The following is a 288358-nucleotide window of genomic DNA, read 5'->3' as shown; positions in this document are numbered from 1 at the left end:
TCCCCAGCCCAGATGTCAGGGCACGTTCATTATAAACTCCCTACCCCCCTCATAGAAATTCCTGTCAGGAAGAGAGGTTGGAAACGGGCCCAAGCAATTCCTCCAAAGACTATTCACAGATTGGTGGTCCCAAGTGTTCACTACTTATAAATTAAGCATATGAAACCATGCAGTTACTAAAAATAACCTGTCTGGGCATCTCTCTATTTGTTTTTCATTTGGGGGGCCAAGGCAGGTATGTGTCAAATAACAATTTTTTTGGATAAGTAGTCTTTTCTTCAAAAGAAAATAATATGAGTTCCTAGCTTAATAACTTGACTCCAGAAGCTGAGATGCTAAAAACCAGCACTATTCCAGTTAGGTTTCTCACAGGGCTGTAAAAATTGATTACTATAGTCATGGCTAGTGCTTCAGTACAGTCTCCCTTTACCAGGCAACCTATTAGTACTGATTTTGCTAAACAGAAGAACAGTAACAGGAAATGACTGACTGCCTTTTTTTAGCTAAGGTCTTGCATGTACGAGAGTAGTAGACATACATAAATAACCACTAAATAGCTTAGTTTATAGAGCAGCTACTCTTCAACGTAATGAAAAGCCTACAATATAAGATTCAAAAAGTCATCCAGAGAAGTATCATGTGCCTGACATGGGGCACAATGTCATGTACACAGTATGTGTATCTGTTCTTACAAAAAAATTAATTTACCTCACATTTCTTTTAAAAATTTGGATTTGCTTGTTTTTCTGGCAATGTTTTATAACATGTATTTTAACACAAGGTAACCAATTATTCTTAAGCTAGAAGCTTTTACTTTTGACAAGGTGCAAATAGACCCTAAAGATGAAATCCTTGATCCTGCATTTATCCTCAATTTTCTGTATCCCAGATATCCTGTATATGTCATAGGAGCCTTTTATGCACTGGAAGAGGATCTTTTCTTGTGCCTTTTGTTAACAGTCAAGGACCTAGAGAGCTTAGAAAACAACCTCTCTTGTACTACTTTAGGTATGAGAATAGAAATTTTCCTTTCATAACTTCAATTCAGTAAGATCTATCATGTTGTTTCACTTGAGAAAACTCAATTGAACAAACAGGCTTTAGCAACCTCTAGTGTTTTGAATGCAATGCTGTGATTTCAGTTTGCTCCAGAAGGATGTTGCGGCTGTGGTGAGTCCCTGTGGACAATGATAAGAGCTACCAAAAAAGTGCAGAAAAGTGAAAATGGAATAGGAAAATTGAGGGGAAGATGTCCATGCATTGTAGAGAAAGTTGTGTAATTTATACTGAAATAAGCAAAACATGGAAGGAACTGGAGGTGAAATGTTTTCAGATATGAAGACTTGCAAAATCAAGCAATTCTTATTCTTAATATGTGGTGAGAGATGAGCATATTTTGAGGATCGATGTATTAAAAATAAGCCTTAAAAGTTCTTCTCATTACAGCATTGCTAAGAGAGAAAAAAAATGGGGTTACATGTGGGCTCTTTACTGTAAGAGAATTAGTTGCCTAGGAAGAAAGAAGAAAAAACCCCACCAACAAAATGGTAGAAATAAATGTATGTGTTTGCTACTTTCATCCGGGAGAAGAAGCCATCAATATTGAAAATATCCTTAGAGATAATGGGTTTGGTCAGCAACTAGGCCACTGCCAGAGTGCCACAGAGCAAATGATTGAGAAAGAACTCTCCCGGTGGTAGACTCTATTTTTCTGCATCATCAGTATAATATATGCCATGTTACATGACTTTAATGTGCATACACCATCAGTACTGAGAGCTCAGCATCAAGTGATATGGGGAATGCTCTACTCTTACATATATTCTGATAGTCCTATCTGCTCCCCATAAGTCCACCTTCTATTTCATGAGCACTACCCCTTCACCATGTAGCATTGTTGCCATCCTCTTGCATTTTCGTAGGTGTAATAAAGGGTAAAAATGTTTTTCATGCAGAGCACAAGTCCGGTTCCAGAGTTTTTCATTCTCACTTTTCTTTGTGCCAGCACTTTTCTTCATTTTTTTTTCCCTATTCCTTTCCTGCCATGCCAGTTTTTTGTTGTTTTTTTGTTTTTTTGGTTTTTTTTTCCCCACACAGCCTGTGCATTAATCATTTTACCCAGGAGGTCTGAGAGAGTACAAGTAGATCACACAAGGTGAACATGGCCAGTTTTACCTGAGCACTTTGTCTACAAGTGTCCTGACATCCTTGTAAATGAAAAGCAGCCTTCACCCCTTAACAAGCTGAACAGTTATGGCTGTAAATAATCACTAAGCAGGAGGTACATATGCAATCAATCAATCAATTAATCCTTCAGCTTGCTGACAAAAATGCTAAGTATGGTAATTTACTGTTTAAATATTGTGAAATGAGATGGTGGTTTCAGCAACTCCTAGTCAGAAGGTCTTGTATCACACACATTAACAAAATGTCACAATTCCTTCTACTTGGCAACCTTGTTGAAAATCTTAGGAACAGCTCCAGGTAACGTGGGCAGAGGAACTTTACTGTTATCACAAGAATGTGATATCTTGGTAGAGATGTGGAAAACTGTAATTCTGTCATCCATGCTAGTCTTCACTTGTACTTAAAAATCTTCAACCTCCAAAACAAATAGTGGCACAGTGAGAGGAACATGCAAAAAGAGAAGAGGAAAATGTTTGAATGGGTTATTGTGAGTGTAAATCTTTTGTGTAAAATGCATTCATATACTTGAGCACTGCATGTTTTTAGCAGAGCACAGTATGCACAGGGATTGATATTTTAAAGATTGAGTGCCAAGCTGGAACAGCACGTATATATACAAATAATGTGTATATATATATATATATATATATATATATATATATATATTCACAAAGACTTTAGGGGCAACAAGTACTGAACACTTCTAGAAATTAAGCTATTTACTTGACCACATCTTAAAATATCACCCAGCAATGACAGCATACCAGTTTTGGCAGTTAACCACATCACTAGATTCAGGTGGGAATCCAAGATCTGCTTCAAAGCCTTTGAATTTTGGATCAGGCCTCAGCTAATGCCAGGGAATCTTACCTGATATAGCACCTTCTTCTGCCACACTCAGCATTTAAATTAAACTAGCTTAGACTTGCTTGGGCTGGGTAAGAATCCCTAAGACTTGCATCCACTCACTGATACAGATCTTGCATCCACTTATATGCTGCCTCTCAATTTGGCCATTGAGCCAAAAGTAGATGCTATCTGCTTTACTCTCCTGCCTTCTGGGATGCAGAAGATACTCTAACAGAAAAGCAGCATAAGGGAGCAGGTAAGTTAAACTAATGGGGAACTCTCAGAGAACCAAACCAGACAAACCTGTCTTTCTGGAAAATGCAGTCCTTTTTTCTTTCTTTATTTATTTTTTTTAAGACTAGCCTAATGTGTCCTCAGATTGAAAATGGGGAAGACATATGTGATAATTTTTGAGTAGCTTAGGAAACATCTAGTGACACTATCAATATGCTTCCATGGCTGATACACAGCAAGACTGAAATAATCACATAAATTCTACACCTTTTGTATAATATGCTGAAATAGTTTTCATTTCCTGCCAGCTTGAACAAGGGAGGGGAGGTGTGGGGAAAGGAGGGAATGCTGACTCAGGGCTGTTTTCTCAAGCAGTAGAATATGACTCTCTGAGGATTTACTTTGATATATTCCTGCGGACTACAAGGTTGTTTTTTGTTTCATTTGCATATGGATTACCCTAGAAGCAAAGTATTAGTAAATGACAACACAAAATCATAGCTAGGAAACTCTAAAGGAGTTATAATTTCTTTTCGGAATGCACGGCTGCATGATGAATTATTTATTCAGCAAGATTGTCTGTGACTTTATTGCATTGTTATGCTCTTTGAAGTGAGGAGATAAATAGAGACATAGAGAGCATTGAGTCATCATAATTTTACACCTGACCTAGCTGTGAAATAAGTGTGATATCTTGACCTTAGTAAATTCTCTCACTGAGAATTACATAAAGTCATCTGGCCTCATTTTTTTTTTTAAATCAGTATTCCAGAAACTGAAAAAAATTGTGAAATTATTAGCTTTGCGGAATCTTAACCACTTTTAAGAAAAATATCACTGTTTTCATTTACTTTAGCATTTAGGCTTACTTCTAAAATTAGAGAAATATGATCTGAAACAAATGACTGTCATCTATGATGGATTATACCTTCTCCTCATTGTTCTTTTAAATCAAATGAGGCTGGCATGAAGTTCAAAGATAAAATTCATGTGGCAAGTTACAAGACTGGAGTCCATTAGAATATCTCTTTCTTCTCATATATACACTACTGATTTTCACATAATATATTTATTGGCGAGATCAACTTCAAAATCAGTGGCAGGACAGGACTTGCCATCTCTGTGGCAGGAGGGAAGAACACCATCTCTTTATATTTAAAATCAGGTTCTGGTTCTGACTAGTACACAAGAGATTGCCAAAGCAGGTAAACGTAATACTACACATTAAGAGTCTATAGCTCATTGATTCAAATCAATCTTTATTTTTCCACTAGTACCACAGCATGAATGGCTTTGCTAGTGGATATTATCAAATTAATATGGTCAAATTTAATATTATAAAGAATTTAAATGATCACTGTGAAATGAAATATTCTTGGTGCAAATTTAGAAAAGGAGATACATAGCTAGCATTCAAAATCCATGCTTGTAGATAAATGGTTATTGAATTACAGCAAAATTGCAGTACTCCTTATTCTGAATAGTACTGAATCCCAAAGCAGTCTTGAAATGAGTAAATGATAGAATTTAATGATAAATTAAATGATAAAATAAAGGACAAAAAGGTCACTGGTTGGGGGTTGTCCTCTTCTCCTGGGCAATTAGTGACAGGACAAAAGGAAATGGCCTCAAAATGGCCCAGCGGGCCTTCTGATTAGACATCACAAAGAACTTCTTTAGTGAAAGGGTTGCCAAGCATTGAAACAGGCTGACCAGGGAGGTGGAGGAGTCACCATCGCTGGAAGTGCTCAAGAAACAACTGGACATGGCATCTAGGGCTATGGTTTAACTGATATTGACATTTAGTGTTTGGCCAAAGGTTAGTCTTTTCTTGAAGGTTTTTTCCAACTTCTGTGATTTATTACTATAACAAAGGTATGCCTTTAATTATTACAGAAATGGTTCAGGTAGAAAAACGACAGTGAATTTTTTTGGTCTTACACAATTCAGGAGAGTGTGAAGGGCCCTGAACATCAGAGAAACACAGAAATTTACTGATAATTCTGATCATCCAGATGGCACAGACAGCCTTGGCATTCAAGGTATGATTAATGTCCTTGGAAAAAAGAAGGACAACATTATATATCACAAAAGGAAATCAAGATAAAACCTCCTAATGCAGAGGAAACTTTCATGAATCAGCATATACAATACTGAATTACAGGGATACAAAGGAAAAGAAAATATTATTAAATTATGCTGCAAAATGAGTGACATGCCCTGTCCTTCTGAGTCATAACAAGATGCATTTCTTAACATAGTTGTTACTGCCAAGTTTGTTATTATAGATAGGTATCCTCCTTATTCTTTTTACTACCAAAATAATACCAACAATTTGTTGGTCTAATGCTTAAATATTCACCTGAAGGAACTGAAGAGTGTAAAGATCCATTATGCTCTTAGCATAATCTTAGCATAATGATAAGGGAAAGGCATGTCACCATGATCACAGTAATGTCCAATCCTACACTACCCATTTTTGTCGAAGAATCAAAAGAAGCTGTTATCCAATAGAATAGTCTTGTGCAGATTGCAGTACAAGAAAATAAAATGTGAAATGATATGGGACTAACTGACCCCTGTACAATGTCATATGCCTAAAACTCAAGAACCCACAACATGAGATGAGTTAGTGTCCTGGGGTGACTTTATGATGTTTATATCCCCAGTCGTCTGTTCTGTCTATGCTGGATGTTAAGTTCTGCACTTTAAGATTGGTTTTGAGAGCAAAGGTGGAGAAAGAAGTGCACAGTTTGTTTTTTTAAATCATAAAGTTTGGTCACTCCTACAGGAGCCCTTAGCATGGATTTTCAAGGTCAAGAACAATAAGCTTTGAAGGCCAATGGAAAGAGGGCTAAACTGTAATGGGGTTTTCTCTATCAGAGGTGCTAGGTAGTATATTATTTTTATTATTAGGTAATATTAGGTTAGACTGATGCAATTTACATTCAACAAGATAAAGTTCTTGTAAGATAAATGTCATATTTCCAAGAGTTCAGATTATGGTATATCATTCGGTACTTTACCATGCAGGAACTTACTGTTTAAGGAACTCAGGAAGGGTGTTAATATATGAACTGGAAGTTCAGACAACCAAAAAGTAAGCAGAAAGCTAAAATGTGTGCACACTGCAAAGGAAGCCCCCAAGATGCAATTATTATCAGTGACATTTCTTTCCCATCAGTCTTAGGGACTAATGCTGCACTGATGAATGTTGTCATTAGTGAGAGAACAAGGTGTGTAAGATTCCAGATGACTGTTAAATTAAGATAATTCTTAAGACTAACTACACAGAAAGCCTGACCTCTGACACCTCTAAGGTAAAGCCACAGCAATGGATTTGCATAGTACAAGTAAACGTTGATGAAAGCATTTCCTAAAAAGTAGATTTTTGTCAGCTAGAGGTGAAAGAGAAGATACAGAAATACAACAGACCACCAAAGGATGACAGGAAGTTTGTGTCACACTGTGACACAGCAGTAGAAAGAAATAAAAACAAGTCAAGCCACTATTTTCACTGAATACAAGGAAGTGATCCTACCTTCTACATTACACAAGACACCAGTATGAGCCAGGGTACAATATTTTACATAGTTCTAGTAATTTGTATTCAAGGACAGGTATCTTAAACTGAAATGGAAACAAAAAGGGCTATTGGAATAATATGCATAATGAAGAATCCATGTTATGGGAAAAATAGAAACATGGCAAAGGGCTATTTAAAATTAAAAAATTAATACATACATTTATAAATATGAGAGTAAAAGCTGGAATACTTATAATTTTCTAATAAAAAATGTTTTTTCAAACAACAGGGATGAAAACAGAACTGTACTGGATCCAGTAGGGACTATAGAAGCATGAAGAGTTCTGTGGGACAATAAAGGGTGAATTTAGACATAGAAATGAGTCAGCCAAGTCAGTATCTTCCTAGGAAATTCCTGACACAATGGTACCATTAATTTATTAAAAGCTCTACTGCTCAGGCCACTTGGGCACCATACCAAGACAATGGTTAAACTACATCTGGACCCATACTGTCTCACTTTCAGACAGTGTCAGTACTTGCTAGTGTACTATTTCCAAAAGTGGGACAGGCAGAGAGAGCTTAGGTGCATCTATAGGTGAGACGGACATGTGAGAAATATAAAAGGGATCAACTTGGGTTGCAATATCAATGCACATCTGTGTTCAACAACCATATAGACACAGAATGAAGGTGCTTTAATCTGAGGTGCTTAAATTCACCACTAGACCTGAGAACAGTGTAAGGCTATCAAGTTTATATAATTTTCTTTTTATATTTGTTTTCATGAGCATCTTTGCCTCATGGTTATAACAATTCTTCCTTGGGCCTCCGGGAACATTTGGAACATGAAAGATGTGCAGATTTCGTCTACTCTGTATCAACTATGTTCTCTCTGCCCACTTTTTGACCAGACAGTGCAAGAGGTCATACGTTTTCCAGTTCCATCTTTCAGTGGAGGAAGAAATAGGTATGTTCTATCCTATTCTTCATCCTGCCTTTAGGTTTGATAAATGTTGCAGGGATTCCTTCTGTGGCTGCTGCAGTGAAAAGTCACTGAAGACATTTTTATCTCACAGTGTCTTGCTAAGTATTACAACTTGACTGTCTTTTAGTTTACCTTTTTGCTATCCATTCTCCATGTTCAGTACAAATGTTTATCCAAATTGTTTATCTTAAATGTTTAAAACTTGTAAGTCAAGCTCTTGAGACATACATTGGGATTAAAGCAAGCAAAAAAGCCAAACAACCTGGATGTATTTGCCTTTAGTTTCAGCACCTCTGGAATTCTTCCAGGAGACAAGACCAAGACAAGAAAGCAACAGGTCTATTGTTGCCTTTCTCCTCTTTTTAATAAAAATAGAGTCTTGTTTAATCGCTTGTCCAGAGGAATGGACAGTTTCAAACACAGCATTAGTACTGGAGTATTTCTAGATCAAACTGCAGAAGCTGGTGCTGCCAACCTAAATATTCTGATATTTTCAAACAGAAGAGTGAAGGCAGAAAGCAGAAGCATCTAAGTTATCCTTGTGATTCTAGGGGGTAACAGGCAAAAGAGTAGAAGCAACTTGCCGAAGATGACATGCTCCAGGAATGCAGAGCAAAGCCGCCTCCATGCCCTTTCCCTTCCCACCTTGGCAGCCAGCTGAAGGCTACACAAAGGGAGCAGGGGATGTGGAGACCCCCATTTTAAGCTTGCACACCGCAAAGTTTTCCTCATCTGTGATTTCAGCCACTGCTTCTGTGGGTTGGCATTGATATGCACAAGTTGTGCACATTTCCCTTTAATGGCGACCTTTTGTAAAGGCCAAGTAAAAGGGAAAATTGATATTTATCTTCCTCTGTGTAGGCAAAGCTTTTTATTTATTTATTTTGCTGATGGAAATTCCTCCGTTTCAAAGTATTTATGGTGTTATAAGTATATTGGGGGTATTGCTACAGCATAAATGACACACCTCACAAAAACTTTTACCCTGGCTTCAGAAGTAGGCTTCCCATCAGACAAATGTACCATTACTCAAACCAAGTGTCTAGAAGTCTTGACATTTGCCATCATGTGTATCGTTCCACGGAGAACTGAAGCAGCATTTCTTTTAAAACTGTAAAATCAAAAAAATGGGTATTCATGAAAAATGAGACTGACATTAACTGGGTATTCAATTTTTCATGAAAAATGGAAGCCAACTCCATCAGCTGAATATGGAGTTAGAAATATGAAGTTAACATTTCTTCTGTTAAAACACTTACCTTTTACACTCTATATTTCTATCACCTACTGGCTTTTTTTTTTTGAGAAGATATAAAATATGCCAACGAGTTAGTATAAAACTATATTAATATGAATGAATGATCTTTGCTTACACAACTATGCCATCTCAACATTATTTTTTGCACACTGCCACTGAGGATCAAGTATTACAGGTCTTCAGTTTTTCTATTACAAATAATCTGAATTTTATCCCATTTTTTTTTCTCCAGACTGATTTTAAGTGATCATATTACCCAACTGGTTTCAGTTGTCTTGAGAACCAATATGGCTGTAAGACTGATCGTTGTTAGATCTCTAATAGATTTTTAATTGTATAACAGAATTACCTTGATATTGTATTGAGTTGACTTTCTGGACTTAAATACATTTCAGTTTTATCCAGCAAAGGAACAGAAATAAAGTTTCAGACTTTTTAGATATCCTTATGCAAGTGTCCATCCTTATCTCAGTGTCATTGTGAGATTTTAATGATTAATTTTTCAGAATTAGGAGCAAGGGTTAATTAAAAGAAATCTGTAATTGCAGAAGTGAAATGAGTGGCAGAAGAAGTATTAACAAGTTTCAGAAATGTAGATTTTATTTGGGTAACTTCAGCAAACAAACTATTAGGAATTTAAAAATAAGATTTCACGAAGTTAAAATGCTAATCCATGCTATATATCTAGTGAGCTGTTTTATCTCCCTTGGAAAACAAAGATAGTGCTGTAAGCACTTATGGCTAATAAGTTTCATTTATGAACATTTCTAAATTTTGGGTTATTGAATTGCAAAGGTTTTGGGAACTTGTAAGAATGGGAAATAGACTTTACAGCCTGCTTCTTCACAGATTAATATGGGAGGGATATAATGCTTGCCATCCAATGTCTCTGGATAAGGGAAGTATGACTGTTACTCACCAACCACTGATTGGCAGGTTTAGCATTGCATGGACAGGTATTCACTGGGTTCTCACCAGTATGGGGGAGGCTAGGCAACAAAGGCAGAAGGTTCATATTAATGTTTGCAGAAAATTGATTAAGAAAGCATAGGATGTCTGAAAGAGGTTGATAAAAATTAACTAGGGACAGCTACACATTGTCTCTTGTTGCTTTACCCACCAAGAAGGCTAAATATGGTCTACTGTCCATTTTCAATATAATAAACATTTGGAGAAGACAAAAAGAGATACCTGTCCTAGTTCCCCCAGTTTGACTCTAAATGTTTCCTATGTTCACATCCAAGTAACATATTTTTTAAAATCTTCTTATCTTTATCCATGGTTTACATTATAATTTGTAAAATATACCAAAACATGCTATTTTGCTTTATTTTGAAATTTCAAGACTTTTCTGTGGTTTCTCCATACCCTGTAAATTTCACATATAAACATAGGAAAAAGAGGCCAATCTTGTTTTCCTGTTCAGTGTTCCAAAGAAAATTGTCTGGAAGAAAGTTACCAATCTCTAATGTAAATTTCTATGCCAGCTCATTACAGTCATGTCAGCTGGTAGACCTATATCTAAAAATGGCAAATACTTGTTAATTGAAAATACAGTTCGACTAAAATTTTCTTATTTGTGTAGGTTAAGATTAGGTTTCAAGGGGAAGTGTATGAACCTGAATAGAAACATATAAACTTATTTAAATTCCATTAAAGTTGCCATTCCCAGTTTTCCTATTAGCTACATCACTGTAGCTCTCAACTTAGACTCTGAATTGATCACTGAAAGTTTTCAAGAAGACTGAGCATGTCCATTTTCTATCTTTGTTTCTCTTTTTTGAGGGAGCAGTGTGCCTCTTCATTGGATCTGATAATATGGCACACATAAATTCAGGTACCTGTAGTTTGAAAAGGGAACAGGAAACCCAGATGAAAATGTGGAGTGATCCTGCACTTCGTATGAAGGACAGTTGCTACATTGGTATTTAAGAATTTGTAATCCACCTAGGGTGCAGGATCATCTTGCTCCTGAGGAAACTTGCTCCATCAAGTGATTAAGTGTAGGACTTAATTGCATTCTGGCATGTGATTATGACCTAAAATTAGATTTTTTTAAAAATCTTTCAATTTGGATAATCCACAAACAAAGTTCACAAACTGCATATTTGCACCTTTACCTGCCTGAATATGTTCAAAATTCTGAATCTGGACATCAGATTAATTTACCTGCATTACTTAAAAGCATTACTTTCATATTTGTCAAGGAATAGAAGGTAGGCACTTTTAAAAATGTGGCTTCTTTCTCAGGAGCTTAAATTTAGGTATCCAAGTTTGCAAGTACTGCCATCTGATCTGTAGACATGAACACATATTCACACATGCTTATCATGGAGAATGCTTTTGTTTAGGGTGTACTTATTGTGCAGTGTTATATTAAGTGAAAGTTGCCTTAGTGGCTTGTCTAAACAAAGTTTGTGATAATTATACAAATCTTTTTCTTCTTTGAACAATCATGGCACACTGAAGGAGTATTGAAACTGTAGCACGATAAAAATGAAAAGAGATTACAGTGTACAATCTTAACATCATACTTCAGTTTTAGTGGTACGATTAAAATCCCTTAAGATCACTCCAGTTCCTTAAGCATTTCAATTTCTCTTCTCTCTTCATAAGTGTAGTATTATAGAGAGATGTCACCCATTTTGGCTCACAGGAGAATGATTTGGCACCTCTACTGTGAAGCAGTTATTGTTGCAGAATAGTCAGGGGACTGTATGAGGCAGCAGATGGCCAGCTCACTTTTGCTTCTTTGAAAAGTCTCGCTTAAGGTTGTAGGCATCTGCACAGGATGCTACAGTGGTAGTGGTAGATGAGATTACTTCAAATAACTTCTCTCCATCTGCTTTTAAGTGTTGTTTTTAAGTAGTTCACTGAGTCCTCAGTTCTTAGGGGAGGAACACATGAGAATTCCTTAATTCATTTTTGCCAAAACGAGCCCAGTTAGTTTAAATAACCTGTATGTTATACATCTTTGCTCATGTTAACTAGGGTGAATTGCTCTTAGCAAGTGCAGTTTCCCTACCAGAGTTAGTGTTTTCAGAAAAATGAAATACTATGAAACAAAATAAAATACTACTGCATAATGGAGCTATGCCCAGAAGGACATCTATTGAGAGCCAAAGTGTCAAAAAATGCCATTACTTTAGAATTCAGAGAGAAAAAGGCAAATGTGTACCACATTTACTTTTATAAATTATATACTCCTGACAGAATTTGGGATCATATGTAGTATATTTCTCCAAGAAAAATGCATTTGAGTCTATCCTCTCTATAGCAGTTGAGTTAGTGGGGTCATTGCCATATAAAAGTGGTGCAAAATTAGATCACTGGTATGTAATCCCCCTTATTACTACAGGAATATTTCAGCTAATGCTTAAAGACCCGTTAGAGATCTAAAACCTAGGAATTTATTTACTAACTGCTTATAACAAGTGCCTTAGTATTATCTGCCAGTCTGCCAGTTGGATAGAAAATGCCATTAATGGAGCTGAGCAAAGAGAATGATTTTTTTTCTGTTTTGATTGTAATGAATAAGTCTACATTCTTCCGACACTAAAGAGTGGATAAAAATTAGATATTCCTGGGTCTCCCTGTTCCATCCCTCAAAGAGATAGAAATATTTCTCCTCTTTCACTAAATTTAAATTCACCTCAAATTTCATTTCAATTCAATTTTAAAGCCTTCACATAAAGAAGACAGAATGTAGGTGGTATATAGAAATATATGCATTTATGCACCTTTCAATCAGAATGTCTTGGCACATTTTCCTGTAATTTTTTTGGTTGTCTCCTTGAATACCCTTCTTCTTTGCATACCTCCTAGGCTGTAAGAGCTATGATACATCAATTACACTTTACCTGTTTTCAATTTTTCTCTGACTTACTGTTATGAAATCAGTAAATTAGCTGCTGAGGTTTTGTTAGTTTTGTTTAGTTTTATTTAATATTGTGAAAACCATAAATCTCAGATGTGACTCAAAGATTAATTAAATGACTTGCTTTCAAAATTAATGAAGGTGTTTTAGAGTGATTAACTAGTGTTTGGCCCATGAAAGTATAATGCATTGTTTCATTAACTGTGACAAGAAGTGTTGCTTGCAGTTGACAGTCTTTAGTTTTGACAAAAGTGTAATTCAAGGGTTAAAGCTATTCTGGAATCAGATTTAACAAAAGAAATAAGTAGGGTATGCAGTAGAGAATATACCTTTAATGCATAGGCAGAAGAGTTCTGTGAAGGATAAGAAAGGAATTGCATGAATACTTTGGTTCAGATAGCACTAGGGTTAAGGAAATGCTAAGGGAAAAGTTTTGACTATTTGTCATAGAAGTTTAGAAGAAGCAAAAAGAAATGCTGCTGACCATTACTAGACATGAAAAATAAAACAGGATTTTGTTTTCATAGGCTATAAAGGCCAAGAGCTCATATGTAAATATCTCTGTTTTCAGAAGAAATCTAGTATTGACTAGGAAGTTCAGAATCACAGAATGGTTGAAGTTGGAATGGGCTTCTGGAGGTCATCTTCTCAAGCAGGACCACCTAGAGCTGGTCACCCAGGACCAAATCCATGTGGCTTTTAAATATCTCCAAAAACAAAGACTCCACATTCCCCCTGAGTAACCTGTGGCAGGTTGTGGTCATGCTCACAGTCAAAAAGTGCTTCCTGATGTTCAGAGGGAACTTCCTGTGTTCCACTTTGTGCTCATTGCCTATGGTCCTGTCAGTGGGCACAACTGAGCCTGGCTTCTGTAAGCCTGGCTCCAATATCTTTGCACTCTCCTTTCAGGTATTTATATATATTCATAAGATTCTCTCTGAGCCTTCTTTTCTCCAGGCTGAACAGTCCCATCTCTTTCATCTTTTCCTCATAGGAAATGCTCATGCTTCAGCCCCTTAATCATATCTATGACCCTTTACTGGAGCCCAAAACCGAACACAGTAATCCAGATGTGGTCTTACCAGTGCTGAGTAAAGCGGAAGGAGCACCTCCCTCAACCTGCTGGCACTTCTTGGCCTAAGTCAGATGAGGATACCATTAGCCTTCTTTGCCACAAGGGTACACCATTGGCTCATGTCCAACAAGGTGTCCATCAGGACCCCTAAGTCCTTCTTTGACAATTAGTTTCCATCTGGGTGGCCCTCAGAATGCCCTGCTGTGAGGGGCTGTTTTGTGTTAGATGCAGGACTTTGCACTTCCTATTGTTGAATTTCATGAGGTCAGACCATTTCTCCAGCCTGTCAAAGTGCCTGCACATAGCAGCAAAACCCTCTGGTCTATCCGGTACTCCTCCCACTTTTGTGTCACCAGCAAACTTGCTGAGACTATGCTCTGCCCCATCATACAGGTCATTAATGAAGATGTTAAACAGGACTGGATCCAGTACAGATGTCTGAGGTACACTACTAGTTACTGGCCTCCAACTCAGGCTAATTACCATGCTCAGAGCACAGACATTCAGACAGTTTCCAATCTACCTCACCATCTGCCTATCCAACCCATACTTAACAGCTTCTGTATAAGGATCTAATGGGAGACAGTGACAAAAGTCTTGCTGAATCCAGGTAAGAAACATCCACTGCTTTCTCCTTACCTACAAGACCACTAATTTTACTGTAGAAGGTTGTCAGGTTGACCATCTATGACTTTTCTTTGGTGAAGCCATACTGACTACTCCTGATAACTCTTGTCCTTCATGGGCCTGGAAATAGTTTCCAGGATTAGCTGCTCAAGCAGATCCAAGGGTCAAAGTAAGACTGGCCTGTAGTTTCCTGGGTCCTCTTGCTTGCCCTTCTTGAATGTGGGAGTGATTTGGTTTTTTCCCCAGTGCTCAGAGTTACCACAATCAAAGATTATCGAGAGTGGCCTCACAATGACAGTCAGCTCCTTCAGTGCTTATCGGTGCATCCCATCACAGTCCATGGGCTTTTGTATGTCTAGTTCTATTCTCTGATGTGATATTCTTTCACCAAAAGTACGTTTTCCTTTCTCCAGTCTTTGTCTTTGTTCTCTGGGATCCCTGAAGTTCAGGGCCTGGGATCCCTGAAATTGATCTTCCTAATAAAGATGGAGACGAAGAATGCATGGAGTACCTGTGTAATCAGGACCTCTGTCCCATTCATCAATCTGCCCACATTTTCCCAAATCTTCATTTTGTCAGCTATGTGCCTACAAAATCCCTTCTTGCTGCCTTTGACATCCCTGGCCAGACCCAATCTCACTTTGGCTTTGCCTTTCCTAGCCATGTTTTTGTATGCTTAGACAGCATCTCTGTATTATTCCCAGGCTACCTGCCCCTGTTTTCACCTTCTGAGGTTTTCCATTTTTTTTTTTTTTTCTATTTTGTTTTGTCAAGAGCATGTTATTCATCACTAGGACAGACTATTATCGAGCTTGGACAAGGAGACTCTTGACAATAGAACAGCCTTCTTGATCCCCTTCTGTCCCCAAGACCTTATCCTGCAGGACTGTACCAAGTAGATCCCTAAAGAGGCCAAAGTCTGCTCTCTTGAAATCCAGCACTGTGATCTTGCTTTTTTCCCAGTTTCCTTTTCTCTTGGTCAGATCTTCAGCATTTCACACTCACTGCATTCAACACTTCTGTCAACCTTCACATCCACAAGGAACCTCTCCTTTCCCAATAGTATGTCTGTCCATAGCAGACACCCACGACAATGCTGTTAATGCCAGTCTGTTTATAAATTCTTACTCAGAAGCTTTCACTTTGTTCAGCATTCATCCCCAGGAAAATCTCTGTGCTCACCAGCTGCTCTCACATGAAGGGAAATCTCCGCTTCCTCATCTTCCTGGCCTCCAGGAAGTTTGAATTCCTCCACTGCAACACTCCAGTCATGGGAGCCATCCTACCACATCCCTATGAGCCCAAGATTATTAAGGTCCTGCAGCTGCACGGAGATCTATAATTCATTTTGTTTATTACCCATGCTATGTGTGTGAGTGCACAGGTGCTTTAGAGAGGCACTCCAGCATGAGCAACATAAGTTCATTTCCCAGAAAGAATTTTAGGAATTTCCCCATAATTTTAGACACTTCCTTGCTTCCACACAAGCACTAGAGGTGGCCTTCCTTCAGCCCTTCTTTCCTAATTCTGTGATCTCTTTCTATCACATCACTCCAGGTCCTTTTACATCACTCCAGTCCTTCCCATCACTTTCACTAGGGCTTCTGGTAATTTTCTCCTTCCACACCACTGCTAGTTTAAAGCCCTTCTTACTAGGTCAGCAAGCTAGGTGCCAAGAATGCCCAGAAAACAGCTTGGGCGCTGGCTGCTGGGCAGTTCTTTGTAGCTTTGAAATTGTTCTTTCACTGAAGAGTAGGAATATTGTTCACATGAAAGGTTTTTAAACAAAATAAAACAATTTCTGCAAATACTGCAAAAGCTGTTACTTAAGCATGCACATAATTATGTTAAAATATGAGACAGAATGTGAACCTTTGCCAACTACAATCTGTTAAAATAAAACAATGATAGATCTAACTTCTGAAAGGTAGATATTAATATTTTTGTGTCTTGCAAGTCTTTAATGTGTTTCAGTTTTGTTTATTAACATAATGCTCTTACGAAAGTTATTTTTTTGATCTTGTTCAATTTCTTTCTCCACACCACAGCAGACTTAAACGTCTATGGTTATTATTTTATTGTTGCTACCTTGTTGTCAGCAGAAGCATCACAAAAAGTTTGAGAAGATGAAGGCCATCTGCATTCAGCTTCCACTGGTGAGAAGTATAGTCAAGTCAGGGTGGCAGCAACATAAAAAATTATATATGTTTGGGGACATTGTGCTAATCAAATGATGAAATGAACTGCCCATCTACATAAAGCATTAGTCAGGCTCCATCTCAGTATCTCAGAAGACGTTTGGAAACTCCAGTTTAATTTTATAGTTGATGTAACTATTTAATTGAAATAATTATTACTTTACCTTGCAGACAGTGCTTTCGTAGCTAATGGCAAATAGAGCTCTGTGAGGACATTCCTCACCTATGTGTGTGAATGTCATTGTATTAAGCTCTGGCATCATTAAGAAATCTCTAGCCCTTACCTTCAGGGCATTTTTTTCAAAGGCAGAAATTAAATAATTAATAATTAAATGAATTAGAATATAATAATTAAACTAATTAAATTAATTAAATTACAATTTAACTGTACCACCATTTTTCTAGATCCTGCATTAATATCATTCTCAGATTAACTGATTAACAGTCCCAGACAAGTTTCTCAAACCCACTGTACACAGTGTAATTGATCTCTTACAAGGGTTTTGTTATTAGTTTTATTACTCCTGTCCTTAAGAAAGACTGCCTTCATGGGATAAGTTTTAGGCTAGAAATACATTGACTCTCTAGACACAGAGGTTCCAGACTCTGAGATGGACTCAGACCTTCAGCTGTGACCAGTCAAGTACATGTGACCATCATGCAATTCATTCCATGTCCAGGTAAGTACGAACATATAGGACAGGTATTAATTCTTCTTCTAGGATTGCCAATCATCGAGTAGTGGTGCCTTGAAGAACAAAACCATCTCCAAACCTTCCCACAAAACTCGGATTTGTTTTTTAATCACCATTCAGATAGTTTAGTGGCCATAGTTAAAGAAATAAAAGGTGTGCTTTGTTTAGTGGCCATAGAGAAATAAAAGGTGCAAGTTTCATCCAGCCTGTGGGTGAACTCCTGCTGCATCTGCACAGCACACTGCAGAAAGGCATTGTGTGGCCTTGCTCCTCTCTATCCGAGGGCACATTATAAATCACAGTAGCTCCATTCAGAGCAAAACGCTTCCAGTAGAATAAACGGAAGATTAAGCAGGACCTTTTTGTCTAAAAATCACATCCTGAAAAATCACGTGGCTTGGCATGAAGATTGCACCACAGCTCAAAGCCTGGGAAGATGCAGCACTTTTCCTGAAGAAACTTTCCCCTTCTGTGTCAGAACTCCAATTCAGAGCAACATAAGCTGTGCATGTCGGGGGCCGTGCACTGCTTGCTCTTCACTGGCTCTACTTAATTATTGGTCACTTCGGTGGAGGGGACCGCAGGTTGAGGGGAAAAGTGGAACAAAGCGGAACAAAGTGGAGCAGTGGGAACGGGCGGCGTTGGATCGCAAGGGACACCACTGACCACGGTGGGCGGTGGCTGCGGGCCGCTGGAGCCCCACAGGCCCCGCTGCCCTCTCGGCCCTGTGGCTGGGCCGGTCGGTGACCGGACACCCAGACACTCCCCCGGGGAAGGAGGAGGAGGAGCACAGAAGGGGAAGGTCAGGGCCTTGAGGTCTCGGTGCTGCCTGTGTCGGCGCAGCTCCGCAGGTCCGGACAGACACCCTCCCCGGCCGCGGTGCTGCTTCGCTCACCTGCAGGCCTGCAGGGGCCTCCCCAAATGGGCCCTGTGCCTCGCACTGACACTGCGGGGACAGAAAGCACCTGGTGCCTGGCAGTACGGCTGCTGCTCTTTTCCCTGAGAGTGATTTTCCCTCTCCAGGGAGAAAGGAGCTCTGAAAACTCCCACGTGGTTCCAAAAGTGGGAAATGTGCATGAATCCTGTGTTATCAGATAGTTATGGGGTTTTTCTTTTGGAAATTACTGGAAGAATAGCGTTTTGACAAATTAAATACAACTCCTAAACCACAAAAATTTTCAAGTGGATCCTCACTCTTCCATTGTCTCCACTTTCATATCATTGTTACCAAAACATGTGATTCCCTATCTTAATCTCAATTTAAAGTTATTTTATCAGGGACCCTGCAAACTAAAGCTTGTATTGCAAAGAAGTGAAACACACTAATGTACTCTCTACCTAATCTAAGGCGTAGGAAACTCGGGCTCAAATTTTGGAGACCTGGCTGCATCTGGGTACAAAATATCTGCTTTGGTATCTTCCCCTGAGACCACCTGCAGCTGAGGCTGCAGTGACAGCGTAGCACTCCTGACATTTCATGGTATCATTAGTGCAGTGGAGGAGATCCTAAAAAAACAACCAAAATCTCAGAACAAATGCATTTGTATGTGTCTACATATATGTGTAAAGATAAAGTCTCAGACCACTGAGGTCAGTGCAGGTCTCATAGCTTCTGTGACTCCTGAGAGCATGAGAATATCTTTACTGGTGATGACCAAAGGTCTGTCTGTGTGGTTTCTAAGACTAGCAATTGAGTTGATTCCCAGGAAAGAGTGAGAACAGAACAACCATATATGACACATCTCCTGACTGTTCTTCTAATCTCTGGCTGTTTTTAGCTCAGGGGATTTTCTCTAGCTCATGTGGTTTGGCTATTTAGCAGTCTTCAGTAGACCTAACTTCCAAGTGCTTGTCCGGTCTGTCCTTGAACTCGTGTAACCCTTTTGCATGCAGAAGAGTCTAAGTCTATGTTTATACTATTAAACTAAACAGAGCCAGTTCACAAGTCCAAGCCTTGTCCTGTGGTTCTTGATACTGTCAAATTGTTAATAAGGGCTGTGGCACAAGTTGATTGTTACTTTGCCCAAAGACTAGGTAGTCTGAAGCATCACCACACAGAACACACGCTGGTCTCCCTCCTGTCTGGGGCAGCAAGGAAATTGCCCACTGGGACCATTCCTGAAACTGTAATCTCAGTGAGGCTCTGTGGTTATATGATGATCTGAAGGAGATCTGTTCAGCAGTTTGGACGTGGCGACTCTGCTTGAGGGGACAGGAAAGCTTAGCACTGCAGATGTAAGTCTTGTCATACTAGTTAATCCCAGGGCCAAGAGAATGCTTTTACTTTCTAGCACCGGTATAGCTAGGAGACTGGCATCATCTTTTGGGCCACAAAGGCGCTTAGAAACTCGCCCTAGAGCAAGGAGCAGGATATTTTGTCTTGAAAGAACACACATATTACGAGCATCCCAGAAGTTTTCACTCTATCCCAGAGGCCAGATCTCTTGATTCTTTAAGGTGAGTAAGAGTAATTTCTTAACCTTAGTAATTAGCCCTTCCTGTTAAGTAACGAAATGAAATTGTCAGGGGCTCTAGTGCAAAGAAGGAGTGAAGTATTCTGCTCAGCTTTGTTGGTGTTTCTCCTTGCAATAATACTCAGCATCTCAGCCTACAAGCCCCTTAACTTTACTCTTGCAGTCCTCTGTGTTGGTTCCCAAATAGGGGTGTTAGAGAAGCAATCACACAGCTTTCCTGTTTCCTGATTTTTTTTTATTGTTTTATTCATCTGATATTAATAAAATAATAAGCCTACTTCATACTTTGAAGAGATTGAGACTATTGGTGGAGACTCTTATCTTTACAAAAGAAGGTAACTATCACAGCATTTGTGTCTGGGTGGTACAGGAAATATCCTATAGGAACCTGGGATCCTGATAGCACAGGGCAAGTAACACATATGGTAGCATCTCTGCTTTACTAAATGGCTTTTTCTTTAAAAATGGCTTTTTCTTTAACATGAGATCACATGAAGAGTGAGAAAAAAACTCACCGTATGCATGCAGTGTTTGTTCAATGTTACAATGTGCCAACAAACATGCCAGTCAGCTTTTTGCTACATAGATGTTTCTTAACTAAAATCTGAACCTTGTGGACCAGCAGCTCATACCCCATCTGGCTTCATGCTGCCATCAAATACTATAGCTTTATGCCTGTCAGTGAAAGACTGTGCAAACAGAAACCAGCCTATGACACTGTGCTAGTGTAAGAAGACAGTATTTTTGTTTAATAAAAAAATTTCACACATTGTGGCCAATACAGTTTTGCTAAAGAGAACCCCTGCTGTGTTCACAGCCATGCTGACAGAAGGCAGCTTTTGTCAATTCAGGTTAAGTCTTTGAGAGAGCTTGTGTAATTACACTAGCAGAAAAATTCTGTTCTGTGTGGAGGCGTTTTAAAAAATACATATATATACCTACCTACCTATATTTATATATGTATAAACTAAAGATACAGTTTAACGTTGCAGTCCCCCGGCAACAAAACCTCTTTATGAAGTTCCTACTCCAACACCCCTGGCACAGTTTGCTTCCCCTCACAGCTGTGCTGTTGAAAATGATGGTAGCCCACCATGTAAAGGGTACAGCTGCTTTGACTGAAGCCGAGTGCCTAGATAGTCTAATGCCTCCAATCTAGTCAAGCAAGATAATTTCACTAAGCCATTTTGTAGTGTGAACAAACAATTGCATCTGTGCTTATGACCTACTGACAAACCACTCTGCTTATATAGAAACAATGTCTTGCTAAGAAATAAGTCAATTTTCATAAAGAAGAAAACTTTTGTACAGTTGTACACAAAATTTACCCTCTGATTTAGAGGTTGGAGGACTATAAAAATAGTGTACCAAAGGCAACCTCTTTAATTTCTCTTCCTTCTACTATTTGTAGGAAGCCCATGGCAAGGATTGTCTCTTTTCTTATGTTTATACATGCACCCAACAAAACCAGGCTGCCTGGTTCAGTTTCAGAACTCACTGTTATTGTTATGGGAATAATAATGATGCCACTATTACAATATCATGTACCTGGGATGATAAGATTATGTTGAGCAAATTGCCTTCCTTTTAAATCTCTCCTTGGTTTACATGGGAGTCATGACAGACTCTTGTTAAATAATCTTATATTTAATATTATGTAATTTGTAAATAAAAGATCCAAGGGTCCAAATTTTGGTGCATGTTTGAAAACAAAGTGGTGCATAAATTCTGTCATTGGAATCAATTGTCTTTTTCTAATGATGCTTGTGGGCAGAAGCTCTTGAGCTTGTGGTGGCAGCAACAATAAAGCAAGAAGAAAGTAGTTTTGCAAATGGCAATTTATTTATCCTATTTTAAAGAACTCATGGACAAGAAACTGACAGTTTCATCTTAATTTCATTGATCACAAATAAGCTGGTCTAAACAGTAAATGCTGATTTTCATAGCTTTTTTTTTTTTTTATGGAGTAGTAGTTTCAAACATAATGTAGGTAATGTGGGTTACCATTCAGTTTCATCTGCACATGGAGTTAGGAGTTCATGTGTTTTTTTCTTAACAAAATATTGTTATTCTCTCCAGAAATGCCACATACAGCTGTATCCAAAGTCCAATAGCCATCATCAAATCCAAAATGTATGAAACGAGTGGCCTTGACAGTAAATAATTTTTAAAGAATTCAATATTTTGCCAGCTATTAATAGGCTTAAGCAGCAGAGAGATTGTTTAAAATTGGACATTGGTAGGACAACTCAGGGTGAATTTTTTTAAAATTTATGTAATGTGGCCATAAAATTGTCCACTCATCTCTATTTATTCCATATTCTTCTATTGATACCCAGTCTAAAATCAATAACTTGCATGAATTTCAGACCTATGTCAATGTGATCAGAAGTCTTTCTAAATATCATTCAGTATTTAAAAACATTGGCATGGGCTCAGAACTATCTACTTTCTTTGACTAAGAGAAAAGGGTAAGGCACAGCTTAGCACTAACCTAGCAAAGCCTGATCCCCCATCAAACAAACGTTTAAGTACTGATGCATTGCTGCAGGGATGGGGCTGATTTGATAAAAGGAGTTAATGGGCTCTAGGAAAAAAAGCATACAGTTTTTAAGACAAGAAAATTAATCACTCTTGAGTAGCTGATTATTTGGTGGAAGGTTAATTGGATTTGTGGGCTAGTGGTTTTTTTGGCTGACTGATGATTCTTATTTCTGAGGCCCATGGAACTAAATCTTTTATTATTTTGGATTTTTGCATACTCCTGAGAAAATCAGAAAATGCAATTTTGAAAAAGCCTGTCCTACTCACTGTACCTAGTATTTCCATCCAGCTGTCTCTGGAAATTGTTGTCTATCATTTAAGCTGCTTGTTTTGCTTTTGAGCACATCATGCACAACTCTACTCCTGCAATGCCCAACCCATGTGTTCATGTTATGCTCCCAGAGAAATCCCTCCACCCACACAGCTGAGCATCTGACCAGCCATGCATGTGGCCCGTGTTTTGGGCGGTGGCTCCCTATTACTCCAACAGTTTTGTTGAATAAGGAGATTTAACTGCTCCTGGTATGCACCCTCACAGAGGATAAGTGCTGCACTCAGCAGCTTTAGCTACATTTCATTCAGTGTTAACAGTATTTTCCATTGCAAGTGATGCAAGGATTATTTGATTTCTAATGCTTCAGCTTATTAGTGGTCTTTTATAACAATGGAAATAAATTATACTAAAAGTTTAATCCAGCTCCCATTTGTTTAGAGTACTATAAGCCTCTCTATTCTATTCTGAACTATTGCAGTGTATAAATAGTATTTATAGTATCTAATCTTTTCTATTTAAAGTTGTATATTATTTAGAGGGCTGTAATACAATAAATTAAGGAAGGCACAGTTACCATAGCAATCAGTATTATAATATATCATAACTGAGTGAAAGGTATTGCACCATATGGAAATAATACTGCCTCCAGAAGACATAAAATATTACCTTCATCTTACTACTACTAACATATTTTTAATGCAATATTTTTAATTTGAAAATCATGGTGCAGTTGGTTTTGAAAGGGCAAAATTCACAGTTTAACAAATTATTTCCAAATGTAGATCTCTTCTAAGAACGTTGTGTTATTGTATCGTCTGTTATTGCCTCATCTTGTAGAGCCCACAACATAGGACAACAGATGACTTAGTTCAAAAGATTGTCTATTGTTTTAAATATTTTTAACATCCCAAGGAGGGAGCTGAGTTGTATTTATATGTTTAATAATTTCCAGATTTTTGAGCTGCTAGTCTGTTCAGTTGTCTGGAAAAAAATGGCTATTCATCTTTTTCAGTCAAAGATGGTATTGGACCTCTGGTTAGACTATTAAAGCAAAACTGCTCCATTTTATTGAGGCATATTTTTTCCTTTTTGCTTACCTCTAACAGAGAATAATGAAAAAAAAAATAGTTTTTAATAGCATTCCATTGGGTTCCTTCTTTTGGTCACACATGTGGATGTGGGACTGACTGTGTGACCCACATTTTCTGATGGCAAGTTTAATAAATGTGTCTACACTTGAATACATTTATCAATATGGATTGTTCTATTAGATATCATTATTGTATTACATATAACAATATGCTATTCCCATAATAATAAATACTTTGTCTGTCAAATCCTTAGATTTATAGAGAGGTAACTTAGCTTAGAAAATGTGACCTAGTCTCTCTCCAAAGTGACTTTTAATTAACTTCTCATCTAAGGAAATTCTCAGTGTAGATTGTTATAAGGCATTTCAGTCCTTAAGCAGATTTAATTTAAAATTCTAAAGAAGAAAAATGTCAGTTTTAAAGAAGAAAAGTTAAAGTCGTGTACCTCGTTCAGATGAGCTGATTTTGTACAATGCTAAGAATTTGGAGGAGCAATGAAGAATTACAGGAGAGTATATACTGAATGAAGCTGCTAGTGAAAGTCTTAAGCTATATTGGTATGTGTTATTAACAGCAAGACTGCAGTAGGCTTTTTAGTGAACTTATTCTCATAATTTGGGTTTTGAGAAACTTTGTCTGTCAATAAACAACATTTGTTTTAATTATAAAATGCTACATAGGTTCTTCTTTTAAATTCAAATGAATAGTGATAAAATATGCAAGTGTGTATGTGGTCCATAGAAGAGAGTGACTATAATTTTCATGCTGTACATTCCTTCTAAAGTCATGTATGAACTAGAAGCAATTAAAGAAAATAAATTAAATTGGTTAAAATGAAGAGTAACATTTTAAATGGGAACATGAAAAGAGACAGTCTTTATCTTTAGCTTCTGTCTGGAATAATAAAAGTCTTTTCTAGGATATTTGATGGTAGATGAGGCCAGAAAGCTCAGGAAGAACCTGCTTGAAATCACGTTTCTAGCAGGCTGAAACAGTTGTACATTGTACAGAATGCATGTAGGAGGGATATGGCTGCAGAAATAGGACTATTATCTTTGTCATTACAACCCTTTCCATGTCCTACTGTGATAATATGAGTATTTAAAAGTATCTATCTATCTATCTATCTGTCTATCTGTCTATCTATCTATCTATCTATCTATCTATCTATCTATCTATTTATCTATCTATGAAAACTGCTGCAATTGTCATGCTTCTGACCAATCTGGCTGAATTCAATGAAGAATTTTAGTGCAAAAATAGTCTAAAGTGTAGACTATAAAGAAAAAAAGAAGACTGTAAAGATATAGAAGCCAATAAGGACAGGGATAGACTCATCTTTCTGCAAGTGTGGGAAATTTTTCTTGTTTTTTAGGACAAGGAAATACTATGCAATGAAAGAAGTTACATCAGATTCTGTCAGTTTTCGTCCATAATTTTGAAGTTTTCTAAGGCAGACTTCAGAAGTCTTCCTTCAGAACTGAATTCTGGTTTCAAACCCAGCATCCCATACATAACAAGTTCTTGAACAGGTTACACTTTGAATACCAGCAATGCCTAATGTCCTTTACATTTCCTAGATAGTAAGGGGAGAGATGTATTCATTCCTTTAATCTCATAGGGAAGTCTTATGTGCCATGATTTACTGCCAAGTGAGGTCTGATATGCAGGACTTGGTTCTCTTTCCCCTCCTGCCAACTTTTCAACATTCTAGCTCCATTAATTCTTACCAATGCTATGAAAGGACAATCAAACAAGTGGGAGCACAAGGTAAAATGGATTCCACAAGTTACAGGACTGTCATAGACTACCTTCCTAAAAGTAACTCCCCGTGAGAGATTATTTTGTTTAACTGAAAATTAGTAGTATTTCTTGTAAATGTTCTCCACAATTACTTCAGATGTCGTAGAATGATAGAATCATTTAGGTTGGAAAAGACCCTTAAGATCATTGACTCAAACCATAAACCTAATACTGCAAAGTCCAGTACTAAACCATGTCCCTAAGTGCTACATCTATGCATTTTTTACATGCCTTCATGGTGACTCAACCACCTCCCTCAATAGCCTGTTCCAGTGCTTGAGAACCCTTTTGGTGAAGAATTTTTTCCTAATATCCAATTTAAATCTCCCCTAACACAACTTATAGCCTTGTCCTCTCATCTTAAATTTTGAGGTGAGCCTCAAATGCTCACATTTTAAAATTACTTTTAAAATGATGTTCAATAGTAAATAGACCACAGTCCTTCTCCTGTAGTAAACAAGAGAAGATTTCCAGGGATGGTGTTGTTACTCCAAGTGTCTATAAAAATCTACATGATCAAGTAGTTTGTTGTAGTGATATCAGATCACTAAGTTGAGTTGAAGTAGTGAGTACAGAAGCTCCTGTTTCTGCACTGCGTGCAAACTCTGTTTTGTACTAGTCTGCTAAACCTAATGTCAAAGGGCCGCTCATTTGTTTAGACCCAAATGCTTCCAGGTCAACAGGAATATTGTCAATGACTTCAGCAGCAGGAATGGGATTTGATTTAGTGCCCTTGTTGTCTGGTCACACCCATGTGTATAACAAGGAGATGTACGTATCTTTTCAGCATCATTTGTGACATTTATCTTTCTGAGAAACTACTGTACACAGAAGAAGCAGAATGTTTGTTTATATGCTATGATTTGACTTTCAAGATTCTCCTAATAACTGACTGAGTTTGTGACTCAGAGCCAAAACCAAGATATACAACACTCTTGTGAATAGGCTTTGTGCAATGATAACTGCGCTGAAATTTGTAACCAGCCTTATTTAAGATCTGTTTAAAAAGTCACACTAAATTTCTAACTAACCCTCAGGGAGATGGAATTTTGAAAAACAGGAAAACAGGAAGGAGCATCAGACAGCACGTGATATTAAGCATGAGTTATCAAATATGTCATATGTGTTTCTGTTCTCTTTCTAGGTATGTGTTTTTTGAGACAAAGAATTTTTCTGTCATTTTACTGTGAAATTCTTCCTTACAGTCTATAGCAAATCTGAGAATACTTTTCTGCAGTTTCCATAACCAGAGGCCAAATTAATGCCCAAAACTATGCTCTGGCTAGAGACCCTAACTAATGGCTTCTAAAAGGACAGAGATTCCCATTATACTTGATGGATTCAGGATCAGATTGCTCACAGTGGTACTACTGCACTGTGCCAATCTCATCAAGAGATATTGTACTGTTGGGAAATAATTTGAATTTTCCAGCAAGTATTGTTAGCTATGATTTGATTTTTTATTCCTGTTCTGCTTTGGGAATAGGTAGAAATGCCCACTGAAGACATATTTGCAAAACAGAGAGCCATCTATCAAACAAAATTTGCTTGTGAGACAAACAATTAAGCACCTCTTACCCATAAGAATTTCTCTTATATTTTAAAGTGTCTACAGTAATCCTTATAAGTACAGGAAACTTAATTTTCTACAGCAAGCTACAGTTTTTGTACTCTGATCTTGCTCCTTTATAATTCTTTGGATGGTCCTGCACAACTCTTGTTGCATGTCATTGTAAAGAAAATAGAATGAAAAACTAACAGGCTGGTTGGGCACACACTGTGCAATACACACTATGAAGTGCATAAAGCTTCTGAATATACAAATTAGTATATTTTGTTGAAATTATGCCCTGCACTTCCAAGAGAACAATGCTGTTTCTGAAATCTTCTTAAAAATATGGGGCTACATTGTGGGAAAAAAAAAAGAAAAAGAAAAAAAGGACTTAATTTAGAATTAATATTTGAGCCATTTTAAAAGAGGTTTGCTAATCAGAAACAATGTATTACTTGCTCTCTGTCAGTGTATCTATGATGGGCATCAATATTATTTAATTAATTAGTAGAGGTACTCAAAATTATGAATGGCTTATAAAATGGAAAGTATAAATACTGCTGTCTTCCTAGAGATTAAAGTCCTAGGTAAAGAAATGATATAGGGAAGTAAATCGAAGGAGAGTGGGGTCTGATGGCAAATAATGTGAGTGGGTTTCCTGGTATTAGTGGTGTAACTCAGTTACTTGTAAAAATGATGTGTGTAATAACTGGTTATTTAAAGATTGTAACCTGTAATTTAGGCATTAGCAGCCAAAGGGTTGAGATGAATAACAGTAGGCATTCAGATGGACCTGAGACCTGCCCAGTGTGATCAACAACAGGATGGACCTTAACTCCCGTGAGACCAAAAAGGCTTTGGGTATTCGATGTTGCCCAGTGCTGGACTAAGATGCATAGTCTGACATCCAAGATAAAACAAAACAAAAAAGTAGAGTTGGAAAGAGAGAAGGTATCACAAATATTGACAATTGACAGTCAATAATTCATCAGCTAGGGCAATATATAGGATGTTAGAGATACCATTCTCACCTGGAAACGGTTGAGTTATATGATTTGAACTTCTGTAATTAATAAAATGGACTTCCAACTATCTATCTTTTTTTGCACACAGATTGTCCCAGAACACTTCATGCTTTATGTAGGAGGAAACTTCTCAACACAATTCACAGCATATGCTTTTACCTTTAACAGCAGTCTGTGATACATGATTTTACGACTTGGTAGTTTTCTTGCTCAACTTACATCCTGCAAAGTTTTTAAGAGTGTTTTTTTGTCTTATTCTGAAGGCCACATGGTAACAAAGCATCTAGATTTACAGGTATTAAAATGGCTGCCTTCTTTTTCTATAACATATAGGTGGCATTTTATAAATATAACGAGATATTGTTCTACTGTAACAGTGTCATGAAGTTGTGAGATTGATGAATAGAGAAAAGACTCAGCTTCTGCTAAATTAATTTATCACATATTTCCTTGCACTTTTTGTCTTCTGACTTTGGTTGTATGTAAATCTATCTTAACAAGAGCTGGTAATTTTTAGAATGACCTAAAAAATAATGTATTTATTCAAAATCAAATATGCATAAAAGTCAGTTCTCTATTCACTCCAATCTTAGCTTTATTCTTCTTCCAGTAATCTCAAGTCTTTCCACTTCAACACCTCACTGCGATTTTAAGGTAGGATATGATTTTTTACTAAGATTGGGGTTTGTTTTGTTTTGTTATTGTTTTTTGTTTTTGTTTTTTTACTTGTGGACAGACATTCAACCATGTCAGTAAGTTTATCTCCAGCAGACTGTACACTTTGAAGCAGCAGCATTTCTCCTTTCATCTCTTATGACATCTGCATTTTGGAACGTGCACAATACCCAGATTGCTGACTGCAGTGTGGGTGTGGAGAACATCTGGTCAAGCAGAAATCTCTTCTCTTTTTATGAAGAAGTCCTGGGAGCTAGATTTTTTCCTTCATTTCCTCCTCCCTCTAATCCCCCTGTTCTCTTTAAATTCCATAAAATTTTTATTGCCAGACCACTATATAATGTCTAACTAGTACAAAAAAGATACATAAAAGATATAAAAGAACACATCTCTGTGTTCTCATCTCTGGCTAAGAGCTTTGTAAAAGCAAACCTATCAGCTATCTACCCTTCCTCTATTTATGTTTAACAAGACATCTTAATTAGCAAAGGGAAGTGTTTGATAACTGTTTCTGTAATACCATCAATATATATCCTTTCATTATGTATGTCTCCGATAGGAAAGAAATGTCTCAATTCAGTTGACTTCCCAGCAAATTCAGTTTGTTCCACCACACTCAATTCAGATTGCCATCCTCAGACAAGCAGCAGAAGGTAGCATTTGTGAGGAATCCAGTAGAATTTGTTCTTTGTAAGCCTGCACATTGGTGTAAGAGTCTAAAGAGCTGGAAAACATCTGAAATGCTCATGTCTAGCCCCAAACCAGAAGGAGATCTCCAGGAAATTTTCATTAAACTACAGTTTACAGATAGTTGGCAAATAATACTGAAATTTTATTCATTGCCTTTGAGAAAGCAGTGATTTGTGAAGTAACTTTTCTATTGAGTATTATATCAACTGACTTGTAAATCTGAGTATTCTTCCTCTGAAAAACAAGAACATATTTAGGAAATTCTACTTTCTCTTTATTTCAGAAGTTTATTGTACATAAAATTTTAAGGTTGGCAAAAAGAAGAGCAGAGATACCAAAATTAAGGGATGCTTTGTAAATCAGGATTTAGCCCTCAACCCAAAATGAGCTATGTATCTCTAGATTTCTGTGAAGGTTTTTAATTTGATTTTTTTTTTGTTTTCTTTTTGTTTTTTCCCTTGTTTGTTTGTTTTGGTTTGGTTTTTGTTGGTTTTTGTTTGTTTTGTTTTTGCTTTTTGTTTTGTTTGTTGGTTTTGTCTGAAAAAGGAAAAGCGTTGTGAAGTAACACAAGTTTTAAAATGTCATTATAAGGGAAGCTCACATTTTTGACAGTTGTATTTTGGGTGCTATAACCACATGTACTACAAGGCATTACACTAAAAAGTTCCATAAAGTGACCATGAAGCTGAAAGTAGAACTACGTCAACCACAACTCTTATTTCCCAGCTCTATTTCCCAAGTTTTGTCCCTGTAGCAAACTCAGCCACCACAAAAACGTACCAAAAGATATGAATTCAGCTAAGGCACCAGAGAAAAGAGCTGCATATGAAGAAGGTGGGAGGATGAATTGGAAGGGGAAATAAAGTACATTCTTTTTGTGCTTCCATAATATGGGAGGACTTGGGATTTGCTGAAGCACAGTGCCTCTCAGTTGTTTCTATTCTGCTTTCTATTGTTTAGAATTGACTGTAGAGATTCAGTACATGACTTTTGCCTCTCCCTCTCCTCCCACTAAAACTGAATAAACAGGAAAAAATTGCAAAGCCTCTAGAATAAACAGTACATGTAAATATGAAAATTCAGATTTGGTACAGCTTTATAAACATTGCTGCTTTGCATATTTAACACTTGGTCTTGTTCAAGTAAAACAGTTCCATCAATAGTACTAAAGTTTAGGATGTAAATGTAATTCAGCTGTTAGCTATAGGTGCATATTGGAGTTTTTAGCGATAGGTGCATGTTGAGGTTTTTAGTTTTGGTATTTTTTTCTTTTTAAATTTCTAATCTGGCTTTCCAGATACATTGGTATCCATCTTGTGATTGCCAAGTACAGCTCTGAACCAAATTCTGTCATTCATGTAGCTGTATTTTCATGTAGTGCCTGTTGGTTAAGGCAGTGCAAACTTCTATGTTTTTAGCAGAAGCTGTTAGACTGACCTGACCTCTTACACGTCACTGGCTCTCTCTTTGCAAAGGTGATCCAGGTACATCTTTGTTGGTGTTAGTTTTTCATTTACAGTGCTTTTGGTCAAAGTACCTTGATGCTGCATCAATCTTGATTAATACTATTTAAAAATATATACTAAGTTCAATGACTGTGTATTTAAAAAAAGGGTGATTTCTTCTATTTTGTGACATTGGAGATATCTCCTTGGATTAACAGGACTTCAAAATGGTGCATCACAGCTTGTGTAACATTATACAAGAAAGAAGAGAAGGGAAAATTGGTCTTGCTGATTGTGAGAATAAAAATTCAGCTTGATAAAAATGCTCTTGCCACAGTCTGAAATAAAAGTTGCACTGGTATTAGTGTGTGAGAGGTGTACAACTCTAGAGAAGGAAAAGCTTGTTCTCTTTCATTCCTCCCATCCCCTTTGTCCCATTTTACTTATGTTCTCTCAGCATTTCCTATGCATTTTTGTTTCAGTTTTGAAAACAGCAAGCTATAAGAGCTCACCCCAGCTGAAAAAGATACACATATAGTGTGAAAGGAAGAAAGGAAGAAGGCCTCTTCTTCCTGCTAGACCTAATCTGACACATGCTGCCAGACAACCCCAAGGATTTTTGGACTTTATCACCTACAAACAGTTATTAAAACCAAAATTTACAAAAAAGTAACAGCAAGTTTTCCTGCAATAGTCTGGGGGAAAACCAAACTGAACCAAAAAATCAATCTGAAACAAAACCTCAAAAACACCAAGAAAAAACCCGATAAAAAACCCACTGAAACCAAACATGTAGGTTATTGGGCTTGATTAATTCCCCCTTTGTAGATGGGCCCGTGAAGATAGGGAAATCTGTAATTCAGTCCTGGACAACCTGCGACCTCTTTTGGTCAATTAACAAAATGAGCACAAGGACAAAAGAATACTGAAAAGCCTTGGTAGTCATCCGTCGGGAAGTTAAGCAAGGCCGATCTCTCTTCTAAAGCATCTTTAATTTCCCAAAGAAAAGTGTGTACTCTTACACCACCTTATTCACAAATAAAACCAGATGTTTGTATCCTGCTATGTATGATGCTTCTTTCAAGACATTATTTGCAAGGCGTAAGTACTGAACTAAAAATAGAGAAAACTGAATGGGTGATTCTAATTATCTAAAAAATATGACTTGTAAAAAGTGCAGTTTTCAAGATTAACAGTATCATGACCAGTACCTTGAGCAATAACATGTATACTTCTCCCTTCCACTTGAATTTTTACACATTTGAACAGCTGATGACTTACTGGAAGATGAGCTTCAGTGTTAATGATGAAGGGGTTGAAAGTAGAACAGTAGTCTGTCTCATCATCCCCACGGCAGAACATATTTGTATAAGCCAGTATCTGTGAGAACTGCTATCTTTATCTTTCATGAGGAGCAAACTTGTCTGACTGAAACACCATATATTTGTCTATATATACAGCTTATATTTGTCTATATATACAGCTCACCATCCTCTTTCTCATTAGAGTGCAGTAGAGCTTCAGAAAGAATGGTCACAGAATTTGGCGCTGCCAATTCAGATTTTCTCAATCGAAGTTAAACCAAGTTAACAGGGGGAGCAAAATATGCCTAGTGAAATGGGAAGAGAATTTGCAGTGGCCTGAAGACAAATAGGTGCATTGTGCAAAATCCACATAGAATTTCGGTGTTGGGAGTTTGGGGGGGATGGATTGTTTGTCTTTTTTATACTGGATTTGTAAGGACATTGGAATGGAAACCGTTTTCTTATATATGGAAGGAAAAAGTTTTAAGAGTACAGAGAACACTTAAAAAAAAAAAAAAAAAAAAAAAAGTTAAGTCACATCCACGAAGATGGGGCAAGATACAGACCGAGTCCTGGGCCAGAGAGCAACATCTTGGCAGAGGTGGGTGTGGTCGTGCGCATACATTTCCCCCCAGTGTTCCTTGGAAACGCAGCTGTCATGTGAGCTGGCAGCCGCTCTCCAGGTATGCCCCGAACCTGCGGGCGGTCGGGCGTGTGCGAGCGCGGCACATGCGCACCTTGGCCAGGGTCCGGGCTCTCAGCCCCGAAGTGGACGGGATTGTAGCTGGGAGTCCAAAAAAGGGCACTCTCCGCGAGTTTCTCTCGCCTCTCTCGGTGCCAAGGAAACACACACGGTCACGGGGAAGCGAACACGCACAGAGAGAACACTTTTTCTTGAAACTAGAGACACACGACGTGGCCCTCTCGCCGGAGCCCTACCCCTCACAGCTGATTTCTAAGAAGTGCCCATAAACCCCCGGCAGCGCCGCGTCCCTCCCCCCGTCCCCGGCACCGCACCGCACCGCCCTCACAGCCCTGCGTGACCGAGGGCTGGATCCGGCGAGGGCCGGCGCTCCCTGCCGCGCCGCGCCGCGCGTTATTCATGGCGCGGGGCGGGCCGGCGGACGCCGCACTATATAGGGCGGACGGACGGCACGGGGGACAGCTGGGTGCGGAGTGGCGGGGAGTGGAGCGGGGCAGAGCGGCTGGCAGGCAGCACGGGGAATAAAACGAAGGGAGCCTCGCTTTTTTTCTTTCCCCCCATCTATATTTTTTCCTTCTCGGTACTTTCTCCTTCTTTTCCGAAACGTTTTTGGACTAAGTTTTCTTCAGACCGTCTGGGCTTGGCTTTTTTTTATTTTTTCACTTTTGCAAAGGTTTTATATTTATTTATTTTTTTTTCCTGAGTGTTGTGTGTAGCAAAAAAAGAGAAAAGTTTCTGTCGAGCCAAGTAACCCAGGCGCTCTGCAGGGAGGAGGGGGAAGAAGAGAAGGAAAAAGTTGCCTTTGTTGCTAGCGAGCTTTTGCTGCCTTGATGTGACTGCGGGCAAGCGACTGCAAAGAGGGCCGGCGTGCGAGTGTCGGCAGCGCGGCTCCCCGCCTCCTCACGCCGGCAGGCTCCGCTGCCCGCACCCCCCTCGGAGGCGGCCGGGGCTGCGCCGCTCCGCTCCCTCCGCCCGCGGCGGCGGCGTGTGAGCGCCCGCGCAGGGCTCTGCCCGGCCGGGGTGCGCGGGGGCGGCTCCCGGCGGCCCCTCCGTCGGTTGCCATGGTGCCGCGGCCCGGCGTGCTGTGGGCAGTGGCGGCGGCGGCGCTGGCGCTGCTGGTCCGGCGGGCGGCGGCGGCGCTGGCGGGGCCGGTGGTCCGCTGCGAGCCTTGCGACGCTCGGGCGCTGCAGCAGTGCAAGCCCCTGCAGCCCGACTGCCCCGAACGGGTGCGGGAGCCGGGCTGCGGCTGCTGCCTCACCTGCGCCCTCCGCCCGGGGCAGCCCTGCGGCATCTACACGGAGCGCTGCGGCGCCGGGCTCAGCTGCCAGCCGCGGCGGGAAGAGGCGCGGCCGCTGCAGGCGCTGCTCGAGGGCCGCGGGCTCTGCACCAACGCTACGGCGGGCGGCAGGCTGCGGGCCTTCCTGCTGCCGGGACCGCACGCTGCAGGTAAGGGGCTGCGGCCGGGCTGGGAGGCGAAGGGGTGGCTTTCCTGCGCGCCGCTCTCCATCCTCGCTGCTTTCTTGTTGGGCTGGGTTTTGTTGGGGTTTTTTTTTATTATTATTATTTTTTTTATTTTATTTTTTTTGTGTGTGTCGCTTTCTTTTGTTTTAAGTTACAAAGGGAGCAGCGCGAGCGGGGAGGCATGGGCGAGCTCACGGCAGAGCTCCGTCTCCGGAAACGGCCCTCGCTCGCTGTCCGCCCGCTGCAGGCCCGTGTGCGGGGGGCTCTGCCGGTAGCCACGTAGCCGAGCCTGGGATCGTTTTGAAGGAGGTGTGCTTTGACTGAAAGAAAGGACAATTAACCTCTTCCCCCTTATTTATGTGTACACAGGTTTTCTTCAACACCGATGCTGACTAGTAGCTCCTCGCAAAAGAGGCAGAGCTGCTTTATTAAAAAAAAAAAAAAAAAAAAAAGTAAAAGGGAGGGGGGAGTGGGGGAGGGATTGCATGTGGCTTCTGCGGGTGCATGGGACTGGCAGGCTACAGAGCCTGGATGGAGGGAGAGAGCGGGTGTAATCCTCGCCGTTTGTCCCCGGTGTACCTGGAAAGAGAGCGAGCAAAAAACTCGAGAGAGTGGGGTCTAACTTCTGCACTGCAGCGTGGGTAAGTCAGGGAAGTCTGAGCACAGAGAAGAAAAGACAAATTTAAATATCCCTTTGGCCTGCAAAAGTGGTTATTCAGAACAAAGCATTGGTACAACTGTGTTTAAGAGGACGTTGTTTTTTGTCTGTACTGCAAAGAAATCCTCGGTCAAAAGAAGATTTCCTGTACCTCTTCCATGTCTTGTAGTGAGATACCCACAGAATGGGTTTTATTAGAAAAGGAAGGGATGGTTGGAAAAAGTTCTGTTAGCATGCACATTTTAAAACTTAAGACAGGGAAACCTGGGATTCAGATCGAGAGAGCACAGTCCCTTTATGCAAGCATTTAATTAAACTGTTTGCTAACCAACAGCAAGTATGTTAACATTTATTTAATAGAAAAGTGTGTCAAAAGGCTTTCCACTGTTTGCATTTTTAAAAAGCCCGAAGATTTTCTGCCAGGTTGTAGGGACTCTTCGACTAGCCATTCCTTAGCTGAGAAAGTGGCACCAGTGCTCCAGTTAACTGCCTGTTGGAATAATAGGAGATGCCTTATTTATAATAATGATTTATGTGCTGCTTCCAAGCTGTGACAATTTGAATGAGGGTTTGGCGGTATTATCTGAAGTTTTTAATCTCCTTGGAACATCGAGTAGCTTCCTTCATCACGTGCGCTTGGCTCATCCTGTTCATCCTTGGAATAGCACTGGAAACAAGAAGCGTCTCCTCGGTACTTGGGAGCTGGTACCCTTTAATCTAGGGGTAGTGCTTTCAACAGTGACTGTTAGAGAAGGAGAAAGGGAAAGACAAGTTGTACTTAGCTGAAAATCTTTCCATTTTCAGCTGAATTCTTATTTCTGCATTCTTGTCTGAGGGAGAACTCCCATTTTGAAATCTGTAGGAACTTTTGATTCCTTAAAAGGTGCATAGTAGGATCCTTACAGTTCACATTAAAGAGTGAAACTTGCAAACCTGATGTGCAAGAAGGGAGAAGTGCCCAGAACCTATGATGCATAGTGCCCAGTTCCTCATGAGGACCACTCCACTGCTAGCTTTCAAGCCAGCACTCCCTGGGATACACTTCTCTGAGCAGGATCACATCATCTCCTTTATATGCAGATAGGTCCTGCATCACGTGCTATTCTGTTGGTCCTTCCTAGTTCACAGAAATTGCTAGACGTTGGTATAGACCAGAGTGTATTACAGTAGCATCATAACAAAAACTGTAGTAGGCCACTGACTTTCCAGTTGGTTTTTTTGGGCACAAAAGCATTAAATAGTAATGTGTGCATTTGTAACCCTTTTAATCTCAAAAAAAAAAAAAAATGGAGAATGGGTAACTCTCATTACTTGCAGTTCTGTTTCTCTTAATAGGATGTAAATCTAGCATGACACCAAGTTTTGTGAAAAGGAGTTAATTAAACATGCTTTACAGTTTAAGATGTGGCAATATGACCATTTAAATCTGAAGTGTAAGAAGTGCTACTGAACTATGGTGGCCTCTCTAAAATTAAATGACCAGACATGGTCATGGATACTCAGTGCATGTTAAGAATATTTTCTACTTATTTTTTGGTAGAAGAGAAAAACTAATGAACTGGACTGATTGCAGAAAATGTAGATTCAGGTTTATAACCTTTTAATGACCAATTTCTTGCAAATTTCATTGAGAATATGGAGGAAAAATACTACTGTTTCAGAACAGGACATTAAACCCCCAAAAATATGTTCAAATACTGCTGAGAGTCTGACTTAAACCCACAAAAGCCAGGAAATTTGGATTTAAGACTTCCTTAATCCATTTGCACTGTGATTTGGATTTTCCTGGTCAATTATGTCCACTGCCAGCAGTGGCTGCACTAAAACCACCAGTACCAGAATGTTAACTCAGAACCCTCTTCCTCTTCCCCCATGCCTGTGTATTGGCAGCGCCACTGTACTCCCTGTGTTGAAATATTTAGCATCGACAAACTATGTGAACATGGACTTTTAGTACTGAATTTCTCAGCTTTTGTGATTTTTTTTTTTTTTTATTTTCTTTTAGTGAGTCATCGAGTATGATTTTAGTATGGGATGTTATCATTGTGCAGTCTCAATAGGATTTCCTTAAAAAAAAAAAAAAAAAAAAGAAGCCAGGAGCTGAGATGGCAAGAAGTGGGGCTCAGTTATTACTTAGCTGTTAGGAATACCTTAACTGGAAAAATTCCCTGGAGGAAATGCAAGTAGTTACAGTTGCACTGCAGGAATCTCCTAACAGAGAGAAATGCAGCGTAGACAAGTACCTTAGAAGGTACAGGAACACTGAACTTATGGAGTATGTTAGGAAAATGTGCTTCTCCTGACTTTTTGTGGATGGTAGTTTAAAGCGAAAATATTTTTGAAGCTCAAGAGGAAAAGTGTTTGTCGTTGGAACCACTACAGAATGAATGGTGGTTTTTGTCCATTACTTTTAAAATGTTTTTTGTACACCAAGAAATGTTCTTTATTTTAATAGCAGAGAAATGAAAGTGTGCTGTTCTTTTTCTGTTCCATTCACTGTGTTGAATTTGAATAAAGTTAAGGGAAAAAAAAAAAATAAATGGCTAATTAGAACCAGGGAACTCAGCGAGCGAGAGTTGATAAGGGGAAAAAAAGAAAAAAAAGAAAAAGGAAAAAATTATGGCCCTGGGGCAGGCAGAGCCACACTGCAGCCCATAAGTGCCCGAAGCCGGTCGCGTTTATCTGGGGTTGATGAAGTCAGCAGTGGCGGAGGGGAGGCATCCTCGCCCCGGCGCCGGTGGGGCTGCGGCGGGCACGCTCCTGCGGTGCCGGCCTGCCCCCTGCCGCCGGCGGGCGGCTCTGCAGCGGGCATGGGGGCGAGTGGCCACCGCGGCCCTGGCTCCCGGGGCCGCGCTGGGAATGCTTCAGTCACAAAGCTCATCGCTTGGCAACAAAGGTGCTGACACGTGCAGAATGCTACAGAGTTCATATTTTTGTATATTGCTTTGTGTACTGCTATATATTTTTGTAAAAAGGAAAATTAAACACATAAACTAATCTAGTGGCTTGTTGCTTGAGGGGAGACCTCATCATGCTCTACAGCTTTCTTACAATAGGAAGCAGAAGGGGAGGCAATGACTCTTCTCGCTTGTGACCAGTAATAGGATCTGAGGGAATGAAGCTGTATCGGGGGAGGTAGAGGTTAAATATTAAGAAAAGGTTCTTCACTCAGAGGAAGGGCGGGCTCCGCAGGGAAGTGATCTCAGTAGCAAGACTGACAGAGTTCAAGAAATGTTTGAACAGTGCTGTCAGGCATGTGGTTTGATTCTTAGTGCTGTCTTGTGCAGGGCCAGGAGCTGGACTTGAGGAGCCTTGTGGATCCCTTCCAACTCAGGATATTCTATGTTTCTATGCCCTTACAGACATAGCTGGCAGCCAAGTAACATCGTTTCTTCTGCATTTGTTCTTTACACAGGAAATTTCAGTGATTCAGAAGAAGACAGGAGTACCAGCAGCGTAGAAAATCAGGCCATTCCAAACTCTCACAGAGTGCCAGATTCCAAGTCACATCCACCACACATCAAAATAGATATCATCAGGAAAGTGCAAGCCAAAGATACACAACGCTATAAAGTCGAATATGATTCGCAGAGTACGGATACATTGAATTTCTCTTCTGAATCCAAACAAGAGACTGAATATGTAAGTATTTCTGTAAATAGGAAGGCATTTGCCAGCATATGAATGTGTGCATATGTGTATATATGTGTGTATGTATATATATATATATATATATATATATGTTGTGCATATGACAAGATAAATAATTACAGTAAATAGCTGAAGACTGGAAATTGTTGCAGCCTTTTAGGACATTCTGGCATTTTAACTGGTAAATCTATTGACTCTGCAAATGCATACACAGTCAGCAGAGCAAGAAGATTTTGTTCAGGAAGCACTTAGGACTAATATAGTGATGTTTACATCAAATACAAGCATGACCTTCACTAAATTTTCTTAGAAGTTGAACGTTCTTGTTCCTCCCTGTGTCACACATTTGTGTGAGTGGACTTGGGAGAGGTTTAATAGTGTCATCATTAAATTTGGTTGCAAACAGTGTAATTGAGTTGCAGTAATGGAAAAAAGATGTTTCATGTTGAATGTAGTGGCACTGTGTTCATACACTGCCTGGTGCAAATCAAGAGAGATAAGTTTAGGCTGAGCTGAGGATTAGGATCTTGACTAGACAGTCACTGTATGACATGCTGAGCACTTCCACTTGCAGTTGCTGTTTGGTGCTGTTGCCTAAATGCAAAGTCTCATGAGTCATGTGATCTATCATTGCATCTTATTGCCTGTGCCCCGTGAATTTGCAGGGCAGTTGGAGTGTTGTTAATCTGAGGGCAAGAATAATTCTCTTTCTGGACATCCAACCTGTGCCTTAGGCCAGATAGCTTGAAAAATGCATCTGAATATACTTTCATATCAAAACAGGCATGGTGAAAGCAGACATGGCTTCTCATCTTCAAAAGAGGGTTTTGAAATTTGTATGAGGTGAAAACCTCTTCCTGAAGAGAGTGTGGCTTCCAAGAGAAGCTTCTTTTTTAGTTTGTCACTGATGTCCACCCATCTAGTCATATCACTTCAGTATCTGCCTTCCAGTGTGTCCTCCTCCCAAAAATGTGAAGCAAAACTGCCATCACTAAGAGAATGAAGGCTGGTCGCTCTGAGGAAATAGATTCTTAACTAAAACGAGTAGTGATTGGGTTCATGAGCAAAGGTATACCAGTTTACCAAGGCTGCTGTGTCTTTAAGAACCTGGAATAAGTCCATCAGGGACAGGTGCCTTTGTCAGCAAATGTTCTAGTTCTAGCTGTGTCTGCATCTTAGCTTTTGATACTAGTCTGGCTGACTTTGGAAGATTCCTTCAAAATAAAAATTTTGAAAAATCTTTTTGCAGGCCTAATGTGGGACCAAATCTCTGAATGTCTGTCATTTGCACTAAGTGCATTTGAGCAGTAAGAGAAGCCATTTAAAGCCTGTGTTTATAACTTGTAAGATCGGTACAGGAAGAAAATGTGAAGGCAACAAGGAAGGTCTTTACTGACCAAAAAACTCCCATTTTAATCTCCAGTAGTACTTTGGAGATTGTATGCTTTCAGACACTCACATTAAAGGTCCTTTACATGAGCAAACTATTAATACTACCACTTGAAAGTATAACTGTCATTACTTCACTAATTAAAAACAGCACCAAATGAGTCTTTGTGCCAGTGCAGCAACTTAAATGTTTTTAAACCATGAAACCATGCAGAGAATTTTTTTTTATGTCTGCTGAAGAGAAGGGCTGGTGGTGCAAGTCAGTGATATACCCAGATAGCAGTGTAGCTAAGCACAGTTTGTAGGCTGTGCCACTTGAATCCTGATCCAACTGCTGACACTGACTGCCTTCTTGGCCTCTGGCAAAGTGTGAAGTCCTCTGCTCTTGATTTTCTGAATGCAAAGTGAGGCTCATAATGCTTTACTCCCTACCCTGAAGGGCTGCCTTGAGATATAATTAGTTGGTGTTTGAGACACATTGTTTGACCAATGCTCTTAGAACTGCTTCTTGGAAGCTCTTTTTGGGTCATTGTCCTAGAGCTAATCCTCACTACCTTGTTGTCAGCCTTTTGCAGATGAAGAAAGTGAGGAAAAAAGTGACATACTTATCTAATGAGACTGTTGTGTGCAACTGGTCCTCTGTATGACTGCATTTATTTGTTTCAGTTGAAATTGGGAATTGTTGTCCAAAGTTGAGCTATTTTATATATACATTATGCCAAACCACTTATTTTCACTTGAATCAATTGCATTTAAGCTTTCAAATCCAGCAGAATCACAAAAAATCAAATGTCATTGGGAAAGGCCTATCCAGTCATGTACTTCCAGTGCCTACTTTCTTCTTTTCCCACTAGGTGCAAGGCCAGCTTTTCCAAACTTAAGCTATGCTATATGTGACTGATTTACATACTGGTTAAGCCTTCCCAAAGGTATATGTGACTGTGATTTCAACTGGAAATGCCAATATGTCCCGCAGCATAGTGCAGGGCCTTCAATCCTTAGAAATCAATTTATCTTGAATAGAGCAGAAAGTCAGATTTTTTTTGTTTTTAATTTTTTTTAGTGAATAATCTGATTTTGATATATTCAGCCATCTCTTTGCTTTAATGGATTTGTTTGTATTTGGGCTTTTTTGACCTTTAAAGATTTATTAACTCTTGAGTGAAAGATGGAATTTGGGAACGAAGTTTCATGTGTATTTTAAAATGTGCTTGTTAACAGGGTCCATGTCGTAGAGAAATGGAAGACACTTTAAACCACCTAAAGATCTTGAATGTCTTGAGTCCCAGGGGATTTCATATTCCAAATTGTGACAAGAAGGGATTCTACAAGAAAAAGCAAGTAAGTACAGAGTTTTGATCATTTCAGTGAATGCATTTCACCTTTTCTGCATCTTTGTTGAAGGATCTTGATATCAAGGTGCATTATATATCATTTTGCAGAGGAACTAGTTAATTTCCTGTTTTAAGACCTGATCCAATAGTGCTGAACCTTGTCAAGTGGGGTTAGTATTTTTATTTTCTGTTGATCATGACAACAGATTGATTTGAGAAACTTCATACCTAATCACACATGGGTTGACTGGTGTCCTAGATACTAATGCCCTTTGGTTTAAAATAAGCAGTGCCTCTACAATAACCCACAGAGCTAATGTTGCAGTCACCATATGACTGCAATAGATCAATGCTTTGAATTGTAAATAGCTGCTTGAGAGTTCCTAGAAGAACTACACTGGATCATATTACATAAAGCAACTTGAGAAAGGTATGTATCTGTCCTTTATGTGCTACACAGATCACTTCCAAAATCCAAGTCATGTTATCATGAAAGTGATACTTCTAGTAGTTAGTCTGAAGCAAGGATGGTTTCTCAGCCCTTCCTGGTTGTGAGGTTTTGACCTTTCTTGACAAATGCTGACCAAAACAGGGTATTTATGCTTTAGTTGTGTTGGATTGAACTACAGCAGTGTTCTCCATTCAGTGCTGCCATTGAAGCTCATTAAGAACTTGGGGAAGTACAAGATGTGTCAGGTTCTTTGTTTAGTGTGCACATCCCATCCAAGTTTAGTTAGTGGCCTGCCTCCAAATATGCATTTCTTGGTATAATTTCAAAATTTCCTGAATTCAAAGGTCTCTCTAAGACTTTTCCCAAGGACAGATTTTGTTTGTGGACCATCATGTCTTTCCCTTTGGGTTTACACGAATCCACCTCTCTGTCTCTGGTAACCGAAGGAGTGGCTGACTCTGTTGCTAGCTAATGCAGTTCATAGGTTGGAAGTGAGCAGTCAATTGGCTCTGACTAGGCAACCTTATTTTAGGAATGGTACCTCTCCATTTTTTGGCTTTCAGCTTTCTTAGAAACAGTCTTTCCCTTTCTAGTATTCCCTGGAGCTCTGCAATAAGCTGTCAGTGTCAGATGGGGGCATTTATAACAGGGGCGAGATTTCCAGCCTTCCTTTCTGCCATCAGTCCAGCATTGACAGTGCTGTTTGACCTTTGGTACATGCTGCTGAGCTTTTCTATGCTTCCCAGCTTTTCCTGAGCAGATGGTGGCAACTCCCAAGCAGGGGAAGTTTCTTTTTGTTGCCTGGAGCTTTGAGAAACCTGCATCAGCCACGTTGTGCTTCTAACTCTAGCAGAGAGCAATGCTCACATCTCTGTCTGCTTGTTTTCAGAAAATGCATTGGACTGCTATGCAGAGTGAGACCAGGACTGTGTTTTGTGCCTCTGTCATAAAAGTATTTTCTTAGCTGTTCTAGAACAGCACAACATTTGACTGTGTTCAAGGCACTCAAGTGTGCCGTAGCCCTTTTCCTTCTCTATGTATTATAGAAGACTGCAGACGGGTATTTACTTTGTTCAGTAGATCTTCCTTTCATCTTTCTTTAGACTCTGAGGTTTTTGCTTTGTCTGCAAAAATGTGGTGGTTTGCAAGTAATCTCTGGCATTGTGGGTAGTAAATCAGATCCTCACTAAGCACGTATTAAAGTGGCTTACTTGAAAGGAGGACTGTACTTTAAAATACAGTCATAGTTCTATCACCAAGGCAAAGAAAAGGAAATACAAAGAAAAAAAATACGGAAGACAGATAATAGTCTTACCTAGTATTTGTTCCTAGAAGCTGATTTACGAGAATAAGGTGTTGGTACAAAGCAAATAGAGACTTTTGTCCTCTGTGTGTTGTCTGTGCTGCCTGGAAACTCTTAAAACTTCTTTAGGAAAGGTTCTTGCACTATTTGCAATAGCCCATCCGGTCAGCGTATATAGACAATGAAGGGACACTTTCATACCTAACCAGCCTTGTCAAGCACTGTGCCAATTTACACAGGTTCCAGTAGTCATAATGGTAGTTTGAGATGACTCAGGGTCTTGCAGGAGATGCCCACAGATGGAGCCCACATGAATAAACATTCTACATGAAATTCACTTGGGTTGCTGATTCTGTAAATGAGCCTTGATCAGCCCTGGGAACAATCCCTCAGTGAAGGGACTTAGAGAGGCAGCCTGCTTCTCTCACCAACAAAATACAAACCAAAAATAATACTTGCCCTCATAGAATTAACTCCTAGGAAAAAAACATCAGTTTGAGGAGGGAGTGAGTACTGTCCAGATGAAATTAACTCTTTGTAAGTAATTGTGACAATTGTGTTTGTTTGGTTTTCTTTTTGAAGCATCAGTATCTGTTATTTTAGATACTGTGAGCAGTGTCTAATCTCATTAACAGAATTCTATGCTGTTTTATTAATTCCCTTCATGCCATTATTAGCCATGTTCAGTCTGTAATTGAATTATATTCTATTGTCACAAAATTCAGAATAATAGGTTAGGAAGTAGAGAGTAAAGCCATGAAAAAATGAATGCAAGCTAGGTATTTTGAATTATAGAAACAGCTGTCAAAACCATGGTCTAGGATGAGGATGTAGTAGTTTTGGGATAGTAGGAATCTGATAAATTATGATCACGCTGGCACCATTAAAACTCTTTTAGGAGGCACTCACTGTTTCTCACATATTCTGCCTTCCTGGTCATCTGGTCTTCCAGTCAAGTTGATAGCACTTACTTTCCATGGTTATCTAGAAATTGATTTTTAAGGAATAACCATGGAGAGTAATCTGCATATGTGAAACACTTCTAAGAACATAAATTTATATGTCAGGGTATAACATGAAAAATATTTCACACCTTTTGTTTATACATAAACTTTAAAATCAGACCTATTAAAATTTATGATTCTTTGTCTTAATCACACATGTAAGGTTGTACTATTCAACTGTGCTATATTGGTATATTTTTGCATAATTAGTTGATACAGGCACATTTCTACCTCAAGCATGGGAAGAAAGGTTTTGATGAAATTAGAATTATTATGTGAGGCAATTACTAGAATTGCCCCATGTTTGTATACTGGAGCCAGATACTAACCCAAATGTGAGCTGGCATCGTTCCACTGAAAACAGAGCTGTGCTTGCCAGGAGCCAAAACGGCCTGAGGTATATGTCAAGGTTGTCTGCAGTCTGTTCCTGAAGACCATGGTTGTAGCTCCATGGAGCCCTCTGGTCTGACCAGGAATTCAGTGTTATACCATATGCTCTACTGTGCCCCATAAATGCCTCTGTGGCATTTCTTTGTGGAAGGGAGAGGGGCAGGTGGCATGGAAGATGGCAGCTGGTGTTTCTATCAGAAGTAATTACTGTCTCCACTGCTTGGGCAGTTTTCCAACTTTTTAAACTTAAGAAGTTGTACTTCATGAATAGCTGAATAGAGCCTAGAAATGTATGTAGAATACAGAATTCATACAAATATTTTTATATATGTTTTTCCATATGACCTGTCTACCACTTCTGTAGGGATTGTTGTCTGTTTCAGGATAAAAGCATCACTTTTTAATCAGAAGTGCTTTACTATTGACAGCATGGCTGAGTGGGTAGAAAAAAATCACTTGGAAAAGATAGTTTTCTCATCGTGTTAGTTCAGCTATTGAATGATCTAAGGGTTTTGCTTTTCAAATGGATTGTCTAGAAGAAGTAAGAAAAATAGTAGTAGGAAAGGCATTTCTGCAGATTACCTTCATGTAGTAATTAATTCTGAAAATTGATTGTGCAGCTGTTAAAAGCAATCAAAGCTTCCAACAACATGAGAAGTTTAATTGATCCTTTGTTTTGAGAGTGAAGCAAGCCTATGAATCAGCGAGAGTTGTGTAACATACTTCATATAGTACTTCTAAAAGGGGAGGCTATGTTACTATTATTAGCAGAAATGTAGTTTCATTGCCAGAGCAACAGGCTGGCAGCCAGAAGCCCTATGCTCTTTGGGCTCCATCTGTGCCTACTTTGTTGGGAAAACAACTCTAGAAGTGCTGGTTCAGTTTCCTTTTTGTAAAATTAAATTGTGCAAAGGCTGCTGTTTATTAATTCCTCTGTTTTGAACATGAAAAATTTAAATCATTAAATGTTAATAATACTTAAGCTAGAGTTCAGTCCATTCACTGTCAGAACTGAAGAAAAATTTTCCTTGACATCAGTGAACGTTGAGCAGACACCCATGGTCATCCTGGAGAATACATCTAAGTTCTAGTCAGGATTTTGAGACAATAAATATAAGTTGTAGGACTTACGTTTAAAGATTTAGTAACAGATAAGAACTGAAGTGCAGGTAACCATTTAGTTCAGTGAATGTAGCTGTTCTCCCAGTAGGTTTGAACTTCTTTATCCTCTTCTAAAACTAAGCTAATACGTATGTTAAGCTGGATCTTGTTATCATACTGCTGTCCATTTTCATAGGGCTAATGCCGAAGCAAATTTGCAGATTCGTAGAAGAGAAGGCATTGCATTATTTCTGCATTGGGCATTTTACTCAATAATATATCAGAAGGGTGGATTAATTTGCAGTTATGCTGAATAACATTACTTAATTAATGGTAAAATAAAATAAACAAGGTGTTGACTTGTTTGAACAATTTGTACCTAATGTGTGACTGGCTTCCATCTCTCTTTCACAAGGAATTAGTGAGGTCTACTCTGTGCTGCCACAAATTAGTTGGCTCATGGGCCAGTGCGCTGGTGCAGGCTGTCTGAAAGTGATCTGTATTCCTAGTTCTGTCCAAGATAGCACAGTCATCTGAGATACTAAACTAGACATGGAAAGGATCAGTCACTTTGAACAGCATGTGAAGCCCAACACTTGCTTCATGTTTTCTTGTGTACCTGCACATGGGAAAGGCACTTACGTGAGCCACTGGCCTCCTGAGACATTGGGCCATGCCTATGAGACTCTGGAGAACAAGAAGTACAGGGATAGTGGTGAAGTCTACCAGATTGTACCAGCCTGAACCTCTGAAAACCTGAATTACTCTGAATGGGATCTCAGAGGGCAGCAATTGCTCTACTTCAATGATAGACTGGACAGTGTTGAGGGACCAGTCTAGCCAATCTTCCTTCATACTGGCAATGCAACAGACAAAACCGCAGGAAACTGTGTGTGCTCGTCTCATTGCCTCTTTTGTCAGTATGTCCTGAGTAAACAGCCACCCTTGTTTGCATTTGAAGCAAATCCTGTATCACCAAATCTCAAAGCATGAGCTGACAGTGAGGCTGACCATTGCAAACCTAGCGAGATTCTGGATATGTCTTATGAATGGGTAAAACCCTCACAAGGTCACAGCGTTCATGGTAACGTAATTGCATCTAGGGTTGCATACTGAATACAGTCTGCAGCATGTTATCTCCTTTAGTCTAGTTTTTGCCATTCTTGGTTCCTTGGGAGGAGCATTGCTTACTTAGTATGTAGTAGACTTTATAATGCATATTTACTGCATTACTGCCTCTAAAGAGGTTCATTGTTATTGCCTGTGATAGTTTCAGATTGGTCAGCATTGTTGGTGAATTCAAGCAGTTAACGTAAAGTGGTCATGTTACAGACTAGTAGATACATCAACTTTTTAATAGAAAAATATACATGTAAAGTTCTAGTTCACCTAGCAGCTTTTGCAATAACTACACTACAGAAGGAGTATGTATCTGTTAATAAGTGTCAGCTACATTGTTAATTTCCTGCAGTAAACAGATGCAAACCAAGTGTGTGTCTTGGTGTGATGGTTGTCTTTGCCAGACCTGTTCTTTAGTGTAGAACATATCTGCTAAATTTTTTTTCTAAAGATAGGTCCCAGTCACTAGCCCATACTGTTGCATGGTATTCAAAGGGGGCAGCTGTGTTGCCCAATATGATAGGGAGCACTTCCTAAGCCTCTTTCCTGGTAGTTCTCAGTGCAGTTTTATTACAGAGTAGTTAGGCTACAGAGGGATTGACAGGGAGAGAAGGTAAGTTTTTATTGAAATACTTTGTAGTGGTAACAAATATTCTGTTTGATTCTGTCAGATATTGTCAGGATATTGAAATGCAGCTATCAGAGGAGCAGGAATCCCTGCTGTCTAATACTACAAGCAGAGAAAACAAAATTCATGCTAACTGGGTCTTCTATTATGTTTCAGTGTCGCCCATCCAAAGGCCGAAAAAGAGGTTATTGCTGGTGCGTGGATAAATATGGACAGCCACTTCCTGGGTATGATGGGAAGGGAAAAGGAGATGTCCACTGCTATAACTTGGAAAGCAAATGAGGGCTGAGTGCCAGCTCTTCTGGCATCTGTGCACGGCCACTGGACCTCACAGAGACCTTTGAGGGGCTGGGCAAACACTGTGGGACTGCACTGTGTGTGGAGTAACAAGCTCTGCCTCCTGCAGCACATGGGGAGTTGCAGCCTCTCTGGATGCTGCTGCAGCTGCACCCTGCCACTGACACACATCGAGCTTTCCTATGGGATGTGTAGGGAGCTCTGAATTCCCATGTAAACCTGCACTATTGATACCCAGAGAGAGAAAAACAAAAGGCACTTCAGAATGGAATCAGGGAGTCTCCACTGACTTTTTAAAGAATGGCCTGTGACCAATTTGATCCCAAAAGATACCGGGTTTTTTAAAGATTTTATAGACGTTAAGCTTGTAAAAGTATTAAAAAGAAAAACAAAACCAAAAAAACCACAATGATTTAAAGGTTAAGTTTTTTTACAGGTCTGATGGGAAACTTGTCTTCACGGGTAAAAAGTTTTATAAAAATCTCAAAGAACTTTTTAAAGAAATGTATTTCTAAAATAAAGACATGGCTATTTTTTTTCTGTAAAATATATTATGAATATTCTGTTAGTCTGTATTTAATATAATTGTTTTTTAATAAACTTTATTTAAATGTAACATGTGAATACCAAATATTACACAGTAACTCTAGTGTATACATCTGTATGCAAAGAGAAAGTAAAGTAAGGTTATGGGATGATTTGCAAATATGTATAAATCTGTATGCATACACACTGACCTGTTCTAGGTAAAAGAAATGAATTTTTGAAGCAAAGGAAATGTTTCCAGAAGGGATTGAGTTTTATTATTTGATATAACTACAAATACCAAGATAATATTTTTCTTAATTATTTTATTGATAATTCTAATGTACCCATCACTGAATTATGCCACTGGAAAGGATAACAATCGCACTGAAGCTCTTGGTAAAGCTTTCTTCTGTCTGTACGTTGCTTCAGTTTGTGCAACAGGGCTTACATTTCCTCCATTTACTGCTTACACTCATACAGAATATTCATGGAGAAAAAATTGCTGTTACAGTACTACTCTTTGCATTTGCTTATTTATTTTGAAAAGGTGTATCTATTCTGTGTTGTCTTGGTAGCTTCTGCCAAAGCACTTACTCTGTATGAGGAACTCCTGTTGAAAACAATGTTGACAAGATGGGGTGTTGAGACCCATGCATTTCATTTATGCGACACACAATTGTTGCTTTCTTTGACTATGGTGGAATCATTTGCCTGCATCTAAGCATAGAAAAAGAACCATTTGGTTTAAATAGTTAAACTCACTGTCTGCCATAGTGCTACATGTCTTTTTAATTGGAAGAGAAGTGATTTGGTTTTGTTGTGGTATGTGATGCTTTCACATAAGGAAGGCTTTGGCAGATTTTTTTTTTTTTTTTGAGGCTGATTGTTTAATGTACTTTGTGAAAAATTCTGTATGACAGTGAAATCTGGATAAGGAAAGGTGGCCTATGAAATGTATCATCTCTCTGGAAAAATAATGCCATATTTTGTATATGTATTTATTTATATATTTTATATAAATATTTTATATATTTATATAAATATATATTCTTATATGTCTCACTATAAATGTTTGATAGCACTGTAGAAAAAAGAATCCTTCTACACTAATTTCTTGTTGGGTTGGGAACTCCATGAGGACTAAGGACAGTGGGCTTTCAGCTGTTGGAGCTAGGGGTTGTGTTGATGGAGGAGAGCCTGTGGTGCTGAGGAGCCCATTCCTCTCCCACTGCATGAATTAAAACCATCCTTGTTCCTGCCAGCAATGGCAAATGTCTAGAAACTCTGATGTGGAAGGATTTTGGATATGCAGCTTGCCAGGATTGGGGCAACCCATCACCGTAACTCAGACATTTAATGCCTTACCCTGAAATGTGTTAGCTGAACAGCACTATGAGTGTTCACATCTTTTCAACTTCTAATGAAATGAGTCCATATCATCATTAAAACTGAAATTTTATAATTTCTTGGTAAGAAAAAAGTTGTACACGGAGTGATGCTTACTCCAGGCTAATACAGATTTCCTGACACATGGTTACAGAAAGCTTTGTGAGGTGAAGATTTATAGCAATATTTTTTTTGCTAAAGCAGATCTAATGCCTGCAAAGATTTGTTGGCAAAATAATAAATGCTGGGCTTTTTCTTTTTTCTTTTTTTTCTTTTCTTTTTTCGAGTTGTAAACCAGTTCTTTCAAATAATTTCACAGAGAGAAGAAAGTTGTACACACAACAATACTTGGGCATGTAATCATAGATAACAAAATAAGGGTTGGATTAATTTGAGTTATTATTTTGCCTCTTTTTTTAAAATAACTATCTGGTGAGCCTTCTGAAAACAAAAATCAGTTTCTTTTAAGTAATAGCTGCTTTGCAAGGCACATTTTGCAAAGTGCCTTGTATGCATACATTTGTATGTAAGAAGTTTTAACAGCCTGTGACAGGCTTTATGATTCAGGTATTTTGTCAAGTGTTTTAATTTTTTATGGTTTTTTTTCTACCATTAAAATATGTATAAACAAATATAGAAGAAACTGGCTAGCAGAGGTCCTTAAGTCATATATTTTATGAAAAAAAAACCCAAAAAACTACACCTCAAGGAGCTAAACCTGATTTAAGTCTGTCACATGAATACTTAAGGAATGGCGTTCAGCTCCTTTATTAGTACTAACAGTCTTTAGTTATGTTACAGAGAAAACATACAGCCATAAGGGGGAAAAAAAAAAAATCTGTGTATAAATCACTTTTGTTATTTTGCTTCCAACAGATGTTTTTAAAACAGAAATTGTGTTTAAAAATAGCCCCAAAAATAAAGTCTCACCTGTAATTTAAAGTGTCCTTTTCAGAAGTTGCCTATTAAATATTTTTTACAAGCACAGTTGCTTGCAGTATTGGATACTTGCCACTGTCAGTCTGATGTCCCTGCCGGTTGACACTGGTATGAAATGCAAAACAACATTATTATCTGTCTCAAAAAAAAGAACTTTTTTTTAAATGAAAGAATCAGTAGTGGCTTTTTCCTTTTTTTTTTTTTTTTTTTAAGCATTCCTATTCCTGTGAAGACAAGGATCCAATTCAATAGACAAAAATACTTGTGATTAAAAGATTTTTCTCATGGCTAAGGGCTGCAATTCAAACAAATATATGTATTTGTGGTCTGCACCCAAGCAGCAGAATGTGGGCAGCACAAAGTAAATGTATGGGACAGTATCAGTTCAGAGGAAGACAAGTTACCTCCAAGTACAGGTTAGAAATTATTCCTGCTAAGAGCTGCAGTGAGTGGAGAACTTTGGGTTTGATGACAGAAATTAAACAAATGCATTCGAAAAATCCCTTATGTCTTGGTGCCTTCACTGTCGTCAGCTTCAGTATTTTATTAAGTGGACTTCTTCAGCTTTTTTCTAGTTTTTAATAAGCTCTTTCGAGAAATTAAGGTGGTCTGAGTAAAAATTAAGAAGCCTCAGAAAAAAAAAAATTATAACTTATAATGTTATTAACACCTCAAATATTTGCATGGCAAGGCATTATAAAACATAAAAATACGTGTTGCAAAACTTACTGATTTCTTCTTGAGCATGTTTTGTCTCTAGATAGTACATGGGTACCATATGTAGCCCAGATGAATGTTGTAAGTATTTATTTTAACAAGTGTGATAAATAGCTGCATATATTGACCATAAAATTGACCAGAATACAGGTTAAAGCTGCCTGTGGGCAGCTCTAATATCTTACGAACTCTGAGAAAAGTTCCATTTTTAATGGATCTACTGTGCTATAGTTTTTGGAGCTCAGAATATGCTTTTCCTCCTTTTTGACATGCCTGCCTTTCATGGCATAGTGTTAGCTATTTGTGCATGAGGAAAGGAGGCTTCACTGAGTACCAAAAACATGGAACAAATTCATTTTTAGTACAGTCTGGACTTTTTATGACTGAATTCCGTAGAAACCCTACACAGCATAATTCCTTATTGAACTGAGCCCTAAATTTAAGTAGTGGTTTTTCAAACTATTTGGGAAATCACCTTTATGTATCTCTGGTCACTAAAACTGTGTAAGCAAGGATGCCTCCACAGAGATTTCACATATTAGCAATAGGAATTTTATTTAAAGTATGAAAAGTACTGATCAAGTTTCCTGGATGCTAAAGCATATTAGTATACAAAATGAAATGTTTGTATATGTAGCTGTTTCTCTCTGTGGTCCTGCTGTGCCTTTAGAAATCCTTCAATCTATTAATTTCTACCAGAAGAATATGCTTGCTTTCCTTATTTAGGCAGAATTCCTTTCTCTTTCCCAGCTCCCACTTTTTTTTCCTTTTTTTCTTTTTTCTTTTTCTTTTCTTTTCTTTTCTTTTCTTTTCTTTTCTTTTCTTTTCTTTTCTTTTCTTTTCTTTTCTTTTCTTTTCTTTTCTTTTCTTTTCTTTTCTTTTCTTTTCTTTTCTTTTCTTTTCTTTTTTTTTTCTTTTCTCTTTTATTTTCTCTTTTTCTTTTTCTTTTTCTTTTTCTTTTTCTTTTTCTTTTTCTTTTTCTTTTTCTTTTTCTTTTTCTTTTTCTTTTTCTTTTTCTTTTCAAAAATAAGATCCAAAAAGGATATCAGAGTATTCCAAGGACAAGATTTCTGTGATCAGTAACAGTAATGGCTTCATTTGCAAGCATGCAAAATAGGTTCAAGGCCTTTAGAAGAGAAGTCTCTTAGTATGTCCTGTGGACTTGGGTATCTTCTTCTAACTAGAACATATTTAGCCATTTGGTTTTGGAGTTTCCATCCTTGGAGATACTCAAAAGCCATCTGGACATGGTCCCAGGAAATCATTCCCTGGTGGCCCTGCTTGTGCACCAGGTCACTTGTAGAGATCCCTTCCAGCCTCAATCATCCTTAGAGCCTAGGGCATATGAGCCTATCAATAGTAGTTCGGTCTCCCAAGTTCCAGCATGTGAGATTGTCTACATTATGCAGTGTATTGATTCAGAAGCTGTTACAACTTCTCTTGCCCAAAAGAAAAACTTTGGGTAAAATGGCAAGTAGTACAAATCTGTTGCTCACCAGAAGCTTTAGTTTTAAAACTCTGCATTTTATTTACTTCTTCCAGTTCAGATTTTGCAGAAGTAGAAGCATATATACTAGCCTTAGAGAAAGTCCCATTGAAAAAAAAAACTTTTCTTTTACCCTGTACATATATTAAAAAATGCAAATGACTTCAAGGCAGAATATTGTTGCTGAAAAAATAAAATGGAGACCAGGTATTAGCAAAAGCAGAGGGTAATGCTGCAAATCTCAGTTTATCCTTGCAGAATTCATGTCCTGCTGCTGTAAGCATCCTGGCTTTGCACTTCTGCTGACCTATCCAAATTCCTTAAGAGCCTTTCTCTGTCAAGGCTAATTTTACCCGACGGCTCTCTCCATGAGTGGGGATGGAAAGAAAGGTAGCAAAATTATCTCTGCAGAAGGGAGCTGAGGTTTCATGCAGAAAAACCACCTAATCTGAAAAGCTCTAAAGAAAATGTCATTGAGAAGGACTGCTTCCCATAGCCATTCGTGGTAATTCCTTCCAAAAGTGGAGTAATGGAGGGGACTTTCTTACAAGAGCCAGGCTGAGAGTGCATTTCCCTCACTCCTTGCAAGTGGAGAGCAGAGGCTATTTTTGCCTGCTTATGCTGTATCGAGAATATTCAAGGTGAAACTTGTTTCCTGTGTCTCCTACGTATCATGTAATTTGCACTCCGTAAAAAGGACCTAACTGAGCTTGGAAAGTTGATTATTGTTTTAGCACAGGGATGGTGCACACAACCTTCAGCCCTCAGATCCTGCCATACATTTTTACAGCTGCTATTACCAAGCTACCAGTAATATGTTTCTGATCTTCTTTTTTCTTCCCTTGCTGGGGCTAAATGGTAATGACTCAGCTGCCAAAGCAGCAATAAACAGAAACTGCAGGCAAAGAAAAAATATGAAAGAAGATGATTATTATTATAGCCACTATTTGCTCTAGGCCTCCACAGACATCCCACACTAAGATCCTTTTCCAAAGAACCTCAGCATCTCCACATCAGCCTGGTGAACTACAAAGCACTGTCAGTGAGAGAGACAGAAAAAAAAAAATCACCTGTCACCATTTGCATAATTATGCAATTAAAAGCCTTGGTATAGGCGCAAATAGGCTGCTCTTTGTTAGCTTTTGTCTTGGTTGGAGGAGACTGAGAGCAAGATGAAGACTGCAGCACACAGGCTCTGCTAGAAGAGCTGTGCTGTTGGTCAGGCATTGTCCCAGATGGAAAACGTGGCTGGTAAGGAAACAGCAAGGAGCCAAGCATGTGCACAGCCCTTGCCTTCCCTTGTGTGTGCCCTTGTCTCTGCTGGGCTGCCCATGCTGCCTCTCAGACTTGATAATCTAAGAGGGAGTCTGAAAAGATGAGCAGAAACTTTTTTCAGAATGAAACAGGTTCATGATTCCATCTGGAATGGACTAAGCTTAAATTTATTCATTTAACCTTCCTGCAACATCCACGAGCACCCTTGCTCCCACATCTTTCTCATGGGATGCTGCCCCTCTCCCTGCACCCTCACAGTAGCTTCCTTGCAGATTAACTTTGCTCTCTGGGGGTGGTTGTAAGCCAAGGCAGGAGAAAAATAGGGAAAATAAAGCCTTTGTTTGTTGGCAGAGCTATCAGAGTTATTTTCATTATTTAGAGTGCAAGCACTGGTATGTCTGGACTCCTGCTCCACTGCTGGTTTTTTGGTACTTACTGGTGATACAGAACGAAGCAGTTGTATTCCCAACAGATCCTTCTCCTTCTTTGTCCCCTCGCCCCTTTAACCTTAAAAATGACTAGGTAATATAGGGTGGCATGTCAGTAAGAGAAGCCTTCCACTTGCACCAACTCTGCTACTGTTACTCAGTATACACCACCTACCCAAATCTCAAAGGGTCAAATAAACACAATTAGGTGTTTGTTGAGATGCTCACAGCCCACTTTCATGTGCAGTCTGGATACCTGCCCAGTTCTCAATGCAACGTACAGCAACAATTGATCCATAAATGCAAAATGTGCTGGCAAACAGAAAACATGAGACCTGTCTTCAGTGCAGCCTGGGGAGACTGTTTAGGCTGGTGGTTTATCAGTGGAGTGATAGCCTAGGAAAAGTAGACCAACTTTAAAAGTTGTTGTCTAAAGATACATATGGAACTTGACCCCTCAATTTGCAGTATGATCAGATAGTCTAGCTTGGAAAGAATAGTTTGGATCTTTTTTTTAAAGGCATTTTTTATTATTTTATTTTTAGTGTATTATTATTAATTATTATTATTATGGGTTGAACAGGGGTTAGACATTAGTACTGTTCTGCAATAGCAAAGCAATGATGTGTGTAGAAAAATAACATAATTCTGAAAACTCATTGCTGCTAGACTTTATTAGACTATTTACTAGACTGCTGGTAAAGCACAAGCATTTTTTTTTACTTCTGACTTTGGAGAAAAAAACCTGTGTTAGCTCTGTTTTAGCATTTTTTTTAGGGTTCCCTTGTAATACCTAGTGCTATGGGAGTTGAGTGCTTTCCAGAAATGGAGTAAATCCTGTGACAAGTCTCTGCCATGTGCCATTCCTTTTCATCCCACTTTTCTTCTCCCTGAGGAAAGAAAACTATATATGATGCATTTTCCATTTACCTTTTAATTTTTGTCTGTGTTTAAGACTCACATTAGCAAGTGCAAGATCAAAGAAACACATTTGTTTGTAAAGTAAAAGGCTCAGTTTTCATGTGCTTAATATCTAATTGCATTTTGGACTGGGTCTGCAGGAAGTTGTGCCCTGACTTAAGTTTTTTGTTTCCAAAGCATGTGTTCTTATGGTAGAGAAGTGACAGAGATGCTGATGAACTTTCACTGTTAGGGTTGGCTGCCTTTCACCATCATTTTCTGTCTCTCCTCCTTTCTCTCCCCTCACTTTCTGCCAGCTCTAGCTGACACAAGTGTGTCTCTGCTGTACACCAAAGCAATGAGCAGAACTGACTCGGTATGAGCAGAGCCCAATACCAGGTGATTTTTGGTTGTCTTTGGACAGCTTTAGGGGGAATGGTGGATAGAAAATGAAGTGCAGAAGGCAGGGACCTCATTTCTATGCTATGAACATTTTGCAGCTGGCAGTAGGCCATGGGCAGGAGGAGGCATGGCTGGAAAAATCCCTGCTGCACCAAACTTTACAGGGTTTTGACCGGAAGAAGTGCAAACTGGGTAGGTACGGTTCTCAGATGACATGAACAAACATCACAGATGCTCATCTAAGACCTTCCCACCAACTCATTTCTTTTTAGGTAGAGTAGGAGGAATGCAAGTGAATATGAAGGGATGGAGCTGAAATAACAAGGATCAGTACATCCCCTTTACACATCCAGCTACACACCAGGTGGCCTGAGTATCCTGTGGCACCTTCCTTGTTTGCCCACTCATTCCCACCAGGCTTGGCTTGTCAGCACAGGCACACAGTAAAGCCAGGAGTGCTAGCAGAGAAAGAAAGGAAAGGCGCGGAAAGGCGCGGCACGGAAAGGCGCGGCACGGGAAGGTGCGGGAAGGTGCGGGAAGGTGCGGGAAGGTGCGGGAAGGTGCGGGAAGGGAAGGAAAGGAAAGGAAAGGAAAGGAAAGGAAAGGAAAGGAAAGGAAAGGAAAGGAAAGGAAAGGAAAGGAAAGGAAAGGAAAGGAAAGGAAAGGAAAGGAAAGGAAAGGAAAGGAAAAGGAAAGGAAAGGAAAGGAAAGGAAAGGAAAGGAAAGGAAAGGAAAGGAAAGGAAAGGAAAGGAAAGGAAAGGAAAGGAAAGGAAAGGAAAGGAAAGGAAAGGAAAGGAAAGGAAAGGAAAGGAAAGGAAAGGAAAGGAAAGGAAAGGAAAGGAAAGGAAAGGAAAGGAAAGGAAAGGAAAGGAAAGGAAAGGAAAGGAAAGGAAAGGAGGAAAGAGAGAAAAAGGAAGCAACAACAACAACAAAACAAAACAACAAAACCAAAGTGCTCTACATACAGAAAAGAAAAAAAAATACAAAAAAATGCTGAAGATCTTTGATTTTTCACCCTGATGTTTGAGGCTGATCTTAAAAACTAGGACAAAGCAAGGTGTGTGTCATCTATGGTGTAAATGTAGTCCCAAGTTCCCAGCAGCATTTTTATAGGGAAGATAAAATTTGCCTGCTTTGCCTCCTTGCATTAGTCCTAATCCCAGTATATGGAAGAGTCTGATCCTAGTGAGACAGCTCATCCCAGAGCAGCTGAGCAGATGTCTGTCCTGGTGAGTCCTGGCAAGATGTCATAGGCAGCCAGATTGCAGATATGAGGCACTCCTCCCCTGCCACTTTCAGTGGGAAGCAAGGGGCTAAACCCTTCTTAGAAATTGGCCTGTTGTTCCTGAATACTGTGAAAGTAACTTCTGCTTCTGGTACTTAACATTTAGAGGAAAGAGTATCTGCTAAACCGCTGTCTCTGCTGAAAACTCCAATTTGTTTCAGCTAGGATAGGAACCTTCCACCCTGCAAAACACTGGAAGTAGCTGTCCACTGGATTGCAAATAGACTAATATTATATAATTATGAATATTTCCCCTATATATAATTTTCCCAACAAAAGGAATAAATTTCTGCTCTTTAGAGATAAACTTTTACACATGGTCTACAGGGTTAGAGCAGTCAGAGTACAGTTAAGAGGGAGCTGTAGCTGTGAGACTATGATTTCCCCTCCTTTCTTTACCATTTTCCCTTGACAATGCCATGACAATTGTTCAGTGCTGAGTAGATTCCCTGAAAAGAACTCAAAAACTTGCTGCTTCTTCATTGTTTTGATACAGTGACTGCCAAGCCTTTGGACATAGTGAATGTGTTACTGCAACACAGTTTAAGCCAGGTCTCAGAGTAGCTCATTACAGGTGTGTTAGACATCAGTTACAATGCCAGTACTGTCAACTGCTTTTTTGCAGTGCTTTCCTTGGGAAGATCTCAAAAGACTTCACAAAGTAGGTCAGTAGTATATCCTTACTTTTAAATCTGGAGCAGTCTAACAGAGCCCTATTGGATTGGCAGACATTGGCACACAGATACAGCCAACACAGCAAGTGCAAGGTATGAAGGCCACAGAAACATGGCAGGGAAAGCAGAGATCTCCACACTTTCACTTTGTGGTTTCAACAAGCAGCTTCCCCCTCCCACTTAAAATTTATACCAAAAAATGGCAGGAGGATTTTAGGCTTTCACTTCTGCCAGACTCCTTAGAATATGTTATCACTCTCCTCCCCGGCTGCTTTCATAGGAAGTGTTGGTGCAGACTGTTTTCACCTGTGGGACTTGCTTACTCCCATACCAGTTTCTCCATGGACAAAACCAGCTTGAAGCCAGAATGGCAGTCACTTGCATTCTCTTTTTCTCTGCAATCACTAAGTCAAAGGAACATGTAGGGGAGGGAAATGGACCATATCCCAAGTCAAGAGTACCCTCTTCTCTACTTCCAGAAAAAAAGTGTAAGGTTGGGTTTTTCCCAGTCGCCTTTTTATAACCTCTGACTTACTGTGCAGGAAATGGCTCTTTCTAGTCTTGATGTTATCTTGTAAATGTACTAATACTGCTGCCTTGGGCTTTTGAGTGGAGAAAAGCATCCAGCTTTCCTATCCAGAAAATCTTTTAATAACTTCCCATGGAGGCTGCTGTTTTGCCTAAGGCAGAGGTGTGCATGGCACAGGTGGGACTGGAGAGGACAGAACTAGGGGAACAGGGCAGGGAGACCAAAAGAAGTAAGTTCATTGAAGGCAAAAGGAGCGTGGCATTCAGGAGGCAAATTGGTGACTTTTGCCTGTTTTCCTGCTGCGGTCAGACTGTTGAAGGGAAACAAGCAGAAAACAAGAGACAAGGGCAGAACAGAAGACTTTTAATAGCTCATTTTAAATAATATTGTCAACGTTGTGAACAACTTACACCTGTCAAAGGTGGTGCAGAATATCATATTGTGTTTTGCCATTTATCCAGTGCATATGTTTAAAAAATAGATACAAATACTATCCCATCAGGAGCTTCAGTATATAATCTCTCTCTTTTAACAAACAGCTTGGCATTGAAACAGAGGTGCAAAAGTAACATAATATGTTCACAAAACAGGTTTTAAATAGGTTCCTAAGCATGCTTGCTACTGAAATCTATTTTTAAAAATTCAGTTTTACATCTATAAATAGGTAGTACAAAAATGCAAGTTTACAAGCCATTTTTCCCAATATCTGTGCCATTTGTAGTTTAAAGCTGCAACATTCCTCCAACATGATGCATATATTTAAGCATAATAATATTGAGTATTTAAATATAAAGTTATGAAGTGTTTGAGAATATAAATTAGTAACAATACATAGAGACAAAAATACATGCAGTGAGAAATAAATAATTCATCAGCTTTACATATGAGCATATATATAATATTATACAAACAAAATATACAAGATTATAGGATTTGATCTTGAAGTTGCTCGCATTTGTCACTTAAACATTTAGGCAATCTCAGTGCAGTAAAAATATTACTTTATGGGTTTACTCATACGCTCAAAATCAGGTGCACATGACTACCTTAGTGAAACGGCTCCTGACTGGAATGGGTCCTGGCTATCCCAGGCCCCACAGAAAACTTGGTGTGAGAAACCTTGGGGTTTAGTTTTATTCTTGTGAGCCGAGATACTGTTGGCATTCTGGGTCTCCTTTAATTTCTGGAGATCCAGGAATTCTTCTGCCATTTTTTGGATAGACACACCAGCATTCAGCAGATTCTCCATCCAGTAAAGTTTCACACTAGAATATTATTAGCAAAAAAAAAAAATAAAAAAAAATACAAGAAGTAACTGTAAAATTACCTGTGAGGTACTGTCAATAGAGGTGTTGGACAGAATTAGGATCAGAATGTGGGGACCTGCCATGCACAGGCTTGTTTTGAATGCAGTGGTCTGCAGAGCCTCTAAACAACACACTTGGTTAGGGAACCAAGACCTAAGCTCAGCTATCACAAGAGCAGATTTTAAACTGTCCAGTCCTTGGTAAACAGCAGTAGAAAGCAGCAGTATCTTCCAGTGCCAGTGTGAGAAATGTAAGGATGGCAGAATATACAATCTCATAGGGTGAGAGCAGTGACTGAATTGCCTGTCTCTTCACACAAGGAGACAAATAAGGCAGTATGTTTTGGGTTTTTTTCTTGGGGAGGGGCTTAAACAGGTTTGTGCTTGTGCTTGATTAGATCCCAGGTCACAGTGTTTGCGAGTCACACCGTGATGACATGCCCAAAACCAAGGAGTCTTGGTGACACAGATTTATGTAGACCTACTAAATTTGTATGCATGACCTGTGGTTACAGGGTGTGGCTTGAGGTTCAGAGCTTTAGTTAGTTTTGCAGATTTCTCTCACTGTAACTTGCAACAGACTTCTTTGAGGGTGTAATGGAAATGAGCAAATAACCTAATCCACAGGTGGCACAAATTTGTATTTTTGTTAGGCTTTCAGAAGGTTAATTTTGCTCCAATGAGTTGTTTTTTTTTCAGTCCCTAAGTAGGTTTTCCACTGCCTGTGAGATGAGAGCCCATTTTTTACATAGTGATTATTATACATTCAATGGGTTTTGGCAGGTAGTATGGTAGATACTATGAATTAACACCAACTGAATGCATGCTAACAAATCCAGTACATGAGAGCAGACAGAGTTAAAATATTTTGGAGAAGGCTTTGAGTGCACCTGTTCTCTGAAGGGAAAAACTCCTGCCTCTATTGCTGACAGCCACCAGCATGCAGCTCACCTTGAAGAGAAGGATGAACCATCTGCTCTCACTACTAAGAGTATCCTTGTTTCCACAACCTGCTGCAAACTTGTGAGTTTGGGAGCAGAGGCCTGTCAAAGGGTTGGCTGTATCAGGCTAGCTGCAGCACTGCTGTGAGCAGAGAGGGGGAAAAAGGCACACACCTGTTTGCTGTGGTAAAATCCATTCTTGTTGCAGTTGGGCAAGTAAAATTTGTAGATCTCCCCTCTGCTTCTCTGTTGAGCCTTCACCAATTTATACAGAGCTCGGTAGAGCTCCTTCTGACAAGGACCCTGTAGGAATACCAGGGAAGTGAATATCAAAATCACAAAGAAATCAGCTACACGAAAGGCGATCAGAATATAGACAGTAAAAACCTGAAAATACTTATTAGGCACAAAGTCTGCACCAGACTGTTTTGCATGTAGTTTTTCTTCTCTCAGTAGGAGCACAGCCAGAAAACTCTGGTGTTACATTCAGACTTTTGTTTTTATTCTTTGAGGTTTTTTCTGTTCTCATAAACATGGGGATTTTAGTCCTGAGTATACAATCTCTCCTGTTATGGGGAGGTGGACGTTAGAAGACTGGTACGTGAGATTGGTCACGTTTTCCAGGTTGCCATGGCCTTGTGCTCTGTTGATATATAGAGGCTAGGTGCAAGGCACATATAGATGGTGCAAGAACAAACATCTGAATGTTTGTTATCTTTTGTACAGGACAGAACCGTTGCCAAAGCAACATGGAGCCATTCTGTAGCTCTGGGACCAAACCCCAAAGTTCTTGGAACTGGGAATGAAGAACTGTTTGCAATATTCACTGTTTTCACAATTTGCTGGCTCTCTTTTTCAAAGTCACAATTTCTGTACATTACTAATACCTAACAAGTTTGAATCAGTACAAGAAAGACAAAGTGACTGAACAAATCATCTACTTTTGAGTGAAAATATAACTTCTGATTTTGCAAAACCTCCCCATGTTAGCCCCTCGTATAAGCTATCTTATCCAAGTCTGTGGGTTTATCTGCAGCTCCGGATGAGAAAAGCAGAAACCCCAAAAATCAGAACTGCAGCTAACAGCACATGTGCATAACAGTTCAAATTAAATCAGTGATTAAGTCCTGTTCTGGATATGGAATAAGGCTTCCCAAGGTAGGGTGATGATCAGTATATTTTTTTCTTTTTTTTTTTCCATTTTTTCAGTGACCATGACTAGCCCCGGATCCTGTGCCGCCCGACTCACCCAGCCCCATAACGGAGGGGTGCTGCTGCCCGGGACCGGTCTAGCCGTGGTTCTCTGGTGCCCTCAAGTGGAACACAAACCTGCTTGCAAAGGCCCCGCACCCTCATTCGCCACTAGGATTTTGCAGTGTCGAACCTCACCTCAATTGCTGAGCTTTTTGTCTTTCTACATGAATAGAAATACATGAATGTTTCTACTTAACAGTGTTTCCTTGTGATCAGAGAGAATCACATTTTGTTTTGCATTGGTATTTCATCAATAACTGCATGGAAGGATTCCCTTGTATTTCGCTGTGTGTTGACAAATGCCTTTCTTTAACTAAACTTTTCTTAACTAAAAGAAGTAATCCAAGAACTTTATATAGATTCCTGTAAATTAAGAGGCCAGGTTATAATCTGATAGTAGATACTGTGAAACATTTAGCCTCTGCATTAAGTCTGTGTAAGACATGCCTGTTATTATTGCTCCAGCAATAATATGCTGCTCCTCAAGCATCTGAGGAGAACATTCTAAAAGTTGGTTTGCCAGCTACCCAAAATACTGACACCTCAATGTTGCTGCTGGAATTTTTTTGCAAGGCTCTACTGAAATGGTCTCTGAAAGTTTTACAAAGAAAACCCACCTGTTCTTTCAATTTCTTGAGTTCAGATATTCTCTTTGCTTTCATGTTTTCATATCCAGTGATGGAATTCCAGGGAATGGATTTATCCCGGCCTATGGGAAACATCAACTGATAGTTCAGCAGCTGATCCTGTGTTATTTCAGTGCTTTCCAAAGGCATATCATCAGGTTCTATAGAATCTGGAAACGAATGATATTAAGGTGAGCATCTTCAGTGAAATTTTGGGTTTATTTCTCAAAGTTTAAAAAGGTGAAGAGAAAGATCAACCAAAAGAAAAAAAAAGTAATATCTAAGATCCATTACAGTGGATCCTGTAGGAATAAATTACATGTGCAGCATGGCAAATAATACTTTGGTAATAAATTCATAGAAGGGCACAGCAGCTATTCTCTAACAAGTTGGTTATTTTATGATCCTTCAAAATTACTTCAATCCCAAAGATGAAGCTGCAGCCAGTCTGTTAGAAGTGAAAAAACCTTCTTGACTACAGTGGGTTGTAGAAACTTGGCTAAATGAGAAAAGACTGAAGTGAAACTTGTAATGAATTTAGATTTTTGTCTGCGTGATGTATTTCTGGTTTTATTCATGAGAGGGAATGGTTAAAACCTCATGCCATGGCATCCTGTACTTTGTTCTTGCCTCATAAATAAGAAGGGGTTGCAATTCACAGGAGCCAGAAGTAGCTCATGCTGGCCTGCAGTAGACTAAGTAGCAAAGGACTGGTAGAAAATATTTGGTTCTGCCTGATCACAGCCTTCATGCCAGTGCCTAAATCAGCATGTGTGAACTCTTCCACTGAAAGCAACAGAAGCTCTCTGCAATTGCAGGCCATTCATCATAGGATAACATTTTTACGTGTCTAAATTACTTGCTGGATAAAGGCTGTAAACAGGCAATGGACTAAAACACACCCTTTAACAATGTTCAAGAAGAAAAAATGACGAGAAATTGAAGAGGGAAAGAAAGGAGGCAGGAAGGCAGGAAGGAAGGCAGGAAGGAAGGCAGGAAGGAAGGCAGGAAGGCAGGAAGGCAGGAAGGCAGGAAGGAAGGAAGGAAGGAAGGAAGGAAGGAAGACAAAACGAAACTCTGGAAAGAATCAAATCAAATTGAATGCAGGTAGTTTAAATACTCATTTAGTCACTGTTCCCTGCCTTCCCCACCCCTCCAAGTACAAGAGAAACTCCACTTATTTCTACTAATGGCTGTTGTTGGGTCAATGATGATTATTTTTGTAATGCTACCAAGTTACCTTAATCACCACTTCATGGACATAGCAGTAGTGATGATGAAAATAATAATGATGATAATAATAATAATTAATAATAATAACAACAGTTATAAATTGAAAAATAACAAAATAACACTGAAGGAATTCCTGCCCATTATATAGTCTAAGCTGCTTGAGATGCCTTTTTGCCTCAAGATAATTTGGCTAGCACTCCACTACTTCAGCTACATTTTATTCCTGAAATAAACCCAGGCACAAAGCCTTTTCATTCTCTATCGTGACTTTTAGAGATGGACATAACCAAAGCCTATAAAACGATTGTCCTTCTCCAGCTACTGCCTACTACTAAGGAAAAAACTGTCTGCAGCCTCCCGGACACTTTATTGTAGTTTTTTTACACAGTCCCATCACTCCGCTTTAGGGTTTTTGTGCTTTCAGACTGTAGCGTACCAGCTGGTTGCGAACATTTTAGGCCCGGCACCAGGATGCGCCTCACCTCGAACAGGTCAGAGCACGTTTCCCTGGAAAGTGCATTCCAGCCCCCCTGCTTTTCAGACGCCTGCCTAACTTCCCCGATAGTTCCCAGCTCCCGGCTCGCCGGGCCCGCGGCGCCTGCCGATCCCCGCGGCTGTCCCGGCAGGGCAGAGCGGCAGCGCCCGGCGCGCAGCTCCCGGCCCGGCCCGTCGGGGAGACGCGATGTGGCGGTACCTGCCGGCTCTTCCGTGCGCATCCCTCCCGCCTCGCTGGTGGGCAGGCACGTCCCGTGCCCCTGGATGAGGGCGGAGAGGGGCCGGGGCTCTCCGGCGGGGACGTGGCAGCGGAGCCCCAGGCGGCAGCGGGCGGTGTAGACGCCGCAGGGCTGCCCCGGCCCGAGGGCGCAGATCTGGCAGCAGCCGCAGCCGGGCGGGCGGGCAGGCTCCGGGCAGTCGGGCGGGACGGGCGGGCACAGAGCGAGCCTCTCCGGGGCGCAGGGGGCGCAGAGCAGGGGCTGCGCTCCGCGGGCCGGGCGGGCGGCCGGCAGAGCCGGCGGCAGCAGCAGCAGCGCCGGCAGCAGCAGCGCCGGGAGGCGGGCGCGGCACGGCGAGCACCGCAGGCCACTCATGCCGCTGAGCAGGGCCCGGGGGAGCGCAGCTCGGCGGCCTGGGGAGCGGGAGACACTTCACATACATTCGGCTTGCCCGGGCCATTTATACAGTGCTTTGCCTGGGTATTAATCTTTAACCCCGAGTTAACTATTATCTGAACGGGAGGGCCGGAGAAGCATCGTTTCACTGGCAGTTCAAGTCCCTGGCCACTCTTCCCCTCCCCTTTCACTTTCCCCCTTTATCTGTTTTGTTTCCTCCAGACATGCAGGAATGCTTTTATTCCCTCACTCCCACCTCTTTGCCCCAACACGGTTAACAAGGAAAAATGCGGTGGGGGCTGGAGACAAAATTGGCAGAAGGGAATGGATGGGTGGGGGCTACCCCCTCCCCTTTTGCTTGTCACAAATGTCTCCTGTTCTTGACTTTTCATAAAAATGTAAATGTTCAAAAAACAAGGGGGGGGGGGGGGGGAGGAGGGGGGGAGGAGGGAAATCCCATTGAAACTGAAGCAACTGAATTCATATTTCCACAGCAACAAATGCAACAAACCCTTGTTTAATTTTCGTCATGTGGCTGCAGGTTAGGAGTACACTGACATACCGAAGAGGAGGCCTCAAGGGTAATAAAGCCATCAGGATCTTGTAACTACTGCACACATGCACGTACGAGTCCTTGCATTAACCCCCGGGAGAGGCTGCACAGCTGAAGCGGGATCTCCTGTGCCTGGGCTCAGTTTTGCTGCCGCTCCTGGGGTGAGAGGAGGATCAGTCTTCAAAACATGCGCTTCAGGGAAACCAGTATTTGTCAAACAGTTCAAAAATAAACGAGATACCTGCGTTTCTGTCTGTCCTTTTAACCCTCTCCGTCTCCTCACGTATCACCTAGGGGAGGCGTAGGTGGGAAATCTTTCCTTTTCTCCTTTGCCTGCAACAGTTGTCACTCCAGTAAGAGAAAAAGTACTCAAACTTCACTGTGCTGAACAGATTTTTTTATCCTGGTATTCACAGTACGTACCAAGCTTGAAATAGCACATTCCACTGCAAAGTCATCTAATGCAGCATGATTTTTCATTTAGTTTTTCTTCTCTCTACATTTATTTATCTTCTTTTGTAAATACATCATTTATGTGAAAGAAAGTGAAGCAGAACTGCAGAGCATGTTTAATGTTGTTATTCAAGTCTGTTCTCTGATATTGATGCCAATATTTTTTATAAGGTAGTGATTTTTTTACCACTATATTCATGTCAGTTCTCAAAAGCAATCTCATTGATTAAAGACTTGAAACATTTTCACTTTACTTTTTTTTTAAAAAAAAAAATTCAGATAGTTTTGGGCATTTCTATCTAGATACACCAAAGTTGAAACTCATTAGCTTTTTTAAGTACTTAGTAAAGAAGTCTAATTTTACAGTTTTTAAAACAATTCTGTGGACTTTGCATGTCTGACTGGGAGTACATTTTGGCTGAAAATTTAGGGCACAACAATTGCAATTAGACTTTTCAAACTTTTTCCCCCCTTCAATTTCTGCTTTTTGCTGTACATTTGTCTTGGAAACTGCAACTCTCTCACCATTCAAAATGAAGTGAAAAATACACAGAGATATGTCTATTTCCTCTCCCATAGAGAAAAAGGAAACAACGTAAACCCAACTCTCTTTCACGAAGAAACATGGAAAAGAATAGGAATGGAAAGTAGGCCAAGTTGTAAAATGACAAAGACCCAAACAACTCATATGCATTTGTGTATGTGTACACATGTATTCATTCACTTATTTATTTATGGATTTTGCTGTAGAGACAGCTTTTTATGAACAGAATCGAGGATCATTGACCGACTGCTTAACATAAGCTACTTGCCTCTGAAATTACTGTACTCCAGCCTGCCTCTGTCCTGCCTGCAGTTTTTCTGTCTAAAAAAACTGAGGTGAACTGAGAGTAAATAGCTTTTAATGATATATGTGAAATTATTTTTAAAAAGGATTTTTTAACTCATCATTTTTAAGTAACCAAATAAAGACTCTTAATGCAGGAACAGCATGCTTGTCTGAGGTACAGGCCTACATAACAAAACTCCCATTAGTTTAAAATAAACCAAAACTCATTCTTCCCATGCACCATCTTGTTTTCAGGTCTTTGGCAAGTTTTCCCTTGCTGTGAGGCAGCTGGCAGTATCTGAACTGCTCAGGCAATTCCTAACAACTTGCAGCCTTTTACAAGTCAGATCTTTTCAGTGTACCCAGTAAGATGAACAAAAGATAAACAACACTCCTCCCCACAGATTATAAAACATTTTGAAGGTGTTTTGGTTTGTTTTCTTTATGGTTCCAGGTCCACTTGAAATCATGGCCCAGCCCTTTTTTCACTTGCTGTCTTTTGTGAAATCAAATTGAGGAAACCTAAAAGTCCACTAAAGCAGACTTTATGAGATGTTCTTCTGGACAAAAGGTAGACCGACAAAAATCATATTTCATTTATGTAATATTCATATTTCATTTATGTAATATTCATATTTCATTTATGTAAATGTAATGAACATATGTTGGAACACATAATGATAACTTAGGGCAGTATCACTCAACCAGGCAATGCTTTTTTATAGGTCATGGGACATCAATGAAGTGAAAGTAGTGTATAGGTTTATGAAAACTGTTTGATGTAATACTACAACTCATCTACCAATCTCCATCTCTGACCCTGACATTGCTTTAAAGAACACAAACAGATAAGAGTCAGGAGGTTAAAAACACCCATGATGTAAAGTTGTGATTACTAAAGACTTTTGACGATAATTTTTAGGTGTTCCAACTGGTGACTACTAACTTGAATCACTTGTCAAAAGAAAACACATGAATCCTAGGCAAGGGTTACTTTTTCTGCAAGATTTTCCCATTGGTTTCTCAATAATTCTTAGTCAGTGACCTCACTTTGAATGATAAATAAAGTCTGGGATTTTCTAATTCTTTTTCTTTAAAGTAATACAGAGTGACTTGCAGAATGTAAAGTTTTATATGCATGAGTGTATAAGAAATTTTTATCCACTAGTTACCAAAAATTCGAGTAACTTGCCAAATAATTTCCTACTGAGACTGCTTATATGGTTGTGTTTTTAAAAAACCCAAATAGCCAGTGGAATATCCTCATTATATTTTTTAGGTAAGAACCTAATTCTGAATTTTAAGCTTAATATCCAAAACCACTATGATGCACGTAAACACACACACATACCACACACAAATGGTATCAAGCATATAAAAAGAAACAGTTATGATAGAAATATAAACCCCTCAGTTTCTTCTCTGAATTTTTTCCATATAAAAAACGCTTTATTTAATCTGTGTAAATTATTAGGAATTCCAGTCAACTGACTGCACTTAGGTTATTGATGAATAATTTGATTCACACATTTGTTGATAGTTGTCACTTTGTAGCAATGGCATATAAGCCATTTGATATTATTTATCTATTCTGATCAGGTAAATATGACTTTCAGAATTAAATTCTGGATGCAGAGGAGGAGATGTTCCAAGTTTGTGTTGCACTAACTTTTGGATGCAGACTGACTTTTGCTATTTTGGATGCAGACTGACTTTTGCTATTTTGCCCCAGCAATTAATTTGGCTAAAATGTAGGAAATAGCTCATAAATACCTAAAACTAAATCTGCAGAAATTCTAGTGAGAAGCTGTCTCATGGCTAGTCTAGCTAGGGAAGGCTTCTATGGACGTTCTGCATTAAATCACAGGTCATGAAAAAAAAAGAGAAAAAAGTAGTTTATCTCCTTGGTGGCACCCATGGTGTCTGGGCACTGAGTAAAACACCTTGTTTGCAATGTTGTGCATACATAGATCAGCCAGAAAACTATTTTCTACAAACTGTTACACTCTTCTGGCAAGAGAGGTTAAAGTCCTTTAGTCATCCTACCACGGGCCAGCTGCTTTCTCAGTTTGCCTAGCTGGAAAATAATACAAAAACATTTTGACTTACTGTGCTATGACAAAGCTGAAAGCATGTTGCAGAAAGCGAGTTCCTGTGTGGACAGTTAATATAAAAAAACCCCTTCTGCTTCACAGCATTACTAAGCCCAGGCAGGGGTATTTCTGTGACCAGTCATGGAAATAAAGGTTTTTAAGTGTCTACTGCAGTGAGCTATAGCTTAGAAGGGACTTTAAAAAATGTAAATTACCCCCTTAGTGCTGGCTCCAGGCATCTAAACCAGGATAAGCTGTTTAAATCTCTTTGTATTTTTCAGACACTGTGTCTCTCCAGGCCCAGAAAAAGAAAAGAACACCACTAACCATATGATATGCCCTTTACTGCAGTCCCTGAGGGCTGAAGGCACTGATGGAGTGAGACTCCAGCCCTCACCACCATCAGGTTTACTTGCTGAAGCTGTTGCTACCTTATGCTGATAAAGGGAAAGGTGGTTTCCTCAGACATTTACTTTTAAAGCAATTTAAACATAATAGCACTTTCAAATACATATTCAAGAATCTCATGTGAGGTTTGAGACAGTAACAAAAGATTACTACTAATGTCTGGGTCTGTCACACAGGTTAAATGCCAGGATTCACATGAAACTCCCCCTTCTCCTTGAGCTAATGCATGGCTTTCTAGGCACAAGCATTACTACATGTGATAGGGAGAAAAGTAGGCAGTACTGATGGAGAAAAAGGGAGATCCAGACCCAGACTAGGGCCATCATAGTTACAGCCAGTTGCACAGCTCAGAGAAAAAGTGCCTGGAGGACAGCAACCAGCAATAATTAATGTATATTAGTTTTCTTCCTTATCAAGTGCAACAGTGGATATTCTCTTTGACAGTAGATAGATAGACTGAATGTTGAAAGAGGCTTACTGCTAACCCAAAACTGGAGAAGCCCCTGGTGTTTCAAATTCCTAATCTTCTGAGGTTTTATGGAGACTTTTTACTTCTGTGAATATATTTGGCTCTTAATAGTTGAATCTTAAGTGCCATTCTTTCATCTTTTCAAAAATGCTAATGAAAAATAGGAATAGTCATAGGACTCAGGCCAGAGTAAGTCAAGGGCTCAGTTTTCTCTGGTCATCAGTCCCATGAAGTGGGAGGCCAAAACTGAGGGACAAACATTCCAGAACTGTGCTTGCTAAAGGAACATGGCCTGGACTGCAGGCAGGGGAGAAAGACAGCAGCCTGGAATTCTTAGGAAGAGAGCAAGAGGGGTTTTACTGATGGCAGATTGATAAATGCTGTTAGAACAGGAGGACACATTTCTCTTCACCAATTAAAATTGTTTTTCACATTTAGGCTATTCAGTTCTGCACTGGTTCTTACAAAAATAAAACAGCTGCTTTCGTCAGGAAATCTGTCCTTGCCTTTTGTCCTGGGGCATTTCCAATTTCGCAGTATTATTTGTATTAATTATTATTATTATTCTTATATTGTTGACAGTAATACCAAGAGTACTTTTTTCAGGTTTATGACAGGTTTCTACTGTTTTCTCAGAGGTCAAGAGACAGGACTCTGGGACTTCAGTCTGTTCTAGACAGCCTGAGGCTTGCACAGAGATCTGGAATCAGGTAAGCTGCTGCTGGAAATCAGCTTTGCCTGAGCTTTAGTGTCTGATAGTGTCGGGTTTCCCACTGGCCAAATGCCAGGCATCCACTAATGTCACTCACTTATCCTCCCCTGCCACAGATGGGCAGAGGAGAGAAAAACTTAGCTCTCATGAGTTGAGACAAGGGCTGTGAGAGCACACTCCAAGGGCAAAACAGGCTCATCTTAGAGGTACAAAGTGAATTTATTACTAACAAAATCAGAGGAGGATAATGAGAAGTAAAATAAGCCCTTAAAACACCTTTTCTTCTTCTAGCCCCTCCCTCCGGCCCACTGACAACACAGGATGACAGGGGCTGGGGGTTTGGTCAGCTCTTCCCCTGAGATCTTCTTCCACTGTTCAGAGAGAGGAGTCCTCCCTCTGTGAGACTGTGGGGTCCCTTCCCATGGGAAATAGTTCTCAGTGAACTTCTCCAGTGTAGTTCCAATCTCACGAGCAGCAGTCCTGCCAAAACTGCTGCAGTGTGAGTTCCTCCCATAGGCACACAGTCCTTCCAGCTGCAGTGTGGGTCACTCTTCCATGGGCTGCAGCCTTCCAAGGACAGACTGCTCCAGCCTGGAAGCAGGGACCCCCTGCCTCCCTCCACCGGGTCTCCCACTGGATCACAGCCTCCTCCAGACATCCACCTGCTCCAGCATGAGCACCTCCCTCATGGGCTGTGGGTGGATCTCTGCATCCCCTGTGGATCCCCATGGGCTGCAGGTGCACAGCTGCTGCACCATGGTCATCACCATGGCCTGCAGGGGAGTCAGCTCTGGTGCCTGGAGCAGCTCCTGCCCCTCCTTCTCCACTGACCTTGGTGTCTCCATGTTGTTTCCCTCATGTTCTCACCTCCTCTTCTCTGGCTGGAATTGAAACTGCATCACCACTTTGTTTTGATTTTTTTCTTAAATATGTTATAGCAGAGGTGTTACCTTTATCGCTCATTGGCCCAGTTTTGGCCAGCATCATGTCCATCTTCAGACCCATCAAAGATTGTCTCTGCTGGACGTGGTGGAAGCTTCCAGCAGCTTTCCACCAGATCCACCTCTGTGGCCCCCCTGCTACCAAAACCAACACAAGGGGTTAATACAAATTGTTGTTATTATATCAAAATCACACTGGAGATAAGACTGAATGTCACATGAATATTTGCCTACCCACCGCATAAATAAATTCTGCAATCAAATACAAAGATTATGTAGAGTTATTGGATTAAAAAATCAATTTAATTAATGTATAATGAAACAAAGCAAAAAGCAAAGATTAGATTGTTAAAGGACTTTGTTTAAGATGAAAGCAGGCTGCCTCTCTTTTCAAATAAGATTTGAGCACCTTTGGTAAATCACCATGATTTTGCCTTCTATAAAAAAGTCACGTGGAAAGAATCAACCTTCTAGGGACCCATAGCTTGGTGATGATGGGACAGTTGGAAAAACCAAGACACAGAGAGAAGCTCTTAGATGTGTCAAAAGCTTTTCTCTTGAGTAATCTGATTAATCAAGCTGATGTAGATATGCTTATATGGATAACTATAAAAATAGGCCTTAAATTTGGTTTTTGTTGCTGCCGAAATTACAATCGTAGACTGATTGACCATGAAATGGTCAACATAACAAAAATAAACAACCCTCTCAGCACCTCCTTCTTTTAAATGTAATTTTCTACGTTTTCATGTGTAGGACATTTCCCCTATGAGGTGATATTTTTTTCAAAGATATCTATCTTTTGAATAAACCTGTTTTGCAGACTTATTAAGTATATGCAAATAAAGGACACCTTTTAAAATATCAGGTTCAAGATTTATTTTCCTTTAACTCACTGATTTTGCATTCTGAGAAACTATACTAGACCTTTTTGGTGTCATGAATCTGCTGTAGTATTTTTGCTTCTCTTATTAATCTCTTCTCCAAATGTGATCATCACAGACTTTTCATTTTGCTGGTCTTACACAAGGAATTTGCTCTGTGATTTGTTTTCTTTTATCAATTTTTATCATCTCCCAACTGTGGCTAAAAAGTCTGCTACTGAATATACTAGTAAAGGTCAGGATACACTGTTGATTTGCATGCTTGCATCATTACCTTTATGGTATAATTGCCAATCCTACAGTCTTAGTGAACTTTTTCTCAGCTACCCAGAGGTATTCAGGATGCCATACAGCACTTCTTTCTCCACTGTTCCAGTTGCAGCCCTTCTTTCTAGCACAGTTACAACACATACCCAAAGTTGCATATATGTTGTAAATAAAGTTTTTGTTTGCAATTGCAAGCCTCCATCTAATTACAGTGTCTTTCCTCTCACGGTGGCAAAGCTTCTTGCTGTTGCTGAGCTATGGTTTGTGGCAGGTTTTGGGGGTTTGTGTGATTTTTTTCTTCTAGAGGAGTAACGAATTCTAAAGCATCCATGACCTTTGTATGAAAACTCTCACTCAACACCAATTTGATTTGACTGTGTGCCAAATGATGCAATGAATTGCTCGTGCTCTCTTGGCTGGGCAGTATGCTTTGAAACCCATTTTACCTGGACATCTTGTAAGTGCTTTTTTGGATCCAGTTCCTCTCCAAGTGAATTTGTCAGCAATCCTGTGCATACTTTCTTTCTTATATTTGAGTTCCACCAACTTTCCATACTATAAAATAGAATTACTCCATTTCTAGGAAGAGAACCTTTCTTTTCCCCTATCATTGCTGGCACCTCCTCTTTAGAAGAAGTTGTAAGCTTTAGGGGGATTATGATGTCTGCTCATAGGAGAAGGTCACTACAAAGGACAAACCTGCAATGACATGAAGAGCTGAAAGCAGAAGACAGTTATAGTAGGACCTGTAGAGCTAGGAAAGGCCAAAAGTATGAAGTGGAGGACAACAAAAGGGATCAAAATGGCAGCAGCAGTAAAGAGCAGAAAAGATATGAAGGGTATTTTCTTCTTTCCATTTCTCCTATAAAAATGAAGAAAAACAGGAAAAAAACCCCACAAACCCATGAATAAATAAAAAAAACCCACAGATGCAGGACAGTGAGTGACAGAACAATGATGCAAGCTCAGTCCTATTTTTAATAAACACTTAGGCAAAGTGGAGCTACTTTGACAGGTAACAAAACCACTGACTTCACAGGAAGGCTGGAAACAAAGGTTACTGCCTTGTGAGCTAGGACATTTGGTTTCAAGTTCCTATCTTACGTGGGAAGGGGATTTGAAACGCAATCTGTACTTCCAAATTTTTATACTGTGGGTTGCTGGGACCGAAATCAGATAGAACTCCTGTCTCACTGCTGTCTGCTGTGCATCACCATGCACTCAATGCACACTGTTTCATGATGGAAGGCTGGGACTGCTGTTAGTGCTGCAAAGCCTCACGTGTGAGCGTACCCAGGAGGCTGTCAGCTGTCAAGCTCTACAGGATTTGCATGCCTATTGGGACTGACTACACTGTTAAGCACCATTTAATTGCATAGGAGTATTAGGTACCTACAAAGTATTAGAAATCCTGAGCAAGTTTTGGGCAGGGTGAGGGTGAGCAGCTCAGGTCCACATCCTAAAGGATCATCCTTAGTTCAAGTTTTTAGCAACATCTGAAAATGTTACTCAGTTGCTTCAACTGGTCTAACTTTTCTAAGTGCTGCTAGGCTCAGTGTTTGTTTATTTGTTTCTAATAAGTTGGAAATATTGAGGAGAGAGCTGTTTTAATAGGCATGGTGGAGTTCATCAACAGATGGAGCTAAGGGAGACTTTTGTATGTCTTACAGAACAAAACACAACCAAGTACAGGTCAGTGATGCTGTTGTGTGATTTATTAGTCAAGAGTTTTGTCCATAGCAGGAATGTAACTGTTGTAACCTAGAGGGGAAAAAAATAAAATCTGTTTTTATTTAAAAGTTTTCCACTTTTCCTAGTTATTCTAAAATTGTTCAGCTGTGATGAGCAAAGGAAGGATCTAGTTTCCATTTGTCTGTTACATAAATCTAAAATATGCTAAATACATCTGCTAAACATTTTTCTCTTCAAACTGGCCTCCTACAGAAGCACCACAGCTGGGCAGAGCACTCCCAACTCTGTCAACAGAAGAGTGCTTCAGTGGGAACAAGGCCGAGCTCATAAATCTAGGATGAAGACATTTCTGTCTCTTCCCTCTGTTCTTGGTAATGTTTTTGTTCTTCTCCCTCCAACATCATGCTTAGTCACCATCAGCAGGTAGGTTGTGTAATATCTATTCAGGGACAAGTGTACTGAAAACAGTTCCATAGGTCAAGGTCATAGCTTCACTCCAAAAGGAAAAATACTGCCCTAAAAGAACACTCTCAATAGGAAGGCTGTTCTGAACTTACAAATGTGTCCGTGTTGCATTTGAAAGTCAGGACAAGACCAAAGCTCAAGAGTATGTTGCAACTCTGCTTCACATTCATTCACACAGGAAAAAGGCTTTTTATTTTACAGAACAGGTTGTCTTGGGGATTATCTTCTCATAGGGATCTGGTGTCTGTAGCCACCCACCTTTTTCAGCCTCAGCTCCCAAAATCCATCCTTAAGGTCTATAATCATTAGGAAGATTTCTTGTTTAGAGGTGTTGGATTTTGCATCTCCCTTTAAGAATTTTTTTTTCACTGTGATGATATTGTAATATAAATATTCATAAAGGAACTTTATGCATGAAGAGAAGCAATAACCAAACAGTAATTTGCCATTGTTGCCACTAGAGGATGAACATTAAACAAGAGTGAAACTGCATACTAGTAGTGCTCCTCCCAAAATCTCTTCCTTTCAAAATGTACATACATAGTATGACAGAAAAGTAGCTGTATCTTTTAAACTTAAAATCTTAATTCCAGTAGATTTGTGAGTCTATGGGAGAAATTAAATTCAAGCTCTGTAAACAAAAGAAATACTAGTTTGGTGGTTGTTTGTTTTTTTAATTTATTTTTGCCTTATGGATATTCTTATATGTGAAGTATAATAACAGCAGTACAGTTTTGTAAGTGCAACTTGATATGTGTAGTTTCACATTTTTCAACATCTTGACTTTATAAATTAGACACCAACCTTTCTTTGGGAACACCATTCACTAAGGTCTGTGCTATATAGGCCTGGTTGAAGTCCCTGGGGATTGTAACATGCAATTAACTGCTGATACTGTGGTTGTAGAACATCAGACACATGTTGGAAAACCCCCAAAGAACCAGTTGATTGTATTAATATTCTCTTTAAATACTATAAGCAGTTTTATAACTTCTGCAAGTTCTGCATGAACGCCTAAATTATTCCAAAACAAATGCTATATAATCTTTTCTATTTATTTTTAAACATTCTAGAGAGGGAATAGAAGTAGTTTCCAAAACCATGAGACCCCTTGGTTTTTTGCATCTGTCTGCCTGATATAGCTTGAAAACTTGGAAAGACCCAAAGTCAGTTCTGTGTTACCATTCGGTACAATTTGTTTTCCTCCACTGAGGAAAGTCTTTGGGATTTTATTTGCACCAACTAGTTCCATTAACCTGACAGGGTGGCAGCCTTGCTCCCTGAAAAAACTTTCCATCCTTTACTGAATTCTGAATTTCAGAACTTTTGCATTGCACTTGGAATGAAACCAAAGATACCTTAGACATTAAGTAGCCGTATTCCCTGGATTCCTTTTGCATTTAATGTAGCCCTAAGCAGGGCCTTAGAAGGAACTTTGCAGCAACTACACCCCTGGCCTCCTAAGGTCTGGAACTTGTCCCACATGACCTTTCCACTTGGCCTAGCATCATGGAGGGCATCAACCCAAGCAGCACTTTGGGGCATGACAACAGTCTGAGTTTTGGCAGAAGACCAGTGTCAGATATCAGAGGGTATCAGATGGGCAAGGAATCCAGCAGTGAAGAGCAGGCACTAAAGACAAAACACATCTGTGTCTTATAAGGAAGGAAAGAGCTAGAGGCCAGATTGGAGAAGACATTAGATGAAGACATTTGAAGACCAAGAAGGTGAATGGGTAGGAGCCAAGAGTGACTTTGAGAGGAAGTACTAAGAAAGAACAGCAGAAACAGTATCAAGACTTCTTGAGACGAGGATGAGAAACCTGAAGAAGGAACAACTGGAACTGACTATCTGGGAAGGTACAAATAAACAAGAAGCAGAACTGGGTCATTTGGATTAAGCATTGGGTCATGCAGCCAGACTAATCTGTGCTTTTCCCAGGGGTAGAGAAGGGTTTTACGCTAACCTTGCACTTGCCTGATCTTAGTTCAGCCCCTGGCACAAATCACAGATACTGATGAAATGCCTGCAGGCTCAAGGGGAATAGCAGCACATCTGCAACCATGCCTATTTTATCTCAAAAGCAGCTTGGGATCTACACCAGCCAGGAGCTCTCTGGTTGCCAGAGGAACCTGTGGAGACCAGACAAGCAGTCCGGGTAACACACACAAACAAATTCCAGAACATTAACTAAACATGAAACCAAGTGAGCGTGACTTGGCTCATGACCCAAAGGACAGCATCACCCCACTGCCTGCCTACACAGAAAGCCAGGTCTGAGGATAAAGCTGTTCTCCTGAGAAACTCTGAAGAATTTCTCTTCAGGAATCATTAGCAAAAACATCCTAATTCCTTTTAAAGCCTGAGAGAGGTTGTAAAACCACAACTCCTCACCTACATTTTGGAGTGTAACAGAGATGCTATTGATTGGCCTGTCTCATAATGTTGGCATGGGACATATTTCTCCTTCTCTGCCACCTTGAATGTAAGATATTACAAGTTACAGTTTGTGGCAAGGAAATGCAAAAGTGTCCCTTGCCTCCATTCTTAACTGGCAGCTTCTTTTAAATGGGACCTCTCCCCTTTGGGTGGTTAGTGCCTGGAACAACTGCAAAACCAGTATAAGCCAGGAAAGTGCACATGCTAGAGCCACACCAGTTCAGAAGTATGTGTATGTAGGTGCTAAATCTGTTCTGGATTCCTGCTGCTGACACTGCACAGATAATTTAGAAGTGATAAACTCTGCCCTGTTTGATCTAAAGATGAAATAACAGACAGCAATAGGAACAAACATGAGTATTGTGCTTTTTGCATCAATTCTTGACTGGCGCTTCACAAAGTTCCTTTGAGCTAAATTACAATTTTGACAATACAGCTGTCAGGTAAGACACCCTTCTTGACCTCCATGCAGCAGCTCCAGAGGAAAACAAACTGTTTCCAAACAGAAACCCCATACTCCTTCAAAACACACAGCCAAGGAATAAGTATCTCCAATACAACAGTGAGTTGCATTTTTAATCTAAAGCTGGGACAAACTGATTTTGAACCAAAACTTCAAAATAAGCTCTCATTAATTAGTAATCTCTAAAGAATGGTCTCCGTCCTTGGTGCCTCTCAGTATTTCCTCATCTCAGCAGGTAGCAGCAAAAACATTCCAGATTGCATCAGCTTTGATTACTCTTAGGATGAAGAGATTCTCCTTTGGCTAACTAGGATTACACTCTATGTGGCCACTAGGACTTTGTCTGGTGACTTCTTGTTAAGAAAGATCAGCAACCCTACAAGACTTGGATGCTACACGAAAGATTAAGGCCAGGAAGAGCTGTGGCAGGATGAAGAATGATTCTTACACATTAAATTCTTCCTCCCTTTGTTCTAGGCCTTTCAGCCCTTATAAATTAATGTTGACTCTTGTGTAGAGAATCTTCTTAAGTTATACCTGACTTCTAGATTTAAGAGGAAAGAATGACAAAAAAAAACAAAACAAAAAAATAACATTTTGGAAGGAAAGAGGAAGTATAACAGGCAATATAATGAAGAATGTGATTGACTGGAACTTGCCATTCCTACATGATGAATGTGACAGCACTTATCCCACAGGTAGCCCAATCAAATTTCTTCAATTGTCAGTTCATGTTTAGTTGCCTCCTCAATGTTTTTAAGTTGACGAAGCAGCCATTCTCTTTCTTTCTTTCTCTGTTATAGAAGAAAAAATATTTTTTTATCACCCAAATCCATTCAGGTACCACCTGCTTTCAAAACTAAACCACCTACACAAAGCACTTATGACCCAACTCAATTTTGGCTGAAGTTTTCCATTTGTTTTAAGCAAAGAAGCTTTTGCTCTCAAAGCTGGAAAGTTTTGTTGAGTTTTCAACACACTCAAGAAAATATGGTACAGAGAAAAAACCCAAACCAGAACAGAATTTGATGGCTTCACCTGGACATGACAACCTTCAATTCTGCTGCCTTCCTGTCCTTTCTATGGGCTTTCCACAGGCCCTTAGCAACTAATTAAAGTTTCAGAAAACTGAGTTCTTGTGTGCCACAGACAAGCAACACCTGCAGAGCATCTATTAATCTAAGCTTTCCTCAGGAAACCCTACAAAAGGTCTGCTCACCTTTTGATCCCATTTGCAATGACTGTCATTCTTTTTATAAAGCACAAAAATTTGGATTTAAAAGAAAAAGGAGCAGATTATTTGTTTATCAAGTTTAAACTGACTTGCTAACATTAAGAAACTTCAGAATTTCAATTACTGATTTTGTCCTATTCTTAAATATCTTCTAAATAAAGATCTATTTTAAACAACATACTTTCCCACTAGGGTAAACAATGCCAGCTCACAAGCTGAAGCAAATGCTAGTTTGGAAGTTTGCATGGTATCCCATCTCTAATTAGGAATGGTATCACAGAGTCTACCAGGTTATGACCCAATTAATAAATAGATGTCCTCACTGCTAAAGTTATGGAAATGTTCTATTAGTAAACTATTCTCACTTCACTAGAAAGGTCTATATATCTTCAGCATTGGTAGAAGTTTGTGTAATTTAGGTATTGAATAGCTAAATTAAAGCCTTTACCTGAAGAGTTTTATCAATTTTCTTCTTTCTGGATTTTGCTGGCAGAGGATCTTTTATCCCTGGTATTCCAGAAACAAGCCATGAAGGTCCACTCTTGGGAGTTGCTGCAGCACCCACAGATGCTTTGGTGGTAGCTTGAGTTTCTATATCTGGGACAACCTTATGAGCTGGCTCTTGATTTGATTCATCAGAGGCCAGCACAGTAGAAAGCCTCCTTCTAGAAAATACAAGCTGAGAGCTTTGAGTTTTCTCTTTATTTAATTCTTGCAAATCAAATGCTGTTGAAAGCCTTTTCGGGGACATGTGAGGGATGTATGCATCAACACGCACTGATGACACTTGAGATAATGATCTGCTTAGATCTGATTTTGGCATTGGAGATCCATAAACTCTCTTTGTGGCATCTTGGTCCTTGATTGACTGATTTGTCAGATCTATAAGAGATGGTGTTGTTCTTGAAAGCATTGAGTCCACTGGGGTGCTGTGTTTCACCATTCTCCTTTTCAGAGATCTTTTAACATTCAGATACGAATCATCTTCCTCTGACATCTTGAAGTCAGGTTTATTGCCCTAAGAAAATAAGAAGATTGTGTCATTGTTCACACTGTGAGAGATGCAATGCAAGCTGCTTTTTAACAGCATGCTGTTAAATCAAATCCAAAGTGTTCCTATTTTCATGTCTGTATTCTATCTTTACATGGAATTTATCCTTTATATAGATCAGTGTTCAAGCATTTGGAACATTGAAAACAGAACATGAGAACACAGCTGGTCATACATCCAACACACTCCACTCCCAGCCTTCTGCATAAGGAACTCCAAGTATGCTAGAATTTTTAAAGATCTTTCATTAACTGCAACATCATTAAGATAGTGTTTTCTCTTTCCAAGTATAGAAATAATATAGTTTTGGGGTTTCAGCTGCTAACACGCCGTATGTAGCTGAAAACTATTAGACGGCAGAGAGCAAAAAATCAAGTGCTCAAAAGATATGGGCAGAGAATTTCTGGATTCACCAATGATCTCTTAATCAAATTGCCATGTTGTTTCCCTTAATTCCTTGAAAGGGGGCTCACAAACCTCTAATTCCCTCCTATTTACTTGACATTTGTCTCACTTCAGCTGCTCCTAAGCTTTGATTCTAAAAAAATACATGTTCTGTGCAAGTCTGTTTTCAACCAAATTTACAATTACAAGGTTGCTTTTGCTAGTAGCATTATTCTTATTCATTTGCAAACCCCCACCCAATAAAAAGAAACTGTGCTTCTTACACTTGCTACTTCTTGGGTAGAAAAGTCCAAGATAAAGATGTGCAATTAAGATAAATATCTAAATCAGGTGATCAGTTAAGAACTCCTAGTAATTGTTGAACTCTTTGCTTTCATGAGGTTGTTCAGATATTTCATGCGGGTTGAGTGCCCCATACTCTAAGCGGTATATGGACTGTGGCCTTGGAGGGGCATGAGAACAGGACTCCCACAAAGCAGGACTCAAGAAGACAGGGAGGTATATTTGCTGAAGTAAAAGGTATTAGTACTCCATTCCTTGTCAAGGTTTTGCACCTATGTAGCATCTAAGTCTTCTAGCGGAGTTTCACATCCACTTTGTGTTTCTAAACACAAAGGTGGCAAGAGATAGAGCACTGACTCTTCAATACAGCAGAAGTCAGATGTCTTATGGGTTTTTTTTCTATTTAGAAAGAGGGAGGAGTACTCCATAATAGTTTTTATTTGGATACCCATTTCTTCTCTCACTTCTTAGCAGTGCTAGTTTGTGTGACACATTGGCAGCACTTAGTCCACAGAGATTCCCTTTTTCCATTGCTGTTTAGGCAGATTGACTTCCTTTAGTCTTTATCATAGAAGCTTACATGATTAAGCTTAGAAAGGGAATAAGAAGGATTTTACAGCAACCACTCTTTCCCCAAACCTATCCTCAGTTATATATTTTAATGCTTTCCCCTTCAGTATTAAATGGTAAATTATTTCTTACTTAAATTAGTTTTTAACAATTTTTTCAACCAAATCTTTTGTGGAAAACAATTTTTCTTTTAATCTCACACTTCTCTATGCTTTAGAAAGATAAATATGTATAAGCAACAGGTTTTTCTGCTCTAACACCGCTATAGATAAAGGGAAGAAGTCTAAAAACAACATTGTTATATAAACTATTTGAGAATATCAAAGTGGATCACAAAGAATGCATCTTGCAGGAAATTTGATAAAATATAGCAGGCTTACCAGACCTACCAAGTTCTATCTGATATCTTCCTTCCTTCGTTTTCTGAGGAAATTAGCTTCAGCTGCTACTTCCCTTCTTATAGGCCTGTTCATCCTGGCCACCCTTTGCTGAAGACACTCCCTAATTAACACATTTAGCGTTTTTTGGGAGTATCAGCAGTATTGCTTTTAAACAAATAGTTAACTAAATAGGAATCTAGGACTAATTAATCATAGGAAAATGGGCTAGCTGACTTATCTATGTTTATTTCTATTTAATCTCTGCTGTTTGCTGCCTATTTCAATCACAAAAATACTCTAGTGGTTAATTGGCTTCACATGGCTGCATAAGGCACATTGAGGATCTGCTGCAAGATGAATGTATTTTGATGGAGTATACTGCCATCCTGATTTTGTTTTCTCGCTGCTATTCTTGCTCAAATAATAAATAGGAAATTAATGTTAAATCTGCCATAAAAATCTCTTCTTTTAGGAAAATAGAAAGTAATAACAAACTGAAAACCTGCAAGTTTCAGTGTGAATTTCACGGTGTTTGCAGCTAACAGCTAATGACAGCATTTTATCTTGAAGAATTTGAAGTGTTTTCAAAGTAGCAGCTCTTAGATTAGAATTCCATTGGTTTGAAATGGTATGGTTTAGGTGGAGGACTGTAATTTTTATCAACTGAAAAGCAGCTGGACTACACCAGTCCTTCTGAATTGCAAGTCAGCTCTGTGGTAGCTGACAGTAAACAGCTGTTATCACAATGCTGCAGAGCAAGAACAGGTGTGAGAGAGCATGTGCATAAATAGTGGGGTAGCCCCTTCTGCAAAGCATGACCTGTGGACTTTTAAGCTGATCAGACAGAGCTAATTTCACGGCTTTACGTAGATGACCTGGGGTTGTAGAGTGCATCTAGCACAGACAGAGGGGCAAAAGCACTGATCTCGCAGGAATTTGAACTTTTGGTTCCAGGGAGTCTGGGTATTTCAAACCTAATCATAAACCACTCTCTCTTGCCACATTAATGGTTCTACTATGAATAGAGAATTGGAGCTACCAGTTCAATATTTAGAAGTAACAGTCTGTCAGTATATGGATAAAGTTGCTAGGCTTAAGTTATGTGCCCCTGAGGAGCTGAAAGGGAGCTTGAGAAATGGAGGCACATTACAATCACATGGATTGCATGAGTAAACATCTTGGAAATAAATAGTCTGTCCAGGATAAGCTATTTATTTCCTAAACTCCCTGGGGAAGTTCCTACAGGAATATTTTGAGAATTAAACAAAAACTATTTTGAGATACTTGTGGCTGGGAAAAAAAAAAAAGAAAAAAAAGTCTCAGTCCTTTATAAACACAGACCAATCTTTACCTCATTTTGAATATTTGTAGTTAGTTTTCATACCTTGTGGCTTGGTGAACAAACCCACCAGGTCAGCCATACTGTGCCTTGCAGGCCCGGCACGCCAGTTCCTTATATAGTACAGAGCACAGAGTGATGTCTTAACGTGGTGTCACAATGTTTGTGCTGTCCTGCTGCACCATGGCACATAATATCACCTCTCCCAGCAAGGCAGCGATGCAAACAACGCTGAGCAGCATGAACCTGCATGAGAGGCTTTTTGGGGTGCTGAAGAAACTAACATAATTTCACTGGACCCTTTCAAAACCTCATGGCCTTGCCTCCCAGCTGGTGCTTGGCACTTCTTGCTGTGCTTGTCTCCTTACTTTTTGTGTCCTTTTCCATTGGTATCTCACAGTCTGCAAGTGCTGCCTCTAGCTCCATCACCTTTAAGTCTACCTTCCATGGCCTTTTCTGCAAAACTCTTTAAAAACCAATCTTCCCCTTCTCTAAAAAGCCTTTGCTCTCTGTTTTTTTCTAGAACCTTGCTAAATATTCTCAGATACAAATTAGGAGATTTACAAATTGTTCTTGCTGTTAATAATGGTTTATCTGATGTCCTAGGGATTCATCTCTTTATCAGGTGGTGGCAGGATGTAACAGAGAATTGGAAAGACAGAACTGTACGGAGATAAGACAAAGTCCAATATTAATGTAAGAATCAGAGCTCAGCAGAACATTTGCAGTGATGATATTGCCTTGTTCTCAGTGTATCTGTAGCCATGTTCTGTATTTGAACAAGAGACACCCAAACTGTGACTTGAGTGACGCCTTGAAAGCTTCTTGCATCTTTCAAAGAATGACACATACTGTGTCCTGCATTCAGACCTGTTCATTATGAGTAATTCCTTCACTAAATTTACATTCCTTGGAAGGATTGTCTTTATCCTCAGCATTGTCTGCTTGATATTTTGAGAGTAGTCAAAGGTTCAGACACAGCCTTTTGGCCTGCATTTATACAAAATTCCTCTCGTTTGTTGCAAAATGCAAGATGGCACTCAGCTCTAACAATGTTATATATTTCCATATATATAACATCAAACTCGCATTGCTTTAGGTTTATGTCTTGAAAGATTCTTTTGTTGATCTCATTTTAGGAGATAATTTAATCATTCTAAATTTCTTCCAAAAATGCAAAAACTACTTAGGTTAGTGCATTCCCTTAAAAGAAACATTAATTCTTAAAATTTTTACTTCCAAAACCAACAAGAGTGGGGGGATATAATAGCAGCACAGTGTTTTGCTCATTCCCTTCATTCCAGTTCAAGTACATGAATGCACTTCAAAGACATGAAATTTTGAGGTGGCTTTATCTGGAAAAGGGTAATATTTGAATTATTTTTCAGTTTAGCAAGGAATAATATACACAGAAGGACAAAAATGGATGCATGTCTTCCTTTGTCTTCTAGTTTGTTTTGAGAGACTGCAATTCTTCAATTGCTGCTCTTTTAATTTCTTCATTTTCTACTCTGAGAATGTCGCCAAACAGTTCTCCTGAAGAGAACTTGTATTCTGAACCTATCCTTAGCTCATATGCTTCCCTAACATATTTTCTTGAATTGGATATGCAGTTCTAGTTTCTGAAGTCACAAATCTTGCGTAAGTCTCCAACCTAGGTGTTAAGAGCTATGTGCTGTCCTTCCCATGCAGAACACGAAGAGGCCCTCTCCCTGCTCTTGCAACTAGTCTGAAGATTTTAGGCATAGAGGGTGATTCCACAAAAAGGTGTGTAGAAAGAAATAGGGGCTGGTAAGTAGATCTCTGCATTCTACTCTGTCTGACTACCCTTGTTCAAAGCATTATAAGGAAGAAGGAAGAGCCAGAGGAAGCACGGAAATGGTGGTGAGGAGCAAAAGGAGAGTGAAAAGAAAAAATTAAGAGAGGGACGCAAATGTGAAAATGTTTTCCTGAATTTAGTCTCATGTAGAAAGAATAAAAAAGATAAAAGGAGTGGACAAGACAAAATAAAAAATTAAAAAGGAAGGAAATTAAATTGTTTCCTAAGTGATTTAGAAGATTTGGGACCAAATTACAAGCTGTTTATGGATGAAACTCCATAAAAATACAAATCTGATTCAAATTCACATAAACTAATCTTCCTGTGTCTGAGTTTTGTATATGGGCAAGTCAATCAGGAATGCTCTAAGATTGCTGATCAGACTGAGCTCCTTAGTGAAAATAGAAGCAAAGCTTGTTATTTGCTAATGTGAAGTCTAAAATGAGCAGGGAGACTCATCATGAGCTAATCTCTGCAGTACAGCTCATCCTTTGGGACTGGAAAACATTATGGTACAGTGGGCAAATGAAGAAGAGATTCTGTTCCAGTAAGCTCTTTGGGCAGCCATAGACATTGAAATGGAAACACTGCAACACATTCTGTGGACTTAATCTCTTCAAATGCATAAAGCTGCACAGAGGAAGCCAGTGGAACTTTTCAAAAGCATCTGAGCACTATTTTCACTTATTTCAGTAGGAATTACATGTCTGGATACCACTGAGAATCCCGAGTTTCGAGATAGGGTAAACAGTGGGAACAGGCATTTTATATATGTGTTTGGAAGACACCTTAGAGTAGAAAAGAATAGATTAGAATAGAAAGGAATAGAACATTTCAATTGGAAAGGATCTTTAATATTCATCCAGTCCAACTGCCTGACACTTTAGACTGACCAAAAGCTAAAGGATATAATTAGAGGTATTGTCTGAATGACTCCTAAACACTGACAGGCAGAGGGAATCAACCACCTCTCCAGGAAGCCTTTTTCCAGTGTGTGACCAGCCTCTTGGTAAAGAAGTGCTTCCTAATATTCAGTCTAAACCTCCCCCAGCAAATGTGGCTTTGAGCCATTCCTCCACGCCCTGACACTGGGTACCAAGGAAAAGAGATTGACATCTCCCTCCCCACTTCCCCTCCTCAGGAAGCTGTCAGGAGCAGGAACATCACCCCTTAGCCTCCTTCTCTCCAAACTAGACAAAACCAGTGTCCTCAGCTAGCATGTCTGCAGGCTCCTTCACCAGCAAAACCCTTGCTGAAACCCTCAGAAAACAAGGACAATATGAATCTTTTGTTAAACAATCTTTTCAGTGCCTGAAAAGCATTATGTACAGTCTTGTTCTTCAGCGATTTTAAATTTTTTGCCTTTTGGAGGACTTTCTTCACATGTTATTTGTGTTATGGTGGTAATGTGAAAGTGTTCAACACTTTGCAAGAGTTGGAGGTTCCCATTTTTCAGTGTGGCAATAACTTTTTTCTGGCCAGAGGCAAGATCAATGTCTTTGTCTACAGCATCCAGGAACAGACTTATGTATGGCATAATTTTCATTCCAACTGATCATAGGAGCACCTCATAAGGAGCTTGAGAGGAAGGCTTCAGGGAATCCTGGATAAACAGGTGTAGTGATTTCATAACTTTTCAGTAAAAAAATGGCTTTGAACTATCAATACGCTGAGTCATGATGTGTGCTTCAGGTTGTATATTTCTACAGGTTCTTGTTATGACTGCTATGACTGGACCTGTCCAACTGGACAACAAATCCAATTTAGTGCATTCAAAACTGTGATCTTGAACCACCTACTGGGTTTTCATGGCTGCTCAGAAAGTCAAACCCTTATTTAAATGTCTAAATTATCTTCCATATGATTCATTTCAGTAAGAGTTTGAGGAACAATGAGACTTGTCTCTTTGAACCATTTAAAACAGTCTTAAAAGCTTTTCATATGGGTGTTGATATAAATTTTTCACCAAGGTCCACCAATTGCAGGCAATTTGAAGTAGTATTCTAACAGCCAATTTTTTTTTTCGTCTTTAGTGTAATAGTAGGTCTGAAGAAACAAACTCCTTAAGGAACATACCTTTACAGCTTACAGAAAAGTTCAGTGCCACATCTTCCCTCAGTTTAGACCAGCTCTGCCCTCAGATAGAGTGCTTGGTGTCTATATGAAAGGAAGATTAGTTCATACGCATATAAAGATGCTACAATATTAAGATCAATTATAAAAGCTTAAAGCATTAAAAATTGTTGTCTCTCTCTGTTAAACAAGGTTATACTATACAAGTAGCCAGTCTAAAACCATTGTGGGGGATGTCAAATTGAAAACAATTAACTTTTTTGTTTAGAAGTGTGGAGGATCAGTATTTAACTTCAAAAAGATCTAATTACCTCAGTAGTAAGAAGTCAGGTACACTTTAATAGCAGCAGAGGTCACTGACCTTGATAAAATCAGTGTGTTACCACTGCCTTTGTAATTGCGTCAATGATTCTTCTTCATTACACTCTTGTCTTACCAGAATGCCATTATGTGTTCAGCCTGCATGTTGTTTATTCACTAGTCGGTGTCCTATACACTTTCTACGTGTTTCTACACCCTGCTAGTCAATCTGAGTTAATATTCAACTGGGACATTTCCTCAGTAACTTGCTGTGTCTTTTCTGATACAACTGCTCCTTTTTAATTATGTTGGCAGAGCTGCTGAGGAGCACATAACAGTATTGCCAAAGTTCAATAAACATACAGAGTAACTATAGAGTTTGGGGGAAAACAGTCCATGCTGCTTTCATGACCTTTAGCAATAGTATGAACCCAGCTTGGCCAATGCCAAACAAATGTCTAGCTTCAAATCTCTCAGCAACCAGAAAATGATGGATTTGTTTTACTTTACATCCAATAATAAACTAAAAGTGCTGTGTTTGTGCAGTGCAGTAGCATGGCCAGACTGAGTATAGTCCTGTGCGGGAAATAAGGCCAGGTGAATACAACTGGCTCTTTCTTGCAGCCTTGGAATTGTGCAGATGAATCCCCAGGCAGTCTAAGTTGAGGGAACGCTAATTAATTAATCAGGGTCCCCAATGACTTAGTGAAGCAGAGTACTTCTGGTAGGGAGCCTCATCTGCTTCATCTATGATGGTGTTGTAATTTATGTTACACTGCCTCTATGAAAGCCAGCATTGGCATCTCCAGAGTGTGCCTTGTAAATGAAAAGGTAAATATTCTTGATAATAATGACTACTTCATCACTAGCTTCTTCCTTTATATCTCATTATGGCTAAATCTAATAGCAGTATAACCAATGGCTGGTTATAAATATAGGAACAGTGTAAGCCTGGGAGACTCATATTAATGTTATATTAAAAAACATTTTCTGTTCTCTGAACTTTGAGCCTGAAGACTTATGCAAACTACTTCTGAAGCTGACAGCAGAAATAGTCTGCACAAGACTGGATATTACAATCAGACCAGGACTCCTAAGCAGCCCGACTATACCTCAAGATCCCCATTCTTAAATGCTCTCTTGACAGTTCAGAGAGTTTCATGAGAGCCAAAAATGTCACAGACAATCTCTAATAAGTGGCTCACTTTACAGCTTTTTTTTTTTTTTTCCATCAGAATGGCCCAAACAAGAATATAGTCCATGATTTGATACCTGTATAATTGTTTCCTTCCATTGAACATCATGTTCTGCCAGCAGGAACGGCATTAGGTGACCCACTGCTCTAGGGAATGGCTGCAAAACTGGAAGACTTTGACATAGATACAATGGCAATGCACCAAAGTACACAACGGACAATGTACACAATGTTCTCATTTTCTATTCTCCTCTTCTGCCTGTTTGAAATCAACAATATCCTGTGGTGATATTTTTGGACAAGAACCTCAGTTGTAGTTTATGCTATGGAAATGCTGTCTGGAATTCCTCATGTCCAAAAGTGTTACCAGAGGGGTAAAAATCTAATGCTGATACTGCCTCATTCTTTAAGCAAGATTTATTTTCTTTATTTTCTTTATTTTCTTCTGTCTCTGAAGTGATTTGGCTGTGTAGTGGGGCATGGTAGAAAAAAAGTCTCCAAGTAATGACCTGAGTCATTAATCCAGAACATTACTATCTCGTTAATATATGTGTCTGTGAGTGTACATATTTTATACACTAGTATAAATAGTTCTGTGTGTATTCATGTACATAGGAGTCCCCAAAACAACACTCAAAGGGTTACGCATTTTAGTATTAAGAGAAAGCTTTATAATACTAATGTGGCAGAATAGGCACAATGAAAGGTGAAGGAGAGATTTTCAGTTTATGTCTTTTTGACTTTAGTGGAGTCATTCTGATTCACACTTAGGAAGGTCTGGCATGTTGTCTTTCAGAATGAAAGGACTTGGCAAAAAATGGCAACAAAAGGCCTCAAACACATCTCACTAATGAAAAGGCAAACCAAGAACAGTTCCATCACACTCCCTGACAACTGTGTAATTCTGTGTAACTCACACTGTGCTCTCTAACCTGCAAGAAAAACAGCTGAAGAGACTGTCTAACATTTGGATTAATGCCTGTTGCATGTGAGCCCAGGCTGTTCTACATCACAGGGGACCCTGCATTTCCAGGTTATCTCAGGGCATATCTTCACGGATGGGGATGAGGCACATGAGCACCTCTTCTGCTCTGCGCTGGCCAGATTGGAGTCTGCTGTCATTTAGAAATGGTACAATCAAATTGCTTTGAACTACCCAAACTTAGTGACTCTCTTGCGAGGCACATTACCTGATAAAACTGTATCAGTTTTTAAATCAATTTTAAGTTAACCTATGCAATTCTGCTCTCAGTTTGTCTCTGTACCTTGCACAACATAAGCAACCTACAAAATCTACCCTTGGCCCAAACTGACCAATAATTTCTGCCTTGTGGAAAGGGAGAGATAATCTTCACCTCAGTGTCTTCTGGTCTGTGTGGTTGGTATTATGCTGGTCATTGCATGTTTACTTTCCTCTGCTTGCACAGCAAATGGAACACTTGGCCCAAGCTGGCTTACACTGTAGTCAATGCAGAAAATCAACAAAGACTCACAAGGGAGCTCAATTGTTCTCATGAGATTCTTTAGTTCAAAGCAATTCTGAAAGCAGAATTGCAGCATTTCTAGAGGCATGTTCATAGCCTGAAAATTGAGAAGCTGTAGCTGGACCCTCTGAGGGGCAGCTTGGTATATAATAATGAATGCAACTTGATTTAAAAAACAAACAGAAAAAATCCCAAACAACCCCACCCCACAAAAGCCAAACCAAAACCAAAACAACAATCTCAAACAGCTGTTTATTCAAGCAAATTTTTCCTTTATTTTTAATTTGATTCCAGAAATTATAATAGTGCAAACACTCAGTATAAAAGTTGCAATAAGAAATTTACATTCACATTTAACATTTCAGTCCATTCACTTTTTAACATAAAAATAGGACAAATATTCAATTGCTCTTCTCAATTTAACAATCCTGAAAAAGACTGGAAGATACTCTACAATAATATATTTACATAAAAATAGACCCGTATTATTAATGAAAATCTATCATTAGAAGTTACCCAGTGTTAAGTTATTGTATTGTACTATGTATATACATATATATATATATATATATATATATATATATATATATAGTATAGCTATAAAGATAAAAAGATTATTTATAGGTTCAGTGGGCTATAGCAGTTGGAATAATGACATCTTGACTTACTAGTTCACTCCTTAAAGACTTAGGACTATCCATTTTACCTATGTAGATGTTTCTTTTGTGATACAGGAGGCCTCCTCCTGGTCCTTTTGAAGTCACTGGTCACACCCCATTTGACATGGCAGAGGAAGAGAATAAGGCCTAATCTAAAAATCCAATAATTGTTGAAGTTAATATTTTCATTAATTTTACTGGGCTGTAGACAAGACTAAAAGCTCTACTGGAAACTTTTTTGCCAATAAATACAGAGAAGAATACATTGATTTTCCCATATGTCTACCTGATGCAAATAATTATTTTTCCCACAAAGTCTAAGCAAATATTCAAGATAGTTCAGAAGTAATGCAGAATTTGCTGCAAACATCTGCAGATTAAGTAGCTGATAAAATTCCTTTTGCACAGTCTTCTTACTGAATGTTTCAATTCAACCAGCCTTATTTTACTCCAAGCCTGTATCTTCCCTCTAATATTTTAGTAAAGAGTGGTATCCAGACATTGACAACATGACAGCTCTTGAAATGGGTTTGCAGGTTCTTGTTAAACTGCTAGGGAACATGAATTAGGCTACACCACTCTTTCTTGTCTGTGTCTCTTTTTCAGGCCCTTGAGCAGAGATGCTGCTCTGCTTGCTGACGGCAGATTGAAGCCTTTCAGATAGTTATTGCCCAGCTTGCTGCCAGCTGCTGGTGCCTGCACTCCCATCACAGGGTATGTTTATGTGCCCTTTTGTTGTCACATGTACTGCTTCCTAATGATATTATGTTAAACGTTTTTCTTTTCCCCTAAACTTCTATTATCTATCATAAAATCAATTTTTTGAAAATATATTTTTGAAAAAGAAGTTTGACAACTATGTGACAAAGGACCTACAGAGAGAGATGGTAAAGCAGGTTTGAGTGGACAGTAAACACCTCAACAAAAATATGATGGCACTGAACAACTGAGGGTGAGTTGAGGGTAGAAGTGGTATCAATTTATGAAGAAGCAGTATTTTATGAGCTGGAGGTAATATTTTACATCCAAAGAAGTCTTATGTGGTGTTAGAGGCAGGCAGGTATGTCTAGCTCCATCTCCTCTTATTGCTGTGGTATTTATTACATCTAAATATTTATAGGATGCTTAAAATGATGGATAAGCCTATAAAGGACTCTCTGTCATCATGTGTAGGCAGACTAATTTCATTTGTAGAACTCAAGCTCTGCGTGGTCTTTTGCTTCCTACCATAGGCTGCTGACCATTAATTATAAAACACTTTTAAATCTTCTCAATTAACAGATTGGAAAAATGCTTAGCATCTTATTTGCAAGAAGAACCTATGTACATATGCCAGCAGGTTAGAAGTTAACCTCTGGACAGCAGAGAGTACAAGGACTTACCAGTAGGATAAAATCCAGACAGATGTTACTTGCAACACAAGTTTTGAAGAGAGGGATTTTAAGAGATGGGTCAAATTTGACCGAATCTGCTTGAAACTGAAATGTGTGTCAGAATTTAACCTCTGTCAGAATTTCAAAGCCATTAATATCACTGCTCTAAGACTGTCCGTATTGAATTAATTATACTAGAAAAGATAGCTGTTCTTGGATTCTAGTTTTTAGGCTAGCAAGCATTGCTTTCATTCTTACTGTATTCTCTAACATTTTTCAAAGCTACTCTGTAGTAACCAGATTACTTTTGAATGCAGAAAAGAAACTCTCCATCTGCATTGTCTGAATTCAGTTTTGTACAGACAATTTTACTTGTAAATGGGAGCAAGTTATGCAATCTGGGTTTTTTTGTCTTTCCTTATTGAGCCCTAGTAATGTTACTGTAAAGAAAGCAGGAATTCTAAGTTAAGACGAATCTCTACCGTAGCAATTAAAAATATAATTATCATGAAGCCATTTTGATGGCACAGGTAATTAAGTTCCATTTACATCTCATTGAAAATTCTTCACACATTGCTTGAATGGCATTTGAAATGTAAGAACAGACAACCTGTGCAGCCATGTGCACTAAGGAGCAAAAGGCATGAGAAATCACCTAAGTAACTTCAGTGTGCCTGCCAGCTGAAGGTTTTTGTAACTGACAGATAGGTCTAGGATTAAAGCAGAAGTTCAGGCACTTGAAAGTAAGACACGATAGTGTGCACAACCACAGTAATTAAATCCCACTTTAGCCCACAACAAGAACTGTTTGTTAGCTGTTTTACCACCAGCAGGCTAACAAATATCTAGCAAACCTGAAAGTGCAGTTACAAGGTGCTCTGGAGAGGAGAGCAGACAGCTTTGTAAAAGGAGCCCCAAACTATCTGAAAATATTTTCTTCAGAAGTCAGCTCTCTGTATGTATTGAGCTTTCTAGGAAACCTATTCTTCTTCAGCTTGGACCCACATATACCTGGCCTCCCTCCACAAACAAATGGAGCACTCCTTGCATCCACATAGCTGTACTGGTAGTAAACCAAAGTAGGAAAGGAATTAATAAAAAATCTTCACAGTGATGCAGCATTTTTTGTTCCTTCAAAACCTGTTTTATGCAGGTATGTCATGTCTGATGCCACAGAAGGCATAAAATGGGATCCTAATATAAAGAAGTAGATCCTCGAGCATGCAGTAAGGCACAAGCGAAAACCAAATCCTTTCAGGACATACACTATGTACGTGAACCGATTCCAGCTCGAATTCCAAGGTGCTTCCTTAAGATCAAAAAACAGGCATTAAAGGTGACAAGCCCCACCTAATTATTTCTAATAATTCCTTCTGAAATTCTGGAAGTAGTTCACCGGGACATCATGAACATTTTTGTAAATCTGAACTGACACAAACCCTCAGAAACTGATTTGACCATGCAATTAAACACAAGCCTTATTTTTGTTGCACTACAAATCTGGTTAAATACTCCCAGATCAGATACTCAAGACTTATCCCATGTCACTGAGTTTTACCACTGACTTCAGAAGAGTACTGGCTTTTCACCTTTTTCTTTCAGCAAGTGCTATCTCACAGGCTAGTTTTTTTTTTGTTGTTTTTTGTACTCTTGCTAACTTTGCCCATTATTTTTCTTCTTTTCTTCTTTTTATCCTTGCACGGATCAGATTGGAATTCACATCAGGCCACCCAAGCAGTGTGATATTTTTGAGAGGAATTAAAGAGCAACAGGCAGCCACTCCCTTATATGTACTTTTTCCATTATTTACATTAATACATTTATTAGTGATTTAGATTTGGCCTGAGAACTCAGTGAGAGATGGGATTAAAAGGAACAACGATCTAAAAATTGCCTATAGAGAGTTCTGGAAAGCAGAGATCATAAACAGGGTTGGGGTACAGGAGCAGTGTCGAGATTGTCATTATTCACAACAATTACACTACGCTAAGATGTAAAACCCACTGAATCTGAGATGAATTAGTTTATGACTGTTAGAAACCCTTAACTACTATAATGAAGACAACTGTCAGTACAAGGTAGCGGTTTTTCTATGCAGGCAACAGGGATATATTGTATGAGCCTGCCTCTTAGGATGACAGAAGTACTTGCAGAAGCTTTACTGCTTAGTTAACCCTACAGTCACCTGATTAAACAAAGAAATTAACATATTTCTGAGTCCTATTATAAAACTAGCTCAAATTGTAAAATGTAAATCCGTATCCAAAGCAGAAAGTATTCACAGTCCACACCCTTTTCCCTTTGCCACAAGACTCAGTGTTATGCTCCTCAAATACTCCTTATTTGTCATACAGCAATTATATAAGTAATTTAAGAAGTAATCCTGAGTTGCAGAGACACGGATATGACCACTTTAAAAATGAGGTGTGCAAAATACCTTCAGAATTTTAAGTTTTCCTTCAGAATTTTAAGTTTTATTCATCAGCTTTATGGGAAAAATCAGATAGAGGACTGGATATTTATTTCTTATTCTAATGTCGCTACGTGACATCAGCCTCAAGCTGTGAGTTAGGCTGTGATGCCTAAGGGAGGCACCTCTGGAAGAATGGAATTAGCACAGAACCCAGATGGCTCAAAGCCAGATAAACCAAATTAACTTTCTCTGGATAGTTTTGTTGAATACTTTCTGCTTAGCAATAGAAACTATTTGGAAAATAAGTAAAAAAAAAATCTGATAGAAATAAGGCAACAAAATTAATTAATATATATGTATGTATGTATGTATATACATATATATATATATATATATATACACACATGTATGTATCCAGGAAAACCACCTATTTGCATTATGTACTTTACACATACAATAACTTATTTTCACATTAGAAATATACCCTGGGTAACGTTAATGGGCCAAATTCACCTTCTTTGCCTTCCATAGTGTTGCACCTGCATACAGCAAAGATGGATTTGACACCTGGTCCTTCTTGATGACAATACTACATCAATTGCAGTATCAGAGAATAACCACTGAATATCAGATACTACACCATTTTGAACTAGAGTATTGGTTTGCTTTTTATATTACAGAGTAGTTTATTGCTTCTAATGACCAGAAGGTATCTTATGAAGACAGCTTAGATGTTGATAACACTTTTCATATACTGTGTTATGGACCTTGAAACACTGAGGTTGGCAGATCACAATCATGAAGTTATTTTTCTTCTTTATTTGCTGTTTGTATTTTGATTTGCTGAATGCACATGCAACTAGTGATTTAACTGTGCCAGAAGTGATATGTCAAAAACATTTAGGAAAACTTACTGTTTTGTTTTACTGAAGTCAGGCATGAATGGCATGCAGTAGATTGCAAGGAAAACCAAAAAGACATCCATTTTAAAAGGATATATAATCTCCATGCACATGTAAAATGCCTCTTACAAAAATCATTAATTTTTGTTAAAAGTGTGCCTCTTTTTATACAAGTGTACATGCAATTACCTGTCCAAGCTAAAACTATTTACAAAATTTCATAGTACAATACATCTTTTAAAGTGAATAATACATGAAAGGCCAATGTTTTCTGTTGTTTTGTAACACTGTACAAGATTAAAAATAAGGCATTATAATACAGGTTTATCACAAATTAAAAAAATGTTGGTTTTCACTGTAATACAAAACTCTAACTTGAAAGAATATTATGGCTAAATAGTCCTCCTGCCTGGGCAGAACACATACAGAATCTGGACTTGCTAATGTAAAGAAAATGCATTTTTCTGCTACAAGCAGGAATCCAACACAGGAAAATGATTCATGCTACTTACTAATGTGTTCAGACTCTTCAAAGCACTGAAATGGCACAGGTCGTACTGTTTCCCTTCAAACAGTGACACCCAACTACTTTATTTTGCCTGACAGATAAATTACAGGCGACAGTGTGAAAGAGATTTCGGTGCATGACCTACTCTTGGTTACAGTGTTGTAAAATATTCAGTTCAGTATTGACATGAGACATCGCTATAACCCAAAGCAGAACTTGGCCTACAGAAGCTCAGCTCCTGACCTTTACAAGCATACTAAACTGGTGATTGCTGCAGGCCTTGTGGATACATTAGGGGATGCAGACTCAGCCCTAACAAGCTGAAGCTTCTGGCCCTCAGTCTCACCTAGGGAAAGCAAGGGAAAATTTCTGTTTGTTTGGTGAAGATAAGGGAGTGTCACTAGCCACAGTGCAAAGCAGCTACAAAAAACTATGCATTTTACAGGCTGGGTAAAATAGATTTCTAGTCAATGTAAATGGAATATGTTTGGAAATATCTAGCCAGTAATCCAATGGAATGTCAGTTTACAATCTCAGCAGAGAAAAATAATTTAAAAATCATTTGAAGATAAAGGTAGTATAGGAACACTTAGAAATTAGCTCTCAAGACTAAAGATCTCTGACACTTATATGCTTATATAGAGAATGAAAGACTTAAATTATTCCTATTATCTGAAAGAGAAAACATGCAAACAGATGTGAAATATTGTGCTTGCTATTGACAGACATTGACATGCCAAAATGGCATCACTTTGTTGTAGCACTTGTATCTGTTAATTGTTTCAAGCTAACAGCTGCACAAAACAGTGAACAGAAGTACAGGAAGCTATTCTGCCCACAGATCAACAAGTTACTATCCTCAGATGAATACTAGGGAGTTTTGGTTGCTGTGGGGCTACAGCAAGGTTACCCAGGCAAGACCAGAAAATTAATATATGCAAGACAGGAAACACAACTGCATGCAATAAGATGGACACAACACTAATCCCACAGAAATCCAGGGAAATCCTTCTGATGATTTTCAGGAATATTGGAGTGGGCCACATACCATCTTAGAACAATTGCCAATAAAAATTTTTCTTACAATCTTCTCTAATTTGTCAGAAAATGTGCATTTATGATGTTTTCAGAAGTATTACTTCCATGTATATTTCCCCTCTTTCCATGTATAAAACTTATTAAATGTGTCAAAGAATGCAGAAGAGCTAAGAGATTAAATATGTTAATTAAAACTGTCACACAAGAGCTGAAATTAAACAAATGTAGACAGAACAGGAAAATGGGGAAAAACTATATGAAGAGGGAGGGAAAGCATAAAGTTAAGAGCACAGCTTCATTTTATTATGATTTCAGTGGGCACTTAGCTTTCATTGTTGAAATGGCTGCTGAATCCTGACTATCATTTTTACATTGTATTTGACTCATTTGTGCCTTAGCTGAACTTTCCTCATAATTTGAACTGCTCAGTCCAGGACTACAAGGTAATATATAGTTTTTCCCCATGGTTTAACCAGCAACAACAACCATAATAAAAATACAAAAGATATTAATGATAAGATAATGATGTTAATGATAATGAACGTAATGAGAATGATATTAGCCTGGTCTATTGGAAGGTGTCCCTGCCTATGGCAACAGGATTGGAACTAGATGATCTTTAAGTTCCATTCCAACCCAAAGCTTTCTATAAATCTATGACTTAAAGTTTGGAAACTGAGTCCAAATATGCCATCATTGATTCTGTAAGCTAGGACATGCACACCAGCTTGCCTGCAGTACCAAGAAGCCATCCTGGTCCACTCAACCTGCTCTGGGAAGGCAGAGACCTCCTCCGAAAGTGCAGAATGAGAAACTGATGATGGACTGTGCCTGTCTGGTCCTTTCCATTCAACATGGAAAACATTCTTACAAAAGTCACATGCCTAATCTGGCTGTTGGAAAAGAGGATCAGCTTTGAAAATCTTTGGACCAATTCTAAGTAATTATCACCTGCTAATAATTTTAAATGTTGACATGAATAATCTAAATTTACCTTGCTACATGATCTTCCACTGACATTACCAGGCTGGGAATGGGTCTGGGAAGGAAAGCAGTCACAAAAATATCAGCAGGGAGGACAATTCATTTGTGCTCACTGTCCACCTAGTCAAAGATCAAAGAAACCATGGCAAGATGCCTATATCTTGAGCCTAATAAAAAAAGTAACAAATAAGTAATTTCACTGAAAGCTTTTGGGTGGGCCAACAGGTGTGTTTGGTAGATGTGTTCACATACTCCCAGATCTATGGCTAGGATCTGAAGATGCTTTTATTTTTTTTATTATCAGTGAAATGATACCAAATTCACTGAATTAAAATATTGTGTAGCATGGGCTCTTTGAGAGTGGAACTGAGTGATTAATGCTATTGCACATAATGCTTTTCAACTTGGTTAAATATTTAACTTACCCGTGTGATGATTTAGTTCTTATAAATCTGTTAGAGAACATAACTATGCAGTGTGCTTTGCAAGAATATCACTTATTCAGTTTAGTTATGTAAATATTTGTTATTTTAAATCTGTATTCTCTACATGCATATTTTTTAAAGATTTGAATGTCTCAAACCCAGAAATAAATTATTCTAGAGGAATATCTGTGAACTGGGTAGCTCTTAGGGAGATAAAGAAATACAGTGACTTTGTTCAGCTCAATCAGGGTGCATATTACTTATGCAGTACAATTAGGAAGCAGTTCTCAGGTTTTTATAGTCACTTTAATCATAATACTAACTAACTTTGCCAGCTTTGTAGTGAAGCACCTCACAGACAGGATACATGAAAATTAAAACTCTGCTGAAAAACACTGGAGTCCCACAGTATCCTGATGTGGAGAACAGAAATTCCTGCAATATTTCTTTAACCATTTGCATCTACTGACATAGTGCTGTCATATACTTTTAACACAAAAAAATTCTGCTCCAAAGTAATAAAAAAAATAAAAATCAAAAAAAGCTGATGAGGGGACTCTCTCAGAACCTTCTTTTCACTGGAATCTGTAACAACATAGGCCCACCAAAGGCAAGTGTGACACCTCCTACATGAAAATTTTCTGTTGTATGATCTATACAACTTCTGCATTCTAGAGTGGGATTTTTAGTTTTGTGGGTTGTTTTTATTTTTTTGGGTTTTTTTTGTCTTTTGTTGTTGTTGGTTTTTGATTTTTTTTTTTTTGAGGGGGTTGGACTGTTTTGCTTATTCAAAGGAAGTTTTGCATCTTTTTTAGACAATGTAAAGTTTTACTTCTCTTTTGAAAGCAACCAAGGTTAGTTAGCCTGTGACTCCCTGTCAGGACAGTATGGCACATGTCCATGGAGTACATGTCCCTCAGCAGGACGACCTTCAACTGCTCCCCCTTTGACTATGGAGTTGCACTCCACATTTCAGATCCAGATCATTATTTCAGTGTGAAAACATAAACATTATGATATGGGCAGCAGTAGAGGAAAAAAAGCAGCCACCATATATTCCTTTTTATGCAGATTAAGAGCAGGCCTTTCTCTCCTGGCATATTTACCAGTGCTCCTCATTTGGCAAAGTTTGACTGTGCTTGTTTCTCAGAATTATAGCTTTCTATAATTGTACCGCTTTGAAGAGTGAGTCTGGATAGAATCAAGGTATAATAAAACTGTGGCATAAATTTAAAAATAAATTAATATATAAAACTGTGTTGGCAAACATACAAATGTCACAAAACTAGCAACAGCATGTTTGTCACCAGTACAGGACTATTCTTTGAGCTGTTTAGAATGGTAAATCCTGGACTTGAGCCACAGGACTTGTGCTATTTCTAAAAGCCTGAAATAATACCATCCTTCTCCTCCTCAGTAAAATCAGTACTGTACATACAGGAAAGTTTCTATATTGCATAAGCATATTGCTGTGCTTGCAGGGTGGCTCCTCTATCTTGCAGAGAGTCAAATGACCTACAAAGAGGCAGCAAATTCTATGCTCTACCACTCTTGTATTTTTTTTTATTATGGAAAGAATATATATTGTTTTTTTGCCTAAACTTTAAGCTCTGTGGTTTATCTACTTTATATCCTGGTGTAATGGTTTGACTGAAAGTTTTTGGAAGTTCTTGGAGCATGCAAGGAGAACTTAAAAAAATATGTAGGGTTCTGTAATTAGCTGAATCCAGTCTTCATTAATCTGCCATTGGTGACACAGTAAACACTGTTCTCATTGCATAAATTCATGCCCTGGGAGCACAGTTTCTCAAAGTCTTGCTGTAGCCCTGGAGAATCTCCAGGCATCCCACATTCCATGGTTAAATGCAGCTTTGCTAATCCCAGGCCCAACAATTCTGGCTATGACAGAAAGAGAAATCTCTTTGCTATGTCACTGCAGGTGGATGTGTAAATAAATACACATTTTTATATTAATCTCTATAAATCTCTATTAAGTCTACACAGAACTGTTTGTATGTGTGTATATATAGATAAAAACATATATATATACACACACACACACACATAAATAATTGCTTGCACATTTATCTAATTTTTTTCATTTACTGTTTAAAAATGCCAAGAAAATATTCCTCATTTCCAGAAAATCCCGTTTTGACTTTTCATAACAGAATTGCTAGCCCTTATATGTTCCATCCCAAGAGTTCATTACACAGTCCCCAAGTTCTCTTTGGTTGGGTTGTAGTGGTCCTTGGTTAATGACATGGCCTATGACCTCTGACTTCTTAGTAAAAATTCAGGCAACCATTGCTCTCCAAGTTCACTGCAAGTGGCACAACCAAATCTCCTTTGTTCTATGCCTCCTTCACAGCTGGCACAGAAGGAAGATAATGCAGTGTTTGGTTTGTGTGAGTGGCAGATGCTTGACCTGCTCCAAGACCAGGTTTTACAGTAAAGCTAGCAGCTGAGGACACCGATGGACAGCTGGTGCCCAGTTTTGTTTGAATGTTTGCTCTCCCGTAAGGGTACATTTTCCGCTCTAAGTTTAAAGACCGTGTTTGGGAATTATTTCCATCAGCCTTTCCTTCCAGGAAATAGGTCAACATTTCACCTTTTCCCTTTACACTGACTTTACCCCTGCACACAAATTCATAACTGCATCTTTTTAATATCCGCTGAACTTCTTCTGTCACCTGAAGACAGGAAAAAGAAAACAATCACGTTACTTTTTTCTTCTTTCTTTTTTGTGTGATTTCCCACCCCTTTCTCCATTTTACTTCTCAGTCATGAAATATGCATAAACAGAATGGGTTAGCAGCTACAGCTGCTCTCAGGCTCACTTAGAATTTTCTTTAAGGAGTAAAGATCACTGATGAAGCTGGAATCTGAGAAGCAGAATTTCTGGTCTTGAGTTAAATAAATACACAGACAGATTAAGCTCCATCCAACAGAAATATGTAACCAAATTGTAAGCTGTATCAGTTCCAGTGATGTTAATTTATTGCAGAAGACCTTTTAATCCCTGGAGATTAGACAGGTATTTTGGATAAATGACTGCAGGTGTTCATTGAACTTTTGAGAGGAACACCATACGTTCTTGTAGTAGAATAACAATGTTCTCCGTCTTCATCGCCTCTCCAACCCAAAATATCCAAGCAATTTTTAGAGCTACATAAAATGTAGTAAGATGCAAATGAGCATAGATACTTTCCTTGCAGATCTAATTTAGGCAAAAATTCTACAGCACAAAGACTGGCAGTGTTAGCATTCCCAGGCTTACCTCCAACTGTGTGCAATGAAGCAGAGAACTCTTGTTTCTTCTGATGGGAAATGATTTATTTGAGGATTTTATTGTCTCTGAGGAGTGAAGTGTATAAGATGGAAAACAACTATACCTCTGATGGTGAGTCATCTGGAGAGTGTTGCCCTCTCCATAAGAACAAAGTGAGGCTGTGTTTTCTAAGTGTTCTTGAAAATGTAACCACATATAAAACAGGAGGTACGCAAAGTTTGCAAAGTTGTCTTAGAAGGCACTTACCTGAATCTTTCCCTGCACTCCAGTACTATCCATCCGGCTGGCAACATTCACAGTGTTCCCCCAGATATCATACTGTGGTCTTCTGGCTCCAATGACTCCTGCCACTACCGGTCCAACATTAATACCTAAAATTAAACAAGGAGTTTGGTTTTCACTACAGCATATTATCCAAAGGAAACATGAATCCTGCAAAACAGATTTGACACAAGCATCCTAGCATTTTTTTTGTAATACAGTAATGTATGTTAACCTCATAAAACTGAGTCAAAGGAAGGTTTAGGTTAGATGTCAGGAAAAGGTTTTTCACCCAAAGGGAGACTGAGCACTGGAACAAGCTCTCCAGGGAAATGGTCACAGCAATAAGCTTGAAAGAATTCAAGAAGCATTTGGACTATGCTCTCAGGCACATGGTGTGACTTTTCAGCTGCCCTGTGCAGGGCCAGGAGTTGGGCTTAAAGATCCTGATGGGTCCCTTACATATTCTATGATCCCTCAGCATATTCATGATTCTGTGATTAAATTAATGCCAAGTGGACTTCTGCATTTGTAAAAGTCTTAGAAACACAACAAAGACATTCCTTGAAATATCTTATTGGAAATGTAGTATGATAGACAATATAAAAAATTTATCCTTCTGTGGACTTTGTTTGTTTAAAGAAAAGAAGAAAAGCAGTTGCAGGACAGAGTTTAGCTAAAAATGGGACAAACTTGAAGATTTTTGTTTCCTATAACTTCCACTGCAGTTGCACATATAAAGCCTTTTAATGGAGGTTTTCCAAGTGGAACAGATATAATGATCTGGAATGCACAAGGATTGAGGTAAGGGAAGTGTGTCAGGGCGGTGTTTAGTACTAGACACCTCAGATCCCAGAAACAGTGGAAGAAGACAGAATTATGTAAAAATGGCTCAAGCATTTTTTTTTTTTTTGAAGCTGCAGAGCCCAATTCTACATTTCTGATTTCAACATCAACATTTGGATGATTAAAGAGTATGTTCCTTCTGAGTGCCCTGAAGAGCTGCAGATACTAAACCCTGCATGAGATTCTGTGCAAGGGCTTTCCTGGGCAATTTATGCAGAAGAATGAGGGTTAGATATTTGATCCTTCATGAACCTGGAAAGACAAGTTGTAACAGAGTTCAAAGAGAATTTGGGGTTTATAATTATTAGGATGTACAGGAGGTCAAAGATGTATAGCTCTCCTATTGCTGCCTTTGATGTCTTTAGTTTTTCTCAATATTCTGCTAGCAACCCCAGTTTTCCTGTTGTCCAGCTCATTCTCACAAGTCAGCCATGAAAATATATAGAGAAAGAAGCTGAGAAAACTATCAGTGTTAGAATATGCAATGAAACGGCAACAGCAGTGGCAGTACCACTGAAGAGGAGCAGGATACATGAAAAAAGGGAAGCAGGGAACTTGATCTTTAAGAAGGCTGAGAGAAATGCGTGGTAAGACATGTAATAACATGGAAAGGATTGCATGGGAAGGGTTGTGTTGCACCCACCAGAGGATTTGATTTGTTGGAGAAAACAGGACTGGTTAAGGTGATTTGGCGTCTATGGGGAAAAAGCTCCCATTGCACTTCTAATGCCAACAAAGCTTTTGCAGATGCAACTTAACCTAATACAGTAAGACCCAATTTTCAGCAGCTTAGCGATGCAAAGAAGTGTAAGCCACGAGACTTAAGGCAAGGCAAATTAATGGTGCACTTTCCTTTTAGGGGTGCACAGATTAAGTAAACACACTGGAATTGGAGGGAATTACAGTTCCTTAATACTAATGCACACCATCCAGACTGCTGGCCTTTTACATGGATGTGACTCTCTCACTAATGGAGAATTTTCCGTTTTAATCATGAGTGCAGGACAGGTAATCCTTTGCTGACAGCACAGGAAAAGCCAACGAAAAACAATCTTCTGCTTGTGTGATAATTGTAGAAACATGACTTACCAACACGTAGGACAAAGTCATTGTAAGACTGATAGTTGATTTCATCAAGAACGTCAAACATCTCTATTGCAAAATCTGCCAGTGTACTCAGATGGGAATAAATTGATTTTTTAGCCTAGAAACAAAATAGTGTTGCACATTAGGTTTGTATGGTACTGATATGCAGGTTAAATACTAAAGTGAAAAATAATGAGAAGCTCAAAGATGCCTTAGGAAAAGAATCTAACCAATTTTTTGTTTGTAAAAAGAAACTTTTGTTGGTAGCTGCATCACATGCTTTCTTTTTTTCTGCTATTTTTTTTTCTTCTCTGTCTCCTTTTGATTTCTGGGAAGAATGGAAAGCAATGTTCCCATGGTAAAGTAGTTCTGTTGCTAGAGAGCTGCAGATGTTTGTTTTGAGTGTGGCAGGGAATACAACCTGCTTTCTTACAAAACTACTTTGCCTGATGATTATTAATAACTATCGTTTTTGCCCTCTTCTCCCTTTGGGGCTTTTGCTAGCTCCCAGCTTCCATGGGGTGCATGCTGTTCCCATTGACAAAATTCCTGTTACATTTAATCCTGTGAGGTGCAGAACACCTCTGTGTTTTTCCTTTCCAGGCAAATTAAAGGGAGCTGTTATCAAATGTATCTAAATGAACTAATGCCTTTTGCCCAAGAGCGATCAAATAAAATGGTGAAGTATTAACTTGTAAATAAAATCCCAAACATACGAAAATAATTTTTTACAATTTCAGTCTAATTAGTGGAACTAATTTTCAGAGGATATTGTGGATTCCAAAACTTAGCAAGCTTCTAACATAATTCTCAAGATCATGAAAGAAATATTTGCTACAATGTAGTAAAAATCTAAGCAGCATATTATTAGAAAGTGGAAAAGAGAGGTTTTCATATTTGTTCTGTAACTCATGCTCTCCCCCCAGGATCTAACTTTGGTTAGTTAAAGACAGGTTACTAGAATAAACCTTTGACTCAACTCAAGTGTGACTGTTCTTATGTTCTGCTCTTATTTGAATAAGAAATATGAATTTTTGAACAAATTTGTAAAGTGAAAGTGGGCTAAAGGTAGGATATGGTGAAAGAAATGCAGGGTCAGTGGCAGCTTCAGTAGGGTGTTACACAACAGGACTGTGCAAGCTGGCATGAGATGAAAGCTTGCTGAGATTTTGCCATGATAGTGAGATTTTATAAATGCACTAAACAGCCACTGAAAAACCTGAGAAACAGGTTGCTATTTCCTTCATTCACCTCAGTTTGAAAGGGTTGCTTAATGTAGCTAGGAAATTTACAAAAAATTATGAAAGTCATCCTTGTGCCCTTCCAAACTTTTGGGAAGGATACTTCTATTTACCTGCCTGGATGTCTGGAATTCTGCTTCTTGCAATGTGAACTAGCTAGTTCTACTCTTTTCCAGAATCACCAAAACAAAGGAAGAACAAGAATTAAGCTTAAAGAGCTGATGGATACATTTCCAACAGAGAAGGAAAAAAATATTCAATATCTGGAGCAGGGAAAGAGCAGTGCACAGTTTTGATCTCTAATCTTTAGGTTTCCTCTCTTCCATTTCTTTGCTGTCTGCTGAATGTTCGGTTTTCCTGCAGTGCCCTTCAGGGTTGCAGGACAAAGGACTGGTGACAAATATTGAGTGTGCTGCAGGTGACAGTTGCCTCTCAATAGAGTAAGGGCAAACTCTTTTGATCCTGCACTAAAGAACACCCAAAGTTAGGACCCTGGTGAAGTCAGAATCCTGGTGAAATACAGATACAATGAATTTATACTGTGCAAAAGATCTACAAAGGCTTGGTTTGTGTGCTACCCTGTTGATATAACAGGCAAACAATTATTTACTTAAACATCAGAGTAGTTACTGGAAAGACTGCCCAAAGCATCACAATGAAGTCACTGCGACAGAGACAATGTACATTTACTGTAGTCACCTGCTGAAGTCAAGGCGCAGAAACAAGAGTCCAGTAAAATGTGGGATTTAAATATTTGACTTCATCAGGCTACTGTGTTCTTAAGTGTATAAGTATCCTCAGTTAATAGCACAATTAACCCCATCCACTGCTTTCTTTTAATGTCTAAATCCTAGTATAAAATTAGTGATTCACAATCAGAGGCTGTGCCAGATTTTCTGTTGAACTTGGGACACTCCTGGCAGAGGGCAGACCAGAGGCGCTTGGGTGCCTTATAGTTCCCCATGGAGACATATGACTCCACAGGACAGCCCAGGGAGTGTGTGAAGCTGGCAGTGATTGTCTGTGCGTGACAGGCCAGCCAAGATTATCAGACTTCTAATATACAGCTGTATGCTGAAGAACTACTGGGAAACTGGCAAGAGGATGTGAGTAACTTCTGTTCATTTCCATCGATGAACAGTAGGGAGAGATCACAGAACAGCTGAAACCCTAAGTTAAAGTAAAAATTATTGTCTGTTTCATATGAGATTGTTTTTTCTGGAATACAGATTTTTTAATAAATTCTACATATATAGAAAAGATCAAAATTTGCCCCAATATTTAAAAAGGAAGACAGAGTACACTACCAGATTTTCTGCAGTGATTTTAAATGCATTACTATCATAAGTTCAGAGCAGTATCTTCAGACCTGGACTAACTCAGGTGACCCTTCACTCAATAACTATAAAATACAAGAGACAAACATGTTTAGGTTTTGGAACATATGCTGCCAAAGTTATCCAATAACACACTTGTTTTGAGGATTATAGTTCAAAGAGCATTTATAGCAGACACAAAAGTATGCCGCTGCCTGTTTGCCTCAGATCACACACTGAAAATAATTCTAAAGATCAGTGTTTCTTGCCTGTCTCAGAACCCATGACTCAAACATTTTAGGATAAACAAATTTTGAAAAACATTTCCTTTTTTTTTTTCTTTTTTTTTTTTTTTAATAATGAATAGATTTCTAGGAATGATACAAAGGAAGGCAGCAGGAAATACTTTGCAGACCAAAGAGTTAGTTGTGTGATATACTCCAACATGATTCTAACCATTGATTTAAACGTGGTCTTATTTTTTATTTATTTAGCAGGGGTAGTTGTTGCTAAAAAGTCTGCAGGGCATCTTCTGGCCTTTTTTGATTTTGCCTTCTAATTTTGTATTATTTTACAATGCTAAACTATATGCATTAATGTATTCAACATATGTCTACTACAGATGTACATGCATATCAGAGCAAGGGGTAAGTGTCTGAAAACTCTGGGCAGATAAGATGAATGGATTGCTTTAATTTTCATTCTATTCTTATATTATTAATTTTATAAAATTTTAATAATTTAGTTTTATTAGTGTAATTACTAACGTGCATAGTACTCTGTATACTCTACCTTTAATATAATGCCCACAGAGTTTTCTGACTTTCCAGATGCTGCTTGGAAATCTAGGAAATCTCTGTTCCAAGACAATAACTTAAGAGTAACACTTAGGGGTAGTGATGAGGATACAGAAGAACTGTGCCCCAGAGTTAGTGGGTTTGAAATGACTTTGACTTTTTTTATTGCTGAGTAATCAAAGCAGAAAGTAGAATGCTAATGGTAGAGACAAAGAAGAGCTGATTTTTAGGTATCAGGTACAGAGAAGCACTGTACCTAGCACAAAGTTGCTGTCCATGATGGGGATTGGGAGTTATAGGTTATATCCAGATTTCAGTGTTAAAAATATATATGTAAAAATTGCACTTTAATATTCTTCTGCTAGTTTTGCAGCCATTCACTACACCTAGAGTCTCCCTTTCCCTGCATCTTACAAGGCCATCTAAGATACCAAGTTTAAAACATTACCACTCTGATTTAGAGGCTTTTATACACCAATTTGCAGGGAATCCCTAGCTTCAGACAATGAAATTACAAGTGAAGCCACATAAGCAAGTTTCAGTTTTCCTTTCCAAGCTACAGCTTTTCCTTGAATTTCAGATTCAAAATGTTGTAAAGAAGTCATACAAGTTATCAACAATCTGGCAGAATTAGTTGTGTTTCTGATGTTCCTCTGGAAATGGAAGGAAAATGGTTCCTTCACATTGTTAGTTATATAATATAATATAATATAGATTGTTAGTAATATCTTCTTACCTTAGTTCCTGATGTAGGTACGAGTCCCACAGCTGCCATATATGTACTTCCAATTGTCTTGATCTTTTCAATATCCTTATAATATTCTTTGTCCATAAGCTTTGTTTAAAACATAAAACTGTTAAATATTACATAATATTTTAGACAAGCTACCATAGTTATCAGACAATGTGTGCAAGTTCATTAAACCATATCATATTTGCTAAGTTGAGTCTTGCCCTCTTTGAGGTCATTGAAAAAGCTGCCATTAACTTCCACATTTGATAGTTTTCCTATATTAGAGAAACTTTAGGTCAGAATCACATGCCTAAAGGTACAAATTTGGCACTTTGGAGAAGCCCAGTGGACACAAACTACGATTAAATAAGAGGTTACAGTACTTTTTTATTAAATAGTTCAAGATACACTGATTTGCTTCAGATAATCTCGTTGATAGTTATCTGGTATAATGAATATGGTAAAAGACAAAGTGTTTAGACCTTACCTCATCAAAATCGGCAATAATTTCATTTAACAGGCGTAAACATTCCACTCCCATATTATTGCCATCCAGTTCGATGTAGAAATCATTGAAATTTGGGATGGAAGCAAACATCACTCCCACTTGTGAATATGACTGGTAATAAAGGTCCTGCAGTTCACAAGCAGATGTAATTTTTATTTTAAAAGATTAATCTGAACTAAACGTCTTTATTACAATACTTATTCTACTGCTAAGCAATAGCTAGGAGGAAGGCCAACTGTTATTCTAGAGGGAAAAACAGATTTCTTAAAATAATGCTGAAAGATGTCTTCATTCAAGACTACAATAGAAAATTAACACCTAAGGTATTAAACTCATTTAAAACAACTTAGAGTTTTTTTCTGTTTAGACATAGAAGCAGTGAGACAAAATTTGGAGAGAGTTTTAACAGTTATAGAACTTCTATTGTACAAGAAAAATAATTACATTTTCTCAATCTGGTTTTATAAGCAAAATAAGAGATGGATCAATTTTATCCTGCTGTACATAAATGGCCTCACTCCTTCAAGTCTTTCTATGTTGTAGAGCCCTATATAATATAATGCTGTTCTGTGTGGTAAGGTTTCTTCTTAAAAATTTGGAAAGCTCAAAGAAAGTAAAATCATGCTGCTATGGTTCAAATACTTTGACTCAAACTCTCAAGAGCAGTAACATGGACATTATGACTACTTCAGTGCTGAAGGTTTTCAGATGGCCAGAAGGACTCTCATAAGGCTTCTTGAACCAATTTATTTTGTCAGTGCATCCCTTTATGTTAATCTGTGTCTTCCTTGAGTAAGTTCAATTCTCTGTTTTTAACTTTAAATAGATGGTTTTGGTAATGGTAGCATACTTTCCAGAACTAGAGTGGTTAATACATAAGTGTCTGGCAGTTCATACATTTCACCATTCAGAACCAAAATGAGCTCATGCAATACTGTGATAAATTCCAATAGCCTACACTGATTGGAAAATAAAATAAAAAAAAAATAAAAAAAATAGTGATTTACATGCAAGTACTTGGTTACATGGATGTTGAATGTTTTCCTCATCCTGAATTTTATTAAAATTCTTCAGAGAAGAAGGACCATACAGCAAAAGAAATAATCTCAAACTAATTCTTGAACATGTTTTTGCAAAGCTGCTATTATTACATGAGCAAAGTTTTTTCAAGCTTTTCTTGAAAGCATATAGGTGGAAGGTGGCCCAAACAACACAGGCCCATACAATATGTATTTAAATTTTGTCTTGGTTTACCATATTTCTTGGATTAGACATAAGAAAGTGCTGTGCAACATGGGCTGGCAACAGGTTGAAAAGAATTCTTTTATTATCCAGCTTGACTCTCTCCATATCATCTCTCTCTTCTTCTGCCTGTTGGAATAGAGGAAAAGAGAAACCTTACCTAAAAGCAAAAAATTAACTGAGCCTATCAAATAGCTTCTATTTGATCCTTTGGAATTAAAATGAACAAAATGTAGAGTAGCAAGGTAGATTGAGAAGAGTTCTCCTGTACCATGCTTCTACATTACACAAAATCCCTTTAAATCCTTAGTAATTCAAGCTAAAGTCTCTCAGCTGTTTTCAGGGTTTGATCAGCTAAGTGTATTGGTATCTTCTATAGTTCTCTGTTCTTTTAAATAGAAGCCTGATATATTTACAGACTAAACCAGAATAATCCCACTTAAGTCACATTTGCCTTGGAGGACAATTACTTCCCAGGTAGTTCAACGCAGTGACAGCAGTATTTGATCCATCTTTCAAACAAGAGAAACCAGTAAGAATTTCCAGTGTTTTAAGCAAGCCTATGTACTTAGCAGTAAAATTGAAAAAAGATTGGTAAGACAATAACTTCAACAGAGAAAAAAATTTTAGTATTGAGCATCCTTAAGAATGATGTACAATTTTTAAAAAAATGATATAAAAATAGTTAGCATTTCTAGAGATAGTTTTAATAATGCTGGTGTTTGTCATGAAAATATATATAGTTCCTTTGCAACAGAAATTCTGTTATTGATGTGAATGACAGCATTCAGAAAGAATGCTTAGGAACACATCTGAGGTCCCTAATCTAAGATACTGGCATAACTAACCCAAGATACAAGAGTATCTTACAAGTATTACAAGTGCCTGACTCACAGAGTTAGTGTGAGTCATGCAATAGGAAACACTTTTAAAAATCAGACCACTTATCTGAAAAATACTGAATATCTAGGAATCTCATCTGGGACTCCTAGGTTTGAAAATTCCAGCCTAGTCTTTCACAGATTCATCTGCAAAATTACTTTTCTAGAATTTTCTCCTTGTTCTAGGAGTGACTTCTGGCCTCACACTGATTTCAATTAGAAAACACTCGATCAGTATCATATTCATCTCACAGAAATCACAGCTTATCCTTTGTTCCTCAATCACATTCACAAATCTTCTTCTGTGATCCCAATGCGTTTTTGTTCATCTAATCATATTCAGTAGAAGACTGGAAGGCCAAATTCTCAGGTGTTGTTGAGAAAACCCAGTCACATAAATCACTGATGAACCTGTTCTAACCTTTCTTGGTGTCACATTTATATCTGAAATTTGGTATCCTGATCTATTACAAAGTCCACATAATTTCTCAGTATCCATTCCTATCTATGTAGGAGAAAACCAGTCACCTCTTGCCTTCATATAGTCTAATAATATTATTTAATGGGATTTTTTTCCAGGAAGCCAAATTTTATTTTCCAATACAAAACTTAAAAAACAACATTTTTATTCAAGTTACAGTCTGCTTTGTCCTGCAGTTTATTCTGTATTTTTAAATTTATTTACAAGTAGAAAGAATTCTGAAAGAGAACTAATTTTATAAACATAAATTCTCCAGGAATTGTTGCCTTTTTAAATAAATTTCAGCTCTTACTCCAGTTTGGGTAATAAGAAACAGAACCCGCTTCAGAGGTGAAATATCAGTAAACTTTAAATAGCAATTAAGTTTTGCAAGAAATACACCTGAAGCTTTTATTCTAAGTATCTATTTCCTGTTTGTGAGCTGTTTTCTTGACACTTCTTTCGCTGTTTAAATTTCACATGCTCATTTCTTAAAATATGCTTCCCCTGTTTAGGTGGTATAACTCTGACTTACTGTTTTCTATAAACATGTGAAATGGCCTCTGGCATTTAGTTTGACTGTTGGAATTTTAATGTTTTAATAGGAAAAATAAAAATATTCTTCAGCTGAAAATCCAAACCAAGCTTGCAGCTCCATTTTACATCATACTGGAACATGGGAAGTTTTATTCTGACAAGAGCAAAGAGATTTGTGAACTGAATTGATGATCTTAATAAAATATCCATTCAGGTCTTCCTTATCTATTCATCTATTTTTTTGAACAAGAAATTTTCTTCTTACTTTCTTCCTAGGAATGTTAAGGTTCTCAGTTAACCTACCAATACAATATGGGGCAGAATAATTTCCTAAACAATACTCTTTTTTGTCAAGGTATGGAGGTTTCTGGACTAATCAAAGGAATCAAGTATGAGTAGGAAAGCGGAGTAGTCAGTTTGAAGCTTTGTACGGATAGTGATGTTACTCAGTCCCTGGCAGCTGATGTTCATTTCTGATGTGGAAACATGTGATCACATTCCTCTGCCCTGCCCAGTTGTGAATCAAACTGTTCATTTTGGAAGAAATTATTGAAAAGATTCTCCAATACATCCATCATTATGTATGAACCATAACGAAGGTTTTAGAGCAGGGAACACCCATGAGTAAGAAGTAGAGAACTGAGCTCTTTGAGTGAAGATCCAGTGACTCAAATCACACTATCAGAGTCATGTCTGGGGTGGTGGCAAAACCATCTAAGAGTAGGGAAAAGCAATAATGATGTCACCTTTGCTAATAATAATGTTACATTTCCAACACGCCTAATAAGTGTCTCCCCTTTTTGGATGTAAAACTGTTAACTACAATTTTGGCTCTGAGAGGCTTCAGTTGCCAAAAATGAGATTGTGGGAAAAAGACTTGAGGTAGAATTAAAGATAACAGTATGGAAAATATAAAGGGAAGCATGGTTGCTACTCCCTGTGTGTAACACAGTCAGCACACCCAACTTTCCACACACAGTACAAACTAGGGGGGACTAAATGTAGAGTGGAGTGAAGTGGAGACATTGCAACCAGGTTCTGTTGAAACCCTTGCAGAAGAGGGTACTTGGTGGTACTTTTTAGTTGGTAAGCTGTACAGCAGGTGTAAGCCAAGGGAGATGATGGAAGATGTCCTGCTGTTGAATCAGAAGTCATGGCAAAACTACCCTCCTTGGACTGACACATATCCCCATCCCAAGGTTATCTCAGATACTACACTGATGTTACCTGCCTCCAAGGCACAACCACCCCTCACTGAGTGTGATGTATGACTAATGTCACTCAGGCTTTGCATAAATGTAAAGAAGAGTTAAGAAAGAGGAGAAGACCCCATCGTAACTTGGGATTAGCTGGTAGGCTGAACCTCTCTTCTGCCCCATATGGACACCTAGGGGGTAAGAAGTGTACTCTATGCATGCTGAATGATTATCTCTAGCTAGCTCTCACTGGGGGTTAGAGCTTGTCTGTACATTGCTTTGAATACATTTTTGCAGTCAGATACTATCACCAGCAATCAACCTGAACTTCTCACTATTTTTTTTTTTTATGTATAAAGTTTGTTATCTACAAAGAATTAATGTGGGTTCTTCAAGGGTGCTAGTAGTCAATGGCAGTGGGTAAAGGTGTGAAGACCCAGAAGGAGGTTTCTCTTTTGGCGTGTGACCATGAAGAAATCAGTTGAACTGCACTCTGATCTGGCAGACTACTTTGTGAAGGGTCCCCAAAGCCAGAGGTGCTGGCAGACTGCTTGGGCACAAGGATCTCAGCTTTTCTGGGTTGTGGGCAGACTAATCAAACACTAAGGGTTTGAGAAAATCATCATTTTCACATGAAAAAAACCCTTAAAAGCTCTTGGAAACCCTGGAAAGCCCTTGAATAATACTATAGTGATTCTGTGATTCGTGGTGGGTAATGATAGCAAACCCAAAATAGGGGCAAATTATGCAAACAGCAGAAAAAGGGGAGTGCTCTTACTTTTTGGTCCCCTGACCTATTTGAGGTCAAGCACCTCCTGGCTAACAGAGAGAGAGAGAGGAGTGCACTCTCTCCACGTGTTCTGGGAGAAATTTGCACAGACAATGCCCACGGGAGAGAATGTAGTGCCCTGAAAACTAAGCTGTGTTAGCTCCGCCTTACCTAGCCCCAGAACCAGAAGCAGAACATTCATGGAATTAGCATAGCATTCCTTTTGTGTTACTTCCTCATGCTGAAAAGCAAAGGCATATTAGACTACATACTGGGTCAATACTGCTGTATTGTTGCTGGTACCTGAGACAGCCTCTGCATGGACTGCACTTAACCCATGCACACATCATGCCGAACATCCTGCTTTATTTTTGAAGTGATCTGTTAGGATTATGAACGGAAGTGTACCTCCTCTGCTATTGCTGCACAGAGCTTGAGTATTTATCCTCTTGCCTTGCACTGCCTAAGACAGCTCTCATTTATTCAATTCCTCAGGATCTGCTTGGGGAAAGAGGAAATGTGTCCTTGCATCTCTCACAAGGGAAGATAAAGGGGGGAAGGTGAAGTAAAAAAAGACATGGTCATGTCCAACAGTGAGGACTCTAAAACTATCCCATCACAGAGATAATATGGGAGGGAAGTAAGTCAACTACTGGTATTTTCTGGACCTTTTTCCAGTTCCCTGCTTTCTGCCCTTCAGGGAACTGCAATGAAAACTGTCCCTTCTTGTGACTCATGAGCTTCTAATGCTTACTCTTGAGCAGCTGAGATTAAAGGATGTGTAAGGCATAATTCTTTCTCAGGAAAAACAGACACTGGGAGGGGAGAAGGAGTACTTAGGGCTGAAAGATGAAAATAGCACAGATCACAGGTATTTACATTCCTGGTGGGAATATTATCCAAACAGCTAAAAGGCATTTAAACCTTCATCTATTTGCCTCTATTCCCATTGGTTAATTAAGGAAAGCTGCCAGTATGATATTTATGCAATAGCCACTAGTTCAAAAAACAAGAGAGATTATTGTGAAAATAAATAAGAAAGAAAATGCATTGGCATAACCAATATAATTTTTCACATTCTGCTGTTTGCTTATACCTGTTTGGTATTTGTGGCAGCTAGGTAATTTTGTGGAATTCAACTGTATTTGCAGAGCTGCAGTATTTAAAAGCAGGTTTTATTTTTGCACTGGACACAGTGAAAAAATTTAAAATGTTTTTAGTACTTTTTATTTCAATCTAATTAACAACTACTGTATTTTACATAGTTACACATAATCCTACAGCTTTTACAAATGCTGGTAAGTGGTTACCCATCCTCTGTCTGGGAAGTGGTCTGAACAGTTGTATCACCTAACAGTTTAATAAGCCTAAAAATGCTGTTAAAAAGTCACTGTCTAAATAGACACCACATGAAAACACAGTTTCAAGATTCAGTTAAAAAGAAGCTGGGCACCAGTGCCATGGAAATATCATTTTTTGTACCTGAAGATGGCACTAGATCCACAGGGAACAAACACATCAGACTGCTTTTGTAGGGCCAGGTTTTTGAGTGGAAGTGCTAAGACACCTAGTAAGTCTTGCCTGTAGATTGCAAAATTCGTATTTCTTGCAAGTGTAATGGGCTAGAAAAGACAGCAGAATGATATTCTAGTATTCCCTAAAGAATGCACCAATTGAATGCATCAAAAGAAGTCATATCATTGTATTATTCTTGTTTTCCTCCTGTAACAAATCCTGGATAAGTGAGCAACTGCATTTTTTGCTAGTTTTAGGATCTTCATGAATTTATTACTTGCATTTATTTGTCCATGTTTTTTTCTTTTTTTCTCCCAGTTTTATTAAATAATTTGCATAATCAAAAGTAATTATCAGTCACAAATAAGTACAATCTCCTATATTTGCTATTCAGTTATTGTCATATGGGAAACACAGAGTTACTCGGAGATGTAATGCAGAAAACGAAATTCTCCTCCTCCCACTACCTATTAAAAATATCAAGAAAACAACCAACAGATGTTTTCTGAAAATAATGTGATATTCAGAAAGGTTAAATCTGACACAGAAAAAAACCATAGCAAATCAACAAGAGCTTATAAAACCACTGATTTGTGAACAGAATGTACAAATATAAATGTTTTAACACCATATCACACATAAAAGTAATTATTTTTCCACACAATGTACATAAGTTCTACTATATTATCACTGTTCTGGTGAACCTAGATGTTCTGGCAACCTAGATGAATGGAAATTGGATTAACTTGTCTTGAAACTGTGTAATTTTTCTAAATCAGTTTTTGTTGTTTGAAACTGCTTTTCTTCAAAGCACTTTTTTCCCCTGATGGGGTGAAAAAATGTGTGGAAGTGTGTTTTCCTCAGACCTTAGCACAGACCACTGAATATATATCTATGTATTCCTACTGATTAGTTTCAGGATGCTTTCACAGTTAAAAATATAATTTAGTAGTACTAGACTGTTGTTCATGATGAAATAAAATAAATTATTTATTAAATCCTTTTTATTGCAGCTTTCACCACAAATGCTTTTATTAATCTGAAAACATTTTTACAGGATTAGCCCAACACTGAATGCTACTAGAAATAAGTTAATAAATCTTCTTGAAGCTTCCAGAATAGCCCTTGAGTCTGAAATTCCCCCAGATGTAAGCCAGCAATTGAAAAGCCTCCTAAAATGACAGGTTGAACCATGTTGGAATATCTTCACACAGCAGGGACTGGCTACTTGGAGATGTGAATCTAGTTTCAGCATTTGGTTCATGCAATTCAGTGTTTGCACAAAGAATCAGCGCACTCACTTTGAAAAGAGAAAATCTCCACAGGTCCTGTGCACTATGTCAATGGTCTTTCTAAAACTTCTGTTACCAGAAATATAACCAAGTTAAGCCAAAATGGTTTAACAGTAAGTAGTACTGTGGCTGTGGAGAAACATGACAAGACTGCCTTTAGCCTTGTAGAGGGCTCCTGCAGTCCAGCAGCTAGAGAAAACTGGCTCTAACTTGTCTCCTCTTAAGGGCTGTTAAACAATTAGTAGCCTGGAGTTTGCTAACTACTCAAAGGCAGGTTTAACATATAGGTATTTCCAATAATCAGTGTTCCCTGAGCCTTTGATACGCAGATTTTTACTGTGCTGTAGAACCTAGTAAGTTCAAAGCGATGTTTTGGGATTTTTTTTGCTTATCCATTTGAGTAGATAAGCACAACAACCACTTCAATAACATCCATCATGGATAGTGCTCCTGGTTGTTACATTAATTAATCCTTGGACTCAATATCCTTTACAACCAATACACAGAGTGGAAAGCATGACAGCATTTCTTTAGACATGTTATCCACTATTACTTATTATGCAGGGAATAGATCTTCCACCTGGAATTGAGAAGATGAAAGGTATATGCCCAGATAATCTAAGAGGCCAAGAACAAAACCATTGAAGTCATAAAACTTTGAAATCAACACACTGATTTCAAAGAATGGTAGTTATGTTGATCCCTAAATTCTGAAATTTCTACCTAAACTTATTATTTCCTTTCTCATTATTTCTGATTTGAAAATGAAAAGATCTGAAAATGGCATTTGAACTTCCCAGATGAAAAGCAATTTTTGAAATGGTACCAGGAAATGCCAGTAGACAATACTGAAATTTCATGGCTTATCTCCCCTTACTGTCCCTTGGAGAAAGTGCACAATGGTTTTATCAACACTGATGATGACTAGGCATTTTTATATAGCCTGTCTTCAATAAAACAGAAAAAGTCCATATTTCTTCTTTTACCATTGTCCAAGTCCAGTTCTGGTCTTTCATTAGACATGCATGCTATACTCCTGTACTTCAATTTTTTACATTGATTAATTGCTAATTAAAAGCTAACTTAAAACTAAGTTTTAAGCACTGCTTCCATCAGGGATGCACAGTTTGCCATGCAAGTCACAGTAACTGGAATGATGAAAGTATTTAAGATGCTGGAACTCACTCTTGGTCCATTGAAAGGTCGCAGAACAGCAAAACTGGTACATTACTCTGCTCCTACTCTATTTCAGGGCTAGTAATAACATACAGAAGGTTCTGTATTAATGGATCATTATGGCACTCACATACTTCCATGGTGTGCCAACTCATATAAAATTAGTGACTATCCATCAAGGCAGATGCTGCACTGAATTTCAAAATCAGGCGATCTTTTTTTCCATCTGAAAATTGTATTTGGCACCAGAGCAAACAGAAACTAATGTCAGTTTATCCAAAACAAGCTTCAGGCACAGCAGTTACCAATACTGCAGGCCATTGGACAAAAATTAAATTAAATTAAGTTATCATATGCAGAGTAATGATCATACTCAACAGAGTTCATTTAAATTATAGAAAAAGATAATCTTAAGGCATAAAAGAGGTAAACACAGTCTTGGACATCAAGTCAAACAAGAAATCCTCACACAGCTTAACTGCTAGATAACTTTTCAAGCAGAAGATAATAGAACTAAGTCATAACTGATTTCTCCATTTTATGTAATACAGTGGAGCCAGGGATATGTTCCAGTCAACCAGCAACCCATGTATTCCGGTCCTGATGTTAGGTATAAAAGCAAGTGCTATGATGATTTAAATGGTCCTCTCAACAAAATACTTAACAGGGTGCAGGTGAGAACATAATATGGCCTCTGTCAACTACAGGTGTGTAAGCTTTACTGTAAGGATAACTTCCAAATTCCACAAAAGAAACTTACATATTCAACTTTCTCCTTCCCTTGGGGACCAGTGTAAAGCAGTTTGGAGGTGGGAATAGACTGCTGACAGGAGGTAGAAATATCCTGAGGCCCGTGTTATGGCTAATATAACTTCTATAGGTTTTTGCTGTGTCTGATAGTTAGGAAATGTATTTTCAATAGAGGTCCCTGCATTTGGTATTTAAATAAATTTCTGATCTTCCTCTGGGAAAGAGGTCCATAGTTTCTTTGTATAATATAGGTTTATAAGTGTGTGGAAAGAAAGCTCTAAAGTAATCTTTCTCTGTGAACCCCAAGAAACATGGAATGTTTGAGTGTCTGAGTCCAAGTAATTTGTCCTGAAAGTATTTGAAAACCAGTTCAAAGAGTCAGACATTATTTTGTGTGCATGGGTACTATAAAGTCCTGTGATTTACCTGCACTGCCCAGAGGTAGTCCAGACGCAGTTTCAAATCCACCTGCCTTGAATGCAGTGCCAAAGCACAAGAGAATAGCAAAATAGCTAGTATTGGTTCATAGCCACGCATATAAAAGGAGCCGCCCCTTAAAAATAAGAATAAATGGGTTATTCCAGATCTGATACCCAACACTGCACATTTTTAATATCAGATGTTTAGTTTAGAACACATGGGTACCTCCTAATCACTAGCTTTTTCTGAAGAGTCTCATCTGGACAGGGAGATGGGTGATAGTACATCTGATCACTGCATCACACAAACATACAACTTCTTGAGGCTTTTTAGATGCTGTGCATTATTGTAATGCGTGTGCATGTTTTTAATTAGGAAATGTAAAAACACTGAAAAGCTCAAAATCTTAGTTGAAATCGGGATTGATTGAGGTCTGCTGAAATATTGCAGTTAAGTTTTTAACTGTGTTTTTCTATTCCATATGATAGTTAGACTGCAGTGTGTTCACCTGGGGTGCATTAGCATAAAACTATGGAACAATGGGGAAACTGTTGCCAGCTCCCAAAAGCTGATCACCTGTTGATGGATATTACTAGATCCTACAATTGCTGGGGAGATGACTGATGTATTTCTTATGCTCTACTGAGTCTACAGTCCTAGGCAGCAGTGAACACTAGAGGACAATTCAGAAATAAGTAGTCAATATGTGACTATCTATAGAAAATCACCCATTATTTAATTTTTCAAGATACCTACCCCACTGCTTTTCTGTAACCACTGAGTTCCAGAATAACTATGTACAAAATTGTAACAAAAAGCAGGAGAATCATTTTTGGCAAGGAAGATACGCGTAGAAATATTGCCAAGGTGAGAGTCCCCACTACACAGGAAAGGAAAGCATAGTGGGCCGTCTCACATGGAAGTTCATTCATTGTTTTATTCGTTCCACCAGGAGAAATTATAACTATTGAGCTGCTGGAATTGGTATTCCAAACCCAAGGCATGCAGCCAACCTAGAAAAGACAGGAGAGGTGAGAAAGGAAGAAAGTTAAATATGAAATAAATTGAAATGTAGTTGCTATGGAGGCTGACTGTAGTTCATTTTTAATCGGAAAAAATATGGCTGAGGAGTTCCCATTCAGCTCAATGTTGTATTAAAATTTCCTTTTCCTGCAATCCTCCACTGAGTTTTAGGGGAGAGACACGATTTGTTAAATAGATGCCAATAACGGCAACCAACTTGGGATTACTTGAATAGTTTCCCTCTCAGTGCTCAAACCTAAGAGATTCTCAAGCCAGGATATCCCTGCAAAATTAAGAAACTTCAGTTAACATTTTTTTGTGGCCATGCAGGTGAAAAAGGTTCTTATGCAGAGCACAGGAATAAATGTTCGTTTTATTGACTGTATAAATCATATAAACTTCAATTACTTAAATACGAAATAAAACACATTTTGAGTGAAAAACTGAACATAGTATCTTTTTCCATCTCGCAGCTACTTCTGCTGTCACATATGTTTCAAATACAAGGACTCATCTTTAATTACCTCTGTCATTTCAGTTATCCAAGGAATTCCATTTCCTTCTTACACTGGGAAATAAATTTTTTAGTATATTTCTTATGGGAAATTTGGGGAAGTCTAACCTGCTTTTCCTAAAGACAATGTCATGTACATATCTCAGAGCTGTTACCCAAGGAAGAGAGGAATTTCTGGCAAATAGTGCAAGTCCCTAGAGCTCCAGTTTTAACTGCAGTCCAACCTTCACCCCTTACAAAGGAAAAGGATAAGAGTTAGTATAAGTAGGGGAGAGTGGGATGGTAGTGTGAAATTGATTTAACAGGCACCATCACATAAACCCTGCCCTGTACTTAAGCATCTCTTTTGAAGTGTGTTATAAGACCTTTTTATTTCATCCCAACCACTTACAATGACATTTTATAGCATGCTGTAAAAGTAACTGACATCCTGAAGGGTGATTAAACCATGTATTTTAGAAGGAGTTGTATTAACTTAGAAAGATGAGACATAATAAATAAAAAAAAAAGTGGGTTAAACTCATAATGGGTAACACTATGAAATGAGATTGAGAGAGTGAAATGAAAAATCCCTTTAATGGGATTTTGTTCAATATCTTTAAAATGCTTTCATATAAAACTCATCCAAAAACATACACATGCAAGAGGGCTTCATCAGTGATGTGCAATCCATCCAGGAAAACATAATATGCTGTACAACCAGTAGTGGAACAGCAACACCTAGCTCTTCTGACAGATGAGAATTCTAGAGGCATTACTTTGCAGGAACTAATAATTTCTACTGATTAAACATTTCTCCTTAGGTTAAAAGTTCAGGAATGTTCAGGAATGGATAAAGTTGTTTTCTAAATTGTAACTGAATGATCACTGCCTTGTTGGAGTGAATCCTAATCTGTCTTCCACTGTTCAGCATTGCATTAGGGCTTATGATATCTGTTTCTCATTTTTGCTATCTTTATGTGGCAACAATGGTGCTTGCTTCATTTGGTCAAAGTAAGTGTCAGGAGTAAGTGTGGAGGCTGATTCACAAAGGTTCACGAAGCCAGACACACTGAATTTGCTGAGAAGCTAGCCTGGAATCACTGTAAAGCTCTATGCAATTTGTGCTTATGTCCACATTAGGAACCATATATACATCTGTGTGCTATTAGGGCTGTGTGTTACTCACACAGATTATGTTCAGGAATTCCCAGAAATGTCTCAACATCAGTTATTCTTGGTTCCTTTCAGGACATTGGAATCTACAGAAAAGGGATCCTCTGCCCAGTCAGTTCATGGGGATAAGCTAGTTATTATGTTCTCAGGGTAGATCCAGGGACGAGTGAATACACAAAATATAAAATATGAAATACAAAATACTAAATATGGTTCTTGGCATCTCGGCACTGAGAATTACCCACGTCCTCTGAATGGTCAGAACATATTGTCGAATTCCTGCAGAGAGGCATGATTTGAAACATCTGCCTTCTCAGCATTTCCAATTGTGTTTCGTGTGCTATTTTTGTATGGATTCTTTCCTTTGAGTACCCTAACATGTTTAATTCATTAGCATTAGCAGCCAAAATGCTAAAATTGAGCACTAAGAAATTTGTCAAGGCAACTGACTGGCAAATACTTAGGTGGAAGCTTGAATACCATTTGAATACAGGTCCACCACGTTGAACTCTCTGCTAAGGTACAGTAAAGGAAGCTCAGTTTTCAGAAGTATTGAGCACATTCGCTTAATACAACAGAAACGTTTTAGACATTAGATGTGAATAGATCATATAAGTAGCACAGAGTAAACACCTCTTTACACAAAACTGTCAAGATTTTAAGATCTCTCCATTGTTTCTACACTGCCTGGACTAAAAATATCCCCGTTATTACACAGAAGTCTGTTCTATAAATTGCCACATACAAATAGTAATCTTGTTTTGACCATACTTTGTCTGTCACAAAATATTAGCTATTGAACTAGAAATCAAGTTAAACATTTAAAAAGTTTTCCCATAAAGTACATGACACCAGTAATCTACATGATGCTAAGGTTTGACATATAAATTGATATTGGTTTTGAATAGGTATTATCTGTGTAATTTGCTAATAGCTTTGCCATTCCTAATTCAATACACTGTCTCAAGCCAAGTTCAAATTGCAGCAAAGGGGTTTAATTTTGAAGAAGCATGGTCTGCAAGTATGAATAATAAAACAAGTAGGAATTCATCAGATGAGAATATGGTATGTGTTTAATGGATCCCCACCAGCTTGTTCTTTAAACAGAATGCTAACTTAAGTGAAACTTGATTCAAATACTCACCACACAGCCTTGAGCCACAGAGTATATTAAGATCACAATAAAAATACACAAAATGGTACGAATTTGTATTGTCAGGCACCCTGGAAAACACTAAGAAAGAAAAAAAAAAGGATTTATAGATAAAATATTTAAAATATTTTTAAAGTGGAGTTGTTAATTTTAGTAGTCTATAAAGAGAAGTGAATAAGGGACACAGAAATTTTACCTATACTGCAAATTATGAAGTTGCAGTTACTGTTGTGTAGTAACATGACATAACACTTGTTACAGTGTAGGTGTATTTTAATGGTAATCACAGTTTTGGGGATAATAAATGTGAAATTACTATTGCTATACATTATTTCACACTATAATTAAAACCCTTACAAATTTTAGTTGTATGTCTACTCATGATGCAAATAATATTCTAGGATGGCATTTGATTTTGCTCTCATGGGGAAAGTACCCAAAGCAACTTTTGCCTTGCAAATTTTCTTCTCCTTTGCCTTGTAAATTGTGATCCAAGAGAACATACAGTGATAGCATAGAATTTTGGAGTGGTATATATGTTTTCTGTTATAAAAGGCAGGTTAAATGCCAGGGTAGTTTTAATTATTGTGACCCATAGAAACATTGAATTTGCCAGAAACAGCAGTAGAGAACAAAAATGTCTGGTGAAATGGAGTCATGTGAACATTTTGTTTATCTTCACTTTTACCCTGATTCCATTCATCACACTATTAAGTGTCAAGTTCTCACTGCTATGAAGCCTGTGACAGAATGTGAGAGAGGAAGGATAAGTCTGTCAGGCTGCCTACTTAGGCCCATTCCAGTCATTCTGATCCACTCTGCTTCCAGGTGAAGCTGCTTCCTTTCCCCTCGCACTAAGAATGTTTGGGGCATCTATTATCTGGATGTATCTTTCAAACCACAGGACTTCTAGTGACATCAAGGGTCAAGAACCCAATCCAAGAAACCGTCAGATTTAAAGTGGGCACTATCCTGTGTCCTTTAAGTGGAGGAAGCTGAGATTTATCAAGGTTGAATTTCACTTAAGGTCAAATGGAACAAGAAAACACCTGATTTTTGGATGAAAGTCAACAGTTTTGAAGAAAAACTGTTCACTTCATGGGTATCACTGGCCTCAAAAGCATCACTTCCAGCAGGCAACAAAGTAATCATAGAGAGAGGCTACTGTAGCCTTGGCAAAAGAGAAATCTTGCATTGAAATTCAACCCCTTTCACGTATGCAGAGACATTTTCCCTGTATGTGCAAACACATTATTAAAAGTTTGAGGTAGTTATAGATGAATCAACTTCCTATGGGCTGGGACACATGAGAATATGGAAATTACAGGGGAAAAAAAAAAAAAAGAACTATGATCTACAAATATATTCTGGCTTCAGTGTAGGTTAAGTTCATGTAAATGTAGGTGTGGAGCAATCAATACCATATCAACAGTAGAGCTGTATTATGGATCTGAGCTAATTTTCCATACAGTGTAAGCACTAGCAATTAATGAAACAGATTGGCATACTCGAGGTCTCATCCTCAATACTTTGATGGTATTACCCATCAAACTGTCCACATAACTAGATCAGAATCCTGTATACAAATGGAGTGGAACATGTGTGGTTTTATCCATATAAATAAAATACAAAATAATTTTGTTTGAAGAAACAATATCAATTCCACTAATTCAGTTTGCAACAAAAGAAGTTGTCTACTGCTTATTAAAGAGATAATACCCATGGTTTGAAGATAATGCTGGATGGTTAATAGGGACAAAGCAAGATACAGATTCACAGATTACATGTCCTGACACATTACACAATTATTTTTGATTTTTGTAGTACATACAGTTTTAAATGTTGACATGCTAGGCTATTTGGTCAAAATGGCAAAGAAACCATTAAAACATAAGTTATGAGACACATCTGAATTTAAATTCTGAAACTAATAAGATTTATACTTCTGACTTTAATTCTAAGACTGCATATGCACATTTATGATAGCATAGAATTTTTGTCTTAATTTTCTTTGTTTTATTTTATTTGAATTTTTATTAAATAGTGTGTACTTAATTAAGTAGCATCAGATTACCAAAATTCTAGGTAACTGGTAAGTAGAATACTGTCAAAGTGGTTTTAAGAATGAGGTATTTAATGCTAAAGCATGGAGAAGCTGAGTCATTTGTGCAGTGTGAAAGTGCAAGTAAGTTGCATAAGACTGATTAAAATAGGGGAATGATTGTTTTACAATTGTATATCCATTATCCACATCATATTAATTTTATTTATAATAAGAAAAACTTTTGCCACAAAGTTTTAAATTGTGATATTCTAAGGTCTTATATTTCTTTATTTTCTAATAATTTTTCTAATGCTGGATTTGAGCCTGTATAAAATTGAATCTCTGGAGGAACCTGGAATAAATACAAATTTTCTTGACTGACAAAACAGATGGAACACTTCTTATGTTTGCACTAGCCCCAGGGAAGTGGTATAAAGAGCAGTTATTTCCTACAAACTTTGTCTGCATTTCTATTGTCTAGAGAGAGAAAAACAGATTATAAACTATTTTGCCCTAATAAAAAAAAATCATCAAAGTTATTCCCAAATAATTTTGTAAGTTCATAAATAGGGTTCTGTTCAGTACCTGACACTTTGCTAATATACGATTTACGTTTCCATGAAAACACATGCTTTTCTTCTGCCAAAGGGCACTTTTTAAAACTAAAATTACTGTGTGCTAATCAGCAAAGCTGATTAACTGTGTAGGTGTGTTTTCTGAAAAGACTAAATTTTTATTAATCTAATACAGATTTCTTTCATCAGAAAATTAGAATCTAATAAAAATTAGATGCTTTATTCTGATCTGGCAGACCTATTTCTCCCCTAAAATAACCAAATGTCCTTCTGCATCATTACTGTTCTGAAAATATAATGCAGGAGAATTAATGATTACTAAAGGTTTTGAAAAGGCCAAGGATTGTGTGTGCAAAACATTGTGCTTTACTATCAAAACAGCTGCTGTTTTGGCAGGAAAAATTTTGAAAACAGAGGGGAAGTTAGCAGGACTTTACACCCAGACCAGCTGGAATGAAAGGGAGAACCTGTGTGCTCTGTGGTCAGAAAGGAGTAAAAATCAGGCTAAAGCAGTTTATCTAAGCACAATATTTAGTGGTAGGTGTTCAAGGAAGATTTAGCAAAAAAAGAAAGCATAGAATTAATGGCACTGAATGCTACACTGCTGTAATGATTACTCATGTAAAATGCCTACTTTCAGATGACTGATCTTTGGTTTTGCAGTTTCTAACACATTACTTACCAAGGAACTTTAAAACACATAGATTTCAGACTCTATGAATCTGCGAAGCATACACTGAAGGCTTCATATTCCAAAGGACAAACATAGCATGGCCACCAAAAGGAAGAACAGTCACAAAATCTTAAATCACTTACTTGTACTCGTGTGACATGTAGATACATAATACAAGCCACTAGGAAGCATATGCAGAACACCAGGAGAACGAGAACTACGGTACTCCTAGAATCAAAACACAATAGAAGAGAAGTAATGCAATGCAACAGGGTAATAGATGAGAACAAACTGCTCTTGGGGTCCTTCTGAAATACTATTTTAAATAAATACATTTTAAATAAATACATTTTAAATAAATGGTGGAGGTTCTCTCCCTCTACCTTGCTTTACACGAACCATCACAAATTTAGCAGTGATGTCCACTGCTCTCAAGACTATGAAATTAGTAAATGCTCCTGTAAATGGTCCCCACTCTGACCAATGGTATCAAAGCACCTCAAAAATTCAAATGTGTGGTCGTCAGGAGAGACACTTTCTAATTGTAGGCTAGTGCAGAGTAATCAGCATGATGACTCTTGTAAGGGGAGTGTGTAACTCAATTACTTGGCCTTGGCAGCTGTGTTAACAGTTACCAGATGCCTTTTCTATCTCATTTCTCTTTCTCAAAGATTCAGAAATCAATATTCATTCAATTCAGACACTTTGCCAGTCAAATAAAATCAGACCAGACTGCCTTCCAATGAAACAGAAAAACTCCCTCGAGTCTTCCTCGATGGTTAGACAAATCTTAAGTTTCACAAAGATGCTGTAATAATTTTTAAATTCTAAATCTTCCCTCTTCTGATCTATCAAAATAGGCTTGTTCTTAATGAAAAGAGGGGTGCAAACCAAGAACGTTCTTTCTCTGGAAAACTTCTCTTGGAAAAGTACCCTGGGGACATGAACAAAAATTATTTCACCAGTGCTGGCACATTTGATTTCTGCTCAAGGGCAGCCTGGCCCCATGCCAACTATGGAATCAGGGCTGTATGACAGCAGTATAACATGATCTTCACACCCTCTTTTCTAACTTGTGAGAACAAACCAGTCAGTCCAGAAGCCATGTGAGCAATGGATTCAGGCATATATGTATCTGTGCCCTTGACAATTACTGGGGAAAGATTGTTTATACGGGGTTTCTAACAGCAGAAGAGTGCAATTCTCCTGTAGAGTTTCTAACTATTTGACTTTGATTTCAAATTCATGTAACAGTTCCTGCTGATATAAGAACAGGGAGTAGTGGTGTAGTACATGTACCCAGAATGGGAAGGTGACTCTGGGTGCTGTTAGTGTGGATTCTGAATACAAGTATTAATCAAGGCAGGATCTCATGCCTTTAGAGAATTCACTTGTATTCAGGACGGTAGCATGCTAGAAAAGAATGCAAGGGACATATCTGCAACAACATCTTATAATGCAGCTATAGCTGACAACTGACAGTGGTGCTGAGTGGGACCCTGACAGACATTTGGGCTGGCATCTAAAAAGGGCTACATTGTTGTTTGGGTTTTTTTAAAATAAACACAGAATCAGGCATTAGAAGGGCTCATAATCAGGACATTTAGCAGTTATGCTGTGTATGTGCCTCCATAATTGGACAGCTTAGGTTGACAGGAATATAGCCTTACTTTGAGCACCTCCATCTGGGAATATAAAATGTGTCTTTAGTTGAGAAACTGTTTTGCTCAAATAATGATAGGAATTGTGAGAATGGCAATGCCATTGATTTCTGTATATTTATGCAGTAATTGACTTTCCTATGACATTTTCTTGTCTAGATGATCAACCTCCTCCTTGAAATACTGTGATATATCACTTCTCCCATTAGGGTAAAATATTGCAAACCTTGTCTTGGCTTTTGCATTCTCTTGCCATACCTGTAACTACTTTGGCAATCTAAATAGAATCTTAAAGCTCCAAACTCTGGAAAGAGGGGGTATTTTCCTATACTTCCAAAGTTTTAATTTAGCTCATGTTTACATCTGTGTCGCAGCAAGGGAAGAGCCCAAGAAGAATAGTAATTTGGCTGTATGAAGCCACCACTCAGACAATGGAAGAAAGAACTTAGGTGCATTCAGTGGGTGGCTTTTTTAACTAACTCAGTCCATCTTCATGACTTTCTGTGGTGACATTCTTCTGGAGCTTGTGTGACTGTCAGATCACTACTTAAACCAAATCTCTGTCCAGCGGTTTTTAAGTGACACTGGTTTTTCAAAAAGCCGTTATATGATTCTTGGAAATTCATTCTAGTTTCAACTGCACTGATACATGTTGTTTCTCCTTGTTCAAAACTCTTATGTACAGCTATGAATACAGCTGTGGCTTACTGAAGAAGATCTTGAAAGACTTCTTAATCATGCTCCAATTAGTCAGCAGTCATTAGTCTGAAAATGATGATCTAAATGATGATTCTTGCCAGTGACTTTGAATTCTTTAGATGAAAGGTACTATATTACAAATTAGTATTTGTATTTTATTAAAGTGAATAAAGTATTTTTCAGTCTTTCAACTAGAAATAATAGAACATAGAAGTATTATTCTAACTGGGGATTGGTGAATAGAAAAGACCATAATTTAAATGGAATATTCAAAAGCATTATCCTGTGTCTAGTTCTATTCCCATTGAAATCCTTATCATTAGTAAAAGCGAATAAATTTTATTTTTAATGTTTTGATATTCTAATCTGAAAAAGTTTATTATTAATAATTTCTATACTTTACACACAATTCTCTAGATTTGAAAGTGGTCTAATTATTTTTAATTTTGTAAGCATTCATATAGAACTGACAAAATCTGAGGTAATCACTAACTAACTAATCACTCAACAATAGGCATAGGACACCTTCCAAACACATAATTTGGTTATGTTTGCTTTAGCGCAGTCAAGGTCAGACTGCAAGTAATGTGTGCATAGCCAATATATGCACTAGGCAGTTTACGTAGGGATAGTGTTGACTCCAAAATCTTCAATGAAGGCTATAAATGCAGGCCTCAATGCAGATGGATGAGTACTTTCAATGCTTTGTTACCATTAAACTCTGTATTGTTTTATCTATGTAGCTATCAATACCTGAAATATTTAATCCAAACTAGCACAAACACATTTAGAAAAGCTGCAGTAACACCTTTGTAATGCAGAAATGCTTTAAATAAGTTTAAAATAACCACTGAAAGTTTAAATAAAATCTGAAATGTATTTTTTTCCTCTAAGTGCATACTATTACAAAAGAAAAAAAAAAAGATAATGAAAAGTGTTTTCTGTGGACAAATAAAAGAGATAACAATTGGACTGGGGGTGTACTAACAGAGAATCTCCTGTGTGAGAAGATACAGACCTAGGTGCCCATTCCCATTCCAAAGACTTTAACTTTTGACTTGTGCAGGATGTCTGAGGATGTGCCACTTTGAGTTATGATGGTGAAAGATAGAAACTTACTGTGGTATTATTAGAAGGTAGACAAGGCCAAATAAGGCAGCTAGAATTAGTGAGAGAACTACAGCACTGGTGAAGTACTCATCCTGAAGCTGGTGGTACTGTTAAAGAAAGGAAGAAATGAAGACAATAAATATTTTATATATACCCAGACACCCACACTTGTCCATTCTCAGTGAGAAAGAGCTGTATCCTAAAATAAAACAAGCCCCTACTTAGTTACAAACATGATGGCTTAATTCACACTGAAAAAAACAGATGAGGGAAGTCTACACAAGATTTTCCTTGACAGACTTCTCTTTCACTCTGTAACTAATCAAAACTGGTTTAGGCTCAGATATAAGTTTATCTTTTCAAGGAAAAAAACCCAGCCACTTTGAACCAGAAGGGGGTGGTCCTCCCTCTATTTACTCATCATGATAAAAGGCCAAACACCTTTGGTGCCGCTTTCAGGAACTCCTCTCACCTCAGCTGCCCAGGACAGGACACTAGTGGCTGGACTTGGAGGCAGCTGCTGATGAGATACATGGGCTCATTTTGGAGCATCTACTGTCCCTGATTCCACTAAGTTACAGTATTAATGAGAGGAAGCTTTCTAGGGGTGGAAACACAAAAGTATTTTCTCAGAAAGATCCAAAGTTCAATAGAATTCACACCAGAAAGCTTTTTATTTTGAAAGAAAAAAGTTACAGCCAAGTAATAAAATACTTTGGACACTTGAAATCAAAATTTATGCTTAAAACCAATTTGCATCCAATATAGAATACAGCCCTCTAACTTGAAACAGTAGTGACATGAAAACTTAGACTATATAGTGACTTACAGTGGAAAAATAAATGCTACTGCCAAATGAATTCAAAACCATATGACTTTTGATTTTTCAAACACACAAACTAAAGGCTGTAAATACAACTAATTTGTATTTCACAAAAAAACCACAACCCTACAAAGTAGGAACAATTGTTAACTGATATGCATGCTTGTACATCTGAGTAAATTTCCTGCTTTCAGTACTGCCACACTGGTGCAATATTGCAACCTTTTCCAAAGACTTAATGTTTTTAAAAATATTTTCTAGAATTTCTGGATTAATGCTTATCAGGCTACCTATGCATCTTCTTGTCATTAACACCTCTCCAAAGCAGAGGAGTGAGTAGGCAGACACATTGCAATGAGACTGCATTTTACAAGTGACTCAGGCAGTTTGGAGAGGCAAAAGAAATACCAAAATACAGGATATATAACACAGAGTAGGATCCTGACAAGTAGGACAATACCAGTCTTTCTTTTTATCTCCTTCAAGTGTTTCCATAGGAGGTAGAGACTATGTCACCCTCTTAACTGAGAGACAGTCCAGTGAAGTATTTAAACATAGTGAGTAGAATTTAAACATTGCATGAAGCCCAAACAAAAATCCCAATGCCACTTTGCTTATGGTTAGTGAAATCTGTAAAAATAAATTTAAACCCCCTTACTTTATTTTCACGCTCAATTTGCTTATACTTCAGGGTAATGAAGTTCAAGTCAGCCATCTCAGACTCAGTTTGCCGGGCCTCTATCAAGCGGCTGATGTATCTGTTCACTCGAGTTCCCGGAGTGTTGTATACAATATTGTTAGAAAAAGAGGAGCGATTCCTGAGTTTTTCAGAGGCTGTCCTTAATGCTCTCCTCTATAATATGGATGAAGAAAGAAGCACAGATTTTATTAGCAGTGAGATTTTTCATTGCTGTTCATATTACTTCAAGCTCACAGAGAGGATGTGGAATTCATTAAACAGAGCAACTACAAAAGACGGAGTTCTTATCTCAGTGTGAATATCACCTTTTTAAAATTCCTTGCCTGAAATCATGATATCATTTAAACCAATGAGAAAACTCTAGAAATTCTTTCCACATACGGCCCTGACACTCCTCTGCCACTGAGGAAATAATCAGTTTGTTCCCAGTCAGGGTGACTTTACCTTGCAAAATGGTTTTATTTTTCTTTGTTTTCTTGACAGAAGACATGGAGCTCTGGACATCTTGAAGACAAGGTAACCAGAGTCTTCATAACACAAGTCCTACTGTCTAGGTGACAATACATATTTCAAAACAATAGTTTACCTTGAAGTCTTGGACAATGACCATGTGTGACTAAGAGGGTCTGACATCTCAAATATTGCTATCTTTAGCTCACCCAACTGTCTCTCTTGTTAAGACCTCTTGAGTAATGCCTCAAGTGCGCTTGAAGATCCAGATGGAGCCATCCAACAAATTATCAGAACTAACCTGTGCCTAAATGGCTCCTCCACGGCTGAGATAGCACAACTACAAAATGATTACTCATAGTCCTTTCCAGTGAGCATATCTGAAAGGGATTTTAGATAAGCTGTCTCATTTTTCACAGAGAGTGCTCAGGAGACCGTGAGCAGCATCTCAGCCACACTGGTGGCAACCTTCAGTTGAGGGCACTTAAATCTAAATCATTATGGTTTAGAACGTATCTGTTCTATGACTGGACAGGCATCAAGCCTACTTCCCAGAAGAGATTTGACAACAAAACTCAGCAACTTCTGCTATTTCTGTAAAGTCAAAGGAATATTTTTTATCCTGCATCTGCAGAGTTCAAGACAGTTCAAAACATTATGAAATAATAAGTCTACTCAGGATACAGTTAGTAGAGTCTGTCAGAAAGGTGTTAAAGAAGAAAACAAAATTTCTCTCTTCAGACACTCGGTGCTAAATAGCCCATTCTAGAGGCTATACCACAGCAAATCCTTTTAATCCAGGTGGCAAAAAAGATGGTTATCACTATCTAAATAATCTTGCAGGAACGGCAGTTTCCTTTTTTATTTCACAAGAAATTATTAGGAATACCTCATCAGTGAACAAATTGTCAACTACAGCAGTTCATTAGCTTACAAAATTTATATGTATATTATATCTAAATCCTTAGGAATAGTGAGAAAGGTTATCTGCTGACTGATACCTTAGTTTCTGTTTGTGAAGAAAAATGGACCCTAGCAAAGCTAACTTTTCAAGCCTTGCTTTGCTGACTTTGTATGTAGAGAGGAGGTTACACAAGCAGTAAACAATTATAAGCCTACATTTTCCTTCAAGCTATCAGATCAAGATTACATTGTCTGTGGTGTAAAGAACTAATTGTTTCAACATGAAAACTAATCTTAGGTACATACATTGATTAGAGATCTTAAATTGCCAGCCAAACCACCATTTTCAGTGTTTCTAAACAGAGAGAAATTTGTTTTCGTGAAGAAACATTTGTATCAATAATTTGTAGGAAAATTGAGTGCTTTTAGGAATATTGTCAGAAATAGACTATTTTGCTCTCAATAAAGTACAATTAGTTAGCATATATATTGCATTAGTTGCAGCAGAAATACATCTTCAAGGATTTTTTGCAATTCAAATTTAAGCCTAGAGCATAACAACAGGGAGGAGAAAAACAGCATTTAAATAGATGTTTCTTTGCATTAAGACCTGAAATGAGGGTAGATCAATATGGGTGTTATTCTGATATATGGAATAAATTATGTTATCTATTCTGCCATTTTGAAACAGGGTTAAAGTTTCTATTATTAATCAAAATAGCTGCTTCTTACATATAATTATTACCTCTATGTTTATTTGTATCTCTATTATTATTTTGCACAGTATATTATATCATGTCATACATATGATCAAGATCCAGTATTTATGTTTCTCAGAAATGTACTGGCTTCAAAGCCTGTAAAGACCTCACTCGTTTTACTTTACATGATTTGAGGACTGAAAACTCTATGTTGTAACACAGTGTATTTATATTAGTATAATATAAATCCATGATGTGGTACATAAAAGTTACAAAAGCCCAGAACAACTGTTTCCATTACTGATGGCATTGTGGAACTTTACTGCTAATGTTCTGGCATGAAAAAAAATCATCAGATCACTAACAAATCCACAAGGAGATTTTCTGTGTATATTACCATATTTATACATACACATACACAAGAATATACATTGTAAAGTATTGCATATGGTTCAAAGAATGTGTGGGCTATTTTTTAAAATACTCAAAGATAACAATAAATCCAAATTGGAAGGCTTTGTACATGGCCAATTTCAAAATCAAATCTGGAGTTTCTGAAAGTCTACACTGAAACTGTGTTTTAAATGAACTAATTTACTTTTCTCCCCTTTTCCTGCAGAGGAAACACAAGCACATATACAAAATAAAATATGAAAGTTTGAATGCTTTCTGAAAGTAAGATTTAGACTGAGTCTTCAATAAATGGAAAAAAAAACCCAAACAGGTAAAGAAATCAGTCAAGCTGAATTGCTGATTCCAATGTTTACATGCCACCACTCACTGGTGGAGTGACCTGTGTAATATTGCCACCTGCTGTCAAAGGAAATGGAATGAGCGCCTCTCATGGTTTTTGTCCATAAATTAACAGGTAGATTAGTATACAGAAAAGAAGCAAACCAGGCCACTAGTATGTAAGGCAATTTTGACTTATGGAATTACCTGGCATCCAAGAAAGTGGAATTTATATTTGTATTAGGGACTTTTATGTTTAAGATTTGTATTATGGACAAAGAGGGGTTTTGGTTAATCAGTTGCCTTTCATATTTCAGAGAACCATCTGGAGAAACAAAATTATTTTGTTGGTTTCCATTTGCCACCATCAGCTTCAGATGGGGATGGACAAAAGATGCAAAAGATTATTTGTTTAAAAGAATGGAAACAGGCTCAGAAAGCCTAGTTCCTGTGAAAAAAAGCCCTTAATAGAAGCCACATAGCACACCTATGCCGGCTTCTCCAATAGCATCTCCAAATTTGAGGCCTTTTATAACTAAATTTTGTCTTTACTGTGGGAATTAGATGGTTCTAACTCCAGCAGGAACACCATAAACTTCTTTATCAGTTAGTAACATCACCCCCTATGCTCTCAAAGATGGTCTGCTTGATGCAGTCCTGGAATTGATGCCCAAAGAATTCACTTGGCCCACATGGAATACCTTATCATCATCCTCACACGTCATGACGTTGGAGAAAGGGATCTCCGCTTTGAACATCTTGCGACAGTGCATGAGCTGCACAAGCAGATAGCAGACTGTCTTGAACTTCATTCTTTTGGCAGGCTTAATGTCTGAGAGAATCAGTCCAGGAAATATCTGTTGGTGAGAAAAATAATATTTATAACCAAGACATTGCATTTCCCATGCAGACGTACACACTTGCAGGCATTTGGTCAGAACAAAACAATATTCTAGTCAAGAAGCAACGCTTTTTGATAAACATCTCACACTTGCAATGAAGATTACTTCATCTTCAACACAAGATGTAAAGAACCTATTGAACAGACTTCATGTAAACTCATACTTAACATTTTGAGAACTGTTATTATCTTAGAAATGTGGACTATAAAAGAAGTGCATTAATGACAAACTCATAGAAGAGGCAATATTTGTTCTTTATATTCTTATTATATATATTCTATATATAATAATAATTCTTATTCTATGTATTCTATATAGAATATTCTTTAACATAAAAATAAATTTTTGAAAATACAGGAAAAATAAGGAGGTAATTGGCATTTTTATTAATTGAAGTTAAAAATATAATTTCAGTTTTCTTTCCTTATTTTGTTGTTTCAGCCATAGGTAAGTTCATTAAAATCTGAAGAGGATAACTTTTCCTTTAAAGATATATATATATGCCATAAAAGGAGGGTGTGAGGCATTGAGGCTATAACTCATATCTTATTTCTACAAAGCAAGAAGTGTTATACCATAGAGTATACCACAGAGAAATACTCTCAAAGGGTTAAGCATAATCTAGTCCTTTTACCAAGTTTTCCCAGCTAGGCAAAGACAAATATTTTCTTGGTTAACTCTTAAGCATGTATTTAACTACTGCTGACTTCAGTAAAGCCCTAGCACATGCTCAGATGCTTTCTCAGTTCAGGATATTCTATCAGTATTTATACCAAACTTATTCATGCTTCTGGCATGTGGAAAGTGTTAATGAGAAACATGGCAGGACTCCATGCCTCCTCAATATAGGAATTCAAGCTTGTAAAATTAATTTCTTCTGGATCAACAAAATAAAGAAGCATATAGGATATGGTCCTTAGTTTTCATAGGTGCAAAAGACAGAGCAAATCACTCTCCAAAAACTTTATTCAAATGGTCTTAAAGTCCACAAATGACAATGAAAATTTTGATGTTTGCATTATTCACAATAATATGATTTACTAGAGCTGTTTACATCATCACTTCAGTGATCAAAGAATGAAATAAAAACTGAAAGCATTTGTTTACTGCATGTTTTCTTGGACAACTAAATTTAGATAGACAGGGAAAATGACACTGATTATATTCTGAATGGCATCTCACATATTGGCTTGTTGTTATGTTTAACACATACAGCCATGCACTTGCATTTTTCTGGAAAATCAAAGTTATACATTTTGAACTTTCAATACCTTGTTTAGTCAGTAACACTCTGGCTATGAAACACAATAATGACCACAATGTTGCACTTGTTATTTTTTTCCTAGCAGACATGTTCTCAACATGTGATGGGCTTTAAATGTGCAAAGGTGCCTAGGTGCTTTATCGTACACTGGAAGACTGACTGAAGCTAGCTAGCATCACTGCACTTCACTACACTGCTTGGTCAGCAGCTGAAATCTAAAAGGACACTTGTGTATCTAGTGCTTGTTACTTGTGTAAGTGGTAGTTTTACAATAGCCTGAGTGAAGAGATTCCTAATATGAACCCTTTCTTTTAAGGGATTTCTGGCAGAAGACTTATCACTGAATTGCACAGAAGATACTGTACAAGGATATTCACATCCTTCAAGTATTCCTAAGGACACCACGTGGATAGGTTTTAGGCTTGAGTATGGCAGATATGATCATATGAGCTACAATTCCCAACAGCTAAAACATACTCTTTGGAGAATTATTCGACTTGCAAATCTTCTTAATGTCTACATAATCCTTCTAGAAGTTCTACATATTTTACAAAGTCTCTCTATCAACCTTTTGCTACAACAAAATTGAGAGTGGACATTGCATTAATTAAGTCAACAATTTTGATGATTTTAGATAAATGATGATTATAAATAAGTTCAGAGACCTACAAAAGCTTCCTGACAGCCTTCACTATGGAAATGCCACAGTATAGATGCAAGAGTGGCAAAGAACAGGTAGAGCATCTTACTAGTGAAAGATCCAAGGAGGCATGATTGTGGAAGGTGAGCATATGTACATGACTATATCCCCCTACAAGGATTTGGAGTCCTATAAATAGAGAAGAATTTAGACTTTCCTCCATGCAACCTTCTTATAATAGATGTGTTTCTGAGTACAACCTGCAACTTGAAAACTTGGAATGGACTCCACTTCAGACTGTGGCCCTGCCACCAACATGACTTTTCTCCAGCCACATGCTTTCATTCAGTTTCCTGACTTTATCTTCAAATCAGTATGTAGAATATTTTTAGCTCTTACCATCAATAGGTTCCTTTTCTGTTTAGAAATCTTACAGGCAGATAATATATCAACAGTATACACCCTTTATGTGTTGGAAATACAGTGAATTTTTCCAGCTGTTTCAGAGTTCAGTAAAAATTTCAGCTCAAGTCACTGAAAAAAATGGAGTAGTGTGAGATCTCTGATAAAGAAAAACAATGACAAACTGGAATGAGGTTAGCAAAGGTTCACCAAAACAAGTGGGGTCCTCAAGTGTATGACATACAAGAAGAACCTGAGGGAATTTAGTTCATTTAGCTGGAAGAAGGCTAATGAGGGAACAGCTTGCTGTCTTTGACCACTTAAGTAGTAGATGCAGAGAAGAGAGAGCTAGAATAACCCTGACTAGTACTCAGAAAAAACCACAAGAGGCAATGAATATCAAGGGAAATTCCTATTTGATACAAAGAAGTTTAGCTGTGAGGATGATCATGCCTCCAGAGGCTGCCAGTCAGGGAAACACTCAGCACTTACTCAAAGGTGGATCTAACTGCAAAGCCAGCCCTGCTTTGAGCAAGGTCAACCTCTTGACCTCCAAAGGCCCCATCCAAATTCAGCTAACATGCAATGCTATGAATATTTGTGAACACACCTACTGTGTAGCTACTGTTCTTCATGGTTGAAGAATTCACTGCATACACACAAGCTGGACACACTGACAGTTCTCAACAGATCCGTATAATTTTATTTATTATTCTGGTTGATTGGTTGAGGGTGTTTTTAGTTGGTTTGTTTTAGTTTTTTTTTTTTAAGTTAGTGGTTTCAGAACATGTAGATTCTGTACTAGGACTGAGGATTTTTCATTCTACTACTATATATACACAATATCAAAAATAAAAAAAAGGAATTCTCTCTCACCTTCATCTCACAAATCATATCCCTTTTATCCCGTTTTTATTCTTGCTTGTACAGCAGAACAATACTTTTGACACAGTAAACTCAGTGAAATATTTAAGTAATCCCAACTACTGCTCTCTGATACTCTCTGATACTGCAGTCTATGATAAAGTCAGGAAATGCAAAACAGTCTATTAAAACAGACTTTAAAACCCTCTCCAAATGAAAAACTCAACACCAGTGTCTTTCACGCAGTTATTCCCTCTGATTTTGCTCCAGGCTAGCATTACAGGAAAGCTGGACTGCAGCATTCCCATTCCAGTTGATTTTTCCAATGCATTTTACTTTCTCATGTCTTTTTGACCTTTGGCATAATCTCTAATTCTGTTCACTTTTCATTTAGCTCATAATTTCAGGAAAGGTTGGTTGTTTGCTTCAACACAGCTGACAAATAAGGTTAAGAGCTAGACTTTTCTAACAGAGCACTGTGGAAGCATCCAGGACAGCTTTGTGAATGCAGAAAACAAACAAGCACTGATTCAAATCCTGGGAAAACACCCCAGTGTTTGAATGTCATGTAATATTCTGATAAGTATTTAACTGTTGCTCATCTGAGATTCTCAGAAATGTGAACAGACTGTTATGTCCCTGACTATATTCAGCCTCAGTGCATAAAGAAGCAAGGAAAATAAGATACTAATGTAATTTAAAACACATTTACAGAAACCATAAATCCTGTAGCACTATGTCTGTCTGTGTTTTCTATCTTCAGGCAGGCAGGACAATGTCTCTTGGTGGTAGTATTTGCTCCATGACTATCTTCAAGACATTTTGTCGTAAGGTAGATGAGGGAATTTTTACTTCTTTTTTTTTTTTTTTTTTCTTCTTACAGTTAACATTGTCAGACATTTGTTTTTCTATCCTTTTCTACTGCCCTTATGATACATTTTACTTATCACACCTCAGCTATCCAATAGAAAAATATATTAGGGGTTTTACCAAAAAAATACAACTTCTGTCAGACTAAGGCAGAAGTCTCTAAAATTCAGAATAGTGTGACTAATTTCTTGACACAGATGTAGAAAAAGTTTTTAGTAGTTGTAAAGACTAAACCAATGTCTAGGAGATCGACAACAGAGAAAAATCTTATACCAGTGCCCTACATCTTTCCTTGTACAGATTCCACATTTATGGAGGAAGAAAAAGTGAGAATGATATTAGAGCACACAACTAATTCTATCAGTGACAGCCCAAATTGCAGGCTTTCACACTGATGATGATGCACTAGCAGCTTCTTAGCTGCTGCAGGAGCAATCCTAAGGATGTAGAGCAATACACTCTGCAACACAGACATCGTTCTTCTGTTTGTGTTCGCTGGGTAGTAACACCAGCAATTTATTTCCAGTGTCTGGGTTTGTATATTCCAACAACCTGGGCAATGCAAAGGCACACAACAGCCCAGATACAAGCTAGAGCTTCCACTAAAAGCCTGTGTGCCCATCTGTTAAATTGCGTCTGCTAAGGTATATCTAGGGTGTTAAAATCTGAAACACCTGAATTATGCATTCAGATCTCTAGTTAAATTCCTCAGAAGAAGCTATGACCTGTTGAGTGGAAAGACCTCCCCTGGACTCTCAAAGTCATGGTAGCAGTGGCAGCTACAGGTAGCTGTCAGTTTGAAGGAAGAAATCTTCAATGTGTGCCCAGACATGGACTCAGATGTCTAATGTGTGGCATTTCAAATTAGAAGAATTTTGTCAAATACATTTTTGCTTCCAATGTGCTAATAAAGGAAAGCATATTTTATGAATAGTGGGTAAAGTTTTTACATCCCCTGCATTAAATGGGAAGCTGTCTTTTTCTGCCACTACTTGCAGTTTAAGAGCCAGAGCTCTAGCACTCCATAGGGGCTGGTAAGCACACAGTCACCTAAGCAAAAATATCACCAGGATCTATTTGTCTGGAAAATTCACAACTTACAAGAATTATGAAAACTTCCTTGAAACAAAGTAAACAGAATGTTTTTAGAAAAGTCAGACACCAAAAAAATCTTAGGGATCTGTTAGGCACACAGGTGGATTTACTGAGTCATAAGTGCTCTGTGGAAAACACAAATTTTACATGATTGGAAAAAGAAGCCAATATGAGAACAGTGTTGTATGTTCCACCAGACATAACCAGAATGATTAAATCAAATTAATTTTGCAGAGAAAGAAATTTCCCACAAATACTTCATTTTGAATGGAAATAATAAATTAAAGAGATTAGGTGCAGCAATTTTAGACCTACGGTATCACTCAAGTACTTCCTTCTGTAGCTTTCTTTTTCTTCTTTTAATCAGGTCAGACAAAATAAAAAAAATTTCTACTTAAACCTCCTAGTAATATATGGATTATAGGCATAAAATTCTTTCACTGTTGAAAGTTCAATTAGAGTACTATTAAGGCATGATAGAAAGCACCCCCAAAGCACTTCTACTTGTGAAACATTCCAGTTGCTAACAGTAAATTAACAATAAAATGAAAAGACAAGTACACATAGTTACTAAGTATTTCATCTATACAAAGCAAAGAAGTCAACATGAATCTATGTTGTTTTCTCTCTCCTATATTGCATAATGTTCACTCCATGCTGGGGGGAAAAGAATTGAATCAGCTGCAGGGAAGACATAAGCAGACAAAACCTGTTGGCTGGTGATGGAAAGATATAGAACCTAGCAATTTATTATAATACAGAAGGCAAATAATCTGCTCCATGCGACAAAACTATATCGGTTATCAGTAAAGAAGGATGTACTCCAAGACAAAAATAGTGCCTTTTCAAGAAGAGTGATTAAAATTTTGTTTCTTTTCCTGTTACTCCATGGTAATAGGACTGCTATGATGGATATTTAAAATCTCATCAGTTTATGCTAGATGAAACTACTATTAAAGTGACGTGACAGCCTTTGCCACTTTCCTTGCAGCTGTGGCATGCAAGTTAGAACAAATACAGAAAGGGTGAGTGGGCATTGGAGTGGGGTGCCCAGAGAAGTGGTGGGGTCACCCTCCCTGGAGGTGTTTAAGGCTGGATGTAGCACTCAGTGCCATGGTGTAGTTGAGATGATGGTCATAGGTTGGACTTGATGATCTCAGAGGTCTTTTCTAGCCTAGCTGATTCTGTGTGATTCTGTGTGAATCTCAAGTTGTTGAACTCCCTGGTTGATCATGAGTCAGAGAAAATGTGATCAACCTTTTGAGCTGGAAATCCATCTACAGTTGAAAATAAAATATGCCACAGGTGTGTAGTGTAGATAATTGCTCTAGATAATTCTGACATTTCAAGAGTTTTTACATTTTAAATAGAATTTTACAAAGGATGCTCCTAAGCTGCATTTGCTTATTAAGAGTCATCAATCTTTCAGCTAATTTTTCCTGAAATTCAAAAGACTGAAAATAGTAGTTTCCTCTTCCTCAAACATTGCTTTAAATTTTCTTTTGAAATAAACTACTTGGTCCCCTTGTTTTTTTTTGTTTTTTGTTTTTTGGTTTTTTTTCCTAGGAATGTTTTTGGGCAAAAATAAAACTGTGGATTTAGCCATCTGCATTGGATGTTTAGAGCATGATTCAACACAGTAAACCTGTTAGGACACAGAGCACCATACCTCTAACCAGCATCCACTTCTCTCTGGCTGGATAACTAAATAAGGATTCAGAAAAAAACACTTGGATTTACCTGGATTTTCAGAATGGTCATAGTATTGGTTAGAGACTTCAGACAAGAAAGAAGGGCTATCCAAGCCACAGAGAGAATTTTCTGAGACTGCTTGGCATGGCTTTGTATGTACATGGTAAGGTAGGAAAGAGAAATGTCGGTCTCTTCAGAGAAACAGCTAGATTCCAAAGGACAGATACCGTACTCACTTTCATGGATTTTTCATGACTGTGCATCTTTCCTTGCTATTCAAATATTAGCTGCAGATAGCTTGTGATTTACACAGCCACAAATAAAAGATAACTGATATATTTGAACACCCCATTGGTGAGTAACTCAACCAGCACATTAAAAGAAATTTTGCAGATGGTGATTTGCAATCTATTGGAAGGTAATTATTGATTATGTTTGAGGTGGACTGAGACACCTCAAGAGACACTATGAATATACAGGAATAATTTGTAAGTTGTATCAATAGTGCTTCCCTATGAATTTTGCACCCTATGGCCTCCATTCCTGGGCACAGCTCTATTGCTGTTAATGGTACACAGCACTTTTTGTCTTTGCTTTGTCTCTGGAACCAGCAAAGTTACACCATGGGGCAGGTTCCCTTAAAGCTGGCAATGGGTAACAGTGATGGCAGGCCAACTTCTGTAAAGGCAAAATCTAACTCATTCTGAGAAATCTTTCCCATCATGAAAAGTTGAGCACTTCTCATCACTGCTCGGCTATCTGTAGAAGTACCTTTAGGAATTTTAGTTAATTGGCTGTGCTGGGCTGTTTTCTCTGCGGGTGAAATAATGAGTCCTTTCAAAACTAGAGAGGTGCCACCACAGAGTGAATTGCTGCAATAAATACAAGGAAGTGAGGCCAAGTAAAAAACCACTTAGATGTCATTGAGGTTGGACACAAACCTTAGAGCTGTTTTACCTCAGGAGAGTCAGACTTTCTAGAGCAACCAACGAAGTGTAGCAGACAGTCCAGGTAAGGCCCCTGCCTCTGCTGTGCTTCTGGGAGTCAGCTAAGCCAGTAGGAAAACTGAGGCAAAGATACTTTGACTAATGTCAGTTCTGACAATGAATGAACAAAGGATTCTGATGAAAAACAGATACACTCTATTAAAAAAAGTTAAATTAAAATAAATGAAATTTTGGGCAAGCAATTTGAAAGTTGTAACAGGGTAAGTTAGGTGGGTTACCAAGAAATCATTAGTAGAAAAAGTTATTTAGCTGGTCTAAGAAGAGCAATAAAGTTCTTGTAAGGGGTTCTGAGATTAAGAGATATGGCCTAGATTTTTTTTTTTCCTTGAAATAAAATCCATATAAAGTAATATTTACTGTACTTCACAAAATTAGAATTTTTTGAAACTAAGAGAATGATCATGTTCCTAAAGCATAGAGTATGAATCTCGTGAATATTTAATACATTAAATTTTATATATTAAGCAGAAATATACCTGTTTTTCTATCTGGATCAAATCTCCTGTAAAAGGCCAAGACATTCATTGGTCATGAATCAGTATGGTCAGATTTGTGTCTACTTACATAAATCAAAATTTTAAAATTTTCTCTCAGGGCAGTATTTTGGTTATGTGACTGTAAGTATTAATATCAATATCAAATATCAAGAAGATATAATCAAACTTTACTTAAGAGAAATGTGATGGCTTTTAAAAAACTAGTAACTTCATCAGGGTATGTGCTGGGGAACACATTGTATTAAAAAAGCACATTTGCATAAGTTTTTAACTTATGACAGTCAGCAAAAAAATTCTTTTAATTAAAAAAGATTGCCTTTGGAAATCAGATTAATTATTTGTGTTTAGGAGCTGAATGTAATCCAGGCAGTTATGCATACATATTACATAATAATAATAATAATAATAATAATAATAATAATAATAATAATAATTAGTAATGGAACTATAAAATGGTTTGGGTTGCAAGGGACCATAAAGATCATCTAGTTCCAAACTCCTTCTACTAGACCAGGTTTGTAAAGCCCCATCCAACCTGGCCTTTTACACTCTCAGGCTTGGGGCATCCACAGATTCTGTGAGCAACCTGTTCCAGGTTCCTGTTCCACCCTCACAGTAAAGAATTTCTTTCTAACTAACCTAACCAACTCTCAGTTGGAAGTCATTACTTCTTGTCCTATCGCTACAGCTCCTGTGCAAGTCTCTCTCTGGCTTCCCTGTAGGCCCCCTTCAGATACTGGAAATTGCTGTGAGGTCTCCACACAACCTTCTCTTCCCCAGGCTGAAGAGCCTCAATTTTCTCAACCTGTATTTGTAGGGGAGGTGCTCTAGTCCTCTTGTCAACTTTATGGTCCTCCTTTGGACTTGTTCCAACAGTTCCTTGTGCTTATGGTGGGGGTACCAAAACTGTACACAGTACTCCAGGTGGGGTTTTACAGAGCAGAGAGGCAGAATCATCTCCTTCAGCCTGCTAGCTACTCTCCTCTTGAGGCAGCCCAGGACACTGTTGGCTTTCTGGGCTGTGAGTGCAAACTGCCAGCTCATGCTGGATTTTCATCAACCATCACTCCCAAGTTCTTATCCATAGGGTATTCTCATTCAGTTCTTGATCTGTAGGTGTACCTAAGATTGCCCTGACCCAGCTGTCACTGTCTTTATGAGCTTCATGAGGTTCACACAGCCCCACCTCTCAGGCATGTCCAGGTCCCTATAGATGGCATTCCCTCTTTCCAGCATGTTGACTGTACTACACAGCTTGGTGTCATCAGCAAACTTGCTGGAGGTGCACTGTCTGTGTCATAGACAAGGATGCTGAACCATATTGACCTCTGTGGGACACACTTTTCACTGGTCTCCAGACGGACAATAAGCTGTTGACTGCATAGATTAATGGATAATTATAGACTAATATATTCTCTACCAAAACAAAAACTGTAACAAACCAAAAATAAATGTATTCCTTCAGTGGCTGCTTAGAGGTGTTCTCACATTAAACCAGGAAGCAAATCACAAAGGTTAGCTGATTCAACAGAAGATTTAAAAAACGGGAATAATTTATAATTTCTTCATATTTACAATGTAACTGGTACATGAATGAGTCATCTTACACTGTTATTATCATTCTTGGCTAGAGTGACAGTGATGAAAAATTCTCCAGTCAGACCAAATATAGAAGAATGTGGGGCATGTGCCTTCTAAACAAATAATTTTTAACACAACTCCAAGTGGTCTTATTTTTGTTATTTTATGCTTGATCATCTGTTGCTCGTAACATTGATCTTCATTCCACTTGGTATCATACCTGCCTGAGTCAGCTCATGTTACTGTCAGTGATGATATATAAAGAATAAAAACTGCATTTCAGCTGCTGAGGTTCAAGAGGAAGGAGTGCACCATTAAACCAGAAGATTTACCTGAATTCACCAGGTAAAGCTCTGTCTTGTCAGTGCTTCATGGGTAACCTTCTATTTTTATGTCTGTGAAGAGGCAATGAATGAATTGGGGTAGGAGGGAGCAGCAGGTGTTTATTGAGAAGGCAAATATGCTATTATGTAGCTCATGGTCAGTGATCAGTATGCAAGCATACGAAGGCTGGGGACAGAGGTGATGGACTGTGACAAACAGCAAAGTGGCATGCTGATTGACCTGAGAGCCCAGTGGGGAACCAGGCAACACCAGCAAAATTCATGAAGTGTTTCTTTCTTGGCTGACACGCCACTGATGCGTGCTGGGGAGCTACTGTTAGTCAAGCTGTAGAGCAGCATCTGCCATTTCCAGACTCATCAGTGACACCCATGGGTAAGGTGGCATTTGGGTTTATGTAGCTGATGACAAACTGAGCAGTCCTTTCTCAGAAATCACCAGTAGTTTCTCAGCAATCTTGCAAAGACAAAGAAATGTGTGCTCTCACAGCAGTACACTCTCACTCTTGCACATTAAGCATGCATTGACCTGGCTTCCTTCCATATGTGATTGTCAAGCTTCTGTTCCTCAGTCACTGGTTTTTATAGCAGAATTGACACAACACAGTTTCTCTGTGTAAAAGTCACAATAATTCCCTTTTGTCTCTGCTTATCTTTTTGTACCAATTTATGGAACAATTTCCTGAAATTTCTCTATTATTTCCTCAATATGAAGTGAAACCTGATACATTATAACATAAAAATGATATTGTACATAATGCTGAAGGAGTGGAAACCAAGACAAACATTCTAGCAGCAATAAGCAACACACCTACATTAAATAAACTTCCTTGCATTTTCTTCCTTACTGGGATTGATGAATTTAGGAAATACTGATTTCCTAAAAAATGCTAGTCCTGATTTTAAGAAAGCCCCCAAAAACCACTCTTACTGACTGTCAAAACAGAATTTAACCCACTGGTTTTTTTTCACCTGTTTTCTTTCATATTATCTAAAACTGAATTTAATCATATATACCAGAGGAACAAAACGTGAAATTGCATGATTTTCACAGTGGATGAGAAAATTCCATCTCTCTAATAAGAAGATGCTTTAGAGGAAGCACATAAAATCACTCTTGCAGGAGCCTTTCCAGAATAAAACAACAGGATTTTCAATCCCAGAATCAAATTACCCTGGTGACTGGACTCCCAAGATTGCCATAAAAACTTACAGAGTCATCAAATTAAGACCAAAAAACTGACAGCAGATGTGAAATTCAAGATGACCTGTTTCTATGTGGTTATGTTTTTCTCAGACACTTGATGGCTAAAACCCTCAAATATGGAATTTTTACAGCTTAAAAACCTAGTGTGTATAAAGACATCACTTTAAAACCTGACCAGTACTTTCAGAATTGGGTATTAATTTTCCCCTTGAAGGTTAAAATCCCTAAATTAAACTTATTTGCACAGAGTTTCAGAAGATAAGGTTGCAAAAATCTGTATCCTAAATTCTCTGTCTGAGATAAAAAGCAATAAAGTTTATCTTGGCCTGTTAAGCATGTTATGATAGATAATTTCAAAGATAAGCCTCATCTGATGTAGAAAAGGCTTACCAAATTGAATGTGTTTAAACAATAGTTATGGGCTTTCAAGACTCCTGCTCAGGTCACAAGAAACATTTTTCAGTAGAACAAAAGGCTGGTCTCAGTAATTGGTTGAGGAGGAAAGGTGTGCACTTGTTGGAAAACCACTGTCACCACCTCACCACATGCTGAGACAGAATGTTACCATTGCACTGCTGGGCCTTCAAGAGTGTTTGAAGAGCTTTCAGAAAATAAAAAGCAAAACGAAACCAACCTAGCACTGACTCTGCTTTCAGAATAGCACAGAACAGTTTTTAAATTATGAACATGTATCACTGAATAAGCTTACCTTCCTACGATGGGATGGCACAATAAAATAAGTTTCAATATTATGCTTCTTCAAGAAACTATTCCTTTCATGACCATATCCTGGTTCTACCTCATAGTCCCCATTTAGGCACTCTAAGGTGGTCTTTGTAATGTGAACTTTCCTGGAGAGAAAAAATTAGACATCATTGTTTAAAACAAAGATACATTTTGAGCTACTTGCTACTGAAATACACTCCTGTACAAAAGTTCATAAAGAGGTCAATAGGACAATTTACATGTGAGACTACAGGTTTGATGTAAAAATAAAAAGAAAAAAAAAGTGTTTTTTTGTACTTTTAGCTAAATTAAACATAGAAAAAAATTCTATTACATGCATTTTCTAAACTTGAGTAAAGTGAAAGAAAGATAACTGTTGATTATCCAAACACTTGCAGATTGGCTGATATGTAGAAAGTGAATGCCTCCACATCATCTTCTACGTTGCGTGGCTTTCTTCAGTTTTTACCTCAACAGCTGCTTGGGAAGATATCCTGCTGTTTGAAACTTGTGACATCCCACTCCAAACCTCTCTTGTTTATAAAGCAGAAACTTCTTTTTCTGTTTCACTTCACATCTCTGACTCATATAATTCATCCACTGTTTTGTAGGCAGCTTTCTGATTCACTTTGTTTTGGCAACACACCCATCTTTAATATTATTTCTGAGTTTTCTTATCCTGAAAAAATTTTCACATTTTCTCCTGAGAGACCCCTTATATTTGAAATTCAGAGAAGATATCTGAAAAGATTTTACTGCTTTCCTCTCATAAAAATGTGTTCAGATTTTTTTCCATGAGGTAATTTTAGGATAATGAGCACATAAAATACACTCCCAAAATTATCTAAATCAGATGTATGCAGTACATAGAAATCCACTCATCATTACTACAAAAATTTAATTGGTTCCTTTGTCCTTCTGTACAGAAACTGAGATCTCATAAAAATCAAAAAGAGGATGGCAGGTCCTAGTCCAAATGTGAGCTACACACAGAACACCCATGCACCTTTGCAAATCTTCACTGTGTGCATTTAAATTGAGTCCAAGGTTGTGCAATGAGTACTTAAAGTTCCAGGAATGCCCCATGGGTTGGCTGCAGGTTTATGTGCTCCTGTATCATCTGAAAATGTCATAATTATCTGAGCTCATAAACAGGTATATCTTTTCTATAGCACACAACTAGTGTTGAAAATTTTGTCATGTAAAAGGAAGAAGACATCCCCTCTCTCCCCTCAAAGTATAGAGATGTCTAAGGGTAAAAAATTCCTGAAACAGCCACAGGGTTTCATTTTTGTAACATGAAATGATCAAAGTCTAACATTCTTACTTTCCTAATCTTGTCTCATTCCTACTTTTTGTATTCAACAACTTTTAAAAATGATTTTGTTTGAAAATATTTTGTTTCTAATCTAACCTATTACAAAGATATCATTTGGAAAATTACAGGGGATAAATCACATAATACATTGATTGCTCTTGCCAAACACAATTGTTTTTATCAATAGAAATTACACTGCAAATGCCTCAAAAAAGGAAAGAAATTCTTCACCCATACAGTTTTCTAATTTTTTTGCTACAGTTCTTTTTCAGACTTACCCAGGCAGTCCTCCAGCTTCCATTACATTAGCTAATGTCACATCATTTGACCAGACATCATACTGCCATTTTCGGAGACCCAGGACCCCACAAAGCACCCTGCCTGTATGCAATCCAACTCTCATGTTGAGATCAACCTCTGTGGCTTCTGCAACAGATCTGTAATGGACAGCATCAGAATATTAATATTTAGATGATGACTGCTCTTCATTTTCTCTCCTCCCAAAATGAACACATATATTTATACATGACTGAATAGAAAGGATCTTATAAAACCTGAAGTGGTATATTCAGGTACTCTACCTTCACTAGTTTCAAAGCCTTAATTGTAATTCCAAAAAAATAATTTTCTTGGTTATATTTTAATTAGTGTTTAACCAAAATCTCAGTATTTCTAAAGTTCTTGACCATTTCTGTGAGAAAAGAGGTACAAAGAGGCACTAGTTGAGATGGCCAATGTATAAGTAATTATTCCCATTCTACTATGTTCTAATTGGTTCAATTACCCAGTTACCAGCATACAGGACAAAGAAAATGATGAAAGTAATATATCATTGTAAGAACTACAGAGTGATTATAAACACTAATATCTTCCCAAATCTCCTATAAGAGTGGTACCAAACCAGCCTGTAACTAGTTTTGCACCTGTAAATTAAATTCAATGTTCAGATATTTTCACTGCCTAGCTGGTAAAGGATGAATTAATCTGCAGAATTTTTATTAAAAAAATTTTTTTTAGTGCCACAATAAGGAAAGATTCTTCATTTCTGTAAATGAAGGGCATGCTATGACTTGAACTCTGCATAAAGTTGTGAACACTGAAAAGGCACCTTGAAACTAACTTAAATATTACATGTTATGCAATAAAACTGTACATAGATTTTTTTCCAGCCCTTTCTGTTAAAGAAAGGAAACTGACTACTCAGTGTAAGAATTTATTTTCACTTGATTTTCCTGATTTGAATTTTTCCAATACATTTAATAGAAGAAGACCTTAAAAGAATACTCTAGCTATAATTTTCTCTTGACCCTCATTGACCAGGTTTTTTTTTTCAAGTATCATCCAGTAACACTGGATTTTCCAGAGATCCCTTTAGAAAAACTTTTCAACTATTTCAGAAGTTGTAATTGTTTAAATACAATTAACAGAAAGGTCAGCACAGATCAAGATGTGGGATGTACAGAAAAGATACCTGGCCTCAATTTAAATGTGCAATTTAAATATGCACCTATGAAGTGCTGAAGTACATACCATGTCAGCCATTGCTAATGTGAGTAGCATGGAGATCTCTTTTGTCCCCACAGGGAATCTGTGCATAGCACATTTTTTAGTCATGTTTTATGCAACAGCACAGAAAGGCTTATGCACAGCTTTCTGAAAGACTAAATATTGCATTGTCCTATTCCTACTGACTGCAAGTCAGCTCTCCCTTACTCAGTATCTGTTCCCAGTCAAGCCTCGAATATAACTTCAAGGAATCCTAGAAGGATTCTAGTGTTAGAAAGCTTTGTTGTGCTCACTGTTTGACAAGGCTTTGAGGAAATGAAAGACCCCAATAACATAAGCCAGCTAACAATAAGGGACCACACTTTGTACCTCCACCTGAGCATGTGCATTTTGTCATTAATAGATTGGCCTTACACCAAGACTATACCTTGCAAGCCAAAGCCATTCAGGATTACACCTTGCCTGCTATATTGTCCTGCATAATTAAGAATCTATGTAATAATTAATGAACCCGCAAAAGTTTGAGTTTCTCTGTTCACAAATGAGTGTGGGTTTTTTTTTGTTGGTTCTCTCCCTCTTCCTCCATTTAAAAAAAAATAAAACCTCAGACTAAATGTATGTGGAAGGACAGTGAAATTCAAACACAAGTAAAGTCCATTCAAGGCTTTGACATTGCTTTTTTTGACTGGGGTAAATTTAATCTCCTCTTAGAAATTTTAATAGAATAACAAAAAGTAAATGAAAAAGGATGAATAGAGAAATACAACATAGATGACTATGCTCCTTGTTAAATAAGCTGAACTGTATAATGCACCAATGAACCATATAAACCAGAATCTGAAAACACTTTGTGTTTCAACAAAAAATTTCCATAAGTAGTCACTTTGTCCAAGATCTAAATTGAGAATGCATTTCTACATCTTCCCCAGAAGCTACAATGTATTTCACAGATGCTTTCATCATTATTAAATTTGAGTAGGAAAAAAAAGCTCATGAACAGTTCATTACATTTTTTGAGTTTGTCTTATAGACCTTTGTGTTCTTTATGCAGATGATTTCCATAAATATACCCCACTGAACTATCAGAAATGAGGAACATTAAGTAATATAGAAAGAAGAGGCTTCAAATATAAATTCAGAGAAGTACAATGATAATGTTCAACATTTCTACAATAAAATATGACAAAAATGTCCACTGAATTATTTTAAATTATAAATACATTTCTGAGAAAATCACCTGTTCACAAACAAGCGAGAAATAGGAAAAAGGAGTTTCTTATATAAATTATTCATTATAACTTATTCTCTCATGAGTTCCTATACTAAAGTTTTCCCAATGTTAACACAATAGTAGGTCCAGAAACAAATGGAAATTAAAAACTATTTTCTTTTTTTTTTCCAATTGTGTTCAGAGTCTGTGCAACTGACTAATAAAAGCATCTACTCTGTCAGCTCGAGTTTTCTACAAAGCCTTTAAATTTTATTTCCCTCCCTAACTACAAATATTTTATGTACTGCTACAAGCCATGAAAGTAATTTAGATCGCCTGCAGAACAGCTCCAGACCTGTGCTCCTGAGCACTCTAGGAGGGAAACAAGAAATCTGTGCATGCCATTTCTTATAATTATTTAGGTCTTTTCTTTAGGTCTAAAAATATCTGCAGAAATTAATGTTTCCTGGTTAAAGGCATAGATATGATTTTTGGTTCAATCACATACACTTCTCCAGGGTATTGCTCAGAGCACTAGGACAGAGAGTCAGGGCTGTTGAAGGGCTGCTGGCTTGCTTTGGCAGAGGTGCAAGCTGACCAAACTTTCACCACTGGTAGACAGCTTCTTAAAAAGGCAGCTGCTGGTTCTTTAAAAACTTGAAGTCAGTTCAGTCCTGCCAGTTCAAACATTTCCAGGCTCTGGACTTTTGGATGACCAGGGGAAAAGCTTCAAGAGTGTTGACATTAGGGCAGTTAATGCATCTCTCTATTTTGTCAGGCAAAAAACACACAGGAAAACTTGGTATTTCCATTGGACTTATGAAAACCAGCTACTGTAGATCCTCTCCCTTTCCTGGTGATTTTGGTCAGCCAATGACCAAACCCATTGGAGGGAGACAGTTCGAGCATCTACCTCCCCAGTGCAAAACCCTCCCCAGGTGCAAATAAGCCCAACTTTCATCTGTGAGGTTTTACATGATGACTGGTGGAGTCATTCCCATTTGGTGGAGTCATCCATTTGGGATGAAATCACCTACATGTCACAGAACATAGCTGATAAACCCCACTGGGCTGCCCACTTTTCAAGAAGTCAGTTTTCAAGAAGTTTTCCTGGACAGTTTACTTCAGACCTCTTCAAGGCCCACATGCAGCAACAGCACTCAATCAGAAGGTCAGATGAGACTTATTCTAAAGTAATCCTTCCCCTCCTGACCACAGCAAGTGGAGTTTGAACTAAAGCAGTAAGCAGCAGCTGCTGTGACCTACAGATGTGCTCCTACCACACCTTGCTCCCTGCTACTACACACGGCCCGTGATGCAGCTAGTGATGCAATTCCCTCTGAGTCAGCACTAAAATGACATCCTAGTAAGGTGTTAACGGAAGAAGCATCATGAAAATGTACTGTCTGTGTGACAGCAGGAATGATTCCAGATTCCATTCATGTTTTGATAAGTTTATGAACGTTAACCAGAGTATTCTGCAGTCCAAAATCTGGTATTTATGTAGTGCTCACTCAGAATCTTTCCTTATTTCCAATTGGAAACATTACAGATTATTTCTTGCTCTGCAACATTATTGAATGCAGTTAAGTGTGTCATTTCACCACATTTTATCTCCTAAGAGGAGTTGCTGGGCTGAGCCAAAGAATTGTTAAATAAAATTTATATCCACTGATAAATTGCTGCCTAAGGAAAGGCAAAACAAGTAAGAATGTATAAAATTTACCCCATAACACTTGCTTTAAACAGAACTCTAGACAGCTTTTGGAGGAGAGAGGGAAGTAAGAGCTTGTTAGCTGGGGAAAAACTTTTCTTCATGGCAATTAGCTAACAAATGTGTCTGCTTATAAGGTAAAACACTGTAAAAGACTGAAACTTTCAAATGTGGCAATCAATTTAAGTAAGGTGAAGTGAATACTTGGCCTAACACAATATTCATAACTAAGGTGAGGATATCTGCCACATTAGAGGCACCAATGAATATGGTCATTTTAATAATATTACTAACAAAAGCCTGGCAGTCAAAACTCATATGGTAAGAGCAACACTGGTGGTATTGAACACTTCACTCATTTCTGTGGTGCTTTAAGTGACTCTGAAGTAGAACAAACAGCTGGCCTGTGCTGAGGTACTGACACAATGGCTGTAGAAATTCTTTTGGAATAGAAGCAGAATATAACACTATTTGTTTTGTCAGTTTTTAAGAATAAAAAGCTCCTCCCGTAATTATTTTGGTTCTGTTCTCTTGAAGAAAACACTTTGAGGAAGGTGGATGAAATTGTGAAAATTATAATTATTTTATAATACTTTGAAAGTTATGTTCTCAGATGATACATTCAGCACCATATTGTAGGGTACTTAAATAACAGTTATGCAGAACATGAAGAGAATGGAATGTATCAGTTTATCTGAACACATTCAACTCAGTCCAATCACAGAACCATCAGTCAGATATACAAGTTTCTACTCCTTGATTTTCTGGAAAAAAGCTCCACCTCTTGTTAGTACATATTTCTGGGATGGGCACTATCAACAGATCCATCACATGAATCACAGCTCAAGAGATTTTATTTATTTATTTATCCATCCCAGGTAAAATAACAAACCTATCACTAGGGATGACAAATTCCAAACATAAATTTACAGTGCCAAGACTTGAATTCTACAGTAAAATGAATAGACTTTAAAAAGACTACCATCTGGCATCCACCTCTGCGTGAAAGGGGGAAGTTTTAAAAAAGTGACTTTGTATCTCATGGAACTGATAAACAAAGCCTAATAATCACACCAATACAACATAAAATGCTGCATTCCAACTTCATTCTCAGAAGCTCCTGACTTCTCCTTTTCATTTACTAAATATATTTTGAAACAAGTTAGTCTGGGGAATCTACTTTGGTTTCTGTGAAGAAGAGAGACTAATTGTGCTTATGCACAAAGAATGCAGAATAGGTCCTCGGCTATCAAACAACCCTAAGTAAACCTGCCATTGTCTTAAAACCTTGCCTCTTACCCATCTTACCCTCTCACCCTGCTCTGACCAGTAACTACACAAAAGACCTAAAATTTATGAATTCTTTAAAAAAAGTAAAATCCTGAAATGGCCAGTTATCTTCTACCACAACCTCTGACTAAACATGTCTAGATAACATCCTACAGCTCATCCACTTAAAATCTCAAAATTGCTGATGCTGAAAGGGGCCTCTGGAAATCATCTAGACTAACATGTTTTCTCAGAGAACAGCTAGCTGCCCAGAACTGTACCCAGCTGGGCTTAAATTTCTCCAATGACATAAATGCCACAACTTTTCAGTGGAATCTCTCAAGTATCTAACTACCTCCACAATAAAAAAAAAGCTTTTCTTCTATTGAAATTGAATTTCTTTTTGGGTTGTGCCCATTTCCTCTTGTGCTGGCACTGAATGTCACTTGAAAAAGTTTGGCTTTATCCTCTTTACTCCCTCTCACTAGGTATTTATCTGCATTGATACGAATCCCTCTGAGCCTTCTCTTCTGCAGGTTGAACAGTCACAGTTCATTCTTTTCTAATTCAACTCCTTTTTCAACTTTACCTTATTGTCAGTAGCCAATAAAATATACCCTAAAAAGGGAACATGTTCATTTCTAATAAAACTGAAACAACCTATAGAGGAAAGTTCCAACAGCTATATCAATACCTTATCCGTATACTTGAAATACAGCACAACTAACGAATTAAACATTAATGTTAGGTTTAAAAGATGATGAGAACATCATCTATTGCTTTCCAGAGATTTAAAAAAAAAACAAACCCAAACAAACCAAAAGGCTTTTGAAAAATGTATACAAGACCTGTACATGAAATTATGTTTCTAAAGGTCAGGGCTTCCTTATAAATGGAGTATCCATATACTTCTGAAAGAATACACATATTCTTTAAGGATTTTATATTATCATAGACTATCACAAATTATAGATTAAGAGATTATGAATTTTGTCAATTTTACAATGGTTACAAGCGTGATGAATTTGCATTGAATAAGGGAGAAAATTAATGAATTTACCCAACTTTTCACACTCTGAGAGATTTTGTAGTATATTTAGCAAATGAAAAGGAGAAGTGGGCAATAGAATACTGAAGAAATTTTCCATCTTTATCCTTTTTGTCCTAGAAAATGAAATAGGTCTCCAGCTTCACCAAAAAACTCATTCACAGTTCTCTCACATCCATATTTTTTGACTTGGCAAAATAATGATCAATGTAGACCTCTCAAGCATAAACAAAATTCTGAGTAGCAAAGTAAATTTCACATTACATTTCTGAAAAGCAGAATGAAGGTTTAAACATTACATAAAAAAGGAATAATCAGCAGGCTATGATTTTGAGACTACAAACACATATTCAAGAGGCATACATCAGGGCTGGTTTTGAGTTTACATACTGGCGTGCAAAATGAGCAATGTTTATCACAGCAAAACAATAAATTTGACTTCTTTCATTGTGGCAATAGGCAATAAGGCGTATTTTTTTATTTTCCATTATCTTTCTGCCACCTATTCAGTACATGTAGGTGCCGTCTATATGCTCAGTTTACACACTTACTCCTTACAGTGATTAAATGGAGTGGAGAATCAATGTCTAGAGTGGCCATTCCTGAAATCTGGGTCCTGTGGCCTGGATGCGAGAGTGTGACTTGCCAGGTGACACAGATGTTAGCAGCCACAGATGTTTTCCTAAGAGCACACTTCATGAACACCACACTGGAGCTGTTGCAGCACTCCCGTCTGGGCTCACCAAGCTTGGTACTTACGTGATGGTGTCAATCATATCCAGTCCCATTTCAACACAGCAATGGGCATGATCTGTTTTGGGCTGGGTCAATCCTGATACGCAGTAGTAACAGTCCCCCAGGATTTTTATTCTTCTGCAGTGATTTTCCTTTCATAAAAACAGAATGGTAAAAGTTTTACTATTTATATAAATATTCCAGTATTAGCAGGGTAAAAATCTTCTCCGATAATATGCAATAATTCAGGGAACCTTTCTGTGATCAAATGAGGTAATTTACAGTTCATGAAATCTGGATTCCCTGTACACAACAACTGACACACACGTTTGTTTATTTATTTAAAAATAGACACATATGTACTGGAGACCAGCCCTGCATCATTCAACACACATGTGTTAACACTGCTTAAAGATATAGCTCTGAACAAATAATATTGCCTTGCTCTCATGCTTGGTTACTATGAATTAAAGATTTGCAATGAGACTTCATTTCTATATGGACCCAAAACAAAGGACTGAGGCCAAACCACTGCTGAATATTGGGAAATGTTTGCATTCTGAAAAACTTTTTTTTCAAATTCAGTTCCAATTCACCAGGAAAGATTGTTTATTTATCTGTAGAGGTACACACATTTTTGCATTTCCTACTCATAAACCATAGTTTGCAATACAGCATGATCAGTATGACAGACTTGCAGATGAGAAGCTAGTCAGTTTGCATTACAGTCAAATTTATCTCTTGTTTGCATGAAGTTTAATTTCTACAGCCAAAGAGGTCTCTCCCATTTAAAAAAAAAAACAAACAGAAATGATGGCATATGATAATTGCTACCTCCACCTGAGCAGTAAGGTCATTTCTAAACAGAGAGCACATAACAAAATGTCTTCAAAAGAGCAGTACCTTTAACTAATAAACTATGAGGAGACATGAAGAGATGATGGTATCTTTTGTAACTAGACTACAGCAACATTTAGAGTTTGGCACAGAAAAGTAAATAACCTGATTAAATGAATCCAACTTACAAAGCTGGGATTATTCCACTAAGCACCATGAAAAATTAACTGTTGTGAATATGATGGGAGGGGATTCACAAAAGTCTGATTATTTTCCCAGCAGTGTGCAATATAGACTCGACTTAAGCAACACAGAAAGGGAAAAAAAAAGAAAAAAGAGAGAGATGATGATGGAATTTAAAATTTCTGGGAAAAAATACTTCATCATATAATCATACTTGTTCATTCTCATGCAGGCATATATATATTTTCATCCAGTCTCCTGCCTACAAGAATTCAAGCCTTCCTGAGTTGACCACATTCTCCACATCATTGCCCACATTCCAGCTCAGAAGCAATGATTATGCCTACAGTGATCCTTCTCTCTCTGACATTTCATCATGTACTGCCAGCATCTGGGACTTGTTGCTGCACACACTTCCTGCTGCAGGCATTCCCATGCCTCTCTTCTTTGTAAATGGTAATCAGTATTGAACAAGTACTATAAAATAAGAACTACCTCTGTTCATGCATGGAAGAAGGCACTGTTTGGGAAAGTTGGCTTGCCTACTTCTTTTTATAAATTAACCAGAAAATTCAGACCTCAAATAAAAAATGCTGTCTTTTGGGTATGCTTAAGTAGTACAAAAGGCTTTTCCAGTTGTGACTACTTAATATTTGTTCTTCTGTGCAGGAGGATTTTAAATATACCAACAATTATCATTATTAATATATATGTTAATGAATACAAGCATAGTTCTTCTAGGAGAATTATCACCAGGGCCCTAACAGTATTCCCACAGCCTATAGCCAAAAATGCCTCACCAGTTTTACTCAGACTTTTCTGAAATCCTTTGCTAAATTCTGTTATATAAGTAAAATAATTATTGTTACACATAAAGTAATATGTAGATCTCAAAATCTACATTGACACAGAACAATCCTTTTAATTCAAGGTTTTTGGACACTAATATATTTTTTTAATGGAAACCACAAATTTTTTACTAGATTATACAGTCAAAAAAAGGCTTTCCCCCCCCTGCCTTTTTTTGGGCAGAACTTGAAGCACTAGAGTGTACTCAGTAGTTAAAACTGAAGCCTGCTTTCCAAAACAAATTCAGTTTTAGCCCATACTTCAAAATCTTCTATAAGGCCATTTTCATCTTCAAATTTGGTAAGCATGATTTGTGTCCAGACAATGCCTATTTGACCCTTAGGAAAGGGTCAATTCAGAAAAGCCATTTCAGTAATCTGGAGTGAACCACACATAAATGTTAATCAATCAGTGATTTCTCTTATTAGTGTCTACCTCACAAATGGCTCATTTCTAATGGCTTGATAACAGCCTGGTAGACAGTTAAAGAAAGAAAAAAAACCAACAAAACAAAGTTTACTCCATTACCACTTTTCCAAGTCAATTTCTTATTTGTGCAGGAGAAAAATAAAAGAAGAAAATAAATGCAACTGTATTTTCTGAAGAGACACTTACTTGATGGAAGACATGCGGGTTTTGAAATCACCAGCCTGTTTGTTCCCTATCAGATATTATCCTCGCTGCCCTGATTTATCAATTAATATGCAGCAATCTCTAGAAAAATTGTTTGTTTTCTTTTTCTTGACATGTGAGGTAGACTTCCAGGAAGGAGCCACAGTGCAGTATAAAAAGCCTTGAGAATTAGCTAACTACAATACTCCATAGAGTTTGATTTAGCAGAGTAATAGAGACACACTTATTGCACTAAGAGTTAGCGCAGACTTAAAAAGAAGAGTTTCTACCATGGCAGAAAATACAAAAAGCAATCAAATGCAGTATAGGATGAATAGGAAGTGCCACAGAAAATTACTTGATAGGCTCTGATTGAGGAAAGCTGACCATCTCTAGATGAGCATTTGTAAGCTTTTAATTTAGTGATGTGTTTGTGAAGTCACTACAAATTATCCACCATCATGGGAGCCACATTATGCATGAACAAATGTAGAATTATCCAGGTTAGCTATAAAAAGGATGACATTTGCTTCAAACGCTTTCCCTCAATTTCATTAGCAATTATATATGCTGACCTAAAATGACCTAACTTTTGTCTACATTCTCACTCTTATGATCAGTTCTTTCCTTACTTCACACTGAGTGTAATTTTACAAAACTAGAATGATAAAAGTTTTTTATTTCTGGAGAGTGAAAACCTACGCAACAGTAATATATATTAATTTACATGGAAATGAAAAAGGATTTTAGCAAGAGTATTTTATACAATCATCATAACTGACACACATGTTTGTCTCCTTCCTAGGATTTATTAAATATCCTTTTAGATTCTGTCCTTTTATGAAGGTATATTCCAGGAGAAGAAAGCCTAAAACAAATACACTATAAAATGATGAAAAATTAAGCTCTAAATTAAAATAGTTGTTATTTTTCCAGATTTCAGAAATACTTTTTTCTATGGTAACTACACAACAGGTCAAAACAAGAAGTGTCAGTACATATGCCCACAATTCAAGCACCTGAGTCTAATTGGAACAGTCCAATACAGTCCTGTACAAAGATGCAAACTTCAGATTTGCAGTATACAAACTCAGGAACCATTTGGAAATTTACTACAAGCATACTAATTATGACAAGAATTGTGACAAAGAATTAGCATACCAAGCACAGTATCCTCTTACCTAAAATATACTATAAATGCATATACCTAAAATAAAATATATACCTAAAATAGGCAAGACCTGCTCTCTGGGGTACTTGCCCATTTATACGTTCCTACAGTACTTAGAGTGTGTAATGTTAACTTTTTCCCTAGAAAACTGTCCCCAGACACTTACTTCAGCTTCAGTGTATGCACACATCTTTATTCCCTGATCCTATAGAGTTACAGGCATACTGATTAAGACCACTTTCATTTAAGATAGTTTACTTCCTTAGGTCTCTCCAGGAGATGTCTCTGGATGGCTGTTCAGAACTGGATTTAAACTTATGTGGTGATCTGCCTCAGTGGGATCCTGTGACTGTGCTGACTTTCCAGGGGAACTGAGGAGACAAGTCTCCTTAAAATTAGCTTTTTTAAATATCCTGCCCCTCAGTGCACACCAATTTTCGCAAAGAAGGGTTACATACTCTAAGTTCATACTTAAGCTTTCTGGCACCAATTTTCCCATCTTAAACAGTCCACAAAACTTTGTTAATTTTTTATTTTAAAAATACATCATAATTATCTTAATATAAATTAAAAGCATTCTATAGATGCAATATAAACAATTTTTTAGAGTGATTACTTCTAGGAAAATCTAGTTCAATGCTCAGCAAAGAACTGACTGTTCTTGACACAGTTAAGAAACACACAAGCTGATTAAAAATATTATCTACTGATTCTTTGCCTAAGGCTCAGAAACAATGTTTTTCAGTTCAGTATCTTTGAGCTTGAACTGGCGGAAAGAGACACTTCAGTAATGTTGAAATATGCAAAGTAAAAACTGTTAAATGCTAAGATGGCAATCAGGGAAGGATACTAAATTAAAATGGAAAAAAAAAAAATAGACTCAGCCTGACAAAGCCTGGAGGTATACATAACTGTAAATGGAAGGAACAAGGAGATGGTGTATACCAGTCTACCTAATAGATGAGATACCAAAAGTGGCATGAAGAAATAAGAACTTTAATTCAGAATATCAAAACCCTCTTCTAGAGATGTCCTTTGAAAAGCACCTAAAATTCTTTCATCCTTGTCAGCTTGCAAATGAAAAGTCTTAGAAGCCCAAGATGCAGAAAGATGGATGCTGAAAGGGAAATATCTGAATCTCTAAAGACAAATAATTAATTCTGCATGTAGTTTAGATGCAGGAAGTGTGTGAGAAAAAAAAAATCTACCAAAGAAGAAAGCAATTAGAGAAAATAGAAACTTTTCTAAAAATCAAACCTGTTTCATTAAAATTCAGGATGCTGTAGAACTGCCTCCTCTTTTCTATTAAGATGACATATTACCAGTAAAATATTTGGGACATGTCTAAACTGCATCAAAACATAATAGAACTTTGACCATGACAGCATAATGCAAATGATTATATCTCATTAAAATCTGTCACTCTTACAAGTAAGCTGAAGAGCGACAAACTGAAAGCCAGCTGTAGTATCAAAGGTTGATTGAAAGGCATCTGAACACCTCATTCAAAGATCAGTTGCTTGAAGCATTTATTAGAGCATCTATTGATGTAATGCAGAATGTCTATCAGCAGGGCCAAATCTTAAGACTGCACAAAGCTACTCTTGTTTAATGGGAGGAAACCAAAGAACTTCATAATAGCAGCCAGAAAGAAGTAAACTAAGTCTGAGCAGCAGATAAAATACAATAGAAATGAATCCTTTTGAGTTGAACTATTCATGGGCCTTATGTGAAACTTCACCAACTCTGTGTTCAGGAAGGTGGCTTGTTATTGTTGTGTCCCAAGGGAATCCTTGCATGGAGAAACTTACCCAAAATGCTTGTATCAGGGTGCCTAAAGACAGTGACATTACAAAACTAGTAACCAGACATACAAATGAACCCCGAGGCATTCGTGTGTGGATTCTCTGATGTCTGTCTAGGATGAAGTCACACTCCTGCAAGGATACTAATAATGGCACTCTTTTTGTTTATATTTTTGAAACTCACATTCCTTCAAAGTGATTGAAGCTGGCCTTAGGGCTCAAAGTTACTGAGGAGACTGCAAAATCCTGTATGATTACTGAGGACTGTTCCTTGAAGAAACCAAATGGTAATACTGTGAAAAATGAAACGTAAATCATGCCAACATTTTCAGGGAGCATCTGAACAATGCTCTTTGTCATATAGTTTAGTTTTAGTAGTACTGCAAGGAGTAGGGCTTTTGATTTGATGATCTCTATGGGTTCCTGACAGCTCAAGATATTTTATGTTTTTAAGTACTGTATTCTGATCAACTCTTCCCTAGCACTCTTCTCAAAGACTCGGTGATTTGCAAGGTAAAATAACTTGTGCAAGGTAAGTTTTTAAAAAACATACTTCCTCTAGAGGTGAATAGACATGAAAGAACATGATAAAAGTACAAATTATTTCTAGGAGGGAGTAGTAAGATCAGGATGTTTTTTCCCGCTCTCTACTAACTGAATGCTGAAGTACATTTTCAAAGGAATTGAATGACTTTATATTGAAACCTAAGGGTCACTTTCAGAATTCCCTGTCATGAGTTGTAACTATAGCTGAAGCTATTGTGATTTTTTAAAAAAAAGGTGTAGCATTTCAGAGAGTAAAACTTTGTGCCTTACCAAAAAAAAACAAAAAACAAAAACAAACCACCAAAAACCCACAAAACAAAAATCGTCTAAACACAGAACATATGGAAAGAGAGAAATAACTGATATAAAAAGCAAAAAGCAGCTTCTAAATGTGAGAAGGACAAATTTTAGCAGAACTGTACTGTCAAAAAGTAAAGACTCATTATTTCTACTGTGTGTCAATGTGCCCAAACGCCAAGATTCAACTTGAGGCTTCCGGTAAATACATGCTGCCTTATCCTTATTACACTTTCTACAGTGGTGACAGGGATTCTTTTAAAGCATTATATTTTAAAGACAGGGCAATTGTTTCAAGAATAGTAGTCATAAACTGCACCTTCCAGTTGACATTGCTTCCCGAGTAACAGCAGCACACAGCAGGAACACTCACAGATTGCACTTTACTAAACACAGGGATCCTACCTATCACTGTTAACACTCTTTAAAGTCTCTGCAATTTCCTCCTTAATCATTCTGAATACTCAAGCACAGCATAGTTTTAAAATCAGCCCTGTCCTCTGTTTTGACCTAATAACGAATACCTAGAAGCTGCTTTAACCAAGAGATCAGAATCCTTCTGAAAAACTGTAATTCTCCCTTATGACAGGGAGAATTACAATTACTTGTCTCCCTTAATCACATCACAAGGCACTAAGGAAAGCTTGTACATCCATCCTTTATCACACCTCAGTGAAGCACAGTCTGAACTAGAAGTACCCCTAAGGAGCAAATCTTCCTCACATAGCTGAAAGAAACCATGAGATGTCTTTTTTTGGTTATTGTTTTTGTTTTTGTTGGGTTTTTTATTATTATTTATATATTTTTATTATTTTTATTTTTATTTTTTAATTTGAAAAGGAATCCTTGCAGGCTGAATAGAAAAACTAAGGCTTTTTGCACAGAGTCTGAAAACAAAATAGCTAGACAGTAAAGGACCATAATTTATGTGGAAGAGTTCCTTCTCAGCAATGAAGGTTTTAAGGACCGCTGGCAAATAAGATAGATTTGATGAAGTTCTGCTTTGTTCAGGGGGAAAACACATTTTCAGCATCTTGTTAAATGTAATTTGAAACAAGATGTGTGACTTTTTCTGGCACAGCAATTCCTCTCATTTCCCATCAAATGGTTCTTGTCAAACATGGCTGCTTGGAGTTATAGGCAAGGAACATTTCTGTCATTTTCTCTTCCTTGGGGAATCTAGTACAATACAAGTGCAACAACAAAAACATAAGTATCAATGATGATATGGATCCTACTTTGCCTACAATAACCTCTCTCTGAAAAGCTACCATTATTTCTGTTTTAAGGAGTGTTCTCTCCGAGGAATGAATTTTACTCTCTAGCTTCCTATTATCACAGAAAATTTTATACCAGACTGTCAATATACATATTTTCCATTGTTCTGAATCTTTTTTCAATGAAGGATAAAAATGTAAATATTGAAAAATTTTCTCTATTTTGTAAAAACAAAACCAATGAAGAACACTGATGGACTGCATGAAGGGGGAAGAAAAGTATATTTTAAAATAGCACACTTCTTTCCTAAACAATTTAAAAAGATCGTTTTTCCTCTAGAATAAAAGATTGAAGCTTTAAAAATTCATGACATGTGGGGCTACATCAGTCTGTTACAGATTTCTAACATGTGTAACTCATGCATCATTTTTCAGAAGGAAATGTATATTAAATTGAAATATCAGGGTTGTACTTACTGTAGCTAATTCATCAAATTTTCCAAAAAGCTCATTCAGCAGCTTCACCAACTCTTGGGCAGTGCACTGTGATGCCAAACTAGTGAACCCCACAATGTCTGCAAACAAAATACTGTAAAGAAAGAGACACAGATAAATCAGCAGAGAAGATACCTTCACATTCTCATTACTCTCTTTCATAGCACAAATGTGACCCAAAGCACTAACTCCATTAAGTCCTGAAATATTATCAATAAAATGCTAGTTGTAAAAAAAATGGAAAAGATTCAGAAAAATAGGCATCAGTCTGGTGCTGTGAGCTGTTGTAGAGAACTCTCAGACACTTTCAATGGCTACAAATGTACCTGGCAGATGAGGCAAAGCACCTCATTCATGTGAGTACTGTAGGAGCATAGTGAGCAATTCATTCTCTTTGCAGCAAGGACCTCCTCAGCTAAATTGGGTTCAGAGGTGGTTTTGTACTGATAGAGCTCCACAGCCAAACAGATAAACCTTGCATGAGGTTTACTATGTACTGAAGGAGAGGGGTTAATAACTTAAGTGCAGAAGCTCTGTGATGTGGTCTTACTGTAGCTCCCTGTGAGGAGCTAAATCCGCAGTGTCAAACCAGTACTCTCTGCACTGTGCTGCCCACCTCAGGTAAGTGTCCAGCCTTCATCAGTATTATCAAGGTTTTAATGTCCACCAGTTTAATCTGCTTTAACAATCCCTGCTAGTCAGTGTTGATCAAGGGAGATAATAGAAATAAGTGCAGGTACCATTGTGTCTGAGAGAATAAAAATTCTTGTGTAAATCACAAAACTCAAAAGAGTATGGTGCTGTGACCCTTTCAACTCTTTAGAATCCTTCTGTTGGTAGAAGCACAGAATCAGCTGCAGGAACACACTGCATTTTTCTCCAAGATCCAGACTAGAAATGACAACTAATTTATGAAAGCCCTAATAAACCGTCCCATGACATATAGCCTAGGAATACTTGACATAGTGTATAACTTAGGTTGTTAACTGTAAATTGAATTAAACATTATGCACTACCATTCACCTCAACAAAGCTTCACTCTTTAGATAAAAAAGCAATGCTAGAAAGGCAGGCCTAACAAGTCTACTGTTTTTCATCCTTCATAAGCAAGTCTCAATGCTCCTAACATGTTACAAAAAATGGTAAATGCAACTCCTGACTCAGACCCTGCTTCTATAATTTCATTTAATCCAGTTGTTTAAATCCCTTGTTCACCACAGACGATAAATAGCATATCCCAGCTCAAAACCAGCTCATCCAAAGTTCAATCACTTTGGTCTACAAACAAAACCTCTACGTTGTCATGTCAGTCTTTGGGGCAGTGTCTCCACTCAGTACTCCTTGGAGCATGCATTATGAAAACATTGCTCAAGATGGCCCTGTCTCAAGGAAAAAAATAGTTATTATATTCCTGTGCTGTTTAAACATAACAAAAAGGCTTCCTACAATAAAAAAAAGTTAGCATTTAGTTAATTTTACTGATTCACATCTCTGTTATCATAAAAGTGAACCAGTCAGGTTATGGTTCAAGTAAAATGCATTGACAGACTTCAATAACACCAGCAAAGTGACCTGCATATTTACCCTGAAAGATCTACTTAATCTCTTAATTCTTTATTGACATCCTTGTTGTGTGATGGCCCTAGATTGGTCTTTCTGGAAATTCAAGTTTCCTAAATTCCTTGAAGATTTTCAAAAGCACTTAAATGTGTATTCATGTCTTTCATACATTTTGCTTTAAGGATGTTTTTCTTTATGACCTAAATTCAAATCAGAACTTCTACGGTTTAAAAATACGCAGAGGGAAAAGTACAACAATTATAACTGTTGCAATGCAGTTTGTCATGTAGTTTCCTGGTTTTAATTCAATACTATCAATATGGAGGGGGAGTGTGGATGTCACTTCATAATAATAGCTTCTGATAGCCTCTCTGCCATTTACATCTCATATATTCTACACATTTTACATTTTGATTGGTTTTATTGTTCTATTTCCATTTTAAATATGGCAGTGCACTTTTTTTTTCACTGTCTAGCTGCACATACAGTAGCAGTCATATTTTCAGCAGCACTATCAATGCCCACTTGCGAAAAAAAACCCCATGGGATGGGGAGTGGGTTAGGCCTTTAAGGTAATAACAATGTTATTTCTTTACCTAGGTCTTTAGCAATGAGGAACATCTGTATACACAGAAACCAGAGGTTTGTTGTTTGTGAAAAATATGTCTTGACAGTTAACAGAGCAATCATTATGATACTGACATGTATGCATACATCAAAACCTCTCTATTAGTGAAACATAGAAAATAGGAAACAGGTTCCTGCATTATCATTCAGTTAAGAAGAAAGTTACTTTACTTATGGGTACCTTAGTAGGTCAGTATGAGATTCTTGCTAATCCTTTAAACATTTAAAGAATAATTATTCCTCAGCACTTGATTCAAAAAACTGGTAACTGTACAAAAATGTGAAGTCCATAAAAGCACCCAAAATACAGAACTGAAAATGCCATTGAAAATCTAGGTAAAATATGTAATTATTATATGCTGAGAGACTGATGTTCAGTTATGCTTATGAAGTTTTTAATACTGCAGTTAACTACATGTATACATTTTAAAGCTAATGGAATAGGTTAGGTAATATGATTATTGTTACACTTCCTTTTTTTTTACAAAATTCCAAAGTCTTTTAATACAATATTCTTAAAATATGCAAAGTCTAACTCTCTTGTCTGGACATGGCACAGATGGAGAAATGCTGTGAGTAGAAGTTCTGCCTTTTAGTAATGAAAAATCTCCTCCATTTTACCAGCATGAAATGTTGCAATCACAGTAACTGCTGCACTTTGTTTGAAAGTAGGCTGAAATGCCAGTGACCAAACCTGGCTTTGCAGTGACAATGGTAGGAGACAGCCAGTGGAGAAGCAGGGCATTTCCATACCCAAAGTGCAACTGGCACTGCAAGCCTGCTGCTTCGATGATGGCAATGCTGAGGAGAGTGACCCTCCCACATGCACACACACAGCTCTACTATTCTAAAACATAGCATTGAAACTCAACAGCTGGTTCATTTTATTTTAGCTGGTGAACTGACCAATATTATCTCTTCTACTTCTTCACCCATCTGTGTCCATCTATAGCCTCTTCCCATACTTGTACTACAAGTATTCTTGGGCAGCACCAACATGTACTCTCATTGTACAACATCTAAAAGAAATTAGAGCAGCATCTTAGTCTGTGATGTGGAGTCAAATTACCCAACTGTTGCAATAAACTTTTTTCCCTCTTATGTTCTGCCCAGGTTTTTGGAAAGTAAAGGACAAGTAGGCCTTTATGAGGAGATGGCAGAGTCAGTCACAGGGAATGAGAACAGAAAAGAGATCTGAATTCTTGCTAAGGCCATGAAATCATAATGGTACTAAAGAGAGAAATTATAAGATATATGCTGTCAGAATTCCTATCATAAGCCTGAACTGTTTCCAGGGCCAAATATATTCAAATATTCTCAAAGTTCAAGTCCCCACATCGTCACTGAAATTCCCTTTCGTCTGTTTTGGATATATTATTGATACAAAAGTACTGAAACCTTTAAATTAAAGCCATATCTAAAATACTCAGAAAAGTTAAAACAAAGTAGCTACAGGAGTGACATCAGCATTAAAGCACATTAATCACTCCTGCAGATACACTCATCCAAGAGCAGAGTAGTCTTGCTTCACAGTAAATCAATCTGTAATTGCTATGGAGGTTTACATCCTCGGAGAGGATTAAACTGGAGTAAACTAGGGCTACATTATTTATGCATGAAAGACTCCTCATAATGGTATGGTATACAAATGAACACTTTATAATGATTGCCAAGTAATTTTATTTTTAAAAATGTTGGCATATATAGAAACAAGAAGTGAGAAGCTACCAATTAACAATTGTTTCTCTTAATGATCACTGAAGGATGTAACTGTCTCTTCTTTAATTCCACACAATTAAACAATTTTATTCCACAGAATTAATAATGCCATTGGGCACTTCGGTGAGAAACCAAAAAAAACCCCAAAACCCTTCAATCTCCTTTAAACTACAACTATTAACGAAAGAAGAGAAATGAAAGTGGAAAGAAACTGGAAACAAAGGACACATGTTACTTCTGTCTGCTCAGCAGCATATCTCGCACATGATTCAAGCACTGTCCTTCCCTACAAGTGATGTGAATGTGTCTCTTAGGAAGGCTAGGTAGCTATTGCAGTGCTGCCTCATTGCCCAGGGGCTCAGCAATGCTCCATGATCTTGCATGGCACAGAGATGAGACTGACTAGACTGTAGTTCTCCAGATTTTCTGCTTTCCCTTTTCTAAAAATGAGGGTTAGTTCCCAATTTCCAGTCTGTAGGGACTTTACCTCACTGCCATGACTTTTCAAATACGATAGTGACTTAGCAACTTCATCTGCCATTTCCCTCAAAGCTCACAGATTAATTTACTCAGGTCCCATGGACTTGTGCACATTCAGGCTCCTTAGATGTTCTTGGGCCTGATCCTCCCCTGCAGTGGGATCAACTCTGTCATCTGTCAGCCCTGCATTTGTCTTTTTTGACCAGGGCAGCATGGCCGGAGCACTTGCTGTTAAAGAGTGCGGTGTAGAAGTTGTTGAGAACCTCAGCCTTTTTGTCCAGGGTAGCCATGTCTCCTATTTCCTATTGGAGAGAGTCCAAGTGATAACTAGGGATACCTAGTATTTCTTTTGCTTCCAACATATCTATAGAAGACCTTTCTGTTATCCTCAATATCCACAGCCAGACTCAATTCTATCAGGGGCTTGGCTTCCCTAACCTTGTCCCTAACTTCCTGTATAATTCCCCTGTTTTCTTCCCAGGCCACCTGTCCTCATTTCAGCTTCCTGAAAGCTTCTTTTTTTTTTTGTTCTGGGGTTGCTCAGCAGCTCCTTACCCATCCATTATGGCCTCCTAGCATTTTTTCCTGATTTCCTCCTTGTTGGTTGCATTGTTCCTGAGCTTGGTAGAGGTGATACTTGAAATTCAGCCAGCATTCATGGGCCCCTCTGCCATCCAGGGCTCTATCCCATGGTTCTGTACTGAGAAGTCCTTGAAGACGCCAAAGTCTGCCAGGGAAGTGAGCTTTCTGAGTACCCTCCTCACTGCCCTGAGGTTCTTGAAACCCCCCATTTTGTGATCATTGAAGCCAAGGCTGCATTGATACTGCATTCCCTACCAGCTCCTCCCTCTTGGTGAGCACAAGGTCCAGTATGGCACCTTCTTGTTGGCTCCTCAATTTCTTGTCTACGGAAATTGTTGTTAACAATGTGAGGAACCTCGGGGATTATGTCCTGCTGTGCTCTCCTTCCAACAGATATCAGCGTGGTTGAAACCTCCTATGAGGACCAGGGCTGGAGAGCATGAGGCCACTTCTGTCTGCCTATAGAGGGCTTCATCCATACCATCCTCTTGATTGGGTGGCCTGTAGCAGACCCCCACTATAACATCCCCTTTCCCTGTCCTCCCGCTACACTTCACCTACAAGCTCTTACCTGGATCCTCATTCTTCCTTCCTCAGTCAGAGTTCCATACACTCCAGCTGGTTATTGGCACAGGAGCTACATCCCTGTCTCATGTCCCTTGCCTGTCTTTCCTAAAAAGCCAAAAACCTTTCATTTAAAAGCTCTAGTCACAGAAGCCATCCCCACCATGTCTCCATGATGCCCATGATATCATATCCACCCCGGCCTGTGGACATACATCTATAGTTCCTCTTGTTTTTTTGCCATACTATGTGAATTTGTGTAGAGGCATCAGAGCCTGAACCCGGATAAAGCTGACTCACTGGCTGGAATATCTGGAATGCCTTCACACTGCTCCAGGCTGTGGAGGTGCTTAGAGGTGCTGACACCTGAATGTCAGGACTGGAAGGGATAGGTGCCCCCCTCCCAGAATAATCTAATTTAAAGCTCCCTGCACTAGTCTGGCAAGTCTCTGACCCAAGATGGTTTTTCTCTTTGTCAGATGAACCCCATCATCCCCAAGTAAACCATGCCTGGCAAACTGAGTCCCATGGTCTGAGTAAGCCAAACCATGACTTACCAATCATACCATGATTTTATCAGTAAATTCACAGGATTAAAAAATTTGGCTAATCTGGTAAAAACTGAGATCACTTTGGTTTTTAGACAGACAAGCTGTTAGCAATCATAAAGTGCAACAGCACATTAATATTCTAATTATATCCCAGGTGGAAAAATAATCAGTTGTTGAGCAGAACTTTCTCAAACTTCTGCTGTACACTTGATTTTAAAACCTGTGTGATGCCATCATGTTTCAGGAGCAATGCAGTCTTGGGTTAGAGACTTGCTTGCTCCTATTGCTGCCTGCTTGCCTACAAAAACTGAGAGAACATATTCTGCATGTTACTGAAGTGCAAGAGAGCAGCAGAACAAGACTAGTTGGAAATATTTCCTTCTGGCTGCTTTATTTGAGATGCAAGGCACACTTTTTTCACTGGTTTTCTCCCTCAAGGTAGAATGGTTACTCTTTCTGTGACTTAAAATCTCCATTACTTCTCTAACACCTTCTGCTCATAGGTAATAGCCACAAATAACCACTTGTTGATACAGCTACTCATGGATTAGTATTGCCTTTCTTCCTCTGCACAACCACAGCAGGGATGAAAGTTTACTCTCCAGTCTTACTGCTCTTACTCTCATCTACTAAAATAAGTGAAAAACTACTTGAGTTTTGAGGCTTTATTTGTGTAATAGTATTTAGTTATATTTTTTTAAATCAAATTTTAATTGATACCTAGAGTTTAGCTTAAATACTTCCTGCTAAAAACATGGCCTGTTTTGCATAAGCACTTTCTACATTTTATAAGAAAATTAGTTTATTTTTGACAGAAAGCAACACATTTTTTTCATTAAAGATACTTTGTACACAAGTAGTTTGTTTTACTTATCAATAAAACAAAATGATCTTAAAATAATCATAACCCAAACATTTTGAAATATGCACAATCTGAAGAATGGGATTATGCAACTGCAAAAGTCAACAATATTACAAATAAATTTCTTCAGGAGTTTAGTTTTCAATATATAATTTCTTGTTGCAGTGTGCCTGTCCCTCTGGTATTAAGATACTTCCTTCTTTCTTAATGAAATGCACCTGGATTTCTGAAAATGTACTTTAAAAAAAATATTATAGAGACAATTCTTTCAAGTAAAGTGTTACAAGGGATTACAGCTACAGTTATTTATGAAGCGCTTCTGCTAAATGCTACACACAGAAAACACATATAAACTAACACATAAACTGAAGTAAAATTGACATAAATTTTGTACAACTGCATTCCCCACAGACTACTGCAACAGAACACGTATGTGTTCTGATAATGTGTAAATGCAGATTTGTAAGCATTGAAACGCAGTGGTTTTGTTTTGACTGTTCATTTCACTTCTTATTTACTAATGACACAGACAGGGAGTTAGTGCACCATCTGCAAGTTTGTGAATGACACCTAGTTATGTGGCATGGTCGACAACACAGGAGGGCAGGGATGCTGTCCAAAGGGACCTGGATGGGCTAGAGGTGTGGCCCTGTGTGACCCCCATGAAGTTCAACAAGGCCATGAGCAAGGCCCTGCACCTGGGCTGGGGCAATCCCAAACACGGATACAAATTGAGGCATAAATAGATTAAGACCAGCACTGCAGAGGAGAGCTTATGGGTATTGATGGATGAAATATTGGACATGTGTCAGTGCTGTATGCTTGTGGCCCAAAAAGCCAGATGTATCCTGTTACACATAAAAGGAAATGTGCCCAACAGGATCCTGTTCCTCTCATGAGACCCCACCTGGATTTTCAGCACAGGAAAGACATGGACTTGTTAAAGTGTGGTCGTTCAGCACGGAGAAGGAAGAGCTCCAGCTAGCAGCCTTCCAGAGCCTAAAGAGGGTCTCCAACAGAGCTGGAGATGCACTTCTTATCAGGGTCTCTACTGATAGGACAAGTGGGAATGGTTTTAAACTAAAACTGGGTAGATTTAGATTAGATGCAAGGAAGAAATTCTTCACTATGAGGGTGGAACAGGTTTCACAGAGAAGCTGTGGATACCCTATCTCTGGAAATACTCAAGCTTGGGCTGAGTCAGGCTTTTGAGCAAACTTATGTAGTGAAAGATTAATGTGATTCAGACACAGAGACTTGGATTAGATGATCTTTAAAGGCTCTGTCCTACTCAAACCATTCTATGATTTCATTATTCAAATGTTTAATGGAAGTTTCCTAAAGACTTTTTTTTAAAGCTACCTGGACTATTTGTTTGAAAACACCAACAGCTCTTTGTAACTTGTTCTGGTATATAAATTCAGAACAAAAGCCAAACAGCAGTACAGTGAATAAGTTCAGGAAAGGAAATAGTACTAATAGACATTTCTCTGTCACAGAGACATGCTGGCTCAGCACTGGCATACAAGTTACATGCAACATTATCTCATACTCCTTGACAATCTGAAACCTTTCTGTGTTAACAAGCCCAGAGTTATCACTCCAGGACCTTCTGTATTCCTGTTTTCTCCCCCCGTGATCCCTGCAGGCAGGCATAGCCAGCACCTACGCAGTGACTGCAGCCCTCCTGCACCACAGCAGGAAGCAGCTGCACCTGCTAGAACCGAGAGCAGAAAGCCTGTGGCTTGGTTTAAGAGATTAAAGCTGCTTCCCAAGTGTGAGTATTGACAGAGCAACTCTTTTCTATGTCACTCTATGGGGCATTCAGAAGAAGAAATCCTGCCAAGTTACACAAGAGATTTGACAGCTTGTAGGTAGTAAATGTTCACTTTTAACAGTACTCGTTCATGTGCTTTGTGCACTTGAATAGTCCTGCTGTTTTCAATAGAGCCACTTGTATAAACAAGTACTCTGCAAAATAAGGAGGGGTTGTATGCTCTGTTTTTTATTTCCATTTGAGCCATTTGTTTAATTAAAGTACAACTTACAGTAAAAATGGTGTTTTAATGGCACATGGTGCTTCAGAAAGGAACCTGTAGGACTCTTTTTGCCTCAAAGGTCAAACATAAGGGAAGTTTATCAATAAATTTATGTATGACTCACTTCAAAAAAGTGCTCTCTAAAATTAAAGAGGACTGTTAAAAATATAAACAAAGGGAGGCTGTATTTTTTACTGTCAAATTTTGCACTGACATTTGGTGAGGAGGGAAGAAGCCACTCACGGAAATGATTTTTCTGAGAGAAGCTGCTAAGAGCCTCCTCTGTGCCTAGCTAAAACCAATAGCTGGCTAGCTCTGAGAATTGACAACCTATTAAACCATTAGAAGCTGGCACTGCCTCTGTGAGATTCACATTTAAAAAACAATCACGTGGGAAATTGCTCACTTGGCTCATGGCTGTTGCAGAGATAAGTGTGTGCTGGTTGGACTGGCCCCACATGGCTGGGCCCCATGCAGCCCAGACGAGATTTTCTGCCCCCGAGGGGTGGCAAGCGGGCTGCTGAGCCCCTCACTGGGGAGTTCACCAGGCCCTGTCCCTGTGGGCAGCTGGGGCCCCTCCCCAGTGGGGCTGGGCCCCTTCCTGAAGCCCACGGGTCCTTTTTCCAGCGGCACTGCCGAGCCATGCCAGCTGGAGACTCTTTTGGCACTGAGAGCGGCCCTGAGGCCAGAAGTGGCCAGAGGCCAAAAGTAGCCACTGGTGGCCTGGTCTGAGAGCAGACTCTGGGTCTGAAACATTGGCATGACCGGGACAGCCGCAGGTGCCCGTGGCTGCTTCGGCAGGACTCGCAACAAACTTTGTTTGTTTAGCCGCTTTTAGCCAGCCATGCTGCAGACAGAAGGACAAAAGCAGCAGCAGCTTTCCTTGTTCCCCACACTCCACATGAAGAAAAGCGCTGAGTGGAGCTGGTGGCCGGCACAGCTCACATGGTGCTGGCCAAGACCCCGTGAGCAGCAGCGAGAGGCACGGGGAGCGATCTCCCCAGTAAACAGCCTGGATGAGAGCAACCTTTCAGCATTGCAGAACTCTATAAAAACTGTTTAAATTGATAAAGCTTGAGAACAAATCAACCTATGAGCACCAGTTCTCTCCCACCTCAGGAAAAGGAAAGGATGAAGGCACGTAAGGAAAACAACACGGAACTCTGAGGTCAATAAAGGAGTCAAATTCTAGTTAGGAGGGGATTGAGGAGATGCCTTCGGCTGAAATTCTCTTTGTAAAGCTGTGGTAAAGATACATTTTTGATGTATCAGACTTCATTTTTTCCCCTGTAATTCATGAGGTGCATGGGGGGATGCAGCATTCACCCACAGCCCATGAGAAAAGGGCACTTGTGCTGGAGCGTGTGGATGCTGAAAAGCTGTAATCCAGTGAGAAGCTTGAGCAGAGACAGAGATGAGAAACTTTACCCCATGGATAGAAGAAGAAAAGCCTCTGTTGCCAGAGATAGAAGAAGAGAACTTCCGGGTTTTTTATGCTAGAACACCTCATCCTTGAAATAGTATCCCATAAGTTGGCATGGCCCATGAAAGCAGCTTTGGGAAAGCTGCAAGGCATGGGAGGGACTTTCACACTGCAAACAGATTTTCCTTTCCCAGGCAGCTGATTCACTGTGACATTGAAGCCATGAGAGGACTGTTTCTTGTGAAGTCTCCATGACATGGTGAGAGAAACTCCTCCCCCTAAGAGATTGTGAATCTGAAAATCCCAGGTTTTGTCTCTGTGTTGTCTGTGGGAAAGAAAAGAAGTTGTGGGAAGGGGAGGAGAAGTGTTCTGAAAGTTTTATTCTGATTCTTATTATTCTTTTAGTTATGTTAATAATGTTTTCTTTATACCTTTTAAGTTTTGAGCCTGCTATGCCTTCCTACTAATTCATATCTCACAGCAGGAAGTGAGTAAATAATTCTCATAAGTGCACTAGCAATTTTAGCCACCCACATTATTTAGTACATTGGCCAAGAAACTCAGATTAGCAAACCTAAACCGCTACATTTACATAATGATAATTTACGAGAAGTAGTTTACTGTGAAGTCTTACAAGTTCTGAAAGACTACATATACCCATTCACAGGCATCATGATCACAGCTTTTTTAAACATTGGAATGGGTAAGTTAAATTAAAAAAATATTTATTATGATGGCCTTTACTCTGATTACTTGTTCTGATGTTTTCTGAAAGACAGGACAGACCAGAAATATTTGCTCATAAATATCTGCAGATTGTGCTCTGGCTTCAGATTGACTCTCAAGAACCTCTAAAATGCCAGAAGGAATCTTTTTATTAGTAGCTTTGAAATCAGGCAGTGTGCTTCCTAAAATTAATATCTCTTCTTACAAAGCATCCAGTTCTATTTCATGCTTGTAAAATTAAGGCTAAATGAAACTGCTGTACCAGAAGCCCAAGAAATTTTTAGCTGTTCAATGTTCACTTTGTTTTTATCTCTCCAACACTGAGAACATTATTTATTCACAGAATGAAGCAAGAAGGTGTGTGTTAATATAGGAAGTCAGCCATATCCTTATCCATCCATGAGTTGAAACAGTTTCATGAATATCCCATGTCCATTCCAAAAGAGATGAACAACAAAATGTGTTGAGGTTTCCATACAGGGCATATATTTGAGCTGAAACTCAATTTGAAATTTTCTTAATTGAATTATGGGTCCATGGAGAGATTCAGCCAGGACTAGTGAGTTTTTGCAATTGACACTCTACCTACATATGTGATCTGTAAATTTTTCAGCCCTGTAGGAATATGGAAACAAGGAAATATGAATCTTAAATTTCTTAACCTAATCTTAGAAAAAGCATGTTTCCTTCATGTTACAAAACATATTTCTGAGCACCACAGAAGGTCTGTTGGATGACTTGACATCTGGTTCCCACATCTTTCGTGGTGTCCTTTCCTGGGACTACCCCAGTAAAATAATACTTGTACTGAGTTGAAACAGCTTGTGGACTATATACAGATTATTTCATTCTGATAAACCACAGATACCATATTAGTTGCAATTATTTTAGTTTCCTGATTTTTGAGTTTATTGTCCTCAATGGGCTAATGCTGTATTGGATGTGCATTTGCATATCTTGTTTTGCAAAATGCATTTGCATTACGTTATTTGTCTCCACTTAAAACACATGTCCTCCTTTCTTACTGCACAGCAATTCTGTTCAAAAACTTCACAAGATAGCAGATGTACTGCAGATCTGGGAAGAGCTGATCAAAGCACAACACATTCCCTTCCAGAGGCGCAGTGAGTTGCAAGCAGTCATTCAACAACTATTGGGTAGTTGGAAAAATATTCGCCAACTAATTGATAAACCAGGGCTGTTGTCATGTTTATCTGAAATATGTCAGTCCTTTTTCCCAGTCCATCAACCACTTCCTACAGAGGTATATGCATTACACGGTAATGTGCTTTTCTGTGGGAGGAGGTAAAGAAGGTAGCTGTATGAATGTCATATTTCTCATGTGTACAATTAAATATTTTTTGTCCTTTTTTCAGGCAGCTATTTAGAAAACTGAAACTGATGCTTTCTGATACTTATGACGGTATTTTTTTTTTGCTGTTGGTGTTTCAACAGATAAGGAATGGAAAAATGATGTAGTTTACTAATTGCATGCCTGCCTCCTTCAGACTGTCTTTTCTGAAGAATAATGCTCTGCTACTTCCAGGTATTTGCAGGGAGAAAAAGAAAGCACTGCAAGAGGAAAAGTAAAAGAGCAGCTCATTTTCTATTTTCCATGGTGTAGCTCTGGAGTTAAAAAAACCCTGGAATATAGAATTGTAGAAGGGTTTTCTGTTGGTTTGTTTTAATAGCAGCACTTTACAGAACGCTTGAGGTGAAGAGGACAATTCACAAGAATATAGGAATGGTCTCTAAGGTTTACCTGTTAAAGCACTGGACTGACACTTCCCAGAAGAAAAAAAAGTTGTTTTCATCTCTTTAAGAAAGTAAAGCAAGCACTTATTATTGGCACTGAGCACCAGCAGCCCTGCCAAAGGGATGCTGTAGAGCTGTTCTTCACACTGGTGTCAGGGTGGCACCTGCTGGGAGTTCCCCTTCATCCTTCAGATCTACAGAGCCGCAAAAACTCCAGAGTGAAACTCTGGCTTACTGGCACGTGCTAGCCACAGATTGCTGGGTATTTATTGGACACTATTTCACCCCATTTTTTTTTTTTTTACATTATTATAATTATAGAGTATTTGCATTACTGAAATAAAAGGTAATACAGTTTCTTATAAGTACAGATGGTGAAGGGAGTCTGCTATTTTCAGTTCTCTTCCTTGAAGACTTTACCTGTGACATTAAAGTGATCCCATCTTACTTGAGCTTCATTTGCCCAAAAAGTACCTTCTTAATGTCAGAGAATGAATTCACCTTTCCAGACAGGATGTTTGGATTAAAAAACTTTTATGAACTCCGCATCAAAGCAGTGAATAAGCCACAGAAGTTTTAGTAGTTATGTGAAAAAAACATGTCATGTAGAAAAAAAGACTACTCCTGAGGCTACATTTCAAAGATGTTAGCAAAAGAGAGGACTCAGAAGCACTCTAATCAATTGCAAAGCAATGCTGTCTGAGATGACTATACACAGTGTAACAAATGCAGAGACTTGTGTCACATACAAGATATAAATATACTAATCATGATATAATTATCAGTGTTACCTTGACCCTGAATATAAGGGCAACCAACAGTGTTTCATAGCACTGTAAGGACATAATTTTTAGACACAATTTTTATAACTATATTAAGGAATGTGATCACTAAATGGTCAAAGTAGAAGACACCCAAGCACCAAAACCTGGCATACCTGAGACTTGACTAGCAAAACTGACTGCAAATAGAGAGACAGGTTATCATTCAAAGATGGAAGTCTGGCAAGAAAAAGTTCAAGCAGTTCTGCTGAGGAGTTGGTGAGGAATGCAACAGAATAAAACCATGTGACATAAACAAGGAAAAGTGAAGGGGTAAGACAGCTCACTTAGATTTTGAATGTGTCCTTCAGGAGCTCTCAAGTCAGACTTTGAGAACCATCAGATACTGTAAACAACATCATCATTTTCAGCATCAGCTCTGGGATAGTGAGCACTTAAAACCAACTTTAAACTGATCATTAAAGTTTTGTATGCAAGCTGATGAGATGAATATTATGCAACATTTAGCCATTAACATGGAGTAAACTACTAGTTTTTAATTCAGTAATGTCAAATTTTACAGCATAAAGCTGACCTAATTTGGCAGTCTTCTGAACACTCCCATCACAGACACCTCTGATTTCCATAGTGACAGAAATGCTTTTAGTTGCAACAACTTAGTCACTAGGAAGTGGTCTTTGCATATATTAAAGCCAGCTCAATGGGAGGTAGACTAAATCTTGAGAGAAGAAACATAGCAGTGAATGAGGGAGAGGAGGAGGTGCTGAAATTTATTTCTTTGCTACATGAGTACACCATGCAAATCAAGGCAGCTCTGTGGCATCACTTCCTAACACTGCACCTTGTTTAGTAAAAAGGTGATACCACCTGAACTTCTTTGATGCTGTTTTTGATGTGGAAGCAAGGCACTTGGCAGTAGTGTGATAAAACACAGACAAAGTCTTTACTGAATTTGTTCTGGAGGCAAAGAAGAATAACAAATGAGAATGTGCTTTAAGAAAAAGCAGTATAAATGACAGCACTTGCACACAGTCAACTGCTGAACAAGAGCATGTAGAACTGAGCCTGAGTCAATCATCTCTGGGAGGTAATGCTCATGTGATGTGGACAAATACACATTTCTTTAAGCTTACATCACACCTTCTTTCTGTGTTTCCATGCTATTACCCAGGAAAATTTATTAATTTAGAAGTAATTCATCTCACTATCAGAAAAATATAAATGTGTAAAAACTACTATGCAGAATAAATACTCTTATTCACCCAAAACCAATGACTAGTCATTTGGAAAAAGTTGTCAGTCTCCCAGCACTACTATTCTAAGACATTTATTAATTATCTCCTGAGAATATTATTAAATCATCCTAGTGCACCAATTCTTCTACTCTGTATAAATTATAAATCTTCACTATATTGCATGTTTTTTTTCTCTAAAACCTGACTGCAATTATACATCACTGTCCTTATACTAAATATTCTTAGTTCATTAGTTATTTCACGGGCTACTTCAATCCTACCTAACATTGTCATGCCTTTGAATGTAAATCTTGTGGAAAATCCTTTCAGGAGGCTTCAGGAAGTCTTCCTTCATTTCCATTGCAACATTCCTGGGCAAAAGGCTCATCAAGAGACGTTCCTAAAAGAAAACATAAACAGTATCAGTTTCATGGTAGAGTGTGTGACCATTTTCCAAAAATTTTAAACTAGCAGACTGGACAATCTCCTCTTAATCTGCTTCTTTAAAATGTCTGCTGCATAAATAATATGAACCACTTGTCTCAAATTCCTGCAAACTGTGTATCTTTTTTTAAGTCTTCTGCACTAAAAGAAAACAAAACCCAAAACAAAGCAAAAATAAAACCCAAACCAAACCAAAACCCCCAACCCCCCCCTCAAAGAAAAAAACAGAAAAAAAAAACCGACACAGAAAAAGCCAGCTTCAAGAGCATATAATTCTCTATATTTTTCATTAACATCACAGTTCTAATAATAACAACTTACTTTATTCTTAGCAGCATTTATCTGTCTGGGAAAGACTTCCCAGGATCATTTGCTATCCTTTTGTGTGTCTTATTTCTTCCTGGATATAATGAAAGTGTTACATTACAAGGACTATGACAGCTGCTTACTAAGCAGTGAGAGTGCATGATGGATTTATCCACTGTCAAATTCAGTGGAACAGTGCCACAGTTTTAATGGCATCTTTGCCAGTGTGGCAATGTCTTTAATGAACTGCATCAGTACAAAACCCTGGCTAAACATGTCTTCTTGCTATAGTCACAGAGAAATTTTTAGCATGGGTCACTGACCTGCATAAAAAGGGTCTCTAATATTATGGATCTTGTCAGTATTGACTATAAAGTCCCATGTCGTTTTTCCATATATTCTGGCCCATTCACAAGTGCCATCTGGAAAATCTGCAGCTGCTGTTCTTAGGTGTTGTAAGGTATCCTTAGATACCTACACAAGTTATGTTTTCACCTAGAAAATGCTTTCCATTTAAAATGCATTTCCAAGTCTATCCATCAGACCCTCTAGTTTCATCCGTGGCAAGAATCTGAATGAATTCATATAACCACATCCAATCTGATTCAGGAATGTCAGTTTCCAGACAACAAGGGATGAGCCTAGAGCAAGGAAGGAGTACCCTTGGTGGAACAGGATTAGGTCAATGAATAATTAAACAGACTGGATAGATGTAAGTCCATGGTGTCTGACAGGACACATCCACAAGCTCACTGAGAGCTGTCAGATGTTACTGTAAGGCCACTCCAAACATAGTGACTGGGAGAAGTGACATAAGACTGCAGAAAGAAAATGTCACTTCTCTAGCCAAGAAGGGCAAGAAGGAGGACACAGGGAGCTGCAGGCCAGTTGGTTTCATCTTGGGTCCTGAAAATGATGAAGCATCTCATTCTGGAAACCAAGGTGGTCAGACTAGATGACTTCCAGAGTGCCCCTACCTGCCTCAACTATTCTGTGATTCTGTTATCTGACAGTCAAGACCCACTGTAATGGCAGTTGCAAGATGTCACAGAAGTGCATATTTTAGGCCAACCACATCCTCCTTTTCTTTAATTCAAATTAAATAAATAAGGAGAAAAAAATTAACACTGAGAAGAGGGTATCTGCAAGTGCTTTTGTATTGCTAACATGCACATATTAATCAGATAAAGCTATCAAATAATACTCAAAATTTATTCATAGGGTTTTTTATTTTAACAGTTTCTTCTGAAAGACACATTGAAAGAAAAAGTAAAACTTGGCAGAGCTGTCCTGGTGAATTTTAGACTAAAATTTTGTCATATGTTTGTGGTGGCCACATTGTCTTGAGACTAAGGATCATTAGCTAACTCTATTTCCTACTCTTATATATATGTAGCAGGACATTCTTCCCTGCCAAAGAAGAGCTTATCTGCTCTGTCCAACAGCTGGTGCATAGCTCTGGACATTCTCCCCCCCACTTGAATTGGTGAGATAGCCCAGGCTGGACAGATGAGTTATCTTTGGCACCAGGGAGATGAGATCTCCAGCTGACAATAAGCATCTTGTCTTGAGAGCAAGATGTAGAGAGATAAGCTAGGAATTCCTAACTGAGAGACACATTACTAACTATAAAAGCTACACAAATTTTCATGCAGGTAGAAGCCTCCTACAGACACCCTGGAAATGTGCAGGACTTCTCCCACAAGTTCAGATGCAAATTCTGAGGTTATTTTCCAGGTAATTGAGAGGAAGGATCCTATGTGTGCCCCATCAGCGACTGGATGGTAAACTACACGGAATCCTAATCTATACTACTTTTTCACTAGCTGTAATATTAGGTACCTCAGTTGTGCACTGTGTGTTATTTACTAGTAGTGTTTCTTTTGTTTATCCTGTGTAGTAAGTCACCTGTTAAAGTCTTATGGCTGTTAAATTTGTGTCAATTAAATAAATAATTCATTTTGTAATAGACCTAATCAACCATTGTTAAGAACCTGTGAGTGAGAGTGATCTGGGGTGCAAGCTACCCCAAACAGAGCTACTGCCAGAAATCTGAGCCAAAGGCAGGACTTGTTTAAGCTCTCCTCTACATTCGTAACAATGTACAAGAATCTTGCAAATAATATTATGGAATTAAATATTTGTTCACACGTATAGCAATTTCCAATTAACCAAAGTATTTCGCGTCACTTAAAAATGGTTATTCACTGTAAATTTTATGTTGATTTAATTAAGTATACTCTGCAGTATTTAATAAATTTAATTAAGTATACTTCTGCAGCAGAACTGTATTTGGGTAACCCAAATTTTGGGTTATAATCCAAAACACGTATTTTGTCCACAGTGGATGTTATGATGCTCTGTTGACTGCTACTTGTGTCTTAAAGTTGATTTACTGTTTTAAGAGGAAATAAACTGGTGTTATAAAGTGAGCTGACCACCTCCCAGACAACAGAGAACCCATACAAGAGAGGAGTTTGGACTGATGGCCAAATTCCCTGGTACTTAAGATGGCATAAGTGATGCTGGAATTTCATTAGTATTGCTCTGGATGAGAAATTTACAATGTCTGAAAAGGACTAAATGTTCTTTGTAGCTTCTGTTTCAGTGAACACATTAAACAAGATCTTCACTGTTTTGCCGAAATGGATTAGTAAATTTCAAAACTGTTATGGAGAGAGTGGGTTTTAGACTTCTGTTTCCTAGAAAGTCAGACATAACCAGACAAAAAAAGCAAACAAAAAATATACTGGCAGACTCTTCCAGAGAGCAGAGCTAACTGAATAGTTCTCCTATGGCCTGCAAACACAATTACAATACCTGAATAAAAAGCTCACAGATAATGGCTGCAGTGCATGGCAAATAATATGGAATCCAGGGAAGTAACAAGAACCATTACTGTGAAGACAGCATTGGAGAGCTGTAGGATGCAGCACCTGGCAGCATTGAAATGTGCAGATGTCAGATTTATGAAGGGAGGCTACAAAAATAATGATTCCTATACATGTGTAAGTTGACTGTAACAAGACCTGAAGGGAACATATGAAAATCCTCTATCAAATTGCGATGGCTTGCTTTTTTCATTAAAGATGAGGAAAAAAAAAAAAAAAAAAAAGGATTAAAGGATTACTGATGAAGAATTGTAGAATCTATACAAAGAGGACTGGCAGCGTCAGACTCACCAAGTGAGGAAAGACTCAGTTATGGCTTTCTCAAAGGGCAGCCACTGCTGACCTTTCAACCTTTCAGACCAAGAAGGGAAGCCGCAGCATGACTCTAAGGATTTATCCCTGAGGAGGAGACTGGAAAATGTAAGAAAGAACCCTTCAATACAAAGTATCAAAACACTGAAAGTAAATGAAAGATACCATCCAGCTCTCTAGAAAGAATATAAGAAAAGTCTCTTCTATTTACAGCAAAATCTCATCTGCCAAGCAAAGCAGTATTTCCTTTCAGGTCAGCCTAAGGAAAGCTGAAGAACTCTGTTTTGGAGCAGCAAGAGTTAATTAATGTGCACAAATTATAGCAGCTGGAAGGTTTGGGAAAGGGCTCTGCCTGGATCCCTATTCAGCAACTCCTACAATTTTTGTCCAGTTTTTTTCATTTGCGCCTGTATGGCTGATCTGATTACAAAAATAACCTGGAAACCAGGCTAAAAGGAAAATTAGGTGTGTAGGATAGTGCATTAAATGGAACAAGTGACAAAACTAATGGAAGACCACTCACATTTATGGTGACATTCATGCTTGAATGGTTGTTGCCCCTCTAACAGGGAGGGTGATTACAAGAAAAAATAGAAAGAGTAACACAGGGAACACTATTCAATCAGTAACAACTTTTACCAAAATTAAACAACACCCATGTTGCAAACTTTCTAATTGGTCACAAATTATTTTGTGTTGAGGTAGCCTCATATGTGATATATTCCTAAACACAAGGTCTAGTAGAAACAAAATGTTTCTACATTTTTTTCTCAGTTATTCACAATGTTTTTTAGGATTATTTCAGCTGTTTTCTATAAAGAATATTAAATTTTGGTCACACAACCAACTTACACTATATTAGGAATTTGTACACTCTTCTGCTGTAAATCTTCATACAGCATTAAAATGGTCTAAAGTGAAATCATATGCTGAAAATAAAATTTCTTTTCACAGATTGTAATTGTCAGTCAATGATTTTACATTACCTGCAGAAATCTCACTAAGAAAAGAAAATGATAGACGAGGACCTAGATCTTCTTCATTCACAACATTTTACAGTCCCAGTCCTGTTCTGAGATTTCAAATGCCAAACTGGGCTTCCTTTGCCAAATATATCATCCTGATTATTAATGATTACTGCACTACTAATGAAGATTTAACTGTTTTTGAAAAGAACAGTCAATTTAGAAAAACATTCAAATTTCTTTCTCCCACAGCAATGAAGCATCACTTGAAAATAGAGGATGAACAAACATTCATTTTGTGAATGCTAAGGCAAGTCAAAATGTGCATACCAAACCAATTAGGAATTGCTACCTTGGCCCTATTCAATAACTAGTACCATTACGCATGTGACAAATAAGATAAATATGCCAAAGTAGCAAAATGGAAAAAGTGCTTCCCATTGTTAATGGACAAAAAGACCCTATATTACTACTTGGAACGCTTTCAACCCTATTTACAAATACATAATCCTGGACTACAACTCTTATTATGGGTTGGACCCAAGGAAAAACTTTAATAGTTATTCAAGAGCTGACTGGACAAAGCTAAGACCTGGTATTGCTCGCTGTCTTGCTTTGAGGGAGTGGTTGAGCTCAATGATCTGCAGAGGTCCACTTTGACCATTGTGTATCAAGGTGTCTCCCTTGGTACACAAGGACCAGGAGAGGCCTGAAGACCCCCGGGGAGGCCTGAAGCCATCTTGCTATCTCACCACACACAAGTGGGGCTTCTAAAATAGAAGAGGAGCTCAAGGCTCAGCACCCTCTAGGAGTTATGTGATTTTTTCATTTCTGAGAAGGGAGCGGAAAGAAGCAAGACATTATTGAAGAAAAAACTCCCCATCATCTGCATGCTTTATTCTGCCCCAACACTCTCTTCAACTTTCTTCAATTTGGAGGCTTCTCACCACAATTCCCTCTTCTATTCCCATCCCTGCCCTGGACAGCCCTTCCTACCAGCATCCTGGCTCTGCTTTTATGGGAGTCCCCAGTGCATATGATAAAAACAAAAATATTCCTAAAACATTTCTCATGCTTGGCTCTTAATGAAGATGCCTGTCCCCTTCCCATTTTGAAAATCATACCCTTTTCTCATTTTACTGATCATTCCAAACACTTTCATGATACTGAAAATCCTTTGAAATTTTCACCTTGATTTAGAATCATTTCGTGCAGTTGCCCAAACATTATGCAGATATTCCTATTGTACAAGATTATTCATTTTGACATCTGTATGGGAAATGACTGTGGTACATTTTCAAATTCTTTCAGCAGGCTGAAAATGAATCCCTACACCCTTCATAATAAAAGAAAGCTCAAAAACACATAAATATTTTAAATGTTCCTAGCCAGTATCCTCTTTCTTTCTTTCCAGTTGCCCAGTGTGAAGTTAGACTCACAAATTTCTATCCAAAAACTGGATACACTTGCTGCACTTCCAAATGCTAAGTTGTATTCCTATAGTTTATCATGTGAGATATAAAGAAAACAAAATAGCAATGCTATTTATAGTCAGAGCAGACTACTTTATCGAAGGAAACAGTTGTCATTTTTTTCTGAGATAACCAACCAAGCTGAGAGGAGCAAACAATTGCCTCAGAGCTGCAGGCCCTTGTGTTTCTCTGGTTCTTTGAATCTCATTGCTCATTGTCCTCTCATCCTACTGTACATGCACATCTGCTGGAAGTCATTTTGAGAATGAAGTTACAGTCTGGAAGGGCCATGTAGAAAACTGTACTGCTTTGCTTTTGCCTTTTCAATCCCATGAGAACAGGGCGGTAATGGACACAGCTCCATCCCTTTCAGCCAGCTTCATTAAATTCCTCCTGAACTGCTCCTTTAGCCAGCATGCTGGCACTGCCTTCACCCATCAGGGAGTCTGGCCCCACACCTGGATGGCAGAGAGCTCTGTCTTGTGGAACTTGCTCTAAATGGGACTTGGTGATTTCCAATCTTATGCTGGAGAAAGCAGTAAGTCTGGATGGCACTCCAGATTCTGGTCCTTTTTCACCCTCCCTAGCACTGAACCACATTATCCAGGGTAGACTTCATGCCCATGTTCCTTGTTTTCTGCACTTTCATAGCAACTTTAGGAAGGAAGAAAGTAAAAAAAAAAAAAAAGGTGACAAAACCACGTTTGACATATTTTTTTTCTTGGCTGATTAAAACATAAATATTTTTGTTATTGTAATAGTCCAACAATGATGAAATAGGAAAAGGAGCTCACGAAGAAAGGAGATTTTGATCATCTACTGTACAAAATCCTTTTACAATATGGAATATGAAATCTAACCCAACCATTTTTGCAGCCTATCACAGATCTTCTTTTGTTATTGCTATACTTAAGAGGAAAATGCCACCATATTTTAAAACAAATTTTTCTCCCTAGAGAAGACAAGCATCAGACATGCATGTAAAACATTAATAAGACAATTTCAGAGTCAACTCATCTATATAATTTTGAGATTCAGTTTCTAGTTAGTCAGCAGGGACTCCAAAGTATATCCTAAATATTACCACCTGCTACCTAGTAATACCGTGCTCAATTTTGTATAATTTTAAAAGCTACATCTTAGTGGGTTCACAGTCTCTGTCACCCTTACATTACACTTCACAGCCATTTTAACTCCCTTTAAGGAAAAATAAAAAAAAAAAGTAGAGTGAAAAGAAGCCTGATGCAATGCGTGGAAGAACAATTTTGTGCACAACTATTAGGATTCCTTTATACTTCTTGTTTCTTGGAAAAAAAAGGCAGGAGATTTCATTAGTGAATTATTAGAAATTCAACTATGCCATGTCCTTTCTTCCAACTAAGTACATGAAATAGCGCTGTTAAAGACGGTGATCTTCCAGAAGCCACAAGGTGGCAATGTTTCAGAACAGTCCTGAGTTTTCTTGGAAAATTCTATTTATCAGGAAGTAATTACTATAATAGTAATCATAAAAGACCATCCCTAAAAGACCAGATACATAATGCACAGATTTTGAGTAGTAAGAGAATGGCTAACAACACAGTTACAGTAGATGATCAGTACACTCTATATGCATGATGCATTTAGTCTGAATACAGCTATACCTGACCATTTTGACATCTTTCTATGGTGGAGTGATTCTTTTTGTTTAAATAAAGGAAAGGGACGATGCATGAGGAAAATAGTGTTTAATGAGGCATTGATAGTTTCCACATAGAACATTGTTTGTCACAGTGGAGATAGTAAGGCCTTGGGAAAGAATTGGGAGAACGTGAAGTCTTGGCTAAAACAGAAGGTGTTGGTCTGTATGGAGTGCAGAAGTATTGGTATGGAGAGTGGGCATGAAGAAACCATAAAACTGCTTGAATGTATAAAATTCACAAGACAGCATTCAAGAAGTAGCATGATAAGAATGAGAAAAACTTGGTAGCACATTGTACTTTTTAGGTACCATCCAGAACAACACATGAGCTAAATAAGTGTCAGGGATTGAGTTAAACATTGCTACAAAAGAGTTTTACCCATTATAACAAAAACTGTAAAAAGACAACCACAGAAGCCCACCCCTCCTTGAAGATGCCTGACTGGAACTTTGGACTGTGAGTTAAGCCAACCAGACAAGATAAAGGGGACACTATTGTTCGATCATCTCAGGCTGAGGGAAAAGAATGCATCCACAGGAAAGCCAAACTCAGCAGCTGCGCTGAGAATCATCTCTCTCTGAGTTTTGGGTGGGACAGACCACAGCCCACAGAGGTTTACACAGACTCCCCCTGCAACTGAGGGTGGGGGAAGAGGTTTCAGGTGTGTGGCATAACTGCTCAGAAGGCACTGAGCACCCATCCTGCCTTACACGAATCGGCCCAGCTGTGAAACCCCCAACCCCACAGGCCTCATCCACTGGATATTAATTTGGGAGGCAGCTGAGGAGGTGTCATAATCCATCGAAGACCCCCCAGGCATTCCCCAGACTTATTCCTGAGGCCTGGCACCACAGGACTGCACATAATGTCAAGTGATGCAACAGATCCAGTCTGCTGCAAGAGACTCTGTCAAACTGCACCCCCTCTCCCTCCCCAGGGAGGTACCTGGGAATTCCCACCTGGCCTGAGCATCTTAATTCATCGGATTCTGTGCTATTCAGGGGGACCTTCACCACCAGGAAGACCAGCTGGAGAGGATCAACAGGATGACAGTGGGATCCAAAGAGTGGTGATATTTTCTTTCTGTTCCCCCACCTCTCTTCTATTTTTTTTCCTCTTCCTTTCTTTCTCTCTCTGTCTCTTTATCTCATATTTACTATCAAATAAAATCCATACTATTGATTTTGACATATAGTCTTGTTTGTACCTTAATTCAGGCAGACACATTTCTAATAAAGCTAAAACTGGACTGTAACAGTAAGTTGGAAATCTCTGCATGTAAAGAAACACAGATACTCTCTATATCTATGGAAAATCTATATGACACTATCCTAAAAAGGCAAGTGTGATTCCTGAATGGACTAGAAGATTTATAGTGGGCTAAGTTGAGATCAGCTCCACAAATCTTGTTCAAATAGGAACAAAACTGAGAAAGGTTATGAGAATATACAAGAAAACATAAAAAGCAAAAGCTGTCTTCCTAGTTATCTTCATATCTATTAAATCAGAGTGCTCTAGAAATACATCAATAAAGATTAATCATTAGAAAGGCTATCCAATAGTTGATACCAGATAAAAACTGGCAATGAATAAATCATGCAGAATCCAAGCTACTGTTAGTCTTTTTACTTTCACCTTTTATCTTTAATATTCACTCCCTCTGAAAAGTCACTGGCAATATCCAATGTGTTCACAAAACTATTATAGAAACTTGACAGGAAAGATTATACTCATTTCAGTTAATAGAAATCTTCTTACTGAAAGTAAACTTGAGAGAGAAGAAGCTAAATTCTCACAACCAAATAGTGCCTTTATAGTTAAGGCATATTTATTTGGCATAAGGCACCTTATTTTAGTGCAGGCAAGTAGTCATACAGATATAATCAAACCATTCTCTAGAGCAGATAATTCGAAAGATTCCTTATGCTTGGCAGGAAAGAAGGAAGAGCATTTCTGGAGTACATTGCCAGGGACAGGTATTTCTCAACTCCAGAAGTGTTAGCTTAATAAATATCTTTGTTTCTATCATGCTTCAGTAGGATTTTTATAAGTAGGTTCTTTAGGGTATATTAATGAAGATGAAATTTTGTGTGTCACAGAAGAGACACCAAACATGCTTTTCTAAATCTTCCTATGTGGAAAGAAAACATTTTACCTCTTGTCCTGCAGAGTCAGGAAGGCTAGTTTTCATCTTTCAGTGAAAATATCCCTTCATGGTAGCACTGACTGTATGCATAGGTAGTTTAAGTATATATGATAAAAACAAAAAAGACACACTTAAAGCACAAATACAAAAACTATAATTTATTTGCTGAAATTATTTTCTGATTCAAGTAAAGAGGGGTCTTAAAAATTATCACAAAGAGCACTAATCATCTGCTAATGTCATGATCAGAGGGAACACAGAAGTGCTAATGCAATTCCTCGGCTGGCCTGCAGATGAGACATCTGTGAGCTCTAGCTTTGCTAGAGGCTTAAGTGCCACACAGAGTCCTGTGTTCCATCATGAACAGGACTGGGACAACAAGCCTGTATTTCTTCTGAAATGTTAGGGAGATGGACTCACAAGCAGTGTCAGTTTTACCAATGCTGCCCCTTCCAGAGTAAATGGAAGAGCAGGCAGATCTTTATTGGCTTGTCCATGATGTACTAAGTTTCCTCTACGGTTACAACAGCACGTCTTTCAAATCCACAGCCTTGTCTGGTTTGTTCCACTAATGTAACACTGAATATCTTGATCAGGCAAGGATGTATTCCTCAGGAAGGGAATGTCACAGAGTTCAGCCTTCTGCAAGACAGACACATCCCCCTCTTCTGCCCTCATTAATGCTCCAGCCCTCAACAACTGAATTTTTTCTTGAAGAACATGCTACATGCTACATGCTACAGCTCAAGTTGGTACTGGGACTGTGTCACTCTCTGATTTTCCTCCAGCCCATGAGTTATGACATTCTCCTTCCCCACACTCCTTCTCCAAACCCCAGATATCTCCACCAACTCTACACAGATATGTGTCAAATCTCTGTGGTCTCCTCTGGCACTTAGTTGAGAAATGGAGCCAACATAGAGAAGCAGCGAGAGAAAGGCCACTAACATCTTCAGTTCAGTCTTCTTTGCATGCTGCTGGGGCTGACACAGTCTGCAGCTGAGAGTCCAGAATCAGTGGAAATTTGAAGATACAGCTCTGTGCTAGTACCAGTGCTTCACATACTGCTACTGTCTGGTACAGCATCACATATTTCATTTAGAGTTGTGGTAGCACCTCACTATCAGCACATGCTCTTTTTCAGTACAGATCTCTGCTGGTAGCAGGAAAAGCATGAAATCTTCAATAAAGATAAGCTTTTTGATTGCTAGTGATAGATACTGAGCCGACTAATGGATGTAAGCACTAACTAACGAATTAAAAACCCCCAAGAACCTGAAGTCAATAAAAGCAATTTTGAAACCTAAGAAAGACATATTAAGTGGCAAGCAGTTAGCATTTTCTCTTTCAAAGACTATAAATGCCTTTAATATAGCAATAGGAAAGAAAATCATGGCATAAAACTGTAAAATGAAATAAATGTCTGAATCTCTAAAGACTATATATAAATATGGTTTGCTTTGAAAAATCTGGATGTTTTCCTAATTTAGACTAGAAAAACCTAAAAGCCTTTGTCCTTTGTTACTTTTCCTCATTACGTCTCTTTACAGAATGGGGAAGTAAGCCCTAACCCATAGGGAAAAATCTCATTGCCTTCCAGAGTGGAAAAACAAGGACCAATCAGTAATATGCTAAGGAAGCAATGAGTGTATTCACCCACTTAAAATAGCAAGTGTGACTCAGATTTAGTTCATTATTTCCTTGTCAAACTGGGAAATTCCTAATCAAATGTGCCTGAAGGGGAGCTAAACCCCAAATGAAATAAGTTTATATTGAAGAGGTAGTGGGGAACAGAAACCTTGGAAAGAATTTAAATCACACGACAGACAGAAGTTCATTTAGAATGGCAAACCTGACAAATATACTACCTTAGAATGTATTTCTTTTGCCAGTTAGTGGGGTGTAGTCTAACTCTTTTCCTCCACAGACAGTTGGCCAAAAGAAACCGACAAAAAATCCACAAGAACACGTGTCCCAGCAGCATATTCTTTCATATACTGAAATGGAAGTGCCCAGCTCAGTAGTATCCTGTTCAAGAAGATAATCTGCGCTTAGGTGGTAACATATCATTTGGCAAACTGCACATGTCTCAATGCCAGCTGCTGTGACATGAAACACCTAGGTGACAATACAGTTGTCACCTAGTTGGTCACCTATACATAGCTGGTCTATGGTGGAACCACCCTGTGTTTGAAGACTGGCTCAGGAAAAGTGTCAAACTTGTGTTACGTGTTAGCTAACTTTTTTATTATACTCAATACACTTCTAGAAGTGAAAACAATTTTGTGAACAGCAGTAAAAATACATGTAAGAGGACTTTTCTAATGACATTTTAAAGCTTTCTATGAATTCCTGCTGCTGAGGGAAGAACATCGGTATTCACGACTGAGGTTGCTTTACTTCACACTGTGGCATCCTACTAAAATGCATAATAACATTGCATTAGTTTTCAAACAGCACTTCTGTCATGGACATTACTCTAAATTTAGAAGTCAACTATAAGAAACTCTTGAATTATTTGTCTTACAATTTAACTTCAGAATCTGATGCACTCTAGCCAGTGTGTCTAATTATGATAATTTGCCTTAGTAACTGTTATCAATGATGCTATCTGCTGAAAACTGTATGGTTGTGTGTTTTTAATCATCTAATAAGGACAGGTTTGTGTGAGATTGTTCATCTCTCCTCCTCAGTTCTCTCTAATTGAAAATACACAATGCAAGTAGGAAAAATAAACTGAAAAATTCAGAGTCAAACACTAGCATATTTGATTGACATTTGCTTGAAAGAGAACATATTATACATTTTCCATTATTTATGCCAAAACTCCTAAGAGCCAAAGTATTAAGATGCTTAGAATTATAGAATTAGAATTAGAATTACCACTAGTTTTTAAGCTGACAATTTATCACAGAATCATCTAGGTGTGAAAAGACCTCTGAAATCATCAAGTCCAACCTCTGGCCAGACACCCCCTTGTCAACTAGACCACAGCATTGAGTGCCACGTGCAGCTGGTATTTTTGAACACCTCCATGATGGAGACTTCACCATCTCCCTTGGGAGCCCATTCCAATGCTTGACAGATCTTTCCATGAAGAAATTCTTCCTAAGGTCCAACCTGAACCTTTGAGGCCATTTCCTCTTGTCACCTGTTACCTGGGAGAAGAGACTGACCCCCACCTGTCTACATCCTCCTTTCAGGCAGTTGTAGAGATCAATAAGGTCCACCCTGAGCCTCCTTTACTCAGGCTAAACACTCCCAGCTCTCTCAATAGCTCCTCACAGGACGTACTCTCCAGACCCTTCTGCAGCTACACTGCCCTTCTCGAGACATACTCCAGCATCTTGATGTCTTTCTTGTAGTGAGGGGCCCAGAACTGAACACAGGATTCAAAGTGTGGCCTCACCAGTGCTGAGTACCTGGGGACAATCCCTGCCCTGGTCCTGCTGGCCACACTATTGCTGATATAGGCCAGCCTGCCATTTCCCTTTTTCACACTCCTGGGCACACTCTGTCTCTTGTTCAGCTGCTGACCAGCAAGCCTGGGTCTTATTCACCAGACAGCTTTTCAACCAGTCTTGCCCAAGTCTGTAGCACTGCAAGGGCAGGTCCTGTCACTTAGCCTTGTTCAACCTTGATCCATCAGTGCAGCCTGTCCAGATCCCCTTGCAGATCCTTCCTGTTCTCTAGCAGGTCAATACTCTCACCCAAAAATTTGTCTACTCTACTCAAAGTAAGCCAGCATACATTGCATATAAGAACTTAACATGGGTGGCATGACTGTATAACATGCATACATCTATTGGGAAAAAACAAACTGCAACAAACTACAGTCCAAGCCATCTTCCTGCTTATCCTGAATATGAGTGACTACATGTGACTCAATTTATTCAAATTATGAATGATTCAATTTAATTGACATATTTTATTTATTTTTTAATTTTTTTACACAGCGTTAATAGCGTTAATTTTCTTCACAGTGGCTAGTAGGGTGCTGTGTTTTGGATTTGTGCTGAAAACAGTGTTGATTACACAGGGATGTTTTAGTTATTGCTGATCAGAGTTTACTCAAAGTAAAGTAGACTCAAGGGATTTTCTGTCTCTCACACCATCCTGCCAAGGAGGAGGCTTTAGATGCAAAAGAATCTGTGAGGGGACAGAGCCGGGACACTTGACCCCAACTAACCAAAGGGATTTTCCATAACATATGATGTCATGCTCAGCATATAAGCTGGTGGAAACAAGAGGAAGGGTGGAAGATGATATTCAGTCATGGCATTTGTCTTCTCAAGTGACCATTACATGTGATGAAACTGCTTTCCCAGGAATGGCTGAACCCCAGCCTGCAAACGGGAAGCAGTGACTTAATTTCTTGTTTTGTTTTGCTTGCATGCAGTTTTTGCTTTAGCTATTAAAGTGTCTTTATCTCAACCCATGAGTTTTCTCTCCTTTGCTCTTTCTATTTTCTCCCCCATCCCAGCACGGAGTGAGAGGGGGAGGGAGGGTCTATGTGGTGCTTAGTTGTGCCTGCAGTTAAACCACTACATTTACTAACAACAGAAAGCTTTCAGGGGATGAAATAAAGTTAAACCAAATAGTTATAGTAATGATCTGGCCTGTTCTTGTGTGTGGTTTTTAAAATTTTTTTTTTAGACTTTTCTAAAGTTTCATTTTATAAAATAAAGGCATGCAGCTAGAGTAATAAAATTACAAGGCAACTAAAATATATTAATTTTATATGATTTACAATTGTGTGTTTTTATTGTATATTACCCACTTTACTATAGGTTTCTACACTTTGGAATTGCAAGTCTAGTAGCAAGGTGCATCTCTCCTCCTACAGCTGTGCAGACCTAAGTTGAGGTGTCCTTTTGTAACCACTCCCAAAGAAAAACCTCACCTTATGTTTGACAAAGAGTTCAGGGTAGAAGGGTTGAACTACCCTTGGACATGCCTGTTACTACTAGGGATTACTGCCTGTAGGTTAAAGGGTTAGATTACAAGCCTCACTTTTACTTGGCCAAAGTCAGGTAAGAAGAGTCCTGGTGGTATGCCAAGCAGTGTAGCTTCTTGGACTAACTGGATTCAGACGGGATGTTTATTCTGTAAACCAAGAGGTGCAATAGATCTGTAAAATTAAAACACACTTATTTGTTTGCTATACCTTTCCTTGCAGGGGGTTACAAGCAACTCCTGATGACTTCAGGTTGAAGCTGTAGCCTTCCATCTGGAGGTTTTCATTTCATCTGAGTAGCCCTCAGCTTTATTATCTGCTCTATGAAGCGTAGACACATGCATGATTATTGCAGGACCAGAGACTAACAGGTGATGGTCAGTAGAAAGCTTCTGGGCAATTATTGCTGTGTGGGAAAGAGAAATGTGCTTCCATGACTCTTTTTACCTGAGAAAGGTGGAAGATGGACCAGGGATGCTATGTATTTTTTTTCTGTGTAAGGATCTAAACAGCCAAATGGGGCAAACGAAGCAGACAGCAAGACAATTTCCAATCTGTGATTTGGTTAAGAGACACTGGTCAGCCTGCACAAGTGGGCCTGAAGTCCAGTAGTTCAACCTGACAGCCTGAAATTGCAACACTTCTTATTTCTTGTTTTTCTGATCCTAATAAAGAACAAATAGGTTTTTGAAGATAGGATTTCCTGTGTAAGACTGTGATTTGGTGGTGCAATAGATACAATTTTAAGCTGCCCTGTAACATAGAACATAGTGGTAATGTGGTAAAGGCTCACCCTGCTAGCTAAAATTAGTCCACCTATGTTTTTTAAAGATCACACTGGCTAGCTTTTGCAGAGGATCAGGTATCATCACACACCTTGCACTTTGTGCAAAATCAGTATCACTTCCCTGCTGCACACTAGATAATTTGACAAGAACATGTTTTTGCATCCACACATCATCCAGGTGAAATTTTTGCTGCAGGGCGATTTGCTGATGCATTCAGCCAGTATGAACGGTTAGGAAAAGAAGGCATGAGTTTTAATTATAAACTTCATATATTCCTCTGCACTGAAAAAAAACATGCAAGATTCTGAAAATAAAAAGTATGGGAGACGTGAGGAGAACCTGATAAACATGTTGTCAGGCACTCTAGAAATTAATTCTGCCTAGGGCTGTGCAAATAACTAATTCCTCAGTTTGGTTGCTGAATTGAAAGGATAAAAACCTCCGCAACTTGTTATCCACTACCAAAACAAAATCCAACATGATTTGCTTTATTCAAAGTTAATGTAATTTTTTCCCATTCTTCATAAGGGCTTGACATTAAACACAGAAGACAAAACCACTGGAGGATTTCTGTAGGTGTCATCTTTTTGCTCAAATGTACAAGAGGTAGTACACATATCCAAAATGTGTAATGTCTAGATCAAATTGTTTTAAAGGGGAATCTGAATGCAGCAGAGAATTTGAACGCAAGACACCCTAAGCAGTAGTTCAAAGTGCAGTCAGAGTCATGGTATCTTTTGTTGACACATTTTCCATTTCTATGAATAGTTATTAATCAAATCTCTGACTCAGTGGTGACCCAGTTACTACACACAATGTTAAGGACATTGCCCTAAATTGCAGAAGACGCTTAGAATGCAGATGCATATGTATGCAGATATTTGCACACACGATTCAGCATTGCATAAGGAAAATTTAGCTAGCTGCACATGATCTGGTGAACATGTATGGAGGAACTGCAGACCACCACCAAAGTTCTAGTCTGTCTCCCAGAACCAGCGTTACTGCAGTAGCATGGTGTTGAACAATACTTCAGCAAATGTGATTAGTCTAGCTGCAGTGGCAGTCTTGTGGTCCTGAAGCTAGACACAGAGTTGTCTCAGCTCCATGCTTCCTCACTCCCGGTCATTTTTAAGTGCTTCTTTCAGTTTCTTATATTAAATAGATATAAATTTCATGCACTGTAGTGAAGTACACAACTACTTATTGAAAGACAGGTGACACCAATAAATACATTTCTCCAGTCCCAATGGTTTGAAAAACAAGATGTAATTTCACAATTTGTTTTTAAGATAGCAAATTCTGGGGACTTTGCTATTTTCCAGTTGATTTTCCACTGTCAATTCCAATTGTGAGGAAGTACAAAAGTAACATTTAGGAGGGAAGGAAAGATCTAGACAAGTGGCATGAAAGACAGTCTTTATTTTGCAAACATACTTGCATGTACTTATGAAATTAAATAACCAGTGAAGATATTTAAGGTAGTTTTGTGGGCTTTGAAGGTTTGCATGAGGTCAAATGTTTTCCCTGCCTGTCTTATATGAAAGCAACAGGCACTTTTCATATCAATCTGTGCTACAGCAAGTGCATTTCACCAAGATAAATTATGTGTTTTATCCCCAAATTCAATGCATGAATATGCATCAAAATATTCTTATTGTCAGGGCAAAGAAAGGAGGGAATGTGATTAAGATTTGTTACAAGGTTGGCAAGACCAGGGTAGGATATAGCTTCCATACATCAGGAGACCAGAGGTGACAGGTCTTCAGCTTGGAAAGAGAGATAGATGAGCAGGGTTATAAAAGTCTACAGTGTGGCATGAAAGAGGTTACTGTAAAATGATTACCAATGCCACAAAACAAGATCTGGAAAGCACAAAATTAATTCATCAGACAACAAGTCCATGACAAATAAAAGGAAGTTCCTTCACACAGCACAAAATTAGAATATTAATTAGTACACAGAGTAATGACCACAAAACTGTGGGGACAACAAAATTGTAAAGATGCTGAAAGAGACATTTGGAAAACAGAAGTCTGCAGGTCTTTAAAGACAGTGGTCCAGTTGCTTTTCAAGTTAAGATGGCCTCAGGAGAACAATGGTATCTCTCCCTTGGAGCACAGCTCCACTTCAGGAGCTACTACACCTGGAATTAATACATGGTGAGCCACATCTTCCTTACTCATATCACTCTTTATCAGATGGCAACCAGTTCAATCAGCAGCAGACTCTTTCTATGCTGAATACATCCCCCATTCCCCATCCCTGCTTGCTCCTTTCTCATTTGGGAAGGGCTGAACTATGCTGGAAGATCAGTTGGGATGCTTTAACAGTCCTTCAGGGAGTTGGGTGACAATGCTTTTTTTTGCTGTATGGGAAAAGGATGATCTGGAATTAAACAAGTGGATACAGAGAAATGGTGCAGTTAGAGTGAGGGGAAGTGCTCACATGCTCTGACTGAGCATGAACAAAAAACAGAATTCCAGGGAAAAGGACCCACCTCACAAAAATTACTCTCAGCTGTTTGCTCTGCAAAGGATGGCTTGCTGCTGAGATTTATAGAGAACAAGAGAAGAAGCTTCTCCCAAGTGGATGATTATAACTATTTGCTCATTGTCTAAAACTTACTTGGTTCTTGGCCTTCACTTCTGGTGGAATTGCAATCTAACATTCAGCAACACAACAAATGGATTATGCTACCATCAACTATGACTCTTGGCCATCAAGGCCAGTTATTCATTGTGACCACAGAGTATAGATAACAGGGTGATAGATAACATTACACTGAATTTTTAAATAAAGAGAAGCTGTCTGCTCTCTTTCTCCCCAGCAACACTTTCAAGGTTGCTTTCATAAATCCAAAAATGTGCCAACAAGATATTTACTCTTGCTCACAAAAATAGTTTTGTCAAAATTCTCATGTGGGACTATTACTACAAATATATCCCATGAGGAGAATTCACTGTAAGTAGGACACAGAGGAAGAAATCTCACTTACAATTTCAGCTGTGGTATCTGTTTCACACCATCAACACTTTTAACTCGAGAAAGCTGTGTATGTTCAAAAGTCAAGACCATGTTCTTTCCAGTAAAAGACTTTCACAGAAATATAAGGGAATAGTTTTATCATTTTGGGTTACAATTCTCAGTGTTAAAGGGCTATGTTTTTAGGGCAGAGACAAGATGGTGTGATGAAAACATTCAGCCCTTTTTAACATGTAATATTGATACTTCAGAGAACAAAAATATAGGACTGATCACAAAAACTGAACTAGGTCAGCAGCGTTTCTTCTCCTCTCAAAACTCTCTTGAATGTTGCCAGCTGGAAACTCAGGGTATGTTATGCCACAGCAACTGAAGAATAATTTTGTAGCCTGTAATTGTGTCTTAATTCTCAGTCTTGTTCTAGAGGTATGCTAATATTGTGTGAGAGCAGCCACAGAAAGTATTTTGGTGATACCTGTGACAGCTAGTTATCACGTTTCACAACTGTATCCTGTTTTACACTGTAATGAATAAAGCTAATTTCACAAGTGTAGGAGAAAAGTTTACTCTCTTTCCTGACCAGTACACTGCATTGGAAAAACATTTGCAGGATTATCTAGGTATACTATCATCAATAACGCCATTTATGTGTAATGTTTATTGCTTTGTTGTGTTTCTATATGCATGGATAATATATAAAATAAGACAGATTTCTAAAGTGTTAACAAGAGAAACACAAACAATCAATTTTGTTTTCATGCTGGAGCCCTGAAGTAGGTTTCCAAAGGCACAAATGGCAGGCTTGTTTAAATCCCATGGTAATTCACTTATGACACATTTGTGCCTTTAAAAAATCTGCAGCTTTGGATTACAAAAGACCAAAATTAAATCTAAAGGCTTTGATACTAATACCATTTTTACACAGACACTGTAAAAAAACACTGCAAAGATGTGCAGTGTTCAAAGTGATGTCTACTTGTTACAGAGTATGTTCATCTCATAAAAATGTATTCACTTAATTCATAACAGAAAGTACTTATGGAACTGCGCTGCTCCACACAAAGGAACAGACTTGCTAAAGAATTTGCAAATGAGGAGTGGTAAAACTGTGTGAGGTACATAACCTTTGAGGACTCTGATATCTTGTTTGGCATAAGTAACCACCATGCCACAGAGGTATTCCAGTGTCACCCTCTTTTATCATCTATGCAGAAAGAAAAAGCTAGTCCAAATAGATCATAGCACGCTTAAGCCTCAGATTGTTGCCTTTTTTGCAATCTGGAAATGAAACTTGAGGTAATTTTAGTAAGGAGGTAATATAAAAGGCAATCTTCATTTGAAGGTTTTCAGAGGCAGTTATGGAAAGATGTCCACAAAACCCACCCCCGCCAGGGATGAGTACACATTTATAGGTTTTAGGAAATTAACATAATTGATAAAAAGCACCAATTAGGAGGACAAGTGGTGATGCAATTCCCCCCCAGGTCAAGCCTTTTCTCTGGAGCCCCCTGTTCAGCACTAGTTGTGCTTTGTCCATTAAATGTATCTTGAAGAGTTGTTCTCCCAGGATGAACCAAGATAGTATAGAGTCTTCTACCTCCCAGGGCTTGGAGCTCTGGAATTTATTTTGTCTTTCTGCTTAGGGAAAGGCCATGGGAAAGTACTGGGAAAACTAGCCACTAATACAGTAGGTGACAGAGTTACAAACATAAGTGTGAAGAATACAGAGAACATATAAAGAAAAAAAAGGCAAAACCCAAACAGCATCAAAACCTGTGAGTAACAACAGCAAGGTCCACAATATAGCACTTTTTTTTTTCTATTATTTCCAAATATGCTTGGAAGGCTGATTGATAAAACTATATGAAGTAAACTATCAAATAATTGAGGTGGTTTTTGAGAAGAGATACTGATTGCTATCACAGTCATTCTTATTATTAGTTGTACAAATATATAATGTATAAATTCTTGTTATCAATTATACTTATTCAGTTATCAGTGCAGCTCTTTGTGCCCAAAATGTTGACTTTTTTATGGGTGTCATGAAGGCAAACAGGTTATAGCACACTCAGCAAGAAGAAAAGTATTTACAGTGCATCTAACACCCACCCAAAAACATCCATGCAGATAAATAACCGCGATCTTATATTAAAATAGTACATTAGAATTGACTCAGCCCTAAAATAGATCTCCTCTGGCACTGGAGGTGACAGTAGCTGTGGAGTCAGCCTGCACCTTCTCTGAGCTCTGCAGATGAAGAGTGTGCATGCTCTGGGAGGAAGACCTGAAGCAGATGGGGGAAGGCAGCACTTCCTTTACAATGAAAATGCACATGCCCTAGCATAAATTTGGCAACAATGTCCTAACTTGTGGTTCACATAACTACAGTCATCTCAGGAGAAACAGAGAAAAATAAATAAGGCTTAGAAACTGACCTGTTTTTCATTTTCATCCTCCAGTCTCAGCCTGTCCTCAATGCAGTTCCTGGCCTGAAGGAATGCCTTCCTCTGAGCCCTTTCTGTCAAAATCCTCACAAAGACCCCATACAAATTTACGCTGACAAAAAGGATTGCATTGGCCACAAGCTGTAAGAAAGAAAGAAAAATAAATGAATATTTTAAAATACAGATTTTTATTTTATATTTCTGCTCAGCAAAGATATATTGAAAAAAAAAAACTGTTTGAAAACTGTGCCTTGCTAGCCACATCACTGATACCCCTTCCTGCAGTGAAACAGTTACAGCAGCTATCACAAATCTGGACAAGCAATATTGCATAATACAGAATTTTGCATCTGCTGGAGTTAATTTCTTTTACGATGATCTGTGGCTTGTAATCTTCATTCATCGTCATTTCTTTCATCAGCCCATTGGCAGATCTGTCCGTCTAATAACGAGAGCAATATCATCAGTATTTGTTCAAAACAAATAGTCGGAAAACTGAAATTGTTTTCCTATGCTTTCATAAAGTAAGTATATTATTGTTCCTTTTTTAATAGTGGAGAGGAAGGGCACTGAAAAACCTATGACTGCAGAAAATGTGTGCCTAGGTACCCCAAGCTTTCATATTGTGTACTTTGAATTTGCATAATCTGTTTCCTTATCCACTGTCAGCAACCATACTGTACTTTTTGGGAAATCATCCAAAATATCATTGATTCGATCCTGCAGGAGACCTCTCAGAAGGTGCTGAGTCCTTTCAAATGATGGTCCTCAGCACAAGCCAAGGCCCACCATTATGCAATAATCAGCGACAATTAATCACTTTGGAACTACTTCTATAAACAGTGCTTTTATGAAGGACACAAAAATTACTCAGCTGCTCTTCTGGGTTTTTTAAATGTTTTAACAATATGTGATAAAGTTACTTAAGTAACATAAATAACGGAACAGTGGTTTGTACACAATCTCCCTATCAAAGATAATTCTATCCAAGTTTCTCACCACATCTCTGAAACGTCCTCAGATTGTAATTTCTGCAATGCAATGTGTTTTTAGTTAACAGGAAATAACACCTTTTTACCCAGTGTCTTTTCAGTCACAGTATCCTTATATACCCTAGAGCCTACCACAACATCATGATAAGGATTCATGGGACTCACAAATTCCCAAAAATCAGAAGTGAGCTGGCATTTAAATTAGCCAAGAGTGAGCAAAGTAAGAGCAAAGAAAGACATTATAGCAAGTAACACAATTCACATTAAGTTCCTATCCATCTGAAATGGTTCAAAAACCCCGTATAACTGACATTTGTTTCCTAATCCAAGGGATACATTTCAAGGTAGTACACCTCTACTGTTGCATGATCTACTAGTGTTAATTGGAGAGGACACCATTTCTTTTGTTTGCACACTATAATGAATCAAAGTGTGCCAACAACAACATCAAATTTAAAGGAAAATAAAACCACTGATTTTGTTTTGTGTAGAGAAATGCTTCCTAACAGGACTAGGGTTGAAGGTTTTATGGTAAGCCAATATACTAATATGGTAAACAAAGATCTGAAATTACATCCCTGATGTTTTTGGAGAGACTTTGAGAAATGTTCCATTCTACAAAAAATAAGCAGGAAATTTCTGATGTGCAGAGCTAAAGGTAATAAACATCCCACCTCTCTTGACCTCACAATAAGGGGAAGAATTGAAAGACTCATTCTGGGCCAGTTTTCCAGACCTTCATGGATTCACAAGACCTCCAACTTGTACCTCCAAAACTTGGTTATTATTATTTAAGAGGACATCAATGATAAATTCCCTGCAAACCTTCTCATCAGCACAAAATCCAAAGATAACCTGTCACAATAAAAGGAGCTGTGCTTAGCATGAGTGGTATTTTTCCCCTCAGTTATCAAAAAAGAAACAATTATTTCACAAGAGATAAAAGAAGTGAAGAATGGTGTTATAGCTTCCTCTTGAGAATGGCAAAACACGGGTTCAGAGGCATTCAGATGAATTTTAACCTAACAATCTCATATACCACTTACTTGTATGCTACTTCTGATGGTAATACAAATAGTAAAACTTTGAAGATGAAATGCATCTATTGCAGCATATTATTTCACGACACGGGTTGAGCATAGTCTGCAATTCCTATTCTGCTTTATTTTGCTTGATCACAGAGAACTGTTTGAGATACATCAATTTTTATCACAAGTTAACACCTACTAAAATGAAATGACTGTAGAAATTCCCGTGGAATCCTATTTTTAGAGACATTAATACAGCCACAAATGCAGCACATATCCCTGCATTTTATCATGCCAAAATATTGTGACAACATTGTATTTTAAAGCTAATTCTTACAGTGCAATGGTATAAAAATAGAAAGGATTTTTAAAGGTTGTATTCAAAGACAGTGAAGAGAGCCCACTGAATGAGCAGAGCTGACAGTTACAGACAGTGCAACTACTTGACCCTGTCCATATACAAAACAGCTGGTAACAACACAGGGTGAAAAACTGTCTTTTTCTGCTGATATCAGAGTGGCTCAAGACATAAATAATTACATCTACGATAAAAAAAAAAAAAAGGTCAGTTGTGTTTCTGGATTTCAACTGGAAGCAGTAAAAGACCGTATATTCTAACAATCTGCCAGCTGTTCTGGGACTATCATTATGATTTCACTGAAGCAACAGTGTTCACCTGGTCTAGGGGTAACCAGTAGGTGGGTTCCTGCTACTTTCAGGCTCAGCAGGGTAAGTCATTTTCTGACATTCTTTGAACAGTTTAAGATAAAACAGAGGCTTAGCTGTCAGCTCTGGCCCGCAGGGAATCAGGAAAGTGATAAAGCAAGTAAAAGATTCATAGATTTCAAAATGTGAGAAAAGCAAGTAGGGCAGATTGTCTCCTGAGGTAAGAGCTCCTTTCCTCCACAACCTGTTTCTACTTAATTACTATTTTTCCCCCAATTGCAACTAAATACTAGCCTTTCTCTCTAGGTTTCTTAAATGTGTGCCATTTTCCAGTCCTTTCATTTTAATATGTACCTCCATATCTACACTCATACATACATATTTTATATCTACACACACACACACGTATCTTTCATACATTATGTCCCATAATTCCAGGAAAGATTAAAACTAAGAAACTAAGGAATATTGAAGAGGTACTAAGGCATTCAGAGCTGCTGAAATATCAAGGGTTTCAATTTTAGGTCATTACTACATTATTTACTATACTACTGCTTAGTAGGAAAAAAAAAGTGATCTTCAGGTTTCACCGTCTATTTATAGAACCACCAAAAAAACAATTTACTTGATGCAACATAAAATGATTCCAAGATTATTTTAAACTTTTAAACAATGTTACTCTTTCAATCCATAATGAGATTACAGTTCAGCCAGAGCAAAAAAAAAAGCAATCAGGGTCATGAAAGCATGTTTCCAAAATGATTATTTTTTGTCTCTATCAGTGGATCTTGTTTGCTGCCTGTAGCAGCATTTCAGTATGAACATGAATCCTTTGAGATTCTCTAGTCCTTAGTAGGTTACAGTCCCTGTCAGTGGATAAATTCTGGCGTGGTTACTTGTGTGAGGGTGCTACCAAAGGCAAACTTCCAATGCAGATAATCTTTGTGAGATGCCGAGGGGCTTGAGCAGCTGTTTCAACCAAATGTCTCTCTCTCTCTGTCTTGTTTATTTCTCCATTGCATTTTTTTGGATCTCAACTCACTTTTGGAAGGGATCTTGAACTGTGCAATACAGCAACACCCATCAAGGAGTGAGCAAATAATTCTAGCAGTAGACATATGTAACATGCATATGCATATACAGGGCTTGAGGAGTTTAATTAAAGACCTCCTTTTTTTCCTCAGATTCATCTCCCTCTTCTCAAGTCCCACAGGATTAGCTGAGAGACTCTTTGAAGAGTCTTTTGAAAATTTTTTCCCTGTTCCAGATAGGATTTTTTCTCTCCTTTTTCTTTCAAAGCTAGAATGCTCACGTGTGCATTCATGGTTGCACTTGCTCCTTCTCAAATAAATGGTGAAATAATTTTTCTATATATTATTATTTTCCTTTGAAGAAGACTCTGTTTACTCAGCAGATGCTCTGTTATCAGGTATACAGTTGCATAGTAGATGGTTCAAAATTAAAGCAGATTTTCACTGCAGAGTAGCTTCCTGTTTGTACTAAAAAATTGTCTCAGAAAAATGTGGTTGTTTCACAAAGGTGTAAGTGACTTCTGGATCACAGAGAACTTTTTCTACAAAGTGGTATTCATACAGATGGTTACTGAAGTGTCCAAATAATCATAGGCTAAGTAAGAAAGGAAGGAGACTCCCTCAGAATTATATTGTGCTTTCTAAAAGGTGGAGTTGTGGTGTAAGTAGGACTTCAATAGTTACCACTCCAAAAATTATAATTTAGTGGCTAATATCAATATTTGATTTATTCTCAGAAGCATGAGTTCTGATGACAACCCATGAAATAGAGTACAACATGTAGGAGATATGGCCCACATTTCCATATGAAAATTGAAATTTGCTGGAAAAGGAAGGATCAATGCAATTCCCATATAACTTAATCCTTAGATACCTGATAAGAGGTATGGTAGGTCTAAACTCTACTTCCAGTTTTCTCCATTAATTAAATTTTTCTGCAAGTAATTTCTGTGCCAGTTTTTGTTCCTGTTAGGATAATGCAATATTTAGTCAATCTGTCAAAATTCTTTGAGATATGGCAATGCAATGTATTACTTTAAAATATGAATGTTTATTGTGCAGGATGTCTAAAGAAGTTGTTAACAGCCTACAAAAATGAGTCAGTGCTTCTATCATGAAAACCCTTGAAAAGCAAGGCAAGACTCTGCTCTTTATAAAAATTGTTGGTATCATGAACAAGAGTTGAAACAAAAATAGTTTCTCCTGTTATGGAAAATACTACCATTAGAGCAGTGCTTTATTTACAGTGGTAGACTGTACAGAGAATACACAACCAGCTCTTGATTCTGACATGGTTTTGTTAATTTCAGAAATTCATTTAGTCAACTCATTTTGAAACATTGTGAGCATGCTTAATTATTAAATCTGCTCCCTCCAATTGCTGAAGTAGTGTAAGGGAGGAAAGAGAACTCCTTAGTTCCTGACAGTGTCCCAAAAAGAACACCGTCCTACCAAAGGAGGCAGCTAAACATTTTTTCTCCAAATAAACACATTCCCATTTTGAATGAACATCCCTCTATTATTTTTGTAAAGTTTTGGTTCCTGCTGGCTTATGACATATGCTAAGGAAATGTGGTTCTGCTCTGCAGTTCACCATGGTTTCTGTGTTCATTGGTAACCTCCTGAATCTACAGCATACTCTAAAAGGAGATTAGTGAGCAGTCATTTCAGTGATAATGAGTGCAGATGTCACTCTTGAGGAAAACACTGTAGCACTGGGATGCCTATAACCATACAAGTAAAGAGAATTTTTTACGATATCTAGGATGCTAAGTTCACTAACCACAGCCAGTTTTTCTGAAGTGTACACACGCATGTGGAACTGCAGAAATCCCCTCTGTGTGCATACCTGTTTGACCAAAGTAAAAGACATAATTTAAAAACATTGTTTAAAGTACATGCCATACACCTTTGATGAGGAAGTTCCCTCTACAAAAGCAGAGTCACTGAGAGCCACCAAACATATCAGTATTAAAAATTTCACTTGTTCCATCTTTCTCCAAATGATATGGCATTTTAGCTTGGAAGCATGCTCTGGGAGGAAAGTTAATGCACCTCCCTCTCATGTTATAGACTGTTGGCTGTTTGTCTTGTCCAAAGTATTTACCTCTGAGATTAAGTAGCAGAGAATTATGATGGAATAGCAGAAGTAGAGTTGATTGAATCATAAATTTTGAATCTTAAACCTTATCTAACACTGAAACTTAAACAAAATTCTGATAAATGTAACTAAGATTATGTAAGGGACCAAATATTTATTTTGATGAAGTTGCAAAGTGGCAGCTTTCTCCTCGTCAATACCTTCACTCAAATATATGACATGAATCCATGCCATTAATTTCAGGCTCCTTTTTTCAAGATTTTTAAATCCTTTGTCTTTCTTAGGGAATTACTGAAAGGAACTCATAATTGTATAATTTATACCTTTCTCAATAGAAAAATATTAAATCTTTATTTTGAGGTACCAAGGCTTTGATTTTTTGGTTCTGTGGGGATTTTTTTTGTTTGTTTTCTTTGTGGGTTTGTATGTGTTTTTTGTTTCTTGTGATTTTTTTTGTTTTGTTTTGGGGGTGTTGTTTGTTTGGTTTTGGGTGGGGTTTTTTGTTTATTGTTTGGGGTTTTTTGTTTGTTTTTATGGTTTTTTGTTGTTGTTTTTGGGAGGTTATATTGTTTTGTTGTTCTCTTGTTAAAAAGACAGAAAGCAGCACTTAAGCACAAGAATTTTTGTTCTTTTCTGCTTTTTTTAATGAAGAATGAAACCTGATTTTTAAGGAATTGGAAAAAATCAATACAAAAGACTTACAGGTAACCCATAACAGAGCAGTGATATATGAAATTTTAGAAAAAAGAAATAAAGGACTGGATGGAAAATACAAGCTAAAATACCTTTAAGCATAACTTCTAAATTACTTCAAACCTTTCCTAATAATGAATGACTTCATAAAAGCTGTACTTCTGGGAAAAAAGAAAAAAGACCAAAACACACAGCAATATTCTTTTACAAATGGTTGGCAAAATTGCAACAGTACAGCTTGAAACTTGCCAAAGGTAAGCACTGGGCTGTTGCACTTTGGATAGAAAAGAAAAATAATTAATAAAGGGTATTATTTGTCTCCACCTGATCCCTGATTTTACATAATGTGTACCTACTTATACACATCTGTTATTGACATCATGTTAACAATATTAGTTATTTCTCTTGGTCTCATATTTGTATGCACAAGCCCAACTGATGTTAGTAGGAACAATCTTCCCATATATCAAACTAGAGCTTTAGATAGGTAACTGGAGGTTACTTCTACATAAAGAAAAACTCTCTCCAAAGCCCACAGTAGTGGGGCTATTCAGAAGAGAATATCTGAAGAATATTACCTGTGAGGGGAAAAATAATTTCCTAGTCATCCATATTAATTTCTGGGTAGACAGGAGAACTGGCTTTCCACAGTTTTTCAGTATATGAGAGGCTATGAATACCTCTCAGAGAAGGTATTGACAGATGTGATACCTCAGCTGTAGCTTTCTCTTGCTCATATTGCGCACTGCACTCAGAGTGTGTAACAGGTTTGCAGCAAAACACATACCTTAAATGCAATAATATGGTCACAGTCACTTCCATCTGTGGAAGGATGATGCAATGAGCTATCCAGAAAAATGCCAAAATATTCTTGCCAATGCCTTACACATCACATCCCAAGTATTTCTTAGTTCTGAAATGGTGCAGGCAAATGTTACTGACATGGTTTAGGAATGGGATTCCCCAATTCAGTGCTCTCACCGAAACACTCCAAACCATGTGAAAATACTCCAAACCATGTGCAAGCTCTCTCGCTCCCTCCCTCCTTCTCCCTTCCCGTTCCTCTCTCTCACTTCCCGTCCTCCTGTCCTCCTGCAGCAGCTGGAGAGGGGAATTGGACAAAAGGCAAAGATCATTGGTGGAGATAAGAACAATTTACCAGAAACAGCAATGAAATAAGCAAGGTAACAGCAGCAATATCATTGACAGAGTAGACAGGAGAGGCAAATGATTCACAGGCAATTGTTCACCACCAGCAATACCCTGAGCAAGGGGAGGGAGCTCTTCTCCTGCCCCTGGATATGATGGGGGGTGGTATAGGACAACCTCTGGGTCCCAGCCATGCCGCTTGAGGCTACTGCAAACATTAACCCTATCCTAGCTGGAACCAGAGCAGTTATATTTCCTGATTTAGCTGTTGCATTCTCTTGCAGCATCTTTTACGCCATCACAGAACAAATAAGCCCTCAGTTCTTCAGTACACTGCAAGTGTACTGGTATGCACTTCTGTACACTGGGAGTTTGCTATGGGTTTGGGTTTTTTGGACATTGCAATTGCTCCCAAGCACTGTGAATAGTTGCTATGTATCAAAAAATACTTGGAACATGTTGCCAAAATAATTTCAAATAATTTCTGTAGAAATTGTAGCCGATATTTTTATTTATTTATGCATGCTATGAACTTCACAGAGTCCAGGTCACCAGCCTCTGAAGTTACTCTATATCACCCCAAATTTTAAGCCTTCTGCCCTTTTCCTATTAGTATAATGCTATGTTTTGCAATTTGAGCATAGTGCAGCAATCTGTTGTCCAAAATTTATTTGCATTTGCTATATGAAATACATGGTTCCTTTCCCCCATGATAATTGATCTAAATATATATATTTATTTTTTTTTTTTAAGCTGCAATAACTAAATACATCAAGATTTTGGGGATATACAATCCAAGATAGTTTGAAACCTTTAGTGGTACCATAGTTGCTAGCTGACTGGACCTTCAGATCTCAAGTGCAATTTTTCTTCATTTGAGTCCTGTGCATGGCTGAGAAACAGCAGGTAGTGGCCTCAGTCTGGCGCCTGGCTGCTGCAGACAGGAAGCATTTCTTATCTAGAGTACAGCTCTTAGACTACAGATGCAGAATGAGGCCATGGTTTCAGTTCAGCAGGGGCAGACACTTTTTCAGATTGCACCTGTAAGAACCCAAAGAGGAAGACTAGCCAGCCACTGGCTTTCTGAAAAGTGACTCTGTTGAGCCCCTACATGTCCTGACAGCTGGAACGCACTTCCAGCTTTTCACTTAGGTCCTCTCAGTCAGCAGCTTTAGTTTAGTTTTCAAAGTGTTTTCTGTGAAAACCCAAGAGTTTTGCCAATAAACAGTGCTGGGGCAGAGGGCTATTCTGCCAGCCAGTGACAGAGCCGGTGACAAAATGGATTTTCTGAGTCTGAGCTCTCTTCTCTAGTGTACAGGCTTGGACTTGTCAAGCCCTGTGCTGCTGGGGATGAAATACTATCCCCAGGCTTTCTCCATGTGCTGTACAGCCACTGAACCTTCAGTCTGGTACTGAAATGGTGCTCTGCTGTGTTGTGCACAGGCTATTTCCAAAGAGGACTTGAATTTTGCACCCAGAAAGTTGGGTGCATAAAACCTAGGAAATGCAACACCAATCCCTAAAACCTTTAAGTGCATTTTTGAATTTAGCTTCATGGTACTTTTTCAAGGTCTGTGAGACAGCCATGGATACAATCAGGTTCCCAAGTCAGTGTGTGTCATTTAGGTATAATCAAAGACATATCACAGATGAGGAAATAAACACAGATTCAACTCAAGCTGCTGTCCAAATAATACACTGTAATGAACTCATTGTCAGGAAATCATGGTGAAATGCATTCTTTAAGATTCTATATGTCAAATTCAAGCAATTTTTTGTGACCCAAGCAGTGTCAGGTACACAGTTCCATATCAAGTAGAGAATATCATATTTATTTCATGCCACTAAAAAAAGTTTGCTCCCAAAATGTCCAGAAGTATACAGAAGTCCTCTAACAAATCACCTCAAAATTAAATTGAATGACTAAAATGTGAGGACTTGGTTCTCCCTCACTGGTGAAACACCTGGTCCTTTTCCAGATGAATGAAGCCAGATGGAGATAAGGAGAGGAAAAAGTGCATGTCCTGGTGCCCTGGCTGTCTGTGAACTGTTAAAATGAAAACATGACTGCATCAGGACTAAACTAATCTCAGACAGTTTCCCCTTGCACCAAAAAGTTTGCCTGCTAGACCTGACAACTGTCCTCTTGTATCACTTTTTTTGGTCTCCATGCAGACATTTGGTGCAGTTGGTGAATGATGTCACTTCTGGTCAATTGTCCTGAAAAGATTAAAGTGTTTGCCTTGAGGAAATCATGTTCTATTGCACAGAGCCCAGTTACTTTCCTCCCATTGTGCTTTACAGCTTGCAAGAGCTGTCTTTACAGATAATAAGATTTTCACTCTGCAGGGTCATTTAAGCTACAGTGTCTTCTGTCAGTGTTGGCATTTGAGAGCTTTAATACTGTCAGAGTTGTAAAGGAGCAGCTTAAGAAGAGATGGAGAATGTTGGCCATTTTCTTGTTCAGCTTTGACGATGAATTTTGAAATGAGAAGCCATCTATACAATATGTCACTAAGAAACTGATTAAACAAGAAACTGATAGGAGATTTATCAAAACAAATTCTGGTCACATTTGCACTTGATGGACAGACTGATTAGGAACACAAGAGAATATTCTTCTGTTTAATTATTGTAATTAACAATTTAATCGATCAGTCAATTTTTTCAAGAGAAACCAAAGAAATTCTAAAGATTTAGGATCAAAGGACCAAGTCCTACTGATTTTCAGTTACTGATCCTAAAAATCAAGTTTGGTGCTGGAACTTCTGCATGGTAATGATAAAAATAGTCTGTGTGTGCTAAAAAATGGAGGTGTGATTCCATGGTTGGGAGTTTGAGTAGCATTCCAAACTGATTTATACAAACCTCATTACTGGATCAGGACCTTAGAAATAACAGTAAGCCAATTTTGTGAACAACAGAGGGTTTTGAAAGACATACCATAAGGGAACATTCTTGCATTACATAATTGTCTTGTTGTGCATACATTTCCTGGTTCTGTTTTGATGTAACATCATTTAAATGCAAAAAAAAAATTTTCTGGGAAAAAGTCAGATTATTGTGAATGCCAGTCTTATAGAAACATGGAGATGAACTGCTGAAATAGAAGTATTAACTCAAAAACTTGAAGGTGTAACAGGATACAAATCAACAGTTTTTTTAGGAGAAAGGAGGATTAAATGTTAGAAAAGGAAAAATAAAAAGGAAAGAGTAAGACAATGAAGTGGAATTCAAACACGCCTACTCTGAACAGAAGAGTAGAAGAATAAGGGGCTAAAGTTAGAGATATGGTGCCAAATTAGTACAGTTTTGAAGACTGCTATTTTTTTTTTTAATTTTCTTTTTCTTTTGTTTGATGTGGGTTATTTTCCTATTTTAATTTTCTTTTATGTTGCCAATGTCATGTTTTGGTCTGCCTTGTAAGAGAAGTGTTTGGGCTATCTTTTGTTTAAATGAAAGAGACAGGTGAAGATTACAGACTGCTATTCTTTGAATTCTGAACAAGGTGCCTTTCTGGTTAGGATTTTCTGAGCTCCTATAGCTATCAAAATAGATACCAAAATAGAAACTCACCCCAAGTTTCACTTAATTTCCTCCTGCCTAAAAACTATCTAGTAGATCTGTTTTTGTCTTTGAATGTCTTTTCAGTTCAGGTTAGCTTAAGATTGTCCATTAAATGAAGATTGTAAGTATGATCTTAGGAGAAATGGTGCTATTTCCAAGTACATGTTATAAAAGATTGCAAACAGCAGAATTTTATACCCTGAAAAGACAAGAGTGGTATTTAACTGAGTTATTGAGTATTCTGAATATTTCTTTTTCTGCTCCAAAACAAATGAGAAAGGAGATATATTAAGCCCCAAAGCAAGTTGTTCACAGTAACAAAATAGTAAAAGTCAATTGCAACTACTGTAATATGTCATATTATGTCATATTACATCTTCCTTAACTGTACATAAATTCCTTCTTGCTGATTGCACTCTTTATTGCATAAATAAAGAAATAATGAATTTAGAAGAGGACATGTACTCTACAGTGCTGTTGTACTTTTGCCTTCTTTTGGTACAGGCTCTGCTTGTTGTCTGACCTCAAAGCTGCAGAACAAATCCAGGACTGTATTTAGCTATGTTTACAACAGCAAGTAAAATGCCCAGTAAGTGTGGATGTGCAGCTGGAAAGAAGAGGTGCTCAGAATAGGTGCATTTTGGAAGAGGTTACTTTGGACCAGCTCTAGTTTTCCCAGTTTTCACTACAGTCTCTGCTCTTAAAGACACAAGGTGCATTACCAGAATACAGACAAGAGATTAGGCTTTTTCTTCACCCCCACCCCCTTCCCAATACAGCAAAAAGTAGAAATCACTTTTTTAAATCACCCACTGCCCTACAAATCTTAAAGGACTTGTATCATAAAGACTGCACAGGTAGAGAAAAAGATGACACATCACAAAGCTATGTGCTGAATCATGCTAATGTAAATGTGTTTAAGAGGAGTTTATAATAAAAGCAAATATAGGACCGTTGGTTATACTATGTGTGTATGAGAAACCTACAATATACAGAGGAGCCTGAGAGACGTTAATTACTCCATGACAAAGCTTTGATGCCTAAAGGAAGATTAAAAAACTTCTTACCTAGTAATTCAAAAACTTTTCAACCATTTTAATATTTTCTAATGTCTGCTGATAACAGTAGATTCCTGAAATAAGTAGTTCCTAAATCATTTTATGATGACACCAGAAACGATCCTGGAAATTAGAAATGTGCAAGAGGGGATTTAGAAAAGATATGTAGTACTGAAGTAAAGCATCACAATAATTTTGCAGACATTTAGAATTTTTTAGACCAAATATGTAAATAAGTAATTATTATTTCACAGTAAATAAGAGACTCTCCATTTTTTCATTATTTTTTCCTTTCTATACTTAAGAACAAAATTATATATGAATCATACATTCTTGCAGCAACTGCATATTACATTATTTTTTATGACACTGAAGAGAATTGTGCATGATAGATTATTCTAATGAAGTCTGCTTTACTGTTATCATTAATAGACTGGTTTTATGTATATTTTGAATTGTAGTTAAAAATAATATAAAAATGTTTTACATCAACACCTTCAAAAATTTTCTTGTGTGATTGTCCCAGTGGTCTGACAAAGTATCCTCTTTAACAGTCCATGAACCCTTCTGTGAGAGATCCTAATTTACACAGATTCATTAGTGATAGTTCTCCTGCCTTTAGAACTAAATGCCCGTGATCTGATCTTCATTTCCTCAATGAAATCACTTGAAGTACTTCTTAAAAGAGCATCAAACATTGAATCCTGCAGTACCTGAAAGCTGAGGTGACAGTGTAAGTTCAGTGAAAGACCCTTAAAAAACGGAGGTGTTGAGTTAGTGATTTTGAAACAGGAAGAGTTCTTGCAAACAGGATGAAATTCAAAGATATAAAAGATGAGTGAAAACAAAACTAAAAAACTGGTGAATTTTGACAAGGTGGAAGACCACACAGCTCAGGGGTAGAATAAGAACAGTTCACAGCTCAAGAGTACACATCCTTAGCATATGAAGTAAAAACAGATAGAATAAGAGCAGTTGCAGGGAGATAGAATGAAGCAAATGAAACAATAAAACCAACAGCCTGAACCAGTTAAGTCCCATCTAAACAGTGTAGAAAGTAGGTAGTCAGACCAAACGAGTGTATGCTTATATCCCAATACAGAATGGGGAACTGGGATGAGTTAAGACTGACTAAGAAAGATCATATTAGAAGGCAGAAGTTGTTAGAGTATATATAACATACTCAAGGAAAAGGCAATGCAATGTGTAAAGGAAAGTTGTGTCTGTGAACGTGAAGTCTGTCTTTGTAGTATTTTTATTTGAAAATTAATCTAAGCTAACACTAGCTCAAACCACAGGATCACTACTTCTGGTCACTTTTAGGCGTCTCCAGAAACTTCTAGCTCCATTTAAAAGTAGGAGTAGCTTTCATTAAGTCCAAATGCCAGCTAAAGTATTAGTCAGAGATGAAATCCATGATGTTCACACAAAGTTATGTCAATTTTGGAGATATAACCCTACTCTTTACATTACATAAATGAAAATTGTCCCAGTGTAATTACTTCTACTAAAACCCCAAATGCATAGTCTATAATCAGCTAAATAGTCTATAACAAAGTAAATTATGACAGCAGCCACTTCACATGATCTGGTTCACTTTTGTATCTACATGAAAGTCAGAATGATAACAGGCTTTCTGCTTTAATATCTTATGTTTCCACATGGTGTTCTAAAGACTTTATTATTATAGCTATGGCTATTATTATTGCCAGGCTATCCACATGTATCTAATATTTTGAAAGTTATTTTAAATTCTGGCTTTTATTAAGTTGCATTCACTATATTGCCTTGCTTTCACGTGTTGAAAACAAACCAACCAAACACATTTATTTAAAAGAGGCAAATTTCCATATTGAGTAAATAATGGGTCTATTTTGATATAATTAACTAAGCACAAGAACTAAGATTCAAGTTTTAAGGAGGACTCTGAATAACTTTATTCACATTAATATGTCTGTAATTGTGTTCAGATTACATAAATGATACACAATTCCACCCTTAAAGACCTGTGCTAATAGGGATATTGAGTGAGATATATTTCCACTGTAAGGCACTTTGTAATGAGCTCAGTGTAAGAAATACACCAAGTAATTACATTTTTGCCTGCCTAAATTACCCCTGTAGGTTCAGTGGATTGTAGGAATCTGCCAGCTTTTAAGAAGCTACTGTGTTTTGCCTCAAGTAGCAGCTTTTCAGCAACGCGCTAGGCAAAATAATTCCTGTAAATCTGTTGAGTCTCACAATGCTATCAAATGGCCCAATATATCTAACTCATCACCTGTATAATTGCACAATTAATGAAACCTAGTGGTTGGTGCCTCCAGTAATACATTATGCAGCACCAACTCACATCTGCCATCCTTTGAGGTATCATCAGTTCTCTGGGGTTTTCTTTAGTGAGCAGTGAATGCACAATGCGGCATAGCGTTTTGAGTAATCAGGGCTGCTGATAGAAATAGGATACAAGTGTAAGTGGAACAATAATTTGATCTAGCAAAGCAACATTTTAGCTAAAGTGGAGCCAGTTTATTTAGGGACTTACAACTCCTTTGCACAGTCAAGAAAGCCAGTCACCAGCTGCTTTCAAAGGTGCATGTCAAAAGGTTGAACACTGCTTGTATGTTTCCTGAGGACAGACCAGTGCTGCAAAGACAACACCTGCTGAGCTCTGAAAAACTCTTTGTCCACAGAAATTCAGTCTCTCTGCCCAAAAGACTTTAAACTCTCTCTTATGAGAGTTTATCCTTCCAGGTGCAGTGCTGTGTTCATATTGCTTCTGGTTTTAGTGTTTGAACAGATTCTTGAAGTGCTACATCCTCTTTAGTGCTGCTATGAACACATGAAATGGGGAGTAGGTGGTGGGGAGGCACAAAGGCAATGTGAGCCAGCTGAAGCAGAGACTGCCCTGATGCTGCTTTCTGCTGACTCTTGTTCCTGTCTTGAGTCAGCAATCACAAACTTAATTGGCTCAGGGAACTCATCTGACTAAAAACAACCCACTGTGTACAAATAATCTTATTTTTCAAAGTTGTATCCCATGAGAGGTCACATTTTTTTCAACAGTTAGCAACATGAGAATCACCACTGTATGAAAATATGTTCCAGCTAAACAAAGTGAATTAAGTAAGATGCCACAGATATTGCTATCAAGTCATGAAATGTTGGCCATGATTATTTCCATAGGGAGGCTGGTAATGGTTGTGAAGATGCTGACTTTAAAGAGACTTAGTTTAAGTTAGTTACAGTGGTAAAAGAACCTAGAAAAGGTTTCTTTCACAGTACAGGTGCAAAACAGAAAGGTGGAATGGATAGCCTTTGTGAAGCCTCAGCTCTATCAAGAAGGTCCTCTTCAGGAGAAAAATCCAGAGTGTCTTGAATCAATAATTAACCTGCATTCTGAACCTGCAGTGATTTCTCAGACATTTGGTTCCCTGACTGCACAGCTCTCATCCATTCTGCCTGTGTAGAAAAAGGTAGGGCAGGTAAATGCATCCAGCCTCCAAAGAGACACCAACTATGGACTAAGTACAGTAAATATCTCCTGCCACTATGTTGCTATGGACTGGGAAAGTTTTGGATCCACCACACTGGATCTACATTCTGAAAAGTTCTAAAGGCTCTCTGGAAAGATTGTAATATGCAGGAATCACAGAATCAAAAGACAGAAAATAGTTAACTACAAAGAGAATTAACAATTTGTATCAGAGGTGTAGTCTGAATGCTACAGCGGAAAGCTTTGGGAAATTACACGGTACTAAGGGTATAAGGGAGAAAAACATAGATTTCCTTACAAAAATGTAGATGTCTCTGGGAAGGAAGCTCTGAGAGGAATGTTAGGTTTTCAGTCTGTGGGTAGTTTTTAGTTGGTTTGTTTGGGGTTGTTTTTGTTTGGGGTTTTTTTTGTTTGTTTTCTTCCATTTTTTCCCTAGCTGAAAGTAAAGGGAATTTTATTACTGTATTTCAACAGAGAGTACAGTTGGGCCCAAAGTATTTGAAAGCTACAGAGACTAAATCAAGTCTGCAGTCATGAAGCCACAAGTAAAAAAGTAAAAGAGATGGTTACAAACTAGAAATGTTCCTGTTCATGCTCTAAGCATAGATAGACAGACAAGCGAGACAGCCTGCCCACTCCTATGACCTAAAGACAGGTGGTGGACAAGAGCAACACTGTCAGATAGCTAGAGCTCATTTGAAAAAAGAAACCCAATCAAGTAACTAAAATCCAAAACCCATAAATCAACCATCCAATGAAGGTGAAGGAAACAGTATTAGCTAGCTAGGAAACAGGGCAAGCCAGCCAGCCCTTTCTAGGACTGACAGAGCTGAGCAGAAGACCAGCTAACTGCTGTACATTTTGACAGACACCTAATCAGTGCAGAGATCACACAAAGAGTTAAGAAATGAAACAGTCAAACCCACAGTTCCCAGATGGAGAAATTCTTCACTAAAGATCAAAGATCAAAATCAACGTTTTTAGCAGTTGCTGAAGGTTATGAGTATCATGAAGTATTTTGATGACATTTTTCTATTTAAATAAGCACCCCAGGAGAAGAGTACAAAAATCAAACATCTCTTGCAAAGATATGTCACACAGTTCCAATTCAGCAATATTTAATTCAATTCCTGTAAACCTTTTATTAAAAAAAAAATCCTTACTTTTTTCACATCTCCAGCTTTCTTCACCAAGCAGCAGTTTGCTCTGAAAGTTTTTACTGTGCAGTGGCACTCTGGTGAACCTGGTGAGGAATTCAGATGTGTTGTGAAATAGAGTGTGGCTTGGAACTCTTAAGAATGTTAATGTCATGTCCATCAACTGTGGCACTAAAGCTATTGCACAGGCTGTTGGCTGATCTGGTGGTGCAAGTCGTGGCTGATGCTCACTGGTAGCTGAACACATCTGACCTGTGTGTCACTGCACAGGGAGGTGTGGGGCACTACCTCTGAGTAAACAAGTGTGCTTTCACAGTGTTTTGTACAGTCAGCTTGAAGTTTTCATGTATACAAATATATGCTAGAATCCTGAAATGCCACTGTGAGACACTACATGGGAAAGGACCAAGACCAACGCCAAAAAGAGATCAGGGAGAAAGAACTTAAGCCAGCCCGGTAACCCTGACAAGAGATTTGAAATAGCACAGTAGGAAATCCATAGGAGAGCAAATCCCTTTCATCCCGTACAGTTATCCCTAGTTACACAGTTGGTTTTGGCTATTGCCTTTCAAGCTGTGAAGGCCTAGACACTTCTCTGCAGAAATTAGAAGTTTGCCTGGGTATAATATGTTAATTAATAATTCTGAGTTATCTAAAATGGAAATTAGACTGCCAGATACGTTCCACTAATGATCCTTTTAAAGTCAGAACAGCATTTTCAGAAAAATTACTTCCTCACAAATGTAGGTCAGTCACTGTACTTTACTGATCAGATAACTGAAATATCTTAACCTACTTAAAGGAGTTTAAATTTAAACTTACTTCCAAAGTCATCCGTTGCAAAGTGCTATGTCTCTGTCTGACTCTGTGTTCTGTGTATAAATACATGTATGTTTTATATATGTGTATATATATACCTATATGTTCCTAACTCCAATTTAGCATGACATTCCAAATACTATCATAAAAACAAAACATATAAAAATAAACCATCAGTGCAATAGCCCTTGGTTTCTTCTAATTTTAATTACAATTCAACCCATATTTTTATTCTTCCCTGCCATATTGCCCAATGTTTTACAAATCTGCCAGTGAGTGAGAGATGCTAATGCATTCACATACAATACACCTTAACATGCTTTATTTGGTTTTCTATTTAAGTGCTTAGCCAATCCATGCAGCAGTAGGAACACATGTAATATGTTCATACGAGTGTACATCAGGATCCTCTATTTCTGCAAATGATTCTCACCTTCCTGGAAATACACATGCTATGCTCCTAAATGCAGATGGTGTTAATCAGAAAGGATTTAAATGTTTACAACAGGGATTTAACATTTTTGTCAACATGTTTGTTTAGTATTAATTAAAAAATAGGCAAAATAAGGGTAGTGTTTGCCAAACTATAAATAGAAGAAATTTAAATCTACAATTTTTACATAAATCTGCTTTAAACACCTACTCAAAAATGTACCCATGGGCAAGGGATTTATGATGCACTCACCATTAAACAAAGTCCAATTTCTACACAACAACCATCCACTCACTCTAATGAACTATGACGCTTAAGTTCTACCCTTGTTTCTAAAGTAAGAATCCAGAGGATGTGTAGTCAGGGTGAAGAGAGCAGCACTGCAGAATTGTCTACAGTGTACCATCCAGTTTGAGGTTGTTGTGTTGGTCTTTCTAAGAACTTCTGAATTAGAACAGAATACAATTCACAGTGCAAAAACCTAAGTTCACAGAGTGATGAAAATTTGAGCTGGTTTGTTAGTCCTTGAAACTGAACCACTGCAGGGCACAGACAGTATCTACCCCACCACTGACCTCCCAACTCCCCACCACTGACTCTCCCAATGACTGTGGTGAGCAATGTGGCACCACAGATCTGATCACAGACTCACAGAATCAATCACAGAATGGCTTGGATTGGATAGGATGTTAAACATCTATTTCCAACCTCTGCAGTGGGCAGGGAGAACTTTCACTAGACCAAGTTGCTCACAGCTCCATCAAAACTGGCTTTGAACACTTCTGGGAATTGCCCTAGTTTTGTTCAGGACAAGGTTCATGTTTTTGCAGTAGCTGGGAGCAAGGCATGGCTGAGGGGGCACAGCTAGGACCCAGATGTTATTTGATACCACCTCATGTCATTGCCAGGGGCAGGGGAAAGGGACTCTTCAAAGGAGAAAGGCATTCCTTCTGGTGGGAGAAAACATGGTGGGTGAAACAGCCCAGTAATGTTTTATTTTGCATTACATAATTTCTTTGTCTTAAGCATTTCATTATTAATATTGTTGCTGTTTGATTTTTGGTTTTTTTTAATCTCATTGCTGCTTCCAGTAAGTTGTTCTTATCTCAACTTTTGATCTTTGCTTTGTGTGCCTCATATTGGAGGGAGGGGGAAGGGGAGCAGCTCGTGGTCTTTTTAGTGGGAGTACAAAACTGGAGAGCACCATTCCTAAATTATGACAGGCATCTATAGCTTCTCTAGCAATCATGTTCCAGTCTTACCACCCTCACAATAAAGAACTTCTTCCTAACATCTAATCTAAAACTGCATTGATTCAGTTTAAAGCCATTGCACCTTTTCCTATTACTATATGCCCTTGCAAAAAGTTTCTCTCCATCTTTCTTGTAGGCTCTGTTCAGGAACTGGAAGACTGAAATTAGTTTACCCAGAAGCCTTCTCTTCTTCAATCCCAACTTTCTCAGCCTTTGTGCATAGGAGACATGTTCTGTTTTCTCCCTCTATTCATCTTGGTGGCCTCCTCTGGACTCCCTCAAAGGTCAATATCCTTCCTGTGCTGGGGACTCCAGAGCTGGACACTGTTCTGTAGAGCAGAGCAGAGACAGAATCACCTCCCTTGACATGCTAGCCACACTGCTTTTGGTGCAGCTGGGGATAGCCACGCTCTGCCCTGCTCCCCCTGCCCCTACCAGCACCAGTGTGCCCAGTCTGCAAGGGGAACAACAGCTCATTTTAATTACTGAACTGTATGGTGAGCACATGCAGTCACACACGGCACATGGTCCCTTGGTGATGATTATGGGCAAGATTATCACTAAACCTGTAATTTCTTGCTATTAAATACACAGAACCATAACTGCATCTTATTTTTGCTGTTGTGGAAGATCAAAGTGGAAGAATTGCCACAGCCTGACATAATTCCAAGGATCTGAATGGATTTCATTGACAGATCATCCCACTATGATGTTGAGAGAAGGGGAAAAGAGAAAAAAAGAAAGAAAGGGAGTGGGAAGCCATTTTCAAAATCTGCTCCCAAGAGTATGGATACCAGTAAAATTCCTAGGAAAAAGCTTTATTGAAAACAGCACTGAGCACTATGTTTAAAAACATGTGTTTAAAAAAAGATTGGATGTGGCACTCAGTGCCATGATTTAGTTGAGGTGTTAGGGCATGGGTTGGGCTCGATGATATTAAAGGTCTCTTCCAACCTCGTGATTCTGCGATTCACCCAATACTAGGCATGGTGAAGCAAGCACAAAATTGTGAGTGGGTAACAGACCATAAAATAAGAGTTTATTTGACAGTTAAATATACCATATTCTTGACCATAATCTCCATTAAGGTAACTGTGATATGAAATTCTAGATATCCAAACACATATCCAAAGAATATCGACACACAGAGAAAGTATAGCTTCCTGTACTCTGAGACATGAGTAAAGATCTCCCTCAGCTGTTGCATACAGTTTAAATACCTGAGGTGAGGTTCACTTCATTCCAAACAGAAAAACAGCAGAGCACTGCAGTCATCCCTTAAATCAGCTGGTTTATTGGATGCTTCCCTTACACCACTCAGGTTGGGATCAGCTTTCCTTCTTCCTGCTACAGTCCTTCTACACTCTGTTTGGCCTCACTTTCTGCTGCATAAATCTTAGTACTTAGGCAGCTGTACCCATTCCTTGAGTCACAAAGAGAAGTTCTTTTCCTGGAACAGATCAGTGCCAGAGAGATGCACATGCAGCAACCCCTTCATCAGAACCAGCAGTGCTCTGCTGAAGTGCTTCCTACCAAAAGCATACCTGCAGAGGAGTGGTGTTGCATGGTGTCATGGTGACTGATGATAAAACTAACAAAGAATTATTTCCAAAAGACACAGGAAGCTTTTAAACAGATGGAGCAGTTCCTGACTTCTGTGAAACCAGTTCCATTCTATGTGTATGTACATGTACCTTAAGGAAACACAGATGCATTAATGATACAAATACCATGTTAATTTGTTATCTTACTTTAGTGCCTTAATAATTACTGTTTACCACCAAGCACAAGAATAAGACATTTATCTGTGAAGAGGCAGAAGATATCTAGGAAGAGTCAAGGACCATCTTTCTGGTTTACAGCAGCATACCACCCAGTTCAACAAAATTCTGATGCACATCTTTGCTGGGGAATATTTAAAATTTCTTTCATTAAATTTAGTTTTCTGGGCAACAGTGATGAAGAGGTATTGAAAAAAGGCAAGTAGAAGGATTTTTTTGGGGGTTGTTTTTTTCTGTCTGATTAAGGTCTGTCTGACCTTCTCTTCCCCTTTTATTTCTCTTCTTGACGTTTATTTGCATAGGGGTTACTAAATGAGGGGTGGTGCAATATACAGTCGAGTGGGACACAACTAAGGAACAGCCTCTGTTTATTTTAAAATAATCTACAGTCCATGTTGTCTTTTCTCTATCATAGTTTCAGAAACCTTCCCCTTTCAGGAGCATACAGGCTCTAATGCAGCTTCCAAGTGGACCCAAATAAAATTTTAGAACAATTTTTTCTCTTTTTCTAAAGGGAAAACATCTTCATACCAACTTAACTCATCCAGACTTTCAGTTCCCTCTATAGTGTCTGACTTTTTAGCACAAAAACCTAGCATGCACTTCTCATATGCTCTGTCTTCAGTCCATCACTAATGCTCTGGAAATCCCTGGCCCTGATGCTGTATTGCTTGTGCTCATCAGTGTGATTAAGAACAAAAGCATAAGCTGTACAGTAGCAATCACATGCTAGCCCAATCACAACCCCTCCTGGTAGCAAAGATAGTACCTTGAAATAGCAATTGAAATCTGTGTGATTCTGTTTGATAAAATCTTTCTTTTCTCTCTGTATGACCTTATCATAGAAAAATATATTATTCTTGCTACTTAGCATATGTCCAGAAAAACAAATAATCTTCTAAAATATTTTCAGTGCACTAATCCAATTTATTCTGGGGATATTTGATAAATATATTTGACATTTGATAAATATATAAATATAATATTGTATATAGATTATAGTTATAATCAAACACGGAGCCATAGTCGCTGGAACTATGGTGTTAAGTGTACTCCGGATCAGGGAATAAAGGTAAAAGCTTCATTATAGGTTGCATAAATATACCTTTCTCTCCTGTTTCAATAGTGTCTCATAATTAATTAAGCACCTATCATTATGTTTTTACTGCCACTGCCTGAGCAAACAGTTGCACAATTATGCTGGTACCATTTTAGCATACATGTCTGGTTGTTTGGTACCAATGTTTCCTGTCTTGACCTTTGAAACACAACATCTTACTACAGTCTAATAATTAACAAAGGCCAATTACAAACTCAGTATTTCCGCAGTGCACAGCTGGTGCTCGTGTTCATGTTAAGGGAATCACCAGCCTGTGGTGCTCATGGAGACTCCTGTGGGGCCTGCAGGGCAGCCCAAATGGCAATGCAGCAGGAACTCAGTCCCATCAACCTACCACAAAGTTCCTATGTAAAACAAGACCTCAGGCTCATAAAGCTCTTTCTGAACCTCTCTGTCCAATTTCAAAAATTGATGCCTAGAGTTAAAGGCTTCATTCTACTAAGGTCATGGGGAGTTGCATGATGAGGTATCTTTTGGATGTTTTGGCCTAACTGAATTGGACAGGTAAGGCATCTTCAGTGTGCAGTGCTGAAAGGCACTCCTGGCACAGCTGGAGCATTATTGTAACACAGCTTCTGGGGCACAAGTGATCCAAGGGTATCCGCCTCAGGTGCAAGCAGGAAGCCCAACTTTTTTTTTTGGCGTGGAATGGGGAGAGTTGGACCTCCCTTTGCAGTGGAAAGGCAATCAATCCATTTGTCAGGGTTTAGGCACTTTTGCTTTGTTGTGCCCATTATAAACCCTCTGTAACAGGGACACTGGACCATTCCTATCTGCATCCATTTGTACTTCATGGATTTTATGTGGCCCTCCTCATGTGGAGCCTGAGAAACAGAAACTGATTCCTGAGTTGACATTTATCAAACTAAGCTTTCCCGATAAAAATGTGATTTCCCACATATCACTGGCATTTGCTTCCATGTGAACCAGTTTCCATCACTATCCAGGGTTTTCTAATTGTCTGCTAGTAAAGACCTGATCATGGAGAAGTTGTGTGAACCAGCTGAAAGCACTCAGCCATGTGCTGACTTGGGTGCAAAACCACACGTGCTGTTGGGTGCCTTAACCTGTGCCTTGCAGTCTAAGTCTCACTGAGTATATAGATGATGCAGTATTCAATATATGATGTAGTCAGTGTCACATCTTAAATAGTTTCTAAAGAGATACTTAGCCTTCATAAAAGTGAGTAGAAGACACTTTTACAAATTTATGTTTAAATGTTTTTTACAGTTACTGACTAGTTTGGTGATAAAACCTAAACAGTGGTCTGCCTCTCTGTGAGAAAAGAACCAAGGAATTTGTTTCAAGTCTCAAAAATTAAAATGCTTTAATCTGTGAAACACTACAAGTAGCCAGAAGAGCAATTATTGAAATCTGTACTTTACTTTTCCTTAGGCTTTTCTACTCAAAATTCATGATACTGAAAACATTCCTACAGAATGATACGGAGTCTAGCCCTGCACAATTTTCTACAGATTTTCCAGTGTGCTGTTCTTGTGTTAATCTTCATCTGAGCAGTGTGCATGAACAGACTGACATCAACATTTGTACTGAGGGAAGAAAATAAATGAAGACAATAGCTAATGGGTTTTTTTCTTTTATCACTGGGCAGGGATAAGGGGAGGAGAGGAGATAAATATGGGAAGTGGGGAATCAAAGTAAGAAAAATTGTGGAGGAAGAAAGATAAACAATCAAACAAACAAAATCAACAAACAAACCAACCAGCCCCTAAAGAAAGCAAGAATGGATGGACAGACAGACAGAAAATAATGACAAAATAATGGAGTCTCTAAACCTCTGTAAACTAACTTCATTTGAGGCAGTTGTCTTAACAGATAAGCAGGAGTTCTCATCTCACTTAAAATTAACAAAAAGGTGAAGTAACTCTTTAAAATGTACTAATGAGTATACATAATTAAAACAACCTTCTAATCTAGGTCATTGTTTGGTATAGTACTTGGATATGCATGAATGCATTTGGTGCAGAAATCAGGAAGAGTTATGCAAATAGAGCTGAGGACAAGATCTGCCTCATTTCCCAAAATGAGGCCTAAAAGACCTCTTTAGTTGCACAAGAAAAATAATAATAAAGTTACTGCAGTTTTTACTGTGTTATCTAAATCTTACCCAGACTAATCACACTGCAAGTACTGGAAATACATTACTCAAAGCACAATTAGAAAGTCACTCAAATAGTGGTTTTCATCTCTTTTTTGGTCTTGACTTTTAATCTGTCACCTTCTAGTCTATCATTAAAGTCCATTTGAGTCAATTAATATGCCACTCATATACTACATTGACTGCACTATATAAGAAGGGTAGAATTCACACAGTCTGTTGGTGCTGTATTAATATTAGGCCACACAAAAGCCAAGCTTGTAATGCTGTTATCACATGGAGTAGTATGTCACAAAAAGGCAGAACAACAACAAAGAACTCGGAGCCCAAAGGTTGAAAATACTGCTGGTTATCACAAACAAATTGTTCAGAGAGGATGTTAGTCAAGTGGTGTACGAGTGCACATGGAGATTGTGAAAAAAGGTCATTAACACAATCACCTTTTTCACACAGAAAGTATACATGTTGAATTCAATAGCAAAGTGTACACTTTTTCATAGCCAAAGCCCAAATAAATTCTGTTAACCAAAGAAATCCCCCTTTCCACCACTCAATGGCAATAAAAGCCTGATCTGAGATCCACCAGTGAGCTCCCAACAGTCAGGAGTGACAAAGCACATCACACTGAGAAGGAGCTGTGTGTCAGTCCCTGGCTGGGTGATAAAGGAAGCATACTGCTGCAGCACACAAGGAACTCTGTCAGCTCTCTTATATCACACCAGTCACACTTACAGCCCAAACCTCACCTACAAGTGTAGTTGTTTGATACATTTCCATGCCTTACTTTCAAACAGTCCAGATCTGAATGAAGGTGATAGTTTCACAGGGGGAATATGAGTTTGAAATTAACATGCTTAAGTGTAAAATAATCTTCCAGCAGACAGACAAATGTTTCTGCTTGAGAGAACAGTGTTTATGAAACAGCAGGCCCTTTAGTTGCCCTGGAAACTATATTTGTAAAGGGCTGTAACTTATATTGTCCTGGAGGCTTTTAACATTTGCATTAAAGCTTCAGAGGACAAGAACTGTCAGAGAGTATTTATTCACAAAAACCCAAGCTTCACTTTAAGAATGCTGAGTGGTGTATTATTTTTTTTTTCCTGGCAAATGATAACTGATCTTTCAAGAAGCAAACAAAGAAAACCTCAAGAAGTTGGATATGTTTGCAGAGAGTCACAAGCAATACACTTAGGATATTACACTTGCTGGTCAGGGCTGCACAGAGAACTTCAAACAGAAGGAAAAAAGAATTCATAAAAGGAATAACAACAGTTTAAGTATTTTCAGCATTTTCTATTTACTGCTGTTCAGTAATGACCCTCAGGTTGCATCCAGAAACCTCCATCAGATTAGGACATACTCTGTAATCACAGATTTAAGAAGATCTCTTTAGAAAAAAAGTATGAAAAAGTATGAAAAGATGCAGAAAGCTAAAACTGAATATTTTATTTCAAATATTTAGTGACAAAATGTTCTTTGTTTTAGACCCAAAAGAACTTTTTATTTTCCAAGAACTATGAAAAAACCCCAGCTTTTCAGCTATTATCACAGCTTCACAAACTTACCTTGTACAGAACATCTTGCAGAAAGTGCCAGCTATTTTATTGCTTTCTGACCTTATAAACAGTTTATAAGGGAGTCTTGATGCTCATACTTAAGCAAATCCACCCCTGAAGTTACTGGGTGAAATGCTTATTGCAGAATAAAGCAGAACAGTCAGAGAGATACTGTTTGATTGTTCTCATTTCTGCATAAATTTCTATTCTTGAAAAGTGTAAGGAATTGAAGCTCCCCAAGAGGAATCCTCTTTTGAGGGTCTTGCACAAGCAGGAGTTGAGGACATGATCCAGAAATTTATATTTACGACATGCGTAATAAAAATATGAAAATATATCAAAAAGAGAGACCTTCCCCTGGTTATAGAGATGCTTAGAGACGAGTTGAGGGAAAATTTTTATGAAGTCTGTGCAAGAACACTAACAAGGAAAAGAGACAGACAGAATGAGAAACTGAGAGTCCTCTGACTCATTTCCTTTGGGAGAGAAAAACTGAATGAGGAAAGAGAGAAAATAAAAAACAGGAAGGATATTTCTTTCAATAACTTTCAGAATCAATATGCTTTGTCTCTGTGAAGGAGATTGTGCACTACAGACCATTTGCAATATTCAAATGTATTATTCAAATTGCAAAAAGAAAGCACAGTGAAATTTTCACAAAGGAAATCAGAGAAAGAGAGGAAAATTGTATTTTTTCACAATATTTTATAAAACAAAGTCACTTATATTCCTCGCTTCATAAACTTTTTATCTATTCTTTGATCATTTTGATTTTTGTTCTAAAGTATGCTTTAATCATGTACTGCCAAACATACTGACACAAGTAAAGGTCTGCAATGTACATGGCAAAATTCTTCTAACTCACAAGATTTGTGAAGCTGCTCCTGGGAATTATAATCTGTTAGCAATGGGATACAGAACAGTTTGCATCTTCTTTTTTGTTTGATTAACCAGTGGCACCCTCAAGCTTCCTCCCATGTACATCCATCTTATATCTACTTCTTTAATGTTGTGGAACAAAATGAAGCCCAAATCCTCTGCAGACAAATGAGTGTACTGCCTCCAAAAAACCTGCTAATAATTCTTTAGAAAGGTCAGACAGAAAATAAAATAGTGAGCATTTAGGGGGCATTTGAATTTTTCAGATTTTCCATTGCTTAGTGTAAGTTTCTTACCATTATCATAATTAAACCACAATATGCTCTGGTATAATGCCATTCATCTTTATCACACTATATGTCCTACAGAATTACAACAGATAGACATTAAAATGTATAAATTATAGATCTTTTGTTCAAAAAACAAGATGGAAATTTATTCAAAAACATATTTGTAGTTTCCAAGGAAGAAAAAATTGAAATTAAAAAATTTTGATTGTTTTTGGAAAATATATAGATGAATAGCTATTCTTTCTTGTGTATAATCATGCCATTGCTTTGGGTAAACAAATTCAACCTTTCATTTACATCTTTTGCAGTTAATAAAAAAGTCACTGAAGCAAATACATTGAAAAAAAAAGATTAAGTGGCTCATAAACATGCTCCATTTAACTGTAACATGAAACTCCTCACTCTTTTATGAACATCCTGCCCCGAGTCATGCAGACCAGAGGAAAAGCTTCATCTCAAAGTAATTGAAAGGAAAACATGACAGTGTATCTTAGCCCAGAGGAAATGGAAATATTTTAAACTATTCCTTAGGGCATTATGATGCTTAATATGGAGTAGTTACTTATTAAGTTCTTGTCCCAGTCAACTGCAGCTGAAGTCAGGACACTTCCAATCTAATATGATTGACCTCTGAATTTTGGAAAATCATCTCACCTCTCTTCATCTTAGACTTCTTCCTGTTCTTTACGATGTCTAGCAGAGCAATACGAATTGCCTGTTATTTGTGCACTTGGACAACAAGCACTGAGTTGAGAAGCTCATGAGAATTGACACTTGTAGATGTTACCACAACATCAAATATTAAATAATAATAAGACATAGTGAATTTCAGCCTAGAATTTGATATGTAAGGTTTGTGAGCAATGCCTTGTTTGCTATGTGTTAGTGTTTTCTCAGCTGCAATGAGAAAACAGTCATTAGAAAAGAAGCACCTTGAGCAGTTAGATCCTTCCTGAAACACAACTGCAAGGTAAGACTAGTTTCAGGACATAGTAGTAGTACATTTCATAGCACTCCACCACTAATTTTCAGCAAGCATTCTTTTGTGCTTCCAATGAATTTTCTGCATGACATCTTTATTTGAATACATTCAACAACAGTACTATGCAAGACCTCTTCCTGAAACACACCGCAAGACAAATTTAAATAGACTGTAAATCTTCAGCTCCTGCTGTGACTGGATGCAACAGCGCTGAAAAGCATAGGTTATTATAGGGTATCATCTTGCTATCAAAATTAAGGCCTTCTTCAAGGGTCTGCTTTGTAACTCAGGTGTTTAGAAACAAATATAGCCAAAGTAGTAGTGTAAGATAAAATCTGCCTATTTTGTGTGGGGAGAAGATAGTTTCTGTCCATCTGAAAGAAACAACATATTCACATAACATTTCCAAGCTAACATGCAAAACCCATTGATTTCCCATATCAAAATTCCATATAGTATCTTTGGTACTTGATACCAAAGGCATGTAACCTGCTCCAGAACTTCCATGACTCATTCACTAAGGAAAATATACTGGTTATAAATGATCCACTTCTTTATGGACACTGGTGCAATATTTGAAGTTTTGAGGCACTTAAAGATGGCACCTAGTAGGAATCCAAATTGTTTAAACAACTTTATTTTGCTTCTAACCATTTTTAAATGTAACTTTTTTTTTTCAGTATAATTTAGAAAATTAGTTCCCCTATATACATGGTGTCAGGGCGGGTCCTTGGATTACTTTTCAAGTGTTTTTGAAACATAAGAAAATGGGATTTTTCGTCATTAACAGTAATTTATGTTTTCAAACTGCTTAATAAGGTTTGGAACCTAAGCTGAAAGCTGTTCCAGGATCCATTGATGAAAGCCATTGTTTCAACACCTATACTAAATCAACCAACACTTAGCTATAACACCAGTTTTAAGTATTTTCCAGAAATCCATATCTAAATTAAGGCACATATGATTAAGTATAAAGTTAAAAGTTAGGCTGCATTTACAAAAGACGTAACCAGGCTAACACTATTCCTGCTGAAGTTCAAGCAGCAAATACAATGTGGCTGTTACATGAGGACCTAAATTGACAGAACAGCAAAAAAAAACATTTCTGGACCTTTTTTTTCCACTGGCTGTCCCTTCCTATTCCCAGTCTCTTCATGCCAGAAGCCCATGCAGGTGTGATAACAACTTTGGAAAGCATCCATCTAGGAGCCCATCCTACCTGGCTGGTTCTAATTCCCATTGGTGGCTTCCCATTCCACTCAGAGCAGGGGTTCAACTGCTATTGCATGGTGAAAGCTAGTGGACAGGGGGCTGTACCCACATGTATGAGACTACCTTTTTTTTGTGGTAATGATGATTTAAAATACTGATTCAGAGCAAAATTGGGCTGGTAAAATCTCTTTTCTGGAAACCCATAAAGAAACAGCTGGCCTTTTAACATTGTTTAACCTAAATCATTCACCTGTGAAACTTCCTTCCTACTAGACTCTAGATATCGGATATTCCTGGAGTCTGGGCAAAGTCTAGACACTGTTTTTCAATGCTAGAGATTTCTGATTCCTATTCAGAGAGCATTACATGAGCACCACATGTCATCACACCTACTAATGGTTTCCAAGTTTACTGTTCAGGACATAAACAGCAGATGTGATGACGTCACCAGTTACCACCAGGCTTCATGAGCTCTCCTTTTATCTGATCTGTGTATTAGCACTTTAATGCCACTTTATGGTCTACACAGAGATGAGATTACAGCCTAGAAGGCTGTACAGACAAAATACACCTAGCTGTGTTACAGAGTTTCTAAAGTCACAGACTAAGCTTGACTGACATATTCCCAAAATCATGCCTTAGGTGGGACAGTACACAGTGCTGCCCACCTTTAGGAAAAGCACAGGCACAACTGACCTAGAATAAGAGGGACTCCACAGGGCAGAAAGTGAGTGCACCAAGGTCTGTCAGAATGTCTCTCTTCTTTTGAATGTAAAGAATTGTGTTACAGTTTTCTTGAGTCAGAGGAGAAAATGTATTACCTGGAGTTCCTGTTCTGTTTGCACACGCTGTAAAGCTGGCACAGTTTGTACATGGAGAGCCCAACACTGGGACAGTGTGCTTCAGATGCCCAAGGCATCATCAACAGGCTGGTGAAAAATGCAGTTTGTTTCTTGTCTTTGACATTATGTTTGACTGACACTGACATTGCAATGTGTCCAAGGACTAAATTAATCCTCAAAATGGATAGTGCAACCAAGACTCTGCTGTTTACTAATTGTTAAATGGACACCTACTAGCCATTTACATGTCAGTAATTTTGTCTTGATAAGAATTTCCTCCATTCATTGTGTACCAGACTAGAAATTCACTCATTTAGAGAGGTCAGGAGAGGTGTAATAAGTGAAGCGTTCTATCTGCTGAAAAAAGCCTGAGAAAGCCAACTAGATGCTATTTTTCCTATGGTACTCCTTTGTCACATGAAACTCCCCAACATTTAACCCATAATCTGCTCAGACTGATAGTACCAATCAGCATCTACAATTGCTAATATTGCAATACCCGTGTGATAGAGTGATACACTATTATGTCCTGGCCGCTGGTAGACCTCTGACGTCTACACCAATCCTAGGAATGTTTCCAACTGGAGATAGTTGAACCAACTCTGAAAACAACTGAGAGATTGTCAGATGCTAGAGAGAGAAACATTTCTTTTGAGGATTAGTATTCTCACCCCTAATGGCTTTCCCTTTGTCTACTCCCATACAGCCTGCTTTGTGCCAGCTTTTAAGCTACTATACCTACTTGTTTCCAGATAGCTTAAGCATTCCTTGAAGGAAAAAACCCACACCCTCTAAATACTTTGCATTTGTTGCCATGTTACATACACAGAAACTTGAACTTTACAAACCTAAATTTGAAATGTGGCTCTAAAGAAGAAAAGACTTTTCCCTCATACACCTCCACTCTTGAACCCCTGAGCTGCAATAAGGAAGAAAAAAATCTTTTCCAAGCTTTGCACCATTGAATAGAGCCATCTCCATCTAGGATTTGCACAGTAAGATCACTGTAACTCAGAAATAGATCAGCTTTAGAAATGCATTTTTTTTTTTAAATTACAACTTCAGAAAAAGGGTTTCAGCTGTACAAAGTAGCTGTAAATCTTTCATTTTTCAGTTTTTTTCTATTTTTTATGAGTGGAATGGCAGCAACTGTGATACACAAGGGAAAAAGGAGCTGAGATAGCTGATATATCCCTGTGAAGAGAATGTCTTTGAGAATGTTAGATAATGGTTTATTTATATGTCAAATCCTTACATTTAAAAAGGACCAGAAACTTAATAAACTTCAAAGACGTCTTCAGGGGCATGTAAGACATTTTGTAGGAAAGACAGTTTCTCCTTACTTTAGGTATTATATCTTTATCCCAAGAGAAAGGAAAATCTTTATGATCAGTACCTAAGCTCAGTTTTTCAGCATACAATTGTGCTGAAGAAATGTGACTTTTGCAAATGATGGCAAAAATATTTGGAACAAAGGAGATGACTGCAGGCTTGCTAATGGACAAGAGAGACAACACCTTGGGGTTGAATATTGTGTATCCTTAGGGGAATTATGAAAGATTGTATCTGGTTGATATTCCTTTTTGAGGGAAATTCAGTAGAGGGTACCACACCAAGAACTGCAGTAATCAGCAAAAACCTGACAGGGACTGGTTGCACCAAAGCATCAGCAGGAAAATAAAAAAAAAGCAAGCAACCAAAAAAAAAATTAAATTATTACATCCTCTGATGATACACTAACACTGCTACAAAAATATCAGTTAGGGATAGAGAATAACCCACAGCTTTATAAGTGGACATTGCCCATTTCAGTACTTCTGGTCATCCTAACTGTAAAATAAAAACTGTTGATTTTTTCAGAGTATTCTTCTAAGACTCAAGAATAAGAAAAGTGCATTTGTCATTGCCAATAGGCAAGCTAAGAAAATACAGCAAATTATGCCCACTCCTTCCTCTTGAACATCACTATCCTTTTCAGTGATGGATACTCCAGAAGCTATTATAAGAAGAGTATGCACTCCCAGATAGAAAATCACACTGCTCTCCTACCAAAGCCATTTCAGTCATTGTGTTAACATTAATCAGTATTGTGAAGTGCAGTTTAGAATAGGAAACCCCTCTTCAGGCTGTGTTCTCTTCAAAGGCAAAAACCAGACTAATCTTTTTAATAGTGCAAGCAAGAAGGAATGGACTATTGATAAAGCAGTTTATTTTGACTAACAGATGAGGCAAATTAACTCAGCTGCAATCTCCTCAATCTACTGCTGCCTAAAATAGAGAGAGCTGCATGGAGAAGGCCAAATAAGATGCTGTAATCTTTCCATCTGGAGGAACTCAAGCAGCTATCATTCACCACTGTCATTTACATAACTGGTGGAGGAAAGAGGGAACTCACTGAACTTGGAGAGTGCTCAGTTTGTTTCTCTGTTTTGAAAAGCACCATTATTCCTAGTATTTCAGAGCATATAGGAGTGACAGAGCATTCACCATAGCTAATCCAACTGTGAACTTAAAACTGGGCTTCTTCAACTCCCACAGCCCCTGCAATGACAGCTGATTTACACTAAACTAGCAAGGATCAGCAGAGAGATCAGCACAACAGCTTGCAGGGTGCAGTACCAGGAATCACACAGGACATCAATGAGGAGCAATCCTCACTTTCCAGGGCATAGCACCACAACTCTGGGATCCATAATACCAGGTGAGAGAAGCATTCATATCTTTGACAGCCATGACAGCAGTGACCAGGAGTCTGCAGAGCAGACTCCAGAGACAATGTGCAATGGTGGAAATTTGATCCTGGTGCAGCTTCTGTCTCTTGCGTGCTTGTTTGGCCATAACTTTACACTGCTATTACTTCTTCCATGTCATTTCACAAACAAGCAGATACCGGCTTTCTATGTAGTTCACATTAAATGATGTACCTGTTTACTTGAAACATCCTGGGAAGAAATTACTACAGGCAAGAAGAATTTTTGGCACATCAGGTAAATCTCCCTGAAGCCCTGTGAAATGGTTTTTGGCATTTCAAGTGAAATGAGGTTCACACCAAAATCCTTCACCTTTGAATGAATAGGGATTAATTTACCTCAAAATTAATTTTCCTACATTGTGTTTTATACAGAGACGACAGAGAGAGGAAGGAAGTGGCGGAAGGAAGGAAGTGGAGGAAGGAAGGAAGGGGCGGAAGGAAGTGGCGGAAGGAAGGAAGTGGCGGAAGTGGCGGAAGTGGCGGAAGTGGCGGACGTGGCGGAAGTGGCGGAAGTGGCGGAAGTGGCGGAAGTGGCGGAAGTGGCGGAAGTGGCGGAAGTGGCGGAAGGAAGGAAGGGAAGGAAAGGAAGGGAAGGAAGGAAGGAAGGGAAGGAAGGAAGGAAGGAAGGAAGGAAGGAAGGAAGGAAGGAAGGAAGGAAGGAAGGAAGGAAGGAAGGAAGGAAGGAAGGAAGGAAGGAAGGAAGGAAGGAAGGAAGGAAGGAAGGAAGGAAGGAAGGACGGAAGGAAGGAAGGAAGGAAGGAAGGAAGGAAGGAAGGAAGGAAGGAAGGAAGGAAGGAAGGAAGGAAGGAAGGAAGGAAGGAAGGAAGGAAGGAAGGAAGGAAGGAAGGAAGGAAGGAAGGAAGGAAGGAAGGAAGGAAGGAAGGAAGGAAGGAAGGAAGGAAGGAAGGAAGGAAGTGGCGGAAGGAAGGAAGGAAGTGGCGGAAGGAAGGAAGGAAGGAAGTGGCGGAAGGAAGTGGCGGAAGGAAGTGGCGGAAGGAAGTGGCGGAAGTGGCGGAAGTGGCGGAAGTGGCGGAAGTGGCGGAAGTGGCGGAAGGAAGGAAGGAAGGAAGGAAGGAAGGAAGGAAGGAAGGAAGGAAGGAAGGAAGGAAGGAAGGAAGGAAGGAAGGAAAGGAAGGAAGGAAGGAAAGGAAGGAAAGGCCTCTTTTCAACTTCTTGTGGACAAATTTCATAAGTCTTGTTCAAGCACAATATTCTTTTTTAACCTGATGATACTCAAATTAAGGAAATACTTAATGTACATCTCTTTTTAAAACTGTGTTTATTAGTGTTGTTTAACTTTCTAATTTTGTGTGGGTGGATAATTGCTTTCATCTTCTAAGAGGTAATCATAAGCAGATTTATGGCAATTGACAAACATTTCTACATTGTAGTGTATGAATGAGTAACCTATGAAAAAAACCCACAACTGCCAAGTTAAGCACTTCTTAATTTTATGTTCTAATCACTGTAAAAAGTTAATTATGTTTACTTCTATACAGGAGATGTACAACCATTTGTTACTGAACCCAAGAATTAACATCTTGCTCCAGAGCAAATATCTGAAAGGTGATGTTAAAGTGAAATATTGCTCTATAACATTTTTCATACTAGCCACACATTTCTTGCAAAACACATCTCTGGATGACAAAGAATTTCTGTATTTCCTGAACTACAGCTAAAGAAGTAACAATCTTTCTTGTGGGTTTTTTGCACTTTATTGCTCGCCTTAGAGCCACATACTAGATCCGCATTTCTGGGATTTTTCATTCTCTCAAATACTGATGGAGAAAACAGCTTTTCTGTATAGATAAAGCACTTGGTGATTTTATTTCAGGAATCAGATCATGAGGTAAATTCATGTAGAATATAAACAGCTGGACAAAGTAGTAACTATATTGTTTCCTCAAATTCCTCCAGGTATTTATCTTAAAAATTTGAAGCAAAGCAAATTTCTTCCATGAAATGTTTCCCAGAGGAAGAAAATAAGAAAGAAAGTAATATAATTTGAAAAAAAATTACAATATTACATTCTACTCATTGATAATACTTTAGACCCATCCATCATAGCCAGAAAGCTCAGCTCCAAAACTTGAATAAGTCTCTTCTGCTTGCACTCCTTCCTCACCTTCCCAACAGCAAGAGTTTTATGGGAGTTAATATTGCCTGAGTTCTTCCTGTCATAAAACACAAACAGTTCAAGTGTAGAAGAAATTTTCATATAAGGTTATGAATTAATCAGAACATGAAGTCTGTCTGAAGCCATGCCTTTCCCACACTCATAACAGACTTTCTAACAATTTTTCCCTCTTGGCACCACCAAGAGTTCAGAAGGAATGAAAAACAATGCTTTTCTGGCTCATCTCTGGTTTTCCATACATGCCACCTACATTTAGTTATGTTTGTACCACTTTATGCTAACACAGAAGAGATGTAAAGCCAGGAGTATATTGTCTTTTGCAACTGAGAAAGTTAAAGACAGTAACTAACCATGAGAGACAGAAAACATGATTTTATGCTAGCTAATGTTTTCTGGAATAGCAAGAGAAGGAATGCACTGCATCTAAACTGACAGAATGAGATAAGATGCTAGAAAGAACATTTTTGTTCTGGTTAGTAAGGCCCATGTACAGACAAGCACACATTCAGGGCTGTGCTTAAGGTAGATGAAAAGAAATTGAAATCTGCACTACCTTAGTTGTATTACACTGGCTCTGTCTAGCAAAACACTGCACTATTCTAATAACTGGGGTAAACAAGATTAGGAAAATATTTAGAAGCCTGAATGGCAGAACATATCAAGAAAAAATACTCCCTGTAATCAACATTTTCTCATAGGAGTTTAGCTCTGGATATATCCAAAATTACATGTTCAGAAAAAAAAGAAGAAATAAATTAAGGAAAAAAGGAATAGAAACCCTTGGTAATTTATCCCATAGAACCACCAAAAATCTTTTAAACCAAATTGGCAGCCCCTGAGCTCCGAGCTGCACAAACACACACAAAAACTACTTTTCCATGCAGTAAGCATGTAAATTAATACAGTTCATAATTACTAATATTACATGCAATGTTTTGCTATAAACTAGGGTCTAGGCAATAACATTTTGCCATTTTGAAATGAAAGCACCCTTAGGCTCACTTTAATAGCATTAAAATAAAAGCAGTAACAGGACACGTGGAGACAGTCTAAGCTACACACATTAAGAAGGAACGTAACCATACAGACCTGTAATACTGCATTGCCATTGCTCTTACTCTATTGCCACTGCTATATAAAAAGCTGTAAGTTATTCACTAACTTTGCAAAGCTTCCAGACTCAGTCATGTCAGGCTTGTTCTGGGCTAAAATTGTAGCTTCTCAGGCTGAGTTTTTGTGGTTTGTTTGTTTGTTTTTGTTTTTAACTACTGCACACATTGTTTTACCTGGTTTAAACATTTTTCCCTAATTGACCAGATCTCTCTAGCTCATTTATGTTACTTTTGCTTATCTTTGTTAGCACAACAGTTTTATGATTAAAACATAACACTGTACTATGCAGACATGTAGATCTGTGGAAACATGGTATAGAAGAGATGAGAAGGGGAGACACAGGAGATAGTGGAGTACAAGCATGGGATTACAAAAGGTGCAGCGCAGACTTAGTGTGGAAGATAACACCCACAGCTATAAAAAAGACCCCCACAATGGTCAGTTAAAGAAATGTGAACATGAAGATGCACAGATCTGGTATTAGTTGCAACAAAGAGAACAAAGAACAAGTATTTAACATACATGAAAAGAAAACTATTTTAAAAATTTGGATGAAACATGGAGCTGTAGAATGACAAAGGAAGAGAAATGCATATTATCAACATTAACATAAACATCCCCTTCCTTCCTGTGGAAGACTCCAGATGCTGCCAATATAGGCAACACCACCAGCAGAATGAAAGCTATCACCCTGAGAACCTGGAGACACAAGAGAATGTAGAGCCTAATGTCAAATAAAGTGGGTAGAAGCTGAGTGTATAACAGTATTAGCTTTTTTTAATTATTATTTTTGAATTTTTTTTGAATAGAAGTCCTCTTTTTCTTCAGTAATAATGGGATATTGCCTATGAATAACAACTAAACTTCTAAGATAAACTATTGTTGACTATGTCTCCAAGTCATATGATTCTTGACAGTTTCTCAAAGGCTTCTTTTTTCTCAACCATGCAGAACCATCAGCAATTTTTGGAAATCCAAGGAGAATAGCAGTGTCAGCAGTCTGCAGACTCAGGAACCCAAGAGCATACTAATCTCTGTGTGGGGAAGGATCCTGTACTCTACATTCCATAGAAAATCCTATGCTTCAGCCCCTCGATAAAGTGACTCTGGTCAATACCTGGCAAAACCTATGCCACAAATTAAGATACCACTTTGACTAGGAAGGAATAAAAACCCCAAAATCCCCCAAACTTTTAACAATCTTTCAATATGGACTAAATATGAAATGAGACTTAGAGTTACACACAGATATTGAGAAACTCTAAAAATAGTGCTCCCTGTATTTGGAAAGAGAGGATAATAGTGAATTCAAACAGATTATTAGTGCACAGATATATCTGCAATTCTAGAGATACTCTTGATACTATTATTTGAAAAGCATCACAAAGAATGAACTAGTACAGTCCCTCACCAGCGTTTTATATGCATGAAGGAGAAAACTGGAATTTTGCACTGAATAATCATGACAGTGGAGCTGAGCTGTCTTTGATGTACAAGTCTTTTTATTAGGCTACTAGACTCTGCCTTCTATGTGAGAGACAAAGGTGTGGATATGAACAGTTCTGCCAGTGATGTGTTCATTAATTGCCTTTTAAACACTGGCAGAAATAAGATTAATTTTGGCATGACAATTCCTTGTGATATTCTATAATAACATCACAACCTGCAAATAGTTAAGAATATAAAATAAAATTTTAATTAATTATTTATTTTAAATAAATTATACCAATTTCCCCCACATTGTCCTTTACACATCTATCTATCCCTACTACACTTTTTGGTACTGGCTGAATCAATGAAGGTACTATCATACAGTTGAATAAATGCATGCATAAAATCAGTTTTAAATGCAGGCAAAAAAACCCCAACAAACCAAGAAAAAAACTAAAAAAAACCAAAAACAAACCCCAAAACCCAAACAAATTAACCAGAACCCACTTTTTTCACCACAATCCTGAAAAATTTTGCGCTACTTTATGACAGAACCATTCTTTCTTCTGCTCTTTGCTACACATGCAGATTTGCTCTTTCACAAAGACTCCTGTGATGTGTGAGGGTACTTTGGTAGTATATGATTTGGTTTTTAATTTTCTGGAAAAAAACATACTTTTTAACAAAAGGGGACAAAAATATTTTGAGGGACAGAAACAGTTATTTAATGGTAAGATATGAAATGGTGCATATGCCACCACTGAGTAATTTCTATGAGCAGCCTTTGCCTTCCTTACCCCATCTGGTCCTCATGTCTCTAACACCCACTCACTGCATTACAATAAAAATTATATTAAGATCCTTTGGGCAGGATTCTGTATTTCTGTAAGGGCTCTGAAGCACCTAACATGTATCTGGAATCTGTAAAGGGAAAATAAAAAAAAAAAGAAAAAAAGAGATAAGAGTCAAAGCTTTTAAAACTTCATTTATGGATACCCTGTCACCTTATATGGCAGGAGCATTTTGTTCCATGATTCTGAAGGAAAGAGTCCAACTAATATGATGAATGTGATATTGGTTATATACACCATTAATTATATATATATATATATAAAATCAATTACTACCTTTCTATTTAGAAATGAGCATGACATATTAGTAGATTGGAATCTTTCATTTGAAGAACAAAACACTTATTGAGTGGAAAGCTGAAGGTCAAGTTCTGTCACATTATTCCCCTGACTCTCATCACCTCCCCGTACTTGCTTTCCTGCTCTCCTCTTGCCTTGATATGACATATGACATACCTATGTCTCACCTCTGGCATGGCATGGCATGATCTCCACAGGCAATACTGTGCTGTCAGAAAACTATCACTTGCAAATTAAATGTGCTTTACTCAACAGAAGTCATGACAAACTTCTGCCAAAAAGAGCATTGGTTTTACTATGTAGAGAATTCATACATATGAAAGAATGCAAGTATTAAGCATGCCACGAGGTGCACTCATGTTCTGATCTGGCACTATTGAAGCTAGTGAGGCTTTTGGCATTCAAAGATTTGCAAGTGGTGATTCCACAGACTTTGTGAAATTGAAGATGCGCATCTAAAAGCTCACTTCAGAAAAAATCCCTTAACTTAGCTATGCCTGTAAATGGATTGAACTTGAAAAAAAATTAACTATTTGGTCTTGCTGACAAATTTCCAGTTTAACTTCAATGGAAGTTACTAGACCTGCAGTCTCTTAAAGCTCAGGCTAAGCAAAAATGAAATTGATTCCCAAGTGGGTTCCCTGCCCGAATCACAAAAAAGTCAGAGCTCTTTAATGGAATACTGGTCTCAGTGGTTGGGGCAGGTGTTTCTGCATTTCTGGATTCTTCAGATATCTGTTTAAAAATTTAAATTAATTCACTTGCTTGGGGCTAGGGAGCAAGGGGTTGGGAGAGACAACAGAGCCCTTCATGCTATTGCAGCTCTGCACAGAGCAGTCTTGCTTCCCTGACACGCCGACTGCATGCTGTGTCTACAAGCATGGGGGCTGTCATGATAATACCCAATGTCTGGGAAGCAGATCCCAGTCATGAGAAAAGGTCCATTCTAACCCTTATAAAAAAGGCTCAGCTACTCTCAGGCCAAGCAAATAAAATTTAGATGATGTGGCCTTTACATATCTTTAAACTTCCAACCATTGCAAAGTTGTTCCTTGGAAAAGCAAAAAAACCTTCTTTGTGAGGGAAAATTCCCTTCCATACATGGAGATGGTCTTCAAACCAGAAGACTTATTCCTTGCCAAAAAGCCACAAATCAGTGTGCGTTTCTGTGCGATACTAGTTCACAAACCTGTTATTTTGCTTGCCTATCAGCTGGTTTCTGCCTCCTGTTATCAGCAAAGCATACTGCTTTGGGGACTGCATACAAACCACTGAAATTACTCTGGTGGGGGGAGATGGTGATGAAGAAGAAAGATAGATAGATATGTTACATCAGATGCTAGTCAACTATTTCCACTAATCTTCAAGTCAGTTTCTTGCCAGCTGAATAACTGAGTTAAACTATGTGAAGGGAGAGAGCTAGCAGATTTTTTCCCCTTCAAAATGTTTCACATTCATGACCTTGGTTAGATAATTTAGTGAGCAGACGTTATTGTCAGCTTCTTTATGTTACTCACCTACAAGAGCAGATGCCACACTGAGCTGCAGCTTGGCATCAAGGAAAGTCTGCCTATGTGTCCGGGTAGCCAGAATAGCCTGGACTCCCATAAGGACTAATTGGTACTCCAGTAAAAAGAGCTATCTTCAGCCCTATTCAAAAGGAATATTCTAGTGGTTTTAGCATCCTTCCGGATGCTTTTTAGGAAGGCTTCTCTCAGTGCTTCTGGATTTCATCAGCTCTTCCTCACATGGAAACTCTAAATCACATATTTAAAAATAGACCATCAGATTATCTGGGTAAATCATAAAGCTCAGCTTATCTCTCTCTTCCCCTTCAAAATATACAATTTATTTTGTCCACCAGCTCAGCAGCGTGAAGCCATCAATAATCCTGTTTGTCTCAGTAACCCCACTCAGTGATTGTCTCTGTGTCTCTATTCCGTGCATCTATGTCACACTGGGGTGTGTGTGTCTGTGTGAGCACGGAAGAAGGATCCAGGAATTTGCAGTTCTGGGCACAAAGGTATACAGTCCTGCTGTATTTATGCCCATGTCAACTGTGCATGTTCCAGCATCACAACATCACAGCCTTACACAGTCATGGAGAATAATGCCAGCATTTTGCAGTAGTAATGTACTAAGTACTTCAATTACGCATTAAATTGTTGTTTAGCACCAATCTGGACGACAGAAGCGGTGTCCTTCTCCTGAGGGCAGGCATAATCAATGCGTGCAAGGAAGGACACAAACATTTTTCAATTCCTCTTTCCCAGTGGTTCAGACGCACCACATAATAGAGCCTTCAGGAGCAAACCCCGACTGCCAGCCCACGTTTCCTATACGCGCATCTCCTCATCCTCCTCCCCCTGCCAGTGCGGCCCATCAGGCCACGAGAGCCGGAGAAAGCCCTGCAGGGATATAAATAGCTCCTCGGGGGAGGAGGGGAGAGTGCAGCAGCACGTTTCTAAAGATGCTTGCTGCAGAGGGAGGTTTTGCTGGATTAATTCGGAGGGAAAAGGGAATTGCTAGGAAGTTCACTGCTTTAGCAGGCAATGTCTGTGGAAAGGGGGCAGCAGGTGCCCTGGGGAAGCTGAAGAGGGAATGCCGCGCTTGCTGGGAGAGCAGCGAGGTGGGGTTCCCTCTTTGAGCGTCCCACCTATTTCAAATCGTTTCCTCAGAGCCCCTCCCGCAGATGGGCTGTGCATAGGCACGAAGGGCCCACGGCTGAGACAGACAGCGAGGATACGAGCCAACTCGGTGGAGGTGTTATTAGCACACGCAGCTTATTGTCTGTGCCAAGTTTGTAGAGCCAGGTGGTGCTACTGATGCGCGCTGTATTGCACGGACTGTGCATGCGGTGCTCTGAACTTGCCCCATGAGTAAGGCACGGTATCGCGGGCTTCCCTGCCCTGCCCCGTTTTCCTTGGAGAGACAAAGAGAGACAGAGAGAGAACCGAGAGGTTCTGTCTCCCCAGAGTCACCCCATCCCCACCTGCCTCCCGGAAACTTTCGGAAACTACAGACACAGCCTGGGGCACAGGTGCGCGCTCGCCCCTTTCCCTCCGGAGCCAGCTCCGGGCACTCCCCCGCCGCCGCCCGGGCCGCTCCGCGCTCCCTCCCTGCCTCCCCCCGGCGGGCCGGCACTGCGCGGCTCTGCGGTGCTGCAGCACCCGGCCCGGCCCGGCCCGACCCGGCCCGGCCCGGCTCGGCCTCTCTCACCGTCCTCCAGAGCCGCTGCCGCTTGGCACTGACGGAGGTGGCGGTGACGATGAGGTGGGAGACGGACACCACCAGCCCGAAGACGATGGCCAGCAGCGTCCGGACGGGAAGCAGCGAGTAGGAGACGAAGGTTACCAGCATGAGCTGCCACATGCCCTGCTCGGGAGCGCTGGGCGGCTCCATGCCATAAGCGCCGAGAGAGAAGGGGCAGCAGAGGAAGGAGAAGGTGAAGCTGAAGAGCAAGGTGAGCTTGACGATCTGCTGCAGCTGGGTGACCTGCAGGTACTTGACATTGGTAACGATGAAAAGGGAGAGGAAGATGATGCAGTGCACCGGGTGCGAACCTTTGGAGATGGTCAGGCTGGGGCCGGAGAGCAGCTCCACCAAGGCTAGGCTGGCGGTGAGCACGATGAGGACGGCCAGCGCCTTGAGGGTGGACGTCTGCTCCAGCTTCAGGTTGTAGCTCTGGAAGAGAGCCTCCAGCTCCTTGCAGTCAAACTCGTCCTCGCAGGCGATGGCATCCAGCAGCAGCAAGGGAGGGGGGTCCCCCAAACCGGCTCCCGCTCCCGACGCCGCGGCAGCCGGCGGGGAGCAGCAGCAGTGGCAGCACTTCTTCCTCTTGGTCTTGACTTTCTGAAACGGTATTTCCTCCATGTCAGTGCCATTCATAAACCCGGGGAAGAAATGCTCCTCCAGGTGTCCCCCGCTGCCGCTTTGCCGCCTCGCTGCTCATAAAAGAGAGGGGGGCTGCGAGCAGGAGCCGCGGCCGCTCGCCCGCCGGCAGCCCCCGCCGCTCCGCGGCTCCGGGGCGCACCCGCCAGCCGCCGTCCGCAGCCCGCCGCGCCGGCAGACACCCCCTCCGCTGCCACCCAGGAGCCGGGGGTGGCAGGGACGGCGGGAGGAGAGTCTCACTCGTGTTAATGTGCCAACCTTCCAGCCTGCAGTCTCGCTTTCCCCTCCACCCTCCTCCTCCTCCTCCTACTCCTCCTCCCCTGGTGCTCCAGGGATGTTAATCTCCTAATGACACCAAAACACCATCCAAAGGTTTGGAATCAAACAGAGGGAGGGGTGGGGGCAAAGGGTGGGTGGAAGCTCAGAAAAGGGGAGACGGGGATAATCAACAGGCGGCTCTCCCTTCAGATAACGCTATTTGGAGGAGCGGGAACTAGAAGAAAGCAAACGGGCTCCCGTGAGGTGGGCGTCATTAAAAAATAAAATAGCGACTAGGGGAAAAAAAAAAATAATCTGAGCCAGGGCTCTGGAGGAAAAGTGCTGCAGATGGGCCGGACAGAAAGCAGGAGACGGGGAATGGCAGGGCTATCCCCTTCCCAGGTCCGAGAGCATCTCACCGGCGCTGGGGATTGAGAGGCGCCTGCGCGCCGATCGCTTGGGAAGCCGGACACGTCCCCACCGGGGCTCCGCGACTCGGGAGCGGAGCGGGGACCCGCCGCCCTGCAAAGCGCCCCGCCGGTCCCTCTGCCGGGAACCCGGGGCTCGCCGGCCCTCCGGGTGCGTCCGGCATCGGCCGACGGCTGGAACCCCCTGCTGCCCTCCTGCCCTGGCAGCTATTCATATATATATGTGTATATATATATATATATATATATATATGTAGATACACGGATACATAGATATATATAGAGAGATATACATATAAACGTACATACAAACCTATATATGTGTGTATGTGTGTATAAAAATATACAAAATCTACCTATAAAGACGTTGAAATTAATGTAAATATAAATACATTTGTAAATGTGTAAAATATATATATATATATATGTTTATATGGAGGAATCCTGCTTCCTTTCCGAAATAAAGTAGTATCTGGCTGAATAAATATTCTGGTGTTACTTGTTTTGCCTCCTAGCTCTGAAGCAGTGGGAGAAAGTGTAGTGAATTTTTGAGAAAACACATTTCTGTGAACACTTCTGCCTGTCTGGGAGTACAAATCAGTCAGAGGATGTGGAGGGTTACTCTTGTGACAGGAGTTGAATATCACCCCACTAAAAATTCTACTTCATGCCTCATTAAGAAGCAAGAAGTAATGTGTAACACTACATGTTGGGTGTGTTTTTAGAAAAAAACCCCTAGGTTCTGCCTATAATGCTGCTATCAGATACTATTACCAAGTTGCCACAAAAGAATACACTGCAATACGCTTTTTTTTGTAGCCAATGCACCTAATTTTGGGATTATGAGATTGATTTCAAACTCACCAAAGACTAGGGAAAGGACAGCAGTATTTCTTTTAGAGTTTCTTTTGGGTCAAGCATTAGTAAGATTCAGATCTAGAAAAATGTCAAAATGGAAGACTAAGGTTATGAACATTTGGCTTTTCAAAGGCAGGGCAGGGATACTTTTCAGAATCAAAGCAAAATCTTACTATCATGCATAGGTTGGAGATCTAATCACTGATTTTTGTGTCAGTGATGTCAGATTCTGGTTCCAGATTTGGGCTGAAGACTGTTAAAATCAACAGAAGCAGGGATTCTTTAAGATTTGTTATGTCTGTGAATGATGTTGACACTTCCCTTCTGGATGGTAAAGAAGCATTAAAAAATTCTCTGATACATAATCTAAGGCAACATATTTTTTGTATTAATATTTTACTATTTGATGTTAGTCCATGCCCTACAGACTCAGTATGCAGTCATTCTTTTGAATCTGAACAGACCTCATCAGGAAAAGAGAATTAAACAACATTACTGGAGTTTGTGTATTACAGATCCAAAATATTCCACACTTGGGACAATGACTGTTACTCTGTGCTCACGGGATGCAGCTCGTGGTGGTTTCCTAGCCTGTGACTTAGACCCTGAAACACTGCAGAACTGTAAATACAGCTGATATTTAGACTTCCGTAACATCCTTCCAGAAGAACGTAAAGGGCTTGGATTTGCTGGCCTGAGTACTGGAAACAGGAAGAGATGTTTAGCTGAATTGAAATGAAATATGACAAACAAAAAGAGGCTTCCTTTGTTTTGTGGGATCTCTAGTGTGTTTGAAAAACTTGATAAATTAATCTCCTTATTTACTTTAGTGCATAAATTCACTTTGGTCACACATATATTAGACAAACACACATTGTTGTGTTTTTACCTGTCCTCAGCTTTTTTTTCTGAGCTCATATATCCTGAGGGATAAACTAATATTTCCCATCTCACAAAGTATAAGAGGTGGCACTGAGTTGCCCAGCCCTAGGAACTATTCACTGAAAGAGTTGTCACGCTAGCAGTTATCATTTCTTTCTTCTGGCTCTCAGCTTGCTGCTGAGGAAATGGAAGGTGAGTAATTCCCTACAGGGCACCCTGTGGTTTAGATTACTGTCATGCTTCTTACAGCCTCAGATTGGGTTAGTTAGTGCATACATAAAGCAGAGAAAGATGATGTGTATGAAACATATACATCTTCATTCTTGCTAGGTCAAGGGGAAGCAGTGAACTGTTGAAGCTTCATCTTCCTTAGACACTGTTGGAGTATGGAAATGCCACAAGGTGATTAATGGAACTCTGCAATCCTTTATACACTGTTTCACATCAAAGGGAAATACTTCACCATACCTTCCATAGTGAGGAGCCCAAATTTTAGCACCTGATATCACAAATACGAAAAGGAAACCTCAAAACCTTTGTCTGAGACAAACGTGCCATTAAAGCAAATAACCAGCTATAAAAATGCTGGAATGCACTTGACACAGGACCATATTTTCTGACTTATCTGCTGCAGATGACAGTAGTCTTCCTATATTTTTTTGAACTATGAACAACACTTTGTGGACTGTAGAGCATTTCTGGCTCATTTCTAAGAAAGATATGAGGTTGATTTTGATAGTTATTGCCCCCAAAATTCTGGATGTTGGCCAGAACCAAGTAATTTCTGTTGAATGCTCTTGCATTTGTAATCAGAGACTACTCTGGGAATGAATGTAGTATTGACAGGAATGAGTGATTAGAGCCCAGATTTATCATCTTTAGAACTGCAAAACCTATCTGCTTTCTCAAATTTTTTTTATAAAAGGCAAACTGTCTTGGTTGTTTGAGTCACTGGAACTGAAAAACAATTTTTTGGAGAGCCAAGCAGTATATGCAGATAGGTTACATGAAGTACAAGTCTCACTGCCTTTTACTGGACCGTAGTCTGGAATTAAAGAGCTACTCAGAGTTTCAATTCCCATTCAGTTCCTGCTCCCCCAATCTATTTTTATTTACTTTGTGTTTGTAGATTCCCCACTCAATAATTATTTTCCCTGTAATCTTGTTTTACTTTACTGAAATCAGAACTTGAGTTTTGTATCTCATCTTCTATAACAGTTTCAAGCATTCACTGCCTGGTGCATTAGGTGGAGATCCTCTTGAAAAGAAATACTTTTCATAAAACTGGAGCTCTTCAAATTCAGGACAATTTTAGAATTAAGCATAATGAAAGTTTTCATTGACAGATTTTTGTTATTTTGTGGTATTTTTTGTCTGAGTAAGGATTGTAGGGATTTTCATCTTTTATCCATATTTAGTATTGCTTACCTTGTTTTGTAACAGAATGCCATGCTCTATCATCTGAGACAGGGATAGAAATCTCTTTTTCTTCTCACTGTCTCTGACAGTAAGACTAAAGACTCTGCACAAAGCTATTGAGAAATTTCTGCAGACTCATTCTAGCATGCACAGCTTGGTAGTGCCACCACAGAAATCTATCTAGTGAGAGAAAAGCAGTGACAGCAGCAGGACAGAAAGGGTCCAGCACAAAATGGTAGAAATGGCCAGGTTTAAATATAAAAATTGAACAGTGTTTTCCTCCTCTCATGGATCTCTGAAATATATTCCCAACTTCTAGATTTTGAGGAAAGATTTGAAAAGTTAAAGTGTTTTTCCAAATCATGCACAGATTTCATCTGAAATCAATCTAGGGATTCCATTCACAGTCTTATTTCAAGAAATTATTTCTGTGAGGCTGCTGAAAAATTGTCTGAACAGGTCTCTTAAGCATTATAATGACTGTTCCTTAAAATTCTTTGTGATTTTAAAGTTTGACTTATGGTGCTTTCATTTTGATGCAGAAGAAATGAAAGAAATAGTTCTGATACATACCACTTCCACAGTTAAACAACTTCATCTGCAAGTTTGAATTCACCTAACTAGAGCACTTTTACTACAGAGCCGAAACAAACTTGGCCCACCTACTGTAAGTTAAAACCTCACAACAACCACAAGTTCAGTCATTAGAGACATTGGCTGTAGCCTCAGCAGTGCTCTCCAAAATCATGTTTTGTTTTTTTCTTTTTATTTGTGTTTCTTCATACAAGAACCAGTTTCAAGAGAACAGAGCTGAGTCCTTCAAGGGTTAATTTTGGCTGTAATTCTAATCACTCGGTGACAAACCTGTGCCTTAGCTTCTACTCAGGTCTAACAATAGCAGTTTTGTTCAGTTTCCATTGGACTGCATAGTGATTTTTTTTCACTCATTATTTTAATCACTATCCTATCTGTATAGAAATCTATCTAATTGTGTAATCTATTGGAGAGAAAAAAAAAAAATAAGATGAGAAAAAAATTACATTAAGGCCTTGACCTCAAGTCACTTGTCAGACAAGGCTGCTGCTGAAGCAATTAGGACATTTGACAGAAAAATAATATGGCTAAAGTGGCTAATTTGCCAGCAGAGAAAGATGATGGGTTTTCTCCAGCCTCTGCTGTTCAGGGAGTACCAACATTAAGAGCATTTTAATCCTTTACCTCTCTCTTCTATTTTAAGCCTTCCAGGAGAGCATGAGACTTGTGTGACCTACTGAACTTCTGTATTAATACTAATGAATCTCTTCAGTGAGCAAGCAGTGTGCTTTCCAGCCAGAATGGACACATAGCAGGTCAGCCAGATCCTTCCAGCTTTTGACCAGTCATTCATTTTCTCCATCAATACTGTATCAACTCTGTTTTATTCATTCTTCATCTAAAGTTAGAGCCATCTAATGCCTATTATAAAGGCAAAATTTCAGGAAAGAAGGTTGATGCATTTTTATAAGGAATTCATTCACTGCTTCTTTTTTTTTTTTTCTCTAGTAAGCCACAGTTCTCAGGAGCTTTCCCAAATACCACACCCCATCTGGCCATGCTTCTGTCTCACCACTTGCTACTTTATCCTCCCTGTTACCTCAGAGAAATGTCAGGATTTTTCCTTCATGAGCCTGTGGATGGCAGGAGGGTGGAAATGACACAGGAAAGGTTTCAAAGCTTCTTTAAAACAATTTGTTGTGCACTTTGCCAAGGGGTATGCAACAGTGATATATATTGATTAAAAAACATCAGCAAAACAAGAAGTCACAAACCAGCTGCAAAACCTACACAGCACTTGCAGCACCTGTTTTTGTTATTTCATTTTAAATGTGTAAGTTAGAGAACACTCTTTTTCAGCAGAGAATGCCACAGTGAAGGTAGAATCTCACGGTGCCATGGCACTCCATGCAGAGAGGAACCAGCTCAGTTACTGACACCCGCGTCACCAAGCCATTACACTTGTATCACAGCTTGCCAGCTCAGGCTTCACATTATATTTACATACTTGAGAAGTAACCAGGTCTGGAGACAGCTTGTTCAGGGCTGCCACGGGACCTTTGCACTGCAGTCTGGAGACTAGAAATATCATGTTAGCCTTCAGCAGATGACAAACTCTTCCCTGGTTTCCTTTCAGTGAGGTAGATCTTTCAATCCATTGGTTATCTTCAGAATCATATTCCCATCCCAGGCTAAGAAATCACCCAAGCAGTTGTGTGGGCTTCCTCTAGTAAGGCTATTATTTTATCTTTCCCAGGCACCTTGGTTAACAGACCTTTTCTGAGACAAATTCACAGTCAATATGTAAAAAAAAAAACCCAAACAACAAAACCCAATCCCCAAAATTACATAAAGCTGGATCAGTTCTCAGGCAAAATACAAATGTTGAGTTCCCAGAGACCTCATTTTGCAAATCCTTTCAGAAAAAACAAGAAAAGAAAACAAAACTCTACCCTTCTTCCCCTACATCTTAGTACCCGTCCCTGCAGTAGAACAATGAAAATTCCCAGACCAGTTAGAAGATTTGGTAAAAAATTCTGTTATGCAGGTGATCTGATTGTCCAAAGCATTCTTAGAAGTCCTTAGCTGTAAAACAAACTCAGTAAAATTCAGACCAAGATCAAACACTCCATTCTCATTTTAGGAGTTCTGCAAATGTCTAGCACCAGGGTGCTGGCAATGTTTAAGAACGTTACATGAACCTGATCCTGTTCCATGAAATCAAAGGGAGTTTTGATATTCATTGCAGCTATGTTTGCCCTGGTATTATAACTATGCTTATTTCCCAAGGAAGGCTTCTGTTCCTCTCTATATTAATACTGCTGTTGCCTAAGGTAAGAGGTCTGTTCAGAGCCTATATTATTCTTGTTTGCCTAATGAAATGTAGTTTAGATGTATTTCAGAATGTGTATAAGGACAAACATTTTAGTTAATCCCTTGAATCTCTTGAAAGAAAAAGACAAGATGTACACAAAAATAGAGAAATTATAGCTGTTTATAATACATAATTCACTCCTAGCCATATTTCTGATATATCACTTTTTAAAAAATTATTGAATAGTAATTAATATTCAGCAGAGGTGTTTTCCTCCTATTTACTTAGCTCTAGGTTATGCAGTACACATATTCTTGAATCACGTATGCTAAAGCATAGTATTATAATTTATGAACTGAAAGTTTAGTAAACAAATATTTTTTTTTTCTTTTTCTTTCTTTTTCTTTTAATGAAGCCTATAAATTGCTCAAGATTTTTTTTAATCCCGTGTATATTTTCATTGTGCCAAGTTTTTAGTATTGGTAATGTTCAGAATGTGCTCTGCTATGACTTTTCATCACGGTTCACTCATTAGAGGTTCTGTAATAGCTGCCTCAAGTGCCTCAAGTGCCAGACATGAGGCTCCCTTCTGGACTTCTGATTTGGGAAGAACTTCACACTGGTTTCATTTGGGAGTTTTTCTTGAGTAAGTGTTCTGAAAGTCTGCATATTTACATCCTTTGTAGAGTCTCCTGTCAAAGAGTGAAAAGTACATTGGCAATATGAATTTTACAGTAACAGTAGAAATAAATGTATTTGTAGTCACTCCCTACTGGAGAAAATAACTGCTTCTTTATACTAATTTTATTGTTTTCTGATGATAATTACAAAGCAAACAATAGTATCAAGACATAGCACACTACAGACAACCAGATTGTTCTCTGCCAGTTAGCACTTGTACTTCATCACGGAATGGAATACAGATATAACCTTTTGCTGTTTTTAGAAATCCAAGGAAACCATCCCCAAATCCAGTGGAATTAAAAAAAAAAAACAAACTTAGTGATGCTTTTCAAATAGAAAGATAAGCTTGTTACTGAAGGCTAAGTCACAGAAAATACTTATTAGAGATTCACCTCCTCTAACACTTCCTTGCAGAGAACAGAGTACCCAGAAACAGAATGTATCAGACATTAAACTGCTGCTCCAGATGATCTCCACCAAGGGCCAAGATTCCCTCTATTTTATTTCTAATCTATGTAATGGGATTCTTCACGTAAATCCTGCAACTAGCAGCAACTAATTAGGTCAAATTAACAGGACATATGTTACTGGATCTATTTTGAGTTTAAATCCTCAAGATGGAGCTACCCTCCTCTTTAAGGTAACTACTGGGTGTTAAAAGTAAAAAGACAACTTCATGTTGTGGTGTGTTTACTATTCCTTTAGTCAGAGCCTTGCTCAACATTAAGACAGATTTCCGGTGGACTTCAAAGCTATATTTATTTCCTTATCACCTGTGCTCCCCCTTCATCCTAAACAATTTGCATAAGCCTGCATAATGCTACTTAGCTTATGCTGCACTGCTACTATATATAGATGAACTGGAAATTCAGCTTAGCAAAGCAACTTAATTATTTTCTTGTTCCCTTCTTTCTTCCTGCCTACACACTGTGCATGTGTTTTTGTGCGTGAAGGTGTGAAAGAGAGATCATGTACTCAAAAGGAATTTTAAGTGCTAAGTGTTTTTGTTCTTGTTAATTATTGGGTGAAACAAAATTTTCTAAACTGATGAAAAAGTAGGAGCCAAAAGAACAATCCCAAATATCTGAGGGATTCTAGTATATTTGTGTATACCTGTGTGTGTGTGCATGTGAGTGGATGTGTTTGTAAATGAGAAGCAGGATGTTTTTAATTTTTAAAAAAAAAAAAAAAGAAAAAAAGTATTTTACATTTTCCTTGTGACACATGTTGAGAGTTATGTAGTCAAGTCAGGTGTTGGTATTATTAATAGTACATCTCATACATTACACACAGTCTTCTTTTGGTTTTCTGTGTTATTATTTATTTGCTTAACAATCTGTTTGCTTTCAAGTTTGTATTTGCAAATTAGGTTATTTCTTTAAAAACCTAGAGGTGAAATTAAAAAGCTCATTGAATATGGAATTATCTCTGGTTGGATACAACTCATAAAGAAATAAAAACAATATTTATATTTTAGTTAAAAGGAGACATTTTTCTCACAAGTTTTCTTTTGCAAAAATCGTAAAAAATACAGCAGTTTAAATATAGATCTGCTTGCCTAAAAAATTTATTTTATATTTAATGAAGCTAATTTTGTAGCACCTTAGCAGTTAATTCCTGAGAAACCTTCCTCTCCTCAGCTCTGATAGCACTTTAAAGCAGAGAGAGGCATTGCTCTAAGGAAAGCTTACCAGTGTTTTTAACTCTAGACACAGTAGTACAAGCCTGACTACATTCATTATAGATTGGGTCTTATCCTGTTGTCTGAAATACATCTCACTTCTCTAAACAAGGTTAAATGCTATTTTTCTTCCCCTAATCCTGTTTAGTAAGTTATTGGGTAGTCTGGACAGTTTAAGTATTCCAGTTAAGTGGGAGAAAGGTCACTGAAAGATTACTTAAAAGGTATCAGGGGATGCTAAAGGGTAAATGCAGTTTTCCAAAGGATTTCCTAAAAGGTTTCCAAAGAATTTTAGGGAAAGTAATCAATACTAACATTAAAATAAAATATCTCTAGGATTTTCCAACTACCATTGCAGTAATAAAACTTGTCTTTAATTTTGCAAGTACATTTTACAGTTTTTTCCCAGCACTGACATACTCTCTTGGCCTCACACCAAACTTACTGAAGCTGAAAGCTGATGGGAAACTTCAGCTTCCTTTAGCCCGGGGTGCTGCTCCTCAGTGCCCAGTGATGAATGGCCTCGAGGTGGCCAGCTCTGCTCATTGCACTGCCTAAGAAAAATTTCCCTGGCTTCAGTGGTAACTTATCCTACAAGGTTGAATCCAGAGGTTAAGGAATCTGACTGGATATCTTCCATCAACTCTATGGGAAAAAAAAACTCTATACGATTTTATGCCTAGCTTGTAAGTTTTGGGCCTTTGCATTCAAGGTATATTTTGTGACTGATGGAGCTCTTCAGTGAGATTTGCCCCTGCAGTTAGCAAGGTGCTTGCAGAGGTCTGTGTGTCCAAAGACTGATTGGGCAAGGAAACCTAGAAGAGAAATGCCCTATTGACTAAGCAAAACTCTCACCTGCAGATTCTGTTTTTTATTTTCTTCAAGAGCACCAGGGGAATTTTTCCAAGGAACTGATGGGGAGAAGTAGCAGCAATGATCCAAAAAGTGATGATAGCACTTTCTGAGGATGTAGATAAGTACCATCCCTGACAGTACAGAGATTTCATGCACCATCTCACAAACAGTATATGCTGGGGACTCCCCTGCTGGAAAGGAGCTTGGCAGTAATGGACCTGGGAGTCCCGTTGGACACCAAGTTTTCCACAAGCCGGTGATATGGCTTTATGGCAAAGGTGACCAACAGTATCCTGGGAGGTACTGGAAAAACTTCTGTCAGCAGTTCAAGGGAGGTGATTCTTTCCCTCTTCTCAGCACTGTTGAGGTCTCATCTGGACACCTGTGTCCAGTTCTGGGCTCCACAGTGCAAGAGAGACATGGATCTACTGAAGAGAGTCCAGTGAAGTGCAACACAGATGGTTAAGGGACTGTGAGGAAAGGCTGAGAGACCTGGGACTGTTCAGCCTTGAGAAGAGAAGGCTCCAGGGGTATCTTATCAATGTTGATAAATACCTGAAGGGAGGTACAAAGAAGAAGGAGCCAGATTCTTTCCAGTGGTGCCCACTGAGAGGACTAGAGTCAATGGATAGAAAGTAAAACACATCAGGTTCCCTCTGAACATCAGGAAACACTTTTTTTACTGTGACTGACCACTGGCACATATTGCCCAGGGAGATAGTGACATCTCTGTCCTAGGAGATACTCAAAAGCCACATGGACATAGTCCTGGATAACTGGCTCTAGGTGGCCCTCCCTGGCAAGCAGGTTGGACTACATGATCTCCAGAATTCCCTTCCAATCCCAACCTTTTGTGATGCTGCCATTCTGTGACACGTGTGGGGAAGGGACTGTTAAGCACTCTGGTGCATTGGCCCATTCCCAGTTCTAGGCTATTAGTATGTGCAAGAGGTGTCTCCTACATTTTCTACAATATATTAAAAAGGAAAACTAAAATAAGTCAGTCTGTCAAAGAAAAAAGCAGACTTGGCAATGCACGTTCTGCCCTAAAAAACATAACTAATGATAGCAAAATACAGAAGTACAGCTGCATTTTCTAATACACCTGATCCTGCAGGGTTATCTGTATTACAAGCCTCTCATGAGATTAAAGAACAATTAAAGGACCAATTACTTTAAAGGTGCTAGTCATTCATATTCATAGCTTCAGTGAAGAAAAGTCCTTGACTCTGTCAAAACTAGTTTCCTCAGAACTGGTAGTTCTGAGAAAACAGGTGAAAACCTCTGGTCCCTAGAAAATATACAAAAAGAAACGAGGTATGGAAATATTATTTTAGCACTCCAAGTTCACACATCAGTTCAATGGAAGATTTAAGAACTATAACTTGTGTTTAGGTTAACTTGGATGTCAAATCACTCACGGGATCTGACCTAGAGTGTGGAAATTTGTGTTCATGAGCAAAGAAATAATCAAACTGAGAACTATCAAGCTAACCTTCACAAATTCTGAAATATTCTGCCTGGAAATTATTCCATAGCCTAGCTTTCAAAAGTCTTAATGTGTAATGACCTGATTTTGTAGGCTTTGCACTTTACAGAGAAAATTATTTACTTATTTCTCTTTTAAATATATTGTGATATATGGCACTTGTAGATTTTCAGTATTTCTTCTCCACCCATTTTTATTCATCCCTGTGATTAAACTAATAGAATAATCAAAAGAAATCATGATTAAACTAATAGAATAATCAAAAGAAATCAAATGTGAACAACATTATATATATTCCCTCAGAATGTCTGAACAGCATTTGTTTTGTTTCAGTAGCATCCTTTTTTTACTGTGTTTCTATGATTTCAGTGAAATTTTTCAGACACTCCTTTATATTTAATGTTTCTTTTCACCTTTTATAATATTTCAGTTATACACAGTAGATTAAATGTCCTTCTAAAATTTCACATTTTGAAATGGATTGATGTGGCTTTTGAACAGATTTGGAAAACCTATTTACCACCAAGGAGAACTTTTTTTTAACCTAAGGAGTTTTATGCATGTATCTGTAGTAATGAGTACAAGCTATTATGCCTGTCATAATACAAAACAGATCAGCTGGTGTTATTTTCATAAATATTTAAAAGCTAGAACACCTACAGTGTAGGCTAGGAGTATTATAGTAGAGTCACTAAAAAAGGGAAAATCTATGTGATTTTCATCTAAATAAACTTTGTTAAAACAGAAGTGGACATGAGACACTTGGGTTTTATTTTGAGTTAGCAAGTTAAACTCAGGTTTAAAGATCATTAGAATAAAAACTTGCTATTTTTTTCTTCTCTGCCTTTTAAACAAAATTTAACTAGATCAGCTTAGTCACTTGCAGTTTGGAACAAGCTCTTCTGATAGAGTGTAGACACAATTTATGTGAGGATTCATGCATACTACATATCCCAGGAAACTGCAATCAAGATGTATTCTTGGACATGGTTTTGATCAACAACCTGATCTAGCTGAGTATGTCCCTGATGATGGCAGGGGGTTAGATTATCTTTTTGTCTGTTCCAACACAAATTATTTTATGGTTTCTTCGTTGTATGTTCCAGCAGATGATTCTAATAACTACATACAATATCAAACTTGGTCTTCTGTATCCAAAGGTGAGGACAACAGGCATAATTGGGACTCTGAATCACGGCAGAATTGTGTGGAGGGACATGTAAAGCATATTTAGAAACTAGTAGACTGCTTCAAAACCACTTGCTTTTCTATTTTCCTTTGCTCTTCCAGTTTTCTTGTGTTTACAAAGTTCATGTGGTTAGATTTATCATAAAATTTAATTTTACCTGAGTCAAGAAAAAAGGGACTTGTAGAGCCATTTGGTTGCCTTTTTAGATGTATCCATTTATTGCTCACTTAACTCCATAGCCTAGAAGAAATAAACAAATTTTGTTCACAAAGATGTAACATATCAACAAGGGGAACAAAGCCCTTTTTCTGCCTTCTGCTTTGGTATCATTGCTGTCTCCCATAAGAAACTAGAATAGTCTGTTGGGAGCTTTTGCCAGAGGAACAACCTTATGTATATTTAATGGGGTTGCTAAATGGTATTGAGCTTATCATTTGTGAATCACCGGAGCTTGCATCTGTTTCTTGTAGCTGGGTTTGGGACCAAAAGTGTTATTTTAATGGCCCAATAAACTTCCCACGTGGCTATTTTGTTGCTCATACTAATCTATTTGTAGGTCCATTTGTAGATTTTTTAAGGGATGTAAAAGCATATATTCTTTTCCACAATCCACCTTAAGACACTGCCACTGTCACCCACATCAAATACACAAAGGACTCGCAAAAGTAAGCAACTAGTTCAAAGTGGTGAAATGGTGGATTTCCTTTAGTCCTTAGCATCTACATCCAGAAATAATGAAATGTAAAGGATAATAAAATGTCATAGCTTCCTAAGAATGATGTGAATTCTGAAATGTCGGTAAAATAATTTTTATTTTTTTAGTCTTGGCAAAAATCACATAGAATGTTGTTTACTCACACAAAAATATTAACATTAAACTATGGCATTTTTGCAGATATTACTCTTTGGGATTAATTACTTCTACTTTAATAATACCGAAATTAATACTATAGAATTATAAAAGGGTTTAGGTTGGAAGAGACCTTTAAAGGTCATCTCGTCCAATGCTCCCTCTGCAGCGATCAGGGATATCTTCTAGGTCAAGCTGTGCACAGCCCCACCCAACCTGAAGGTTTCAAGGGGTGGGATATCTACCAACTCCCAGGGAAACATGTTCCTGTGTTTCACCACTGTCATTGTAAAAATATGTCACCATAAGCACGTTTATACAATCTCCTTTAAAATCCTGAATTTAATCTTATTGTCAGTCTATTTAACCACACATTTTCACCTCCTGTACTTCTTCCTGATAACAAGTAGCATCCTGGAAGACTGCTCATAACTAACATTGTGAAGCCATCCAGTTTTGATTTATCAGAAGTAAAAATTGGTGAAATAGCTGTATCACCATTGAAGGAGATACTGACTGAGTTAGTAGTTACATATATCTTTCCTGCTTATTGCACAGGGTAAGGTTACATCTCATCTAAAAGCACTACTTTTAAACTAACTAATGGCCCATAAACATAAAGAAACAAGTATGGCAATGTATGTAGCACTGACACTGTTCTTAGTACTTAAGCAGTACAGTGGGTCCTCAAGGCAAAGATTTTCAAGGATACATAAGAAAAATTGAATAATAGGATTTTTGAAAGTGGTCTGATTTAACCTCTTTCTGTTCCCGCTCAGCCCTCACCAAGACTAACCTTTCCCTCCAGCAAAGATTTATTTGCAATATATGCTAAAATTGCTTATCTCTTCTACTTTAACCCTCATCTATTTACTTTCTTCTATTTCCAGTTTATCAGTACTACTTTGAGAAAGGTTCTTCTATGTTGACACAACTGGTAGACATCTAAAAGCCTTATTTGAGATCAACATTTGAGTAGCTTTTGAACTGAGAGACTGCTGGTATTATTGCCATAACCACATGGACAGAAATAGTTGTGCTAACACCCAAGTCAGAAAAGAATGTACCGAATTTTTCCTTTTCAAATGCACATAAATCCCTATCTCTGAGATTTATGTCTGTTGTTCTGTCATTTTGATACAGAAAACTGCATTTGCAAAGTTTTACGTATCTTTAGAGAGAAGAGAAATGTCCTCATCCTTTGACCAACAAGTGGCTTGCTAAGAATTCTCAGTATTTGTAATACTAAGCAAACCAGCAACCAACACAGCCTAAAATACAATATTCATTGTCATGAATAACCAAAATGTTTGGCCATATGAGCTAAAAGAAGAAAACAAGCTAAACCTGTGATGAAGGAATGTGAGTCTCCCAGCTACTAAAGCAAAACATTACTGCATATTATCTGGGGCACCTGTGTTTCAGAAAGGCATTTCTTTTCAGAAAAAAGTGTAATAGATGGAAATTAGCAGATATAAATCACAATGAGGTGCATTGAATTTTCCCTGGGTTTGAGGGGGTGGTTGCTGAGCGAGGCCATAGTGATATCAACTTTACTTTCCTTTGAAATTTTTTGAACTACAAAATAATAGACTATAAAGGAGAAAACCCAAAGACAAAAATCATCAATATGCTGTTTGTGTTATAGCTGGTAAAACAATGCTCCAGAGCCTAATGGCAGCAGACAAGGTCTATAAATCTTGTCATATATAATGAAAAGCAGAAATATAGAGATGTGAGCAAGTGGTTAGAGTAAACTTAGGTCATACATACTTCACTGCACTTTAAATAATTCAAATAACTATCTAAATGTTCCAACACTATCTCCTCCTTGAGTTGCCCCTTATCAGTTTGCAACAGCTAATAAGTGTCTAAAGGAATATTCTGTTAAACCATTGATTTTGTTAAAAAAAATAAACAGGTAAGAAAAGGGATTTCAAATAATCTGCCTTCTGTTTTTCCCATGTCTATGCTGTTTAGAGTGAAGCACTGATGGTAAAATCAATGAAAACCATGGGCTAGAATTACTAAATAAGTGTGAGATTTGCCATAAACACACTGCATTAAATCTTCCACTCAAGTCTGGTTTCATTGTGCTCAATTGCTATGTGAATGAGGAAGGACTTAGAGAATATGGTCTTTTTCATATACTGAGGAAACAGAACTACAGGGAACTAAAACTAATGCATCATTTTTTAAAGACACTGTCAATATCATTACTTTGCTCTCTGTTCTGAATTTCTGATGGTATATTATAATTGGAGTGATTTTGCACTTAATTCCTTAGAAACTCAGCTTAAGAAGACAGGAACAAACTGAATATCTATCATGCTTTTAAGAATCCAGTTTTCTGAAAGGTAAACAAATCTCCTTATGTGTAGAAACTAAAACACTGAGAAGAGCAATGGCTTTCCCAACAGCACCTCTTAAGTGGTGGAAAATTTATGAATAAAAGAAATCTTAGAATAATCTCTATCAAGTCACCTTACACAGGGAAAACATTTATTTATTTTATACCAAAGAAGTAATTTACTTCAATTTAAGTTTTTGATATAGGGAGATGATTTTTAAAATTCATCTGTGACTTTGCAGGTAGTGGTGGCCACCGCTTGATCCTTCTCTTCATTCCCTCAATATAAAAACTCTGCATTTTTAGGCTGCCACAACAACCACTCAGCCCATTATCTCAGCTTGCATATTTAGTTCAATGTCACCTTCCTGGTTTCTAAAAATGTTTCCTGTTTCTATTAATTCATATGCATCCATACATTTACAAGAAGAAATTATCTAGAAACTATGTTTTTAGGTAGGGCAATACAGAGAAAGGGGTATAGATCTGTGCTGGAGTGGATCACAGACAAAAATAATGTACAACAGGATTTATGCCACTTTTACTGTGTGCTTTCATAAATGTATTACAAGTCATTCAGTGAAAGGAAGGAAAAATTAGAGCTCATTAATCTTTGGACACTTGTTTGATATAATGACAATTCTTAAAATGTGCTCACTAACATTTATTACCAGCAACAAAGAGATGGTTTTGCTTCATTTTTGTATGTGCATATATTACATTACAATTATCAGAGATGTGTCCATTCCTATTAAGCTCACACAAAAAACTTCAGATAACAAAGCAGCCTCTCTTTAAAACAGGAGTTTTTTTGGCAGAGATCCCATTATGCTATTATTTTATCTATAATTAGATGTATCATATTATTAAGAGCTGACATATTATTTTGTATGTCTGTACTTTTTTTATGAATTTATCAGAATATAAAATACTGACAGTTTTCACATATATGTCTGCTGGCAAAGACAACAAAGAGATCCACATTTATTCCTCTCTAAAGCTTCCTTTCTCCTCTAATTATGATGTTTTTTAAGATCAGCACTGTTCAGCAATCCCCAAGCATGCCTTTTCTTCCATGTTCCTTTCATTCCCCCTACTACACTCATTGGTTGGTGCATCGAAGAATGAAGCCTTCTTTCCTCTTCTCACAGCTATTTACTTTTTGCAGTGCTTTAAAAGTTTGTCAGCTCAGAGTACAGCAACTGGAATTTTGTGCTGGTCTTGCTGAAGACAAGGAGACTTTAACCCCTTCCCAAGATGACATTTTGCACCCATGGCTTGCTTTGAGACAATCTAAAAGGTAGACACCCCGTAACGTGTTGCCTGCCCCTACGGTATTGACCAATTCCTTTCCACCAATAAGGGGCAAATATGAGTAGATATAAGTGAAAAAATAAGTTTACTGACAAGCAAAAGAGAAACAGCCAAACAAAGAAGTAAACAACTACTAGGAAAATTGCCAGTTGCACAAACCTCACAGGAACAGAGAGACCTGGAATGGTGTCATAATCCCTTCCCCACACATGATGGTGCTCTGCTGCCCAGAGCATGGCTTGAAAGACCAAGGGGAAGATGGAGTCTGCCTTCTTCCCCCCCATGCCTATCTCACTGGCAGCTGGAGCTCTGACTGGTATTGTCCAGTGGAGGGGCTAGAATTTACAGCAGAAGACAATGGAAGCAGTTGGCTAGAGTGTCTCAGGCTCAGTGCTTTTCGTGTTTTGTCCAGGCCTTGTTTGAGGAATGGAGAGACTCGGGCTGGAGCAGGGCCACCCCATCCTCCCCAGTATGGCAGTCCTTGAGGGCAGGCACTGCAGAATTCACCCCAAAGAGGTCCAAAACACAAGGGAGGAACAAAAGAGAAGGGAAAAAACCCGAGGTGGAGTCTCTCCCTTGAGCAAAGACCACCAGGCAAGACTGAGGGTTCAGTTCTGGTGCTACCATCTTTTAAAGGGACTGTGGTAACCCCTCACCTACACCAAGATCCCAGTTCTGTTTCCCATCTACAAGTGTCCTAAAGAGACAGTAACAATTTTGGGCATATATAGCTATGGAATACAATAACATTTTGGATTACCCACATCAACCCACAATCTTCTTAGAAACTTCCCTTGAAATGCTAGGGCTAAACCAGAAAGAAAGGACTTAATTGGCTGATATGATTACATGTAGTAAACTGGACAAATGGGACTTCATTAAACCTGAATCTCAAATGTGTTAAATCCAAGTGTGTCTGACAAAGAAGTAACATTACAATCAGAAGCAAGCTTTGTTGCCAGAAGAAAATCAATACACTAACTTGCCCACATTACTGAAAGTAAATTCCTAAGCTGCATTTCACAGGGTTACAGCATATACAGAAAAAATTACTATTCAATGGCCATTTTGACTCACTAACATTACTATATTTGCACTGGCTGGCACATACCCACATTAAAAATCTGGCACATAATTCTAAAGTGAATCCATAAAAGGGAATCTCATTCAGAATGTGATGATCTCCATAATTTTAATAGTTTATCTTGAAAATGGACCTTTGAAGTTAGTCTGTGATATCAGGAAAGAGCCAAATTAGCATAGTCCAAATTTGGATGTCAAAACTGCAATTTTTGTTTCTCTCTTCATTTTCCTTAATGAAAAATGCAGTTCTTAAACCTTAAAAATGTTCCCATTTTGCCAGACCAATCTTATTGGAGCAGTGACACACATCTTGTTCCATATCTGACTGAAGAAACAACAGAAAATTCAGCAAAGGGTTCAATTAATTGACTACTAACATAGCTACAAGTGTTGATGGTGTCCCTAATGAGATGGAGCTACAGCAACTCATCTGATGATGCCAAGTTGAGACCAATAAAATATCCTATAGTTCATCTCTGAAAAATATGGTGGGAAAATCACAAGGTTACAAGGTAAAAATTGAATTTTCTGATGGCAACTGATGTTTTCCTTCTACAGAAGATTCATAGTGCTTCCTTTTCTTTCAGCCTCATTCCAGCTGAAGAACAGTTCATTCCCTATGCCTTGAAGTGGTAAGCCATATGAAATTCCTTTGGGAAATTCCATGACTTTGAGAGACAGTACAGTTTGCATAAACAAAAAAGAGTGGCAGTTGCAATTGCACCACTGATTTTCTCTTTATCCTTATGAAGTTAAAATTCTTCTGTGTTCGGAATATGGATAATTTCTCAGGTGGGCTGTGCCCAAAGCCTTATCTACAGACTATGCCTTTGCTGTTCTCTTCTTGTATACACACAGCTGTAAATTTACAGCTGTAAGTACAAGGGGTCTGTGGACAGCCTAGCTGGGGGTGTTTGTAGACAAGTAAGGACAAAGTTTTCTCAGGTTACAGGGTTGTTACTATAAATCTTGGGAAAGAATTACTACAAAGCAATTCAAGCTCAGGCGTCCACATGTTGGAACCAGGCTGAGTAACCAAAGGTGAGAAAATTTTCTGGTCATGGAGATGAAGCCTCCAAAAAGTTTCTTCCTTATATTACTTACTTACTTCTAGATTTCCAGAGCTTTCCTACTTGCTCCAATATCTCTTGACTAAAATGTTTCTTTAATTTTTCTCCAACTACTCCTTTGATATCTTTTTCTCTCTAATACCTCCATTTATACTGCTGTTTGTTCTTGATTATGATCCAAGGACAGAAATCTGTTAGAATACTTCTCATCAATATTATTAGAAGGTCTTTTGTAAATGTCCCCATTTGTTTGCAATTTTATTTTTTTCTGGACATAAGGCTACAGGCTTGCCTCCTTTCTAAGGACATAAAAAACTTGCCTCTTGTTGGCTAATAGAACAGATGTCATTTTCTCAAACATTGATTAGCAGCAGTCATTGCATTCTGCATAATCAAAGGCACTGTAAAATCTCTTTGACCTTGGGTTTTATTCTTCATAGCACGGGTGCAATTTAGGGGGGTTTGTATTGGGAGTTGTTTCCCTGGAAAAAGGGGCTGTATGTGTCTGATTTTGACTTGCCTTGGAGCATCATAACTTTGTGTTTTCTGTTGAGTACAGCATGATGGCTTGCAGCATCAAGGCTACAGATCTTGTTTTCACTAACATACTGGAGAGACGAACCTAGACTGAAATGGTATCTGTAACAAATGGCATGCTGCTATCGACCATATAGTTAGCATTTCAGTTGTGTCCAACTGAAATCAACATAAAAAAAAACTTCGTCCAATGTCTACTACAGTCAGAAGTATCAGAGTGGAAGCCATAGTAACTATTTAACTCAATCACAGACACTGTTAGGAGTCATAAAATGGCTTGAGGTGGAAGAAACCTTAAAGATCATCTAGTGACCATCTAGATCATCCAGCCCCCCTGCCTTGGGCAGCATACCAGTTCAAAAGCAAACCAGCGAGAGATTTGAAGTCAGAAATACAATTTAATAGGAAAATTAAAATAAAGGCAGAAAACACTGACTTAAACTGACAGAGTCAGGACACAACCTGATGCCTTGTTGGTCAGGGAGATGGTAGCAGTCTGATTAAATGGTGGCTGCAGCCCTGTTGGAGTGACAGATGTGGTTCTGTTGAAGAGGTGATCCTGTAGAAGGGTCTGGTCTTCCTCTGAAGGTCCCATGGTGATTATGTAGCTCTTGTCCTCTTGGAATTCAGTAGAAAAGGCTTCCCATGGTGTTCCAAAACTCAGATTATATCCAGGAATGAATGCTTTGTTCTTCCCCCTGGGCAGAGTGCTTAACAATGGGATGATGTAATTTTATCAGTCATACAGTGAGACTTGATGGCCCACTAGCAGAAGACATCCCCCAGAGGGAATTATCAGGGATGAGTCATGGAAGAGATAAAGAACACCACCCCACCTGTTTTTAGCAGTTTATGAAGATCGTAACACTGTAACCTAAGACAGGCAGGGACACCTTTCATTAAACCAGGTTTGTCAGAGCCCCATCCAATGTGGCCTCAAACAGTTCCAGGGATGGGACATAGATAATTTCTCTTGGCAACTTGTTGCAGTGCCCCACCAAACCCATCAGGGAAGAATTTCCTCCTAACATCTAATCTAAAGCACTCTCAGGCCATTCTTCCTTGACCAGTCACTACATGCTCTTACAAACAGTCTCTCTCCATCTTTCTTGCAGGCTCCTTCAGGTATTGGAAGGTCCTAATTAGGTCAATCCAAAGCCTTCTCTTCTCCAGACTGAACAATCTCAATTCTCTCAGCCTTTCCTCAGGAGAGATGATTGCTCTCTCTATTCATCCTGGTGGTCCTCCTCTGGACTTGCTCCAACAGGTTGATGTCCTTCCCGTGCTGGGGGCGCCAGGCCTGTGTGCAGCACTGCAGGTGGGCTCTCACCAGAGTGGAGGGGGTGAATCACTTCCCTCATCCTGTGCCCACGCTGCTTTTGATGCACCCCAGGATACGTGTGGCTTTCTGGGTTGCAAGTGTATTTTGCCAGTTCATATTCAGTATTTCATCCACCAGCACCCCCCAGCAGGGCTGCTCTTGATCTGCTCATCCCCTAGCCCTGATAGCTGGGGTTGCCCCAATCCAGATGCAAATCTTGCACTTGGTCTTGTTAAACCTCATGAGATTCCCAGGGGCCCACTTCTCAAACTTGTCCACTTGTAACTTGTTCTCTCTACATGGCACTGCATCCTTTAGGTGTGACAACTGCACTACTCGGCTTGGTGGCATTTTCAAACTTGCTGAAGAATACTAGGTACCTTTCATCTTTCATCATTGATGATCTTCATCATCAGTAAAGATACTAAATAACTCTGGTCCCAATATAGGCCTGTTGTGGTTTGACACTGACCAAAAGCCAGGCACTCACTAAAGTCACTCACTCACCCTCCCTTGCCACAGCTGGGCAGAGGAAATAGATTAATAAAGGGTTCATGAGTTGAGATAAGGACCGGGAAAAAAACACCAGGGGCAAAACAGGCTCAACCTAAAGGTACAAACTGAGTTTATTACTAACAAAATCAGAGGAGGATACTGAGATACAAAATAAGTCCTTAAAAATGCCTACTCTGCCTCCAACCCCCCTTCCCTCCTTCCTGCTGACAGCACAGGGAGACAGGGCATGGGCTTTTGGTCATCTCATCACCTGAGATTTTCTTCTGTTGCTCAGGGAGAAGAATCCTTCCCCTGTGAGACTGTGGAGCCCCTTTCCATGGGAGACAGTTCTCAGTGAACTTCTCCAGTGTGGGTCCACTCTCACAAGCAGCAGTCCTCCCAAAAATGCTGCAACATGAGTTCCTCCCACAGGCACACAGTCCAGCCAAAACTGCTGCAGTGTGGGTCACTCTTCCATGGGCTGCAGCCTTCCAAGGACAGGCTGCTCCAGCCTGGAAGCAGGGACCCCTTGTCTCCCTCCACTGGGTCTCCCACTGGATCACAGCCTCCTCCAGGCATCCACCTGCTCCAGCATGAGCACCTCCCTCATGGGCTGTGGGTGGATCTCTGCATCCCCCGTGGATCCCCATGGGCTGCAGGGGCACAGCTGCTGCACCATGGTCATCACCATGGCCTGCAGGGGAATCTCAGCTCTGGTGCCTGGAGCAGCTCCTGCCCCTCCTTCTCCACTGACCTTGGTGTCTCCATGTTGTTTCTCTCACATGTTCTCACCTCCTCCTCTTCTCTGACTAGAAAAAACTTTGTGTACTTTGGTTTGATTTTCTTCTTAAACATGTTATCACAGAGGTTGTTACCAGCCTCTCTAGGCTTGGTGAACAGCATTTCCATCTTCAGACCCATCAGAGATTGGCTCTGCTGGACATGGTGGAAGCTTCCAGCAGCTTCTCACAGAAACCACCTCTGTGGCCCCCCTGCTACCAAAACCAGGCTGTACAAATCACAAGGCCCTAGAGGGACACCATTTGTCACTGATGCCCATCGAGACTCTGAGCACTAACCTCTGGATGTGTCCATCCAAAAAGTTTCTTAACCATCTAACAGTCTACTCATCAAATCCCTCTCTCTCCAATTCAGAGAGACGGACTCCGTGGGGGACTGTGTCAAAGGCTTTACAGAAGTCCAGATAAATGATACCTGTAACCTTTTGTCCTGGGTACAGAGAAATGGAGTGTTCAGTGATGTTTATATAATTCCATTTTACATCACAGCCATAGGAGTGGTTTCAGCAGGGAGAACACCATGTCCACAAACGGAAGTGGGGCCATTTTTTCTGGGAAGCGGAGGGATCTGTGGACATGGCATCCCATGTGTAACCATTGTTTTTCCCATCCCTCTGAGATGTTTTTGCAGGACAAGGGGTTGAGAAGAGGCAGTGGAGCTGCTGCTGGGGTGTGGTGCTTAAGCTCTGAGAGGCAGCCAAGACCAATGGGGCAGGGGTAAAATTTTACAGTTGCCAGTCAGACCATTTCCCCACATCCCAGTGGGACAAGGACATGGAGCAACAGTGCCAATACTAACCAGCTGAACCAAAACCAGTTCATCAGGGTGGCACTGAATTCCACAGGTAGAGACACCCCCATCATCACCGTCACCATCGCTGCCACAGAAAGGGAGCAGGAAAACCACCACCGCAGGCAAGCAGCTGCTCCAGGCAATGCCAGCAGCCCCCATCTGCCATCAGAATCATCCCATAAGCTCCTGCCATCCCATTTTTGCTCTGGGGGGAGCCACGTGGGCTGTCCAGGGGTGGCAGCTGTCTTGTATTTTTGTTCCAAGGGGACAACAGGATAGCTTGCTTGTTATCATTCCCTCTTTCTTACATTTAGATTGCTGTGTTTATTGCTGATTTATTTCAATTTTTTAGTAAAATTGTGGCTCCAACTTTTTTTAATCTTTCATAGTTTTATTTTTGTTCTTTTTCCCTCCACTGCTGTGAGGGAGGGAAGGAGGGAGGGATTCATGCTTAACCTTGGCCTTTTGCTCACTGTAAAACCATCACAGTCTTCCCTTGTCTACTGATGTAGTCACTCCATCATAGATGGCCACTAGTTTGGTCAGGCAGGACTTGCCCATGGTGAAGCTGTGCTGTCTGTCCTCTATCTCTTCTTTGTTTTCCATGTGCCTTAGCATGGCTTCTAGGAAGATCTCTTCCATCGTGTTTCCAGGCACAGAGGTGAGGCTGACAGGCCAGTAGTTCCCAGGGTTTGTTGCACTATATTAGAAATGGTGAGAAGCACGACATGACTCTCTTAGCTGTATTGTCCAAGAGAGAAAAGTTTATTATCCTAGTTCTTCTTTTATAGACAGGTTCGAGAAGGTCCGAGAGGTAAAACCCTCATTGGTCATTAAAGCGACACATCACCAACATTGGATAAGTGGAACAACACCCATTGACTGCTTCTTGCAAGCAAAAAACAAAGATCCTAAACAACACCTGCAAAGATTGTTGTCCTTTACCAAGGACTGTTTGGATTCTTTCTCATGCTTTCTCAGGCCAGAGTGAGAAGCTTGTGTGAATTAGTTTCACACAGGCTGCGTTCCCTGCTTGATTTTTGCATTTAGCATCCAAGGGTTGTCCTTTCTACCCGTTTAAAGATGCGTACAATGTTTCCCCTTTTTCCATTCGCTTGGGACTTCACCTGACTGCCATGACTTTTCAAATATCATGGAAAGTGGCTTGGCAACTGTATCAGCCAATTCCCTCAGGACTCTGGGATGCATCTCATCAACTCTGGGCTGCATCTCGTTGTCAAGAGTACATAATTCTCATAAGAGTAGGCATCATCAAGAGTATGCATTTGAGAATATTGGAAACACTAAGGAAGCAGATTTGTCAGCAGCCAGAGATCTTTTTTCCTGAAAGAGTTCAGCTTGGTTACGCTCTGTTTAAGCATCAAAAACACTCTGTTCACACTTGACATGCTTGGAATGAGTTTAGTAGACTTATGATCCTTATGGCAAGGGTGGCATTTTTCCTTTTGAAAAAAAAAATTGACTTTGAAAATAAATCAAAGTACTAGGAAAGGTTTTAATCTAATTTCCTAGTCAAGATACCATATCATCCTTATTTCTTTAGATTCATGCTACTCAACATAACAGTCTATCACAGGGAAAATGTGAAGCGATGTTTCTGAGTATGAGGAATGTTTTGTCTTATGACAAGGGCCATGAAAACAGCAATATGCATCAGTGAGACCCAGTGAAAAGTGATTCATGTGACAGAATAGGAAATCCCAATCTTTCTCATTATTGCCTTTGGAGAGTTACAAAAAAAAATGAAAAAGTAATAAGTAAGGAAACTATTTCACTTAGACATTAACGGTGGTGAAAAGAACAGTTACCCAAAATCAACAGAGTAAAGCCCAAGTATAAGGATGAGTCAAAGTGAAAGTGTGATTGGGACAAGGTGTCAAAATACTGAAAGCCTGGCTCTCAGTTTGGGAAAGGAGCAAAAGAAGTAGAAGGAAAGGTCTGAGGAAGTTTAGCCCTGAGGCTTCCTTTTAGGTATAGGCTGTTAAAAATTGTGAGATGATTTGCTAGTCATGCAGAAGCTGCACAGAAGCTGTAGATGCCGGCCAGAATAAAAATCCAGATAGCTTCTGTGTTGCTGAAATTTTCCTTAAGAACTGTGCCTTATTGGAAAAGTTTCCCTTTCCATCAATTCCCCCATCTTCAAAAGCAAACTCTCCGCTGCACCTCAGCTGACTCCCCAGTATTCCAATTCCTTCTTTAGCACTCTAAATTTGGAGTAGCTTCATATAATTTTACTCAGTTTAGAGTTGAACCTGATGCAGCCCAACACACAAAATCATCAAGCAAAATTCAGCTTCTCTACATCCCACCCATTCCCCCAGGAGACAATTCCTGCATCCTTGTATTCACCGTATATTTCAGTAGAAGGAAAAAACCAACAAGTCTAGTTCATTGACATCACTAATCTACTGTGACAGCACAAGCCAAGCAGACATTGGCAATATCTAGTCACTCAGAAAACATTGAAAAAAAAGGTTATGGAGAGAGGAAGAGAATTTAAGAAGGGAAATTCTGTCTAACATACAAGTACTTCTCCTTTTATTGCACAGCACAGTCAAAAGAGTTAACATATGACTAAAATATGTTTTCTTTTGAATAATAAATACCTTTCTCTCAGCTTCTGGCCTGGAAAACTGGGTTCATTATATGCAAAGCATCTTTCCAGTGACTAGCACCTGCATAATGCATTCCAGCATGTCTGCTTGGTGCAGGGATGACTGTCACTAGTGACTCACATGAAGAAATCTACTGGGACCCTGCCAACACTAATACATTAACCACTGATCAGCAGCAGCATTTCACAGGCTGGTTACATTTGGGTTTTACAGAGCAGTATTGTCTGCTAATAAAATATACTTAGGAGCCATATGAAAACACAGTTTATGGAGAATTCCAAGAAACAGTGGACCAAATGCTGCCTTTTTCTCTCTGATTCATCTGCTTTAAAGCTGAAATAACAAAAAAGTAGGCATAAACTTGGTTTTCCTAACTACATTTGATTAACAGAAGAAAGTTCCCTAAACAGCAGGAATAAACCCTGTTCTGTGCTGTTCTGTGTGCCATTCAGCTTGGGCAGTTTAGCAGGTAAAGACAGCATAAACTTTGAGCCCTGGCTATTTCTGGATAGCAGAATAAGTTTGAACTTCTTATGTAAATTCGAACCTGTATTTCTTTCAATCTATAGAAAAGACTAAGATAATTCAAAATAGAAAACAGGAGCCTTCAGAGTCAGATGTGATCCTCTCATTACTGTACACAAACCTACACTGAGCTTTTTGTCACAGGCATAAAGCATGTCACAGATGCTCTTGTTTGACAGCATCATGTAGAATGATGGCATAGACCTGAAAAAAACATTGACAAACAATATAGATATGCACATATGTATATGCATCAAAATTTGTTGTTTGTTTCACAGGGGCTTGAAGCAGCTTCAGTGACATGAATATTTTTAAAAGCTTTCTCTTTTTTTGCATTATTTTATTATTTTTGCATTATTTCGGTACCAAACCACATTACTAGGTCAGTGCCTTTTCTTTTTTTGATAAATCTGATGGTTGTAAACCTCTGGAAGAACTACAGTGGGGTAAAGGTGTTCCTCTGTTATACAGTAATCAGACTTAAAGCCGAAGGTGAAAGAACAAAAAATCCCTCCTATTCTTGTAGTCAGTGTGGATGTGTAATCATGACATCAGCACTTTCACATATTAAACTGTGACAAATTTCATGAGAATTTGCAGCCTCCACCTGATTGGTAACTAAAGTCCAGTCAGTCAAGCCCTGGACACAACTTGAATAGCAGTATCACAGGCATGCCTGTGTCTATTGGATCTTCAGCTGCACCTGTACCAGAGATAATCCACCATGTAAGGCAAAGAAATAGATCTGATGAAAATGGTAGCCAAAGAGGACAAAATATATCACTGGCATATAAAGATTACAGCTGGCTACCACTATAACTATTCCATTTGCTATCCTGCATCTCATTCAGGTATGGGTTACCATTTGGTATTTTCATTTGTCCTGTTTTTTAGTTTGTCAGTGTGGGTTTTTTTTAGTATTAATTTATTATTTCTAACATGGCTTTGGGAACAAGGCTTCTGTCTCTGTTTTTCTTCTGCCTGTGTGTGCACAGCCTGTAGTAATTTTGGAACATTCAACCATTTTTGATGCTCTCTGGGGTAAAATGCTCTAACTCTATTAACTCTGTAGCTTTGGGGGAGAGAGACTCCCTTAAGGTGTAAAAAGAGACAGTTTCTTTAAAATGTTTGTTTGAGAGAAAAAAAAAGCCTCAAAATGAGCTCATATTTTAGTAGATATCAAAGAATACACAAAAGAAAGAAGAAACCCAAGCAGCATGTACATCTCCTTTGGTGCACAAGCTTCACTAATAGTTCTAGAAGTACTCAGAGTCAGCAGTGTTTTCTGAATTTATCATTCAAATGTTTATTAAAGTCTGCTTGTAGATACCTTTATTAACCAAACAGTTGAAAGAATAAAATGAGGTTTCTTTGAGGAGACCTGTGTTCCACAGAATTATGTGGTTGGTTTCTGCTACAGTCTAATCCCTTAATTCTTCATCAAATTACTCCCGTATCTGCTTTTCAAATTTTGCCTGAACTGTTGACAAGCTTTGATTCATTGCATCATTTTTCTGTCCTTTTTCAGCATAATCACAGCAGTAGCTATTTTCCAGTCTCCCAGGATTTACCAATTAATTTAAGATTTATGGAAGTATTGAAGTATTTCCTAAAGAGGCTACAACTTTCAGGAAAATCTGAGGCATTAAGTTACACATCATTCCCAAATGCCCATCTTGGACAGGCAAGATGTATTTGTATCTTCTGGAACTACAAAATCATCAGAAAAATGTGTGTCATCCTTACAGGCCAAAAATACATAATCCTGCTCATTTCAAAGAGATGTCTGTTTCTTCTTCATCACTGGACCGAGGACACTAAAGAAATGTCGATTGTTGATAATACATCGAACACCCCTACCCCCCAAATAATTATGGACTGTTTATGTCAGTACAAACAGTGCTGCCAATTATAAATTCTTCCCCTCTGTCTCCAATCTGCTCCCCACTTCCTTTGTATTCTTGGTTAAGTTATTCATAGTCTGCCTCTTATCCAAACTAAAATGCTGCATTTCCTGATGCAGTATTCTGAAAGGGTTGCACTGGCACAACTAGCACAAATCCTCTATCCCTCTCAGTCAACCTTTGACAAGAGGGGGCTGAGCTCAAGAAAAACACTTTTGTTAACACTGACTAAAGTGCAATAGGTTACAGCACAGCATGGAAGTTTTTCATGGTGCTGACTTCACTGTACCAATCTGTAAACATGCTCCTTGTGTTTTCTTGCACTTTAAGAGCATGATGCTACCATATGTTTAAGAACACTGTGTGTTCCCTGAAGGCAGCTGTTCCTTATTTTTAAAATTTTGTCTGAATTTACTCAACTACTGATAGCAGAGAATTAAAAGAAAATATCCATGTTACATAGAAAACATAACATAGAAACACAGAAATATAACATAGAAAAGTTCTCAGGTGTTTTCTGGTTGTCTTCTCCAAAACCCAGTTGTTTTTTTTTTTTACAGAAAGAAAAGTCTGTGATATTGTCTGTAACAGAAGGAAATAGGAGCTTGGTCACAACTTTCCATTGCTTGCAGCAACCTTTCTGTTTCAGGATTCTCTTTCAGTATAAGTGTCTATGATACTGGTTACCCACTGAATTGGAACCAAACGACAGAATATGGATATTGGATACTTTATGGATTATCCCAGCACACTTATTGCACAGTCTTGGAAAAGATGCCAGAAAAAAAACAACAAGAATATTCTTTTTCCCTGTGTGCTCTTTCTTTGATTCCTAGATGTGATAAAATTGAGATCTAGACCAAATACTGTAAATTTAACTCTGATTTTATTTGTAACATGCATGTTCTACCTCAACCCAGAATCAGTCACAGAAATTAAAGATGGGAGAATAATATTTTCTTTAAAAGCACATAACTTCTATGACATTGCTTACACTATGCTATGTAGATATTGAATGGAACAGATTTATGAAAAGCAAAGTTCCCTTGCTTATTCCTTTCTGTGTTCCAGCTGATAATAAAAGATGGGGAGAAAACTTACAACGGTACTTTCTGGCTGATCCAGGAAGTTGTGCAAAAGATAAAACTGTTGACAGGATAATAGTTTTATCTGTATATTACTAATTCCAGAGCTGTAAGGATTTGCCTTTCAGTTTGGACTACCTGCTATGAAAGGAGAGAAAACACAAAGGCAAAAAATTTGATTACTCCCTCTTTTTAGTTTTTATAGCCAGTGTGCTATAAATCTTTCTTAAAGCTACAATTCCTGGAGTTCAGTGACTCCATAAAAATCTTTACATTAGTGTTTGTTCAACCAAAAAAAACCAAACCAAACAAAAAACCCAACAGAACAAAACTAAATATAACACCACAAAACTCTAGCCTTTGTAGTGTCAAAGGAAGTTTGCAAATCTGCCCTAAATTCTCTGCAAATTTAAGTAGGGAAATGGCAATCAAATAAACAACAATAACAGAAAAATGAAAAATCATCACTGATTTGAGTACAATTTTATTATTGAAATTTTCCAGGCTGGAAATACCTGTTTCATATCTCTTTCAGCCTCCTTCCTTCAAGTCTGTGACTGTTCAAGCCACAGTCCAATCCTGCTTCTCCTGATGGTGGGAGATGTAGCCACAGGCTCTGGTGTGGGCTGTGCAGCTCCGTATCCATCTCACCTTCATGCACCGAATGCTACAATGTTAGTGAGAGGCTTCAGTGTTCTGGCTGACGTCCTCTCCCAAGCATCCCAGCCTATCCTTCCTCTCTGGTTTCCTTTCTTTAGTTCGTCATGGGGATCAACTGCTTTGCTCTTCATACAGACATGTATACAAAATGGGTGTTCCATATCAGACCCAAGCTCGGTTTCCAGGGTTATCAGAGAGTCAGTCACCAGCAGTACCAGCTGATCTGCTCCTACTGCCTGCGAACCCGCAGAACCCAAACCAAAGGACAGAACTCAAACCAACTCAAACCAAATGACAGAATCCAGTGAATGTGTTAAGTGCTGGCAGAGCCCTCAAGAATCTAAGTAGAGGGCAGGGAAAAATACCCATTTTCAAGCAGTCTCCTACCCTAAGGAGGACTTAGCTAACCCTCTTTGGATGACTGCAGACTTTTCTTGAAAGTATACTTACGTGCTGTAACAGCAGAAGTGCAGTTTAAGTGTCTTGTTCTTTCCTGTGAGCATCCAAGAATCATTGCTGATTTGCATACAATGAAAGAGTGTTTTACTAGCAGTTCTTTAGTGGGACTTACCCTTTTCTCAGGGCAGGAAGTAGAAAAGTTGCAGAAACAAGAGAAGTCAGGAAAGGAATAGAAAAGAAATATCCAGATTATGATACTCAAGTATAATTACATATATTAATACAATTATGCAATTATCTTCATTGGAGCAAAAATCCTTGTGTTCACATTATGTGTCATCAATTAGTTTAAGTTAGCATTACATTTTACAGATTGGTTTTCTGAGTCATTGGTCGTATTGGAAACAAATAGTCAGTAAGGTTATGGGAACACGAGACTTTGTTCAGAATTTGTATACTTCAGTTTGCATCTACTGCATACTTTCATCCCTTACTGTCTAAAAAGGCTTTGTGGAATAAAAAAGTTCTATAAAGGTCATGATATGAGAGATATAGTATCCAAATCAATAAAAATTAAAATTTACTCAGAGAGTATCTTGATTTAAAAAAAAAACAAACCTTGTGTCTGTTGCAAATATCTTTCTTGTTATTCTGAACTAAGTACCTAATTCTTTCCAGTATTCTTAATCTCTTCTAATTTTTGTTCAGGCCTCAGAATCCTCATGCATGTTTTCTAGCAAAAATAAAAAAAGCATACTAATTATGTCTATGTGCAGTCTCAAGAGCTGTTTCTGAAATACAGGCACTAGAAATGTAAGTGTAAAGACCTTATCTGGAAATTTTTATGCCATTACTCAAGAACAGCTGAATTTGGGAAATTTCATGTTAGGCAATTATGTGTCACTTCTCTTACTCTCATTCACTTTGTTTCATTGACTGCTTGGCAAGCTGGAGGGTTCCGTAGCAATTTATATGACTAGATGGATTTTGCAAGGTTTCTGAAGAGGGGCATTAGGTGTGACAAATGGCCAGCACTCTCACCATTGTCACTAGGGGTCAAAGCAATCCATCGGCTGGACACCCTGTGGGCATCTCCTCTGTGAAAGCCTTTTATCAGCTCTGTTCCCAGAGACAATTTACCAGCAAGCCACAAAAATACACCAGCAAGTCTCAGTCAAGATCTTGAAGGAAAAACCTCCCTATGTTTCCTGCCACAGAACTAGGTCCATTATACCATAAGAAGACATCAAAAACCACCTCCTAGAATAATACTTATATCTCAGCTGGTTCTTTCACTAGAATAGGAGAAATAAAACAAGAAAGAAAAAGAATCAAAACAAACAGAAAATATAAACCAAATGAGCTACACTGTAATGGATTTCCAAACAGAGAGGATGTATGTCTTCTTATTTCTTCTTCATTACAGAAGATCACGCTTACTGCTGAAATGTCACACAACTGACAAATTCAACTTCGAAATACCTCTTTGGCTTTTTCTTTCCCTATAAATATATCATGTCACAGCCCAAAAAGGTAGAAAGGTCATACTGGGATTCCCTCTCTTTGTTGGTAACTGTGTGGGGAAGGAGATTTTTGCTTTGTCTGTGTTTTGTGCTAAGTTGCAGTGGAGACAATGTCTGTGTTGTTGTTTCAGGAGTTGCCACAGACATATACTCAGCCATTACAGCTCCAGTTCAGTGTTTCCAGAAGTTTCCAGAAGCACACATCTTGTTTTCTTACTCTCTTGTTTTCCACCTCCTCCCAAACAACATACCCTGTGTTGTGAAAACACAAAGCAAAAGATCTGAGTTAGTACATTATTATGCTGTGGACAGATTTTACAGTGCCGACCGACAAACCAGGATATTTGTGAGCCCAGCAGTACATGCTGTTTTGTCTTGAGATAACCAGTGAATGTGCAGTCTGAGACATTTTTCAGAGGTATGAAAGGTTTTTGTATTTATTTAGTGCTGGATGCCTTCATATGTCTTACTTGCCTAATGGGTGAGCTTAAGTTTCTGGGTCCTATTAATCAGTGCTTTGCCTACATGCCACTAGTTATGTGCAGGTGGGTAAAGTGGTTAATCCCTCTGCATTTATCAATACACCAGTACCTCTGCTCAGCATAGACAGTGGACCATTTTTTATTTTCCTCTGTTAAGCATAACCTGATGCAACCAGAAAACTTTGTGGTTAAAACAAACTAACTAACTAACTAACTAACTAACTAACTAACTTATATATGGCTTAAGAGTGCAATGATGTCTTCATCTTCCCTCTTCCCTTTCTTTCTCACCAATGTTATTGAAGGAATTATTTTCTTCTTTTATCCTCTGCATAAAAACCAGAAAAATAGAACAGCTCAGCTAGAAAATTAGTTAGTTTTGAGCCTAGGACCTTGAAAGACCATCTGGACCAGGCTTTAATTCAAAGAAACTCATAGACATTATAGCTTAATCATTGCTTTATTCTTCAGAATGGGGATATCAATTTGAGGCCATGCTGGAAACTCAATAAAGACACCTTAAATTTTTGCTTATAATGAGCTAAGAGTGGCTGAAAGATCTACTGAACTCACTTTTCCCCCTGCCCTCTTTGCTTGTACTGCTTGCTGGTCACAGAGTTGTTAAAATTTTATTTCCCACTAAATTCTACTCTACCACTGACAGACAACATTTGCAACTTAAAATGTACCTGCAGAGCAGATATCCTTGTTTAGATCCAAGTTCGTAACAGTTCATTAGTCTTTTTAATTGAAATTATGTAATATTTAAGCTCTTCACTTTCTCAGTATTATCATAAGTTGTGGTTACTGTGAATCTCCAGCTATATAAACACAGGATGAGGCTAGGGAGTAGTTTTGCCAGTACAAGCAGACAGGGTTTACAGTGGAACGGAAGTCCAACATGAATTAACACTCTTAGATTTTCAACAAGTTTCCTCCCAGAGACTGACATTGTAAACCACACTTTTAAAATGGAGATATTTCTGGCCTATTTCAGCTAAAATAACATTGAGTTTGGGAAAACACATTTTTAAGGAAGATGTATGAGAAGTGAAGAAATCCAGAGGAGGAAACTCAAAGGCCTAATGAAGTGGCATATACACAAAACCAAAAGAAAGAATGTGGAGATGAAAGAAGGAAAATCACAGTCTCCGTGAGTATTTCAGAGGGGGAAGGGAATAAGCTTCACTCAAATTCCTAACAATGGTTCAAGAAATAACAGACCTTAATCAATTTATTTTAACAGTATTCAGGGACTGATATTACTAAACCAAGATTAGACACCTAACCACAGTTAGGAACTATACAAAATGACAATTCCTGTCCTGCATAGCTTACTTCTAGTTATAATCTGACAGGAGGGGTATGGGTTAGGACATAAAGTTATGCATGTGAACTTAAATGCTCAACCTATTTTCAACAAACCTAGCCAACATGTTTTCACTGCATGAAAGTATACATAGCACCAACTCTGCCACTAATGGAGCAACTAATTTTCAGAGTGGTCTGAGAGAGATCCAGATTCCTTTTTTGCAAAATGTAGTCTTATATATGACCCCAATCAACTTGTTTGGCGAGACTTTCACAAGCGCTTACAATGGCTCGTGTAATCTGAGTTGGATGTAGAGGAGAAATACTGACAAGATATTCTCAAGAGGTCAGAACAAAACAAAAGTTTACTGGGAAACTAGAACAAGCAGAGAAGTTTGGCAAAAGGTTTAGAACAACATCCAATCAATATAAAGCACTTGTCACAGCATTAACTTGGCCCATTCAACTTAGCAGACTTTAAACCCATTTGATGTTAAGTTACTCAAAGTATTCCAAGTGGAAGGAATTAGAAGAAGGAGAAGGAGAGAAAGACAGAAAAGATTTAGGAAAGGAGACATATAGCTACCAACTCCTGGGTCCCAGGGGTGTTTGGATACAAACTTCAAGAGGAAGGTAGGGCCTAGAGAAGGGTGATGTCCTTGTGTTTGACCCCTTGGCCTTGCTGTGCCCTTCCCCCAGGTGGGACTTCCAGTCATTTGGCCACTCAGAATGGGGGTAAGGGGAGAGTAGAGCACCACCTCCAGTGTTTCAGGATTGGCAGACACTACAGGGTTCTAGGTCTGGGGCATGTAGGGCAGTTCACTCCCTCACTAGGGCAAGGCCTGACCTTCCCTTCCCCCAGACAGAGAAGATTACTGGCCTCAGTGTTTCTACAGTCCCCATTTGTCCCATCTCCAACACAACTGTACTGCTAAAAATGTATCAACTGCAGTACAATTACTCCCTTCCTTATTTTCTTTCATTTCCTTTTGAACCACCGGTAAATGACACTGGAAATCAGACTTTGTCTGTTCTCTTGATTTTCTGCAAACTCACCAACCCAAAATGAACCCTGTGTAGAAAGTTCAGATGCTGTGATGGAATATGTCCATGGATATTCAGGCATTTCAGCAGAATGCTGCTTTCAAATGAGAGCTGTCCCAAATGGTGGTCACAACACTGAGACATTCTGGCACAAAACTGTAGATAGCAGCACATGAGGTTTACTTACAAGACAAATGAGAAAAAGAGCTTTCTTCAGTAACAGTTGTAAGACAGCTTTTTTCAAGATGTTTTTCCTAGCAAGATTTATGCACATGCATCAACTTCACATGCAAGTTTTCAGAGGAAATGAAAACTAGTAGATTTGTCAACCTGTGATCATGTTTTCTGTTTGATAGTCGGATTTGGAATCTCTATTTTGCAGCATTTCTGCCTAAACTTGAGGAACAGAAGGCCAAAAATCTCCTGTGAATGGGGAATCAACTCCCACAGCGTTCTAACGGAAGCACATTTTTCTGAAGAAAAGAAACTATTAGAGTTGGAATTCATCCAGCTTGCTCATCTGAACCTGAACAAAATCTTTCTAGTATCTCACCAGGCTTTTATGAAGTACAGAATCAACCTCAAACCTGAACAGTTGCAGTAAGGGGGGCAGATTTCTACCTACCCCTGTGCCAAGGTGTAGCATTTGATCAAGTTCAGGAAGCTTTGTTTCTAGTACCGCTCTGTACTCAGCAGCCTGAATAAATTGGAGAGCATTAGGATGCATCTCTGCATTTATCTTCCAGTAGGTACTCATCACTCACCCTGAACAAAAAGTTCTCAAACTTAAGTGAAAATCCAACTGATATAAAAAAAATCAAGATATTCAAGAGATAAGGCTGAGTCTGAGTTATTTTGAAGTGTATTTTACCCACAGAACCTTTAAGCAAGTTAAAATATAATTATTTTGTTCCTACTAAGCTGTCCTTGTAGAGCTTAAATCAAAGAACACTGAGAAAATGGATTTACCTGGAACAAAGCCCAAGATATACTGACCCTCAGAAGCTTCCCTCTAAATAGTTGCTGTTTCTGGAATGGGAATTCAATCCATCTCCATCTATTACGGTCATACATACCGATTAAATGGAAGGGATTCAGAGCTGTGCATGTCACCTAATGCACAGCTCTGCTACCACAATATGAAAGCCTCTACTCTTCTGCATCTCCCTGGAATTAGGGTTGTAACTTCCAGCACAAAAGCAAAGATTGTCACACTCAATAGGAAAACTATCAGGCCTCTGAATTACCAGTGCCTCACTGACTTGCTTTCAGAGTTTTCAAGTATGTATTCCTGTTGGAATGTATACTTGGAAAAAAAAATTTAAAAAAATTATGGAATGTAAGAGCACTCTCTGGTTTAAGACAATTTAAAAAGGTCAACACTCTAAAATGAGTTACCTCCCCTTAGTTTTAACTAATCTCTTTCCACCAATAAGGAGAAATGAAATGCAAGTAGATATGAGTGAAAAAATAAGTTTGCTGACAAGCAAAACAGCAACAGGAAACAACCCCCAAAGGTAAACCATCACTAGATACAATTTTCTAAATGTCACAAACTCCTTGAGAACAAAGAGACACCCAAAATGGCACAAATACCCTTTCCAAGATGGTGCACACCACAGGTGACCTCAGTGGGGAGACAAAGAGAAATGGCATCTGACCCTCCCTCCAGGACAGTGCCCTCCATGCAATTGCATGGTCTGGGAGACAAAGGGAAAAGATGGTGGCACAGTTCCTGGGAAAGCAGGTGCTTACACAGCAGCTGTAGTGGCAGATGAGAATTGCCAGTGCGTGTGGCGTCAGTGCCACCACCCTTCACTTCTGCCTGCCACCCGCTGGACTCTGATGGCGTTGGTGCTGATGTTTCTGAGCCATGGATGTGTCAGGGCAGGGGAAGAACCAGTCAGGCAGAATCCTACCCCAAAATTCCAGTTCTGGTCATAGCACCAGGTCACCATCTCTAAAGAGACAGTACCAATGGGGGCGGGGGGGAAGGGACGACAGAATTTTTATATGGAATACAATAATACTTTTGGGTTACCCATGACACTTACCTATATCAATGTTAAATAGAGATATAATGCAAGACAGGTGGGGTGATGATGAAATTAGGTTGAGGGATGCTTACAGGTTTCATCTGAAGATAATGAGTGTGAGCAGAGTGACATACTATGGAAATAAGATCCCAGGAATTTTTAGCTATCAGATGCAATATTTACTGTGGTGACTCGAGACTAAAAATAATTCAAATTTTACCTTGATAAAAAGTCACTAACATCATTGTAAGATCTTGACAATGTCCTTTTCCTCCTTCCTCTTTCTTTGTCATAAAATAACAGCAAGTGTCTGGAAGCCTTCCCCCGGGTATCATGCAAGCCTTTTTGATAGAAGTCTTTGGCATTCCACACAAGTGGAATGGAAGATGTTATAAAGTTTTCTGGGATTAAACTAGCTACAAGCAAACATATAGCATGGAGCCTATTAAAGTAGTCCCTGCTCTGCAACATTTCTTAGTGTTAAGAGAAGCATGAGGAAGAGAGGGCAATGAAATAGCCTTGTGCTACAAAAGGGATGAAGGAGAGTAGGAAGGACAATAACAGGCACAGGAGTAGGAAGGTCTACAAACAAGAAGAAAAATGCTAATGCCGTGCTTTCATGCTCTCTGTATTAGGCTAGCAGAGCCAATCTGCAATCCATCAATGGCCATACCTACTTGACATAAGTGATGTGAAAAACCCCCAATCTATGCCTTTGTTTTCCTCCTTTCATCCTCAAAGACAACTTCTTGTGCTCTTTAAAGATGCCTGTGGTTCACTAGCAGTTTAAAGGAAAACAAAGCGCTATCTTAATTCAGGTACTCATATAGGGGAAGGATATCAAACTCCCAGTCTGCAAGCTGCAGCTGTGGAATGGTGTCTTTCAGCTCTGAGACTTCCTGCCACACTTTGGTTATGTCTTTACCATACTAGACAAAGTCATGTTAAGACCCCAGTAAGCAACACTGCAAGGTACAGTGTTTATATAGGGGCAAATGTTGCTCTGGAACACTCTCTAGGTATATCTAGAAACAAGACTAACACACTGACTTATTTCTCTGCTAGAGATTTCTCTTGAAGTCTCTCAAACACAGAGAAAACAATCAAGGGGATAGAAAACACCAAAGGAAATGAGGTTTTAGATCAAATTATTTAAGACAAAATGTGGAATAGACCATTTCACTACCTGCAATGATCACTGATTGGGATCAGATTGTGAGGAGCATATCAAGTAAGGAAAGAGCAATTATCCTTGTTCAAACACGAGCAGTTTAATTTTGTCTGTCTCTCATCACCCTCTGGTGCACCCAACACTTGCACTTGCAGCCCAAGTTCTTTCTGCAGGGCAGGACATGCATTGCAGAACCTCACAAGCATCTTCATATCACATTAAAAGTCCATGTCATGGCTCAGTATTCTTTCCACAACAGAGAATTGTTGAGGTACATTCTCATCAGGCTTTGGATCACATATTTGCTTTTGTGCTAACTGATCGTAATTCTCATTTCCTTCATTTAAGTACCCATAATCAGCAGCTTTAATATTGTGCCAGCAAGACAGCTGCATAAGAACTGATTAATTTTCTTTTCATACCTTAACTTCCACTAATAACAAGCTATCACACAAATATCACTGAATTTAACATCAAAAAAATCCTGTTATATTCCTTAGGAGGGGAAATTGGGTCACAGAAGACCCTTTTTGTTGGCCAAGGTAATCTGTTTGAGCTTTGGCAGAAGACAGAAAAAGATGTCCACACTGCCACCACATCAGACAGCATCCCCCTCAAGTAGGAGCACGCTCTTCTACATTTCATACATGCAGGGACAGTTTGTACATGACCTTTGTTTTTATAGCATCTGGAGAAGATAAGGAAAGAGGGAGAAAAGGAGGAGAAAGAAGGGTGGAGTGGGGAATTTTCCAAAAGAAAGTCTTTTATTTGTGGAACATAAGCAACAAGCCCTGGTGCAGCAGACATGGAAATATGAGTAGGAAGGCCTGGAATCTACTCACAGCTTCTGCCCTGTGTGTGCCTGCATGGCTTTGAACAAACCAGGTTAATGTTCTGCTTCTTTTGCATCTTCACCTGGATTACCCAGGTGATTTAACGTGGAGATTAAAGATCATGAAAGCACAGTTTGAGGGAGAAGGAAATGACACCATTCAGCCTCAAATGAAGACAGGCATGGCACCTCTGCACTGGTTGCTGCTGGCCTTGGTGCAGGAAGACATAGAAGAGGCCCCTCCAGCCCACAGGAGGCTGGGAGGCAGTGGCAGCCATTTTAAAGGTTGTTTGATGAAGTGGCAGCCAGAAAGCATATTTCAGATGACTGACTTACTGTATTAAAGGCCTATTTTTATCCAGCCATACAAGTTCAAGGACATTTCTCCTGCAGTTGTGGAGCTCTCTGCTAGCTTTTTGCCCTAAATTATTAAAAAAGAAGACTGAGCCTCCTTCTTACATTCAAGTGCATCAGGGATAAACAAAAAATGGATCTGGAATGGGTAGCATATGTTTTTTTTTCAGGAAGATGCCTAGAGGAATGGTACCCTCTATCCAAACACCCCTGAAAAAGGCCGTACCAAAGTGGCCATTGGCAACGCAACAAAAGGCTGCTTCACAGCTGCCTCTTCTGTCATCCAGGCTGCAGTGCCTTGTGAGTGGAGGACTAGAGACAAGTATAAAATACAGTACAGGCAGCAAGCAGTCCTGTATTCTTGCCAAAGGACTTTGATAGGCGCTGTACATGAGAAGTCCAATCCTCCCTCTACACCCAAGCCTGCAGCAGTTTGGATGGAAAGGCCTGAGTGTTCAGAGAGAGCATTACAGGTACCTGGGACCTACACACAAACTATCTACCTGAACTCATACATTATATCTATCTTAATAGTTGGCTGGATAAGTTTTTTGAAGCATTTTTTAAATGCTCCTAAAATAATATGGGAAAACATCTACTTACTTTGAAGCCTTTCATGTGCAACTCCCTCTGCTTTGCCTTTTCTACCATTTTGATGTCTGCACTATTGCTGCAACGTGGAGCACTGCTTTCTTTTTGAAGGGGGTCTGATGCAGAGGTAGGCTATGCAAAAGCCAGATAGCTCCTCTTTTTTTTTTTTTCTCCCCTTAACTTTCACACTCTCCTTGATTCTGATTTCTCTCTTAGAGCCTCCAGAAAAGAGCGTTCATTAAAGATCATATTTCCTTTTTTGGCTTTGTGATTTAACATCACACAAAGACTAGACTATGAACAGCAATGGCCTTGCCTCATTCTGTGAAATATTAGTACCAGTAAGGCCTCTAATATATTTTCAAGACATCACCTTTACAAGCACTCAGAAGAAGCCTTGATAAAAAATATCACTTTATGCCAGGTATGTGCCAGGCCATCTCAAGCTACATCCAGCAAGGGTAGCTTTATAACATGTATAAAATAAAACAAAACACTTATAATATTTTACTTAACTGCATATTGACACATTGGTTTGCCATGGCACATTGAAAATGTAAAAGGACATAGGGCATGTGACCTTTCCCTTTCTTTTTTTAGTGTGATGTTTATAAAAGATCACTCTCTCAGTTGTGAAGCAGAAAAGAGTTGAGTTTTTTTACTTGAATAATGTCAGTACCAACTTTTGTCATTATAAACATATATGAACATCGGAAACCAGAAACAATTGACCTGAACAATATATCCTCTAATCTACCTATAGAAAGGAAGGAACAGAATTTTAAAAAGAAAAATGACTGAATGGACATGGAAAATAACGTGTGAATGTATTTCTTTCATCTTGACAGAGAAGAGGTGGATCTCCAGACATATCAACCAAATAATCTACTTTCCTGTATCTTAGTAGGCATGAACACAGAGATAGATTGCACCCCCCAAAAAATAGGGGCAAGAGGTAGTATGATCTCAAGTCAGAGGTCATACACTTCTGTGGTTAGTGATGAGAGGAAAACTTCTTCACTAAAAGAGGTAAAGATGGTAATCCTATTGGAAAGTCAGCATGTCCTCTATAATTTTATGCAAAGTATAATTTTAAACTGTCTAAGTCAAGATTCATTTCCCCTAAGCAGAATACAGTGGGAATGAATGCACATATGATGTCAGAATAGGTGCTGTATCGATCACACACTTTTTCTTAAGCATGAGATTCCAAATGTGCCTCATTCCCTTGGCATGGACACAAAAATTGGTTGAAAAGGTGAAATGAAAGTCACTGAGCAGCTTTCAGTCTTTATAAATATCTATGTCTTGTTGAAGACATGAACAAGAATTCTTCTTTATGATTTGCTCGTTGTCCAAATTATGCTTATGCAGCATTATTCTTATGGGGACACACTAAGGGAGATATGTTCTCAAGTACCAATTTGTGCAGTCATCTGCTGCTAATTATCTCTTCTGTTTCTGGGGTACTTTGCATGGGAAAGAGTCCAGGTGCCTTACAGACATAATTGAATTAAATTTTACAGTAGTTCTGTTAAATAATGAAACACTAATTCTTCCAGCTGGAATAACCAGTAATGAAAGTTTAATTTATTTGTCCAGATCTGGTAAATTTTTACACAGTTTACCCCATCTGGTGAATTAATCTCAGGCCATTTTATACCTGTTGCCACTACACTAAACCCAGGAGCTTTGTGCTGATGAAAGAGAGGTGGCAGCCTCTGATTACATCAAATAAAAATTTGAAGTACAGACCAAAAGACCATTATTTGAGATATATAGAAGGAAATGCACTTATTCTTTCTTGGAGCTACAAACACAGCTCAATAGGGGCTTTTTTACTCTTGCCTAGAACTGTACTGGAAAGGGTGAGAAGGTGTGGGCATCAGTCTGAGAGAGATAATGAAAAGACACAGTAGCACCTCATAAGCACACTTTGCTTTCTATCTGTGCTGGGATATGGAAGTTTTATGATTTCATGGTAAATTCTGATCCACATGAGCTTCCTACTCTTCTGCTGGCACTTGTGCAAGATTTTGTGAAAGCTTGAGAATAGAAAAAGGAGAGACAGAAAGACAGTTAATCTGCTTAGAACCACTGTAATAAGGGCAAAGCCCTGTGAGTGCCCAAAGATCTCTAGTTCATTGTGGCTTCCCATATTCCACGTGCTGTTCCAGTGCTTCATTTGGTTACGTCAGTATCCCAGTAGGGGTGCACAGGGATGCTCTTCTCTTGTGCTTATGTCTTTGGTTGCTTGTGCTTGATCAAGGTATTCCCTCTTAAGCCTCCTCTCAGTTCTTGGGTGGTCACTATAGCCCTCCCCGTGCCAGGCTCTGTCAGGCCTGGCTATGTCCCCAGCTTCCTTCAAATATAGTTTAAAGCTCTCTCAGTGAGCCCTGCTAACTCAAGAGCTAAGCTCCATTTCCCTGTTTCAGACAGGTGGATCCCATTTGTTGCTAGCAGGCTCAGAATATAAACTGATCAATGACCAAAAGCCCCCAAATTCTGCTGGTAACACCAGTCTCAAAGCCAAGTATTCCCCTGCACTATTTATCTGTTTCTTGCTCCATCATTCCCTGCAATTTGTAGGACTGAAGAGAGTTTGGAGACAGAGGAGCTATCATTTTGTTTCTTTATTTGACTTATTAATATTACATAGTTCAAGTATTTTACAGTATGTCAGTCATCCTTAGTAGAATAAATTTATTCATTTAATTGATCTTCTAAATTGTTATTATGGGAAAAAGAGGTACATATGAGGCAACAAATAAGGAGTTCCATAGCAGTGTCTTGGGCATATCAGTGACACAGCTGCACATGTATAGAATCATAGGGCTGAGTTAGAAGGGACCTTAATGATTACTTGGTCCCAGCTCCTCTACTTTGGACACCTTCCACCAGATCGGTTTGTTCAATGGCCCATCCAGCCTGGCCTTGAACACTTCCAGAGGTGGGGCATCCATACATTCTCTGGGTAACCTGTTGCAGTGCCTCATCATCCTCACAGTAAAGAATTTCCTCCTAATATCTAATCTAATCCTATCCTCTACCCTCTTTCAGTTTAAAGTCATCCCCCCTTGTCCTATCACTACATGCATTTGTAAGAAGTCCCTCTCCAGCAATCCTGTAAGCTCCTTTAGGTACTGAAAGGCTGCTATAAGGCCTTCTCTTCTCCAGGATGAACAATCCCAATCTTTTCAGCCTTTCCACAGAAGTGTTCTAGCTCTCTAATAATTTTTGTTGTCCTCCTCTGGACTTGGTCCAACAGATCTATGTCCTTCCTGTCCTGGAGGCAGGTCCAGTGCTCTGGGTGGGAAGCACTCATGAGAGTGAAGCGAGATAATCGCCTCCTTCCCCCTGCTTTTGGTGCAGCCCAGAATACGTTTGTCCTGTGCTGTGAGCTCACATGTTGTGCTTCTCCTTTGGGCTCTCCTGTCGGTCCTGTCTCTGCCTAGCCTGTATTGGCACCAGGGATTGTCCTGAGCCAGGTTCAGCCCTTTACACTTGGGCTTGTCATGATTTAAGGCCAGCTGGAAATGAAGGCCCACCCCGCTGCTCCCCTCCTCCCAGCCCCTCTGGTGAGAGAGACAAAGGCCAAAGATCCCAGGCTGAGATAAGAACTATTTACAGGAAACAGCAGTGACCTAAGAAAATTAATAGTAACAGCAATAATATCAATAACAAAGCTATAAAAAAGAGGGTGATTAGCATACAGAAAATACTCACTGATTGATCAAGCCAACCTGCACCACACAGCTCCCCAAGACAAAAAACAAAACGGCCCCTGTACCCTCTGCACACACTATTTTTTCCCCCAAGCCCAAGACAACAAAAAACAATGGTGGAAATTCCCTACAGCTGGGATCAGTGCCACCCTACCACGCCATTTATTGCTTGCTTCCCTGGAAAACCAACAAAATGGAAGAGGACCCTCCACATGCTGTTTCCTCCATCTGAAGCCAGGCCCACTTTATTCTTGGAAGGGAGAATCCCTTATCTCAGTCCCCTGGCAAAGATGTAAGTGGTATAGAATAACTACACGGACATGACCACAGGGCCCCAGGGTCTGCACCCTCACAACTACCGAAAATTCTCTCTGTCTTTGGCTGAAACCAGGATACCTTGTTAAACTTCATAAAGTTCACACAGACCCATCTCTCAAGCCTATCAAAGGCTCCCCTAGATGGGGAGCTGACTGCACCACACAGCTTGGTGGTGTTGACAAACTTGCTGAGGGTGAGATCAATCCCAGGACTTCTCAAATATGGTGGATAGTGTCTTTAGCACTTCCTTGGCCTGTTCCCTCAGGACCTGTGGATGCATCTCACCAGGTCCCATGGACTTCATGGACTTGTGCTTCTTCAGATTCCTTAAATGGTCTCAGACCTGATCTTCTCCTGCAGCAGGAGATTCTATATTCTCCCATTTCCTTCCTTTCCCTTATGTGATTTGGGAGGAGCACAATTGCTGAAAGTAAAAGTGCCTTTGTCTATAAAAAAAAGCTTAACTTATTAAAGAGAAGTCAAACAACTGGCCTTATTGACTGCTAAATATGCTTGTTCTGTTCATATCTGTTGGGAGAAAGAAGAAAAAAAAATCAAGATTTTAAATATAAAGAGTCCACTGAGAAGTGATATTATGTGTTTGCCTTTCGATGGTGTTGTCAAGACAAAATTATTTGTAAATAATCTTCAAGGAATTTTTATAAATCCTCCTTCAAACTAAAGAAAGACACAAATCCTAAAAAAAGCAGTCAGTCCAATTAAATCAGTTGTGATGTTTAAAAAATGAAACAATATGTGCTACAACCTTTCTATCTCTTGATTTCTCACCATTTCAACTACAAAGACTCAGCTTACTCAGATGAGCAGATGTCTCACATTATGAGAAACACAGCTTGTTCAGCGTGTTCTAGAAACACCAGGCACTGTGCTCAGGTTTCTTTTTTGTTGCTATTTGGATGGTGAGACAATGTTACACTGATTCTGAGGGCTGTCTTTCCCTCCTGTAGCTTTCACTCTGAACTTTGCTAAAACATCCTGAAAAGTCTGTTCTGTCTTCCTTAAGAGCTTTTCCATGTGAGCAGCCAGGCATTAGCTATTCTTCCCACGCTTTCCCTAATTTTCACTGTGACTCTTCTGTGTATGGAGAGAATTTATATCCACATTACTCTGCTTAATGAATGAATGAATAAATTAATTAATTAATTAAAATATATGCATATGATCAGAAACAGGGTCTGAATAAAATTAACTGAATAAAATTAATCAATTTTTATTAATAAAGTTAATAAAATCTGTATAAAATTAATATGGTGTCAGTATTTGTATTGTTCAAATAATTACACACTTTATCAGTTTCATACTTCATAGTTTTTCCTGGGCTTACTTTAGCATTAGACCACTGCATGCTATAGGAAAGAATTAGTGTAACATCTTGCTTGGGTTTTCACCTGAACAAACAGCGTGTCCTACAGGCTTATTCTACCTGAGATTCTATTACAGTATTACATTCTTTACATCCTTTGTAACCCTTATATAAATTTTAAAAAGCAGAGTTATCAAATATCTATTGGATGGAAGCAATGAGGAAAAAGAAAAACAAAATGTACCTGTATAAGAACATTAGATAATATGATATCTATTTCTAGTCTTCTGCTATTGTAGAGAAAGAAATACAATTTGCTGTGCTCAAAACCTACAGATCATTTTCTGCTTGGTCAGTGAGTTGAAGTAGTTCATCATGAGACTTACTGTGTGTCTTATTGCAGATGAAATAACTTTAAATAACAGCAGAAGTTCTGAGATAAATTGCCTTTTCAAACAAATTGAGTCTGTTTTGATTTCTGAGTAGACTGGAACAGAAAGAACTCGTCCTGTCTAGGAATTGATTTAGACAAACATTTGTCTCCTCCCCTTGGTCCAGTCCTTCTGTCTTGGTAACATGGCCCTATCATAGCAAATATTTTAGTTCTCATTCTACTCAAGTCAATCAACAATGAGAACATAATTTATTTGTTTTATATATATATATATATATATATATAGTTCTCAGTTGTCTATTGTCTGTTGAAAGGAAATGGACACCAGTGGATTCAAGACAAGCGAAGGTTGCTATGTTCAGAGATTGCAGTGCACAAGCTCTCACAGCACTTAGAGATATGCAAAAAGTTCAAAAACAACCCCAACATTTATGCTAAGATGATCTCAGTACAGGTCAAGCCCAACAATAGGACTAGAAGGCAAGCACAAGTCACAAGCTGTTTACTCTATGGAGATACATAACCTTGGTAACAACATTTCACTTTGTTTTGTTTTATATGAATTCTCCTGTTCACTTGCTCATCTCTGGAAATATTATTTGATTTTTAATCCAGACTGACTATGCTATACAGATGTATTTAATCTATTTTGGAATAAAATGTTTAGTTCTTTATACTTAGCAATCATTTACTCCACAGGGGGTTGAAAGAC

At 38.5% G+C, this 288358-nt stretch overlaps 4 protein-coding genes across 7 annotated transcripts; 1 reads left to right on the top strand and 3 right to left on the bottom strand.

Moving 5' to 3' along the window:
* The first annotated feature begins 34155 nt into the window (after nucleotides 1-34155).
* IGFBP3 (insulin like growth factor binding protein 3) lies at nucleotides 34156-50941 on the top strand. The gene is made up of 4 exons (XM_005525221.3): nucleotides 34156-34540; nucleotides 38629-38855; nucleotides 41475-41594; nucleotides 47740-50941. Exons 1-4 carry the CDS (start codon nucleotides 34156-34158, stop codon nucleotides 47863-47865), a joined length of 858 nt encoding a protein of 285 aa, XP_005525278.1. The 3' UTR covers nucleotides 47866-50941.
* Nucleotides 50942-53020: 2079 nt separating this feature from the next.
* IGFBP1 (insulin like growth factor binding protein 1) lies at nucleotides 53021-64903 on the bottom strand. 2 transcript variants are annotated; one of them, XM_088061444.1, is made up of 5 exons: nucleotides 64485-64903; nucleotides 62549-62727; nucleotides 60852-60980; nucleotides 55433-55529; nucleotides 53021-53119 (listed from the first exon to the last, which is right to left on the bottom strand). In XM_088061444.1, the coding sequence occupies exons 1-5, from the start codon at nucleotides 64876-64878 to the stop codon at nucleotides 53082-53084; spliced, it is 837 nt and encodes a 278-aa protein (XP_087917570.1). In that variant the 5' UTR covers nucleotides 64879-64903; the 3' UTR covers nucleotides 53021-53081. The 2 variants fall into 2 exon arrangements, with proteins under 2 accessions (XP_087917570.1, XP_005525387.2); XM_005525330.3 differs by lacking the exons at nucleotides 53021-53119; nucleotides 55433-55529 and adding an exon at nucleotides 58773-59695.
* Nucleotides 64904-75326: 10423 nt separating this feature from the next.
* CCDC201 (coiled-coil domain containing 201) lies at nucleotides 75327-81697 on the bottom strand. 3 transcript variants are annotated; one of them, XM_088055149.1, is made up of 3 exons: nucleotides 81490-81697; nucleotides 79250-79819; nucleotides 75327-78361 (listed from the first exon to the last, which is right to left on the bottom strand). In XM_088055149.1, exons 2-3 carry the CDS (start codon nucleotides 79796-79798, stop codon nucleotides 78275-78277), a joined length of 636 nt encoding a protein of 211 aa, XP_087911275.1. In that variant the 5' UTR covers nucleotides 79799-79819; nucleotides 81490-81697; the 3' UTR covers nucleotides 75327-78274. The 3 variants fall into 3 exon arrangements, with proteins under 3 accessions (XP_087911275.1, XP_087911270.1, XP_087911278.1); XM_088055144.1 differs by having other exon boundaries at nucleotides 81499-81665; XM_088055152.1 differs by lacking the exon at nucleotides 81490-81697 and adding an exon at nucleotides 80521-80832.
* Nucleotides 81698-100355: 18658 nt separating this feature from the next.
* On the bottom strand, nucleotides 100356-242125 carry ADCY1 (adenylate cyclase 1). Its single transcript, XM_005525223.3, has 20 exons — nucleotides 241457-242125; nucleotides 199424-199573; nucleotides 178322-178440; nucleotides 163118-163229; nucleotides 155148-155275; nucleotides 147920-148078; nucleotides 146307-146448; nucleotides 133937-134092; nucleotides 130408-130602; nucleotides 128936-129033; nucleotides 125600-125684; nucleotides 122156-122245; nucleotides 119076-119332; nucleotides 118326-118452; nucleotides 109336-109452; nucleotides 108061-108207; nucleotides 107577-107675; nucleotides 103490-103604; nucleotides 101540-101664; nucleotides 100356-100694 (listed from the first exon to the last, which is right to left on the bottom strand). The coding sequence occupies exons 1-20, from the start codon at nucleotides 242123-242125 to the stop codon at nucleotides 100356-100358; spliced, it is 3429 nt and encodes a 1142-aa protein (XP_005525280.1).
* Between the last annotated feature and the right edge of the window lie 46233 nt (nucleotides 242126-288358).

This window comes from Pseudopodoces humilis, chromosome 1 (genome assembly GCF_049639895.1).
Source record: "Pseudopodoces humilis isolate 2021_Gansu_Grassland_sample_001 chromosome 1, ASM4963989v1, whole genome shotgun sequence".
In the NCBI taxonomy this organism is placed as follows: domain Eukaryota; kingdom Metazoa; phylum Chordata; class Aves; order Passeriformes; family Paridae; genus Pseudopodoces; species Pseudopodoces humilis.
The sequence above is the reverse complement of the archived record's forward strand: the minus strand, read 5'-3'. Positions and strand labels throughout refer to the sequence as shown.

What these genes read in the sequence shown, in the direction of transcription:
- CCDC201 (XM_088055149.1), bottom strand. Translation starts at nt 79,798, where the DNA reads ATGTCAGAGGAAGATGATTCGTATCTGAATGTTAAAAGATCTCTGAAA. An exon ending in AAATTGATAAAACTCTTCAG is followed by an intron (nt 78,362 to 79,249) that starts GTAAAGGCTTTA and finishes CTTCTATAACAG; the next exon opens with AGAAAGAAAGAAAGAGAATG.
- ADCY1 (XM_005525223.3), bottom strand. Translation starts at nt 242,125, where the DNA reads ATGAATGGCACTGACATGGAGGAAATACCGTTTCAGAAAGTCAAGACC. An exon ending in TACATGTCACACGAGTACAA is followed by an intron (nt 122,246 to 125,599) that starts GTAAGTGATTTA and finishes TTTCTTTCTTAG; the next exon opens with TGTTTTCCAGGGTGCCTGAC. An exon ending in GGTTACAGAAAAGCAGTGGG is followed by an intron (nt 118,453 to 119,075) that starts GTAGGTATCTTG and finishes CTTATTTTTAAG; the next exon opens with GGGCGGCTCCTTTTATATGC.
- IGFBP1 (XM_088061444.1), bottom strand. Translation starts at nt 64,878, where the DNA reads ATGAGTGGCCTGCGGTGCTCGCCGTGCCGCGCCCGCCTCCCGGCGCTG. An exon ending in TCAAGAAATTGAAAGAACAG is followed by an intron (nt 60,981 to 62,548) that starts GTGGGTTTTCTT and finishes GTATTCCTACAG; the next exon opens with GGTCCTTGTCAGAAGGAGCT. An exon ending in CTCAACTCCCATAGCACTAG is followed by an intron (nt 53,120 to 55,432) that starts GTATTACAAGGG and finishes TTATTTTTTCAG; the next exon opens with CAACAATATTCTGCCTTGAA.
- IGFBP3 (XM_005525221.3), top strand. Translation starts at nt 34,156, where the DNA reads ATGGTGCCGCGGCCCGGCGTGCTGTGGGCAGTGGCGGCGGCGGCGCTG. An exon ending in GCCGGGACCGCACGCTGCAG is followed by an intron (nt 34,541 to 38,628) that starts GTAAGGGGCTGC and finishes TTCTTTACACAG; the next exon opens with GAAATTTCAGTGATTCAGAA. An exon ending in CCAAACAAGAGACTGAATAT is followed by an intron (nt 38,856 to 41,474) that starts GTAAGTATTTCT and finishes GCTTGTTAACAG; the next exon opens with GGTCCATGTCGTAGAGAAAT.